Genomic DNA, 288358 nt, shown 5'->3' with positions numbered 1-288358 from the left:
AAAGACAGATTTCCTTGGAGTGGAGTGAATGTAGCTCAAGCTTCAGGGCCCCTCACTGATCAGTGCCCCTTCCGAGGTTGCATGCTCTCCTCCAGAGAGAAGCAAAAGAAGCAGTAGCTCTAGCACATGCCTGAGGACAAGAGTGCTGCCCTAGCCTGGGCTTCCCCTCTATATACATAATTTTTAACAGCTTTACTAAGATATTATACACATAACATAAAACACATCCATTTAAACTGTACAATTGAGTGTCTTTTAGTATATTCAGAGCTGTGCAACCAACACCATAATCTAATGTTAGTACATTTCATCATCCCGAAAAAGAAACCCAGGATCCATTAGCAGTCTCTCCCCATTCCCACTCTCACACCCTTAACTCAGGCAACCACTGATCTACCTTCTCTTTCTATAGATTTGCCCATTCTGGACATTTCATATAAAGGGAATCATATAACATGTGCTTTTTTGTGACTGGCTTCTTTCGTTTAACATAAAGTTTTCAAGGTTCACCTATGTTGCAATATGTACCAGAACTTTATCTGTTTTTACTGCCAAGTAATAGTCCATGGTATGGATAGACCACATTTTCTTTATCCAGTCATCAATTGATGGGTATTTGGGTTGATTGTATAATCACTTTTGTGTCTATTTTGTATGTGCCCTACTGGTGGTCCAAGAGTTGTGGGTAGGGTTGACAGACTGCCAGCACTACCTTCATATCCACCTGGCCTCTTGTGACACCTTGCCTCTGGCAGTTGTCAGGGAGCGTTTGGACTTCAATTTTGAGCCTTGGAGAAGGGTCTGAGACTGAGGCTGCGCTGCGCCCAGGGTACTTTAAGACCCAGGCTTCCAGGTGTCTTCCGTCAACCCCAGGACCAGCCCAATATGGGTAGGAATATGAGGAAGAGGTGAAAGGACCTGACCAAACCTAACCAGCTGCTAGGGTACTAGTTGCAGGAGCCATGCCAACTATGATCAAAGAGCTGGAGTTCTCTGAGGGCTTGCTCTAGCAAGAAGCCCTGCCCGAACAAGAAACTGGAGGAAGTTATAAATGTGGCATTCCACGTAGCTGCAAGAAATTGTTCTAAACTGTCAATCTTTTTTAAAGTTTGATCAACTATGCTAAAAGAAAGACTGGACTATCCTTCTAATTTTTCAATAGAAACACATTACAAACTTGTTTTCATATGAAGAAATAATAAAAGAGTATACAGAGAGAAGTGGTGGTGTCAGTGAAAGTGGAAAAGAATGCCAATATTCTTCTTCTCCATAAAAACAAAGAAAAACCTGGGGGCTTCCCTGGTGGTGCAGTGGTTAAACATCTGCCTGCCGATGCAGGGGACACGGGTTCATGCCCCAGTCTGGGAAGATCCCACATGCTGTGGAGTGCCTGGGCCCGTGAGCCATGGCCGCTCAGCCTGCGCGTCCGGAGCCTGTGCTCCGCATTGGGAGAGGCCACAGCAGTGAGAGGCCCGTGTACTGCAAAAAAAAAAAAAAGAAAAGAAAAACCTGGCAAAAATTGTCAGAATCAACTTTTCCACAACCCTGGAAATTAACGAAGGGCTTGCAGTAATCAGGAAGTGCTTATTCAAGGAAAGTGACGAATCTCAGTAGGAACAGTGAGCTTTGTGGCATTTTATTCTAGCCTGGGACCTTCCCCACACCCCAGCTCAGAGGTAGCCTTGAAAAAACAGCCCATATTTTCAGTACTGGAGGGACAGAATGGACATTATTTGCAAAGAATTGTAATTATTTCCTTTTTATCTGGTGGCTCCATGGAAGACCAGCTCAAAACACTTGTCTTTATTTGCCCTGATTTGGAACTGGTCCAGTTCAAAAGCTACTGGGAGGGAGTGGGGCATTTGTCCAAAGCATTTAAAGGCAAATGTTTTAGCTGCTGCTGCCTGAGGCTATAGATAACAGTTGGCATAAACCACAAAGCTTGGGAGAAAAGACTGGGAAATGAGATGTCCATAAAGGCTTTGAAAAACTCACACATATTCCTGGAAACCTAGAATGCCCTGGGTGCTCAGGAACAGCATGAGAAGGCTGTAGGATCTGACCTCTGGCTCACCTTGAGGTTCTACACTAGAGAAAGTGAAGGCTAAGGCAGAGTTGTAAACTACCAGGCTGAGTGATGAAGGCATGCCAACCACACACACAGAGCCCCTTGGCCAAAAACTTGAAATATTTTTGGTATGAGTTATTTAAGGAAATATCTGTTTAATCATTAGCTGACTACCAATCTAGCAGAACAGTGACTTCAGTGGCCACATGTGACAAAGAATATAGAGTTTTCAGAATTAGTTCATAAAAGTCATTAAATAAATAGAGAAAAATAAGTAAAATAAACAGCAAACAACAAATCTTGAAAAGAGGAGAGAACCTGATTACTAGTGCTTCCACATTATAATATACAAAATGCCCAATTTTCAACTAAAAATTATGAAGCATGCAAAGAAAAAATAATGGTGAAAACAGGAAAAGGAAGCATTAAAAGAAGCTGTCCCTGAGGAAGTCCAGACACTGGACTTACTAGTAAAAGACTTTAAATAAACTACTTGAAATATGTTCAAAGAGCTAAAGGAAACCATATCTAAAGAACTAAAGGAAAGTATCAGAATGATGTCTTATCAAATAAAGAATATCAATAAAAAGAAATTATATTTTTAAAAGAACCAAATAGAGGGCTTCCCTGGTGGCGCAGTGGTTAAGAGTCCGCCTGCCGAGGCAGGGGACACAGGTTTGTGCCCCGGTCTGGGAAGATTCCACATGCCGCGGAGCAGCTAGGCCCGTGAGCCATGGCCGCTGAGCCTGCGCGTCCAGAGCCTGTGCTCCGCAACAGGAGAGGCCACAACAGTGAGAGGCCCGCGTACCACAAAAAAAAAAAAAAAAAAAAGAACCAAATAGAAATTCTAGAACTGAAAAGTGCAATGACTGAAATAAAAATATTTACCAGAGGAGTTCAACAGCAGGTATGAGCAGGTAGAAGAGTCAACAACTTGCAGACACAAGTCAATTGAGATTATCCAGTATGAGGAACAAAAGAAAAAAAGAATGAAGCAAAAAATGAATAAAGTTTTAGGAACCTGTGGGGCACCATCATATGCATAGTGTTAGTCCTAGGAGAGGAAAAAGTGAAAGGATGAGAAAAGTATTTGAAGAAATAATGCTAGAAAACTAAAATTTGATGAAAAGCATTGTCTACAAATCCAAGAATCTCAATAAACTCCAAGTAGGGTAAACTCAAAGAGATCCACAATAATACACATCATAATTAACCAATCAAAAGACAAAGAATCTTGAGTGCACAAAGGGAAAAATGACTAATCATCTACAAGTGCCCCTCAATAAGATAAACAGCTGATTTCTCATCAGAAAACATGGAGGTTAGGAAGCAGTGGAAGAAGGCATTCAAAGTGCTCAAAGAGAAAAAAAGTCAATGAAAAATTTTATATCTGGCAAAAGTATCTTTTAAAAATGAAGAGAAATTAAGATATTCCCAGATAAACAAAAAGAGAGTCTGTTGTTAGCAGACTTATCCTACAAGAAATGCTAAAGAAAGTCTTTTAGGCTGAAATAAAAGGACACCTAGATGGTAATTTGTGGCCATATGAAGAAATAAAGATCTCTGATAAAGATAATTACATGAGTAAATATAAAAGACGGGGGCTTCCCTGGTGGCACAGTGGTTGAGAGTCCGCCTGCCGATGCAGGGGACACAGGTTCGTGCCCCGGTCCGGGAAGATCCCACATGCCGCGGAGTGACTGGGCCCATGAGCCATGGCTGCTGAGCCTGCACGTCTGAAATCTGTGCTCTGCCACGGGAAAGGCCACAACAGTGAGAGGCCCGCATACCGCGAAAAAAGAAAAAAGACAGTATGACTGTATTTTTTGTTTGAAACTATTTTTTTTCTATCTGATTTAAAGGCAACTGCATAAAGCAATATTTATCGATCTGTTAATGGGCACACAATGTATGAAGATGTAATTTGTAATAGTAACAATGCTGAGCAGGAGAGAAGGGAAAATTGAACTATGTAGGAGCAAAGATTTGGAATACTAAAATTCAGTTGACGTTAGGGACTTTCCTGGTGGTGCAGTGGTTAAGAATACACATGCCAATGCAGGGGACACGAGTTCCAGCCCTGGTCCAGGAAGATCCCACATGCCGCAGAGCAACTAAGCCCGTGCACCACAACTACTGAGCCTGCACTCTAGAGCCCGTGAGCCACAACTACTGAAGCCCATGTGCCTAGAGCCTGTGCTCTGCAAAAAGACAAACCACCTCAATGAGAAGCTTGTGCAACAACAGAAGCCAAAACAATGAGAAGCTCGCGCACCACAACAAAGAGTAGCCCCCACTTGCCACAACTAGAGAAAGCCTGCTCACAGCAACAAAGACCCAATGCAGCCAAAAATAAATAAATAAATTTATTAAAAAAAAATTCAGTTGATGTTACTCTAAACTAGATTGTTATAAATTAAGAGGTTTATTTTAATCCCCAGGGCAACCACTAGGAAAATAATTCAAAAATATGTAGTAAAAGGAATGACCAGGGAATTAAAATGCCACATAGAAAATACCTATTTAACATAAAAGAGAGCAGTAATAGAGGAATTGAGGGAAAAAAATGTCTAAGACATATAGAAAACAAATAGCAAAATGGCAGAAATTCTCCTTCCTTATAAGTAGTTACATTAAATGTAAATGAATTAAACTCTCCAATTAAGAGACAGAAATTGATAAAGCAGACTTAAAAAAAGATCCAACTATATGTCATCCTACAAAAGACACATTTTAGATCCAAAGAATACAAGTAGGTTGAAAGTAAAAGGATGGAAAAAGATATTCTGTATAAATGGTAACAAAAAGAGCTCAAGTTGCTATAGAAATATCAGACAAAATAGACTTCAATTGTTACTAGAGCAAAGGATATTTTATAATAATAGAAGAATCAATCCATCAGGAAGATATAACAATTATAAACATACATACACCTAACAATGGAGCTCCAAAATACTGAAACAAAAGCTAACGGAATTGAAGGAAGAAATAAACAATTCAACAGTAATTGTGGGAGACTTCCGTGTCCCACTTTCAATAATGGCTACAACTAGACAGAAGATCAGCAAGGAAATAGAAGAATTGATAGGTAGCAAAGAACACAATAAAGAACATTTATGACTCAACAACAAAAGGACAAACACCCTAATTAAAAATGAGTAAAGGATCTGAATATATATTTCTCCAAAGAAGATATGCAAATGGTCAACAAGTATGCATAAAGATGCCCAACATCGTTAGTTATTAGTAACATGCAAGTCAAAACAATAATGAGATACCACTTCACATCCACTAGGAAGACTATAATGAGAAAAAAAAAAACAACAAGTGCTGAGGAAGATGTGGAGGAATTAGAACTCTTATACATTCAGATAGGAACATAAAATGGTATAGTTACTTCAGAAAATGATTTGGCACTTCTTCAAAAAGTTAACAAAGAATTACCATATGACTCAGCAATTCCACTCCTAGGTATATACCCCAAATAATTGAAAATGGCTACTCAAAGAAATCCATGTACACTTATGTTCGTAGTAGTCCTATTTACAATAGTCAAAAGGCAGGAAAAAACCCATATTTCCATCAACATATGAATGGATAAACAAATTATGATATATTCATGCAATGGTATATTATTCAGCCATAAAAAGCAATTAAGTACCAATACCTGCTACAAAACATTACGTGAAGTGACAGAAACCAGACACAGACGGTCACATACAACACAATTCCGTTTATGTGAGATACCCAGAGTAGGTAAATCCGTTGAGGCAGAGAGTAGATTGTTGGTTGCCAGAAGTTGGGGGAGGGAGAAATGGGAAATAACTGCTTGATGTGTATGGGGTTTCCTCTGGGGGTGATAAAACTGTTCCGGAACTAGATAGAGGTGATGGTTGCACAACACTGAGAATGTATCAGTACTAAATCCCACTTGAATTTCTCACTCTAAAATGGTTAATTTTATGTGATGTAAATTTCACTTCAATAAAAATTTTAAAAGATATAAAGTCCTTACAGCATGGATGAACCTTAAAATGTTATGAAAGAAGCCAGACAAAAAAGATCACATACTCTATGATACCATTTATATGAAAGGTCCAGGATGGGCAAATCCATAAGGACAAAAAATAGATTAGTGCTCCCCAGGGACAGGGAGGTGGGGGGATTGGGCCTGACTGCTAATAGTAACAGAGATTTTGGGGGAGTGATAGAAATAGTTTGCAATTAGATAGTGGTGATGCTTGCATGACCGTGAATAAACTAAAAACCACTAAATTGTATGCTTTCAAACAGTGAACTTTATGTTATATAACTTTTACCTGAATTCAGAGAAAAGATGTAGGGGAAAAGGGTTGTAGAGGTGTGTCAGGCAGCTAATTAATAATGGTTATAATAAAGTTATGATGTCATTTTCTGAATTTTGTGGGGCTTTTCAGCTTTTTATTTGTAATTTGTTGTGATGTCTTCTCTCCTTCTAAATGAATATTCATTTTTGTACCTATCTTGTATTTTTTTCCTAAGAGGGCTCTTCAAGTTAATTAAACTTCAGGTCCCAGAAAAGCTGGATGCCACTCCTATATTAATAGGTGCAGAAACTCAGCCACCCATAGCTCTACAAGATTAAGGAATTCTGTCACCAAGCAAGCTGTGCAGCTTCAAGGGGACTCACTGCCAAGTCCTCCACACCTGCCTGCCTCCACCCATGGGTCCTCAGTCCTCCTCTGAGATGCCCTTCTCTTCTCACCCCTTTCACTGCCACTGCCTTCATGTGGTTATTATCAGCCACATCACCTAACTGTTCTATAGTTTCACAAACCACTGCCTCCAGTCATCCTCCAAACTGCTGCCAGGGAAGATCTTGTTGAAACACATATTCTCTCCTTTCTCATGTCTACCGAGAAGCCTTCCAAGGCTCTTTATCTGTAGGGTAAAGAACACATTTCTTAACAAACAGGTCCCAGCCTGTCTTTCCAGACCCATCTCATAGGCTTTCCCTCACTAAAATGTATCTCTGCATCACAAGTCACGTCCAACTTTTCCCTGCTCTCCTAACCTCCAGTTTTCTATGTCTCCTCTTAGCTTCTGTACGGTTCTTCTCTCACCTGGGGTGAAGCTTCTCCTCTTCTCCTTGGGAAGTTCTTCATCTGTCTATACCCAGCTCAGGTGTTGTTTCTGCAGGGTTTCCCGACCCCCTCAGCAGCTTTTATGATCTCTCATTGTGCTTATTGGTTCCGATATGTGTGCATTCTATACGTTCACGTATGTTTACAAGTCAGCTAAAATTTTTGACCTATTTCCCATGTGTATATGAATATACATAAAACATGCATATATATATATATACATATATATTTCCTACAGAATTAGGTGTCTATCAACATACCCAAGGCAAGGAGTGTCTCACCTACTCTAAAAATGTTTTCTTCGGTAGTTACTGTATATTCTGTACACAGTATGCCCTTAGCCATGTGCCAGGTACTGGTACCATGGAATAAATGCTTTTGGAATGTAATTGAATTAGAAGTATCTGTGTGTGTGTGTGTGTGCTGCGTGTATATATAAAGATCCTTTTCTTTAAGGACTTCAGTCACTGAATAAAGAAACAAGCACATGAGACCAATTAAGAATCTCATGATTATAAATAAATGTCCAGGGCTTCCCTGGTGGCGCAGTGGTTGAGAGTCCGCCTGCCGATGCAGGGGACACGGGTTCGTGCCCCGGTCCGGGAAGACCCCACATGCCGCGGAGCGGCTGGGCCCGTGAGCCTGCGCGTCCTGAGCCTGTGCTCCGCAACGGGAGGGGCCACAGCAGTGAGAGGCCCGCGTACCGCAAAAAAAAAAAAAAAAAAAGTCCAGTGGTCTACTGCAAACCAATTAAATGAGCACTGATGGCTCACAGATCGGAGTGGATTGAATCATCATTGTCATCATCATCATCATACGTAGGTTAAAGCTAATCAAAGGCAAACTTTCTGGAGTAGTGAGTAGTGAATTGTGCTGGTTCAGGGTAAGGAGGGAAAGTGGTCCTCCTTGGGAGGTAAAGAACTTGAAGGCTTTAACACATGGGAGAGAATTTTTAAGATTTTCAAGGGAAGACAAGGGAATTCTTTGATCCCGGTGGGAAGCACTTGAGTAATTAAGCGTGTTCTTCGGATATACTATCTTCTTGTACTGATATTAAAGACATACAGTAACTAAGAATTTTTACTACTGCAGTGGAAGTTCCCTTCCAAACCCCCAAATCCCATTTTGTGAGGGAGAAGGAGATGGAAACCCTGCTAGGTATACCAAGTCAATTATGGAATCAAAATAAAAAGAAGGTAGGAAAGCACACTTTGTTTTCCTCTCCTCCTTATTCTTTCTCACTCTCAGATGGAGCATAATGAGAGCTTCCCAAGGGAAGTGGCAGGTCATGCTCTGCCAGGGGCTCAGTGGTGGTTTAGTAGAAAGTACAGGGCTTCCCTGGTGGCGCAGTGATTGAGAGTCCGCCTGCCGATGCAGGGGACACGGGTTCGTGCCCCGGTCCGGGAAGATCCCACATGCCGCGGAGTGGCTGGGCCCGTGAGCCATGGCCGCTGAGCCTGCGCATCTGGAGCCTGTGCTCCACGATGGGAGAGGCCACAACAGTGAGAGGCCCGCGTACTGCAAAAAAAAAAAAAGTAGAGGACACTTTCCTCACCTTATTCTAATTCCCAGAAGACAAGAAAAAAACCCCAAAAACAAAAAAAAACCCTCACACCATATTTCTGTGGGTGAGAAGAAATCACCTCTCTATTGATATGCTTATGTGAAAGAAATTTGTAAGCTCTTTGCGGAAGCGTGTGGCTTATTATGTGTATTTTAATTTACTTTAGTGTCTTATGGCTCTCTCTGTCTCTCTCTCTCTGTGTCTCTCTGTAACAAGTGAGCTTTGGAAGGCTTGCTTTGATGCCTTTCCCCTTCCTTTCTTGCTTGTGTCCCCAAACTTGCTTGTGTTCAGAGACCCTTAGAGAGGACTGGTCTCTGTCTCAACATGTGAAAGACGATGTACTGAGAGGAGAAGACGCTTGCTAACCTGGAAGGTCCGCTCTCTAATGGGAGAAATAAATCTAAAATCATGGGATGACCTAAGGGAGGTATTTTGGGGACTTAACAGAAAATCTCCAACCACAGCAAAATCAGTGACTTTGATATTTTCTTTCTTCCTTCCTTCAACAAACCATTGAGTGTGTACTCTGTGTTTGGCACTGGCCCAAGCATTTGAGCGACGCTGATGGGTGACTACACAAAGGAGTCAGACGTCAAAGAATCATATAAATAAATGTAAAGTTACCACCGTGCGCTAGAGAAGAAAAGTTAGGGCTGGAGTCAGGGGTGGAGGCACGTCTAGATAAAGAGGACATCACATGCCAAGGTCCTGTAGCCAGAGAGGACATGGAGAGTTGGAGAGATTAAAAGAAGGCCAGTGTGGCCATTACCAGATTTGATGTTTTTTTAAAAAAAATCACTCTGGTTGCTCCATACATAGGAGCCAAAGTAGACGGAGATAATTCTTCAGGAGGACACATGGTGGCTTACAGAACCCGAAGTCTGGAAGCACAGCTGGGCCTCAGGAAAGCCTGGAGCCTGGCCTGGAAAGCTACCCTCTCTGTGTCTCTGTCTCTTTCTTTGTTTCTCTCTCTCCCTCACATTCTTTCCCCGCCTCCTTCACATGCCCGTGAAGGCATGCTTTGCTGTCTCTGAATCCCAGATTGGACCTTACCTGATCTTCCAAGTTCGAAGACCCAGAGGAGACTGAATCTCATGGGGGGAGACTGAATCTCCCCCCACCCCACCCTTGTTAATTCCTTGCTGAATTGGCTGAGACTCACAGCTTGGAGGGAGGAGCATGTGGGGGGGATCACACGTGACTCTAGCATCTCACCCCAGAGTTCTCAGGGAAGGGGATTGGTGGGCCAACCTCCCCATGTTTTTCACTAATATGTAATGACACATCTACATGTTCTTATGCAGTGACCAAACACACAGATTTTGTTTGTTTGTTTGTTTTTGTTTTTTTGTGGTGCGCGGGCCTCTCACTGCTGTGGCCTCTCCCGTTGCGGAGCACAGGCTCCGGACGCGCAGGCTCAGCGGCCATGGCTCACGGGCCCAGCCGCTCCGCGGCATGTGGGATCTTCCCGGACCGGGGCACGAACCCGCGTCCCCTGCATCGGCAGGCGGACTCTCAACAACTGCGCCACCAGGGAAGCCCCACACAGATTTTTTAAACAGCCCTATGGAGTGGCAGTCTACTACCGTAAGACAGAACAGCCATCATTCATCTGGCAACTGTATCACTTACTCAGGGCGTTCCTGGGCACTATAAACTAGGCTGGAAATCTTTGCTGGAGTATCTTTCCCTGCATTGTTAGGAATGGGAAACTAGTTACATCCAGGTTTGGGGGTGAAGAAATGCCGCTGTGAGTAGAGATTATTTCGTCAAGAATCTTAGCTTTGAAGGCAGGGAGAGAAAACAGTCAGTAGTTAGAAGGTGGCACTGGGTTTTGGGAAGCATTTTATGTGTCAGAGTCTTGAAAATGCTTATAGATGGAGGGTTAGAGCCTGCTGAAAAGGAGGCTGAAGAGCGAGAGGCTCTCAGAGGGACAGAAGGGGGTGGATTCCGAAGCACACAGTTGGAGACATTAATCTTCAACGAGGAAAAGAATGCATCTTCTCCTGAAATGGTAAGAACGGCAATGGACTTAAAAAGGTTGTGTGTATGTGTAAGGAAAATTTAGGAGCTTTAAAACCCAGTGGTTTCCATTACTCAAGAAGAAGGCCATTTTCAAGGCTGAAGAATCGAGAAAGAGGATAGGAACTGGAGGGCAATGTTTTTATACCTGCTGTGGACATTGGATGAATGAAACAAAGTGGAACTAATGGGGTATTGGAACCACTGGAGAGATCATGGGTTAGTGGGGACACCTGTCAGCCAGCCGTCCAGAGGTTCAAGTGCTTTGCTCATCTCACAGTACCAACCCGGGTCAGACACACTTGACCTGGGTTAGTAGCCTGGTTTCTCCATGCTGTCTAATTCCTAGAAGCTCAGGGTTCTTTCCCAATGAGCTAAGTATTCAAGTTAATAAATTAATATAAAACCAATGCCAAAGGAGTATGGCGAAATCATTGAATCTGTGGACTCTTGCCAGTGGTGACCAAAGGCAGGTTTTCCAGCATCAGGAGGACGCTGTCTAGCAGTTTGGTCTTCACTGAAGACAGGACAATAGAAAATGGTCTTAAATTGCAGCAAAGTGTCAAGAAAGAAGGATGTTCTAAGAGCGGGCTGAGAGAGCAACCTGCCCTCAGGAATAAATGCACCTCAGGGGGGTCTGATTCCATGCTCAGAAGATGGCTTATTTGGATTTTTTACATTCCCTTTTAGCTCTCTGCCACAGTTTGCTGTTAAGCAAAAAAATATATAGTAGTACATCCCATACAATGGAGACAGAGTACTCTATCTTTCTCTGCTTTACTTTTATCTTACTCTCGTCTCTAATGGCCACATGAGAAGTAGCTACTATATAAAAATAATCTGGACATTAAAGTTAAATAAGTCATATGTAATTATTAATTGTGTCATAGCCCCATCAAAAAAGAGAGAGAGAGAGAGAGAGAGATTCAAACCCCCCAGTCCTCTATCCTGCTTTGTTGGTTATCTCTAGCTTGATTAAAGGGAATGATACTCATTTGTAAATGCATTTGGCAAACTTACCCTGCTATTGTTTCCATTATTTTGCAAATTACAGACATTGAGATGAATGCTCTGTAATTTCCTAGCGTTCCCTTTATTCCTGCTTGGAAAACTGGTATTGCCCTGGCATACTTCCACTTTGCTGTTATTTCATTTGAATACAGCAAATTCTTTATTATGATTAACAAAGACTTCTGCTCCATTTCTCTTTGAATATCAGTCTGCTCTTGGAGTTGAGTTGATTTTGAGCCCTGCTGTCTCCTTGAATCTCTCTGCTTCGCTGATCTCAAAGATGTTCAAGACAGCAGACACCCATGTATTCCTAAATGACATGTTTTTTGTGTGCTCTCCCTTTTGAATTTGTTATATGTTTAGTAATTTTACCATCGTCTGGAACTTTTTTTCTCTTCTTTCAATTGCCTGATTCTAAATGTCTCCTTCACTCATTACTTAAAAGCCTGAAACAATGCAGGCAGTTGGGTTTGGTCATCTTGCTATTTTTAAGCTTCTTTCTCTTTTTATTTTTCAGTGTTCCTTTTTCCTCATACATACATCTCTCAAGATTTTACAATGTTTTGTAAACAGTCTTGATACCAGACACTTCGGGGCATCTCAAATATACAGATGGTTTTCCCTGAGCACTACACGTTTCTAATCCAGTCATTAATCATTGCACTGGAATCACTTTTCCCCCAAATAAGGCTCTTCCTCCTTAAATCTTGCCCGGATGTCCATCAATTTAATACCTCTGTAGCAGCCCTCACACTTAGAGAGTACTAATTAAATATTTGCTTCCTAAGATCAGTCATATTGTTACCCGAAAGCTGGGTTCACCTCTTGGTGGGTGTTGACCCAAAAGACACAACCAAGCCAAAGATTGGGAGAAGAAAGGACGTATTGCTGGCAGCGAGTAAGGAGAACACCGAGGATTTTTCCCAAAGCAGTGTCTCTCCAAGGAGTAAAATTGGGGAAGTTTTAAGCTAAGGGTACATGCTTAAAGGGTCTTGAGCAGAGGAGAATTCAGCATAGAATTGGGGCAAAGGTTGCCAGAGTCCAAGCTTTAGCTGATTGAAGTCATGAGGGCCAGATTATTATGTATATCCCTTAGGAGGAAATAGGACCCTGTTTATCACAGAACTATTGTTTCCTGACTGCTTTTCCTTTGTTCCTGCATTCCCTTACTTCCCTTAAGATCATTACTGAGAGCTCTTCAAGGGCAAACACTGTGGCCAGGCTTACATCACAAAATGGCTTAGGACACCATTGGCTTCTCTTAGGTCAAGAAAGTCATGCCTGGCTCTCTTTCTTCGGGGAGCCCTACCCTACCTGCTTACAAACTTTAGAAAAAAATCACATTCAAAGGGCTCTTCTAGACTACAGGGCTTGGTGGAAAATGCTGGAGCCCAAACAGGTGTATGAATGTGACTTGGGGGCCCATCTCCCACGATCAGATATCAATGCACCAAGTTCTTCTCTTATCCCTCTTTGCCCTCATCTCCTCTGGCCTTATTTTCCCCTCTCCTCCATGATGTCAACATCTTTGGTCACCCTTTGTTGCTTTAACTCAGTGGGCCAAATATGGGGAGGAATGTACTGAGGTGAGGGTAGTGCAGCCCCTTTATTTATATTGGGTAGGTAGCATTGTGGAAAATAAGGGTAATACCAGAAGCAATAATGTCTCACATTATTGAGAGCTTAGTATATGTCAGGCATTGTTTCATCTGCTCTACACGTTTCATCTCAGTTAATCTTCTCAACAAACCGGTGAGGTAAGTAAGAGCATGCAGGTGGACCCTGAGAACTCAGAGAGGTTGAGGAACATGCCTAAAGGCCCCGCAGCTAGCTCCTGAGTAGCAGGTGCAGGATTTTGAACCTGGGATGTCTGACAGCAGAGGTAGAACTACAGTCTGCCTGAGCAGAGGAAGCACTCAGTGAGTTGTTAGCATTTTATGGTGATTATTATGTAGACATTTCTCTCCCAAGTGTTGAGCATTACTGCATATTGGGCTGTGTTTGATCCTTTCATCTTGTCAACTGAAAAGATTATGCACAATGTAAGAGTTATGAGTTAAGGGCTTCCCTGGTGGCGCAGTGGTTGAGAGTCCACCTGCCGATGCAGGGAATACGGGTTTGTGCCCCGGTCTGGGAGGGTCCCACGTGCCGCGGAGCGGCTGGGCCCGTGAGCCATGGCCGCTGAACCTGCGCGTCCGGAGCCTGTGCTCTGCAACGGGAGAGGCCGCAGCGGTGAGGGGCTCGCATACCGCAAAAAAAAAAAAGTTATGAGTTAAGTTTTATTTGGGGCACAATGAGGACTATAGCCTGGGAGACAGCATCTCAGGTAACGCTAAGGAACTGCTCCGAGCAGGCAGGCAGTGGGGAAGCCAGTGCATACGTGATTTTGTGAAGGGGGAGACGTGCAGTCAAGCACACATTTTCGTGGAATGTTGCTGCTAGTCTCCTGACGTTTACTGCTAGTCACAAGGAGCAGATGTCTCCGATAATGATTTTAGTGCTTTTCTAGATACGTGGAGATGCAAGAATTTGGGCTCATAAAATCTTCTGAAAATATCTAACTACCTAAATACCTGTTCTGCCAGTTTTTCCCAGAGCACAGGGTGCCTCATGCCTGATCTCCACCCTGAACTCCCTTCAGGGTGTGTTGAAGGTCAGGGACTGCAGCAGCGAGCGACTTAATCCTTGTAGCGGCAGATGGCAGGTGCCAACTTTTAGCAGGCAACCTCAGTTAATTTTCACAATAACCCAGGGGATTAGGGTTTCCATTTTACAGTCAAGGGAACTGAATCTCAAAGGCATTCTGTAACTTGCCCAAGATGACTCAGCTTGTAAGAAGGAGAGCCCCTGGGCACTCCAGGTAGCCCCAACGCCCCTTTCATTCCTCTTCAAAATTTTCTTTGGAGGACATATTGAATTTTTCCTCATTAGGCTTCGGAATCTAATGAGGTCACATTGATGGTAATAACTCGGATGTCAATGGCTGGCATTCCCACCTGCATGAGCCTGGCTCACACACTTCTTCTCTTGCTGGGAGCTGCTCCTGTGCTGTGGCGGCACCGCTGCCTCCGTGGGATTCCCTCCCCCATGGGGCATATTGTCCAGTGGTCTGTGGCAAACGGGGAAGGGGGAGGACTCACATCAGCCTTAACTCAAGCAGTGCTGCTTGTGCCCTGGTACCCTGATGTCTAGAGCTGTAATTTTAGTGTTTTCCTAAAAATGTAAGAAAAGCTCTTTTGCTTTTCGTTTACAGCCCATCTGCTGTCTGACTCAACTAGGAGTGCATGGGGACCAGGGTAGGGGTCAGGGCCACATGACAGGTGCCATTCTGTATTCAGAATCATCCTCCTATCCACCAACTAAGATGCAGGTTTGTACTCAAGAACCTCTAATTCTTTTTTCAGAAAATTTCTTTCCCCCAAACGATATGGCCTGGGTGGAGAGTAATACCTGCCTCCTACTAGTGAAGATGAGGGGCCAGAGCCTCCTCTCCTGCAGCCAGGAAGTGAGCACATGACCAGGGAAGCCCAATATATGACCTTTTATGTAAAATAATCAGGGTGCATTTCTGTTGCACACCATTAACAAACCAGAATGAAATGCACATGGATTTACAATGTAACTGTAGCAAAAAACATTTTTGTGGCCCTTTTTTCTCTTCTTTTCATTCCTCTCCCTCTCAGCTTCTCCTCTGCTCCCAAGTCCTCATGCGTCTGGTGCTGCCCTCACTGCACAGACCCCCTCATGGTGTTAATTTTACTAAGCTTCCCTCTCTGGGTTTCCTTCTCCACTTCTTACCACAATCCACATGACAACGTATTTTGTGTTTTCTTCAGCAAGGCCGGCTGTCCAGCAGGTCTTCATGGCTGCAAAGGGATACCATAAAACCATACATTTTAAATCATAGACTATTCCTGAAACAAAGCCTTATAGGGACAACATGTGTATGAGATTAAAGAGCTGTTGCTCTGGCCCACACTGAGCTTGAAAACCAGTGTTATAGGCCACGCTACGAATACTCCTACCTCCCCAAGAATATTCACAGCTGATGATGGCTCTGAAGAGGCAGTAGAAAGAGTATTTGACTGAGCAATGTCCTCCCATCTCTGCCACCATCCCACTGTGTAGTTTTAAACAAATCACTGAATGCTTTTGGGTTTCACTTTTTGAATTTGGAAAAATAAGGGCATTATATTATATTTTCTTTACGTTTCTTGGGGTACTACGATTTGAGTGTGTATGCGTTCCATTGGTCTTTGCATTTTCATAGAAGACTTTTGAAAATTTCAAACTCTTGAGTTCCAAACAAATACATCATCACTCTCCAGGAGTTAAGCTTTATGACAGGCTAGGAGGAGAAATCGTTTTGGTTTGCTTGGTTGGGGGTGAGGGAGAAGGGAAGGAGAAGAAAGGAGAGGTACCTCAAATTTTACTGTTCAGGCTCCTGGCAATTGCAACTCCACAACCAATTCCTTCTCTCGTTAGACTAAGAAAGCAGAGAGCCTAACCCCCATACTAGCACGGTAGGAAGAGGCTCCCTGGTGTCCTTCCATATTTGGCCCAAGCGCAAGACAGCCGCTTTCCTGCTTGCCTGGTATTACTGACCAGGGCTCTTGGCCTCCTTAAGCAATAGAAATTGACAAGAAGCCAGACAAGAAATTCCGGCAAGGCTTTATTGGGGCTCCTGCTGCAGCAGTGGGGGAGTGAGAACAAGCGACAAGTTCCCTTGCTCCCTCCCTGGGGCAGGGGCGTGGGGGGCGGCCGGGAGGATAGGGGTGCGTCCAGGTTTGGCCGGAGGGGTGTCTTAGGTTGTTTGCCCACCCCTTTGGTGGTGGTGTGTGCATGGGGCGTGCGCAGTACCCTGCTTTTGCTCCTGGCTCTTCAGAAGTGGCAGTTAGGTTTTTGGTCTTTTTGTACCTTGTTGTTCATGATTTGCCCCAGCTGGGCAAGCACACAGTTATTTTTAGTCCCTTAGAGTTTCTTTGTATTTTGTTCCAGGAGATGGTTGTCCAGGTACAAGCACTGCAGCAAAGGGTCCCAGGTCCCAGGTCCCAGCCTGTCTCACTGGTACTTGTGTAGCATTACCAATCATTGCTCAAATGCAGCAATATCAACTCACCTTGGAGTCCTTTGGTTCCAAACACAGTAAGTGGGAAAAAAACACCAAAAAACCAAACAAAAAAAAAACACAGTAAGTGGATCCACATTTTCTCCTTGAGGAAACAAAACCCCCTGCTTGCTACCCTGCATGGAGCGGGATGGTTTCTCTCCATATAGGTACACGTCTCTGTATTTCTGTTGGGGGTGTATTTATATTATTACCTTAGTTACAACTCATACCAATGAATGTTTGCTATGATTACACCAGCAGTATTTACTATATCATCGTCAACATTTACCCTAAAGATACAATGCTTGTAAGTACTTTAAAATTCGTACCATTTACTTTCAACGTTTGTATGAAAGAAGTGTACTTTTATCTTCTTTGTAGATGAGGAAACCAAGCAATGAGAGTATCAGTAACTTTCCCAAAGTCCCACAGACTCTAGGAGGCAGAGCTGGTTTATGAACCAGTGCACATCTGTCTTAAAGCTCTTATTGTTGAAAAACACCTTGAAGGAAAAGGAGATTTTCCAGAGCTTGGGCAGATCCCCTCAGGAACTGGAGGCAGACAAGCACCTATTCATCTCTATTCATTCAGACTCAGGGCTCTCTAAAAGCAGGAAGTGGAAGGCGCAAGGGTTTGCCACAATATTTGCAGTTCATAAGTTAGAAATAAGCAATCAGCCCCTTTTCACATAGGGCACTATAATAAACACTGGCATCGTCCCTGCAATTGGGTTATGCAAAGAAAACAGGAAATAAACGCATTTTCACTGGGGTTTCAGTCTGAGGAGGGTTGGCATCTTCTGACAGGCGGGCTAGATTTTCTTGTCAATACCGTATTTACTATCCTGGTCACATGAGCAGAGAAAGGAGGATGAGTCACAGTTAACTGACTGCTAAATTAAGAAAATGTAATCTATTTGTTTCTTTTAAATTAGATCTCCCCCAAAGCATTTTAAAGCTTTTTTTCCTCAGCAATCATAATCACAACCTAAACAGCTAATACATTCTCAATTTGGGCTAATCTAGCTTTCTATTATAAGTAAATAAATTACCATTCTGTAGCTTTCCTTTCCTATGTGAGGGCAGGATTTTGAATATACAACTTTTCGTCTACAAATGCCAAAACACTGTAGACTTCCTGACTTTGTTTTCTCATGCCCGCCCCTCACGACTTACCTGCAGAGCCATCGAACTATAATGCATTACTTTGCACGTTATATGCTAGCAAACAGCACTGCAGTTCTTAACCAATAAGAATCACAGATCAGCAGCTCTGCAAGGAATCTAGGGGGTCACTCGATGTGACTTCCTTACTTTATAGATAAAACTGAGACCCAGCGAGGTTTAAGCAATTTGATGAACTCAGATCTCTGGATGCCTCATTCCCCATTAAGGCCCCTTTCTCCCTGTTGCACACCTGCACTCCTGGAAAGCAACACCACTCAGGAAACCCTGGTTTGAATGAGTGAAGTGTATGATGGTCAAAACAATCAAACAAATAAAACAGCAGGTCCACGCACCATGCCAGCGCATCCATGCCTCAGGAGGGGTACCAGGGTAAAGTCACTGGCCGGAAGCTCTTCCATAGAGAGTAGTTCAGTTTAATCTCTTGACCTGCACCCATTTGCTTAATTTCCTTTAAAAATTTGCTGACTTGAATCAGAACCTGCCTTCTTGTTTTACCCAAACTTAGCAACAAGGTCCGAGAGATCTGGATTTATTCAAGCATAGACACGAGACGGCCTGTTCTGAGCTTTATTTTCAGGGCGTGCTGCCGCTCTTTGGAAACCTCTGATTGGTGTTTCTCCAAATGAACAGAGTTGTGAGGAGCACTTACTAAGCACCAAATAATTGTTGTCAATGACGGTATTGGCCGGGATAAAGGGAGATAAATGGGAGAAGAAAGAAAGGCTGGGGGGGGGGGGGGTCAGGTAATTCAGGATTGAAAAGGTGGATGAGGGAAGAAATAAGTTGAGGCTTGGGTGGCCAGGCATAAGAGATGAGCCCAGGAATTATGTAGGAGGACATAATAAAGGTGATGCGAATGGGAAAAAAATGTATGCGTGTGTGTATTAAATGAGAGGGAGATAGAGCAACTTTTCCATTAAACTCTAAGCAATGGACTAGTTTACACAAAGCCATCTTAAAGTCAATGGCATGGTTGATACTCTGTGGTGAGAAGAAAGTCAATAAATCTAGTGCCACATGCATAGCTTTGCAAGCCCTGACTTGTGAAGTAATCCACGTTTCAGTTTTAGAGAGAATGTTCACATCAAGGGGCCTCATATTTTAACATTCCTGGGTGCAATAAAGAAAGAGTAGTCAGGGCACTTTGGTGAGTATTGACACATTTACCAGACAGTACAACAGATTTCAGGACATGAGGCTCTAATATTTGGCTCTACCTCTGCGGAGCAGCAGGTCTGATTATAGAGCGTTCTCAATAAGCACCTTCCAAGATGTGATTCCGGGGGAAAGAACAGCAAGCCCAGTGACTGGGATTGCCACCCAAATTGGCTCGGAGGGTCCTTTAATGAAAAGATTTCCACATCTCCTCTACCCTCCTTCACCCTCCCCCCCTCCCCCAATATTCTGGCCATGTTAGATTGGGTGTGAATTCCATAAATTGCACACAAGAAAAAACTGTAATTCTTAGGGTCAAAATGCAGAAGGGAGAAGGGGGAGGAAAGAAGGTATGAGTGGCTACAGACCCTTGGGATTCACAGCTATCTTGCTCCTTGCTTCTTGGTGCTTAGAAGCTTCTTTCTGGCAGATGCTCCCTTGAGAGGGGAAATAGAATACAGATTTGCAGCAGGTTAGGGTCCAGGAGGTTTTGATGGGTGCTCTAGGATCTGGGGAAAGATGGTATCAGCTGTGCTTGCAAGCTGTGCTTCTGTCTTGCAAGTGCGGTGGGTGGAGTTTTTATGGACAAATGTATTCAGTTTCTTCCTTCCCAGGCCCTCAACTTATCCATGGATTTCTGCTTCTCCCTTCCCACCTACTAAGTGAGAATCCAGCTGGGTTCCTGGATGGTTTATGAAGAAAACTTGGGAGAACGGAAGAGGGTAGACTAGATAAAAAAGGGGTCAGAGAATTGAGGGCTGAGATGGAAAGGTTGGTAGAAAGGGAGGAAGATGGGGCAAATTTCTTAGCATGGCAATGCAGAGCTACACAAGAAGAAGAGGGGAGAGATGGTGCAGTGGGCTGTGCTGGAGAGGGGATTCTGGATTTTGCAGGCTCTGCAGGAGTTACAAAACCTGTGGCGGGGGAAGAAGGGGCTTGGGGCTTCTCAGTTAGAACCTCTGAGAGAGATGCAAATAAAGATTCAAATCCTCTTAAATTGCTACCTGGCAGCTGGACTGGTCCTTTGAATATAGAGATGAGACCACAGGAGATCTGCTTATATTTGGGTTACACAATAAATGTAGAGACTTGAATACCCCCTGGTATAAATTCTCTTTGTTCTAAGAAAGAAACCCAAGTGATTCAAAGACCATTGAATGAAATAAAGATCGATGAGAAGCCAATAGCTCTGAGAAGCTGAACTCTCCTGTGAGACATTGGAAACTTGTTCTGTATGATTTAGACTGAGATGCTTAAAGGGATTGTCTCTGCAGGAGCCCTGGTTTTCTGTGGTTCAGTCAGATGGAGCTGTATCTCTGCAAATCACGTTTCTTTCAGAGAAATTGCCCCTCCCCTTCTGTGAACATGAGTTGAAACCTACCCACAGTTGTAGAAGCAGCCAATATCCTGGGAAGTTCGAAAGCAAAGAGAACTCTTAAAAGGACTTGAGATCAATTGATTTAGGAAGATTACATTCCAGAGGCATTCATTCATTCATTCAACCAGCTATTTCCTCCTTGCTTTCCAAATGAAATTTCAGGGAAATTGAAGGTCTTGTCATAAACTAGGTGAGAGTTTCATTTAGTCCATTTACCATGACCATAGTTACAAAGGGCTCTGCTCATTTTAAGGTATCCATTTTTTTTCTTGTTTTCGAAAATGGATGTTTTCTAGTCTAAGAAAATAAAGACAGCCCCTCAGAAAGTAACCCTCTAATTACTGCTTTCAGACTTTCAAAAGGTTACAGTGTTATCATCTGAGCCCCTGTTCTGGTGAAATCATCACTTCTTCAAAGATCATTTCTAGCTGTTACCTCATCCATTGTGTGATCAAAGGGATTGCTCTAGGAGTACTTGTTTAAAATGGGGGGTAGGAAGAGGGAACCACAAACTGCCCCAGATCATGGACCCTTTACAAGGCCACAGTATAACAGAATTGCCTGAGTGTAACTGAACATTCCTGTTTATGTATGAGGTAACATTTCTTAAACCTTGGCTTTAAAAACAGTCTGGGACATTAAATCTCTCAACGTCCCACTGTCTCCTTCCTTAATGAACTCTGAGGAACAGCTACCAAAGCAAACCAAACCAAACCAAAAACTGTGCTTTGAATTCCCTTCTGTTTCAAAACTTCCAAGTCAGAGGAAATTGTTTAACATGATTTACCCCAACATAAATGAGTGTGACCGAGAGGGAAGGAAGAAAAACTTGCCAGTTCATGAGATCACTTTTTCTCTGCTAACTGCCTGCTTTTGCTTATCTGACAAATTAGAAATACATTATTTCCTCACAGTATTTCAGACCTACTTGTAGCAATGTTTTGAAAGAGGAAAAAGAGTCCTGTTTGCTTCCATACACAGGCCTCTGGGACTTTGGTTCCCTGAGTATGATCCTGGGTTTGGAAGCCTTCCAAGCGACAGAAAATTGGCAGGTTCCTCATCATTGATTCCTCGCTGGCTCTTCGGGGAGAAAAGGCGTTCTGCTCAGGACTTGGCCATGTTCTTAGCTTGGCGCCCAAGCCAGTGACTCAAAGTTCAAGGAACTTGACAGACAGAGGCTGCTTGTCTGGCGAGAGATGTCAACTGGCCAGGCTGAGTCTGCCATCTCATGCGGGAATCATCTGTCCCCTTCCAGGGAAGCTTGTTTCCAACTAGGCTTACAATGCTCTGTTCTATGGGAGAAGACCTTTGCCCATCATGGGTGGCAATGGCCCTGAATTGGGTGAGGCCTGGATCCCTCTGGCGTCCTAATCCATACAGCTTCATACTGCACCACAGGAATAGTGGTACTGTGGTGTGTGTGTGTGTGTGTGTGTGTGTGTGTGTGTGTGTGTGTGTGGTGTGTGTGTGTGTGTGTGTGTTTTATCCAAACAGTTAAAAAAAAAAAAAAAAGACAGAAGGCTTAGACACATTTCCAGGAAACAGACTGTGTTAGTCTAGACTAGTAAAATCCAGCCAATTTAATTTCTGAATTTGTGACCATTATTTCTTTCTTTTTTTTTTTACATCTTTATTGGAGTATAATTGCTTTACAATGGTGTGTTAGTTTCTGCTTTATAACAAAGTGAATCAGTTATACATATATACATATGTCCCCATATCTCTTCCCCCTTGCATCTCCCTCCCTCCCACCCTCCCTATCCTACCCCTCTAGGTGGTCACAAAGCACTGAGCTGATCTCCCTGTGCTATGCAGCTGCTTCCCACTAGCTATCTATTTTACATTTGGTAGTGTATATATGTCCAAGCCATGTGACCATTATTTCCGTATTTATTTTGTATTTAACCCTCTTAAAATGAGTTAAAAAGTGAGAAAAACTATGTGCACTAAGCTTTCAAATGACCAACCAATTTCAACTGCCATACTGGCATCAAGAGATTTAAAATGCCAAGGATTAGATTTATATATTATATCTATGAAAAAGAACATTTGCGTGAATCTTTTAAAAGCCTACTTTTTTTTTTAAATAGGAAAAGCAACACATGTCATTGTTGAAATTTTAGAACAAAATAAGCCAAAAGAAGAAAATTAAAATTGTGTATTCTATCTAGACATGATTACACTGTTAGGTAAGAATCGACTTTGAGTTAGGTAGAACAAAATTCAAACAACAGGTTTAACGGTATGATTCAGAGCAATGTATGCTCTGAATGTAGTATGATTCTTCTACCTTAGCATTAATTTTCTCTCTGTAAAGTGAGACACCTGTGTTCTAGAAGTGTTGGAAAGCTGTGGCAAAGTTTTGGGGTACAAAATAATCACTGATTGATAATATCTGTGTCTTATCCCCTAAACTACTGATAATAGCTCACTATTAATTTGGTACCACCGACAGTTTCAGAACATGAGCTCCTTTCTATGTCTCATGCTCCTTTCCTATATTGCTACGACATGAATTATGGCTCCAGTATTCTGGTTACTGTGTCTATTACTTATACTTACCTGGGAAAAGAAGTATACAGAGCCATATTTTGTAGTGAGCAAATCGAATTTCATCATTCCATTATTTTTGGCAGTAAATGAGTTTGAGGCAAGTCTGAGACCAACTTGATTTTCTTCTTTATAGGTGATTTATTTTTCCTGGTAGATGCCTGAAGATTTTCTTCAAGTTCAGTGGTGTACTTAGAATAAACTTTGATATTGATATTCTAATTTAAATGTTTCCAGAACATGGTATTCACTTTTCATCTATAGTTTCAGTAATATCTTAAAATTCAGACAATTCTCTTGTATTATATCTTTGAATATATCTCCTATTTTGAGGTTTTTTTGACTCATGTATCAATTATTCTTATATTGGATTATGTTTATCTACCATATATATTGTCTTCTGTATAATTGTTTTGTGTTTTTCATTTGCATTCACTGGCTCAGTAATTTAATTTTCAGCAGTTTTTATTCTGTCTTAATTTTTTTAGCTCTAAAATGTTGCTGTTTTGTCTTTCAACTTGTTTACTTCATCTAGAAATTGTCCTTTTAAAAATCTTATTGCCTTCCTTACGGATTTGATGTTTTTATTTGGTTGTGCTATATTGAGAAGGGAGTGGAGTAATATGCTTCTGTAGCTTGAGTTAAATTTTTATCTAGATTAGACTTTTTGTCTTTTGCACGCTATGATGTCTTTTTCTCCCTTTATTTTCTTCTGCTTAATGTTTTTTAAGTCAAAATTTTTATTTTATTGTATATTTATTTTATTGTATTCTTTTATGTATTTTTAATTAACCTTTTTATTTCAAGATAATTGTAGATGTACATGCAGTTGTAAGAAATAATACAGAGAAATTTAAGGTATTCTTTGTCAGTTTCCCTCAGTAATAACATCTTGTAAAAACTGTAGTACAATATCACAACTAGGGTATTGACATTACTACAACCGATTTTATTCTGATTTCCCCAGTTTTTCTGGTATAGGCATATCTCAAAACTATTTTGGGTTTGGTTCCAGACCACTGCAACAAACTGAATATTGCAATGAAGCAAGTCACATGAATTTTTTGGTTTCTCAGTATATATAAAAGTTATGTTTATATCATAATGTAGTCTATTAAGTGTGCAATACCATTATGTCTAATAAAACAATGTACATACCTCAATTTAAAAATACTTTCTTGGGCTTCCCTGGTGGCGCAGCGGTTGAGAGTCCGCCTGCTGATGCAGGGGACACGGGTTCGTGCCTCGGTCCGGGAAGGTCCCACATGCCATGGAACGGCTGGGCCTGTGAGCCATGGCCGCTCAGCCTGTGCGTCCGGAGCCTGTGCTCTGCAACGGGAGAGGCCACAACAGTGAGAGGCCTGCGTACAGCAAAAAAAAAAAAAAAAAAAAAAAAAAAAAATACTTTCTTGCTAAAAAATGTTAACCAGCATCTGAGCCTTCAGAGGTGATGTAGGGTCTTGCCTTGGTGCTGATGGCTACTGACTAATCAGGGTGGTGGTTGCTGATGGTTGGGGTGGCTATAGCAACTTCTTAAAACAAGAAAATAATGAGGTTTTCTGCGTTGATTGATTTCATAGAAGATTTCTCTGTAGCATACAATGCTGTTTGATAGCATCTTACCCACAGTATACCTTCTTTCAAAATTGAAGTCAATCTTCTGAAACCCTGACACTGCTTTATCAACTAAGTGTATGTAATATTCTCAATCCTTTATTGACATTTCAACAATTCACAGCATTTTCACCAGGAGTAGAATGGTATTCCATTGTGTTTTTAATTTGCATTTCTCTGATGGTTAATGATATTGAGCACGTTTTTATGTCCTTTTTGGCCATTCATATGTCTTCTTTGCCCAAATATCTATTCAAATTTTTGCTCTTTTTTTTTTTTTTTTTGCGGTACGCGGGCCTCTCACTGTTGTGGCCTCTCCCATTGTGGAGCACAGGCTCTGGACACGCAGACTCAGCGGCCATGGCTCACAGGCCCAGCCACTCTGCGGCATGTGAGATCTTCCCAGACCGGGGCACGAACCCGTGTCCCCTGCATCGGCAGGTGGACTCCCAACCGCTGCGCCACCAGGAAAGCCCTTTGCTCATTTTTAAATTGGGTTATTGTCTTGTTATTGAGTTGTGAGTTCTTTATATATTCTAAACACAAGTCTCTTGTTAAATCTCATGATTTAAAAATAATTTCTCCAATTTTGTGAGTTGTTTTTTCACTTTCTCAATGGTGTTCTTTGAAGCATAAAAGTTTTTAATTTTGATGAAGTCCAATTTATCTATTTTTTGTTTTGTTGCTTGTGCTTTTGTCATATCTAAGAAATTACCGTCTAATCCAAAGTCATGAAAATTTATGCCTGTGTTTTCTTCTAAGAGTTTCTGGGATAATTTTTGTGTATGCTGTAAGTTAAGGGTCCAATTTCATTCTTTTGTATGTGAATATTCAGTTGTTCCAGCATCATTTGTTGAAATGACTATTCTTTCCCTGTTGCACTGCCTTGGTATCCTTGCCAAAAATCAATTGACCACAAATATGAAGGTGTTTTTTTCACCCCTGAACTCTCAGTTTTGTTCCATTGAGCTATATGTCTATTCTCATGGTAGTTGCTGATGCCTCTTCCCTGGGCCTATGCGTGTCCTGTTCCTCTCCCCTGCCACCCCAATTCACCCACATACATGACTACTTTTAGATGTCATAATTTCCCTTAGAATCTCACTTCTGCTTTTTCTCAGGGCCTTAGATATTCTATTGCACTCTTCTGCCTGTAATCTCTTGGGCTGCAGTCCTCCTGCAGCTCTCCCTATGGCCACTGCTTTCAGCCACCTCCAGTTTGATATCCCAATTATAGCACGATTCCTAGCAGCCCTCTGTGTCAGGCAAGAGTGAAACCAGTCACTTTGGTAACCCCCAGACAAGCCTGAAGGGTGCAAACAAGTTCCACTTTTTTTCATTTCATCCTGAGAAAGGAACTGGGAATTGGGTGGCTTCCTCCTTATTTCATCACGCTGGGATGGAAATGGGGCAAGGGTGAACAAAAACACTGAAATTTCCTACCATTCTGACTGTGGCTTCTTCTTGTTTAGGGATTTGCCTTGTTGGTATAGATCCCAACTGATGTGTACAGTTCCCACAAAAGTGCTTTGATGTGTATGTTGTTTACCTGGTGTTTCTATGGGAGAACAGTGCCTGTAGCTTCCTAGTCTGCCATCTTGCTGATGTCACTGCCCTGTTCCGTCATTTTTCAGTCTCTCACAGCCAAGTGTGCTTCCTGGGCTCCAGCAACAGTGTTTCTCACCCTTGACTGCACAACAGTTTTAAGAAAAATCCCAATGTCCAAACCACACCCCAGACCAATTCAGTCAGAACCTACAGAGGTTGGATGTGGTCATCAGGACTTTTTTCTTTTTTGAGACCTTTTTTCTTAAGGTGGTGAAATAAAGATAGATAAAATTTACCACTTCATCCATTCTCCAGGGTCAAGTTCATTAATCATTCACTTAAGTACATTCATGAGTTGTGCAACCATCAACAACATCCGTATCCAGAACTTCATCATCCCAAACAGAAACTTTGTTCCCGTTGAACACTAACTCTTCCTTCCATTTTCCTCTCCAACCTGGTAACTACTATTCTACTTTCTGTCTCTAAGAATTTGCCAATTCGAGGTACCTCACAGAAGCGGAATCATACATTCGTCCTTTCATGTCTGCCTTATTCACTTAGCATAATGTCTTCAAGTTTCATCCATGTTGTAATATATCAGAATTTCCTTACTTTTTAAGGGTGAACAATATTCCATTGTACGTATTGCTATATACCACACTGCCTGTTGGTGGACACTTGGATTGTTTTTACCTTTTGGCTATTGTGAATATACTGCTATGGACATTGGTGTATAAATATGTGTTCGAGTCTTTGCTCTCATTTCTTTTGTGTATATACCCATAAGTGGAATTGGTGGATCATATGGTAATTCTATGTTTAATATTTTGAGGCCCCTACATCAATATGCCTTAAAGTTCCCCACATGACTCCAGGGTGCAGCCCAGTTGTCTTTCAGTGCCATAGAGCCTTATCTGATTATTTCAGCTAAATGAAACCTCTTCCACTTCTGAGCTCAGTTAACATTTTAATGAACTTTTGTTATGACACCTGTTTATTTCTACGTTATGTTATTTATATTGTTATATATATTATTTGTGCTAGATGCTGAGTATACAGTAACAAGCACAAGCCCCCAAAACTAACCGCTTTCATGAAGCTTGCAGTTAAGTGGAAGAGACAGATATTAATTACACAATTATATAAATGTATGATTACAAACTGAATTATCTGCTGCGAAAGAAAGAAACACGGCAAATTAAAGGCAAATTAAAAAATAAACTGACAAATTGAAGGCAAATTAAAAAATAAACTGACCTAGACTGGAGGTGGGGGACAGGGGGTCTTCCCTAAGGAATAAATACTGGGGTTTAATTCTAAAAGATGAGGAGTTATGTAAGCATTTAGTGAGAAGGAAGATCATTCCAGATAAAATGAACACAGGTTTGGGCTTCCCTGGTGGCGCAGTGGTTGAGAGTCCGCCTGCAGATGCAGGGGACACGGGTTCCTGCCCTGGTCCAGGAGGATCCCACATGCCGCGGAGCGGCTGGGCCCGTGAGCCATGACCACTGAGCCTGCGCATCCGGAGCCTGTGCTCCGCAACGGGAGAGGCCACAACAGTGAGAGGCCCGCGTGCCGCAAAAAGAAAAAAGAAAGAAAAAAAAAAGAACACAGCTTTGATGGATGAAAAGGAGTTCAGTTTGTCTACAATATGGGAAACAAGGGGCCAGTGTTACACGATAAAATTGGCCATTTGCAGGGGATGGACCATTCAAGACCTTGCAGGTATTTTAACGATTTTGGTCTTTACGTAAGAGCAATAGGGAGCCATTGAAGGATTTTAAGCAGTGGGGTGACAAACTTGGATTGGCATTTAGAAAAGATCATTCTGCTTGTGTGTGGAGAAGGGATTGGATGGAGTTAGAGTTGTTGTGGGGAAACCAGGTGATCACAGTGGTCCAGGTGAGAGAGACTGATTCCTTGGACTAGGGAGGTAGCAGTGGTGATGGAGAAGTGTCAGAGTTGAGAAATACTTAAGATGGATGATCCTGGATGATGGATTGGATATAAGCAGCCAGGTGAGGGCACTGTCAAGGATGATGTCTACTTTTCAGACTTTCCCAAAGCTTTGAGATTGTAACTATGCTTGATTAAACTTTGCATATCTCCTGAGAAGCCTGCACAAAACATATGTTCACTGAATAATAATCTTCAAATGAATGAATGAGTCAATAAACTAACCATTATATTATATTGGGCACAGTCATATTAAGCAAACTAATAGTACTGGCCTCTGGATTCTTTTTTTCCTACAAATGGCTATTTGCACGATTATCTCAACTGAATTAAATTCAGAATTTTTCTCGTTCTGCTACAGCTAGCCTTGTGCTAGGCACTGGAAATACATATATAAGTAATATATTGTCTGCCTATGGGTAGTTATAAATACAGTGGAAAAGAAGACGTACAAAGAAATAATTACAGCAAAATATAATTGTAGTAATAAATGCACACTTTAATAGTAGAAGGAGTACAGAGGAGGCAGTGATGGATTTTTTTTTCCTAAGAGAGCTAGGAAGCTTCCCAAGGCAGAAGTGGAAGTGCAATATATTCCAGCCTGTGTTTTTTTGTTTTTTTTTTAACGTACTTGGATATTTTGGGGAGTGGAAAGCTTATTGTGGTTAGAGCGTGGGATAACAGGCAGAAAATATTACCAGGGTGGGAAAGGAGGTGAGAAAGAGGAAGGAAGAGGGATATTTGATCAGAAGCCTCATCATCATGAAAGCATAAAGACTGGGAAGAGTGAGGAGGCCAAAGCAGATTCCATGGTCCATTGGCCCTAAGATATTTTTGTAAATCAAAGAATTTCATGGTCAGATAACTTTGGTAAACACTGATAATTACATCTTGGAGATTTGTAGGCACATTGGTATATCAAAGGCTCTGCAGGATAGAAATTGGTTTAACTTTGTTCGATACAGTATTTCTCAGACTTATTTGACTGATGAAACCCCTCTTCGCCCATGTAACATCACAAATATTGACATCCTGAAGGAGATGGCTGTTTGGAAACTGCCATATTGGGTTATAGATCAAAGATGGTTTATATGGCTTTGTTGTCATTGGGGTCAAGGTGTAGAGTGTGTTTTTGCTACTAAGGAGTATGTATGGTGCGGCAATAAATCTTTTAAATGGAACACTGAGCTGAGCAGGACACGATAGAGAGCAGGGTTCAACTGTCTGCTAGCAGGAGGCAAAAGGAGAGAGCCACCAATTGAACGTTTACTAAAACACCCAAAATGCCACTTTAAGAGTAGAAAAGACAGGGCGGTTAGACCCCTAAATCCTTGTGACCCTGTAAGTAGTGGATTGTTTTATAAACACTGTGAGACATTGTTAAACTCTCGTAGTGATGGTGCCGTCATTATTACTAACTTGTTTAGTGTTGTTTTGAACTATTACTCCTTTTGAGAGTACTGCCCACAATTCTAACATTTAAAAGGATTCCATGAATAGAAAAAGTTGAGACTCACTGCTACATCCTTGTCAGTGCCTAAGGGACACCAGAGTGTCTATCCTAATTCTCAGTGGCCAGCCATTGGGTGGGGGCAGGGGGGCTCCAGTCAGATGAGCAGAGAGCTCAGTGGCTAGAGAGCATAAAGCTATTGTTTTCACATGTCCAGCACCTATTTCCCCTTCTGGTAAAACCCCCTGATTTTCCTTTCAGGAACGGTTTCCTGAAATTTATTTTGAGTACTTGGGAGTATAAGAGCCATCTTATCCCTATGTAGTACAGCACATTACTCTCTTCCTCAAGCTTCTATATTACTCTTCTGTTTATAAATTCTTTTGCTACCCAATGGCTCATGGGTTTCTCCTATGATGATTTTGTCCTAGGGAGCAAAATCTTTTTATTTTTTACAAGATCCTTCCTACAGGTCCTAGACAGTATGTGTCATATCACTGGGACTAAAAATACAATGAATGAAAGATGACTAGATGGAGAATAAAATACGTCTTCAATTAGTTAGAGACTTGCTAAACCACTTTACTGCAATGTAAGCAATTATAGGGTACACACCAGAGCCCCCCTAACTCTTATTTTCTCTGAATGTTAATTATATGTCCTTTCTTTCTGGCTTCTTCAGGACTTACCCATAAGTTCAGATGAGATGGCACCCAGGCAGTTTCAGTATTTTCCAAGAAAAATATAGTATTATCTTTATATTCCACTCACAGAAATTTGTTTTTGCTTTTTCTAGGGTTAAAGTTTTTGGTTGGCAGCCCTTAGTGTGCTTTCAAATATTTTTTATTTGATCTTCCTTTTGAAGCTCATGTAGCTCTTCCAAGTCTAGAGTAAAATAATTCATCCTTCTGTCCCTAGATTTCTTTAAAAACAAATCAAAGTAAGAGACATCTTCATTCTTTAGTCCTCTCTGCTTGGAATATGGCTTGGAGCTCTTCTAAGAAGATAATTTTTACCGGAGCAACTTTGGTCCCAAGATATTCATCTTTCTTTTACAATTGTAATCTGATCTAAACTCACTTTACATTTAAATTCTCTCACTTGGATGAGTCAAGTTTATTCAAAATAATATGTACTTTTAGGTGAGCCTCATATATTGTTTCACGACATCAGATACTAACACATTAATAGAGTAGCAGGAATAGAGCTCTACTAATCCATTAGGAAGTGTAAAGTGTAGAGGAAATGTAAATGAGCCCTTGATCCAATAGAATAGCTCTGATTTTCATTGTTGGAAGTGGTAGAAATTGTAGAGGGAGGATGTTAGAGAAGCACAATTTGTTTCAATAAAACTCCCTGGGATTTAGGAAGGGAAGACCATGACTTTATAGATGTCTGGAAATCTTGAAAAGTTTTAGTGCCAGGATGAACATAAAATAGACACAGTTGTCATCTTGGATTTTTTTAAAGGTCTCAGAGAAGTTTGCCCTTCTCACATCTGTATTAGGGCACAAGGAAGTACTTAATTCAGACTTGACTGTGTATGCGGGGAAAGAAAAGACTAATCTTTGACACAGAAGCTTCCCAGACCAAGATTGAATTAAATAGGATATTAAAAGGATGTACTTTATATGAGAAAGCAGGTCATTTGTGATCCAAAGGAAAATTATAGCATAGCGGGTCCAGTAACACCTCACTGATCTAAAATCACTAAGGAAAAAGGGAAGTTTCACACTGGTAAATTTGTCTAGATCATATCCATTTATTCATTCGTTAAAAAAATTATTAAACTCCCTGCTGTATACCAGGAACTGTTCTATGTGCTAGGAATAGAGTGGTGAAGAGACAGTCCCTGCCCTCGTGCAGTTCACTTTCCAGTGGGAGACAGACAATTTATATAAAAGAAATTAATCAGTTTTTTTCTTATTGGCAACAATTCTTATTAAGAATGTGAACAGAGAAATAAGATAGATCATGACTGGTGTGGACTGGATGTGGACTCAGTGAGGACCATCTAGGACAGTTAGAGGAAACCTCTCTGTGGAAACTGCATCTGAACCAGGGCTGAATGATGAGAAACAGCCAGTCCTGTGAAGGTGGAAGCAGAACATTCTAGGCACAAGAACAGCAAGAGCTAAGACTTTGAGGTCGAGATTAGAATGAAGGTAAGAGTGGCTAACGCAGAATAAAAGGAGAAAGAAAACAGGAAATTATCCATTTAAGCTCCAAATTTAGATGGACTGGTTTTCTTTTCTTTCTTTTTTTTTTATTTTGGTCAACTTTATTGAAGTATAATTTATGTAAAATAAAATGCATGTAGTTTAAGAATAAAATTCAATCAATTTTGACATATGTATTCACTTTTTCTTACTCCAAGATCTCATAGATTTTTCTCTGAGGAGTTTCTCTTAAACTCCTTTAAGAGTTTTATAGTTTTACCTCTTACATTTGGGTCTATGATCTACTTTGAGTTACTTTTTACACTTATTTTAAGATAAAGGTCAATGTACATTCTTTTTTACCCCAAAGGTATCTAGTTGTCGCATCAGTTGTTGAAAACACTATCCTTTCTCCATTGAATTATCTCGGCACCTCTGTTAAAAAAAATCAACTTATCCTATATGTGTGTCTCTGTTTCCATTCTGAAGCATTGATCTCTATTTCTCTCCTTTTACTAGTGCCATACTGTCTTGATTACGTAGCTTCATAGTGAGTCTTGAAATAAGAGAGTATAAATTTTCCAATTTTGCTCTTTTATCATTTATCAATTTCTACAGAAAACTTGCTGGGGTCTTGATGCATTAAATCTATAAATCAATTTGCAGAGACCTTACATCTCAGGGATATTGAGTCTTCTGATCCATGAACATTGTATATCAATTTATTTGGTTCTTCTTTAATTTCTCTCATCAATGTTTTAAGGTTTTTGGTTTACATATCTCATGTATTTTGTTAAATTTATTCCTAAACATTTCATTTTTTATGCTACTGTAAATGATCTTTTCTAAAATTTTATCTTCTAATTTTTTGTTGCTATATATAGCAATCCTTTTGATTTCAAATATCGATCTAGTATTCTGTAACCTTGCTAAATTTACTTATTTATTGTATGAGGTTTTGTTTGTTTGTTTGAAATGGATTAGAAACTTCATTAGCTGGACATACAGTCTTATATGTTTGCAACCGAGGTTTATGGCAAGGGGCAGGCTGTGATATTCAGTGTTCAGCACATTTGAGAACATCTGGAAACTTTATAGAGAGGGCTGGGTGCACATGGAAACAAGAAGCCTCCTGGAAAATTCCTCATCATGAATAGCCAACTGATGAGTCATGTTTGGTTAAAGGATTATGAGTTTTTTGGAATGGAGTTTTTGGAATGGAGAAACCGGTAAGAGGCAAGATCCTTATTTGCAGCAAAGACTAAAAAAGCTGTTCCACTAAAACCTTCATTTATTTTAAATTAAAGTACAAATGATTTACAATACTATATTAATTTCAGGTGTAGAACATAGTGATTTGATATTTTTATAGATTACACTCCATTTAAAGTTATAAAATATTGGGACTTCCTTGGTGGCACAGTGGTTAAGAATCTGCCTGCTAATGCAGGGAACATGGGCGCCTGTGTGGTCTAGGGCCCATGCTCTGCAACAAGAGAAGCCACGGCAATGAGAAGCCTGCGCACAGCAATGAAGAGTAGCCTCCACTCGCTGCAACTAGAGAAAGCCCATACCATATGCAACAATGAAGCCCCAACACAGCAAAAAATAAATAAATAAATAAAGTTATAAAGTATTGACTATATTCTTTGTGCTGTACATTATGTCCTTGTACTTTATTTATTTTATATCTAGTAGTCTGTACCTCTTAATCCCCTTGCCCTATCTTGCCCCTCCCCCTCCCCCTCTCCCCACTGGTAACCACTAGTTTGTTCTCTGTATCTGTTTTATTTTATTTTTTAGATGTCACATATAAGTGAAAACATACAGTATGTGTCTTTGCCTGAAAAAAGTATAATACCCTCCAGGTCCATCCATGTTGTTGCAGGTATGTTGTGTGTGTTTGTGTGTGTGTATATATATATATATCTGCTTTATCCATTCATTTCTTGATGGACACTTAGGTTGCTTCCATATCTCGGCTATTGTAAATAATGCTGCTATGAACATTGGGATACATATATCTTTTCTAATTAGTGTTTTTGTTTTCTTCAAATATATACCCAGGAGTGGAATTGATGGATCACATGGTAGTTCTATTTTTAGTTTTTTGAGGAACCGCCATACTGTTTTCCATAGCAGCTGTACCAATTTTCATCCCCACCAACAGTATATTAGGGTTCCCTTTCTCCACATCCTTGCCAGCATTTGTCATTTGTAGACGTTTTGTTGATAGCCATTTTGACAGGTGTGAGGTGATTCTAGACTTTGTTTTAAATTCTACTTTGTCTGCTATGAGTATTGTCTCCCCAATTTTCTCTTCATTTCCATCTGCATGTAATACCTTTTTCCATCTCCTCTCTTTCAATATGTATATGAGTTTAACTCTGAAGTAAGTCTCTTGTAGGCAGTATATAGATGTCTTGTTTTTTTTTTTTTTTTTATCCAATCAGCCACCCTACGCCTTTGGATTGGCACATTTAGTCTATTGACATTTAAAGTGATTATTGATAGGTATGTACTTATTGCCATGTTGCTACTTGTTTTCTGCTTATTTTCTCTGTTCATTTCTTCTTCTTATAGTCTCTTTGCTTGTGGTTTGATGATTTTCTTTAGTGTTATGTTTGTGTTCCTTTCTCTCTAGTTTCTAATGTATCTATTGTAGGTTTTTGATTTGTGGTTATCATGGAGTTTATATATGATGACCTATAACTCTAGCTACTTGTTTTAACCTGATAGTCATTTAAGCTCAAACACATTCTAAAAGATCTACATTTTTTACTCCTCAACCTGCAACGTTTTGTGTTTTAGATGCCTTATTTTACATCTCGCAGGTCTATCTCTTACTGTTTATTGTAGTAATAGTAGATTTTACAGTATTTGTCTTTTAATCTTTGTACTAGTTTATTTAAGTGATTATTTAAGCCTTTACTATATATTTGCCTTTACCAGTGGAATCTTTCCCTTTCTATAATTTCTTATTTCTTGTTTTAGCCTTTTCTTTTTCACTTAAAGAAGACCCTTTAACACTTCTTGTAAGGTTGGTTTAGTATTGATGAACTCTTTTAGTCTGTGCTTTTTTTGAGAAGCTCTTTATCTTCAGTTCTGAATGATAATCTTGCTGGCTAGAGTATCCTAGGTTGTAAGTTTTTTCCTTTCAGCACTTTAAATATACCATGTCACTCCCTTCTGGCCTGCAAAGTTTGTGCTGAAAAATCAGCCTCATGGGAGCTTCCCTTGTATGTGATTCTGTTTTTCCTTGCTGCCTTTAAAATTCTCTCTCTAACTTTTGCCATTTTAATTACGATATGTCTTGGTTTGGGTCTCTTTGGACACATCTTGTTTGGAACTCTCTGTGCTTTCTTGTACCTGGAAAGCTGTTTCCTTCTTCAGGTTAGGGAAGTTTTCAGCTATAATTTCATTAAATATATCTTCTACCTTTTTCTCTCTCTCTTCTCCTTCTGGGACCCCTATAATGTGAATGTTGGTATGCTTGATGTTACCCCAAATGTCCCTTAAACTATCTTCTTTTTAAAAAATTTGTTTTTCTTTTTGCTTTTCTGATTGGGTGATTTTCATTATTCTGTCATCCAGATTGTTTATGCATTGTTCTGTATTACTTAATCTGCTGTAGTTCCTTCTAGTGTATTTTTCATTTCAGTTATTATAGTCTTCATCTCATCTCTTTTTTATACTTTTTAGTTCTTTGCTGAAATTCTCACTGTGTCTATCTATTCTTTTTCCAAGCTCAGTTAGCATTCTTATCCCTATTTCTTTGAACTCTTCATCAGGTAAATTATTTATCTCTGTTTCATTAGGGTTTTGTTCAAGTGTTCTTTTCTTTTTTTTTTTTTTTTTTTGCGGTACGTGGGCCTCTCACTGTTGGGGCCTCTCCCGCTGCGGAGCACAGGCTCCGGACGTGCAGGCTCAGCGGCCATGGCTCACGGGCGCAGCTGCTCAGCGGCATGTGGGATCTTCCCGGACCGGGGTACGAACCCGTGTCCCCTGCATTGGCAGGCGGGCTCCCAACCACTGCGCCACCAAGGAAGCCCAAGTGTTCTTTTCTTGTTCTTTCATTTGAAACACATTCCTCTGTCTTCTCAATTTGTTTGCCTTTCTCTGTCTCTAGGAAATTAGGTGAAACGGTTACCTGTCCCATTCTGGAAGGGTGTCCTTGTGTGGAAGAATCCCTATTCAATCTGTGTGTACCCAGTGGCTTTGATGGGAGAGCTGGCTCTGAAGAGAGCACTGACCATGCCTTCCCCAAGGATGTGCTGGCAGCCACAGCCTTGGCAGGAGGTAGGGCTGGAGTTAGAAGGGCTAGAACCTGAGCAGGTTGTGCACCTGGGCTTCTCCTAGGCTCAGTGGCAGTCATCACCCTATCGAGGGCAGGGTTGGGGCCCGAGCGGCTGGAGCAGGGTTCCTGATGGAATTGGGTTTCTCCTGGGTAGGATGACAGCCTCCTCCTTGGTTGGGGTCATGGCCAGGGCCCAGAGCTTGGGGCTACACTTCTCTTCTGGTTTCACATTTTCCTCAGTAAGCATGCCTTAGTTAGAGGCTGGGTCAGGGCCTGAGGGGTTGCAGCCACTACTTAGCCACTACTAAGCTGCTTTCGCTCCCTCCCAAGTGTGCTCATGCACAAGTGTGCTGGCAATGGTGGGCTCAGCTCTGGAGCTGTTTTGTTCACTCCTGAGTGTGTGCACAGATGGGCTGCCCCACCCTGGTCAGAGGCAGGGCTGAGCCAAGGTGGCTTATTCCCTCTAAGTGTGTCCGCTCTCATGGGCAACGGCAGCCTCAGCCCTAGTGGGAGCCACACCGGAGCCAGAGGGGCTGGAGCAGGACCCGGTGGGGGAACCAGGTGCCCTGGGGTAGGCCTAGCAAGTCGGCCAGAGCCCCAGCACTTTTCTCTCTGCTGCCTCTGTGCTGTGCCTGGGAGCAAGCAAGCCTGTGCACATGTTCTTGTGGAGTAGGTCTAGGTTTCTTACAGCCCTCCGGTAGCCCCACCGGTTTTCAGGCCGGCTAAGGGGGCTCATCTTCCCGACGTGGGACCCGAGGGCTGGGATGCCTAATAAGTGGCTTGAATCCCTTGCTCCGTCAGGGAGGTTTCCGGGCCTGTGGCATCCCCCGCTTCTTCTGAGTCCCCCACTAGGGATGTGGGTCCCAACCAGACAACTTCTTCCCTTCTACCAGAATCCACGTGAATCTTTCTTTACAGCCTTGGTCTTAGAAGAGCCGTTCTGCTAGTCTTCAAGCCTATTTCAGCGAGAGTTGTTCTATATACAGTTGTAGGTTGTTTTTTTTTTTTTGTGCTACGCGGGCCTCTCACTGTTGTGGCCTCTCCCGTTGCAGAGCACAGGCTCCGGACGCGCAGGCTCAGCGGCCGTGGCTCATGGGCCCAGCTGCTCTGCGGCATGTGGGTTCTTCCCAGACCGGGGCATGAACCCGTGTCCCCTGCATCGGCAGGCGGACTCTCAACCACTGCGCCACCAGGGAAGCCCCAACAGTTGTAGTTTTGATATGTTCTGAGGCGAGGTGAACTTAGTGTGCTCCGGCTCTACCATCTTGATCCTGCTTCACAAAACCTTTTAAGGCAGGTGATCTTTGGTAAGCCACTCAGGATAAAAGTTAACCAGAATCTCAACAGACAAAGGGGGGATTTCATTTTTTTCCTGTGGTTGTGGTGTGTGTGTATGTGTGTGTGTATGTGTGTAAGAGAGAGAAAGAGAGAGAGAGAGAGAGAGAGAGAGAGAGAGAATTTAATGAAATTGTGGACTGAAAACTAATTGAAAACTAAGTAGCTGGCAGAAATTCCACACCTCTATTCTCCCTTTTCCCCACAAACCCTGCAAGCACCCCTCATACCACGAATGCTTAAATGAAGTTTATTATATTAAAAACTACGGATAATTTTTGTTTTTGTTGTTGATGTTTGAATAGTTAAGCGATATGGTTGATTGCAGTGGCATGGACCAGAACCAGGCAGTGGTCATGAGAATAAAGGAAAAAATTTGGCAGACTTTGGACCTCTGCAGGGCATGGAAAAAGAGGTCAAACTGATGTTATCCATAACTCATGGGCCAGGCAGCTCCAGCGAACATCTGGAATTCACATGTAGCCACAAAGCCTGCATCTTCCTATCTCACCTCCTGTCTTCATAGCTGTGTTGGGAAATAAGCCCATTTGCGATTACGGAGAGGTTTTGTCAGAGTAAGAATCAAGACAATTTCACAATCCCAGAACCTCACATTTTCTGGTCTCTTCTCCACCTCCTTGGGGAAGAGCTGCTCTGAGAGCCTGCATAGGGGACCTCCCTGTTCTCTCTGGTCATTTTAACTCCACATCCGAGACTATACCCAGATATTTTGTTCATTTATTCACTCATTAATTTAAAAAAATTATTGAGAGCCCGCTATATGCCAGGCATTGTTTTAGGTGCTGGGGATTCGGAGCCAATAAAGCAGACAAAACTATTTTCATGGAGTTTATATGTTAAACAATTTCTTCAACAACAATTTGTACTGATTTCACAGTGTCACTAGGGGGAGGAGAAAACAACCACATATCATACAGGCTGATAAATGCCCCAATCTGAGGCCAGTGTAGGCTACTGTGGAATTACTGAACCTATCTTAGGGAATCAGGGAGGCCTTCCTACAGGTGGTGTCGGCCTTGGGTAGGATGAGCATGGAAGGCAGGTGAAAGTTTTCCTCCACCCTCCTAGGAGCTCCAACTGGGACTGACATAAGACAGATTAACAGGGGAAATGCACATACATTTCATTTACATGGAGCCACAAGAAAAATGACCCAAAGAAATGACTAGGCCTAAGTGTGCATATGGCAGGTTGAACAAAGAATAGCCATTTTGTCATAGTATACAAGTAACTAAAGCATATGAGGGAACTAAAGGAAGATAAGAGTTATTTTAACAGGGTCTGTTTATCAGATTTTTCTAGCCCTCTCCTCCCCTCCTTGTCTCTGACGATGAGAATGTTTCTTTCTCCTGGTAGTGAGGACACCATTACATGGGAATTTTATCTCCTGTTTTTAGGAAGAAAAAGGAAGGTCGGAGCGCCTTCCTTGCATTTGCTGTCTTTCAAATGTCTTTAACTCAAATAATCAATAGGCCGTAGTGGCATATTTTGGGGTGGCGTGTCCTGAACTCCTTCAGGTAGGAATTAGCTAGGTGAGAAAAGGGGGGACTACCCCAGCGTGGCTCTGGTGGTGGGGGAAGGAAGGAGGGGGCAGTGGAGGCTGGAACTATAAGCCAAGTTTCATCATTGAATGCCTTGTATGTGATGGTCTAAAGGTTTGCTATTAGCTGCTGCAACACACTACCTGCACACAAATTTATCGTCTTATATTCTGGAGGTCAAAGTCTGAAATGGTCTCACTGGTCCAAAGTCAAGGTGCCCACAGTGCTGCATTCCCTTCTGGAGGCTCTAAAGGAGAGTCCATTTCGTCACCTTTTCCAGCTTCTAGAGGCCGCCTGCATTCTCTGGCTTGTGGCCTCTTCTCCATCCTCAAAGCAGGCAGCACAGCATCTCCAAATCTCTCTGCGCCTTCTGCCTCCCACTACTTCTTTTAAGGACGCTCGTGATTAGATTGGGTCCGTGTGAATAGTGCAGGATAATCTCCCCATCTCGGGGTTGGATGGTTAGCAGCTTTAATTCCCTCTGCAATCTTAATTCCCTCTTGACATGTAAGGTTTACATATTCACAGGTTCTGGGTAATCATTAGGACATGGACGTTTTTGGGGAGGCGCGTTACTCTGCCTGCTACAGATGGGGAGCTACAGAAGGACAGACACAGAGGAGCAATGTGATCAGATTTGCGTTCAGAGGAACAGCTTTCGTGGTCGTGTGAAGATTGGGCTGGGGGTGGGGTGAGGTGGGGATACTGAGGCTATAAGTAAAAAGCCCAGTTAAGGGTTTCCCTGGTGGCGCAGTGGTTGAGAGTCCGCCTCCCGATGCAGGGGACGCGGGTGTGTGCCCCGGTCCGGGAAGATCCCACATGCTGCGTAGCGGCTGGGCCCGTGAGCCATGGCCTCTGAGCCTGCGCGTCCGGAGCCTGTGCTCTGCAACGGGAGAGGCCACAACAGTGAGAGGCCCGCGTACCGCAAAAAAAAAAAAAAAAAAAAAAAAAAAAAAAAGCCCAGTTAAGAGACCAGTTCAGTAATTAAGTGAAAAATGATGTGCCTGTATACACGCACTCTAGGTAACGTAACCCTAGGATTCTTAGAAAAAATGAATCTAATTAAGCTTGAGACACACCCCATAGTGTGAAGAAAAGGAAATTGTTTTTTAATCCTGGTTTAAGGTGTGAATAACTTTGGAACAAAGGCTAAGTCTTCATAGAGAATCTCCTTACTTTTCCCAAGAAGAAAGTTCTGCTTAGTTTGTAAAACGGGGATGTTGGATTAGAGCATCTCTAAAGTTTTCTCTGTCCTATCCTCTCTGATTCTGTGGAAAGGAGATGGGGGCTGTTTCTACCTTATTTCGATTGTGGCTTAAAAATAAATGAATACATGACTGAAAAGACCTCTGCGAGTATAACAGCAAAACTGCTGGGCTAAGTGCCATCAACTCAACAAACTACACACGACTGGAGCAAATGCTTCAACATAGGGAAAATGAGCCACTGTGCATCCCAAGAGCTGGGAGACTGAAATTCTCGGAGTATTTTCAAAAGATACTTAGTAGGTTTTAGTTTCAGCTCTTTTTTTTTTTTTTTGCGGTACGCGGATCTCTCAGTGTTGTGGCCTCTCCCCTTGCGGAGCAACAGGCTCCGGATGTGCAGGCTCAGTGGCCATGGCTCACGGGCCCAGCCACTCCGCAGCAAGTGGGATCTTCCCGGACCGGGGCATGAACCCGTGTCCCCTGCATCGGCAGGTGGACTCTCAACCACTGTGCCACCAGGGAAGCCCAGTTTCATTTCTTTTTGACCTTGCCGGTAGGAAGAATGAAGTGAGGAGTGGATTCCTACTGTGTCTGTCAGGACTCTTGGTGGCAACCAAGGGGAGCTGACTCTGCCTTGGGAGTATCTTGAGGACACAGAGATTGGCTGAGGGGCTGAAATCTGGGCTGAAGGACCATCAGGAAGCAAGGGAGCATGGGGGCCTCAGCGCTGAGAAGACACACAAGGGGATGCTATAGAAATGTCTGGGACATTGTGTGCCCCTGTTTCTCCAGAGTATCTGACCTCAAATTGTTCCCTCCATCTTTGGGTTACCAGCTGGAGATTCAACTCCCTGATTGGTCTCATTGGTCATGTACCCATTCCCGTAGCTGTAGAGGAAGAATCTGGCTCTTCCGCTTGGCTTCCCATCTAGCCACACTATTCACAATGAGAAATCTCCTACAAGAAGACCAGATTCAAACAAGTGTGGTATGTGGTGGGAGTGGAGCTGAAGGATTGCTGGTTGCTAGGTAGCCAGAAAATGACCAGTGTCTCCTAATCTTGGTTTTTGTCTCTGGCTCCTTTGACTTCCTCTTGTCTGCCTTTTAGTTTATTAACTTATGGGAGGTACGCCACATCAATTTAAACTGGTGGAAATAGGTTTCCAATTGCCAGGGTGAGTGAGAAAATAAGATTGTAAGGGTCACTTTGATTTTTTTTGAGATTGCCTCCTGATATAGCAGGCTGTATGCTGCAGATCTAAGCCCAACCCAGATGAAATTCTTAAGCCAATTTCTAATATTTGTGTTTGTGTTGCAGATGCAGCTTCTGATGGCTCCCCAGCTAGGGCTGTGTGGACAGACAGAACAGGCAAGGAGAATAGCCCTCAGGGACCATTGCGCTGGGAGATGGGTGCATTTGTAGCAGTGATGTTTGACCACACACCCGTGATGCCTATCGGGTTCAGTATCATCCTTGTGTGCATGTAGTCAGAACTCAATGCAGAGTTAAATTGCCTGTTTTTCCCCTAGAAGTGTCTGTTTGCTGTGAAGAGTACTAGAGATAGAGATGGATAGTCACCACTGTTAAATTTCACATATTGGATGTCGGTTCAAAGTGAGGAATCCAGATGAAATCCAGCCACTTGGGAAAGAAAAAGGTCAAACTTTTAAGGGGTCCTCCTTTGTGCGTCTAACTGAGAGGCTGGAACCATCATGTCGGCCAGCAGGAGAGGAGCTGGTAGGCCAGGCTAGTTGACTCCAGTTCTGTGGCGGTCCCCATGCTGGTTGCAGAGAAGCAGACAGAGCAACCAGTTTTTCCTCTTTCTGCATCATTAGAATGTTGCAGAAATACACAAAGCCAGGGATTTTGCAATGGAAAGCAGCAGTAGCTGCACCCTCAGGAGGATAAAGTGCTTTGGCTCTTCTCTTGCCATTGTTGTGTGCACTGCAGGGACTATTAACCCCTCCCCAAGCTTGGTGAGGGGAGTTGAGAGTAGTGATTGGCAAGGTCTATGGCAAGGGTGGGCTGGCCTCTCCTGCTGGAGCCGAAGGCTGGCTGAGGGGCAGATCCTCAGACACCCATCTCGGCCCAGCCACTGGGGGGTGTGGTGGGGTGGTGAATGAAGTGAGAGGCGCTGGGAGGAACTGACCCTCCAAAGACTAGGTCTGATCTTGACCTTGACAACCAGAAGCTGGGAGGCTGGAGGAGCTATCTGGAGAGCAGATGAGGAGAGAGGCAGCGGCTACACTTGCACTGCTGGGTGGGACAGGGACGAGGGTGTGCCCACAGGCACCCAAGAACACCAATTAGAAAGAACCCAGCCCTGGAGACCTGCCCACTGGGGCCCTCACTCAGCCTTGTGTGAGGCTGGGGGCTAGCAATGGGGTCAGGTACTGATGCCAGGAATGAGAGGCTGACTCTGGTGCAGTATATCTGTCCCCTTTGGCCATCTCTGAAGTTCCCACTGATGGAATCTAAGAAAAAAAAAAAAAAAGGTCATGAAGAATCTAGGGGTAAGATGGGAATAAAGACACAGACCTACTAGAGAATGGACTTGAGGATATGGGGAGGGGGAAGGGTAAGCTGGGACAAAGTGAGAGAGTGGCATGGACATATATACACTACCAAACGTAAAATAGGTAGCTAGTGGGAAGCAGCCGCATAGCACAGGGAGATCAGCTCGGTGCTTTGTGACCACCTAGAGGGGTGGGCTAGGGAGGGTGGGAGAGAGGGAGACGCAAGAAGGAATATACATATGTATATGTATAACGGATTCACTTTGTTATAAAGCAGAAACTAACACACCATCGTAAAGCAATTATATTCCAATAAAGATGTTACAAAAAAAAAAAAAAAAAAAAGAGCCAGAATGTGGATGCCTGCCGTGGCAGGGAGACTAAGCAGCTAGGTTAAAAGTGTTTTCCTTCTTTTCTTTTCACCCTCCTTTCCTGTGCTTTCCCTCTCCCCAGACTCTGGAGTGGCCTGAAGTAGCAAGTAGGGGTAAAGTAAGAGAAGTAGATTTGGGTAAGAAAAGGGAAATAGACACCCCACCTCCATCCTGTCTGAGCCCTGCGGAAAGCCACCGTCAAGGGAGAGGGCTACTAGCGAGTTTGGGAAGGAATTAAGTACAAGTTGCTATTCAGTTAGGAAATCGTGGTTTGAGTTATAGAGACTAGGAATCTAACTCAGGTTTTTGAGAAGAGTCTTTCATAAGGTGTGATCACGAGAATACACATGACAGGAATGAAAATGGTGAAACGAGGCTATCTCATATCCATTCATTTATTCCTCTGTTCGTTTAACAAATATCAACCGAATGCTTGCCAGGTGATGGCCATATCTGTGGAGCTGGTCTTTCCGTATTGAGCACTGAGAGGGCTCAAGCCCTTTCTTGAATTTCTACAGCTGTTGATAAGATCCCCCTGGTGGCCCTTAGATCCGTCTTCCGGAAGACCCCGACATGTTCTTTCTTGTTATTACCTGCATTGTTTGATCTAAAACGCACACACAGTATATCAGTTGGGCGATTCTGGACTGACGAGGGAGTATCTTATTATTGCACTCTGTCAGTTTGTTTTCTAAATATTTCTAAATGAGTTGAGAACCCAGAAATGGAGAAACTCTAATCCCTCCACACCCTGCCTGGAGGTTCAGAAGTACCAGCACCGCCCACCACTCTGCTCCTGCCTCCGATTCCAGGAGAAGGGGGCTGCTTCTCACCTCTCCAACGCTAAGTTAGAAGCGAACCGCTTTCCGCAGCTGAATTAGAGGCTTGTACCGCAGCCAAAACACAGTGTGGATTAGACAACTAAAGATGTCTTTTCAAGGGAAACAAAGAAATTAATTAAAGCCAGACAGGAAGCGTCTCCGGTGTGCTGTCTGGAGTTGCACCTTCTCTTGGGCCTGTGGGCGCCGACGGGAAGGGTATGACCTGGCAGGTGGTGGCTGGAAACCTAAGCCAGACCTTGAGGTTAACAGAGAGCCCCTCATGGGGTGGGCGGCTGCCACCACTGTGAGTGCTTTGGAGCAGGATGATGGCCCGTGCCCGTGGCGAGGGAGTCAGTGTGTGTGTGTGTGTGTGTGTGTGTGTGTGTGTGTGTGTGTGTGTGTGTGTACGTGTGTCTATGTGAGTGCTTGTGTAGGACCTGGGTGGGGGAAGGGAGGAAGGCCATTAAAAGAGTCTTGATGGCTGGGCTTCCCTGGTGGCGCAGTGGTTGAGAGTCCGCCTGCCAATACAGGGGACGCAGGTTCGTGCCCCGGTCCAGGAAGATCCCACATGCCGCGGAGCGGCTGGGCGTGTGAGCCATGGCCGCTGAGCCTGCGGGTCCGGAGCCTGTGCTCCGCAACGGGAGAGGCTGCAACAGTGAGAGGCCCGCGTAACGCAAAAAACAAAAAGAGTATTGATGGGACTTCCCTGGTGGCGCAGTGGTTAAGAATCCGCCTGCCAAGGCAGGGGACTTGGGTTCAAGCCCTGGTCCGGGAAGATCCCATATGTTGTGGAGCAACTAAGCCCATGCGCCATAACTACTGAGCCCACAAGCCACAACTACTGAGCCTGTGTGCCACAGCTACTGAAGCCCGCACACCTAGAGCCTGTGCTCTGCAACAAGAGAAGCCACTGCAATGAGAAACCCACACACCACAACGAAGAGTAGCCCCCGCTCGCCGCAACTAGAGAAAGCCCACGTGCAGCAACGGAGACCCAACGCAGCCAAATAAATAAATTAAAAAAAAAAAAGAGTCTTGATGGTGATAAATGGGCACATTTTGTTTTTTCCAGTATAAAGGGACAGGGTCTCTGAAGGAAGGAAAAAAAGGCCTAAATGTGTTGGGAGGAAAATGTCAGGCAGTTTCATAAATATTATTTGATGTAATTCCTTGAGGTGAGTGTTGTCCCATTTTTAGAGATGAGCAGGGTGAGGTAGACAGAGGGGCCAGTTACCCTGACAAAGGTTAAATGGCAAACAAGTGGCATTATTGGGATTTGAATTCCGGTCTTTGATACAAAGCCAGGCTGCAGATGCCCCCTTCCCCTCACTGCCTCTCCCATGACCCTTTCTTGCAGTGCCTTCCAAGAGCTGTGTATGACTTACGAAGGGGAACTTCAGAGGAAAATCACTTTGCCTTACTAAACCTCTGGGCCTCCATGGTAAAAGGAGGCAGATGAATTAGGTGAGCTCGAGATTCCTTTTAGCTCTAATATTCTGTTTGTGGAGCCTGGCGGGTTTGGGGGGTGGGACAAGGTAACCCAGACTCTAGACTAAGCTGATTGTGGTGGAAATCTTACCTCATCATCATGTCCCAGACGCACAGGATGGCATTTAATTTCTCAAAAGCTGACTTGGAATCGGACACTAATCCCCACTCTCTTCAACTGTAGTCCCACTGCTTTTAGAGGGAAATATGGTGCCTGGCACATTAAACACTCAGTAATTATTTGAGGAATGAAAGATTGAATGGAATCAATTGGCCAGCGCTCAGCTGGCCCTGTGTGTGGAGGTGGGAAGTAGGAGTGGGGAGTGAAGGACCCGTGTGCAGAGGTGCATAGAGATGTCCCTGGACATAACAGGACTTAAATGATATTTATTACCGGGGCCACATGGTGCAGTCTGGGTTCTTTTTTTTTTTTTTTAAGCAAACAAAGATACAGTTTCAGTGGGTTGGTTAAATGCCTTACTTTGATGTGGCTACTTTGTTGACCCAGTTATGCAGCTCAGCACAGGCTGTTCTGTGGAAAAGAAGAAGCCAACTGTTAAACTACTGCCTATCTTTGCTGCAAAGAGGGAGCCCCAGAGTAGATGATCTTTTGTATCTGGGAGCCCATTAATTAGTCTTGGAACGTGTAACGGAAGGCCTCGGGCTCCGCTGGGAGCGGAGAACGCAATTGCACAGCATGTTCAAATGAGGAGATTGGGAGGCCAGAGTGTTGGGAGGAAGAACGCGGGCGAGGAACACCTGCGGCGTGGCTGAGATGCTTAAGATGCGGTTCTAACTTTCACCTGCAGCGACATCTGTCACCTTCAGAAGCGCTTTGTGTGAGTGATTTCGAGGGAAATTTAAAAAGTGGGGTCTGTGACAGGGCGAGAGAGAGGCATGGACATATATACACTAACAAACGTAAGGTAGATAGCTAGTGGGAAGCAGCCGCATGGCACAGGGATATCGGCTCGGTGCTTTGTGACCGCCTGGAGGGGTAGGATAGGGAGGGTGGGAGGGAGGGAGACGCGAGAGGGAAGAGATATGGGAACATATGTATATGTATAACTGATTCACTTTGTTATAAAGCAGAAACTAACACACCATTGTAAAGCAATTATACTCCAATAAAGATGTTAAAAAAAAAAGTGGGGTCTGGGTCATGGAAGAACAGGAAGGAGAACAGCTGCTGGGGTGAAGGAGAAAGAGAGAGGGATGGTCTAACAAGGAGTGGGGTGTCCCCAGAGCCCCGACACTCCACGGAAACCTCGGGACAACCTGGGACTTCCCACTATATACCAGTGCCGGTTTTGCTACATTTCAAAAGCGCATGACCATGACCGTAGCTGACATCGTGCAGACTGGTCACAGAGCCTTGGGTGTGCGAGTCATCTTCAAGGCAGGGAGAAAGGGCATTTACTTCAGGTCAGTCAAGGCAGAGCCCCACGTGCACACGGCTGCTTTTTTCAAGACTCGGTGGGAAACCACTCGTGCCAAGGGATATGAATATTTAACATTTTCCTGAGGAACAGTCAATCTGTTAGTTTTACCCTTCCCCATATAACAAGATGTAGATGATAAGCAAGTGAAAGTCACGAGGGACAATTGAAGGTCACCGGATCCAACTAGTTATGGAAAAGAATGAAGCGAGAAGCACCGCAGGGTCGAAGACTACGTAGAAAAAAACGCTAACAGTAATCGTAATTGACAACAAGAATCTCCGAACTAAAAACACTTAGTTTTCAAAAGCTCCCCAGTCATTAATGAGTAATGAGTAAGAGAGTACGGAATATGTTTGTGAGAAAATTATTTTTACCTCAATTTAATAATTGTTACTTGGGTCTTATTGGACTGATCAGTAGAGAGATTTTAATTCCCTGCGAGGTCTACTTGGCTGCTAACCGCCGGCCAGCTCTCGGCTCTCCTGAGCCTCTACCCAGTTACTACCATAGTCTTCACTCAGGCGACTGGAGATTCTTTCATCCAGCACTGGCAGTGATTGTAACATAACACTTATTCAGTGGGGCTGGGGTTAATGTAAACTAAGTTGATGGAAGAGAACTATGAGTTTTCGGCAAATCTCTTCTTTTTTTTTTCTTTTTTTTTTTTTGTGGTACGCGGGCCTCTCACTGTTGTGGCCTCTCCCGTTGCTGAGCACAGGCTCCGGACGCGCAGGCTCAGTGGCCATGGCTCACGGGCCCAGCCGCTCCGCGGCTTGTGGGATCTTCCCGGACCGGGGCACGAACCCGTGTCCCCTGCATTGGCAGGCGGACTCTCAAACACTGCGCCACCAGGGAAGCCCATCAGAGCAATATTATTGATTAATTATGAAACCAATAGGTAAATATTAAAACAAATAGGTAAATATTACACTACTAGTTGTGGAAATGGAGATGTGGGTATTCAAAGCTCAAACTGAAATCATTATTTATCCCCCTTCAAATCCTCTCCTTCTGTATTTAGTGCATTAATATTACCATCATCTATCCAAAAACCCAAGAGTTTTCTTCTATGCCCCCAATCCCCTAGACCCATCAATCACCAGATCCCTTCTGTTTTACTACCTATTTATGTCTAGAATTAGCATCTTTGTTTTCCCTATTCCTTCTGCTCTGGTCAAGCCCTCATCTTGTCCAAACTGGTCTCAGCATCCTCTAGTACAAACTCCAAGTACCTCAGACTGAAGCCTCTCGGCTCCTTGCCATTGTATCTGCAAATGTTACCTACGTCACTCACAAGGCTGAGAGCTCAAGGGGATATGGAGAAGTCTGTCTGATTCACATTTGTATTGCCAGCACCTAGCATAGAGCCTGGACAATGGCCCACACAAACCTCCACCCATCCATCATCCCTCCTTGCAATGCATGTTTACTGAGCTCCCACTGTGTGCACACTACTCGTGGGGGAATGAGAATATGGCAGCGAACAAAACAGCAAACAACATATGCTGTCCTTACATATGTTGCGTCTTACACTGATGCATATATTTAAACCTTTACAAAGAAATTTTGTAAAGTTATAGAGTCAGACATATCAGTGTCCTTTAAAAGGTATTATTATGTGTGCTTTTCCTGGACAGTTGACCCTTGAACAACACGGGTTTGAACTGCGTGGGTCCATTTACGTGCAGATTTTTTTCAATAAATAGGTACTACAGTACTATGTGATCCACAATTGGTTGAATCTGAGGACATGGAATCGCAGATGGGGAGGGCCGACTATAAATATATACATACTCAGATTTTCAACTGTGTGGGAGGCATCACCCCTAACTCCCCGCATTGTTCAAGGGTCAGCTGCTTAAGAAATCCTTTGGTTCTAAACGATAATAAAAAATCTCCCATAGAACCATTATGATTAAGAACTCAGGCCTGCAGTGAAACTGAGTTCAAATCTTATCTTTGCCATTAAAAGCTGGGTAATTTAGTCAACAATTCTGTACTTCAGCTTGGTCATTCGTACAGGTAAAAGTATTTAAGGGTATTTAACTCACTGCAGTTGTTTTGGAGATCCAATGAGCTAATACAACTAAATACATATAGAATTGAGTCTGAGAAATTGCACGTTTGTATTGTTATAGGTTATTATTTTATTACGTTTGTTCTTTATGATTGCCTCTCTAATTCATATGAAATTTATTTTCATTTATGGTAGAAATTGAGAGTCCCATTTTATGTTATTCTTCATATGGAAAACCAGTTGTCCCCAAATTTTTGTTTATACTCTTTCAATGGTTTCTCTTTGCTCCAAGAATCACAGGGCAATTCTGTATGTTAATCTACTCAGCTGCATGGGCTCTCCCTCCACCTTTTCAGACTTCCCTTTTTACTACTCTCCACTGCTGTGCTATCGCCACCCTAGCCTCCTTTGTGGTCCTGGAACATACCAGCCTCTTTTCCTCCCCAGGGCCTTTGCACTTGCTATTTTCTTTTCCTGGAATGTTTTTCTTCCCAAATCTTGTATGGCTCCTCCTGGTCATTCAGGTCTTCCCTGTTCACTTAAGATAAAACATGTCATCCCTTCCCACTCCCCCCACCACTCCCCCCCAAACCACTACTTTCTCTCTGTTTCATTTTGTTTACTTTATTCCATCTTATTTATTTCATTCACCACATTTATGATCTGGAATTTGTTTTGATAAATCATTCTTTTCTTCCTTCACTGGAACAGAAGCTTCATTGGAACAGTAATTCTTGTCTGTTTTATGTACTATGGTAGCCTCAGAGTCTAGAATAGTGCCTAGGAAATAGTAGGTACTTAATAATTACCTCATCAGGAAGTCTCTCCTTTTCTCCCTACCAAACCAGGCCTGCTTTTTAGAAGGATAATCCTGGTGACACTATGGAAGTTGGTTTGTCCCATGCCTGGAACGCTCTCTTTCTGGCTTATCCTTTCAGTCTCACCTTAACTATAAACTGTTCACAGAGGCCTTTCTGGACCCTGGTATCTAACATGGATCTCCAGAGACTTGCTGCAACCAGCTGAGATACTGAGATAGTGAACACCCTGAGAATTTAAATGTGCATGTCAGGCATTTAAAGGTAAGCCCTGGGGCTGTCAGAAGGTGAGCTCGATGAGGCAGGAGTTTGTCTTTCTTCTATGCTGCTTCTCAGGGCCTGGCACTTAGTAAGTGCTCAGTAAAAATTCATGGACTGAATCAATAAGTGGTTTTTCTGTGGTTTCCTTTGTTTTCCTGTTATCTTGTTTCTCTACTTTGATGTTGCAATTCGTATTATTTTTTTTATTTTGGACTTGAGCATTTAAAGCTGTTTGCTTTGAATGCCTTTTCTGTTTTAGAAGACAACTCTGCCAGGTTGTGGTGCTGTTTATCTACAAGTCAGATGTTTCCCCTCCTCCGCTGGCCATCAGTTTTGGAGCTGGTTTCACTTAGAGGACATCCCTACCTTGTCACTCTGCCATCTCTTCAGAAATTCACAGTCACAGAGAGGCTTTTGGGAGGAGAAGAGCTCAAGTATAAAATCCTAAGAGTTCATAAACACTAGTCTAAGAGAGGCTCATAGGATTATGGATGATAGAGAGGTATGAGAATTCAAATCAGATCAGACACTTATTTAATGCTTGCTGTGTGCAGGAAACTGTGGTATATGCCACGGGGAACACTTAGAAGTTAAACCGTGCCTCAAAGGGCAAGGGGTGCAGCTGGGAAAGATGCTCTCTGCTCCAGAATGATCACATTTGAGATGACATCAGGACACACAGATGGAGAAATCTTGGAAACAGATGTGATGCCTGGTAAACAGTTGGCTCTGGAGCCCTCAAGGTCCAGCCTTGAGATTTTAAGAATCATCTTAGATGAGAGCAAATATTCAGAATGGTGATTTTAAGGGACAGTAGTGTCCTGTGTCATTAAAATAATTAAAAACGATCATAGTGCAGTTTCACAGAGGTAGAAAGGTAGACCAATGAACGATTTTTAACAATAGCAAACAAGGGTGGAGTATGTCTGGCTCAACTTAACTAGGGCCTAAGAATTTTCCAGTCCCCTTCATGAACACACGTCCTAGAATTGGCAGCCCACCTCCGGCAGGACTGCCCAAACTACTCCATTCCATAAGTGGCTGAACATCGACCAAATTGCTAAGCCCCAGAAAGTCGGTTTCCCCAGGTAGCCCAGGTGGGAAACCTGATTCTGTGATCCAAAGACTCAGGACAAACTTTTAACTGAGAGCCTCAGCACACAGAATGGCGTTGGGCCGGACAGCTCTGGGAAAGGAGAGGAAATTCCCCCACGTGGTGAGAAATGAAGGAGGAGTTTGAAACAGAGATGGTCTGGCTCTTCCTGCTTTTTCCTCGAGGTTGCCATCATTACTTTGCATCATGTGCGAGAAAGCAAAGCCCCAGGGTGAGCTCAGACTCAGACATGGTGCATGGATTTGCAATGTTCATCATGAGAGTCAAGGGTGCGTTAAGGTTGATTTGGGCCCAAGACTGTGACAGGCAGCAAACTCCTTAAACCGTCGATAGTCTAGGAGTTAAGTGAGGATAGTAACTTACTGTACAGGGAGGCATTGGTTCCTTAGAAATAAGCAGGTCAGTCCAGGGCAAATTTGGAACAGGGTAAGTACTTATAACTGCACAGATGCGAAAGGGCCAAAGAAGGGAGCATGGGAAAGGCCCAGGGGGATGGGTGGGTGTCAGGTCCGGGGTGTCTTATAAGAGGAAATTTGTGGGTTTGGGGGTATCCTGGAGTTGAGTGGCACAAACACAAATGATACAGGAGCATGCCAAAGAGAGCCCTCCCTCGCTTCACCTTTTGGCCTCCAGGTCTATCTTTGGTGATTAGGAAAGGGGCAACCAGGGTCAGATGCTGACCGAAGCCATTTGCTCTGAGGCCTCCTGCTGGGTTACACCCCTTTCTGCCCTCAAGCAGGTGAGCTCTCTTCATGGCCTGGGGCATTATTTGCTCTCAGCTTGCATTTCTTCACAGGAATGGCTGGCCCCGTGTGTAGATGTCACCAACATTTTCCCAGTCTTGTGAAAAGGGTCTGTTAGCATTTACAGAGCATTTAGCATCTTCCAGTGCCATGCTCAGTCCCTCATTGGGGATGACCAAGACGACCTTGTTGGTAGGTTCTATACTACGATCCCTCACTTCTTAGGTGAAAACAGGGGTACAGAGAAGTCTCACAGCTTCCTCAAAGTCACCATGGGGCTGGGACTCAAACTCAGGTCCTTTTCTGCAGTCTGTGACTCTAATCACTCCACTGCACAGCCTGCTCATCAGGCACGACCTCCTTCCTGCCAGGTGGTGAGTTGGTTGTTAAAACCCTCAAACCCTGGTGATGCCCTAAGGGCATGTAAATGAGCCATTCTTGATCTTCCCAAATAGTAAATGAATGTTAACAAGCTTTTATGTAAAACAACTTTATTGCAATTAAAAAAGAACAAAGACAAGTTGATAAGTGCCTTTAATTACAATGCACCTGCTATTTACATGTAATTATACTTTTATATACAGCTTGGGTAAGGTTCATTACATGTAAACTATAAGATAGGACAAGTTGAACTCCAGCCTTTTGGGAACATTCAGCATAGAAATACTATGGGCAAAAATACACAGAAAACAAATATCCATTTCAGTTCCTTAGGTACCATTACTGGATAAATGATCAAGATCTGGCCACAGAAGAGAATTGTAAATATGAATCAAGTTGAAACTTATTCTTAACATGACTAACAGTATTGCTATTATTTAAACCCTAAACATAATTAATAATTGGATCACTAAAAACAACACAATTTCAACTTATATAGCACCTTCCTTACAGAATTCAAAGCATTTGTATTTATATTATCTCATTTGTCCCCATAACATCCCTATGAGGTAGGCAATGGTTGGTATCATTATCCCCATTTTGTATATGGAGAAACTGAGGCACAGAGTAGTTAATCATTTGCTCAAGGTCACACAGTAAAGTCAGTGCTGGAACGGGGACCACAGAGCCATGAGTTGATCTCCAAAACCAATGCTTCTCTTTAAACTAAATTGTCCCCTCTGAGAATTTAATTCAATACTTCAGTTCATTTTTCCAAGACATAAAAACGTGCATTTTTTTCTCCCATAAAAATTGTTGAAATACTATAGGCAAGAAACAAACACTCTGGGGCAGAGGTTAGACTGATACTATGTTCTTCTAGAAAGAGTTTATGGACGTCTCTTGTTGGTTTTGTTTTTTCATTACTAGGAGTTTCTTTCCCCAGTTTTTAAAAAAGTTAGAATGAAATATATTTGAAAGAATGCACCTAGATACCTAGAAATTATAGCTTTGGTAGCCATATTCTGCCATGCACAAACCAGGTTTATTCCTGAGTTTACAAAGAAAAAAATACCTAAACAATAATTTAAGTCTTTGAGATATTCTTTCTCAATCTTATATACATTTACGGTGTGCTTCTCAAGAGACTCAGAGTGGTAGGCAGGGCACTGGAATAAAATATTTTCCAGAGTCACACACACAGGGGCAGGAAGTCTTTCCCACATCACTTAGTTCAAATTTTACTTCTAATTCCTGCCCTACCCACCCCCTGAGAAGCAAATATGTAGTTGGTACTCAGAAAAAAAATAAAGAAAAAATTTTAAAAAGGGTCAAAAATCTGAGGCATACAGGACTCTTTCAAACGCCTGTTGACGTGGATGTAAAATTCAACTTTCCCAACACGTTCCGCGAGCTTCTCCCTGAGAGCAAAGCACTGCTGATGGTGCCGCCAAATCTCCAGGACGTCAGGAGGCAGCCGTGGAGGCGCCCACAGGAGTTAAGTTTCGAGCGCGGCTCAGGAAAGACAGAGAAGCTTATATTTAAAAGGATGAATGCGAAAAAAGCAAGCACACTTACTGGATGGGTCGTGATCATCATGTCAGGTTCATCTATGGGTCTGACATTAAAAATACATAAAAACTTGTCAAAGGAATGTTCAAAGACCGACTCAGGCCTTTGGTTCTAGTCTCTTCGCCTAGGGAAAGGCACTGCTGTCTGTCAGGGAAGCCTTTACTACCTAAATGAGGAGCTAAAATTACATTTCTTTTTCTCCTTAAGCTTAAAAAAGGAAAAGGAAAGAGTTTGTTTACACTCATTGTTTCCCACTTGTTGAGTTAAAAAAACAAACAAAACAAAATAAAACCAGACGTTGCAACAAGTCGGTTCTGAAATGCAGGCTCCAGGGGACAAGACTGGTCTCTCTGTTTTAGCCTTAACTGTCCTGTGAAGGGCGCCTAACTGATATACTAGATAGGCTTTTAAGAATTAAATGTATAATGAGAATGAACATATCTGTTCTGTTAATTTGGAAAAAAATATTACACTCTAGAATACCCATTCAAATAAGCTATGATGAGAGTGAAGGTTAAAAAAAACCAAAACTAAACACATCCTGGATCCTCAGGTGTGCAGAACGTGAGACCCTCAGCCACTGGATCACCTAACATCACCAAACATCAGGGATTTTGCCTATAAATGGCCAAGTTATGTTCAACATCTGGTAACTCCAGAGTTAGATGCTTGAACGTTCTCATTTCCTTGAGACCTGGAGAGGAGCTCAAACTAGTTATAACTCACATAACTCATAAGCACTGTTTCTCAGGGGATGGGGTGCAATAGCTACATGGCTAAGAAATGTTACACATAATTTACTCTAGAAGTGATTAATTCTTACAGGAAAGAGTTTTTCTTTTTTCCCTCTCAAAATAATCAGTGCCCTTCTACTTTATGGGTAGCTATTGGTCTGCTGTTCCAGGGATTTCCCTCCAATCTCAATACCTTGTAGGGGACCTGTGGGCTTACCTGGTTAGAGCACAGTGCTCATTTTTCTGCATTTGTGAGTCTGAGTCCTCAACAGAATTTTTAAAAAGTTCTTCTCCATGGCTCCTTAGTGCCAACCATTCTCACGAAAGATGTGGGCAAGAGTGTACATGGTTTAGCAAAGTTCATGGCAAATAACACCCAGCATCTGCTTCCCCAGGTGGATCTGTGCCTTATCGAGATAGCCCAAACGTGAGCTGGGCAGAGCTGTCTTCGTGCCAGGAGGTGCTGGGGAACGGTTTCCATGCTGCCAGGCCGGGTCTGTGATACTGAAGATTGCAATTGGTATTAGAAAAGAGGGAATGGAATGGACTGGGAGTAGCAGACACAGAGGGGCCGGGGTGGTGCTATGCAAGGTGACAGAAGGTTTAAACACTCGCAATATTGAAAACAACTTTCCCACTCTTTTGTGAATTGGACAATTTGACCATTACACAGACCTTTTTGAGACAATGAGTCACAATGATGCTAACTGTCATGAATTACTTTTGAGTAACAGGAGTACTTTGAAAATGATTGGGACCACCTAACAGATAACATATCACTTTTTTTGGAAACTATTTTTATGAGGAAAAAAATGCACGCGCAGTGAAATGCAAATTCCTATTTGTTTAGTTATATTTCAAACTCCCCCGAAAACATGAGGCGTGTTAATACAATGCAATATCTAAGAGGTAATGACATTAAACTATTTTACTGTTGCCAATTTAATATACAGAAGTCTGAGGAATGACAATTACCAACCTTTACAATCCATTACACAAGGTGATCTGAGACAGAGCACAATACTTTTTAAAAAACACCCATAATATATATATAAATGGCGAGCAAAGAAAAGTCCAATCTAACTGCATTAAGATAAATGATTACCAAATTGAATGCTTTTAAAAAAATTGCCTTTTTTAAGCAAAAATTGTATTTCTCATTTCATCTGGCATTAAGAAAAATCTGAACTACTATTTCCTAGTTAAATAAAAGAAGAACCTGGGAAAACAATGAAATACTTTATAAATATCAGAGACTGGATGTAAATACAACTTTAAAATGAGCAGTAGGAAAAAAAAAAACCCTTTATGAATGTTTGTTCTCTTCCGGACCATGATTTTATTTAATTTACTATGGTGATTCCAGATGAAGACTCTAATTTAACACAGTTTCTGGATTGATCTCTTCTAGTCAAACACTTTCTAAGTGTATACAACTCATCTAATGATACTGTCAGGAATAATGTATTTAAGAAAAGGTACAACACAGAGCAAGAAAATACTACTACAGGACAAGAAATTTAGACTTCACTGCAAATAAAGCCATATTTGATATTATAGACACATGTTCCTACTTTCACATCAGTCACTTATTAACACTAAACATTACACTTTAACTTTTCCCAGTTACACAGTACAATAAGCCTGCCAAGATTTCCAGGAAATAACCATGGGTACCTACTGTGCTTCCCGCAGCCAAAGCTAAGCTAGCTGGGTACCAGAAATCAACACTTTCAGAAGAATGGCATCACTAGAACACATGGACTCATGGCAACTATTACAAGGAGCATTTACAAAATCCTAAGTCAGTCTTGAACTGAGGCTCTGGGATTCTAGCCATGTTACATCACCATCTCAGAGTGGCTCTTCTGCACCGCATCCTCCACCACTGCCTGTTGATTCTGTGCTAAAATCTCATGGTTTTTGAAGACAGTGAAATAAAATGCCCTCATGTAATAACGGGTCCCTGCTTCTGCCCCCTGGTGGGCAGGTAACCTGGCCATGGCGCCATCCTGGCTCACGGGGCTCTTGTTGCCTTCGGCCAAATCTGTCTTCAAACGCCTGTCTGAAGAGGACACCTATTTTCATTCCCTTTTGTCAGGCTGAATATGTAGGGAGTTGCATGAATAAAACTATTTAAACGTACCACTGTTTTTCAGCTAAGAGAATGATGGACCTAATTTAAAATCTGAATTCATTAACTAGAAAAATTCAATGAGGGCAACTTAAGATGGTTTTCCTGTAATTACAAATGAAAATGATTGGAGAACTGTTTCTTCTATTCTGCTTTTATGACAATAGTCATTACACTAGTAGGATAAACACTCAAAATAAATGACAGGATGTACCCTAATTAATTAAGCACCAGAGCAACTTTATATATATACGTGTGTATATATGGATGTGTGTGTGTATCATATATATACAACATATATATATTTTATATAGTTACTGGTAAAAGTAAGTAAATGCTCTAATTCAAAAAATGAAAATCAAATATGAGAAACAGATCTAGTGACATGCTGAGGTTAAATTTCAGCTCTTTGTGTTTACTTATTGTTAATTTAGCATTCAATTAGAATTAACTCTTGGATTTTAAGGGCAGAGAAATGAGTAATTAGCCTTTTTCCCACAAAGAGCGGTACCCTTAAAAGCTTTCATAGCCCTAATGATGTAATTTAATGCAGGGCAAGAAAAAAAAATTTGTGGCAAACATATCTGCAAAAATTACTTTCTTCTAGAATTTAAAATTTCCTCAGGGCTTCCCTGGTGGCGCAATGGTTGAGAGTCCGCCTGCCAATGCAGGGGACACGGGTTCGTGCCCTGGTCCGGGAAGATCCCACATGCCGCGGAGCGGCTGGGCCCGTGAGCCATGGACGCTGAGCCTGCACGTCCGGAGCCTGTGCTCCGCAATGGGAGAGGCCACAACAGTGAGACGCCCGCGTACAGCAAAAAAAAAAAAAAAAAAAAAAAAATTTCCTCAAACATTTCATATAAAACAGATTACACTTCCCTGCTGACAATATTTGAGAAATAGTACAAGCAGGACAAAAAAATTCTTCAAAACTTTCAAAATATCTGAATAAAAACAAAGATCCTACTTTTAGGTAAGATAGGTTTATAATTCTGATTTATATGACAAAAAAAATTTCCTAAACTTATTTTTATCTTTTTGTATACATTTCACCTACCTAGGTTATTATAGTTGAATGCATACATAATACGGGTGTCAACATTTTAAAGATATAGTAAACTCTTTTTTTTAATATAATATCCTTTCATATATTTAAACTATGTAGCATTTAATTCAGGATGAAATGTTTTTTAAAAGAAGCCATAGGCTTCCAACTCAAAGATTCTAGCACACACTTTCAACAAATAAAGTAAAAAGTGATGAAGTTTATGAAATACGGTACTTTAGGGTCCAAACCGTGATGCTACATCAATAAATATACTTCAGTAAGTTACCCAGTGTCCTGAAGAGCAGAGCCATCTCCTGAAGTTTATTCTGCTTCTCCCTCCTCCCCCCCAACACTCATGGACTGTGCTATCACTTATTCTTTTAGGATTTGTTCTGGAGGGCCTTAGAGTTCCTTTCAATACTTTACATCACAACTTATTCTTAGCACAGGTTTTCAAGTCAAGAGAGATATTTCATTGCATACTTTATGGCCATAAGGCATAGCCTTGGTTTTGAAACTTCTGGGGGAATTCTGATAGTGAAATTTCAAGATGATAGGACTATTTATAAAGAGCTTCTCTACCTAGAAATGGTTTTACCCTTTAGAGATCATACCCACTACCCTGGCAATAAGTAAGACATCATGAATTACAACTTTTGAGCAGTCAGGGGCTCATAAGGGACAAGCCTGAAGCATGCACAATGCCAGGTGTGCAGTGTGACATGGCTGTCACCAGATACAAAGCAACCCCACAGAGTCAAGATTGTCGGGTCAAACTCATTCATACTAAGCAATGAGACTCACTGGGCGAACCAGCGCTTACAAAGGATGTGAATTCAGAGAGCATGGGGCCTTGCACCTTCCTGATCAACTTCTCCCTAATCCAAGGTTATTCCGCCATGATCTTTCGATCAATGATGATTGTGCTTATACACATGAAGTCTTCATGGGAGAGACCAGGCTGACTGAAGAATAACGACAACCAACCAATTTACCCCAACCGAGCTACTTTACAATTTCAGAAACATATTACAGAGCAGTCACAAAATCAAGCCATGAATGCAAGGAATGGAAAACAACATGCCCGGGAGCTGGTCCCTACAATTTTCAAGATGCTTCATCCTCCCAATTGCATTCTTTATCATAATGAGTGAAAACAGCAAGATTATTCAATCTGAAAAGTCACAGATGTCACAGCAGTACAGAATAATTGCCTCTTTTTATTTTTCTTTAGCAGTGCAGGAAAAGCTCCTTTTCTGTAGCCCACACTGCATAATAGCACTTCAACCAGGTTCATTTTAAAATGAAAAGTGAACAAGCTTCCCAATGTTGGCCTTATAAAATCTAGAGAGATGATTAAATTCAAACCAGGCTGAGCTCTCAATCTGAGTTATTTCAGCAACTGATTTTTGTAAAATGAAGGGGAAAAAAAAGTCCCAATAGGCAATTTACATTTGCAAGCACCAGGCTGCAGAATTCATCACCTTTTTCTTAAAAAAGTAGCTAAAACTTAATGAAAGTATAATACCTTCTCGAGGTTAATTGTTCACAGTCATCCCTAGTCATATCTTGTTCCTCCTTCCATTTTCAGCATGTCATATATTTCAGTACTTCCCACCACAAATCATTGAAAATGATCATTTATGTTTATTCCACTTATTTCTCCAGTGAGCCGGATGATTTGACCAGGAGCTCCAAGTACCACTTGAAAAGTCAAGTCTTTAAAAACCTTCAGTGTTTTCAACACTTGGTTAGAAAAAAGGTAACAACTACTCATAATTATCCAGCTTATGTGCTTTATGGTGTCTTTTCAAAATGAGAATACAAATCATTGTACATCAAATCAAAATAGTTAATATACATTTTATCTGGCACTTTCTAGAAATTAGGCATTAAACATAAAATACCTTATAAATTTATATAACAAAAATAAATGTCTATATTTTAATCTCAGATAGATTACCTTAGGGGAGCAGTTCATGTATGAAATCCCGCACGGCTGGTGTGGCAGCGGGGGTCATCAGAAATACACATTCAAGTTCACAGCCCTTGGGAAATGGAAGCCGTGGCTGCCATCCAAACATGTGGTCTGTGTCCCAACATAGAGATTAAGGCTCTCTGTTTTGGAGGAATGAGCTCTGGGCTAAAAGAAGTATGGAAGTACCACGATATTCATTGAAGGCTCTGAAGAGTTTCAAATGCTGGGGAAAAAACCATTTTGACTATAAAAATAAAATAAAGCATCTAACAATGACTTCAAGTACTTTGGGAGAGGCTGCTGACATGGACTGCCCGAATCAGAAGGAATGAAGAGCTAAGAAGCTCAAGGGGCATCTCCAATCCTATCCACTGGTTCCCAGGGGCAGCTGCTTGAAGAGGACTGGGGAGCGGTAGGGAAGCAGCAACCACAATTTCTTACCATCGAAAAACACCCACGTTGAAGGCAAAGGCCAGGCTGGTGGGAGAATATCCTTGGAATGAACCATTATAAATCGGAAGATTTCAAGGGGAAAAAAGCCATTCATTTTACCGTTAGTAGCAGGCAGCAGAAAGGGGAGAGAGGGGAGAGAAACCCGGCCCCTGGGAGTGGCAGTGCTTCAGGCAGGTGAGCGGTGGTTTCGGATGAGTGCTTTTCTTCCTTACTGTGTGGCTTTCTTCACAAAGAGGGTGAGACCACTGACAGCTGGGATCCTTCCAGAGGGTGTGGGTATATGAGGGAGGTGTGCTTGGGTGTGCCCGTGCCCTGGCAGTAGGGTGTGTACCTCACTGTTCTCCAAACTGAGAAGCGGTTTCGGCATCTCCAGTCATCTTCCTTTTCCGGAAGCAGCATATGCAGTGTGGCTGACACTGCTTCTTGTGTTCTGCAACAGCACTGGCCCTGCCGGCTGGTCCTATGCTAGCTGGGTTGTCTTCCGGGCTGCTAGAGCCTGGTGATGTCTCGGCATTGCTGCAGGTCCCCGATGCTCTCGTAGTCATTCTCCTTTGGGAAAAGGCCGTGGTGGCTGTTGGTCTCCGGGGCAGCCTTCTCTTCCTCTCTGTTTAGAGTCTGTATTGCTTCGTAATCTGGTTCGGGCTCCTCGCCGTTGGGCCTCCCTGCTGCTGGAAGAGTGCTGACACTGTTGGGAATTTTCTCCAAGTCTTTAAGAGTAGCATAGAGATCGTTACAGGAAGAGGGCGACCTCAGAGCGGCTCCTTGGATGGAGGTATAGGTGGACTCTGGTGCTTTGAGTGACTGTCCTGATTTGTTCCCTGGCTGTCCTTTTTTATGTACTGATGAATACATTGCCGAGATCTAGAAAACAAAGGGTGAAGTGAATAAACAAGCTTCAAGCTTGATTTCTCCCTCCCCCTTCTTAGTGATAAGCTAGATTTTTAGGACAATGTGTGTGTGTGTGTCCCTTTAAGACTTTATTGAGATATTACTGACACACAACACATATAAGTTTAGGGTGCGCAATAGGATGATTTGATACACGTGTTGTGACATGATTACCACGATAAGGTTAGTTAACAACTCCATTACCGTAATTGCTGTTTTTTTGGTGTGTAGTGATAACATTTCAGTGCTATTCTCTTAACGACTTTCAAGTATATAATACAGTATTGTTAATTCTAGTCGCCATGCTGTACATTATATTCCCAGAACTTATTACAGATGGAAGTCTGACCCTTTGACTAACATCTCCCCATTTCCCCCAGTCCCCAGCCTGTGGCAACCACCATTCTACTCTATGTCTATGAGTCTGGCTTTTTTAGATTCCACATATATGTGAGAACATACAGTATTTGTCTTTCTCTGTCTGACTTATTTGACTTAGCATAATGCCCTCTGAGTCCATCTATGTTGCTGCAGATGGCAGGATTTTCTTCTTCTTTACGGCTGAATACTATTCCATTACGTACGTACGTACGTACGTGTGTGTGTGTGTGTGTATAAAACTACATTTTCTTTATCCGTTCGTCCATTGACAGACACGTGGGTTGCTTCCATGACTTGGCTATCGTGAATAATGCTGCAATGAACATGGGTGTACAGATATCTCTTCAAGACAGTGGTTTCACTTCCTTTGACTATATACCCAGAAATGGGTTCTTCACTATCTGTACTAATCCTGGAGTACGTAACTCCAGGACAATTACGTGTGTCATCTACAACTTTGTAAGTAGCATAATTCTATGAAAACCAGGTCCTCTCTGGGTCTCCTCAGGGGTTTGAGGAGAGCAGGTGGGGTGGGCAGCTCAAGACCCCCAGGACCTGACCACAGATCAGGTTCTATTCGGTTTCTTTATCAGAATGATATTTCACCTGCAAAAAAGGTTTGACTGCTTTACAAAAAAGGGTAAAAAAAAAAAAGCATTAGACCAGTGATTCTCAAAAGGGTGCGATTCAAACCAGCAGCAGCAGGATCTGGACAGTTATTGGAAAGGCAAACTCTGGGGCACCACCCCAGAACCACTGAGTCACAAACTCTGGTCGGGGGGGTCCCAGATGGGCTCATGCTGATGTCCACTAAAGTGTGAGGACCACTGAACTAGACTGTTTGATCCACTCTTCCTGCACCACAGAGATCTGAAGAGTAGCTCCTGGATTCTGGTTGGTCATATACCTATATCTGTCAGAGTATCATTTTCCACTTTTTTTTTACTTCACTGCATACTATTGGTTAAATATACATTTACAGACGGGGCTACATTTTCTTCAGTGGGAAAACTCTTTCTTATTTGAAACCAGCCAACTCAGAAATAAAACTAGGAGACAATCAACTTATGGGATGCTCTTTCCTATGGGAAGAGCAGCCTATTTTCCAAGCACACCTACTCAGTCTCACTAATGTACCTCATGTAGCCACACGTATCAGGAGAGATTTCATTTTCTTTGATAGAAAAATGGATGATAGAGTAAATGGACTGATGAGGAGATTTGGGAGGTATTGTTTTATTGTTAGAAATCATGTTTGGAAATAGGTAAGAATATCCTTCATTACCTGTATTTATCTTTGCCACAGCGATTGATTTATTCAAACACCCAGGAAATAAATGAACATACTTCCTGACAGATGCTTGGCTTTGCAAGTACAGGGAGAGATGTCCTGTTCTCACACATCTCACATACTGTGCAGGAAGCTTCCAGCTGGCCTCCGAAGCTTCTTAAGACACGCCTGCCGCATGTTAACTGGTCATTTGCATGAGGACTTTTCACTACAGGCTGGTGGCTCACATTTGCCAGGCCTTGACAAGCCAAAGGTTTTGAGTCAGAGAAATAATCTTTGGGGAACTCTTGCCCTGTTGATCTGACCCTTTTCAGGACTGTGAAATTACCATTCTCACCTTAGAGGTTTTAGTGAAAATACTACTCTCAAAATGAAGAATTGGAATTTCTTTCCATTTAGAAAGAATTAAAAAAAAAAGCCTCTGCTTTTCATAGGGAGGTGCAAACATATGGAACTTTTTATTTATAAGGCGGTCCAAGCCAAAAATGTGGACAGATTATAAAGGGGTAAGTCATGGATGACAGTGATAAAGGGAACCAGCATCCTAGATATTTATTCCTCACCTTCAGGGGTAACAACAGGAGGACAAACACACCTTTACCTGTGAGAGTAATGAGCGTTGACCCCTCACCACCATTTCTGTTTCTCTTCCCTACTTTCTTCCCCATGGTCCCTGCCATTAATGCCCCCAACTCTTTCTAAGTACTTGGGTCTTCTTGGGCCTTAGAGTCTTTTTTTTTTTTTTTTTTTTTTGATTATAGGCTCTTTCATTAACTTACAACTTAATATTATCTCTGAGCATGAACCAAATGTGCAGAGGTTGTCATGTGAAATTTGAACTCTTATCAACGTTTCTCAAGTCTTCTAATATTCCTTTTGAATATTTGTCTCCTCTATTATTTTTATTTTGTATATAAATAACAGGTTCTCTTCAAGCCCCCTTGCTATTTAGCTTTGCAATTTTTCCCTTTAAAATCTTTCCTCATTATTATTTGGTCTGTAAATTGTTATTATGTTCTCATAAATTACTCCGTTTTCCCCATTTCTCTCCTTTTTATATTCAACCCTTCCCCCATCATTCTGTTAAATTGGGATAATAGTACTTAAAATTCAGGTCTCAGTTTCAGTCTGGACTGTCTAACATTATATTACATGAATATAAAAATAAATGATTTCCATATTTATTTTTTCTAAATCTTCTTCCTAAAATGAATACACAGGAATCACAGTTCCTTATTCTATGTTAAACATTCATCAGTATAACCAGGTCCTATTTTCAAAAACCACAAACAAAGGTAAGATAAGAAGAAAAGTAACTTAAAATTTTACTGCCTCCATTTATTTTAAAGGATTAGTTTCCAGATCTTTTAGATTCTATCTTCTTTCCCCCCTTGTTGTTTTGGCCACACGGCTTGTGGGATCTTAGTTCCCTGATCAGGGATTGAACCTGCACCTTCGGCAGTGAAAGCACAGAGTCCTAACCACTGGACCACCAGGGAATTCCCTTATTTCTTATACCAAATGGGATGGCTCCGGGACAGTGAAAAACGCTGGTGGAGGCAAAGGAGCTGCCACAGGCCCTGGTAGGAGGGTCCTGCCTTAGTCTCCTGAGGGGAGGAGGGCCCAGTGGAGATGGAGAGGGGTTGGGGGGTGCATGAAAGTTACTTTGGAGGTGGAACTGAAGGGACTTGTTCCTGACTGCATCTGAGGACAGTGAGGAAAATGGGGTGTTAAGGATGACCCCAGGGTTTTGGCTTGTGCAACCAGGTGGATAGATGGCAGGTCTCTTCCGTGGAGCAGGAGACGTGGAGGGGGTTGGGCAACATCACCTAAGGAAAGCACTTCTGCTCCTTCAACTTTCAATGTGGGATTGTAATGTAGCTTCATATTTTAATACTCAGAGTCCTATATGGGAGGTGATGTACCAGCATAGGTACATTACTTTTGTACATGTACAAAATTTACTAAGCTAGGCATTCCAGAAAGAGGCTATATGTAGCTAGATAAATTAAGGTGTTCAGCTCTCTCTGAGTCTAGCTTGACATAATAACACAATAAATAGTGGCTTTTACAATTTTAATGCTCACTGAAAGTTTAACCAGTGAATCTTCAGCCCCGGTGCTTGGGAGAATATATCATCCTTTCTTGCTGGTGGCCATGTCTGACTCTACTTCCAAGCTGGACGCGTACTTCCTGAAGTTCCCTGCTCTCAGCCTCCCAAATTCCTAAGCCCTTCTCCCTCTGTCTCCCAGCCTGGAGCAAATTCTCTACACCCACCTGCTCCAATTTCCTGTATTTTCCAACCCACTATTAACTTCCTTCTAAAGGGGACTTTCTGACAGATTAAAGCTCCCACACTTATCATTTCTCTCTTCTCATTCCTCTTTTCTCCCCTCCCCTTTCTATTTTTCTCTGCTCCTTCTTCCCTACTGAGTTTTCTTTACTTAGCTGACCTGTTCATCTTGTCCTCTTTCTTGTCTTACCATCTGCCATTCACTCTCTCTGAGCCATTATAAAGCCAACATCCCCAAACCCTGATCTCCAACCATATGCTTAAGAGTGTACTTTAGCTTTCTCAGATGAAGGGTAACATGACAGTGCATTTACTCAAGGAAGGAGGTGCTATTCTCTATTGCATGAGCTTTCTGGTTATTTAAAAACTAACAGGGCTTCCCTGGTGGCGCAGTGGTTGAGAGTCCGCCTGCCGATGCAGGGGACACGGGTTTGTGCCCCGGTCCGGGAGGATCCCACATGCTGCGGAGCGGCTGGGCCCGTGAGCCATGGCCGCTGAGCCTGCGCATCCGGAGCCTGTGCTCCGCAACGGGAGAGGCCACAACAGTGAGAGGCCCGCGTACAGCAGGAAAAAAATAATAATAATAATAAAAACTAACAAAACTCACCTCTTCTTCTGTGAGAGTTGGGTCTTCTTCCCGGGACTTGTATGACAACGAACTAAATCTCTGTTAGAAGAAACATAAACCAAGAGAAGGGAGTTTGAAGTCAATAATCGAACCTTTCTCGTGCATATGCTTTGATCCATCTATCTACAAAAATGTTTTCAAATGATATTTGGAGAAGAAATTATTTTCTACAAAGAAATTATATAAAGCACCTGAGGAATAAACACATAAAAAGTATGTTTTTGCATACCCAGTAGTATTACACTTAGAGAAACTTCTTCTGATTGTTTATTTGAATCTGTAGGTACAAATAAAACGAACAGTTACGTGGACTACTGTTTCAATTCCTAATTGTCACTGACGGATTGATCATCAATGAGAGATGGAAAGCCTGATGAAGAAAAAAACATGGTTTCTTTATCAAGTGCCGGAATTTTATATTTCTACAGCTTGCCTGAGCCATCAGGAAGGTTCTTAAGTCATCTGGAAACTTTTCACAGCTAGTGGAGAACTCAGCTCATATTTTGTCACTTGCTACCTGCCTCATTTCTCAATGATTTTGGTTCCTGCTTCACTGATTCTGTCTCTAACGCATCTCCTGCCTGAATTCTTGCTGACTGCAACAAACAGGGATCCTTCCAAGCCTGCCTCAGCTCCCTGACCTCCCTGCCCCGACCCTGTCCTCCCGCCAACCTCACTGTTCACTCTCCCAGCTACACCTCGGACTTCTCTTACCCTAAACAGACACCCCACCCTCCCATCTCCTTGCAGCCCCCTTCAGACCAGCACTCCTCGATCAAGCCCACTCCTCCCATAACCCAGTTCCTACAATCCTGCAAAACGTTTTTGCGTGTGTCGCTTCTCCTGGGCGTCCTTCCTTTCTGCCCTGTCAAACTCCACTGCCACACTTTAAACACTCCACTCCCTTCTTGGTCCCTGGTGAACTCATCCCTCGAGTGAGTCCTTAATGCTGCTCTGAATCCTTCTATCACCTGGTCCCTGGTCTCCTAGCTCCCTGCTTCACGTCTTCCCCTCTCCTCCCAAACTCCCAACACCTCTTCACCCATCCTCATGCTTAGCTGAGGACCTTGAGAAAACTGAAGGAAACAAGAGAAATTTCTATACACTTTTACCTCCCCCACCTGCCCCCAGTCTCTGCATTCATGTACCTTCCTTCCCGTCAGTTGCCACAGATGAACTTTCCATGCTTCTCCTTAATGATCCCTTCCTCCTGTGCACTAGATTCTGACCCCTCACACTCACTCGTGGATATAAGCTCCAGCGTCTCTCCCATTTTGTCCACATCATCAGCTTTCCCCTCTCTGTGGAGTCATCTCCATTCATGTAAAAACAGGCTATTTATTCTAAAAACAAAACCAATCCACCCTTCTTCCAGTTCTATTACTCCTTCCTTTATAGTAAAACCTCTTAAGAGAGCTCTCTGAAAAAGTCACTCAAATAATTTGTCTCTTCCTATTCTCTCTCTAAACCCATTTCAGTCCGGTTTCTGCCTCTTCACTTCAGTGAAACTGCTCTTGTCAAGGACACCGAAGTCCACGTGTAACTATCTCTCCTGACCCACCTGCTGCATCTGATGCAGGGGTCACTCCTTCCTCCCTGAAAGTTTGCCCTTGGCTTCTAGGACACTGTACTTTCCTGTTTTTTCTCTCCTGTTTTGCTCTCTTCTGCTGGCTCCTTTTCTTTCCTGGACCTGTGTCCTTGGAACTCTTCTAGTTCCCGTTCACACGTACTCATGCAGTGATCTCATCTGATGTCAGCTTTGACAACAAATTTCTGCTGCTGACTTCCAAATGTACAAACCCAGCCCAGGCCCTTCCTCGTAAACCTGCTCCCCCATCCAGCTGTTCTCTGACATCTCTACTTGGATGACCAATATCTATCTCAAAGCAATAGGTCCAGCCCGGAACACCCAAGTTGCCTCCCAAGTCTGCTCTGCTACAAGTCCATCCTTCCAGTGGCTCAGGCCAAACCCCGGACTCATTGCTTCCTCTTTCTTTCATCCACGTCTGGTCTATCAACAAATGTCCTGGCTCTAGTTTAGTGTTTCCCGTTACTCCTGCCCTGATCCGAGCCACCTTGTCTCTCGTCTTGCTTATTAGAATGGCTACCCAACTGGTCTCCTTGCTTCCATTCTTCATAGGTGAATTTCAGCTCCATCAGAGCGATCCTTTCCTAACCCAGATTAAGCCACCATTCTTCTGCTCAAGGCTTTCGAGTGACCCCATTTTATTCAGATTATAAGCCAAGGCCATACAGGGTTGGGGCCCTGCTTACCTTTCTTCCTACTTCTCTTAGCGTTGCTCTCCCCTCTCCAGCCACGCCCACCCCTTCTTCTTTCCTGGAGAGGCCGGGCCTGCTCTGGCCTCAGGACCTTCACACTGGCCATCCCCTCTGCTTCATTTGCTCTGTCCCCCAAAATGTGTACCAACTCACTCTCTCACCTCCTTTAACATTTTGTTCAAATGCCCCTTCACAGCCAGGCATACCCTGACCACTCTATTCACAATTGTGCTCCCACCCAACTTTCCTAAACCCCCGGATTCTGTTCTAATTTTTTCCTTTAAACTTTAAAGCCTTCTAAGATACCACATACTTTACTTACATACGTATTTATGTCTCTATCTCCTTACTTAAATGTAAGCTCCATGGGGGCAGAGATTTTTGTTCATTTATATGTTTTGTTCACTAGTGTATTCTCAGCACCTGTATCATGTGGCTTATAGTAGGTGCTCATTAAAATCTTTTTGCAAATAAATGCATGAATATTAAACATTTCAAGTTCTCCCAATCACTTAAAATTAGGATGGTTTATATGGAGATGATGGATTATTCATTCCTGTATTACTATAGAAAGGTAATCTGCTTCCCAGATGGCTATTACCAGTTTCTAATGTGACATCTGCAGAATTGCTTACTTAGCAGTGGTTAGACAGTCAACTCTCTTACCTTTCAAATGCTTGTAAGTAAAGAAGTTTTAACTGCTTTAGGCAGCATAAACGTCACATTAGTTTTATTATCTTTAGTTATACAAAGGGCAAAAAAAATAGGCTGCATTTTACAAATATATTCATAAATACTTTACTGAGGCTCTCAATGGCTCACTTTACGGGTAAAACGAAAAGCTGAAATGCATTCAGAGAACACGACACAGAATGACGCATTGGCATAAGCTATATAACCCTAGCCGGACCTCCCCTTTTGATCATGAACAGCACAAGTTTTTCAAGGCTACTACTGACTGACTAGTCCCTACTTGGCCTTCCTACCAAAACTTGAGAAGAGAACCCTACTTTTTTCTCTGCAGAGAATGGAAATTAGGTATTAGTTGCCTAAAGAAGGTAGGGCCTAGTTTAAATCCCAAGGAAATGCTGACAGCTGGAGATGTGAATTCCAAGCTATGGTGGCTCAGACATCAGCTTACGAGACACCCACAGAGAAGGCTCGGGGATTGTTAGTACATTTTAGAGCTCTGTTGAATAGTTACACTTAAGAGCTACAGGGTAGTATTTAGAAATTGTCACAAAATAAAATCTCTTACTTGATTCCTATAAAAGTCTATACATAATCAGATACACCCAGTGGCACCTGTGAACTGGTCCCCTCTGCCTGTTCTTGTGCTCTGATTTCTGGGACTCAGGGAGCGGGGAGATCACCCCACTGCCTGGGGTGGTAACAAGTGGAAGAGGCTAAGTGGGTGGCAAAGAGTCTCGTCTTTCCAGTTCTTGGTCTTCACCATGAAGAAAATAATACTTGCCCCCATTAGACATGATGCAAAAACTGGAAGATATCCAAGGAAGGTGCCAAGAGAGAAATATTTTGTAAATATGAGCTTTCAGTATTTTATTACTTGGAGGGGGGAACAAAAAGTCAAACACAGCTTCCACTAAAACAGCTTCCACCACTCAATGCACGTGAAGGTGCTAGCATGTATTCCTTAGAACAACGTGCACGCAAAAGCCCCAGGATCAGCTAGACGCCCAATTGTGACAAAAGCTCTGAAACCAATGTGCCGCAGCCCACCTTGTTGGCTTCACTGGTCCCCTCGGCGGCCCCTTCTTCTCCTGTTTTACTCTCTGCCTGTTCCTGAAGGTTTTCATTTTCATCCAGAAGTTTAATGGGGACAGGGGGTGGCGCCTCCTCTTCTGGATCCCATGCATTTCCAAGAATACTCTCTGCATTAGCGCTTTGTCGACACTTTCTGTTTCTGTCCACGGAGGCATATTCGGCAAAGTCTGTTTTGCCACTGGCCTGGGGCCCCGGAAGCTCTTTCACAGTGGAAGTTGACTTCGACCTGCTGCTGTGGCCTCCAGCTGAGTGGGCGGCGGCCGTCACCTCCTTAATTTCTTTCACAGTTTCATACAAGCTGTCCTCCACCATATTTTCTTGTGAGGCACTGTCCTTGAGCACTTCATACGGCCCCTCCATCCCCAGACCCTGGTCCCCGTCCGCGCTTTCTCCATTGAGCATCGTGTCCACTTCGCTCTCAGGAGGAATTCTGGGCAACTCCCGGCTCTGATGACATTTTGGCTTCCCTGTGCTGTCCTGGGAGTCCAGCAGATCTGAAGCTGAGGTCTGGACTTCCTCGTACTGCTGTGTGCAGGTCATGGTGCTGTCTTCTGAAAGAACTAAAGCAGTGGGAGTATTAAAAGTGGAGAAAGACAATTTCTGACATAATTATTACAGTGAATCAGATGATGTCAAGTTAGGTGAAATCAAAGTGCTGGCTTTTTATTTGACTTGAGGCTGTAAATTACAGATGTTTTGACTGTTAGTGGATATTCTTATTTCAATCACAGTGTAAACTAAAGCCATCCATTACATCTTTCCAATAGAGTATTTAATAAATTGTCTTGGCTATCAATTTGGGTCACAGTTATACAGTCTTTGTTGTTACTCCTGATGGGCTCCTTGTAGGCAGTGTCCAAAGTGACCAGAGGATGAAAGTGACACTGCATAGGGCCAAACTGTGGGAGGCTGCGCTCCAAGGGGGGGGCATGTGTGGCAGCCACTCTCCCGGCCCTACTGGCCTCCTCTCGTGTGGAGGGAATACCTGGGAGCCATCCCCCTTCACAGGTCACTTTGTTTGAGAGACAATGGAAAAAATGGGGCAAAAATGTGCCCAGAGCAGTATCCCAAAGGGTCCGCCTACCCTGTGCCTTTTTAAAGCTCTTCCTTCCATCTTACTGGCTCCCGGTGCCAACATTTTTACCTCAAATTAGAAAATTCGTATTTGAAATTCTTAGATTGCTACAGAAACGTTACTGAGTGGAGCCATTCAGTCATCCCTTTATCAAATGTTTTTTGAGTGCCTCCTAGGTGCCAGGGATGGTTGAAGTGCTGGGAATACATCACTCATCAGTGAGGTCCAATGAGTCCTGCCCTTTGGGTACTTACACTGCAGTGAGCCAGTTATTAAATTACTGTCTCTCCACTGTATGTTCTTTATATACTATATATTCTTCATATATATAAGTGTATGTATATAATATATATATTATATAAAGTAAATATATACTTAAACATGTATTTGTACTGGTATATTCATATATATTTACTTTATATAATATATATATTCCTTATATATCGTATATATTCTTTACATCTGTGTGTGGGTTTATAACTTAGTTTTTCTTTTTTGATGTTGGGGGTAGGAGTTTATTTATGTATTTATTTATTTTTGGCTGTGTTGGGTCTTCGTTTGTGTGCGAGGGCTTTCTCTAGTTGTGGCAAGCGGGGGCCACTCTTCATCGCCGTGCGCGGGCCTCTCACTATTGCGGCCTCTCGTTGCGGAGCACAGGCTCCAGACGCGGAGGCTCAGGAGTTGTGGCTCACGGGCCCAGTTGCTCTGCGGCATGTGGGATCCTCCCAGACCAGGGCTCGAACCCGTGTCCCCTGCATTAGCAGACAGATTCTCAACCACTGCGCCACCAGGGAAGCCCTATAACTTACAGTTTTTAACCCACTTGTTTTTACTGACTAGACTGGGATTCTCCAAGACCCTGGAGTCCAGAACAGTATCTAATGCATGGTTGACTCCACTGTTTTTACATGAAAAACTAAATGAGTGAAAGAAGAAATAAACTGCTCACCTCTTATCCTGAAAAAAAAAAAAAGACTACTTCTCTTTAGGGGGACTAGAAATAGTGTCCCTGAAGAGTATCTCGGGAAAATGATAATGGAACCCTCGTCGGAAGTTACCATCACTACCCACTGTGTACTAAATACTTGATCATCAAGGAGGGGGTGAACTTTTGCCCTCTGGATTTAGATGTCTGTGTCACGGTGGACAGAGAACGGGCACTGGAGTCTGAAGCCTCCGGTGTCAATCCTGACTGTCCCCCAGTTTCCTCGTCTGTAACTGGAGGTAAGAGGAGGATTTGCTACCCCAGGTGGAAGCGCTCTGTAAACTGGGGAGTCGAAATGTGACTTTGGTGAGCGAGCACATCCTGGGCGTGAAACAGGCAGCATGCAGAGTGGTCCTAAGGGTGTACCCAGGAGTCAGATCGAGGGTTCAAATTACAGATCCTCAGAGCACTGACCATAACATCTTAGGCAAGTGATTAACCTCTCTGTGCCAGACAGAATAATGCCCCCCCCACCCCCCACCCCCACTCAGGAACCCACGTCCTCTTCCCTGGATCCTGTGTGTTTCATTCCACGGCAAGGGAGGAATTAAGGATACTGATGAACTATTAGCTGATCTTGAGATGGGGAGGAAAACTGGGGCATCCAGGTGGGCGCGGTGTAATTCTGAGGGTCCTCATCAGTGGAAGATGGAGGCAGGAGAGTCGGAGAGAGACTTGAAGATGGAGGGAAGTCCGGGACCAAGGAATGCAGGAGGCTTCTGGCAGCGGAAGCAGGCAAGGAACTAGATTCTTCCCTAGAGCCTTGGGGAAGGAGCACAGCCCCGCTGATACTTTGATTTTAGCCCAGGGAGACCCGGTTCAGACTCTGACCTCCAGAGCTCCAAGTTCATAAACCTGTGTTCTTCTAAGGCACTAAGTTTGTGGTAATTTGTTGCAGCAGCAATGTTTCAGTTGCCTCATCTGTAAATTGTGAAGAGTAATAATCCCTACCCTACAGGGCAGTCATATTAGTCATGGTAACCTTATAGTTGCTAGCATAAACGGGTTAGCAAAAATGAGTTAGTACAGGGCTTCCCTGGTGGCGCAGTGGTTGAGAGTCCGCCTGCCGATGCAGGGGACACGGGTTCGTGCCCCGGTCTGGGAAGATCCCACATACCGCGGAGCGGCTGGGCCTGTGAGCCATGGCTGCTGAGCCTGCGCGTCCGGAGCTTGTGCTCCGCGATGGGAGAGGCCACAACGGTGAGAGGCCCGTGTACCGCAAAAAAAAAAAAAAAAAAAAAAAAAAAAAAAAAAAATGAGTTAGTACACATACAAATCTTAGAACAATGGCACAAGAAGCCAATTCATAGATATTAACTTTTCATCCAAATGAGATTTTTTTGGCTAAAACTGGTAGTAATACAAAAGGTAAGCAAGAACAAACACATTTCCTAGTTTTTTTTTTGTTGTTGTTGCTGTACGCGGGTCTCTCACCGTTGTGGCCTCTCCCGTTGCGGAGCACAGGCTCCGGACATGGCTCACAGGCCCAGCCGCTCCGCGGCATGTGGGATCCTCCCGGACAGGGGCACGAACCCATGTCCTCTGCATCGGCAGGCGGACTCTCAACCACTGCGCCACCAGGGAAGCCCCCATTTCCTAGTTTTTGAGCCACATTTTCTGAAACCCTTTCTCAGGTGATGAGGCCTGCGTGGATAGCTGGTATTTCTGCAGAACTTACTGTCACCGTTGGTGAGTGCCCCGTTCTGTTCGCTGCTGGCAGGCGCGTCTGTGGCCAGGCTGGTAACTGAACGGCTGAACATCTCCTTGTCGGAAGGCTGCAGAAACAAAGGCACCAAAAGGATCAGACTGCGTGGCAGAGGAGAATATCCACGGCTTTTTTATGGGGGGGTATTTTTAAAAATTCATTCATTCATTCATTAATTATTTTTGCCAAACTGCACAGCTTGTGGGATCTTAGTTCCCCAACCAGGGATTGAACCCTGGCCCTCGGCAGTGAGAGTGCAGAGTCCTAACCACTGGACCGCCAGGGAAGTCCCTCCATGGTTTCTTCTAAAAATGAAAACAACCACAACAAAACCCAAATCCACTGCTTAGATTTAAGTTAAGCGAAACGAAATAAAATCGAGTTCCTCAGTTGCACTAGTCACATTTCAAGGGCTCAGTGGCTACACATGGACAGTGGTTACCCTATCAGTGCAGTTACAGAACACTGCCATCTTGGTGGAAGGTTCTATTGGACAGGACCGTCCTGGGTATCTTCCGAGGCCTCCATCCACAGAGCTTCCCATCTGGTAATCACAAATAGGCTATGGTAGATTGTGGGGTCTCAGGTCCCTTATCTCAAGGTGAGGGGGACCAGAAGCCCCAGGGCTGATTGGAATCAGCTCCAGCAGAGAGAGGCCTCATCCTTCTACCAGGGGTGCCGGAAACGTTACCCTTTTTAAGGGTGTGTCATGCCGAGGAAAACATCACCTTTGTCATCTGAAGGGAAGGGACTTAAATCTGATCAAAGATAATGTCACTGATGTCTGAGACTCAGAAATCAGCCAAGTCTCTGCTTCAAGGTTCACCGAAACCATCATATGCTAAAAAGTGGTTTGCAAACCTTTCTTATTCTCACAAACAAATTCAGGACGCTTGGAGGGAAGAATGGCATTGATTGTTTTCTACTGGGCTAGCCTGGGCGGACAGTACATGGCATGATACGCCAGGCTGAGCTACAGCTATGACTAGCCTGAAGGTAAGGTGGTAGCTCACATATTTCTTGAAATATGCAGCTGGTCCCACGTAGCAGCTGAATCACTGCTGATATGATCTGTTCCCCCTTCCCACTCATGGAATGCATGGCCTGCGGGACCCAGGAGGCCACACTGGACCATGTTCCAGGAGTCCACCTGGGAAGTTCTGATGTAAACAGCACCACAGCCTTGGCTAGCTGGCTTCACAAATTCTCTGACTTGGGAACCAAGTAATAATAACAGAGAGCAAACAGCTCATGCTGCGTCATGATCCAAACATGTACCGGGAGTCAGCTATTTCAATCCCATGCAGCCCGTGAGATGGGTCGTTGTGTTAGGTTGCGGGGCGGCTGCAGACACAGGTCCCCATTCACAGAAATGACGTCACCCCTGGGCAGGAGTCAGCTGTGGGGGGAGGATGGCTCCCAGGTGGGCCCGTAACAGCACAATCAATCCGTCACAGCTGAATTATCATACTCTAGGCTCTCACCACCATTTCTTCTCTTAGCTTCTACAAGAAAACGCCTGCTGGAGCTCCAAACACAGAAGCCAGGAGAGAGCCTCTCTCTCACTGAAGCTTCAGATGCAGCCAGGGGACACCCCCGCCCCCCCGCCGGCCTTTTTCACCTTAGGATTTAAAGGCAGCTCCTCTGGGGCTGTGGAGCGGTGTGTGTCGGGGTGTGTGTCAGCCGGGATCAGGGGTGGGGAAGGCTGGCTGACTACAAGGACTTGTCAGGCCTGGGATGGAGACTGTGCAAGTTGTACAAAATTGAGAAACTAGGATAGAAGCTTGTAAAGAGAGCCATGTGATGTGTGTGTGCAAACGTGCACTCCCTTGCTCACACATTCGTATGAGAGAGGCTATGGGGGGCTATTAATGAAGGACACTGCACACGGAGAGCCAGATCTTCCTTTTATCCACCCGCCACTCTCTTCCCGTCTCACCCAGGGCTGCTGCTGGGCGTTAGCAGAAGAGCAGGAACCAAAGGTCTAGAGCAGAGGTTCTCACACCTGAGCAAACATCAGGATGAGCCGAGGGCTTGCTCCCAGCCTCCCCCCCCCCCCCGCCCCCGAGTCTTCTAACAAATGGAGATGGAAGCCTCTCCCCCAGCCCCGCGTCTCCTGCCAACGGGCACCAAGGAGAGTGGCAAGGGGAAGAAAGCTGGGGCCTGGGACCTGCACGTGGGAGAAGCCACAGTGGAGGTACCACCTCCTCTCCCACCCGCCCTCTGGGTGCCTGCACAGCGGCAATCCAACAGAGGCGCTGGGGGCAGGTGAGAAGCGGGGATACAGACAACCAGAGACTGCAGTGAGGGTGACAACGGGGGTAAAAAGGAGGAGGGTGATGAGAAACCCGGAAAGCAGTGGAGGGTGTGTGTGTGTGAGCCGCCTGCATACAGAGATGAAAGGAAGGAACTCCCCAGGGGCTCCCAGGAGAGGAGGGCTGACCGCTTCGCTGCCTGGCCTGGAAGAATCCCTCAATCCTAGGGCAGGGCCCCCGGGACGCCTCCTGGGTGAGCTTGGAACCTGGCTGCTGGCTGAGTGTTTCATACCAGACCTCACATGACATACTTCAGTCATCCATCTTTCCTTTTTGCCCCTTCTTCCTCCAACCAGTTTATGCCTGATCTTGAGAAATTACGTCTGGGACAGGAAGCATCTTCACCATTTCAGCCTTGCGAATATGAGGGCGGCCCCATCCCCAGCCGCTGGAATTGCTCAGCCAGTTAAAGGCATGGGCCTGAGGGGAGAGAATGAGGTGGGACCAGGACGCCCAGCCTGCTCCCTATCTGGGTGAATCCAAGAGGCCCGCGGGGCTCGATCAGGACCCTTTAGGACACAGAGCAAGAAAACCCAGCAAGGCCAGGCCACATCTGGGATGCTGGGGGTCCCAGGCTCCAGTAAGCTTAACGATCAGCTGTTACAGGTTGAATTTTATCATCTCCAAATTCCTATATTGAAGTCCGAACTCTCAATACCTTAGACTTGGCCTCATTTGGAAACAGGATCGTTGCAGATGAAACATGTTAAGATGAGGTCATATCGGAGGCCTTAAAAAAGGGTAACTTGGGCAGAGACAGACACACATAGAGGGAAGACGGTGTGAAGAGTCACAGGGAGAACACAACGTAAGGGCAGAGATCTTCAAACCAAGCATCACTAAAGGCTGCCAACCGACCACGGTAAGCTAGGAGAGCGGCCTGTAACAGATGCGCTCTCACAGCTCTCGCAAGGAACCAACCCTGCTGCCACCTTGATCTCGAATTTCTAGCCTCTAGAACTGTGACATGATAAATTTATTAAGCCACTCAGTTTATGGTCCTTTGTTATGACAGTTCTAGCCAACTAATACACCGGCTGGAGCCCAGCAGAGGCAAAACAGAAACGTCCCTGCAGTAGGTTGGAACTATCTGAGGATCCTTCCAGCAGTGGCACAACTGCATCCGTTTCAGAAGCTCTCCCAACAACCTGGCTAATTGCACAGGCCTCTAGCCACGGTGAATATAAACCTGCAGCAAGAGGACACGGCCCAGGCAGCCAGTTAACTCTGGCTGAATTGCTTCCCTGGGCTTCCTTCAGGCTGTAAGCTTGTGGGGACCTGCTTTAGATAAGCGGCTGATGCTTTAAAGCTCGTGCACGCGTGCTCACCACGTTCATCAGGTTCTCATGGTCTCCGCTGTGCTGTCTCGGCTTCTTTTCTCTGAAACAGAAAAGGAAACATGGCTATAACATCCAACGTGCTATCTAAAATCAAACATACACTCCCCTTTCCTATTCAAACTTTGATCGACACTTAAATAATCTCTCTTTTAAAAACCGGGTTTATTTTGTCAAGGAAGCAGCAGCCGGACAATTCACTCTACCCCTCCTCTGCAGGCAGCAGGGTCCGAGGGAGTCAAGTCCCAGCAAGGGGCTGGTCACCTCTCTGGACCTCCCCTTCCTCCAGGAGTAGAAAATACAAGTGAACAAGAGGACTGGGGCAGTTTCCTGAGTAGAAACTGTTTATATCTAGAATGCTGGAATGAGTTTTTTGTTTTTGTTTTTTGTAAGGAAATCAACAATTCTCATCTCTTCATCTTTCTTAATTCAGTCTTTGCAAAGTCACACACTGCCATGGGATTGAGAAAATAAAGAAAATACAACTTTTGGCTTGTCGGGGAGGTTACATGCCCTCAGGATGAGTCATATGTACTTGCAGTCTATGGAAAAGTCCATCCAGTAAAAATAGAATTTATTTTTACTCGGGACAGGCTAAAGAAAGCCATCAGTACTAGAGGCTACCTTTCCCATAGATGTATAAGGCAACAGTGACACCTAGTGGGGGCATAAATAATTGCAAGGCAGGCCCTCCCAGGCCCAGGGGAACAAACACTCCTCTAGCTTTGCTTCTATTTTTTCATCTTTCTGGCCAGTTAGTCTCTCTCCCAGCCCTGGAGTCCTGGATCCAAACCGGGCAGGGATTTGGAGGCTACTTGTGTTCAGGGAGTCTGGATTTTCCCCTCCTGACAGAGACTTTAGGGCACAAAGCCACATCCAGACTTTTAAATGACACTTGTCCAGTCTCTTCCAAGGTTATTGAGAAGAGTTTGAAAGAAGGCTGGCTGTCAGCTGGTCTGCACTGGCTCCCAGCAGCAGCCCTCACCAGAGAGCTGCATATGTTGTAACAATGTCTGAACACCTGGAAAATCACTCCTGGTTAGAAAGGACTTTGCTTCTCTCCAAGCAAAGACCTCCTTTTCTTCTTGGTGGAGGGGTTACACATTTTATTGTATATGAGGGAGACAAAGAAGGAGGAAGAGGGGAGGGGAAAGAGAGAGAGAGAGAGAAGTATAATTCTAAAATAAGACAAGATGGTTATTTCATACACAGAATGTTTCTCTTGTAGAAAAAATGAATGTTTCTTAAACTGCAGCTCTAGATAACAAATCCTTAATAAAATGACCCCCGAAAGCTACAGAGCAGCAAAAATTCTCAGTAACTCTCAAATGGCAGCAAAAAGAATATCTTTAATGCACATGATACTTAGATTTCCAAATGTCCACAGATGGAAAAAGAAAATACACATTCGGACAAGGGTGTGCTCATAAGAATAGCAAAAATTTCCTTCTGGGAAGTTTCATACATAAGGGCTCTTCCAGTTGCTCCCCAGGAAAATCAGATGTGGCTTTTCACTGAACTAATAAAAAGTGTCCTGGGCTCCTTTGCGGCAGAGAAGTCAGTTCATCTAACATACGAGTTTCTGGGAATGTCTATGCAGTGAGATGCCATTCATCACAGGCTTTTTATATAGAAAGTCTTCTGGGAACATGTTATTTTAAGGCTCTAGTAGACATGCACTGCTCTCACCTGTCACAACTGGAGCACAGAAAGATGAGGAAGGTGATGAGGAAGAAGGTGGCCACAGCTGCCAGGCTTCCCCACAGGGTGATCTGCATTTGTCCCCCACTCAGCAAGCTTCCCTCGGGTCCCATGGTGGGTGGGAAGTGGCACAGGCTGCTGGATTTGGTCAGTCCTTCCAAGGTGGCGACATGGGGGCAGAGGGCTGCGTCCTCCTGCAGAGAGAACAACGTGTGTTTTGACAACTTCTCGCGTGAAATGCCAGAATCTGGGAGTAAGCTCCTGGTGGGGCGTGGGGTGAAGGGGGCGTTTGAGTAGAGCAGGGAGGTGTGTGCAGACTGCAGGTGTGTGCAGGTGGACTCGACTTGGAACTCCCTCTGGGCAAGTTTCCCTCTGTGGTCCAGGCCTTTGTTTTCTCACCCAAAACGCAAAGCAGGAGCGTGCAATGCCTAGCACAGTGTTTGAGGCAACGGATGCCTTGTTATTTGGATATGTTTGGGGATAGATTCTTAACGTCTTCAAATAAATTTAAGACTCCAAGTACTCCACAGCAAATGAATAAATGCTTATTTGGTTTCCCTTGCGTTTTTTTTGTTGTTGTTGTTGTTGTTTTTTGCCAGAACAGTGTAAAGCATTTATTACAGCTTTCACAAAAATGCAGTTTGCATCTTTCCCCACCTGAATCCCCAACTCCCCAAACCTGCTTCTCTTCGAGAAGGTTTACGGTCAATACAGTTAACGAAATGGATTGTCTTTACATTCACCTTCGTAAACAGTTAACTGTTCTGAGTATGTGACTTTATATTCAGGGCTGGCTTTCACTAAACTTTGTAAGCACTCAATAAGTCCACTTTCAAAGGGATGGCTGAAAGTCTACGCTAAGAGTGCATCACCGGCAGCAAATAAGACCTATTTATAAACAACTACAAATTGAGTATAAAAGCCAGGACGTATTAGTACCCTGCATGTGCCTGGGACTCGAGTGCTTTCGTCATTCGATCACTGCCACCAGTCTGTGAAGAAGGCACGGCTAATCCCCATTTTTCAGAGACACTAAGTTCCCCGACGGTGTCACCGCGCTCAGTGGCAGCGGAGGATGTGAGACCAGCCAGCTCTGACTCCAGCGCCAGTGGTCTCAGCCCCTAGAGGGCGCTCCTTCTCACTGGGGGCTACCGCTTCCCGGTCCAGCTACAGGGCTTCTAAATGAAAATGGCCAATGAGTTCTGTGAAATATTTTAAGACTTTTAGATTTTGAAAAACAGAGTGCTATATCAAATTAACGATGATCTCTCGTCAGAGATGCCTTGTTTAAAGAACATTTGCTTTGCTCAATTCTAGAACATTCTCACTTAAACAGCCTTTAACTTCATCTCAAGATTCATGAATAAAGTCAGCAAATAAATATTTTTGTCATGATAATTCATCAAAACTCAAAACATTTTTTTTTTCTTGAAAAAGACGGTTGATGTTTGCATTTCCATTTGCTTCCGTAACAGACCTGGGACTCTATGTAGCCATCACTGAGCATCTACATCAAGTCAGCACCTGGGGAGCTTAACGGAGTCACTGTGGTTCAACGAGACCAGATTTTCTCCAGGTGAAACATTTCACATTTATTTCAATATTTAAAGGTGACAAATAATAAAAAGCTGGAGAAAAAGAAATTTTATCTACAAGCATGCAGAGAGATTTCTAGATGAAATCGATTGCTTTCTATATGGCCTTGAACCAACATGAACACTTCTTAATGCTCTATAAATAAATAAATGACAACTTCCTGGGTAATACAGCACTTCTTTCTTCCTGTGTTGGTTATATATTATACCTATAAACACTACATGCATACAGGAATGGGTGGTCAAATTGCCTTTGCCTGTTTGCCCCTGGACAGCTATAACTGAGTGAAAATCGCCAGCACTTCTCTTACGATTTGTTGAAACAATGAATAATTCACTTTTAAACTTAGACTACAAACTGGCACCACAAGTTATTAAAATACATTCAAGCACATGAATGACGGGGACCTCTGAATATATATGAAATAAATTTTTATATCCAGATCCAGGTTCATGCATAACACATTTCAGGAGGTACAAACAAAAGATATCTGTTGTGCAGGCGTTTGTGTGTTCCTTCTTTCCTTTGCTCATTCATTCGTACAATGATTTAATCAATGTCTCTTTATAAAGTTCCCGGTTCTTAGAAAATAGTTTGCTGAGTGAATTATTCAAAAGGCACGTATCTATCCAGCAGGACCCTCTCTCCATCTCTGGTACACGTTTCTCTTTTCTCTTTCTCTCTTTCTCAACAGGGGGAGGCGATAGAATATAATGAATTATGTGGTGCTCCAGCTAGCAGAACAGTGTGGGGAGAAAAAGGGCAAAAGCAGATTATTACCAGCTACTGAATAAAGGATGTAACTCAGAGAAAATGTGTCAAAACTCCTGGATCACTCCCCTTCAACCAGAATTTGCAGAAAAGCTACTGACAGAAATGCTTTTTTACAAAAGTTCTCATCGTGGACAAAAAAAATCTCACAGTGAAAAGCAAGATCATCATCTGGTACTGTTTCTGAGTCAGATTATCAATACATTGTACCCCTCAGGACAAGAGCTCCAATTGCGTGGGCAGCTTCCACCTCTCAGAAACCTCTATGTGCAACTCGACAGGAGCCACACAGGTCACAGCTGTGGTGGCAGTGCAGCAGGAACACCTACCCTTGCAGGGGCCAGAGGTCTACACACACATGACCTCCCTCCCAGTGGGATTGTTCCAGTTTTAGAGAAGGTCTGCACCACTGGTACTCTCCTCTCCTGGTCTCTTTCTCTTTCTGGTCTCCTGTTTCCATAATTCTCCGGCCCATTTCTTCTCTGGTCATCTCCTTCTTAAATTTTAGTGGCTTATTTACTATTGAGACATGGCTGCCTCCCCCCACCAACCCAGTGTGTGCAGACGGACCATCCCCACCATGTGCGTAGACGGACTAGCCCTCCCGTGTGTGTTTTGATGAACTGCGCCCCCCAGTGTGTGTAAATGGCCTACTTCCCCCTCTTTCCCCACCATGTGTGTAGATAGACTATCCCCTTCCCCCCGCCCCATTTGTGTAGATGGACGACTCCCTCCCTCCACCGCATATGTAGATTACCCCCTCACCGTGCGTAGACGGACTGCCCCTCCCCCATGTGTGTAGAGAAGAGCTAACACCCATAACGGATGTACGCGTTATGACTTCCACATTCCTCCCCCTTGGTGGAGATGAGAGTGGAAGCCCTGTGTGGATGGTCCAGGGCTTTCCAAGAAGTGGAATGGACTTTCCCCCCAAGGCTGGACCCTCCTGCACTGGTTTCACTGAACTTAAATGCAGTGTTCAGGGTTCTTTCGTGGAGTTCATTTTGAGCAGGGCGGGGCATAGGTGTCCTTCCCTGAGACTCAAGGCTTCTCTCAGGATTAGCGACAGAGAGGGAGAATGAGGACAGCGAGGCACAGGGTCCGGGAAGTAAGAAGTCACCCTGAAAAGGAAGGGCCCCCGAAGGAGCGAGGGTTTTCTATATTATACACTGTGCGCCTTTACCAACCAGGTCCACGTGGAAAAGATAATCCAAGGCTGCGGAGTCCCTGATGTTGTTACCGGCCTTGGGGACCAGCTAATTTTCTGCTAATTCCTATATCAAGTAAGATGTTTCCTGAGCATCCGGCATCAACCCACACCAGCAGAAATACATGAACAGTTTGGGGCGATCTCTCACCATTTTTTCAAGGCGATATTTAAGCCTATTTCTCTCCATCCTGTTCCTACCCGTCTCAATAAAATTGCATTCAATTATAGAATCCTGTTTCTTCAAAGTTAAAAAAAATCCCGTTGTCAGACCACATGTGTAAATACTCTATGAGTTATTCAACATAGAGCAAAGGATGACCATTCACCGTACCTCAGCAAACATTTATTACAGCACCTGAATGCCCCACTAAGATGTGTTGCAAAAGATCATAATACTAATGAAATAGCAGATTTAGGTTAATAGTTGTACATCATTTTTTTTGTTTTAGAATAGGCTTCACCATTGGTTGCACTGACGTTCAATCATGACCAGTGACTGTAATTTAATGCATGATATTGACAAGAGGCAGTGGCATTTCGCCCACCCCGCAATTTTATCATTTCAGAGTACTGTGGGAAATTGTCATTTGGCCCTGAGAAAGGTCGATGCCTGAGTTTATAGGACTGCTTTTGGGGATTCTTTTAGAAGTAGGGTTGGATAACTATTTCGGACTAAAAGCTCCATAATCACTCATACTTTTGTATCCATTCCTTTCACAATTTTAATCAATAAGTGATTCAATCTTGAGAAAAACCGAGGGCCTTTTACTTTAAAAGCAGGTGCCACGTTTAACCACAAGGGGGCAGTATAATTCTATTCTCAGCCCTCCAGGACAGACCTCAGTTATTCTTGCTGTCGGTGCCTCTGCTGAGCCTTTTAACTGTCTTCATTAGCCTGGACTATCGCCACCCCAATCAATTCCAACAAAAAAGAAAGCAAAAACCGGATGAAATGAATGAAAGTTGCAGGCCAACTACCAGCTATTTCTTTGTTTAGCCAAACACATTTAACAGGTAGGTGCTCTGATCGCTGCAAATTCTGTATAATTTGGTAGAGCTGGGATGGCCGGTGAGATTAGCTATAGAAGCAGACACTTAGTTCCTCTGAAGCCGGTTGAGGTCAGTAATGATGGTCATTACCATTTTATAGCTGTCCTAGTTGACTCATAATTAAGCATGTTGGAAACCACCTCCACATGACTCCTCACCGATGGCCGAAATGAGGAGGTCAAGGACCCATCGCCATGGGAACGCCTCCTTCCCGGGTCATCACCAGGTGTGGGAACCATGCGGTAAAATGACACTTTACGAGCAACAGATTTTAACCAAACACCTAAATTCTTTGCTGGGCTTCTGTCCTGTGAGGCACGTGGGCAGATGCACAGGCTATGGAAGCATGAACCTCTCCACTGAAGTCTCCGGTCTCCTGAAAGAGTTTTAAGCTCAAGTATTCAAATTCGGGTCAATTTCGGGTCAATTTCTCTTCCGACCAAAGGGGCTCTGCTATAGGTAAGCTTTGTGCACTGAACTCTGTGTGAGAGTCAAGCGGGTCTGCTGTAAACACGGAGCCATGTCTGTCCACCAGGGTCCTGCTAAGGCCCAAGGGTCTCTGCCACACCAGTTGTTACAAACATATCCCTGTTTCTCTCTTTCCTGAGTCGGGGGGAAACACACCCAAAGAGCAGAAGGTGGTAAAGGACTCCAAGGTAAGATTTTCTTTACGGTTTCCCGAATCATCATTTTATTTACATCACTATGGAGCAGTATCTTGACGTTTCTTCCTGCAGCGGCTTGAAGCGCGAGAGAAAGGAACCTGGGGAGCCTTGACAACACCAAACTGGCCCTGCTGCCATCAAGGCTTGCTGCTGCTGTGGAAAGAGCAAGGCATTCATCCCAAGAGCGGGTTATAAATCCTTCAGGCCATCTGTAAGCGTAACCTGATTTCTTCTTGTGCATATTAAACCTGTTGATCCCCATGGGAAATGGGAAATCTGACCCTTTGGGAGTGTGTGTGTGTGTGTGGCTGTCACTTGTCTTCAAAAATACATTAAACTTACATTACAGAAGTAATATAGTTTATTGCTTATCAAAGCTCTGCTGCCGTTTTGGTTTTTGCCTTCAGAAAAGCCAAAAGGCGAGTGACTTTGGTGGGTAAGGAGTGCCTTCTAAGGTTGTTCCTCCTATCCTGACTTGAAAACCAATTCCCAAGGCTCATGTTTTTTTATTTTTAATGGTAAATCTCATGAGAGAACAGGAGAGGGGTCGGGGAGAGAGAGGGAGACAGAGAGAGAGAGAGAGAGAGAGAGAGAATGATTCTGACAGACATGGGGGAGGAATCCAGGTATAGGGTCTTCAATTTGCATAAGCAAGTCTTAATGGGCTGTTTCACAAAGTGTGCAGTTTGAACTTTAGGCTCTATTTCTTCCTGCCTTGCATGTTTGCTCATCTGATCTGAATGAAAAGTTCCTTGAGGGCAGGGATATATCCATCTTGTAACCCACCACATTCTCAGCATCTCCATGAGCTGGCAAACAGGAGACAGTCAAGACATTTTTACTGAATACACATTACTGCAAAGGGAGGATTCGCAAGCTGACTCTCAAAATGCAAGTTTAATGAATAATGTATTAGGTAAGGGAGAGAAGGAGAATAAAAGAGAAGAGCACATCAGGCAAACAATTAAAAATTAAGCCAAGTATGTCTTAAGGCAAAACCTTAGCTCTGGAACAAACACAGCCACCTGCCTCTTTTGTACTGTCACCAAAGCAGCCTGAGGTCTCTTGAAAAAGGTCCCAGCACTGGAATTACTTGCTTCTCTGTACGTGAATCCTCACCACCCTTACCAGGTCTCCACACTGGCGATCTCAATGTATCCCCAAGCTTGGCGTCCCTCTGGCCCCTTCTCAGCAATGACACGTCACGCCTCCCTCCTCTCCTAGGAATCTGGTACACACCTCTCTCTTCCCTCCCTCACAGTCCTGGGTCTTACATTTCTCAAAGGAAAGGGGAGGCTTAACTATTCTTGGCCGTCTTCGCACATTTTCATCCGATGGAAGCCTAACCATCCCTCAGGTTTCAGCTTAAATGTCGCTTCCTTGGAGCAGCTTTTCTGACGCTGTTTCCCGCTCCCCAGTTTAGTTTAGGCCCCCTGACTTTTTTTTTTTTTTTTTTACAAGTTTTTCCCTTCATAGCATCACTCAAGAGTAGAGTGATGAAGCCCTCTGTGTGTCTCTTCCACCGGTCCAAGCTCCAAGAGGGAGGCTGTGGAGAGACGTATCTTGTTCGCAGTTGTAGTCCTAGTGTGTGGCACACAGTAGGCACTTAATACATAAGTTGAATGAATTAATAATGAGTAAATAATTCCAAAGATCCAAGAGGAGGTGGATACTGACTTGGCCTTCAGAGACGGTTAAGAATTAGAAGAAATTCTTTTTCTCAATCTTCTCAAACAAGGCTGAAATTTCTTGGGGATGTGAGGGGTTCCAGAAGCTGGCTTGCCTGCTTGACTAGCTGGTGGGGAAGTCTCCATGGTGCTGCCTCCATCCTACACATGATCGACTGGCCTCTCCCCACGTTCCCCTCAGGGTCCTGAAGGGGCCCAGTGTATATCAGTTTCGACTCGTAGGCTTGAAATAAAAAAAAAAAAAACACGGCCATCCCCACCATGTTCATAACCCCCAGGTGTCCGCCCACCTGGGACAAGAGGAGGCAGGTGAGGACATGGGAGCCACGCCATCTTTCTGGCAGGCTCAACTTCACGCGGTCGTGACTTGTTTCCGGCACCAGAGAGAAGAACGCTCCCTCTCCTCCGATTCGCCCACTGTTCACTCCCAGCCATGTCATCATGGGTCTCCCTTCCAAGGGAACTAGTGCACTTTGCAGCCCTGGCACCATCTTCTTCGCTGGAGTCCGGTGGGGATGTGCTGTTTACACACAGGCCAGTTTACTGAGGTGGGACTTTTATTTATTTTCATTTTAAAAATTTATTTTCTTGAAGTATAGTTGATTTACAGTGTTGTGTTAATTTCTACTGTACAGCAAAGTGATTCAGTTATACATATATATACATTCTTTTTCCTATTCTTTTCCATTGTGGTTTATCACCGGATACTGAACATAGTTCCCTGTGCTCTATAGTAGGACCTTGTTGTTTTTCCATTCTATATATAATAGTTTGTATCTGCTAACCCCAAACTCCCAACCCACCCCTCCCCCAGCCCCCTCCCCCTTGGCAACCACAAGTCTGTTCTCTATGTGAGGTCAGGACTCTGTTAAGCACTTCTTTGCCTGTTTTTATTTGGCTTCTGACGCACGGGTGATTCAGACACTTGTTAAAAAAGTAGTAGTAAAAGACTTAACCAAAGAAAAACAAAACAAAAAAACTCCCAAAACCCTTCAGTGTCTTTGATGAGAGGTTCAGAAATTTACCATGTGACATAAACGTCTCTCAAATCCTCCACTCACGGACCATGATATTTAAAAGATCAGATTCATTTTAACACTTGAACTGTGGTTGGACACTAATTACAAGTGCTCCAGTATCTGTCACATCCCAATTAGCTTCTACCAAGCCCTCACCTAACAATGCTACCTCATGGAGATTGTACATCAAAGGATGCTTATTCTGGGAAAAGGAAACCTTCAGGATGGAAGAAGTGGAATTTCAGAGTTAGAGAGCAATTTAAGCCACATCCCAGAGGAATCCCAGTTCGTAGTACTGGTTTCATTGTGAGTTAGATCAGCCACACCTTCTGATGTACCCGGATGTAAGGACTCTGAGGTAAGAGTTAATATTCTACCCAGGCACTAGCAAGAAGGTAGCGTGACATTACCCAGTGCTCAACACATCAAGGCAATCTTTAATTCTCATCTTTCCTACATTTAAAAAACATTAAGAATTCTTTACATTATAAAACTGGCCGACAAAGTGCTTTTCATTGACCTCTAGAAAGCAAAATCTTCAAAAACCATCCCTGCGAGTTACTTGCCGGTGTTCCCAGAAACTACTTAGGGAGACAGAGTGACAGCTTGATTACAATGAGTCAGAATTTGTGTTTGAAAATGTAGGTACTCCGGGCTCACCCTCAAGGCTTTCTGCCAGGAGGGTGGGGGGAGCAGATGACTCAGGGAGTGTGACTCCCAAGCTCCTTATAGAGGAAGCGACAGGGCCATGGACCTTGTAGGGCAGAGCTCCTCCAAAGGTGGTTCTGGAGCAGAAGCCTCACCATCATCTGGGAACTTGTTTAAAATGCAGAATTCAGGGCCTTCTCAGAAAGTCTGGGGTGAGGTCTGGCAATCTGTTTTAACAAGCCCTCCAGGTGACTGTGATGCATGCCGAAATTGGAGAAGGCTGTTCTAGAATAGCACCTTCCTTCCTCTCCAGATCACCTGGGGATCTTGTTCAGCAGCAGATTCTGAATCCTGCGTTTCTTTCTTTTTTTTCAGTTTTAATTTTTTTTTTAACTAAAGTATAGTTCATTTACAATGTTGTGTACATTTCTGCTGTACAGCAAAGTGATTCAGTTATACATATATTTGCATTTTTTTTCATATTCTTTTCCATTCTGGTTTACCATAGGATATTGAATATAGTTCTCTGTGCTATACAGTAGAACCTTGTTGTTTATCCAGCCTATATATAATAGTTTGCATCTGCTAATCCCAACCTCCCACTCCATCCCTCCCTCAACCCCCTTCCCCTTGGTAACCACCAGTCTGTTCTCTATGTTCTTGTGAATCCTGCATCTCTATTCGGCCCTCAGGGGAGGTCTAGGCTGCTGGTCTGAGGGCCATGTATGAATAATACTAGCGTAGATGTTCATCTTCCTTCAACTAGGGTTGAAGGGTCACTGAGCCAGATCCCTGGGGCTGAAACTTGGCCTTCATCTTCCTTAAAGTTAGATGAGATGAGGTCAGAGCGCCTGTGTCCTTGGAGCCTTCTTGATTCCCATAGAAGCACACAAATAAAAGGCTGCCCTTTACAGAGTCTAATGAGACAAGTCACTGATGTGTGGAGGCACAGACCCAGCTTCTGCTCCATCCCTTTCCACTACATTGCTCTGTGGCCTGGAATGAGCCCGCACCACCTGTGCCTCAGTTTATCCTTCTGAAAAGTGAGGTCATTTATAAAGTTTCTTTCCAGCTCTGAGATTCTATTATAAAAGTAGCCAGTGATTCCTAAGTTTTACGACCCACATCCAGAACTTTCCACACAAAGGGAAGTATTGACCCAGCAAGAACTGGAAATTCTCAGTGTGATCGATAGTTTCAACTCCCCAGGAAACACAGTCTCAATAATTCATGGGAAAACCTGATAAGGCCACACCAGTCACACAGATGTCAGGAAGGGACACCATGGGCGGTCTTTACGGTCAGGGTCCAGCGCCGGAGGTCAATCCTGACACCCCCAGAACATCAACAGCACATCTGGCAGCGACACCAGGCACAATGGCTGCAGAGCAGACGATGAGTCTCTTAATTTTCTCATTCGCGTGTAGTTGATATATTTACACATTTACGATTCATATTTATAAAAGCCTTTCAACAAAGTGTGAAGATCAAACCAAAGTACGCAGACGGGTGTGCAGAGGTGACTTAGAGAGAAGATGCGGCTGCTGGAAGCTTCTGAGGCTTTTTAAAGGCATATGCCCTAACTTAGGAAAATCTTACAAAGACAGCAAGTCTGAAAGGGATCCATCTAATTTCCAATCTCAATACTTGACAAGCCTGAGGAGATTCCAAATGTGACAGAACATTCTGGAGACTTTCTCTGTCTTTATTATGAAAGATGCTCAGCTCTTTGGGGGTGGCTTCATTCGTTTCTTGACTAATACCTCCAATGTTTCTTACTCTTTGACACTAAGGCACAAACTGTATTTTACTCTTTGACACTCAGTAATTCACTGAACAAATAATCGCTAAATACCTACTCTGTGCCAAGGACTGTTTCATCTTCTAATCACACCTTAAATATGAGATGACACTAGTCTGTTGCGATTCAGTTGCAAAATTCAACTGGCAAGAGGTGAAAAACCTTTAGAATTAAGTTCCTAATACAGAGATATATTTTGATCACAGATGAAAAACAATTTATTGTTGAATTCCAAGCACGGGAAGTCAGGAAAAAAAAGCCGGAAGTCCTTTCATTTCCACCATATTGCATGAGAAACAACATCTAGCCACAATAATTGTAGCGTGATTCCGTTCAGCTTGACAGCAGAGGCGCCGTGGCATTGACGCAGCTGCAGTGCCCTTGGACTGATGTTGTTTCAAGCTGAGAACTGTCCTCATTGTGTCTGGCGGATTCCAAAGGCAGCCTTTGCATGAGTACGGGGTGGACAGGACCACTACCAGGGACCCACGCACCCACCCATCACAGTCAGGGTCAGCCAACTGCTGAGGATGGATCAGATTTCAAGGACCTGGGAGGGTACCTGTAGAGAGTACCCCTCCCCGTCCCCCCACCCCCTAATGGAAGAAAACTGCTTTCACTTTACAGTGAAAGCAAAGCTTAAAAAAACATTCATGCAAGAAGTGGCACAAGCATTTAAAATCCCATTAAGCCATAAATGACAGAACAGAGCAATTCACCTAGTGAGGACAAGGGAGGGAAGGAGAAGGTGAGAGGGCTGAGGCCAGAGTGCAGACACACTGTACGTGGAGGGAGGCAAGGGGAACAGACTCGGAGGACTTTTCTGGTAATTTTTTTCTGCTTTACCATTTTGTTTGCAGCTGGCTTTACTCCATGGGGTACTTTGGGAGTTTAAGAATGACATGTGTATGTACATGTCTACGTACTTCAGCACATTTATTTTCTTCTTCTCCTTTGCCCACTTTAGGGAAGACAACACTCTGTCGACAGAGATGGGGAGATGGGTATAACAGAATGGCAACCCCTGTGGAGATTCTGTTCTTACAAGGTGTGACATGACTAAACATGAAACTCAACCATCAGAACCTGTCACATTCTTTGTAAGAGGTCTGTGTTCCTTACAATGGCCATTAATATCATGGACAGCCAAAAACACTTCGAACTAGATACAGAAGGCAATGCGGAGTATTTAAGAAGATGTGGTAAGAAGATGTGGTGTATATACATGTATATATATTATATATACACACACACAATGAAATATTACTTAGTCATAAAAAAGAATGAAATATTGCCATCTGCAGCAACATGGATGGACCCAGAGAATATCATACCAAGTGAAGTAAGTCAGACAAAGACAAATATTATATAATACCTCTTATATGCAGAATCTAAAAAATAATGCAAATGAATCTATATACAGAACAGAAACAGACTCACCGACATAGAAAACAATCTTACGGTTACCAAAGGGGAGAGCAGGAGTTGGAGGGAGGGATAAATTAGCTGTTTGGGATTAATAGATACACACCACTATACATAAAATAGATAAGCAGCAAAGATTTACTGTATAGCAGAGAGAAGCGGAAAATAATCTGAAAAAATATATATATAACTGAATCCCTTTGCTGTACACTTGAAACACAATACTGTAAATCAACTATATTTAAATTTAAAAAAGTTGTTTCAAAAAATAAAGGCAGAATATTACTTAGCCATAAAAAGAAACAAAATTGAGTTATTTGTACTGAGGCGGATGGACCTAGAGTCTGTCATACAGAGTGAAGTAAGTCAGAAAGAGAAAAACAAATACTGTATGCTAACACATGTATATGGACTCTAAAAAAAAAATGGTTCTGATGAACCTAGGGGCAGGACAGGAATAAAGACACAGACGTAGAGAATGGACTTGAGGACATGGGGAGGGGGAAGGGTAAGCTGGGACGCAGTGAGAGAGTGGCATGGACATATACACACTACCAAGTGTAAAATAGATAGCTAGTGGGAAGCAGCTGCATCGCACAGGGAGATCAGCTCCGTACTTTGTGACCACCTAGAGGGGTGGTATAGGGAGGGTGGGAGGGAGACGCAAGAGGGAGGGGTTATGGGGATATATGTATACATATATCTGATTCACTTTATTATACAGAAGAAACTAACACAACATTGTAAAGCAATTATACTCCAATAAAGATGTTAAAAAATAATAAAAAAATAAAGGCAATATGGAATAAACTGTAGGGTCTTGAGTAGAGACATGGCAGGATAGAAGAGTATCTCATTTGTGAGCAGAATATTTTCTCAACTTCAGTGGATGAGTGTTTTGACTGTGGCCCTACCGAATAACTAGCCTCGACTGGTATCAAAGGGCACGGCCTCCAGGCCCCTCCATCTCAGCCCCATTGGTTTCATCTGGCTTCCTTCCCAGGCCACGTGAGAGCATCAGCCATTGCAGAGATGCCCCCCCCAAACCCCCTCAGTCCTGCTCACCACCCGCTGGGCACTTGTTACACTGCTGATGCCAAGGCCTGACCCTCAGATATTCTGATATAATACAGCTGCAGTGGAGCCCAAGAATCTGTATTTTTAACACGTGTCCTAAGTGATCCTAACATTAAGTAGCTCGCTGAAAACCCCAGGCTCTGAATTTGTTACAAGTCCTACAGGAATCCCAGTGAGGTGGAAGTTACTCATCTTCAAGTCTTTGGGGGATCAGAATTACTCAGAACTGACATCATTTGGCCAGGGGAATCACTGTAGCAGGAATTAGGAAAGTGTGAGAGGAAACGTCTGTGTAAACGTGGTCCCTACAAGCTGTATCATTTCCATTGGTTCATCCTATGAAAGGAAAAATCTAATCCTATGTTGAGTCCCGGGGGGCAGGGGGAGTGAAACTCCTCGGAAATCCACTGGGAGGTCTCTGCAGGGCATTCCTTCCCTTACAATGCCACGTAGCTAATGCGATTGTAAGACCTAATGAACTGAGACTAATGCAGTTTTGAAAATCTTCATAGCTAATGAAAAATCACATCTTCTCCCTCAAGATTTCCCATTTTTTTCTGTTTGTAAATCATGAATGAAACGAAGACATGGGTGAAGGCTGTGTTTATGGTCTTTATAATTTGAAGAGTTTGTTATTTTGAATGTCACAGTGGTTTCCAAGTGGAAGGGTCACATTTGGAATTTACATTCTATGCCACAGTATTAAGAACGTTTTGGAGAGACCTAGAATATGGATTTATAACACTGATATTTAAAAGAGAGTCTTTCCCCCCTGCTGAGTTCAAAGTATTTTGTACATCAGGTCAGGCTGTCAAGGTAGCCACTCTGCCCCAATTTCCTTTTTTTTTTGGAAAGTAGAGAGCAAGAAAATGAGAGCTAATATCAGGATATGGCTTTGACACCCCCCGACTCAGCACTTCTCTATCCTATGTTTTCACCCCTTTTGGGGGAAGGAACATTTCAAAGGCATGAAATTGAGACAGGAGAATGGCCTATGGTGAAGTGGCGTATTGGGGAAGGCACACCTTAGAGGCATGCTGTGGTAAATTCAGGAAAATGTGCCAGCCACCTCTACCTGACTATCCAAGTTACTCAGTTTTTTTAAAATTTAATTAATTAATTAATTTATTTATTTTTGGTTGTGTTGGGTCTTCGTTTCTGTGCGAGGGCTTTCTCTAGTTGCGGCAAGCGGGGGCCACTCTTCATCGTGGTGCGCGGGCCTCTCACTATCGCGGCCTCTCTTGTTGCGGAGCACAGGCTCCAGACGCGCAGGCTCAGGAGTTGTGGCTCACGGGCCCAGCCACTCCGCGGCATGTGGGATCTTCCCGGACCAGGGCTCGAACCCGTGTCCCCTGCACTGGCAGGCAGACTCTCAACCACTGCGCCACCAGGGAAGCCCCAAGTTACTCAATTTTAACTTTCACTTGTTAATAAAAGAAACACAGGTATTTATGGAGTATAATGTAAATCTAGTAAGAACTTAAAAAAAGGCATATGAGAACTCAAAGAAATTTTGCACATGGAATCAAAAATTTGAGTTCACTCCTCTCTGCCACTGAGGCTTTGAGAGGCTCTGGCTGTGCTAAGAGCATAAACTAGAGCATATGAGTGATACCCCTAGAGGCGTGGGGTAGGCACTGCATAGCCATCACAGCAGCTCTGTAGATGCACACTATGAAAGTAGCACAGTGGAATTTGATCCTAAGAAGGTCACTGTTGAATTATTTCTCATGCCTCTATTACAGGAAAACTTCAAGAAAAATATACTTACAAAATGGAACAGGAAGGTGTGTTTCCAGGACAAAAAAACTCATTTAGCAAAATCAGAGTAGTCACTGACACCTAGTTATTGCTGTTCAGTTATTGCTGAATTTAGTTATTGCTATTATATATTGCTACATAAATCAGTATTATTCTTTTAATTTATTGGATTAGATCATCTAAGCCAAGTGGCTTCATTCCAGTTTTTTTTGTAAGCAATTATTTCTAATGGTTATGTGATTTCTCAACACTAATTATAAAACAATACATTATTATATTTTAAATTTAAGAGAAAGAGTCAGTCTTTTTTACATTACTTTTTTTTAAGCCTTTCTCCAAACCCTTTGAAATCCTACTTTATTTTACTTCCTAATGCACTATCATATTATAATATATCAGGAACAAGCAAATTTTAGGGACAACTGGTCCACCAGCAGCCACTGTGTTTCATCTTACTAAGAACATGATTAAGAACAATCTTAGATGTCCTGCAACATTCACTAATCTACCACAAGTCTCTGATTCTGTAGCCAGGATCCATCTAAGTCACCAAGGGGTAGGATTTCAGCATAGTCCCCAAACTAGTATTGATAACGTTCTCCCAGACTGTGTCATAGTACTACCATTGTACGATCAGACAGGGTAGGGAGAGGCTGAAAAATCAAATTCCAATCTTTCACGTCATTAACCGAGTTGTAATCTGATGCCATTTCCCCTAATTTATTATTGGATATGGCTTTTCGATGAACTGAAGGATACCCTCTTGCCAATGTTAACTGGAGTACAAATAGCCTCCATATTGTAGCCGACACTATTCTATTGTCATGAGCTGGGGGGGCAGACTGGATAGCAGCTGAACCCACTGACTAATTAATGTCATAAAAAGTAGCTATTATAAAATATTAACATAAGGAACTGTCATGATTTATTTTTCTGTATTTTTTGGTAGAACTATTAAGAACCTTGTTCTATTGTGTAGTGCATAAAGCTTTTTGTGATAAACTCAGAGATTTTAGTGCTTGGAAGGTGGTTTTATTTATCCTGATAAGTTAGTTTGATTTTTTTTTTTATAGTGACTAAACTATACATACAAAAATCATACTTCCTTTTCTCTGGCTGGAAGCTGAACGCTGTAATTATCCTTCAATTATAGCAATTACCTTAGTCTAGCTGTTTCTTCCCTCTCTCTACACCAACCCCAATTACAAGTTTTTGATTTCACACATTTTGAAGAGTCTTATGTAAGTGTCTTTATTATAACAATCTCAGTATTTCTTAAAAACAGATCTTAATTTCTAAATATTGTATATATGAAGCTTTAAATTTAACTGCCATATACTCTTCCTTTATAGATTTTAAAAGCTCTCAATGTCCAGATACACTTTTAAAAAGCAAAGGATGAAAGAAGGAAGAAAGAAGGAAGGAAAGGAAGACTTTCCCACTAAACTAATCTTTGGGATCATAAGTTCTGATCTCTACTCTAAGGAAATAATGAAAGAAGTATTCAGATGATATATGAGATGCAAAGACTAAGGTGATTAAAATCAAACCAACTTTATCCTAAAGGCTACAGAGAATTATTAAATTCCTCTGAATTATATTAGAATTTTCAATCCTGGCTATACAGGATAGAATCACTTGGTAAACTTTTTACAATATACCAATGCACAGGCCTAACCCCAGAAATTGGCAGGGATTAGGTCTGGACATTTACAGTTGTAAATGTGTCCCCAGAGCATTTGAATGTTTGGGCGGAGAATCATTTAGCTAGACTATTCATTCATATTTCTAAGCTTTTAACTGACAAATGCTACTTCATTTTATTTCTTACATTATTGGAACATAGCATAGTCAGGATATGACAATATAAGACAGATACAGCTCACTGTTCCTCTTCCAATACAAGTCCACACTGGGCACCATGCAAACCAAGCTTTTTGCAGCACAGGTATAACCTCAGAGTGCAGACCCAAACAGAGCATGTATAGTCTAGTCCAGAAGGTAGTATCTAACCTTGCAACATAAAGACACACACTCAGAAGCTATGGACATTGAGCCATGTTCTTTGACTGTCTGCTAGATTAGGTCTACATATTTATCTCTGCACCCCTCCAAATACTAATCTAAAAGTTGTATGGCTAAATATAATTCACTAGATAAGTTAAAATAGCATTATTTTAAAGTATTTTCTTTTCTTTCTTTTTTTATTTTATATTAGAGTATAGTTGATTTACAATGTTGTATTAGTTTTGGGTGTACAGCAAAGTGATTCAGTTATACATATACATATATATCCATTCTTTTTCAGATTCTTTTCCCATATAGGTTATTACAGAATATTGAGTAGAGTTCCCTGTACTATACAGTAGATCCTTGTTGGTTACCTATTTTATATATAGTAGTGTGTATTTGTTAATCCCAAACTCCTAATTTATCCCTCCCCTCCAGGTTTCCACTTTGGTAACCATAAGTTTGTTTTCAAAGTCTGTGAGTCTGTTTCTGTTTTGTAAATAAATCCATTTGTATCATTTGTTTAAGATTCCACATGTAAGTTATATCATATATTTGTCTTTCTACGTCTGACTTACTTCACTTAGTATGATTAAAGTATTTTCAAAGTAAACATTTCAACAAGAAATACAAAAAATCTCCTCGTCTAATGTCACTAGTTCTCACATACTGTTTTTAGGTTGCATGTCAAAGCTGATGTAAACACTCATTATGTCTCCACTTACAAAATGATCCATAATTCTTAGAGATAAAGAATGTACTAGAAATCAATACATCATTATGACAATACCTTTCTTTATGCTTTAGGCTACTGGAACTTTTCTCTTGAACTTCATTGCTTCAATGGACACGATACACTGTTCAGGTCAGTTTGACAATTAACTGAAGGACTACCATGGGCGAGGCAGGCTCAACCCCTTCAGCCTCAGCTGCTTCCTTAGTGTCCTTGGCCATGACCTTCCAAACCCACAGGCTATTTCTTTGTAGCTCTTGGACATATTGAGTTTGTCCTCACCCTTTTGTACTAGCTGTTTACCTACAGGAACGATCATTTTTCAGGTCATCACACAGCTGGTTCCCCTTCCTTTTTTTCATCCTGTTCAAACAGCATGTTCTCGGAGAAGCCTCCTCTGACCAACCTTTCTGTAGCCCTCTCGTGCACCCCCAACTCAGCCTTATCCCATTGCCCCCTCTTCCTTTCCTGTTATCCCATCTGAAAGCATCTTATGGATTGGCCTTTGTGTTCATAGTTGGAGGAGGCTCTCTAGAACATAACCTCCATGAGCACAGGCCCTTTGTCCGGGCAGCTGTAACTCCAGCACCTACAACGGTGGTGTGCACTAAGTGTCGATGGAGTGAATGAACACATGCCTTTGCGGTTTTATCAAGAGTAGTTCCAAAAATAGTCCTGTACTCCTTAAGGTTGAAACTACTGAACAGATAATAAATGAATGTACAGTTGCAATTTTAACTTATAGTCCCCCACACAATATGCATGCGTTGGGATTTTAATTGGACCCACAGTGCCAGCCACTTTCGCACAGAAGGTGAGTTGTACCCTGTGCCTTCGCTGGCTCTCAGTTTCTGCCCGAGAGAGCTTCTCTTTTTTGAAGTCTTTGCTGTTCCTTTCAATTCCGGGCAGAAAGCAGCTAGACATTAATGTCTGAAACTGCACTTCTAATGGTCTGTGGAGGTTTCTTGAGATCACCTTATTGGGGGTAACACCATGTTTATTTAGCGTAGCGTTCTCAGTCTACCATGGAAACGTTTTTGGGTCTCTTGCTATTGTTCATTTCCATACATGTCTGGCTTGGGCTGGGAGTTACGCTGCAAAAAGCATCCACTTGATGTTAGTGGGTTTCTTACAGCCTGGGATATTTTGTCGGTAGTAATCTTACCCTTCCATTATTACCACGTGATACTAAAAGGACTGGCTAGGAAATCAGCTGTAATGTCTTCAGGACAAATCCTCCTGACACGTGGAATCGTCGGTTGGACCCTACCTCTATTTCGAGGTGCTTCTGTTTGGTCTAGGCTGGCACTTTAAGCCATATTAATACTGCACTCTGCCAGCCTTCCAAACATGCGCCTGTGTTTGCATGTCAGCTCTGTTCAGCGTCTTCAGCATTTCAGTTTTCCATTCAGTATAGAAAAGTATATTTGATATCATTAACAAGATCAGCTACATTTGTATCTTGTGAAACATGCACAGTTTGGTGCCCTTGCTCAGAAATGTCACCCAATAAATAAATATTAGTTCCTTCTGCTGCTTTCCTTGCTATTTTAACAACTTACTTTATTCAAAAATATAAAGAAGAATCTGCATCTTTTAAAAAGTCAGTGGACCTAAAGTATTCAAATGTACTTCTAGTGTCTGTTTATTTCTCTCTGTTAGCTAGAGTTATGTTAAATTCAAACAAATTGTAGTCGTTATCAACATCTGAATCAGCTGCTTCAAATGCACGCGGTCCAATGACAGGATAAAGTTCTAAGAGATGGTGGATCTTGCTTTAACCAAATCTAATATATATAAATTTGTATTCATAAAAGAGTGGCATTATGAAATAATATGAATATTTTCCAAAAATACTATTTTAAATAATGATCAATTCGAAATTCTTTAAAATATAATTCAATTTCAAATAGACTTTCACAGAAATTTACAGGAGCCTACGTAATACCATACAGTAGGTCATAAACAGATGCAAAGCCAACTCAGAACTAATGATTATTTCCCAGCACTGATACAAGGCTGTTCAACTATAGGGTTGGGGCTGAGGGAAAACTGTAGTGGGTGAGTCAGGATGACCACACGTGAACACACTGATGAATCAACGCAGTGTAAAGAGGCACCACCGGACACTGGGTTGTGCGATGTAAGATGAAGCACGAACTATGAAGCCTTCTTGCCAAAAATGTGGACCTGAGCCGATTAAGCCTCCAGATGTCACCACCAGGCTTTCATTTATTTTTCTTTTACTTCTATCACTTAACGAATCAAATAACAATCAAGGGTTTTGTCGACCCCTGTCAGTTAACTCACATTCACAAGATTGTGAGGTTTGTGCATAGGTTTCTGTATGTGACTATCTGTGTTAAAAAAAATCATTACAAATTTTGTACGTGCAGCTTGTGTAACTACCCGTAATGACTGTCATCAATGTGTCCATTAAAATGCCAGTGTATCGAACGGCAGGAAACGAGAACGACAAAGTCTGGTGGTACCTACACATTTGAGAAGACACTTCCAGAGCTTCCCTCCTCTCCCTGGTTGTGAAACACATGATCCTTGTTCTTTGAGGTTCAGTCTTAGGCCTTTTTCCTTATTTTGCCTCATATTTTCTTCCTGGCATCTTATCCACACCCATGAGTCCAATTCCCTTCGTGCTGCCTTGATTCCTTATTTGTATCTCCAGACAAAGCCTCTATTCTGAGCCCTAGATTCCATATCCAGTTGCCATGGGACCTCCCCCCTGCCCCAGCACCCGGCTGTCTCCAGGCCCTCGGTCTCAGCATGTGTGCACGCTGGACTGGACTCTCCATCTTCCCTGCACACCGGTCGTCCTCCAGGACGCCCTATCTCCGTGAACGGTGCTACCTTCAGCTCTCTGCGCAAGCTCGCATCCCAGGGTCCTCCCCTTTACCACCCCCTCCGTTTCTCCGCATATCCAATCCAACACACCAAGCCCTCTTGGTCTCATCTCTGAGATGACTTTCAAATCCATCTCTTCAATGAGTCCTTGTCTCTGCATCACCAAGGTCAACCCCCTAGTCAAGTTACCAGCATCTTTTGTCTTGTCTACTGCCTTCACCCTGCCGCCTTCCAATTTCTTCTTCAAACCCCAGCCAGAGAGAATCTTTCCAAAAAGAAAATCTGATCATACCAAGCCCTCTGCTTAAAATCCTTTAATGGTTTCCCACTGATCAAAGGATAAAGAAAATAAAATCATATAGAGTAGGCTGCCACTTCCTGCAAATCCAGGCTTTGGCCTCCTTCCCTCCCTCTTCTCATTCTACTCTCTCACTGTCTCCATCCCACTCACTTGCTCCTTACCTGGAACCCCTTCAACTGCCCCAGCCCCTCCCTTAGTTAAGTTCTACCCCCCATCAGATGCCAGGGAGGCCTTCTCATTGCACGAGGCTATTGCTCATTGCTATACGTGTTTCTCTTTCAGAACACCTCTTTTTCCTATGTCCACGTATTTGTGCCATAGGTTTGACTAATGTCTGCCATACCTTCTAGACCGTATGGAAACCCTATTATGAAATCACCCCTGAACTCATAGTTAGTAGACACTGCAGTCTGTCATCTGGTAGTACATGGCAATCTCTCCTCCAGTCATGCTTGAGTAATCTTGCTGAATCTGGTGACTCTGGTTTGTATTGGTTTTTGTTTGTTTTTGTTTCCATAGTTAGTTGTGAAGTATGAGGTCAGATTTAAAAGAGGACCCATTTGCACAGGGCCTGGGAGGTAATGCAAACACTGAGGCAGGCCAGGTTAACCATGGGGAAATTTTTTCTCCTTCTCAAAGAAATGTGATGTTTCTCATTTTTCTTTGAAGATATGATCTGCTCATTCTATCTTTTGTTTTTTCTTTATATTAAGAAAACCACAGCACAAAAATAATGAGAAATGGTGACTGATCCTCAACTTGATGGTTGGGGAATGACAGAGCAGGGTGGGGACAAGGGCAAATTATTATTCCACACCCTCCAAGTTGGGTATTGGTTGCCATTCTTTTAAAAGACGAAAGGAACAAGTTCTATAGTCTTAAAATTTAGATGTATATAGATGTATGAAATAGAACTAATAATTAGGTTTTACTAATCATCTTCTAAAATCGGAAGGATGAAATAGATTATGCTTACTAAATTTCTGGATGGTGTTCATTGGAATAGGGTTTCCAACAGCTCTCAAGACATGTGCTTAATCTAAAATGTTTAATATACTGTAAATCCTTTACAGTAACAATATTAAAAACCTTAGACTGTCCAGGGATCTTTGAGATCGAGTTCAACATATTTGCATTTAATTTTTATTTATAAAAAAATAATTGCAGTAATTTAAGATATTTGCAAGGTTTGCAAGGGTAAATTTGTCTCATCTTGGATTCAGAAACCTTTATACAACTACTAGTTTGGCAAACAGATGTCAAAAATACGGATTCCCCTTAAAGATATTATGTATAAATAAAGCCATCAAATTTAGAATAGCAAGCCCCAGATGGTCTAGCAGCATCAACAAAAATCACTTTCCTTGCCAATGTGAATTTCATAAAGCAGAAATCATTCTCAGGCATGCAGAGACAGACACATCAAGTCCACGAATACTTATGGCCATACGCTAGGTACCAGGTTAGGTACTTTATTATGTGGCCCATAAAACAGGACTTTAAAAACAAACACTGTGTGTTCAAAATGAACTGTTTACTCTTTATGGAAAGAGTGACCGTACTCTTGTGTTTTAGTGAGACAGGGTGGTGAGTACACACGGGACCGGTGGGATTTAAAAGTACAAGCAAGGCCATCAGCAAACCTGTTGGGATTGGGCTGCTTTGAACATTTGAACTTATATTGCTTTTTCTTTCTGATAATCTATTTAACCTAAATATCTGGGATTCAGTATTTGGGACTATGAATGTGACAGAACTGCCTTGTAAGCGTAAGTGTCTTTGTATGATCAGGATTAATGGAATAGGAACTGAGGCTTAGAGAGTTTCAGTAGGTACCCATGCCCACTGCTGCCCCTGACTCCCCATTACTCAGAGAGAAAGTGAGAGAAGTGAGGGTGGGAGCCACAGGTCTCAATCACTCCACCATCAGGACTTTCTAAAATCATAAAAGGAACTGCAGTATAATTGAAACTCAGTGCTTGAAAGCTAAGTGTAAGCAGGTGGACGGCCTTTTGAGGCCCTTGGGGCTCCTGGAGTTGGGGCGCTGGGTGATACAGGCTGGAGTCAGAACATAGGCCCAGTGATCACATGACATATCTTTTTTTTTTTGGTACGCGGGCCTCTCACTGTTGTGGCCTCTCCCGTTGCAGAGCACAGGCTCCGGACGCACAGGCCCATACGGGCCCCAGCTGTTCTGCGGCATGTGGGATGACCGGGGCATGAACCCGTGTCCCCTGCATTGGCAGGCGGACTCTCAACCACTGCGCCACCAGGGGAACCCGCATGACATTATCTTTAAGGAACTTCAAGTCCCACAGTTATAAAAAGCAGACACCATCCTCAATGAACATTTGCCATATTTCTATACTGCACATTCCTGAATAACGTTTGATGCCCTATTTATTTCAAAGAAGATAGTTTTTTTTTTTTTTAAATTTTGGCTGCACTGGGTCTTAGTTGCGGCATGCATGTGAGATCTAGTTCTCTGACCAGGGATCGAACCCGGGCCCCCTGCATCGGGAGTGCGGAGCCTTACCCACTGGACCACCAGGGAAGTCCCCAAGATAGATTTTTTTTTGACAGTTCACATCAATGATTAGAGATATTCTAGCTGCCAGATAAATAAATCTCCATTGGATCCAATGTGTGGGATCCAAGAGCAAATTATGGATCCATCTGGAATTATATGGGGTTTGGCTGGTTTTGTGAAAATAGTTACAAGGCAACAGTGAAAGAAATCAATAAAAAGATTTATTAAGGTTCTTCTTTCTTTGCATAGGTTTAAAAATGGGTTCCGACCTATTAAAAATGCCTTTAGTGTTTTTGGAGTTGAAATATTACACTTTACTGTCTCTGGTTCTTTTCTTGAGTTGACCCTTCACATAGATTAAGTATGTCTTTCTCATGCATGGCTGTGAGGATGTCTGGCTGCCGCCGCCAGGCTTTCTCAGCTTCATCAGGTGACGACACCTAAATTCTGTGCCTAGATACACATGCCATCATAGGCAATCGCTTTCCTCTACTTATATTATCTTTCTGTAGCAGAGAAAAAATGCATAACATTTAAACTTCTTGAACACCATTTGGAGGTTCATCTGATACTCTTTAAAAGTAGGCAATTAAAGAATTTGGCTGAAAATCTGACTTTTAATATATGTAAGAAAAAGTTAATAGGTTTCACTTATTGAACATCCACTCTTTGCCAGATACTTTTTAACTTGGAGCCTCACCTAGAAAGATCAAGTTACATTTCACTTATTCTTCATAGGATTGTTGTGAGCTACAGCTAGGTGAAGGAGATTGTATCAATGGTCACAAGGCTTCCCCTCCCTGTATCCTCACTCCTTGCACTGTGACTTTGTAGGTCCTTCCAGCAAGAAATGTTGTCTATTTCTATACCCTTAATTCTTGGCTGGTTTTGGACTCACTTTGTCCCATGGAATGCAGTGCAAGCAACAGTGTCAGACCTGAACCAAGACCACAGCTTTGCATGTTTCTGCTCTCACTTTTGGGACCCTGCTGGTCCTGTGAATAAGTCCAGACTAGCCTGCTGGATAAGAGACATGTGATCCAGGTGTCCTCATTGTCCCCCAATAGTCAGCCAATTGCCAGAGGCAGAGATACTTAACTGACTGCAAGCTGACTGTAGACATATACATGAGCCCAACTGAAACCAGAAGAATTGAGCCAGCCCAAAGTACAAACCCACAGAATCAGGAGCTAAGTAAATGGCTGTTGTTTTAAGCTGTTAAACTGTGGGGTGCTTTGTTATGCAGTCAAAGCTAACTGATACAAAAGGCATATTCTCATCGTTGTACTAAAGAGAGGTACAGAAAGGTTAGTAACTTGTCCAAGGTCACTAAACTAGTAAGAGGTAAAGCTATCAGGTATGACCTCTGTCTTATGGGCCCACACTCTTAGTTGCTCCACTGTGCTGACTCTTTTTAATGCAAATGGTAAGTGCCTCCGACCTGTTCTGGGCTGGGCTAGACATATTTCCTACATTTAGGAAACTTACAATCTCCACTTTGTTTTTCTCTAAGGAACTTGCAATGCGATAGTTTTGTTCATACTATTGCTTTCACCTGAAATACATTTTAAATTTATTTTTCACCTTTGAAACCTGCTCAAATGTAACTACCTCTCAGAAACCTTTCTAGTTTCCCAAGACAGAATTAGAGTTTCCCATCTGTGGTTGACTGCAAAAGTAATCACAGTTACTCCTTCCTTTATCCTCATCCTTCGTAATGTGACATTTCAGTACCATCCATTAAGAGATGAAAGCTATTTCCCTACCCCTTGAATCTAGACTGGACTTGTGACTTGCTTTGGCCAAGAAATGTGGCAGAGATGATGGGGTGCCAGTTCTGAGATTAGGCCTAAGGGACCTTGCATACTTTCACTCATTCTATAGGTAACCATAACTCCACGATGTGAACAAGACTAGGCTAGCCCTGCTGAAGCGTGAGAAACCATTTGGACGAGTGTTCCATCAGCTAGGTTGTCCCAGCTGAAGCCCCCAGATATGTGAGGACCCAGCCAAGATCAGCAAAGCCAAACCACAGTGAACACTGCTGTATGTGGGTGGCTAGTTGAGACCAGAGGACTTGCTCAGCTGAGTCCAGCCTAAATTGCCAATTGCAGAATCAAAAGCTAAATAAGTGGTCATATTAAGTCACTAAATTTGTTATGAAGCAAAAGAGAACAGATACAGATCCCTTTGTACTCTTCCGGCATTTTTAAACTTATTTTTGGAAGAGCACATATATTTGATAAATGTTCAATCAATGAATGAATAAATGATTAAATATGCAATTACACTGAGATAAGATTTTTCGAACAAAACAGAACTCTGACTCTTTATTTTTATTTTGAAGGGAATAATTTCTGTCTTTCTTGGCTGTGAGACAGAGCCATATTTACAGGGCTTGATACTTAGCAGAGGTGCTCAATAAATGTTAGCTCTTACAGATCCTGTATATGACCTGAAATGCCAAATAAAACAAAAGCTAAAGCAAACACTGTAGCACTGAGGCATGCAGGGGATTTTTTCCTAAAACCTTTCAAAATCAGGACAAACTCTCCTGGTATTTGTGAGGTGGAGATCTAGGGCAAGGGACATGATTTTTTTTCCCCTTAATATTGGCAAGCTTCTTTCTCTTTGAAAGTATACACTCTTTAAATGATCCATCGCTACTCAAGTCACCCAATTTCAAAGAGTGGGAGAATTCTGCTATAGAAAGACCATTCACGGGAGGCATTTCCCACTCCCTTAAGGCTAGTGGTTCTTAGCTTTGGCTGCATAGTGGAAATACCTGGGAAATTAAAAAAAAATACCTCTAGAGAATAGTTTAATTAGTTTGGGGTACATTCTGCACATAGGGACTTTTAAAAGCCCCTGGATTGACTTTACTGAATTAGTCAAAGTTAAGAACCACTATTCAAACCCTCCCCAGAGTGCTTCCACCGGTCAAGTGATTATTATTGGATTTAACTTTTAAGGCAGACCTAAGTAAGCTTTCCTTTTTATATGCCTCTAATCAAAACACGACACTGAAAACCTATAGCTAGAAAATAATAATTTCTTATAATGGACAATGACTGGCTCAAAAGGAATTAAGAAATAATTATCAGATGAGTATCTTCCTGATGATTAACTCAACAAGCATAATATGAACACTTGGCAGGGTCTTAAATGTCTTCAAGGCCTTAAGTATAATTAGGTATTCAAAATTTTATTGCCCTAAATTAAAGCACCACATAACACTATAAATTATATTAGATAATAAATTCAAAGTAAATTGCACTGAAGCACATTAAACTAAAATTTCTGTTTGAAAATGTACCTTATATGAAAATAAAAATGTATCACAAATTAAGGTATAATTTAATATTTAATATGATTTTGAGTTCAGATTCAATGTGGGCATTTCAAAAAACTGTGGTCTTATCTTCTGAATGTATAAGTGGGTCTCACATGGCAACAGTATTATTTTTAAGGACTATTTTTTTGGGGGGGATGTAGAGTACAAAAATGCTAGAAAATGATAAATAGTAATCCTATGCTATAAACTATGTAATGCATACAAATTGCTTTAGTACCAAAATTTCGTCGTCAATGAATTCCATTCACAAAGAGACCTCTAGCACATATTCAGAGAGTCAGAATTTTTCTAAGCCACAGTTTTGGGGAGAGAAAAATCTGGTGTGACCCCCTCTGATTTCATAGAAATGGAAAATGAGGTCCAGAGAGGTTAACATGTCAAGCAAAGCCCCCAATACCCAATGACTGGGAATTGAGCCCAGGACGTTTGAGCTTGCACCCTCTCATGTCTCCAGAGATGGGTCCAAGGAAGATAGCAGCACAGTGCGCTCAAGCCCCACAGTCACTGTGGCTGGCTGGGATTGGCCTCGGATTTTGCCCATCTCTGCTGCAGGTGGCTGTGTCAGAAGACCTTGGCAATGGGAGAACTAGTTATCACTTCCTACTCCATTTCCTCTTATGACAAAACAGGCTGGAGTCAACTCTAGCCCTTTACTACATTAGGTATGAATACAGTTACTGTATTTTTTTCTAGTCTATTATTAACTTTTTACATTAACATGGTACATTTGTTATAATTAATGAACCAATGTTGGTACATTATTATTAACTAAAGTCCATATTTAATTCAGAGTTCTTTAGTTTTTATCTAATGTCCTTTTTTTGTCTGTTTCAGGACCCCATCCAGGATCCCACATTACATTTAGTTTGCTCTGTTTTTTCATTAGTTCAACTGTGTGTGGGTGTGTGCATGTGTGTGGGTGGGGGAGTATGACTATCTCTCTTCTTCTATGTAGCCAGTTAAGGGCAAAATCCTACAAATTACTGTTCTCAGGTGCTCTAATGTAAAAGAAAAGGGTATATGTTAATGAAGTAATCTGGAGTTTTAATTATGAGAAAAACACTGTAGATGAGAGGAAGCTTAGGTTAAAAAGAATTTGACATTTGGAGAGACCTAGAATCATGGTCTGTGACTTCAACATGGATTAACAGAATCTAAAAAGCAAGGAATGGGGTAGAGGAGCGTGACAGTTCAGAGTAATAAAAGGCACTTCACATAGAACTATAGCAATGCAGAAGAAAGAAGTAATATTGTGCAATTTATCATCATTTAATTTAGGGGAGTCTGCATTTTTAAAATCCACAGAAATGCAGTCACAGTTTCCTTGCCAATATTTGTAGAAAACATTTTCCAAACAAGACTCATTCATCTTACTCTGAAATGAATTGTTAGATCACAACAGAGAATGTTAAAGACTTTGCATCCCTTATAGAAATGCCAAACATTTTACTCTGCCTGATGCTGTACTATAAATAGGGAAATCCGAGTGCTAAAAATGTTCTTCAAGTTGCCAAACATAGTTCTTTAGCATCAACTTCCTCCTACAAATGACTCATTCTTCCAAAGTTTGAAAATGAAAGCTAGTTACAATTCAGAGAAATGTTGTAGCGTACATCGATTAAATGGCAAAGATATTTCATTTATGTATATTTATTTTTCCTTAGATCTTATCCACTGAAATTCTTCTTCAGAATTTTATTGAAGTTTTATTAAAGAGTAGTTACTCTCATGAGAAGTGGAGTTTTAAATAAACAATTAGAACAGCCAAGCAACATGAATATTGTTGGAGAATAATGATGGTTTAAATCATTTTGAAATTCGTTAACTTCATTTGGATATAATAGATGCAAAATGTATTTACTGTAATAAAAATAAGTTAATAGTGAAGTCATAACATGAAAACTAATAAGCTCACCAAACAAGATGGTACAAATAATGCCTCAATGTCCAAGAACACAAGGAAATTAAACTCTAAGAAATTTTACCTGATTAAGAAAAACAGGACTCTTGGGAAGAAAGCATCCTTTGTTATAAAAAGAATAATAAATAGGGAAAATGCCATTGATTTATGATTAATATTTCAAAATAGTACATGTATCTATATATATCTTGCAATAAGTAAAGAGAACATAAATAGTATAGGGATTTGTATAGCACATTTGAGGTTAGTACTCATTTGAAGAGGTAATTGCTTTTTTTTTTTTTTTTTTTGCGGTACGCAAGCCTCTCACTGTTGTGGCCTCTCCTGTCTCCGGACGTGCATGCTCAGCAGCCACGGCTCACGGGCCCAGCCGCTCCGCGGTATGTGAGATCCTCCCGGACCGGGGCACGAACCCGTGTCCCCTGCATCGGCAGGCGGACTCTCAACCACTGCGCCACCAGGGAAGCCCATAATTGCTGCTTTTCACTGAGAGATGCGACAGGAAACTACAGGAGATGCTCATTTGATGCGGATGGAGCAAGGCAGGCGGCCAAGAGTGGATTCACATTTTCTTCTAATCAACTGACGATACCACTGGATTTTCATCTTCCTTCTGCAAATCACTAGATCTCATATTACCAGTCGTTTACTGGAGAATGGCTAGAATCTCTTTAGACTGACTACAAATAATTATTGCAACCTCTTTTCCTGGCTTCATTAAAGGCTTTTTCACCTGTTTTGACTTGCATAGTGACACTTTTGCAAACCTCTATGGGAGATATTTTAGTTATTTAAACATTTTATGGTATATAAGAAAGAAGTGACTTAAGTAAAATTAAAAGATTTTTTTTGAAGTTTTTTACAAAAAAGTTTTTACAAAACTTTACACGTTTTGTAAAGTCTTTCTTGAATTTGTTACAATATTGCTTCTGTTTTCTGTTTTGGTTTTTTGGCAGCGAGGCATGTGGGATCTTAGCTCTCCCACCAGGGACTGAACCCGCACCCCTGCATTGGAAGACTTAACCAGTGGACTGCCAGGAAAGTCCCAAATTACTTGATTTTAGGTAAGTTATTATTAAAGATTATAATATCATAGTCATTTAAATATAAATTTTAATAATCCTATTTTGACTTTTTCCTATTTAATAAGTGATGTGCTATTTAATTAACTTTACCTTAATTACCTCATAAAATACATGACTTGCAGACAAATTTTTGAAAAGGCACACGGGTGTATGATTGATTTGGGAACCAAATATATAAGTTTTAAACTATATTGAATATATTCTGATATCAAAATAGAAAATAATTGTTTCCATTAATATATGTCTGGGTGTCATACATTTTGAAGAAAAATAATCAAGCTATGATAATTTTGTGTTTACTTATAAAACAATAAGGCAAAAAGTTTTAGGTTGCAGTTTGTAAGCATTTCTCTGCAATTAATATATATTTGATTTGATTTGACTGTTTTGGTAGCTTATCAGGAGGAGTGTGAGGACACACATATTAAGGGTATGAATGACGTTTATTTCTGATAAATAAAAAGCCAAATTGTATATAATTGTCACTACTTTTCTTTTTTTAACATTGAATTTTATACCAGACAGATATCCTAATAGGCTAATATAAAACCTACCAAATATATTAAGATACTTAAGATTTACAGAAAGTATAATTCAATAAACACCCATGTAACCACTACCCAGTTTAGGAAATGAAACATGACCAACACTATGAAAAGTATATAAGAATTTTGACCAGATGACTGCAGCTTATAACATCATATCAATGCTTCTTAAGCTTATTGTCTCACAAATCAGCTATCCATGATATGTATAAGGTAACAATCTATGACTAATTAAAACTAAAACCTCCATGGGAGCCTGCAGTGTTCACATGAATCATAAGCATGTTTGCTCATCTGACTGTCACTGATGGCTTTGTATACTCTTAAGAGGTCCTCAAACAGTATTATGTTCTTTAAAAATATTTATGTAATCACTTTTACTAATACTTTCTTTTTTTCTTTTTTAAATTTTAACTTTTATTGAAATATAGTTGATTTACAGTGTTGTGTCAGTTTCAGGTGTACATCAAAGTGATTTAGTTATACATGTACTAAATATATACGTATATTTTCTTTTTTCAGATTCTTTCTCATTATAGGTTATTACAAGATACTGATTATAGTTCCCTGTGCCATACAGGAGGTCCTTGTTGGTTATCTATTTTATATATACTAGTGTATATATGTTAATCCCAGTCTCCTAACTTATTCCCCCCTTCCGCTTTCACCTTTGGCAACCATAAGTTTGGTTTCTGTCTGTGATATTTACGAATACTTTAAAAATAGAACTTGGATTTGAACCTTTACCACCCTGGACAATGTGAAACCCCTGGGACACCTTTGACTCCCAGTGATTTTGTCAAGTGGCTACTGGGAAACCCTGATCCAGGCTATGACAAATGGTAAAAAGTTAGAGACAGATGAGGAAGACAGATGAGGATCCTGGAAATACAGAGTGAATGTGATGACCACATACAAAGATCACACAAATGTGTCCATCCCAGAAGTGCGATCCCTCAAACCTTGGGCTTCCATCACACAGCTCTCTGGGTTCTGGAAAAGACTCCAGAGTCCAGGGAGTCAGAACCCAGACATACCCATGTACACCAAAGGAGAGCTGGTCTCTGCAAAGTGTAATGTTTAATAAATGAGGCGAGGGCTTCCCTGGTGGCGCAGTGGTTGAGAGTCCACCTGCCGATGCAGGGGACACAGGTTCGTGCCCCGGTCTAGGAAGATCCCGCATGCCACGGAGCAGCTAGGCCCGTGAGCCATGGCCACTGAGCCTGCGCGTCCGGAGCCTGTGCTCCGCAAAGGGAGAGGCCACAACAGTGAGAGGCCCGCGTACCGAAAAATAAATAAATAAATAAATAAATAAATGAGGCAAGGTACCCACAGCTACCTCTGAAGCACGTCTATGGAGGTTCCAAATCTCTTTGGTACCAGCCTGTGACAGAGACAAAATTTCTACCTAAAAGACCAAAAGGCCACAGATTTAAAAAACCATGGGAAAATTTTGATCTTAAAACTGGGAATAGTTGTTTCTCCGGCGAAAATCTGTTTGTTCCTCGCTTAGGACCCTGTTAATCATGAATCTGTGATCATAGTTCTTTAAAAACTGTTCATTAGGAAACACAGAACAATGTTCCGCTCTTTCAGATCAACCATGAAGGCTTCTACAGAATTCATTGTGCACACTAATCTCCCTCCTTCCCCCACCTTTCCTACCTTCTATTCCTTGTGCCTCATTTTACCCCTACCTTTTTAAAACTTACTCTGTCTTGATGTGCTGTATATTGTGTCTAACTCTTGAAAGCCCTTTTGGAGAATATAAACAAAGTTCCCAGCTGATAAAGATGAAAAGAACTTAGAGATAACCCCATTCTATCCTCCATATTTAAAGGTGGGCTAGAATTTAGGAATCCCAAATGTAGCATATTGGTCTTTCCTTAATACCCGATTACCTCCTGTGACACTGGGTTTTCTTGTCTCTCCTCCACCCAAGGGATGTCGCTAGACGTTTCTCCCTACCTGAGAGAATAAGAAATTTAGGAAATTCTGCCTTCTACATCTTGCTTTGCAGGGACAGAAGAAAATTCTGAGAAACCTGCAGTAAGTAGATCAATTTTTGTTTAAACCACATCTGTCAAATATATCTGATCATAAATAAAAACTTTTCTTTCTTTTCTTTTCTAGGTGCACCGTGGAGAGCTGCACCCCTTAACACACCTCAGAACACGCTTTGGGAAGGTCAGGATTAAGGCAAGGCAAGGCTGCTATCTAACTCCCCATGGCAGGTGACAGAGAGGAACGGTCAAACGTCCAAGTCATTGACACACCAGCCTGAATAGTGGCTTCTCTCAATGTTGTCAAGTCCAGCAACACTGCTGCCCTCAGAGCCACCATCCGTCAAGGTACAGGACCTAGTGAAAAAGTGCAGAAGAAGAGGGATGGCAACCACCCTTGGCCTTTGTCCCAGTGCTGCTGAGTGATGCTGTGCAGTACAGCTCACCTGACAGCCCCGGGGGCCGGGGCCTGGAAGCCTGGGTTTCCCATGCAGCATTAATCCGTACCCACTTTGAATTCTGGAAGGACAGTGGTTACAAATCCTTCTTCCACTGACATAAACACCAAGAGACAGAGGGTGTACAGTTCCAAACCCAGCGATGTCACACATCGTGTGTACCTCTGCAGACTGGCAGGTGTGTTTATAGACCCCAAAGGGATGTGACAGTTCAGCAAGATCTGCTGTGGCACAGTAGCCACCTTGGGGGCGGGCACACGGAACCCTAAGGCCAAGACTCCGGCACAGGTGGCACTGCTGCTGTGTTCTCTGCCCTCACCGCCTGTGGGACTTTGGACAAGTTACTCACCCTCTCTGAGCTTCAGCTTCCTTTTCAGTAACATGGGAATAATCATAATAGTAGTAGTAGAGCAGTCTGGCGGATTAAATGATTTAATATTTGCCAAGTGCCGAGACCAGTGCTTGCCTCACCGTACATGCAATATGTGTTGGTTAAATAGGAACGTATCATTGTGTTTACTCCAATTTCCCTCTATTGGTATATGTCTCCTTTCATAATAGACAAAGATGACACACAACATTGGTGAAAACAAGACCGTCGCGCTCCTCGTTTTGAGACAGCCAGGCCTGACTAATTACGAGGATACAAATGAGGCCAGGCTTGGCAGTGCTGCTTCCAGAGGTGCACATGCTGACTTTCTGGCGGGCTGGGGTAGCCTGTGATGGAGAGCCTGGCTGTTACTTGCACACACTAATGATCAGACCTCGTGCACAGTTACCAGAGATTCCAGCAGAACGGGAATATGGAGGCAGAACGAGAGGCAGGGCTGCCAGAATCACAGGTGGGCCAGCAATTGCCCTGCAAACTGCGTCTCTCAGGGCTCTCCTGTCCTGCTTCACGGGCAGCGCCTCCCAGGAGCCCCTGGCAGGAGCAGTAGGGGCTGGTCCTGCCTCTGCCTCACCTCCCTTCATAGTCCTTACCTCAGTTGTTAAAAATAATAAAATAAAACTAGCTTTAAAACAGACAAAATAAATGTGCCCAAAAGATTGGCACAATAGAGGGAAATAGTTCGGTAAATCTTGATTAATTTTTCTTGATGTCATTGGTATTTACTTGAAAATAGCATCATATAAATATATTTTATATATTTTAAAAGGTTAATAAATATATATTTATAAAGATTGTCAAATATGTCTTAAGGAAATGTACATTTCTTGAAAAGAAAAAGCAAAGCAGGTAATGTACATGAATAATGTCCTAAGTTGTAGAATAAAAGCTCTTCATTAGGTGTGTAAGACTAATCCTTATATAAGTTACATAAAAAGCTGAGACTGGTTTGCTATCATCTAATAGCTGACTGTATACTGATGTCATCATACCTGTAATTTTAGAAATGTCAGAATTTATATCATATAGTTCTTGTAAAAAGAGATGCAGGGAGATCTTACAAATACCAGCCAAGATTGGGGAATATGACACGTCTCTCTCTGAGCATAAGGACAGGGGCTGGCGAACTTGGCTTGGGGTGGCTGGGCACACTTGCTCTCAGGGCTCCCCCGCATCAGCTCACGTGCTGTGTCTGTGAACATGGCAGCCTGCAGCCTGGCAACACCTTTATCTGCTCTGGGGAGAAACACAAATGCACACACACACACACACACACACACCCCGAGTCCCAGACACCTGGCGCTGTGCTCAGGGAAGTGGCGGAGTGGGATAAACGCAGAGCTTTTAAGAAGCACAAACCCCAGGCCACTGCAGGGTTTGCACACTGCTTTGAACCTTGGCTTTTACAGTTGTTGCCTTTAAAGTTCTGGAACATTCTGAGCATGGCGCCCTCTCACACTGTCTCTGGCGGGGCACTTCTTACCCCAAGGCACATCTTTTAATGTGTCTTTTTTTCTCTTATCTCAGGCAGCTCCCACTTGTTTCTGTGAATCATCCGATGACATGCACGGGTTATTTTTCGTTGATACCGACACCTGAATGCTTATATGTAGGGAGCAATCTCAAAGCAGGTCTACTGCGTTTAGAACGTATTTCTCACCTTTCATGATTTTAATTTTTGTTACTACAGTATTGCGATAGGCAGGCTGCTCTCTTAAGGACTTTTTCCATGTGAGACATGCATAATGCAATAGTGAAGCAAACAATTACTTCAAGGAAAACGATCTCCCCAAATTATGACTTGCATCTACAGTCATGGAGGCTATTAGAATATATTTTTTCAAAAAGCTCTAAGCTGATCCACTGCTTAGGATTTTGAGATTCCCCACTGCTCTGCGATGTTTCCATTCTGTATGCACAGCACAGATTCCTGCCAAGCCTATTCCAGTGAATAAACAATGTCTTCTCTGTCAGAACAGAGAATGAATAGTATCACAAAATTCTCCTCTAATGTACCGCCTCCACTTTCCCGAACCAACCCCTTCAGAAGAGAACAGGCAGGATGAAGACTGGGGAGGAGAACATTCTTCTCCCCCTGCCAATCTGGAACTACATTCTGGCCAGCTCAGGACCAAGTACTGTCAACTCTATATCAACTGCTAAACAGAGAAAGTTGACAAGTTTATTTTCTTTGAAATTGGATGGTAGATTTTTGCATTTCTGTGTGTGAGTGCACACAAATATTTTTCTCGAAGGAAGGAGGCAGTTCATCCACTATAATTTCAGGGCCTGGTGAAAACAGCTTTTAGCTACAGACTGAGCAGCAACAGGGGAACTTCATAAAAATGACACAGCAATTTGTGTTAAAATATTGACAGCTAATTCATGAGTGATGGAGCTGACTAGGAATTCAGCTGCTTCTGTGAAGATCTTTATTCTCGCCAAGCTCATGATTCATAAAGAAAATGCCTGGAGTTACTTCTCTGAAACATACAGTATGATGCTGACAGATTTCTCTTTGGTGTCTCTGTCTCATATTTATTCTCTGTCTCTCTGTCTCATACACACACACACACACACACACACACACACACACACACACACACACACACCCCTTCCCCTCCCCCCAAAAGAGGCATCGCGAATATAATGTTCCAAAAAAGGACATCATTCATGAAGCATTTACCACCAGCCAATGAAAGATTTACTTAGTAGGTATTTTCATAAAAGAAGAACACAGATTTCTTTTAAACTCTCCCATATTCGTAAGTCTCAGTTGGTGTAAAATACTGTGATTCAGGTTTTTTCCCCCTTGTGATGTGAATACAACATATACCTTATTTAAACCCCTAAAAGGAATTACTCAACTCTTTCCTCATAAAAGAAGAAATGCTATTTTTACAATCAGACCACACTGCCTTTTGTTTTCATGAATATCTGAGAGACACTGACACGAAGAAAAAAATACAGATTCCCCTTTCTCCCCTTTTTCCCACACATTTTGAGCCCAGCTCAGTGGGCTCCCAGATTCTGACGGCATTCTCCTGGTAACACATTTAGAAGAGACTGCAGGATATCCCAACAGCGCTATTTTCTCCCCTCCGGCTCCCTCTCCTTCTTTCTCTCCTATCACTCTAGGTTTGTACCAGACTAAACAATTAAGCCTTTGTGCACTACCGCTGCAATCTGCAAATTCTAATGATCACTGGTACAATGGTAATATTTACCTTGAAGAAAGGTTTGTCCAAATAAGTATTCAAAATGCTGGCAATGTATTCCCTTTGAGACGTTGTGGTGGTGAATGTTCTCCCTTCCTTCTTGGCCTATAACCAAAGAGAAAAAAAGTTAGGGAAAAAAAAAAAGACAGATGGATAGAGACTGTGACAGATACTGGTCCAGTTCACTGTAGAAATGCTGGCACATTTATGCCAAACACTGAACAGAGCAAACTACAAAGTAGAGGAAAAACTACACATAGTAGTGGATGAATAAAAAAATTTCTCCGAAATAGCAGCCAAGTCAATGTCTAATCAAATACACATCAATTTACTTGCTCTTTCCCTATTTTTCCTAGTTTTAGGACAAAGAAATCTATGTGTTATTGTAGTGATACTGAAATCCAAATAACTGTTGTCTGAATTTGAGAATAAAACAAGTGATTTATCTGAGAGGAGTATGCTTTGAGGTAAGGTAAGCTGTGATTTCATTGTGAAAATGTCTTACGAACAACAGTATCGTTGATGCAGCGTGAACAGTGTGGCCCGAATGGCACACCGATCTAATCCTGAGTGGTTCCTTCATCCGTTCCACTGTGGAAATGGGGAAGGTGTGCAGGAATAGAGGAGACCACAGGAATGACTTCAGTTGATCTCCCATCTGTTTTTCTGCTCTGTGTCTGGTGCCCTGCCTTTTCTCCATCCCCCTCTCCTCTCCAATTCTCTTCCCATCCTCTAGTCTACATCTCCTGTACTGAACCTCTCTTGTACATAAGATAACATGAAAAGTACAGTGACGAAGGGAGAAGGGCAGAAGGATGAAATGAATAAATAAATGAATCTACAAGGAGAATATCCTGGATGTTGTCTAAGATTCAGAACCACGCAGTATTTTACAGACTGAGATTTTAATTCCTGATTTACAATATAAAAAACTGAATAGAACACCAGCCTTCTAGATTTGCATCTAGTGATGTTCTTTTATTAGGACCACATATGATCTCCTGGACTGAGTGTTGCTTTCTTCCATAGCAGAATCAGCAGATTATTTATATTATCTTTAGGTACATCAATTGTTTCCCTGACAGTTACCAAGTGAGACATGGCCGCCTTTTGTTTGCCACTGCATTCAGCGACATTATTATTTTCTTTTTAAAAAATAAGTCTAAAAAGATTAGAACAAGACACATAGTCACGGGCAGTCTTTCTCCAACTCGACTCCAAGTCTTTGTCAGTCATGCAAACTAAGAGAGCAGGGCTTCTCTGGGTGAAGGGCTTGACAGACAAGAGCCCTTCTCAAGCCATCTTTCTGTCTTTCATTAGATTTCAAATCAAACCTCCTCCTGAACTCCTGCCATACAGATATATTTAGATGTGGATTCCAAACCTCTCCACTTCCCCATGTTATCACTGTCAATCCCAGAGAACTCTCTTGAATTCGTTAGAGATGTGAGAAAGATTTATTATCTAAAGCAAATTGCTACAGTAAAAAAATAAAATGAAAATAATAAACATTTTTCTTAAAATGCCAAATCTTATTAATATGTATGGGAAATAATGTTTGCACATACTATCTGTATTACTAGACAGGAGTAAAGAGTCTGATTTTAAAACTGAACATATTATTTGACAGCTAATTTAATAACATAAAAGTGGTGCATAATTTTGCATTTTCAGAACATGAATTTCACGAGTTATGTTTCTATTCCAAGGAAACAAGGTAGTCAAGAGAGTGTGGTACCGGCATAGGGTAGACATCTAGATCAGTGGAACAGAACTCAGCACCCAAAAATAAACCCATATATCTATGGCCAATTGATTTTTTGACAAAGGTGCCAAGACTATTCAATGGGGAAAGAATAGTCTTTTCAGCAAAAGATTATGGCGCAACTGATAGCCAAAGAATGGAGTTGGATCCTCAGCTCAGACTGTATAAAAAAGTTAACTCAAAAATGAATCAAATGCCTAAATTTAAGAACTAAAACTACAAAACTCTTAGAAGAAGACATAGGGGTAAATCTTCGTAAGTTCAGATTTGGCACTGGTGTTTTAGATGTAATACTTTCAAAAGCACAAGTAACAAAAGAAAAATAGGTAATTTAAGTTTCATCACAATTAAAAACATTTTTATGTTTTAAAGGATACTATCAAGAAGGTGAAAAGACAACCCAAGGAATGAAAAAATATAGGTGTAAATCATATCTGATACAGGACTTTTATCTAGAATATGCAAAGAACTCTTATAACTCAATAATGGAAAGACAACGCAACCAAAAACAGGCAAAAGATTTGAATAGACATTTTGCCAAATAAGCACATGAAAAGATGCCTCATCAAGGAAATGCAAATCAAAACCACAATGAGATATCACTTCATACCCACTAGGATGACTATAATTGACAAGTCTAAGATAGTAGCAAGTGTTGGCGAGGAAGTGGAGAAATCAGAACACTCATACCTGGCTGATGGGGATGTAAAATGGTACAGCCACTTTGAAAACAGCCTGGTTGTTCCTCAAAAAGTGAAACATCGAGTGATTTTACCCAGTAATTCCACTCCTAGGTATATACCAAGAGAAATGAAAACGTTAAGTCCACACAAAACTTGTATGTGGGTGTTCATAGCAGCATTATCCATAATAGCCCCAGAATGGAAACAGTAGCAATGTCCATAAACTGGTGAATGAATAAACACAATATAGTATATCCATATGAAAGAATATTGTTTGACCATAAAATGAAATGAAGTACCGACACATGCTAAGACACAGCCGAACTTTGAAAACATGCTATGTAGAATGTCAGTCACAAAAAAACCCCACATATTATCTGATTCCATTTACATGAAATGTCCAAAATGGGCAAATATATAGGTTGCTTAGGGCTGGGGAATGATCGTCATGCGGATGATAGCTAAGAGTTGTGTGGTTCCTCTTTGAGGTAACTCGAATGTTCTAAAATTGATTGTGGTGATAGCTGCACAGCTCTGTGAATATACTAAAAACCATTAAATTGCACACTTTAAGTAGGATGTGAATTATATCCCAATAAAGGTGTTACCAAAACAATATTCTAAGGAATGTGGACATTACACATTACAATGTCAGTCATTTTCTAGATCAATCTGAAATAAATATGGCAACCCCAAGTATAATTGTAGCTGGAATCACTGGAGTTGCTGTACTGAGGAAGAGTCTCCTGGCTCCACTGAAAACTATCATAGTCTGACTGAGACAACCTGAGTGTAATTCTGCATGGACCAATATTCCTTCAGGTCCTCTCTCATCCTCATGACGATCTCTGAGTGTGGACAGCAGTTAATTACTGCAAACAATGATTGATCCAATCAAATAGCAATCCTATGCTCTCAATGCTGATTTCTTTTCCCACTGAATGGAAGTTTGGACTTCTGAAACCAGGTATCTAATCAAATATGACTGGCCCCCTACCCTGCATACACTAGGTCAGTAGAAGGCCAATCTTAGCACTGCTTCTTCTATACCGATTTCACTGACAGTTCTCATGAGGACTCTTACCAGCTTCTTAGCATGGACGATGTCATTCATAAGAGGCTCCAACAAACAAACTCCAGTAATTCATGATGCTTCTTGCCTACTAACCTGAAGGCTTGTTCTGGCTAAAGCCTCTCAGAGGATCTGAAATAGAATTCTATTTCTGGGCCACTGAGACTATGCACCTGACAGATGGCATGGGCCCAAGCCCCAGCTGCCATTACTGAGGGGAAGTTTAGGGGGAGGAGCATTTCTTCAAAACTGTGCCCTACAGTCCCTCCTAAGGAAGTAGTGATGACATTGACAGCAAACCTCCCTGCTATCTGTGTAGATAAATACTGGGATCTGGTAGCACAGACTTCAGAAACATGAATCCAAATTCATGTTTGAGAGGCTAGACATCTACTCAGTAGGAGACTAGACTCAAGGAGCTCAATAAGTAATTCTTAAATTTAAAAGAAATTTAAAGGTGAGCTATAAATCAACATCACTTGATACTTGAACCCTTTCTACAATGTCTGTAACATCCAGTTCATGAGTGCAATGCCAAAAATACTTGGCTAACTGTAGCAGTTAAAAGTACTGAGCGATGAATGAATCACAGTGCCTAAGATATAATAATCACTCAATATTTATTCGCTGATTGAGTAACTTTTAAAAAATCAGAGCAGACTCGAGGATATTGCTACAGTAAAGCCACTCTCAGTTGCAGTCCCTGAAGACAGAGAAAGGAGTAGGATTGCAGGTCGCTCATGATAGACATATTACCATGGCAATATATCATGCGTGCAAATGCCAGCCAAGTAAATACTATCCTTATCCACGCTGTAGTGGAAATAAACCAATAAACGAAACTTAGACCTGCTATTCCAGCCTATGCCAGATTCCCCCCCATAAGGAAAAGCTTCCAGAAGGAATCCCCTTCTACCTCTTGGAAGCACTGCTAGGTTTGAGCTAGCAGTAAGGAAGGCTTAGTGGCTGCAACCTTAGTTGGCGTCCTGGTTCTGATATTCCAGGGCTATGCAGAACAAGCCCAGTACTTTCCCTATATGGCAACTTTGAAATACCTGAAGATACGTGTTTAAAGAGGTCCCTCTTCTGCTGCCTTTTAGTGTCCCCTTCTCCATTTCGAAGAGTATAGTTTTGAGTACCACCTACTATGACTCAGAAGAGCACAAAGGCTATATGGAGAAGGGAGCTGAGTCCTGGCCAGGCCTGCTCATGAGAGCGGAGCATGCTGAGAGCCCAATCCAGCTCCAAAGCCCAATCTAGGGACCAAACACAACATCCAATGGACAAGGCAACCTTGATCTGATTTAGCAAATAGTCCTTATCTGGGTTTTGGGGATGGTTGGTAGGGGAATTCTCAGGGCCCAGCTATCATAGGGAGGGCAGAGCTATCAGCAGGGAGCAAAAAGCTGGGCAAGTCAGGAAGGTGGTCCACTACTGTCCTGGAGGTCCAGTCACAGCTACAGAATCTGGCCACGGGGCAGGATCCCTGGGTAAGAGGCACACTTCTCTAGAAGACCTCCTGGCGAGACCGAGATAGACCGTGGTACCCAAAGTAGACACTGAGTCCCAGACACGTAATACACAGGAAGACAAAGAGCTGAAACTTGGAAGGTCAAGGAGTGAGTCTCAGGGCAATACCATTCTCAGCATGGGAAATCAAAATTCAACAAACACACTCAGACAAGCATTGAGCAAGATGATTATGGGCGAGGCACAGAGAGAACATGACGAGTGGTATGCCCTGCAGCACTGCGGGTTTAAGGATTAAACATCTTAGTATTTCCTGCTTAGTGAGAACTGAATTCAGATCTGGGGAGGGCGAGACAGTGCATGCAAGAGGACCAAGTGGGGGAGGAAACAGGGAAGGTAGGAGGAGACATGCTGGGGGCTGACACTTTCATTTGCTAGTGTTCTCTTCTAAATGACTAAGCTCGAAGGCAGTTCTCCAGATGAAGTAACACGGCATCTGGGAAGAGGAGCTCGTCCTTGAGTCAGTTCAGATGCTACGCTTTTATTTAGAAAGCCTACGATCACCGAAGCTTTTCTCACCAGCTACACTATACTGTGGGCATCTATGAATCTTTTACTTGATTCACACAAAATCTAAATTTGTTTCATCTACGATGCTGCTAAGCCACATCTCTCTTTACTGCCTTTTTGCAATTTAATTGGTGGTGGTGCTGAGGTGCTCTTGTCATCCCCGTTCCACGTCTGCGTCTTAGATGTGGGTCATTGCATTAAACGTCAAGTTGTTATCGAATTCTGTTTCCTTCACTTGTTATTACACTGGCCACCTCTCCCAGTTTGCGGCCACGCATTTATCGTGTTTTACCCAAATGAGTGCTCATGTTGACTAGAATAGGATTAGGTTCAAATACCAGAAACCTTTTTCCAGGAAGAAAGCGATTTATTAATCAGTTCCCTCTGGATATACTTACCAGACCAGTTATTAATCGAGCTCACTATACACACCCCCTATTTGTCCAAATGTTAAATGTTAGCAATGTGATACCCTCTGGTTAAAAAAAATCAAATATATCTCTAAACAAGTATATGCTATTTGTTATTAATCCTTCTGAATTCTATGATGGGTTTCATAAATTGGCAGTATAACAGAGATCAACCTCAAAGCAAAGACATATACTTCCATTAAAATTTCAATACTCAGCCTTTGACAGTAATCGTCTAAGAAAACTACATACTAAATATGCATAATGGTACAGCAATGAAAGGAGTAGCTAAGGACAATGTATATGGGCTAAGGTATACTGTGCAGTATTGGAAAACATAACTTATGACACTTCCTTCTCTTGCATTCTTCTTTCCCTCGGGCTGCACTTCTCTTGCTAAGCTCCCCCATGTTTTCTGGCCATTTTTTCTTGCTGGTTCTCCCAGCTGTGTCTCTCATCTTTTCCACCCAGCCCCCCACCCCCCAGCTGCTTTAGCTCACACTTCCAGCCTTCCTGGTATTTACTGTGTTAACAGTTCTAGTCATCACACCATCTGATGTCTCCTGCTTCATTTTTCACACAATCTAACAGCTGAAATCCCTGATGTATGCAAAGCAACAGTCCATTAAGAAAAGAGTTTTCCTTATCGAGAACAAAAAAAAATGGAAAAGGCAGGAAAGGGTAGTTCACAGAGGTGCCAAAGAGAGGCCACTATGTAGATAAGATGAAAGAAAAAAAAGACTTTTTTTAAGCCTCGAAAAGATTATGACACTGGGAAATCTAAAAATCCCCTTCAATGGTGTGGTTTAATGAAAATAATCCCCTTTCCAAGAAGAATATATTCTAGGGAACGGATGATAAAAATCCTTAAACACGTACCCTTATACTATCTACAATATACAGAACCCAGGTAAGCACTGATACAGTTATAATACATATACTAAGTTATTAACAAATGACATTTTCTTAGCAAAGCCTTCTTTTTGTTAGTATGTTACATGGAAAGAGGCTTAAAATGACACCTTCTACTATAAGGCTTATCTGTAAGCCTGCATCCCAAGTGAACAAGGCTTGGGCATGAATTCCTTGCAGTTTCAATATTAACAGAGAAAAAATCAAAATGACCAAAGCGCTCAACAGGGAAAAAAATCCTTTCTTAATGGCAAAAAAGAGAATAGCTTACAATATGCAAATTTAATGTATTTAAGGAAAACTGTGTGCTTTTCGGATATCTGAACAAAAAGCAAGGTAGCATAAACACTAACATTAAAAAGATTAGCTTCGGGGGCTTCCCTGGTGGCGCAGCGGTTGAGAGTCCGCCTGCCGGTGCGGGGGGCGCGGGTTCGTGCCCCGGTCCGGGAGGATCCCCCATGCTGCGGAGCAGCTGGGCCCGTGAGCCATGGCCGCTGAGCCTGCGCGTCCGGAGCCTGTGCTCCGCAACGGGAGAGGTCACAACAGTGAGAGGCCCGTGTACCGCAAAAAAAAAGAAAAAAAGATTAGCTTCGGAACTTAAATGTTGCTGCAGTGAACGGAAAATAAATTGACTCCTCTAACTACTAGTTTATGAATTGGAAGTAAAAAAAATGTATTTAAAACATCCTCCTTTAGGCAAAGTAAATAAACAGGGAATAATAACCAGGGCAACCAAAGAGGTCATTCATTCATTTCCTTATTCACCTTTCAATGATATCTCCTTGCTTAAAAAAACCAAAAGGTAAATATTACTCCATTCCCTTTCACTCTGTGTATCTGAAAACCTGTCCTTTGGACTGGGACTTAAGTTGCCATATATTGAGTCTATAGCTTTGGCTTGTTTTTGCCGAAAGACAGATACTTAACTGGATAGCCACCAGGCCCACCGCCTTTATCACAGAGCCTCAGATCAGCCTTCAGGCATTTCCCCACGAGCGGTAACTACCAGTTTCGGGACCACCCAAGGGGTAGTGAAGTTAGAGGGTTGCGGTACGCGGGCCTCTCACTGTTGTGGCCTCTCCCGTTGCGGAGCACAGGCTCCAGATGCACAGGCTCAGCGGCCATGGCTCACGGGCCCAGCCGCTCCGCGGCATGTGGGATCTTCCTGCTGGGGCAGGGGCACAAACCTGTGTCCCCTGCATCAGCAGGCGGACTCTCAACCACTGTGCCACAGGGAAGCCCTGACCACTGATCTTTTCCAGAAGAAGTTGTGCAAATGGGTATATATGTGCATGGTGGTGGGCAGACAGGAGGCTGCAAGGAAACTTCCTCTTGCATAGGAAGCAGAGGAAGGAAACTTGAAGTTTGTCCATGTACACTTTCAAGATCCAAAATTCATAGAAAGATACTTACTGTTAGGAGTCCCAGCCACAGAGTAATTCAAGACAGAAAGGGCCCTTCCCTCTGTTCTTAAGGTTCTGAAGAACTGGCTGTGTTGTCTGTGTGGACCTGAGGCAATGGCTCTGGCTGGTGGGGTCAGCGAATGGGTTGCACTTCGGCTCTGGTTATTTTCCCCATTATTGAAAAACTGTTGTCTATAAAGTCTCTGAGTTTCAGAAGGGTGTGTGAGGATGTGGTGGGGTAGGTTGGCATTTTGTAGATGGACCATATGGGACAAAGTAACTTTATGGTGACCCCTTCCTCTCCATACATGTATATATATAGATTATATGTCTATATCCATCTCTTTCTCTCTCTCTACATATACATGTGTGCGCATACAGAGAGAGAATACATATTTAATATGTAAGTAGTGAGAGAATACACACACACACACACACACACACACACACACACACACACACTTGACCACTTCAATCTTAGACTTTCAACACTGCCTGCAGACACCACACCAGAACTGTACCATTGACAGGATACCTATGTGGCCATTCTCTTATGAGCCAGGGTTAGTTTTATGAGATGCTATCATATGTATGACATATCAATCGTTTATTTGATGGAAAATAACTATTAGATGACCTAAGTTGAGCTTTAGAGAAATTCTGAGCCACCTAGTGAGATGTAATGCTCAGTATCCAGAGAAAGTCAAGGAGAGTCAATGGAATGGAAATAATGCATAAACTAATGTATGGATGCTAGCAAGAGCTTCGAGATAGTCAATGCTCCGCAAATGTCAGCTCTATTATGACCTGTACGCAATAGTATATTCAACAGAACTGAAGGTATCGTGATGGACTCTCGTCTACTAAGCTCATCTCTGCGGGGAGGCTACACTTAGATACTGTACTATAGGTGTGTGTGTAAGTTGCCTGTATGTGACCATTTCGTGTCTGTTATAGGTTGAATTGTATCCTCCCCAAATTCATATGTTGAAGTCTTAATCCCCAGTACCTCAGAATGTGACCTTCTTTGGAAACAGGGTCATTACAGATATGATTGGTTGAGATGAAGTCTTACTGCAGTAGGGTGGGCCGCTGATCTAATATGATTGGGTCCTTATAAAAAGGGGAAATTTGAGAGGTGCACACAGGAAGAATGCCCGGGAAGATAGGAGTTAAGCTGCCACAAGCCAAGGATGTACCAACAGCTAGGAGAGAGGTCTTGCAACAGGTCCTGCCCTAGTACCTTCAGAAGGGGAAATGGCCCTGCTGACACCTTGACCGTGGACTTCTAGCTTGTGGCACTTAAATTTCTGATGTTTAAGCTACCCAGTCTGTGGTACTTTATTATGCTATCCTAGGAAATTAATACAGAGCCAGAACATGAAAAAATGGTCATTTTCTAATATTGCAGTCCTAAGTTAAAGGAATAGAGGTGATATAAAATAGATAATCAACAAGGACCTAGCGTATAGCACAGGGAACTATATTCAGTATTTTATAGTAACCTATAAGGGAAAAGAATCTGAAAAAGAATATATATATATATATATATACACACATATATATGTGTGTGTGTATATATATATATATGAAACTGAATCACTTTGCTGTGATTACACTTTGCTGCGTTTACACAATGTTGTAAATCAATTATACTTCAATAAAACATTTTAAAAAATTTAAAAAAAGGAATAGAGATGAGGGCGAGCAAGGTAGCACTCATCACTTTACACATCTCATATCAAGAAAATTTACATATCAATCCAGCTGTTACAATGGAGTTATTTCTTAATTATATGAATTCAAGTAAACATTGAAATAACAGGTTCACATAATTCATAATACAACTTCAAAGAAGGAATTTGTTTTTTTTGTTTTTTGCTGTACGCGGGCCTCACTGCCGTGGCCTCTCCCGGAGCACAGGCTCTGGACGCACAGGCTCAGCGGCCATGGCCCACGGGCCCAGCCGCTCCGCGGCACGTGGGATCCTCCCGGACCGGGGCACGAACCCACGTCCCCTAGCATCGGCAGGCGGACTCTCAACCACTGCGCCACCAGGGAAGCCCAGGAATTTGTATTTTTAAACATTCTTGTCAATAAGACTGAGGGACTAATTACCTAAACATCATAAAGCAGAATTAAAGAGAAAACTTTCAATCATTTATTTAATCTTGAGGAAAGTTTTGAGAGGATTCCCTAAGAATTTGACCAAAATTTCTAGGGAATTTTTTTTTGCTTTATTGGGACATCTATTTAGATTGAATTATTTATATATTTATATAATTATTTATATATTTATTTTCTTTGCTCCTCTTAGTTAATTCATGTTTTTCCTTGAATTCATCCTTAAAAGTCTGCCCTGCTCTACTGTTTAGCACTTGCGCATATTTCAGAGTTGGATTAATGTAATTTTAGAGTTAAAAGAAACTCCGCAATATTTCAGCTCATTAATTTTAGCAACAAGGAAGCCAATGCCCAGCTGTGATCACACAGCTCGTCAAGGTAGAGGACGGAACAGAATGTGGCCACTTTTCATTACTTCCAGATCTATGGCCCTGGCTTCACCATGTTTCACGGATGCTACCTGTGTGTGCTTCCCTAATCAGATAATCTGGCTTCAGGGTTGGTGCCTTTTATGTTTTTTTTTAATCTCATCCAAAGATTCTCTTGCAACGCCACATCCAGAGCAGGCATACCAAAATGCCTGTTTAAATATGGATTATTGATGATATAGCTAAGTTTCTGTACGAAGATACTAGCAACTGATCATACATGACTGCTCTTCAGTATCCTGTTATCTTTTGAGAAGTCTCTTCAATTTATTTACTATCTAGAGTATATTTTCTTTAACCTGACCATAGAACTAATTGGCATTATATATAACCCAGGTTTCATCTTCTTAGCTGTTTTGATATCCAGGCTAATGGCATTTTAAGTGAGATGTGAAATCTGGGCTTTGTTACTGTGGCCCTTTGTCTGGATGTCTGGTCAAAGAAGTCAGTCCATCTACTTGGTTAAGTAAGGTGGGAAGAGGAAAGAGAAGAAGGAAATAAAAGAAAAGCAGAAATGACAAATAAGCTTTAAAGATTCTGAACTCCCTTAGACAAAGACATGATTTCTAATATTAGTTGGTAAACATCACCAGACAACAAAGGCTTCAGGAGGTAACATGGCTGTATCGTCACATACAAAATGGAAACAGCTGAGAGCAGTTTCCGTATCAATCTGCCCAAATGGAGATAAGTGGTTTCATCCACAAGCCTACATAAAAGAAGAAACAAAAACACCCTCCACATCTAACTGTGAGAGAGAGAAACGAGAAATATAGTAGCAGCTTCCTCACTGCAGAAGTACGTGTTTTTGGTCTGCCATCAACAGGTGTTGCCATGGTAACTATCTTGTAGTTAAGAAGTAGTAGAAGTATAAAAAACCACAATGAAGGGGAAAATAAGAAAAGTGTGCTGTAGTAAAACTAACCTCAGACCTCACAGAGTGAGCAACAGAGGCTCGCTCTCCCATTCGCCAGGTCTCTGTGGTGCTGGAAAAGGGCTCAGCCCAAGAGCACGGTGCTTGGAAGACCCAGGGAACTCTCAGGGGCGCTGTTGTGTCCCTCAATGTATCTTAGGTGCTAATTTACATCCCCACTCCCACAGGTACATTTTAGCTTTTTGATGTCTTTGTGGGAAAGGTTACAGTTTTGTAACGTTGTGTCTGGAAACCTCTAGAAAGGGAACATATATCAGTGAAGAATTTCCTTATTGTCCTTCTACTTCTCACAGGTAGTGTGTTTAGTAACGATTTCTCTGTGTTCTCTCTCCATATGGAGAAGCCAGGGCTTGCATGCAATGAATTAGTGCGATAATAACAGCTATTTCTTGCTTTGAACAACTATAGCCCGTATTTGCAGCCCCGGTACCAAGAAATACCTCAGAGCCTGGCTAGGATTAGAAGACCATTTCCATGGTCCTTCCTTCATTACTCACAGCTAGTGATAGTATCCCATACTTTTTTCATCCCAAATATACTAGCATCACGAATGATGAAATAATAATCATTCTGCATCTTTATTTTGTAAGCTATTGTTGATGACCCCATGAAAGGGCACAACCTAGCCCCTTTATTTACCCAGATTTTTGCTGTTGCTCAAATGACCACTCCATTTGATAAATAAATAACATGGATGCATACAGTTTGCTAACTTCTGTGATGCTTTAAAGTTAGGACAGCTGACGAAACAAGTTTTCGAAGGCTAACATCTGAATGGTTTAGCCTGAGAGACAAATCTGTGTGGTACCAAGGATACTCTGTTGAGACCAAGCAGGCGTCAGAGTGCTGTGGAAAATAAAAGAGCTGCGGTGGGAGCAGAGATGGCTCTGGGACCTGACTTTACTTCCCACGTCCATTTCTGGAACTCAGGGTCCCGTTCCCTAAAGAGGTGGAAGCTCCACCTCCTTCAAAGGGTTCACGTGAGACTCAAATGAAATAATGCCGATGAAAGCATTACTTTTTTCATAAACATTGAACACTAGGCCAATGAAAGCTGATGTTGGAAATATGATTGTCACTTGTTTTTCAAACTTTCTGCTATGTTGGTATTACCTGGTTCACATTTTTGAGGATAAGTAGGCCACGAAATTTTCACACGATGTTTCTGGCAGAAAATCTTTTGCGTTGTTATCAGTTGGAGGCACTTATATGATCTGGATGTCACTGTATTCTACTATTTCCTGTTCTTTCGACTTTTTGTTCTCAGGCTGGCAGATTTGTATCAGGGGGTGCATGTGTGTGTGTGCCTGTGCGTGTGTAAATGAGGACAAGCAGTAAGGGAGGGAGGAGAGAAAGGAAGGGAAAATGAGAGGAATAAATGAGTTAACGAAGTGGGAAAGAGCTTTCTTTCCCATTCCGCAGATACGTAGCCATCCCTGATGGTGTTTGTTATTGTATTTGCAATCTGTAGATCACTAGGCATACGTTCCTGGTGGCCTTACACACTCTTCAGGAGAAGCAGTTCTGGGGACGACACTGATGTCTGCCACTGACTCTCCTCTCGTGATGCTCTGTTTCTCCATTTTCAGGCCAAAGGGCTTTGCCAATTGTAGTTCAAGATGCATAAATCCTTCTGTTTCTCAAACTAAAACCCCTCGATCTCTTTTACAATAAGATACACACCTTCTGTCCTCCTCGTGTGCTTGTTTTATTAAAGAACAGCTCCCGCTTTAAAATGCTGTCCTCGGGGCTTCCCTGGTGGCGCAGTGGTTGAGAGTCCGCCTGCCGATGCAGGGGAAAAGGGTTCGTGCCCCGGTCCGGGAAGATCCCACATGCCGCGGAGCAGCTGGGCCCGTGAGCCATGGCCGCTGAGCCTGCGCGTCCGGAGCCTGTGCTCCGCAACGGGAGAGGCCGCAACAGTGAGAGGCCCGCGTACCACACACACACACACACACACACAAAATGTTGTCCTCTTACTTTTGAGTGTTTTGAATTCACGGCCCCCACTTTATCCCTTCCATTCTGTCTCCTACTTTCCCCCTTAAAGCCTGCTGTTCATCACATTCAACTGCTGGCCAAGTCCCATGGATTCTACCTCCTTATGGTTTTGTTATAGTAAATCTCCAGCTCATTGTAACACATGCTTATTGAAAAGGTTCACAGAACACAGAAGAATACATCGTACAAAATGAACGTTCCTTTTCCCCTCACCGCCCCCATCCCACTTCCTCCCTTATAGGTTAGCACTGCTCGAGGTGAGTAAAAAACGCTTAAAAAAGGTCTTGAAAGATACAAGAATCTAAAGGTATTTTTTTCTTTCTGTGTTACGTATATGGTATTCAACACAAGGCATTGTTCAACTGTTTCCTTGTGTTCATTTACTGTATTTTAGAGAACTTTCCATGAAAGTAAATATTGAGTTCTCTCATTTCTCTTAATTATAGAGCATTCAATGGTATTATAAATATACTATATTTAGACATTTCCATGCCAATGAATATTTAGGTTGTTTTTGGCTTTCCTCAGTTAGAAGCAATGTTACAAAGATTACTGTTGCATATCTATCTCACTACAAGAGTGAGTACATCGATGGGACAGATTCCCAGACATGGAATTGATGGGTCACAGAGCATGTGCACTTTTTGTTTCATTCTCTCTCTCCTTATCGACCTAAAACCAAAGTTGTATTAATACACAGTCTGTGTAACTGTACAAGAGAGTATACTTCTCAGTTCTGTTGGGTTTCACCACCACTTAGATGCATTTCTCTTAACACCTTCTGGGATTCTTGGATATCCTTGTCTGTTGATGGCATTTCTTCCTGGCTTTTCAGTGCTGCTGTGGATTTGTGAATTTCTTCTTCTTTCTTTTACTTTGGTGAGTGAAGGATAAAGCAGAACCCCACATACTTGATCAGCTATCTAAAAGCCATAAGACCTCTTGCCCGACTACTCTTGCCTCCTTTGTATTCCTCCTCCACAGCTGTCCAGCTAACCTTCTGAAATGCAAAAATAATCACTTGACTCCCCTTAAACTCTTTCAATAACACCCTGATGCTTGGTGGGTGTTATGGGTTGGATTTCATCCCCTAAAAACATATACGTTGAAATCCTGGCCCCAGTATCTCAGAATGTGACCTCACGTGGAAATAGGATCGTTACAGAGGTGATCTACTTAAGATGAGGTCATGAGGGTGGACCTTAATCCAATATGACTGATGTCCTTATAAAAAGGGGGAAGCTGGACCCAGAGACAGACATGCACAGAGGGAAGGTGATGGGAAGCAACACAGGGAGAATACCATGCAAAGATGGAGGCAGAGGTTGCAATCATGCTGCCCCAAGACAAGGAACATCTGGGGCTACCAGAAGCTGGAAGAGGCAAGGAACAATCCGACCCCACAGGTTTCAGAGGAGGCATGGCCCTGCAGACACTTGGATTTGGAATTCTAGCCTCCAGAACTGTGAGACAACGAATCCCAGTTGTTCAAGGTCACCCCGTGCTTTTCAGTATTTTGTTACGGCAACACGGAAAACTAATGCAGTGGGTAAAGTCCAACCTCTTAAGCATCTCACATAGTACCTTTCATGCAGTGGCTCGCTGCCCTCAGCATCCTCCCTCACTACCTTTCCTACCAATACCCTACTTCCTTATCTGCTCATGTCCACAAGTTCTAGGATGCTTCCTAAAGCCATGCTTTTGAACACCCTGCTCCCTCTACCTAAATTCCCGTCTCCACTCCCCAAGCATTACTAATGTGTCTTAGCTAATTTCCAGGGTCATCTCCGTTACGAGCTGTTTCTGACATCCCTTTCTCCACCAGTGTCCCAGACACAACTACCTGTCCTCGTGAGTCCCCTCTGTGCTGGCCCTAGAGTATTCTGACATTATTTTGCGCTTACTTGTTTATGCACATCCATCCCCCTCTGCCATGCTGCGAGCTCCTTGACGGAAGAGCCATTTGACGTATTCTAGCAAAATCCCTGCATATAGCATGTCGAAATGGGATTTTGCTCAGTGAACAATGCTACGAAAATATAAAAACTGTAAGCAATTTAATGTTTTTAAAAAATTGTTATTTTATATTGGAGTATAGTTGACTTACAATGTTGCGTTAGTTCCAGGTGTACAGCAAAGTGATTCAATTATATATATACATTTGTCTATTCTTTTTTTCAGATTCTTTTCCCACATAGGTTATTACAGAGTATTGAGTAGAGGTCCCTGTGCTATACAGTAGGTCCTTGTTGATTATCTATTTTATATAGAGTAGTGTGTATATGTTGACTTTATTCTGTTAAACGTCTCTCATGTAAAGAGTTGGAGGAGAGTAGGTCAGGGCTGACTACAAACGGTTGATGCGCAAAGGTGACATTGGCTGAAAAGTACTTTTCCACACACTGAATTTGTGGCTATTTTCGGCTTGTTTTTATTTCTGATGAGATTCATTCTTCTAACCAGTCACACTTAGGAACGTCAGACTTTTCCTTCAGATAATGTAAACTCTAACAGCTCCAATCATCAAAGATAAGTCCATCACCTGGACCTTGATGTCCACTGACTGCTTCCTTCATTAGAGTGGTTTATTAGAGGCAGAAAGTAGACCAGTGGCTGCCTAGGGCTGGGGGCAGTGTAGGAGATGGGGAAATTGAACGGGGTGATGACAGCTAAGGGGTGAGGGATTTCCTTTTAGATTTGTAAGAATGTTCTAAAACTGATTGTGATGATGGTTGCAAAACTCTGTGAATATACTGAAACTGTACACTTTAAATGAGTGAATTGTATCATATGAGAATTATAATTTGATAAAGCTGTTTTAAAAATAAAAGGCATGATTCATTTAATCCAATCTAGTCCACAAGAATCGCTGTTAAAACAAGTCAACTCTTTAGTAGCCAAACAGCCACACAGATAAAATAAAATAAACCCACTGCAGTAATAAAAAAGAAAACAAACAAACAAACATAAAACCACAGCCTGGAATGTATACGGCATCCTACAGAAGACATGATGGACCCCAGGGCGGGGCATTTCCCGTCAGGCCCATTCACTCGGATCATCCTATTGCATAGTTGTAGCAGCATAACTAAGCCTCAGAGCTTTCCTTTTGTCATAAAGTGTTCAATTCTCTCTTCTTTCTATGTCACTAGAGATACACATAGTTCAATAAACATGACAGCTAGGAGGGAAGTAAGATAAAAGGATAAGTGATAGCCAAAAAACAAACTCTTAAAAACTACCAAGCTTTAGCTAGTGGAATATTAGTCATATGGTGAACCTCTGTGCTAAGTCAAGACAGTAGCATTTGTCAGGGTGTCAGGCAAAGGAACACAACATCTTTAACATTGGTCCAAATGTTCAGTAAGTCTTCTGAATAGACCAGGCAATGAATGACTAAAAGCAGACATCCTGGTGCTTATTCATACACTGTTTTGTATTTATCACCTGTTATGCAAATGCCTGTCACATGTCCCCAGTGAAATTCCAAACTCCTTGAAGACAGGGAAAATATCTAATGGATTTTCTCTCCTCCCACCATTCCATACCCAAAGCAATCAGCAAAGAGTTAAAACTGCTTTACGGGATACAGGATACACCCATCTTAGAGTCTTACAGCACTAAAGAGATTTTTTTCCTTTTTAGTAATGTTGTTTTGGAGCAAACATAATTTAATGCACGGAATAACAAAATCTATGTAATAAACAATTTTGTAATTGATTGTTACCTTTCTTTGAAGCCCCATTTCTAAGGACGTTATTTTGGAGAAATGTATACTACAATCACATAAACAACAGAAAAAGCCTTCAAAAATCAACGGGCTGGGCTTCCCTGGTGGCACAGTTGTTGAGAGTCCGCCTGCCGATGCAGGGGACACGGGTTCGTGCCCTGGTCCGGGAAGATCCCACATGCCGCGGAGCGGCTGGGCCCGTGAGCCATGGCCACTGAGCCTGCGCGTCCAGAGCCTGTGCTCCGCAATGGGAGAGGCCACAACAGTGAGAGGCCTGCGTACTGCAAAAAAAAAAAAAAAAAAAAAATCAATGGGCTGCTGGCTCCTGAATGTATCAGAGAATGGCTCCGTGGGCCAGGATTCCACTGGGTCCACCCAGATTCACAAACTTTGGTTTTGAAAACTATTTCAGAACTAAATCTTTTTTTAAAAAATAAATTTTATTTATTTACTTATTTATTTTTATTTTTGGCTGTGTTGGGTCTTCGTTGAGGTGCACAGTCTCCTCACTGCAGTGGCTTCTCTTATTGCGGAGCACAGGCTCTAGGTGCGTGGGCTTCAGTAGTTGCGGCACGCAGTCTCAGTAGTTGTGGCTCACGGGCTTAGTTGCTCTGCGGCATGTGGGACCTTCCTGGACCAGGGCTCGAACCCGTGTCCCCTGCCTTGGCAGGCAGATTCTTAACCACTGCGCCACCAGGAAAGCCCCTAAATCTTTTTTAAAGATAGTTTTTTTAAAAAAATTTTTATTGGAGTATAGTTGATTTACAATGTTGTGTTAGTTTCAGGTGTACAGCACAGTGATTCAATTGTATAGATATATTCATTCCTTTTCAGATTATTTTCCCATATAGGTTATTACAGAATATTGAGTAGGGTTCCCTGGGCTATAAAGTAAGTCTTTGTCTATCTGTAGACAAAGTAAGTCTATTTTAACTACAGTAGTATGTGTTAAAGGCAGCTTCTACTGTAACCAGAGGCAAGATTTTTATCACGGAAAGGGAGGGAATAATTTCTCTCTGCATCATGTCCTTACATAGGTCACACAACTGCAAAAAATTACAGACTCTGTGCTATTGAAATCTGATGATTAGTCACCGAGTTCAATATATTCTTAAAAATCTATAGTTAAAAGTAATTAGCCAAGGTAAATTATAGAGAGAAACATGCAAATACATGAAAACATTCTCAGAGTTCAATGTACGAGGATGTAATAAAGAAAAAAAACCCACCTCTCTTCCACACATTCAGAAAGAAATACTCAAGCATCCCACTTCTGAAAGCTCCTTGGGTAAGGAGGGAGCTCCCTAGTTCCTGTGGTTGGGACTTCCCAGACCTCTGTAATCTGACCAGCCAGCCTAGTTCCTTTCCAAAACAAACTCACCTTCCCCTGCCTTTGCGGACACTACTTTTGCCTGGAATGTTCCACCCTCTTCTCCCCTTATCTCTAAGTCCTGACCATCCTTCTTAGTAAGACTTGCTCTTTTCCTTCTGTCCTTTCTGCCCAGTTCATTTGACATGAAATATTACCTTACCTGTCCTGTACTGGGGGTTAAATCCCTTTTTCCCTGATCAAGCAATTCAAGCAGATAACACTTCTGGCTCTTTCTACTTCTTCATTTAAGGGGAGGGAGGTGGAGTGACTCACTTAATGAGTCATTCCGAGAAGGGTAAACTAGGTACCCTGGGTGTAGTTCCTCCCTTCTTCCTTTAGGGATGAAGTAGCCCTCTGGGAATTTTCCTCTGACCCTCCATGCCATAATCTGATCCTTTTGGCCCACAGGTCTGCCCCAGCTACTGTGGCTTGTGCGTAACTCTGGGGTTCCGCATCAGTACAACAAATAAACCCCACCCTCCCACCTGGCTTATACTAGTAATAATGATGATAGTTGAACCTTATCTGCCAATTATTTTATCCTCTCTCTTAATTTTTTTTCAGAACTTGGTAGGGTCAGAGGGGTGTCATGATTATAGTTTTCATCAAAGATTCCAGCATCATTCATATATGTAAGTTGACATATATTGATTCGATGGCTTTCAAAATTGATGTGAGATTGCGTCCCATCTCCCTGCCTGGACATAATTTTGGGTCATGTCACATAAATCTTTGCTACGTGGTGAGTGCTTCACCACAGTGCCCAATGTATAGCAGAAATAAACTCAGAAAGGTTCAATTATGAATACATCATCTAATTAAAGATATGTAGAGAGAAGATTATAAGACAAAACTCAGGACTACAGTACTTGTGATTCCAGCTAATACTTATGACGTTATTAACGCATTTTTGTTGTCACTTATCAGCAGTGTTAGCATAAAGTTAATATAGGCAGGCTGAGTATAAAATTAATATATGTGACACACTGTGATCCTGCAGAGTCAATTTAATTGCACGTTGAGCAGCAAGAAGAGAGAATAAAAGATAAGGCATATACTGACTGATTTTCTTCATCAAAACCAACAAGATCTCATTTCAACAAAACCCTGTCATTAAATGTCCAGCATATCTAACAGTGAATTTTATATGATATATATCTGAATCTAATTTCCAAAGCAGTAATGGCAATCTACCATAAGCCAAGTTTTCATTTACCCACACATCTTAAACCTTCATCTTATAGGTTCCGTTATCCTTTGCTCACTCTTACATAAAAAGCTTCACATGTATTTAAAAAGCTGTTAATGTGCAATGTTGCTGAGAAATAGTGGTTCAGTCGTCTAGTATATGGTTTTGAGTGTCCCCCCCAACCCCGCCGTGAAACAACAAAAGTAGATTAAATACATAAAGGATTTACAATTATGTCAAAATAAAGACAGTGTTTCACAAAATTTTAGAGGTCAATTAATGTGATTAAACCACTAATTTCAATTTTAGTTTTAGTACTTTTTTTGAGTTTCCAAGTCTTTTTATTTATTTATTTTTAATTGAGTACAGTCGACAATATTCTAATAGTTTTAGATGTACAATGGTGATTCGATATTTTTATAGATTCTACTCTAACAGTATTATAAAATATTGGCTATATTTTCTGTGCTGTACATTACATCCTTGTATCTTATTTATTTTATACCTAGTAGTTTAAACACAATCTTTTTTTTTTTTTTTACTTAAGTTTGAGTTTATTGAATACTAACTGGACGCAAGCACTAACTAGCGTATGGTATCAATAAGCGGTACGTAGCCACACGATAATAATTCTAGAAATGATTACTTATATAAAGCCCTTTCCAGTTTTCAAAGATGTCACACACAGTTTTCCTCTGACTCTCACAGTCTCCTGTTAAAACAGCAGAGCAAACATTGTCATGCCCATTTTACAAATGGGGAAACTAAGGCTTAGAGAGGTCTTGAGCACTGGCAGGGCTGGTACTACCGTCCAGACTGCTGACTCCCAGGAATTAATCAGTCATTTGGAGATTCAATAAATAGTTATTCAGCACCTACTGTGCAGCAAACCCTATGTTGCAGCTGGGGATGGAGATGGTCCCTGCCCTCCCGGTCTCTCCCCAGGTTATCCTATTTGACATAGGACCAGCCATCAACATGCACATGATACTTTCAACACAGGATTTTTATTTTATACCTCGATAAAAGCAAAAATGAATTTGTGAATATTTTTCCTGTAAAAACAAAACTATGGAAGACTTCCTTAAAATTAATACAGCTTGATCATTTACTTTAGAAATTAAGAACGTGTTTCATTGTTACTCCTCAAAGCTCCAACTAGAATGATAGTGTTTCCATTCAAATTGCAACTCCAAGTAAAAAATACCCTTTGGCATTTTTCAATGAAGCATTTAATCTTCTATCAGATGAATGAGAATTTAATCACATAAATTAGTCTACCTCATTCCTCTACCAAAATGTTAGAATTTATCTAAGGAGACAAACTTAGATGTAAACATTCACAGGAACAGTGATGAGAATATTGCTGGAGAAGAAGACCCTTTTTGAAATTCAGTTTTGGGATTCACATATCCCAAATCACAGGGATCTAAGTTCCCAGTACCACCCTGCAGTTCTCGAGACACGAGTTTAATATGAGGTGGCCCCTTCATAAGTGCAGTTGTCATAAAATGTCATAAAACATGAGAGAGAAGATCCATGTTGAGTCCTGAAATGAAAAGCCATGGCACCCACACGGCTTTTTCTCATCTTTGCCCATAAATTAATTAATCAGTAGTAAAGACACGTGCATTTAAGGCAGGCTTCCTTCCAGGCAGGAAGACAGACAGACAAGACAGACAGACAGATATAACACAGAGAAACCAGCAATCTTGATGTAGAGAAACCCAATGAGGCAATGAAAGGAGAAAAGTAGGTGACTGAGTCAATCAGCCAGTGAGTTAATTTCACAATCGTGGCCTCACACTCTTGTTGATAAGCGGGTGAAACACAGTAGAACATGGGCTCATTACAAACGAAACACAAACCCACCCCTTCACGCCTCCAAGAGTTATCAGTCTTTGGAATTCAGCAAGTAGAGAAGAGTGTCAAAGTGCACTTTAGTTGTCCGTCTCCTTCCTCCACTCTTTCTTTCTCTAAAGGATCGTAACTTATTTGTCTCACATTTTTCTTTTTGTGAGATAAAGTCTATATACTTTTTAAAGTATATAGACTTAATGCAGCATTATTTCTTATGTAGCATGTATTTCTGTGTCGATCCGTCAGCTGTCTCTGGGTAAGGAACTGTGATGCCAACTGTATCACATGCCCAAGTTCAGTATCATCCACAGCGCCTGGAGGCACCGCTCTCCTGTAAAACGAGCCCTGCCTTATTAGAGTCCTTTTAGATGCGGTAAGAGGAAATAGAAAAATGAGACCCAGAGAGGCCCTAATTTATATAAATCACTGTCAGATGCTCTTTAAAAACGACTTAAGCTTTTTCAAAACATCAGGTCCCAAAGTGCCACATAAATTTCTATAGAATGATACATTGACTTACACATTTCTCTATTGGTGTGGGATTAATTAAAAATCTAAATCTTTGGTTCAAACTTCCCACCTTCTCTGGCTTATCAGACATACACAAGATTTTGGCAACCTAGGAAGAAAATAAAAACAGCTCAAGAGGCCTAATTTACAAAAAGAATTATATTCCAAAAGCTCATCTTCAAGCTTGTCATTAGGAACACTGAATGCACTGTCACATTAGAATGAGTAAATGAAAGTTATTACATTTTTAAGACAAACAGGTCATAACAATTTTTATCAAGTTGAACAATTTTGTGGAAAGCGAAGAAACCAATGAACATTAAAACCCTATTTATTATATTCTGAAGTTTCCTTGATCTTTAATTTTATAGAAACATTTGCCAAGTTGCCACCAGCGAAGAAATACTGTTTTGTACCATTTTCAGTTAGTATGTCAAATATGCATTTCCATGTTCCAAAACAGCCTGCATGTGTCATTTTAAAATTATAAAGTATTGTATACTTTTATATCCTTAGTCACTTCCTCATTGTTAAAGGCAAGTAGCTTCCAAATTTTCATTGTTTAAAAAACATGCCGTTATGAATGGCTGCACAGTGACTTTTGCACATTATTCTCCATGACACAAAGTCATGATCTCATATGCTAGAAACACAGGATCAGAGAAGAGCCATTTACTTATCAAGATTCTTTCACTCGGCTAACTGGAGCACCTGTGAGTGACAAGGACGACATCAGAAAACTGAATGGAGATGTTGAATAATTAACGAGCATGATGCCTCCAATACGGCGCTGATTATTAGTATTATTTTAACATCGACAACCACGCACGACACCACAGTTTCCTAAGCATCTACCACCTGCCAGGTGCTTTGCAAGCATCATTCCCATCCTTTACAACTTTTACAAAATAGGGATTATTATTCCCAGTTTAAATATGGAGAGGGGTTAACGGACTCATCTAAGGCTACAGAATTTGCATTAGAGCTACACTTCTAACAGAAGTCTCTCTTTGTTCTGCCCCAAACTGTCTAGTTCTTAGAAAAAGATCACTGGATGGGACTATCAACCTGCTAAAACCTATTCACTAAAGACTTGAAAGTGATCTTTATTTGAGGCTTTGTAGTGAGACTTTATGTGCCAGCCTCCAGCTTAGGTGGGAGGTCTGCTGAGGGCACCAGTACCACCAGCAGATGGACCAGTGACATAGCAACAGTGGCAGCAGCAGCTATCTCCGTTGCAAGAGGTGACATGGCCAACAGGGCACTGGGACAATATTTTAGCTTGACGTCCTTAACCACTTACTTTTTTTCCGTAAGTATCTCAGCTATTTTGAAGTCTTATGTGGATGGCATTTTTTTCCAAATCATAATGTAAAATCATCCTTAATTTGGCAGTAACTGAGCGACATCATTTCTTTACATGTCTGATCAAAATACAGCTTTAAAAGTCTACGGACAATTAAAATTTTAGGAAGCATTTAGAGAAGCTTATTAATGTATTCCATAATCATTAACCAAAGAAAAACATTAATCTTTAAGATCCCTGTTGAGCATGGGGAGCTATTATTCTTGGGATTATTTTGTATAAACAAGCCCCAATCCTTATGCTGCACAAAGGCTAATGTCTTTGCTCGGAGGATCTGAATTAATTTATGACCTCTGCTTCTGACTTAAATGCTATAAACATCTCTGTTGACCTTGAAAACAAAGGCTGCTCCTGCATAATTTTTCAAAGAGAGGAACTTAAATTAAAGTACTATGAAAATATTTACTGGATAGAACAAATGCCAAGATCAAAAATGCTAAGACACTGAGTGGATATTTATTATCCCCACTAATCCTTTTGTATTTCAAGGTTTATTTATTTTTACTCTGTTTTTCATCAGTTATGATAGCATAATTTTAAATTCGTAAAAGATGATGCAGAGTTAATAATATCATGAGCTTTACAAGAATGTGCAAGTAATACTGAAAAAGATGGAAATCCATTTGTTATCTGAACATGTTCTTTGGCTGAACCAGCAGAAATGATAATCTAATGTTGGAATTTTAGCACCTCGTGCCCTGGCCAATGAGGCCCTGCATACAGAACAGAGATTTAATTTTAAAACATCCATGATGAATAGTTTTAAAACGACAACTCAATAAATCAAACAGTCATGCTCTTTCAGTGTATTTTAATTGAAAAAGCACAAATTTTATAGTATTCTGTCTTCCTAGCATTCCTAAGTTCTTACTTGTGAGGCAGTATCTGAAGTTAAGACATGGACCAATGTCTCCATGGCTTATTTGATGAAGACATACTAATAGTTATTTCTCATTGAATATACTTTATGGCAACTTCTAAGGGACTGTTAAAAGGAATTTCTGATCGGATGCAGTTGGGGCTTGAGAATACCAGAAATGATAAAGTACTGGCTACTTAAAAGCCTACCTAGATCACTGTCTTCAAGGCGTTCATGTATTTTTGGATGGTTGATGGACGGGCCTTGGTGACAGATCAGGCATGAGAAATATAAAGGAGGGAAGCACCTTGGGCATATGGTGGTGCCATTAACTGCGATAGGAAACTAGAAGGAGGAACTGATAAGGGTGGAAAATAAACACAGAAAGAATTTAGTTTGGTGAATGTCAATTTTAAGGTGGATGTGGGGCATGGAGGTAAGGAAATCTGGTGGGCAGTTACACTTAGGAATTAAGATCTTAGGAGAAAGGCTGAAAGTAGTGAGCAAATCAGGATATGCAAACATTTTCTGTAATGGGCCAGAGAATAAATATTTTAGGCTTTGCAGGCCTGACGATCTATCCCAGCTACTCACTTCTGCCATTGCAGCAGAAAAGCAGCCACAAGATAGCACAGAATGAGTGTGCCTATGTTTCAATAAAACTATTCCTAAAAACAGGTGCCAGAATGTATTTGACTGCAGGGCATAGTCTGCCAAGCCCTGAGTTCGACGACAAATAAAGTCCTCGGAATGGATGAGCTCACCCAGGAAGAACAAATGTAAGGCAAAGTAGTATGACATGAAATTTGAAAACACGGAACCCTGAAAAAAATAGAAATTCAGAATTCCATGGACTTTATCTTCAAATTAATCTGCAGAGTTAACTCTATTTATAAGTCAAAGGACACAGCAGTATCAGAATGTTTTTCTTACAGGTTGATTTTTTTTTTTTTAGGTAAATCACAGCAAGTTGATGGCAAAATTAAAGTAAGAATTGAGAATTCCCACTATTCCATTCATAGGCTATAATCCGTCTCTTATAAATGAGCGTTCTTTTAGCATGTCTTGGGAGAGAAACCTATTCTTTCCAGAACAAAATAAATTTCTCTCAAGGATTAGATTTTGAGAGACTCTACAGCATTACAAAAGGCTTTTGCTATACCCTCCTGCTAATTTAATTTTCTGCCTTTTCCTTGTTGATAGCCAGAACCAATTTGGAATACCTTTTTCATATTATTGAAAATCAGTGGGCAGTAATGTCATTAATGCTTTCAGGCCACTAATGTACAAGAGGTTATTACTTCGAAGTATAAAAGATGGTCGAAAATGAGTTGACCTTCCTAAATTAGGAAGTAAGTAGCAAAGGCCTGGAATTCAAAAGCTGTTTTCTGTTTCCCTGAAACTGTCCAATAAACTTATCTTTGATGACCACAGAACCAACATTTCTTTGGTTAACTTGACATGAGGGCCCATAAAATTGTATTCAGGCTCTACAGCAGCTTCTCTGCTCCCTGAAAGAATAGTATGATTCATACCCATTTCAATTTATATCTCTTTTGCATAAACGAAGCAGACTTGTAGAAAAGACTGATTCATTATCATGTAAAATATAGCCATTAGTAGAAAATCTAGTAACCATATTCCCAGACATAACAAGATCAGACTCTCAGGCCTCTGGGCTGGAGTTGGGAAATGAGAGGTGCAGTGTTTCTGAAAAAAGAAAGTCTTCCTTCTGAAAGAGGTATTCACAGTGGTAAATTAGAGGAATTTTATAGCTCCTTAAAAAACGGAAGCCACAACAGGCCATTCCTTGAGTCTACCATCAAAGCAGAACATTCTATCCAATTGACCCTTAGTGTTAATACCAGTGTATACGTAAGTCTTAAAACTTGTATCTGTTTCTCTTTCAGAATCTTTTTTTTTTACGTTTACCAATTATTAAAAGATATGTTAAAGGATATGATAAAGGATACATATTAACAGCCAGATGAAAAGATATGTTAGGTGAGGTCTTTGAGAATCCTGCACCCAGGAGCTTTTCAGCTCAACCTGGAAGCTCCCCGTTCCCTCCACCATTGGGATTTTTTACTTAATTGGAGTATAGTTTATTTACAGTGTTGTGTTAGGTTCAGGTGTACAGCAAAGTGATTCAGTAATACATATATATATTCTTTTTCAGATTCTTTTCTGCTATAGGTTATTATGAGATACTGAATATAGTTCCCTGTGCTATACAGTAAGTCCTTGCTGTTTGTCTATTTTATATATAGCTGTCTTGTGGCTGGAAAATTTGATAGGAGCCGCTTGCCTCAAATGCCTATCATGGTAACAGTCGGTGCGTTGCCGTCGTGCCTGCCAATCGGGTGCCACCACCAGGAAGGAACCGCTGGTTAATGACAGAAATGCAGAGTGTGAAGTACCATGGACCCCATAGCAAGGGGAGGAGACGGGAGGGCCGGATTCCAGGCAGTGATGATGAAATGGCCTCAGAGATGGGAAGAGGGGAAGATCCCCGGAAGAAAGCAGGCAAGTGGGAAGAACCTTCGAGTGCTTCTTCAAGGCTGGGCACTGCTCTAGGCACTGAGGATACAAGGCGAATGAAACAGATGAAGTCTCAGCCGACCTCCCTGCAGGTGAAGACTGATGAAAGACCAATTCACACTAGGCTATCAGACAGGGAGAGTAAATTAAAAAGGTAAAGGAGAAAGGAGTGACAGAGTGCTGTGAGGGATTCCTGAGCCATGGCTGCCTGGGGAAGCCCCTTTGGAGGAGGGAACACTTAGGTTCAGGTGGGAATGACAAGAAGGAACCATCCTCTATTCTCTCAACCTATAAAAACTGTCTTTGATGGGAAAAGGGTGTTAGACGGCAAATCGGAGAGCCGTGATCCAGTCTCATAATTCAGGGGTTTTCACCACTTTTCTATGTGTGTTTGAGGCACATTTTCAAATATAAGAATATTTATTAGATTATACAAAGGGATAAAAAAACAAAGCAATTTGAAATCAGTCAACAGTAATTCAATTCTGTGGCTCACAACAGTTCAGCTCACAGCGCCTCAGGTGTCTATAAAAGCACGCCTCATCCCATGGTCACCATTTTGCTGCGATTCTGAGTTGCTATTTGCAGTCCACATCACACTCTTATACACCTGGGAGGCAAAATTGTCTCCAGTTAAAGTAAACAGAAGATCTTTGTTTAGCAGACACTCGAGAATACACTCAACTAAAAAGTAAACTTCCCTTGTCCTCTGCAAATGTACCCGTATTGCCTAACAATACCTGTAACTGTATATACACATTTTGTAAACTACATGTATTCAAATGTGGAAAAATAAATTTTAGATACTAATATTGGACAGCACACCTTTGTGCTTCGGGGCATTTGCCGGGCAATGGTAGATGATCATGGTCATGAAATGGCAAACCTTGGTTTGCCACTTCTGAGTTTCTACATTTTTCTGGCTGTCCCATAGGAAGTAGTACTCATTTTCACAGAATCCTCAACTTGTTGGTTCTTCCCCTACATGATGTTATAGGAAAAGTCTTGTTTATTTATTTTTCCCCACCATTTTGTGATTCTTCATAGTTCAAACCATCAGAGACAGCCATCAGAATAGCTTGCCCCAAGCCTGCAGAGATGAGTGAGGTACACCCAGAGGAGGAAGGGTCCCAACGCAATCCAGTGACAGCAAAATTAGGAGAAGGTATGGTTGATCTCGGAAGCTCACCATTCAAAATTATCAAGTGGTAACTGTTTGGATGTAGGGCCATCTAGTTGTGACGCAGGTCACTCCACTGATGACCAGGGTTGATCTGGTGAGCCAAGGGGCGCCTCTAAAGGAACCAAATGCAGGGTCCACGAACATTTTCCTTTCCTAATCAGCTTCCTAGAGCGGTGCATAATTAAATCATTTAAAAAGATAGAACAAAACGGTCGTATTAAAGAATATAAAGCCAAGCCTATGGGAGGAATGTTAAGAAGACTTTGAAGGATGCAGCTAAAGCTGTTTAGGAAACATAACAGATAACCTTAATATAATGGTTAGATTCCAAACAGCCAAGTCCCCTTCAAACAGCTGCTCTGGTGTGCCTCGCACACCAGGCAACTCAGGTTCCTGCTGAAGCCGAAATCTCAGCCCACAGCTCCAATACGCCGCACTCAGAATCTTCTCATTTTTGCCAAGTAAGACATCCATTCGTGAAATGAACAGGAGTGTTCCTGGGGCTTAATGGGAAACCCCTGAAACACTGACATGCCACCAGGTTGCTGCAATGTCTGCAGCTGTGAGGAAAAGGGAGGCAAGTGCGACCAGCAGTGAACAGCTGCCTCAGGGAACGGTGCTTATCCTTCCCTTCTGGTTCCTAGAGCCCTCCTCTGACGAGGCTCTCATCACTGCTGCCCCGAGAGGGGAAACAGCTGCGACCCAAAGGGACAGTATCGTAGTGTCTCCTCCCAAACCTCTGGTGAGGGACTGGGGTCCCCAGGGAGCCACAGGCCTGGCCGGAGACCCCAAATGCTCTCTGTAGCAGGTGCTGGAGATCCCGGATGCTAAACTCAAGGTGTGTCCTCGATGGCTCCGAAGTTTCTAAGGAAATTGTGACTCCTGGTAGCTGAGCTAATCGTCTGAAATCGTTTCTTTTCACAGAAAATCGTGGACCTTTAAAACTGGAAGAGGACTTCCCTGGTGGCACAGTGGTTAAGACTCTGTGCTCCCAGTGCAGGGGGCCCGGGTTCAATTCCTGGTCAGGGAACTAGATCCCACATGCATGCCGCAACTAAGAGTTCATGGGCCATGGCTGAGGAGCCCGAGTGCCACAACTAAGGAGCCTACCTGCCGCAACTAAGACCCGGCACAACCAAACAAATAAATAAATATTAAAAAAAAAAAGTGAGGGCTTCCCTGGTGGCGCAGTGGTTGAGAGTCCCCCTGCCGATGCAGGGGACGCGGGTTCGTGCCCCGGTCCAGGAAGATCCCACATGCCGCGGAGTGGCTGGGCCCGTGAGCCATGGCCGCTGAGCCTGCGCGTCCGGAGCCTGTGCTCCGCAACGGGAGAGGCCACAACAGTGAGAGGCCCACGTACCGCAAAAAAAAAAAAAAAAAAAAAAGTGGAAGGAACTTTGTTCTTCATGAAGAAATAATCCTCACTTCATCTGCCCCCTTTTTTGCTTTCATTTCCTCCCTCCCTCTTTTTTTTTAATATCAACTAGTTACTTTCAAAAGGAAAAAAAAAGAGTCCTGATATACAGAAAACTATGGAAGTCAGATGAATGCCTGCCAATTTCACACACCCTCACTCACCTTTATTTAAATGAAAAAATCAAAATGATATAAACAAAAACAGGAGTTTTTGTGAGTTCAGGAACTCACCTTGGGTCACACAGAAGCCAGGAGTAAATAATGAAACTAGTGTCTAGAACATCTGACTCCCCAACCAAATTCTACCTTGCTAAGATCATACAGCTAATAGAAAATTGATATTTAAAATTCCAGATGGTGACATTCTAGCCATTAGATGAATTTTTAACCATTAGAAAAATCAGTCATGGTTGGGGAAACTACCTGAGACATATTTTCTTTAAGTTAAAAAATTCTAATAGTAATTTTCATATGTTAAAAACTTTTAAAAGAAAATAGAAAACACACACACATATATTGACAAAAAGTGAATACTTTTAGAATGTATATATTCTGTACCATGAGGCAAAATTACAGTGTGATGATCAACAGGGCCAGCATAGCTTTTGAGAGTAAGTTGACAGATTCCGTATCAAGAAAGGATCACTGCTGAAGCTTGGTTCCATCCAGTCTGATGCTATACAATTGACCCTTGAACAATGTGGGCCAGGGCTACCAACCCTCCATGCAGTCGAAAATCTGCGTATAATTAACAGTGGGCCCTCTGTAACCACAGTTGCTCTGTACCCAGAGTTCTGCTTCCATGGATTCAACCAACCACGGATCATTTAGTACTATATATAGAATTTACCGTTGGGAAAAAACCATGTATAAGTGAACCTGCACAGTTCAAACCTGTGTTATTCAAGGGTCAACTGTACTTCATTTAGGTCCATTTGAAAGGTGGCCTGGAAAACAGAGGAATGAAACTTAACTACAGGCTGAAATTCTCCCTTTACATTTGGAAGCACAGCAAATGCACTTTCTCAGGCTTATGAAGTAACCCTCTAGCATCATTGATTTTTGAGTCTTACAAAAGCTCTTCGTATTAGGCCTGCATCACAGATTTACACTGCCATAACTCCTGTAAGACATCATCTTGGCCTTATGAATAAATAAAACTATGCTCTAGGGAAACATTGATTTAAGAGGAAAAATCAATACCCATCTAGCATGTGATAGACCTGAGCTTTAAGGCTACTTATTCCCCCAAGTACAATATAATACTAAATGTAGAACCATACTTTTTGCTTCCTAAGTAAAAGGTGGGTGAAGGTGTATGAAATTGGCAGGCAAATACTTGCCTTCCACAGCCCTCAGTATATCAGGATTCCCCTTCCCCTTACAAAGTAGTTAGCTGATACTTCCAAAAGAAAAGAGGAAGGGAAAGAGAAAAAAGAGATGGACAAACCAATGATGGCGAAATCTTGGTAATCTGTGAACTTACGTAGTGAGTATATGAGAACTCACTGTATTATTCATTCTCTCGTGTATGCAAAATTTTTCATAATAAGAATTTGAAAAGTATGTACGCTTGCTTGGAGGAAACTCTAACCTGGAGGCTAATATCAACCAAGAAGCTGACAATGGTTCTTTTGGGGTAATGGCCTCATAGGGAAGCTTTTTTTCTTCCTTGGGAATAGGGAAGCTTTTTTTCTTCCTTGAGAGTTCTGTATTTTCCAGCGTACTGTAGTGAATATGTATATTGCTTTTGTAATTCAGAAAATACACACAGTAAATGCAAGGCAGGATAGCAAAAAAGAAAAATAAAGGATTAATTAGGTTGATTGCAAAGTATTTTGTTGACTACTGGCCTAGAGAGCGCTAAGATATACACCGTTACGCATATTTATATCAACTCTTTCTTACTGCCCTTGGACATTTTTTCAGGGCACAGGCAGACTGCTATTAAAATTGACTTAAAAAATAAAGTGAACAGCGTACACGGAAATTAACCTCATCTTTGCGAGCCAAAGTTCATATGAGAGACAAAGTCATCATTTCCTCAGTTCTGCAATCACCTTACAACCTAAGTCTGTTTTCACAGCGGAGACAGCTGTTAAAAGTTCTGACAGGCCTGCGGTAGGTAACCCTTGATGTCAAAGCCACTCCAGAGAGCCAAGGCTTTTGCTTTCTTGCTCGGAATTGGTTGGAATTAAAAATGAATCCCATTATGTTTCCCGAGCTCTTCAAAATGCAGTTCATTGCTAATTGTGTTAACTGTGGCCTTGTTGCTTTGGATTAGGGCTTCTGTCCCAGCAGACGGTTATTGATGCTGTTCTCATTGCTTGTCTTTCTGATAAGTGGAAAGAACAACTCTGGAAATCTGAATCACCCTTCCAAGGGCACATGAGAAGCCTGAAAATGGGTTGGGGTAATGTAAATTTTGAATCCCCCATTCAAACGTCATACAAGTAACTACTATCATCACCCAAATTGAGGAGGATATTGACTAAATCTACTTCCTAGGTGGAAATGATACACAGTTCTAAGTTCCAAAAATATGTAGCCACCATTTTAGTACTGACAGCAGTAGAAGAGGGAAAGGGGCTGTAAATTGGTTCTGGCAGCTCTTCCTTAACGCATGGATACTGAAAGCAAAATAGACAAGCAACATTATTGTTGAGAAAAATGCTTGTACTTAGGGAATAAGCACACCATGAGGTTACTTTTTACAAATGCCATCTTCCTTTTTATTACAGGGTCAGAGATCCACTCACTTAAAGAAATCAGAGCATCCACTGTGTGTTCCTATGTGCAAGGCATCTATTAGATGTTGTAGATATAAAAATAATAAGATCTGAATCTTACCCTCGAGTTTAGTGTCCATAGGAGGGAGGGTCAGATGTATGAGTGGAAAGTTAAATGCAGCATGATCAGAGATACAACTGAAGAACCGTGGGAGCCCAGTACACATGGGGGAATCAGAGAGGGTTTCTCAGAGGAGATGGAAATTGAGGTGACCTTGAAGGATGTACTGGAATATATCAAGAAAAATTGAGCAAGGGTGTTCTCGGAAGTCAGAAAAGCACGCGCAAAGGCATGGGTGCCTGAAAAAACACGATGTTGTTAGTACATCCCAAGAAATTCAGTCCTAATGAAGCATAAATGGCGAAGCAGGGTAAGGTAGGCAGTGCGCTGGAGGGGCGCACAGGGCTGATCGCGGAGGTCCACAGCAAAGTGTGTGGGTCTATTCTCAAGGTTACAAGGGCCCATAGAAGTCACTGAGTGGGAAATCACGTTATAAACTGGGGAGCAGGGTACCTAGAGTGGAGACAGTCTGTTGGAAGAGAGCTCTACTAGTTAGCTCCAGCAACAGACTGGCACACAGCTGATGAGGACCAAAACTAAGGGAGTGACATGGAGGACAGAGGAGAGGAAGATGGGAAAGATATTTACAATTAACATCTGTGACAGCCGGCAATTAATATTTGACCTCGCCTAGCGCCAGTCACCGTTTGGGGAATTTCCTATGTTATCTTAAATCCAGAATCCAGTGTGAACTGAATGCAAAGGGTGAAGCAATGTCAGGATGGAGATTTCTGGCTTGAGTTACGACGTCAACAGTGGATGTCTTTAATTAAAATATTGATTCCAGGAGAAGGAATCAGTTGTGAGTAGAAGACAAGAGACGGCGGTGGGGAAGAAAGTTTCACTGAAAACAGATTAATTTTGAGAGCCGCTTGGGGTATACAAATGAAGATAACTGAATGCTGGGGTCAGGGATGTGGCAGAGAGCAGACTGCAAATCCCAGGTGAAATTTCTTTTTAAAGGCAGAGAAATATCCTCATAGTAAGATTGAAGCAATCTGCCACATGCAAAAACAGCACATAATGCAATGCTTTCTAGAAACTTGAGAAGACTGTGTGATTCCACTACAGAAACATCTGAGCCCTATTCTGAAATACCGGGTTGGCCTAAAAGTTCGTTCGGTTTTCCCATAATTTTCTGGAAGATGGTACGGGAAACCCGAACGAACTTTTGGGCCAAGCCAATACATAGATTCTTGAGTTAAATCTTAATGTCCCTTAACTAGAAAATGCTCTATATTTCAGGCCCACAAATAAAATGTGTAAGGCGAGCAGCTCTCGTGGAAATGGAAGTCCATTAGAGAAAACAGTGTTTAATCCCTGAGATTCGACAAGAATCGAGATTCTTGTCAAATGACGGGAGATCAGAGGAAGGCATTTTTGGAGCGTGGATAATCAAAGCTCTTAATGCACTGGCTCTTAAGTTGAAGTTAACTAACAAAAAGGAGGCTGTTTTCTAGGATCTGCGGTTATATTTAGAAAGACCTCTGAGGGGAACCCAAATGACCCTGAAATAGCTCCTTACTCTTCTAAGAGGAAAGGCTTTCTCTGGCAAGAGAAAGAACTTCTCAACAAGTTAAAGGAAAGATTTGATTGAAAGACAGTGGCCTATTTTACAAGATGCCTTCTGTGAAGAGATTAGGCACATTCAGGCCAGATGTACTCCTTCCTTTCCGGTCCATAAGAGAAACTGGATAATGATGTATAAGGGACAGGGGTCAGTCGGGTCACAGTGCTTGAGGTTGGCAAATCTTTTAAATGGGTGGGCACAGAACTTCAAATTGTCCAGGATTTATTAGAAAAATGGATAACCATGTAGCAAATTAACTGCTAACATCAAATAAAGAATGTCTTTGTGTTAATTTGTCACTTGTTTAGGTTGGCTGATTTTGTTTTCTGGCTTCGGCTCTGTTCAAAGATGACCTAAAGTCATTAAAGAATTTTTATATAACTTTATTGTCAGCACTAAATGAGATTACTAATACCACTCATAACAATAATGGTAGAATGCAGCCTCATATATTTTTTGGTGGTGGTGGCAGTGACGTGAGCACTGTTTGGAATTGGAAACCCATCAGGCTACCCCATTAGAGTCTCCATTTCGAAGATGAGGAAAGAGCTTGAGGGAGGGCAGGCATTTTGCCTAACTTCACATAGGCATTACAAGGCAGAGCCAGACTCACCGCCCGTTACTGACCCTAGGGAAACACCATCTTGTAGGAAGCATGGCCAGTGGCATCTCGGTGCCTATGGCAGAAGCCCCATGGTGCTAAATTCAAAACTGGATTAGCTAATACCCTTGAGATTTTTCAGCTCCAAAGCTGTGTGTCTGCAGTCCCACAGGTCAGAGTCCCCAGATATACCCTTGATGCCTGTAGAAAGTTAAACTGAAAGCAAGCATGGATGGACAATGTAGAATAAACCAGATAACTGAATACCTTGCAATCACTCTCTCCCAGCTCTGAAGTTGCACTCACTGGCTGAAACAAGAGAATGACCTCGTGCTTTCTGGAAAGGAAACACAAGAGGAAACAATTTCACAACTCTGAGCTGGATTAAAACTGCAGTCACTGAGGGTAAAATGATGATCTTTTCATTTACTTATAAAAGTTCTGAGCAATAAAGAAACTGAGAAATAATTATTTAATTAACCTTTAGTACGATAAAAAATAATGTGGAAAAACAAAGGTTAAAACTTGCTCTTCCAATATCCACAGACCTATATATTATTGCAAATCTTTTATCGATAGGAAAGTAAAAATGATGGCATTAATCACGTGTGCTCTCGGTGATTAATAATTATGCCCATGCTTTGTTTTTTACTCATTGCTTCATTCCACCTCTTCTCACAGACACTGACGGTAACTATGGGCTAGCACCACACACCACAAACATGGACTCTGCCAGTATGCGAGGTACTTACAGATCAAAACAAAAACAAAAACGGTTGCATGCCTTAAGAAGATGACAGCCTTATCAGAACAAAGATGGCTGGAACAAAATTGCAAAGAATTCTTTGATAATTCTTATAATAGATTTTGCCACATTACTTTATGTCTTCATCTTGAAACATGCTATATTTTTTGTTAGCATGGTATCCTACGGTTAAGATAAAACTATATCACTTACAAAGATCACTTCCTCCAAGAGGAAGTGTGATTCAAGTTTGAGAAATGTAACCTCAGATGGACTATTCTGTTTTTGTAGACTGTAGGATCTAAGAAGTCATCTTAAAGTATCCTAAGTGGAAGTAAAAAGCATTGGGAGTGAAAGAATGACCCAACAACTAGACTGAAAGTTCTCAGAAAACATATCCACTGAGGTAAACCAATGCAAATTTTTTTCTTTTTGGTAAGTGCTTAAAAGAGAAAAGAAAGAGCTATTTCTTAGAAAGAAATGAAATGCAAAGCAATCCTAGAAAGACCAAAGGGAAATAGTAAGTTGACAACAAGCAAGGTGGTGGTCCCTCCATGACCTGCCATGTCAGACTCTCCAGAGGCCAGTAAGACAAGAGCTCCCTAGCCCCCAACCCACCTCATGGGGGCCCTGACCACGTGGTCTTAGTGCCTCCTGGCTAGAAGCTGCAAGAGAAACGTGCAGTAGAAGGTGAGGGAGAGTTACACATCAGGTTGGGAGGAAAAGGGTTAAGATCACATTTGCCAAGAGTCCTCTTTCAATGAAGAAAGGCAATGGAAATTCTCTCCTCTTTGCCCTTTTGTGGGAATCCTCCGTTCTGAGCTACTAAGCATGACATCTCAGGAGCACTGTGGGTTCTGGAAGGTTTCCACACCAGCCTGAAAACCCATTGTTTATGAAAACGGGACAATGCATTTCAAGCTCTAAACGACTGCAACTGAAACAAGTGTTTGGGAAAACTACCTGTTCCAAAGTGGAGAAATAACTATTTTGAGATAAATACTTGCTGAAAAACCTCTGTGTTATACAAAAGCAAGATGAAGAGGCCCAGTTCAGGAAACCAAGTTATCAATACATATGATACAGAGAGACACAAGTAATAATAAAAATATGTACAGGCTGTGAATAGTGTACAGAAAAGAGCATGAGGGCCCGTACGTACAGCTCTCTGCAGCTCTTGGGATAAAACTCAAGCCACTTGGCGTGGTTTGACCAGCTCCCACCCTGGTGTCTGCCAGTCTGCCAGAGTCATGTCTCATCATCTTCGCCTCCCATCTGGACTTCTCCATGCCTCTGCCACATTGTTTTTTTTGTTTTTTGGGTTTTTTTTTTTTGCAGTACGCGGGCCTCTCACTGTTGTGGCCTCTCCTGTTGCGGAGCACAGGCTCCAGACGCACAGGCTCAGCAGCCATGACTCACGGGCCCAGCCGCTCCGTGGCGTGTGGGATCTTCCCGGACCGGGGCACGAACCTGTGTCCCCTGCATCGGCAGGCGGACTCTCAACCACTGCGTCACCAGGGAAGCCCTGTTTTGTTTTTTAAGAGGCTAAACAACTAACATAGAAATGAGTATCTAATAAAGCACTTGTTTGTAAGTTGGAAACCATCCATAGTGTGCTTCTACCATAGGTGGGTCCACAAACTTCTCCCAAGCTGGGTCCTCAGCCTGTCACATCCTTCTCAATCTTCTTTTATTTAGAGTCCAGTGGAGAAACAAACTGTAAACACCAGTGTAAAGTACAGATCGCTGGCATCTGGGGCTGTATAGTTCTTTGTTTTGAGGAGTTAGCATTCCTCCGCTCTGTGATTGTGATAATCAAAAATGTCTCCAGACTTTGACAAATGTCCCATGAAGGGCCAAATCATTCCCCAGTTGAGAATCACTGGTCTTAAATAAATGATGACTTATTAAAACATAGTAATATTTATATCCTAACTTCCACATTATACAGAAACAACAGTTTGGGTGGGGACCATCGCAAACAGCGCAGAGAGGGGAGGAGAGAGGGAGGAAAGCGCATGTATTACGCACCTGCTGTATTCTTGGCTTTGTGTGGGGTTAGTCATCATTTTTTTTTAAATTTTTATTTATTTATTTTTGGCTGCGCTGGGTCTTCCTTGCTGCGCGTGGGCTTTCTCTAGTTGTGAAGAGCGGGGGCTACTCTTTGTCGCGGTGCGCAGGCTTCTCATTTCAGTGGCTTCTTGTTGCGGAGCACGGGCTCTAGGTGCCCTGGCTTCAGTAGTTGTGGCTCATGGGCTCTAGAGAGCAGGTTCAGTAGTTGAGGCGCATGGGCTTAGTTGCTCTGCAGCATATGGGATCTTCCCGGACCATGGATTGAACCCATGTCCCCTGCAATGGCAGGCGGATTCTTAACCACTGCGCCACCAGGGAAGCCCTAGTCATCTTATTTAATACTCAAAGAACACCCTGTGCTTTCTCTTCCTAAATCAGAGCTTGCTTAAAACCCTGTGAGGCAATGATTTATGCTGACGATGTTATTAAAAGCAGAACTTTTCAGAATTAAATAAAAACATTTCTAGAACTTTACACAGACACTGAGATGCTTTCCTTTCACTTTCAGTGGACCGACCGCCTAACTTCCCAACCTCGGGAACAGCAGCACTATTCATTCTTAAGGTGGTACCTCCATTTGTGAGTTCATAGGCTATTTCTTCTACCAACCGAAAGCCATGTGGTTGTCCATAAGTGTAGACCAAAATGGAGTCACATGCGTGGTCAAAATAGCACCTTTCCTAAACTCCCAGGGAAGTAGGCATTTGGCCTGAGGAGTTGTTGTTAAGTGCTAACAGGTTACAGCTCTGTGTCCGTGTCCCACATGAAGATAACAAGCACTGAAGAAGCCCAGAGCAGGTGGGTTAAATCCTGACTTAACTACTGACCTCCCTGAGAGCAATTAAAGAGGGAAAAAAGGGACAGGAATTCCTGGACAGAATTTGGTGTTAGTCATTTTCCCTCCTGATCCCCCAAGGGCCTGACAGGATCAACGATTTCTATTACATTCAGCACAGCCAGGTCCAAAAGGATCCCAAAACAGGTAGCTGTGTCCATTCAAATGGACCAGCGTGGCTTTATGAATACATGTGTTGGTATGTAGTTTTTACTAATTGGCTTTTTCTGATTCTGTTCTAATTTAATCACATCTTCCACTCCAATATCTGTTCAAATATTTTATTTAAGGGGAGTCTTCATGTGCCGGCCACTATTCTAGGTGGTGTTTCAATACTGACAGAGACACACACAATTCCCAGTCCTCTGGTGCTTTCTGGTGCAGGTGGGAGACAATCCAGCCATCTGGCAAAACAGTTATAATAATCACTGAAGAAAACTGAAGCCAGTTTGGGGCTGGGTACTGCCCTGGGGTAGGCACTACTTTAAGCAGGGAGTTGGGAAAGACCTCGGGGGTAAAATACGGTTGAGCAGAGACCTCAAAGTGGTGGGGCTGGGTGGGGAGGTGGGAGGGGCCGGGAGGGGTGATGGGAGGGGCCGGGAGGGGAGGTAGGAGGGGCCTGGAGGGGAGATGGGAGGGGCTGGGAGGGGAGGTGGGAGGGGCAAGTGAGGTTTGGTGGGGCTACCAAGACGCCAAATGTCGGCATTGGCACCCCTTGGAGAGTGGTGGGAAGGCAAGTCAGACAGGGGCTGGTCACCCCAGGCCCCCATGTGACCATCTGGGCTCCCTCGAACCTTGATCTTAAGCCGCAGCTGACCGGGGCCCCTCCCCTGGCCTCTCCACGGGGGGCTGCCCACCCAGGGGCGCCAGAGGAAGAGGGAGGGGCTGGACAGGCGCCTGTCAGCCGTCGTGAGGGTCCAGTGCTCCCGTGGCCGCTGCAGGGAAGGCCCGGGCCGTGGGCCCACACACAGACAATGTAAATCCAGTAGGAGAAACAGGAGAAAGTTCTTTTCTAAGTCATGATGCAAAGAAGAAACGTGGAAGCAAAGTTATTAGTGGAGATTCAGGGTGGGGAAGGAGGTAGTGGAGGTTTGATAGGAGAGCAGGGAGGAGGAAGAAGTCCTTCATGAGAGGAAAAGAGTAAATGGACAAGGAAGGAGCAGCCTGAGGGGCCCACGTAGATGAAATTGAGACCTACTAGCTCAGCGGTGTATGTTCCTTCAGCCACAGCACAGCACAGCTGAAGACATGGGGATGGGGGGGTGTAGAGTGATGAGTTATGCCCGTGAGTATAACAAGGAAAGAGAGAAAGTAGCAAAGAACCTGAAGGTGTGTGCAAAGGAGTGTTACAAAGAGAGATCATGGGATCTAAGCTGAGTAACTGGGAAAGGAGAAGCGGAGGGAGTGACAGATGGTGGAAATTAGCAGGATCAATGGATTGAAGGTGCTGGTGAAGTGCAAGAATGGCTGGAGTTGGGACTTCCCTGGTGGCACAGTGGTTAAGAATCCGCCCACCAATGCAGGGGTCACGGGTTCGAGCCCTGGTCCGGGAAGATCCCACATGCCGCGGAGCAGCTAAGCCCGGGTGCCACAGCTACTGAGCCTGCACTCTAGAGCCCGCGAGCCACAACTACTGAAGCCCGCCCGACACAACTACTGAAACAGGCGCGCCTAGATCCCCTGCTCCGCAATAAGAGAAACCACCGCAATGAGGAGACCACGCACCGCAGCGAAGAGTAGCCCCCGCTCGCCGCAACTAGAGAAAGCCAGCGCGTAGCAACGGAGACCCAACGCAGCCAAACATAAATAAATACATAAAATTAAAAAAAAAAAAATGAATGGCTGGAGTTAAGGTACAGGGGAGGGTGGAATAGAAAGAGGTGGTGACCAAAGAATGGGGTACTTGGAGAGGGAGTGGGTTAAACCCTTTGCTACTCGAAGTGTCGTCCCCGGACCAGCAGTATCAGCAACACCTGAGGACTTGCGTGAAACGCAGATTCTCAGACCTACTGAATCAGAGTTTACATTGTAACAGGTGACCCATGTGCACACTAAATTTGGGGAAGAACTGGCTTCCGTTTGAGCCACACTGGGTCAACCTCCACTTGCCCAGAAGCCACAGGCACTCTATAAAAAGGTGTTATTGAACAGGTTTCTGAGGTTAGGGACTTCCCTGGGGCTCTGCTTCCCGTCCTCCACTTTAAACGGCTCATTTTGGCTTCTTGGGTTTCCATTCAGCTGCCTCCTGCTCTCGCTGAGTCCTGCCTTGCAGCCTTACAATATGTAGTTGGCAGTCTTTGGATTCCATTTACCGATGGGGCCCCTTCGAGCGCCTCGCCCACATTCCCACCCTGCCTGTAGCGAATGGCCTCCCCCTCACTTCCTGAGACCAAGTTCCGGATACCCTGTCCCCTCTGCTCTCACTTGCCTTTGAGGGGGCAACCAGATTACTCAGTGCCCTCGACCTGACCTGCACAGTTCCCTGTACCCACAGAGATCTATTACTAGGCACTAATGCAAATACTATATATTGCCATTGTAGCTTCTTAAAGGTTTAGCTTCCTGCTCTGGTAATTACTCAGGGTTTTATGTCTTCTTTAATAGGAGAAGACTGCCTTCCCTCTCTACAGTTAATTTTACAAAACAAGGGAAACAGCAGCTGTATATGACATTACAGAATGCAAGATGAAGTTGAGCCTAATTAATGCAGGCTTTGTTTTAATAACAGCTTTATTCCTAATAAACAGAGTGTGACATTTTCATTAACCTAGATACAAACTCCCACACAAATACTCACTCATGAAATAATATGAAAATACTGAATTTAGAATCTTTTGCTCTTCTCGAAATTTCCAGACCCAAATGATTTTACATGTTGTCACTTGTAATAGTTTTACGACTACTAAAAATTACTAGTTAAAAGTCTTACTATTTGCAGGCCCCATGCTGCACATTCCATACATCCTCATCTCAAGGGGTGCTTGTGGGACTTCCGTGGGATCTGTACTATTGTCATGCTCGTTCTACAGGTGGGGAAACGGAGGCTTGGCAAGGTTAAGGGACACAGCCAGTGAGTGGCGGAGCCAAGTTTCAAACTCAAGGGTACCTGACTCCAAAGCGACGCCTCACTCATATCATTTTGGATAACACGTAGCTGTCACCTAAGAATGTGGCCAGATATAGTTTCTTTGCACCTCTGCATCCCTAAGCATATACAAAGTCACTACTAAGTATTATATTAGTCGAGTCAAGAAACTATAAACCAATGGTCTCTAATCCCACTATTGCTAAATATTTGACACAGACATCCTTGGTTAGATGTGGTAATTTTCCAGCTGTGTGATAATTCTTTCAGCTGTTTCTCAGCTAGAAGAAATCAATGAACAGAGTCAATCTGGGATCACTCTGCTAAACTGTGATGTTATGACAAACCTGCTTATCACCGTGGGGAGCTGAATGCAATCTCCAATGGGTGGGTGGCCCACCGGGAACAGAATTTGTTCTGCCGTCAGGAGAAAGTGCTGGCAATGGCCACTTGTCGGATCGCTTCCTCCACCAAGGCAGCTGAGACCTCGGGTGAGTTTAGCAAGTGTACAGAAGAAATGGAATGGAGTCCGAACCTTCCTATGTGAGTTAATTACCATGAGACTCTGGAAACACCATCTTCCTTCCCTGTATCACTTAACCTTATCCACGATTCAGGGATAACAATGTCTGGCCCTGCCTCCTCTGCTTCCCAAGGATGGTGTTAAGATGACGTGACGGGCTCAAGACCCTTGGGTAGAAAGAGCTGAGGTTAATGAACCTGTGTCCACACACTCAGCGCTAAGCAACCCCAAATCAGGCCAAGACACATGCACATGGTAATCAGGGTTAGGCATGTGGGGTTCATAAAATATTTCTTTTGACGTTAGTGAAGCCAAAATAAAACAACAACAATAACAACAAAAGAAGCCTCAGAAACAGACCCTCCCCTTCTCCAGTCCCCATCTGTAAAACAGAAACAGAAACTCCTTGGCTTTCAGTAAAAATTACACGGCAAACTTTTTAGTTTCCCAGATTTTAAAAAGGAACAAAAGCTTTAAGAAAATAAACATCCTAAGGCCCATGCTACCTAACCTTTTTATTTTAATATGTTTTATATACAGATGAATATTTATCACTCCAGATTTACTACTGCCTCAATATTACTGTCTCTCTGCATATTTCTCCAGCTGTCTTAGGTTGTCAAGTCCGATAAGGCAGGGGCCAAATCAAGTTGGTTCTTTTTGTAAAGCATGTGAAACTGTCATGAATAATTAGGCACTTAAAGGGTTTTTGATGAAGCTGATTATGAAGAATGAGAACAGTTAATACCACAGTAGGCATGTTTCCTGAAACCTTCCTGTCTTTCTAAATGTCAGAAGATCACACGCTCGCAGACGTGCAGAGCTCATGGAAGCCTGGGCTGAGGGATCATGCAGAGCGAGCTGAACACCATGTGGTCTGTGGCCAAACAGCAGCCACAGCAGAAGCTGCGCCCGGAAGCTCATCTGAAAGGCAAACCTCGGGCCCCACCCCAGACCTAGTAAATCAGAAGGTGAAACTTCACAGGATGCCCCGGCAATCTGCATGCACATTCACGTCTGAGAAGCAGAGGCTAGAGAACCATCTAGTTCAACGGCTTCCTTTTACAGACGAGGAAAGGCTGAGGGATGTTTCCGCAGTTACAGAGCGAGGGCTCGTGCCTTCCGACCTCTCTTGCTCCTTTCAGGACTCTTCCTCTTTACGTAACTTTTCTGTGGCTCTACAGCTTGCCAAGAACATTGCTTGTTTTTGTTTGCCACCGAGTCCTTTAATGTTTCAACATTTTGAATACGCTCAGAGATGCTGGAAACAGAAATCAAGAAAACCATCTTACAGTCATGGGCTTACTCGCTACACGCTGCCCACATCATGATGGTGTGTGGAACTGGCGACCACGCTTCTTGGTCGAGATCTGGATCCCACATTTGTGGTACCTTTCAGGTCCAGTGAGTGATGCAGCCCAGGCTGCCATTCACCTTCGACCTCTGGTCCCTACTTCATTCACGGCTCCTAAGTCCTGGCTGACACATGGCTCTGCCTTGGAGTTCTGGAGTCCAACCAAATGAATATTATTCAAACCCTCAAGGATATGCATTCCAAGAAAAGCAAACCAAAGCCAGAACCATTTGAAAACTTGTAAAATCTGTGAGTTGCTCTTGATCTGCTGCACCTTTTAAACCAGTTCCCTCCACAACTTCTCTATCCAGCTGTATTTCATCCTTCCAATATCAGATTAGGAGCCATTCATTTCTATGTAGGAGAATTTTGCTATGAGTTTTCCCTCTGGAATCCAGCCACAAAAAGTAGTTAGTGAAGAATATTCAATAATATTTAAATCCCATCCCTTCTGGGCCACTAATATTTTCCAAAAGGCTAAAAAAGGACTGACATGCACTTTCGTCAGATCTGTATGTGGCATCTGTCTTGACTCACATCTGAATACCAACTGGCACCCTCCCAACATACGGTGACTTTTCTGGAAAAAAATATTAATTTCTCCACGTATTGAAAAGGTTGCCTGTACTTTTCCCCAAATCTAAGTTCTTTTCTACACATTTAGAGACCAGAAAAGAATGCGTTGGATATAAAAGAAAAGCACTTCATTGAGGAAGGCATGTTATAAAAACACGAAAGATTAACTGAATCAGAATTCAAAGTTTGGAGTTAAGGTGTGGAGAGAATGTGAACATTCTGCTGAAAGCAAAACAGTTAGATTAGTTGGAGACCAGAACGGACTGACTCTGTTATGGGTAGCACTTCCTAAATAAACCTTGAGAGGGAGTGCCAGAGGCATGGCCATATATACACTACCAAACGTAAAATAGATAGCTAGTGGGAAGCAGCCGCATAGCACAGGGAGATCAGCTCGGTGCTTTGTGACCGCCTGGAGGGAGGGTGGGAGGGAGGGAGACGCAAGAGGGAAGAGATATGGGATCATATGTATATGTATAACTGATTCACTTTGTTATAAAGCAGAAACTAACACACCATTGTAAAGCAATTATACCCCAATAAAGATGTTAAAGAAAAAAAAAACAAAAACAGCCAGAAGGACACAGGCCTATCTTGGAAGCATTCTCCTCTCTCTCAAGGCAACATTCTTCATAAGAGAACATCATTCTGTCATTTGGGGTACAAAGTACCCCAGAAAATACCAGTTAAGATGAAGGAAAAAAAGTACAAAGAGAAGATACTGCTGATGCTCACATCCCAGGAAGTCTATCCTGAACTGGCTGAGGTAACAGGTTTCAGGAAACCTTCACTGCATCTTTGGGGAGGTGTTAAGACAGTATATTAAGCACTTAGAACAGGGCCTAGCATATATTAAGCGGAATATAAAATCAATCACCATTGGACTCCTATTCACAAATTCTCCCCAAAACTGCAACTGAGTGAAACTATGTAACTGCTGCCCTTTAGATGAGGCATGTGCTCCCTGTTTGCCACAGTCCTTACCACTCCCTGTTGTCTCCCAGGTACTGCATCCAAACACCAGCTGGTTTTGATCATTGCCTGGCACTGTTGTTCTTAAAGTAGATTAAGAGGAAAGGGATATAGTTTTACCCATCTCTTTACCAAATCGCTGACCTCCTGAGAGGGCTTTGAGACCCTCTGGCTCACTCATTTCTGGTACTCACCTGAGTTTCTTGCTCTGGGTAACGCTATTACCTGGATAAAGCTGCTACCTCTGCTGGGAACATGCTCCCCCCAACCCCCGCCTTCCCATCTGCCCAACTAGAATTCACTTTTTAAGGCTTATGCAGTCTTTCTGACCTAGTCAGTTGGAATCTTCTGCTTAATTTTTGTGTACTAAAATTTAGAACAAGTTCTCTGGACTCCAGAACATTTTAGGCCAATGGTTGAATCTTCTGATCTTCTCCCTAACAGTTTTGTTTTGTTTTGTTTTTCGTTTGTTTGTTTGTTTGTGGTACGCGGGCCTCTCACTGTTGTGGCCTCTCCCGCTGCGGAGCACAGGCTCCGGACGCGCAGGCTCAGCGGCCATGGCTCACGGGCCCAGCCGCTCCGCGGCATGTGGGATCTTCCCGGACCGGGGCACGAACCTGTGTCCCCTGCATTGGCGGGCGGACTCTCAACCACTGCCCCACCAGGGAAGCCCCCTAACAGTTTTAAGGCCTTCTATTGCTCACAACATCCAGCTACAGCTTCTCCAACTCCTTTCTATTGGAGCCCTAATTATTTCCATGCTACACACAAATGCACACCTCAGCACGGAACTACAGTGTGAGTGTGCATGTCGGGGGGTGGGTAACTCTGGAAGTGAGGCAGGGAGGCAGCGGGGGGGGGTGCTAAAAAGGGCAGAGGAGGCGTTCCTATGCCTTCTGCATTTGGCGCTCCCATCTCCGCAGGACCTGGAAAGAAATGAAGTAGTAAGGGAGCCCAGAAGAGATGAAGGAAACAAAGTTGCTTCATTTTCTTCTGGGACGTCTGGACTCCCCTCCCTGGCTTCTGCTCTGCAACCCAGTGGGAAAGTCAGGTCTATATGACAAGGTGGGATCAAGAGTGAAGGGGAGGGCTTCCCTGGTGGCGCAGTGGTTGAGAGTCCGCCTGCCGATGCAGGGGACACGGGTTCGTGCCCCGGTCTGGGTCCCACATGCCGCGGAGCGGCCGGGCCCGTGAGCCATGGCCGCTGAGCCTACGCGTCCGGACCCTGTGCTCTGCAATGGGAGAGGCCACAACAGTGAGAGGCCCGCGTACCAATTAAAAAAAAAAAAAAAAAAAAAAAAGAGTGAAGGGGCGGAAGAGGCAAGAGGCAGGGGAAAGAAACATCCTCAGTTTTACTCCTTGTGACTTCCTAACCTGCTCTCCGTAGTCCCCCACTTCAGAGAGAAAGTCTGCAGCTGCTGAAGGAATGGGAAAGAGAGAAGATATTGGAGAATAAAGGGCAGTTGAAGCTCACATCACCCTTCCCCACCATCTCAAAAGCCTTTCAACCTCCTTCACTCCTATGCCCGCTTCTTAGTCCCAAATGTCTCCATGGCAACATGAATGCCTCTTCCCACAATTCACTCTGCTCCTTCTCCTCCATCCCTAAGTCCACTCAAAGGAGCCATACTGGGGGCTAGAAGAGAAGCTCCTTGAAGACAGGACTCCCCCCTTGTTCAACTGGTGATAATCATGTCTACTACTGTCTGGCCCACAAGCCCAGTGAATGAAATTGGATTAATGAAAACCCCTGAACTCAGTAACAGTTTTCCTTATAGGATCATTGTTATAAAAGTACTCAGCAAACCTCTTGACACAAAGAAGGAGAAAAAATACAGAAGTGTCTGCTATTTTAGTTCTTTCAATGCCAGCGTTTCTGGGTTCGAATTATGCACTCAGTTGCATGTTATTTCTCATGCACTTGTTTCTTGAGATAAGGTGACAAATTTTTAGTCTTTTTAATAAAATCAACTGCAAAAACATTTAAATCTATTACTTTAAAAGTAATACTTTTAAAGATACTTTAAAAACAAATATCTTGGGGCTTCCCTGGTGGCACAGTGGTTGAGAGTTCGCCTGCCGATACAGGGGACACGGGTTCGTGCCCCGGTCCAGGAAGATCCCACATGCCGCGGAGCGGCTGGGCCTGTGAGCCATGGCCGCCGAGCCTGTGCGTCTGGAGCCTGTGCTCCGCAACGGGAGAGGCCACAACAGTGAGAGGCCCGCGTACCACACACACACACACAAAATAATAAAAAAACCAAAAACACTAATATCTTGAAAAAAATTGAAGACAATTAATTCCACTGGAATATGAAGGTTTTTCTTCTCTAGTCCTTTGGAAAGTGGAGATAAGAATTAAGGCCTTTTCCAACAGGGCCGAAGATCTCCCTAACATTTTATGTCATGAATGAACATAGTTTGGAAATGAGAAGATATCTGGGTTTAGTGCAAAGACTAAGCCTACAAAAACATCTAAGGCTGGAAATAGATTCTCCAAAGAGATGTCTGAAAACACACATTGATAAGTGTCCCAAAAGCATGTGGAGCTTTGACTTGCCATTCTTTATCCTTGCTTATTTTATCTAAGTTACTTCGCAGGCTCCTGACTCATTACATTAAAAGACAGGTTGTTTCAGATGATCTTGTAGGTACAGAATAATCAGAGCAATTGACAAAGAAGGGAAAAAAATTGTACAGTGCAGAGATGTTGCTATTTATGAAAGGAAACATTGACTGTTTGGTGCAGGAAAGAGCAAGTCTGTCTTCCGGCCCTGTAAACCTTCCCTCCTATAACAGAAACACTGACAGCGGGCTGACAGCATACACCAGGCGCTGTTCTATGCACTTTTCATGTGACAACAACCCTATGAGGGAAATATGATTATTATCCCCATTTTACTGATGCAGAAACTGAAGTATAGAGTATAGGTTAATTATTTGCTCAAGGTCATAGAGTTGGTAGGGGGAGGGGCAGGGAGGCAGACACACAACAACAAATAGTCTGGCTTTTAACCTCTCAAGCTTTATTCAGCACCCTTTCACTCACTTCTCCATCACCTTCCTTCTCTCCTACAAATGCTCAAGTTTCACCCACAGCGGCATTATAAGTTAAAAGTCGCTGATGTCCGGATCTGGTGAAACCCTAGCCAGGTCTCAGCCTTCTCAGACCTTTCCCTTCAAATAAACATAACATGGATTGGCGGCAAGCTGGGTGAAAAGAGTCCACGGATTAGATCCCAAGCAGCCTTTCCATTCCTGGAATCCCCCCAGCCCATCCCCATCTTCCGACAGCACTAGTCACACACCCAGCCTGAAAGGTTGTCATCTTCATGGAATTTTCCATCATCCCTCAATCCTAACACAATGTGTACAAACAAGGCAGCCTCTTGTCATCTACAGTTTGGTCAGTAAAAAAAAAAACAAAACAAAACACAAACCAACTTCTAATCGTAATAGAGCCTGAAATACCATTATCCTCAGACAATACTGAATTACTTAGGAGTTCGATATGGAATATTATCAGTTCCTTCTGAATGTCTGTTCTGTAACGAAAATGTGTTAAGTACTACAACGTATGCCAATAGGAATAACATTACTCCTTCCCTCGTGGTTAAATTCCCCTTCTTTACTTCCATTTCCTACTAGGTCAACTATTTCAGATTGAGTATCTGAGGATCAGTGGAGGTACTCAGAATTGGGCTCCTTCGGAGAGAGACGGGGCCTTTGAGTTGTAAAACTGAAAACACCTTGAATACTTTGTTAGAAAGCCAGATGCAGAAGAAATATTATCGCTTATTATGCATATTACGTCATGAAATTAAATCAATTTATAAGCACCTCACTGAAACTCTGAGAGAACTACCAGAAAGTCTTTATCAAGGAATGTTAAAGTAACTGTTAGCAATGAAGAAACTGCACAAGACTCATTATTACTAATTTAAGAAACACCAAAGAAGACGTTCTATTTCGTGTATGCCTATTTCATTTCAGTGAACAGTCTTCCTAGATGGACTAATGATTTCAGCTCCTCCAATTCTATGGGAGTCTTAAGTTCAACAACTGTAAACCCTCTAATAATGGCAGTTTTTTGAAATATAACTTTAAATAATTCATAATTAGGGAAGATACGTCTAAACAAATTGCTAAGATAAAAGTTAGAACATTAAAGCCATGAGAAAGAAATGTGACTTGTATGTAAAAAAAATAAAATGAAGCAATAGATTCTTACTGGAGAGATGGAAAGGCTGCATAAACTTCGAAGAATGAGGCCCCTGTGGGCAGGTGAGGAAGGGAAGGAGAACATGGTGCCAGCAGCAGTGACAGCTTTGGCTCTATCGCGAAGGGCGAGTCATAAATGCAAGTGCTGACCAGGGTCAGGCAGGGACCATATATGAGTGTAGTGTGCCAGCAGAACTCAAAGCCTTCCTAAAAGGTCTACGATGCAGTAGAAAGGTGGGTAAAAATGTTACTTTTCTTTATTCTAAGGAAAACAACAGGGTCATGCAATGATAAAAAGGCAGGAGATGGTTGGCTGCGTTATCTGGCAGACAATAAAGAGTGGTGAGGACTGTGGCAAACACGCCTCATGTAAATGGACAACCACTAAGCACACATATCTAACTCCTTTGGGGCAAATTGGGAATGTGAAATCCAGTGCTGGCAGATTTTTTTCTGTTTTTCTTTTTTTTTAAGAGAAGCTAGAAACCTGGATTTTCACATGGTATCTCACAGTGTTTAAACATATGCTACTACTATAAATTAAAAAATACTACTCTACCTCCCAACATTAAGTGGGCCAACAAATTAGGCTTGAGAATCAGGTCTGAGGGCCACTTGATATATGGCTTCTGCTGAGGTGGGAGTAAGATGGAATTTGGGTGGCAAAGGCCTGGAATTTTCAGTCTCAGATGTACTACTTTGTGGCCTTGGAAAAGTGCTTCAACTTCCTGAGGTCAGCACTTTGTGCCAGAAAGATGCTTGGAGACTAAATCAGCAGCCTATGTGAACAGGCAGAGGAGTTTAGTCATTAAGAAAGAATGCAGGCTTTGGAACCAGTTCAGATGCAGTAATTTGCCCTCACTACTCATCAGGGCAAATTATTTCAGCTCTCTGTGTTATAGTGTCCTCTTCTTTAAAATGCCACTGACCTCATTAGGCTGTTGAAGATTTCACAAGTATTAAATGTTTTTTGACACATGTGATCAATATAACAGGATCCCTTGCCTTCCTTCCTAACCCCCACCAAACAAAGAATAACGTAAGAGACAATTTAATCCTAACATCTTTCTGAATTTGGACATGGAAAGCTCTGTACAGTATGACACTGAATCACGTTTTCAAATTGAAATGATCTACAAGAAATGTTAAAAGTTCTTCACTTTATTTTTTAATTAAATTTTAATTTTTAGATAATTGTAGATTCATATGCAGTTGCTTATAATACAGGGAGACCCCAAGTATCGCGTCAGTTCCCTGCAATGGTAATTTCTGGAAACACTATAGCACAATATTACAACAGGATATTGACAACTATACAGTGAAGATACAAAACGTTTTCACCACCAGGCAGGATTACACATATTGCCCTTCTATAGCCACACCCACTTCCCTCCTGCCCCTACCACATCCTTAACCCCTGTCAACTACTAATCTGGTCTCTATTTCTATAATTTTGTCATTTTTAACGAATGTTACATAAATGGTACCATACGGTATGGTATGACTGCCCTTATTCAGTTAGCATAATTCCCTGGAGATTCATCCAAGTTGTTGCACGTATCAGTAGCTGGTTCCTTTTTATTGCTGAGTAGTATTCCATGTAATGGATATACCACATTTGTTTAACCATTCATCTGCTGAAAGGCATCTGAGTTGTTTCCAGTTTGGCTGTCACAAATAAACCTACTAGAAATATCTGTGTAAAGATTTTTGTGAGAACATACTTATTAATATCTTTGTGATAAATGCCCATGTTTAGCTTTTGAAGAAACTGACAAACTCATTTCCAGACTGGCTACAACATTTTACATTTCTACAGCAATATGTGAGTGATCCAGTTTTCCCACATCCTCACCAGCATTTGGTGTTGTCACTGTTTTATATTTTAGCCATTCTGATAAGTGTGTAGAGCTATTTCGATTTTGTTTTAATTTGCATTTTTCTAATGGCCAATGATGTTGAACATCTTTTCATGTGTTTATTTGCCATCTGTGTACCCTCTTCCGTGAAATGTCTATTTCTTTTGTCCATTTTATGATTGTATTGTTTCTTTTTATTGTTGAGTTTTATTAATCTTCTGTTACACACATAGTTTGCAAATATTTTTTTTCCCACTCAGTACCTTGCCTTTTCATCCTCTTAGCAGAGTCTTTGGCCAAGGAAAAATTTTAAATTTTGGTTATGTCCAATTTATCAAATTTTCCTTTTATAGATTGTGCTTTTGGTGTCAAGTCTAAAAACTTCTTACCTAGATCTTAAAGATTTGTTTCTATATTTTTCCCAAGAGTTTGATATTTTACATTTAAGTCCATGATCCATTTTGAGTTAACTTTTGTAGAAGATGTGAGACAGGTCACAATTCATTCCTTTTTAACATATGGATGCCCAATTGTTCCAGTGCTATTTACTGAAAAGGCTAACTTTCCTTCACTGCATTGCTTTTGCATCTTTGTCAAAAGTCAGAATCCATTTATGTTGTTTATAAGCCATACTGTCCCTGGTACTCTGCTAGACCAGCTCAAATGGACTAAGGCAGTAGTTTAAAATATCTCAGATTTATAACCTCACAGATCTGTAAGTCAGAAGACCCACTGCATTCCCTCTCATGGTGCTAAGGGAGAATTGGTTTTCTTGCCTCTTCCAGATTCTAGAGGCTGTCTGTAAAGCTATTCTTGTGACCCTGCGTCACATTTTCTCCTTCTGCTTCCATCCTTATATCTCTTTGCCTGGCCCTCCTACCTGCCTCTTTTTTTTTTTTAATTTTATTTATTTTTTTGGCTGTGTTGGGTCTTCGTTGCTGTGCACGGGCTTTCTCCAGTTGTGGCGAGTGGGGACTACTCTTCATTGCAGTGTGTGGGCTTCTCCTTGCTGTGGCTTCTCTTGTTGCGGAGCACGGGCTCTAGGCGTGTGGGCTTCAGTAGTTGTGGCTCCAGGCTCTAGAGAGCAGGCTCAGTAGTTGTGGCGCATGTTGCTCCGCGGCATGTGGGATCTTCCCAGACCAGGGATCAAACCTGTGTCCCCTGCACTGGCAGGCAGATTCTTATCCACTGCATCACCAGGGAAGTCCCTACCAGCCTCTTAAAAGAACTCTTATGAATACACTGGGCCCACCCAGATAATCCAGGAGATTTTCTCCATCTCACAATCCTTAAGATTAGTCACCTCTACAAAATCCCTTGACCGTGTAAAGTGACAGATTTACAGGTCCTTGGAATTATGATGTGGATATCTTTAGGGGACCACTATTCAGCTTACCACACTTAGCTTCCTGTAACTGTACACTTATATTTTTTGCCAAATTTGGCAAGTTTGCGGCCTTTATTTCTTCAAGTACTTTTTTAGCCCTTCCCTGTTCTTCCCCTTCTCCTGGGACTCCATGCCACAAATGTTAGATCTTTAGTTATAGTCCCACAGGTCCCTGAGACTCTGTCTTTATATTTTCTTCAGTCTGTTTCTCTCTCTGTTCAGATTTGGGTAATTTGCATTGTTCTACCTTCCAGGGCACTGATTCCTTCCTCTGTCCCCTCCATTCTGCTGTTTGGGCCATCCATTGAGAGTTTTGTTTTGGTTGTTATATTTTTCCAGCCTAAAGCTGAGACTTTCTGTTTTCTCATTTGTATCCAGCCTGTTCACAATTGTTCAGTGAAGCATGTTTATGACGGCTGCTTTAAATTCTTTGTCAGTTAATTCTACCATCTCTGTCACCTCAGTATTGGCTGCTATTGTCTTTTTTTCGCTCAGTTTGAAATCTTCCTGGTTCTTGGTATGACGTGATTTTTTTTTATTGAAAGCTGGACATTTGGGGTATTATGTTATGAGACTCTGGATTTTATTTAAACTTTCTGTTTTAGCTGCCTTCCTCTGATACCACTCCAGCAAGGGAAGGGAAAGACTATGTCATTATTGCCACATCAGGGGAGAATTAGGTTCCCCACTATACTTCCACTGACATCTGAGAGAGGGACAGATAGGGATGCTGGGCAGGGGGAGTTCTGGCTCTCCACTAGGTCCCTACCCCACGCCTTCCTGTCTGGGAGGAACAGTGTTACTGCTTCCTATGTGGTCTCCACTGACACCACCCTAGTGGTTGGGAGGTGTGCAAATCCGGGCTCCTCGTGTGGTTTCCACTTACACAGGGGTGGAGGTGGCAGGTTTTGTTACTACCCAGCAGCAATCAAAGTCTTGGTTCCCTACTTCTCAGCCTTCTATGACACTACCCGGGGGCGAGTGGGCTGGGTGCTTCCTTAGAGCCTGGCAAGGCTAGAAGTCCAGGCTTCCCAATCAGCCTTTGCTGACAGGGTGGGACCACAGTTTTTTCTGTGATGTTTGGCTGGAGGACAGCGGCTGGTGTCAAAAAGCTTTCTGTCTTGCGAGGGTGTCCCTGTTCTAGTCTTTTGGCTAAAGAGGACAGGCTTTGGTTGTTGTCATTGTTGTTTTGTCTGTTCCTGTTGTTTCCTGATGGCCAGCTTCTCCGACTCTAAATTTGATGTATTTTGCCAAATATATGAGGCAAAAAGAAAACCCATGTAACTAATCATCATGTCACTCCCTGGGTCTTGAGGTTCTTTTTCTCCACCTTTCACAGTCTCCTTACGTTTGTTTTACAGAGTGTCTAGGGGTTTTAGTTATACTTTGTCAGGATAACAGGGAAAAAGTATGTCTACTCCACCTTTCCAGAAGCATAAGTAGTCCTTCCTTCCATTTGGAGGTTAAAATTAGAAAACTTATCAAGCAAGGAAACTGCACTTATCGTGTTGAGGACACTACATCAAGTAGCTGCAAAGTTTACAGGAAATCAATTTCAAATACTTATCAAATAATTTAAGGAAAACTTTAACGTTTTGCCATGGCATTTAACCCATAAAAAAAACAAATTGACAAAGAATATATTTTAACTGTTCTCAAAAAATACCCAATGGTTTTAGTTAACTTTGTATTTGAGGATAGTTTAAGAAAAAGAAACGGACTTTTTCTCTGTGGGCAATGTTTTGCAATTAGTTACCTATAATACCGAGGTTTTTTAGTTTTTTTCCTACTTCAGTCATTATCTGAAGGCTTCTTTCTTTCCTAAGCTGTCTGTAAGAATTAGCTGCATGGATATTACGTGTGATGATACTTATATTATCTGAAAGCTTTTCTCTCACATCAGCTCTTTATAGAATTTAAGAGAACTAGATGCGTGCTGCAGGACGGCAGACAGAATCCCAATATTACATCTGTTTTCCTTTAATCAGCCCTTTATTTTTAGATAAAATGGACAGAGTAGCAAAAGCACAGCTAAAAGTAAATAAGAGTCTGTTGAGAACACATTGAGATGAAGTCTGTTGTCGACAGAAATTCCTTTTTGCAGATCAATGTGAAGGATTACTCTTTAAATTTTGTTTTAAAAAGTGTTCAAATTACATAAGATATAGTAAGTAGCAAGAAATGTACAAATTAGAATAACCTTCAAATAGATAAAGGCACTTGAGAACAACCTAAGAGGAGCTCTGAGTTAGGAGGCTTGGGCATTTACTTGGAACAATTGTGGGAAAATCAGGGTTTGGATTTTGTGTTCCACTTGCCAATTAGAAGCAAATGGCAACTCCTCAGGGTAGACTCTAAATTCACCACATTATTTCTTCACATAGCCATTCTCCCTTCCTTGGGTGAACAGAAGGGAAACGCATGGTACGGTACTCAGTGAGATGTAAAATAAGGATTAACAAGCCATTCTGGCGATTTAGCAAAAATTAAGATTCATCCACCAGCTTGACTCATAGCCAATCTGGCAAGAAAGCATCCTAGAAAGCAAACTAACAGTGAAGTGACAAGCAGCACAAAAAAAATGAAATAACTCACAGAAGCATTAAAATCATGAAAAGATGTATTGTGTTCTGTGATCAACCAAGTCCACTGCTAGAAAAACAAGAGTCCATTCTGTACTCAATAAGCTAGTCCAAAACAGCCCACTGTACAATCTGCTTAAGGAAACAAACAGTACATGCCACTACCTATCTCCACACAAGAGAATTTATCAGTGGAGAGGAACACACAGGATGGTGTGGAGACTTATTTTTCCTTTATGTGAAAAGGACACGTGAGATATCCTGATAGAGCTGAGGTGTGGCAGCGTGAGAAAGAACCCTCAGCCTGCAGCCCGGCACTGCAGGCGGTCACTTGGATGTGCCCGGCAGCCGGCGATGCTGAAGACACAGAAGGGAGATTCTGTGTGCTGCCCACCAGGGTTTTAAGACTTTAGACAGTTATAGGAAGGGAGGCATTGTAATGCCATTGGACTCATCCCAAGACACATCAAGGATCAGTGAAAAACTTAAGTGAAAAACTGATTTAAAACTTAAGGTTCTTGGGAATTCCCTGGCAGTCCAGTGGTTAGGATATGGGCTTTCACTGCCGTGGACCCGGATTCAATCCCTGGTCGGGGAATTAAGATCCCACAAGCCACGTGGAGCGGCCAGAAAAACCCACAAAAAAACAAAAAAAAAACCTTAAGGTTTTTCAGCACTACCCATTTACTCTAAGTTTAAGATATTTTAACATTGCCTAATTACCTCATGTTTTTTCAAAAATAGCTCTTCAATATCTATTATCTTAAGAGGGCTTCAGATTTGGGTGCACGTCTTTGATTATGTATTATTTACATGCCAACTCCTTCCTAAAAGGATTTGAAACAGTCTCAGTGATTCATCAATTTCTGAAAAAAATGTACTAAACTCAAGGGCATGTGTTGTAATAGTGACTCACTAAAATTACAACTGGATATCAATGCTACATTCATGATCTTAAATCACCCAAAGTCCATTTTTCTCCAAAAGAAGAGCTCTTAGAACTAAAATTAACATTCTATAATCATTATTAATTGGGGATTTTTTTTAACCTCTCTGTTTGTTTCCCTAGTGCATATAACCCTAATGTGTTTATCCTTGTTATGGGTCAATAGCAAAACGATTATGTTATCTTTGGGTGTAATAAGAGTAAACTGGGTAAGGAGACCTGGAAAAATAGTTGGAAAGTGCTATAAGCCTTTAAAAAGAAGCCAAATACATCTGGCTTGCCAAACAAACATTTAAACCAAACTACTACACACACATTCAGAAAAAAAGCTAGCTTAACATGCCAGCAGAAAGATCCAGAGATGCTAAGCTCTAACAAGGGCAAGGGAAAGTTATTATCAAAAATGTCCAAATAAAGACTTTGGACAAAATGAAGAAGTTTATTTACCATCCTTAGGGGAAAAAAGTTAAATCAGTAATGAACTCTTTCTTTCTTGGCAATGAAGCCTGGTCTATTTGTTTTTCGCTTTCTTGGAAATCACTGTACCAAATTTTTACTGTTCCCTCTTGAAATTCAATGTGCTAAAGTATTTTACAAGTGGAGATTGATCACAACTCTGTCAAGAACTGTGAAGGCTCTGAGATTTTATCCAACTTGTAAGCTAACAAATTGGCCTGCCACGTATCATGGATGCTGTAAGAAGACGCAGACTCTTGGGTCAGAGACAAAGGGTTGTATTACTTGCAGTCTGGCAAGCAACCAGCACAAGTTTCCTGTTTAGTCACTTCTGCTTGGTGCTCAGGTCCCAGGGGTGCTACAGAGGGGCTCAGGTGGGTGCTGTGCTTATAGTGGGTTTGCATCACACCTAAAGAACCCTGAGTTTGGGGAACATTATGGAGCCTTGCCCTAGAAGGAAACATTTTTATACTGGACAGTAAATAAACCTACCCTTTGCTCTGAATGTAGACACTATCTCTGTCTTCTAAGGCTATTTACATCACAAACATCCTTGAAAAAATAGTGCTTCTACTTGCAAGACATGCGGAAACGTGAGAGACCTGTCCCAATACTCTCATTGAAAACAAACAAACAAAAACAAACAACAAAACCTGTGAAGATTGATTGAAATTGCACTACATTTACACGTTCATCTGGGGAAGGACCGCATCTTTCCTATACTGAGTTTCCCAATCTATGAACACTGTATGTCTTTCCATTTACTTAGGTCTTTTATGTGTTTCAAATAAAGTTTTATAATTCTCTTCCTAAAGGTAAGATCTTTCTTGAGTCTTTGTAGGTTTCTATTGCTAACGCAAATGATATTTTTATATTATTTAAAACAATCTAAAACAACTGTCTAATTCTCCCTGGTATATAGGAACACCATGACGATATAGCCCACAATCTTTCTAAACTGTCTCCCAGGTAACTCCTGGAACTCCTTCTCTGCTTTATCCATCAGTCAACAGCATTCCGCAAATATTCAGTGAGTACCTTACTACATGTCCTTGGAGTGGATTATAAACACAGCTAAGCATTTATGGAGCTCTTACTGTGTCCCAGGTACTATACTTATGCTTTCTATGTAGTAGCTCTTTTATTTCTCAAAACACTGTATAGGATAAATTCTGTTATTTAGATAAGGACAACAAAATAGAATATGTAACTCGTCCAAGATCACACGTTGGTAAGTGGAAGAATATGCTAAATGTCCTCAAAGAATTTCCAGTCAGTCCAGCCTTAAGATTTATGTATGTGTGAAAATTTCAAGTCCTGAATAATAGTGATTTTCCTCTCCAGTCGGGAGTTTCCGGGATTGGTTGAAATGGGGCTCTGGACCTCCAGTCAGGAAACTTACACTGAAGTTCTGCCTCACACCGCCTAGCTTTTTTTTTTTTTTTTTTGCGGTACGCGGGCCTCTCACTGTTGTGGCCTCTCCCGTTGTGGAGCACAGGCTCCAGATGCACAGGCTCAGCGGCCATGGCTCACGGGTCCAGCCGCTCCGCGGCATGTGGGATCTTCCCGGACCGGGGCACGAACCCGTGTCCCCTGCATTGGCAGGGGGACTCTCAACCACTGCGCCACCAGGGAAGCCCCACCTACCTTTTTAATGAGTGCAGGCAAGTAATGTACCTGCTTAAATTTTCGTTTTCAACACCACAATGAAAATGCTGCTTGCTCTATCAATTTCACAGGCTTTGAAGGGAAAGTGAGAAAAGAATAGCAAATTGTGTAAAATGTCATAAAATGTAGATGAAGTGCAAATTGTTTTAAAAATGCAGGTTTCGATCCTTACTCTCTGACTTAGGCAGTGTCTCTATAACATCCTGTCATCCTGTTTTTATCTTCATTTCAGAATCAATTCAGCAAATGTTTGATCGGTTACTATAGAAGAGATTCAACACTAGACACTTGGGGAAATAAACATTAATATGTTGTGAGGTCTGCCTTCAAGGGACTTACAGTCCAGCGGGAGAAAGAGAGACCACTAACGGGGCGATTACAATAAAGTGTGAGCTGCTCTGGGTAAGGGATACTCTAAACAAAGCATTATGGGAATGCAAATAAAGGACATCTAAACCAGATTCACTTGGAGTGGCTGAACAAGCAGGGACAGCTGCTCAGAGAAAGGGGCTCCTGAAGAGGGAAGCAGGAGTTAGTTAAGGTAGTTAAGGGATTCAGGGAATAGTTTATGCAAAGTCTCGGGCCACATTTAAGGAACTTTGAGTTGATGTACAACTAGAACACAGAACACACAGGAAAGTGTAACAAATGAGGCTGGATTTGAAACAGAGCAGGACCCCATGGTCCTTCCCCCCATGGTCCTCTGTTCGCCTTTTGTCTGTGGAAAAACCTCAGCCAAAGAAGAAGTTTAATCAGAGAAGTAAGAAAATGCAGAAACAAAGGAAAGCAGTCAAACGGGACAAAACAAAAATAGCTTAGTCAGTAAGCAGAGTTAAGGACATTCAGCTTCTTCTCAAGGGGGCTAAAGATGATATTCTGAGCCGTATCCTGTGCGCTGTCCTATAGATACTGAGACCTCCACCAGGTGAAAGAAGTTAACTACAAGATGACCAGACTATAGCCATGACATAAGCTGCCACGATTCTAGGAATTGGACTGAAAAAAACGGGAACAAACCGACCCTGGAACTGAAGACTAACTGTACTTAAAACAATCATGATGACGCTGGTCAGACCACCGATGACCAATTTCAAGATGACTGTCAGAGCTGACTGTGCTGTTTTTGCATGTAGCCCCCTCCCTTCACCTATAAAAGCTCCTGCCTATTGACTGTCGGTCGCGGGGAGTCGGCCTTTGGACAGGCGTCCGCCCTCCCACCCCCTGCAGGTTACCAGCATACAAAATAAAGCAAACTTTCCTTTCCACCAACCTTGCCCCTTTACTGGCTTTTGAGCGGCGAGCGGCCAGACCCCACTTTCAGTTACAGATTGACAATCAGGGACCAGATCACTAAAGACTCTGTATGCCACGCTAAGGAGTTAGCACTCTTTCCTGGAGACCACTTTCAGAAAAATCAATGAAGAATTTTAAAGAATGGCATGAACAAGTCGGCATGTGAGGTAATTCTCCCTGGCACCGGTGTAGAAAACAATATAGTTCTGGCTAAGTATGGCAGAATGGAGATCAGTTAGAAAACTTTAAAAATCATATTCAGCCATATGCCATCCAGATGATAAGACTCTAAACTAAGAGAATGGCAAAGGGATTTGAAATTCAAAGGCAGATTCAGTACTTAATAGACACAGTGTATAAAACTTGGTGGCCAAGGGCTATGAAGAGTGAAGGATTATAGATAGAGGCCTCGGAGTGACTTCCTGTTTGATTTATCAGATCTACTGAACGGGTGATGGTAAGTAAGGTAAAGACTACAGGAAGAGATAAACTGTGGCAGAAGACAGTATACGGGGGCAGACTGATTAGCTGGGTGTTTGAACATGTGAAGTTAGAATATCATACAGCGAATATTCATTTTGTGTCAAGCACCAAGGGGAACTCTGAAAGAAGCACTAAACGCAATTCTTTTCCTCTACGGTCTGGTTAAGAATAAACATATATGGGGCTTCCCTGGTGGCGCAGTGGTTGAGAGTCCGCCTGCCGATGCAGGGGACACGGGTTCGTACCCTGGTCCGGGAAGATCCCACATGCCGCGGAGCGGCTGGGCCTGTGAGCCATGGCAGCTAAGCCTGCGCGTCTGGAGGCTGTGCTCCGCAACGGGAGAGGCCACAACAGTGAGAGTCCCGCGTACCGCAAAAAAAAAAAAAAAAAAAGAATAAACATATATGAATAAACTATTCACGGCAATACTTGATAAATGCTAGGGTCAATGAAACCTGCAACAGTGAGTGGCCAATTTTATCAATGAGTGGTACCACAGTAGTTGTATCCTAGATCATAGGGTGAAGCAATAAACACTGACAATATTAGTTTGGACACCTGTCTGAATAAAGATAAATTCATTTATGAATATTAAAATGACATCACTTTCTACAATGAGGCTTCAGAGAAAAACATTTATTCTGAATATGATTTCATCTTTGTCAGATATGACAAATCAATAGAATCTTTGCATCTCAGAGCAAAGAGGTTTCTAAATGTCAATCAACTAATCATCAAATGTCGATGTCCCTCCACAGATTCAGCAATATTAGCTTGGTCCAGAATTTTATCCCTTGTCACAGAACTGATCTGACAACTGCCTTGTAAATTAAGTTCACCATTAGAAGCATGTGTTTGCCAAGATCATACAGAAAAAAGAACTAAGAAAATTATTTCTCAAGTCAATGGCATATGTAAATACCTCAATTAGAAGGGCGTATAATCTGATTTAACAATTCATTCTTTAATCCATAACTGATCTCAAAACTGGTGTCATTTTCTTGTGGTGGTGAGCTCCAACAGAGAAATCACAGGAGAACAGAGGGAGTGAAGCATAGAACATGAGCTCTATCAGATCTCCCTTAAACCCCAACTCAGACTTCCTCGATTCCTGACACAGGCAAGTCACGCCACGACTTCGACTAGATTTCCTCTCCTACGAAGTGGGAATTGTGAGGCCTTAATGATACACTGTACATTAATGTGCTTGAACAATACTTGGTTTTCAATTAATGTTTAATGAATGGAGTCTCCAAGACACATACTGAACAAAACAAACTATAAAACGAAGAAAATGATATGCTAACAATACATGACCTTTTTTGGCACCATCAAAACCAGCTGAACAAAAACAGAACTGTGTACCTGACACGAGGCTGCCCCAGGTAAGTCATCCTACCTCCAGTGGCTGAGCCAGAAAGCCAGGGCTTTCTTGGGCCGATAACCTAGCACAATTAATTTTAACCTGAGGGTGGTCATAAAGTCCATAAATCGGTGAATGCACATAACATATGGTATATTCATGTTACTTTACAATATACCATATCTTCTAGGACATATATGTCTGTTTCCACGCTTTACAGGCAATCTACATAATCAGCACAAAATGCTTTCACTATAGTCACAGAGCCGAAGTCTCTCCCCACTTTACAAATCCACTGTTCTTTACACTGCAGTTAAAGCTCTGCTTTTCTTTTCACTTCAAGATTGTCACTGAGGTTCCTCTTTTGCTTACAGACAAATGTGGGCAGGTGTGGGGGGGACATTTTGATTTCACAATACGATGATGCCTTGTCTTGTATGTTAGGTGGCCCTAAGCCCGCCTCCCGCCATTAATGATGGAAATGAGACTAACCCCCAGCAACAAGTAACAAAATGTCCCTTTGGGAAAACCTGTGACAATCATGCTGGGGCCTGTAAAGGCCAGCCTTTCCTCTGCCAATTCTGCAGGACTTAAGAGTCAGGCTTCAAGGGAGACAGAGCCCCTTCCTCGCTTCCAGGAAGCTCATTCAAGCTGGGCTCATGCCCGAGGCAGGCAATTCACGACTGGGGTCCAGCATGGGTGGTGGCTGACATCCTAGTACATGTTAGTCTACAGCTCACAGCCGTCCTGCCCTTGCCTGCTGCAGGGGCCCAACGGAGGGGGCGTGGCAGTGCGGGGGGGGGGCACCCTGCTCTGGGAGAATTTTTTTCTTGCTCTCTTTTCATGTTCCTCCTCTCTACATATTCCCCAGGGGCAAGGGTGTGTTATGAGCTGAGTTGTGTTTCCCCAAGATTCATATGTTGATAGTCCTAATTCCCAGTACCCCACAGTGTGACTGTATTTGGAAATATGGCCTTTGAAGAGGTAACTAAGTTAAAATGAGGTCATTAGGGTGGGCCCTAATCTAATCTGATGAGCGTCCTTATACGAAGAGGCGATGAGGACACACAGACAGACATCAGGGACGCACGTGCCCAGAGGGACAATGTTGTGAAGAGGCATCTAGGGGACAACCATGTGCGAGTAGAGAAGAGGTCTCAGAGGAAACCAACTCGGCTGGCTCGTTGGTCTTGGGCTTCCAGCCTCCAGAACTGTGAGGATATAAATTTCTGCTGTTCAAGCCATCCAGTCTGTGGTATTTTGTTATGGAACCCTAAAAACCTAAAAATACAAGATGCCTCCCTTCCCCAAAGTCAGGTCAACCTAAACTTTATTATGAGATTAAATCGCCAGATAAATAACGTTCAGTACCCTATCATCAGAAGAAAATAAGGCTGGAAGCTTCTTCACACTATCACACTAGATGGGGGCAGGCGGATAATTTATTTAAGTCAATGTGTTTTCAAGCCAGCTTTTACAGAAGATTTCTAATTATCAGTGTGCTTTTCACGCAGCAACCCTCCTCCATCTCTTCAGTATCATTTTCACAACTCTTGGTTCAAGAGCCACTTAAGAAATAAATGATTCATGGCAACTGAAAGCACGATAATTTTCTGTGAGGCAAGATGGTTGGGTTTCTAGGTCTATGAGGTGATTAAAAACTGCTACCCCTTAAACCTCTTAACTTCTTTTATGGAAAAAAGGTAAAAAGAGACCCAGAAAGACCGATGAAGATCAAATCTCTCCTTTGTAATATACATCCCCCACCCCCACCCCAGGACTTAAAATTCTACCCTTAAGAAAGAAAATTACACTTTTCCTTCAGAAAAGCCAGACATTTCTGGTTCTGTTCCAAGATAAGATGTATCAAGTCCTAGGTGTGAGAGAAGGCCATGTTCATTCATGAGACGGATTAACCCACAAAGGATTTCTGAATTCTGCAGAGCTGTTCTTCCCATCTTCACGCAGGCAGGACTGGCTACAAAAAGGGGCAGATCACTTCGCCAGTCAAAACATGCACCAGCGGTGTGATCTCGGGCCAGATGCTTAATCACACAGCCTGTTTCCTCATCTGTAACCCAGGGAGCATACAATCCATTTACAGGGTTGCTGTGAGAGTTACATGGGATACTCAGGTAAGCACCATCCTCAGACACAATATTTCTCAAAAATCGGTCCACAGACTCCGTGCTTAAAAGCTGGAGGCTTAATGAAGTCTTGGGTCCCACTTCACGTCACTAGACCAGGTTAGGGTCTGGAAATCAGCACTTTGAACACGCATTTTAACAAGTGAATTGAGGCCGTGAGGCCCAATCTGAGTCAGGACAGAGGGCAGAAGAAGAGCCCAAGAACAGCGTTTTAGCATCAAGTCAGCAGGCTGCCCGCTCTGTTCTCAGCAGGTACCCTGGTTCCAGGATCCGGGCTCCAGCCCGAGGCACCAGCATCCCTGTCCTCGTTCTGGTTCACCTTTTGTCCTGCTCTGAAGTGATCTTCCTAAAATACAAACCTGGCGAGGCTGCTCCCTGCTCCGGAGCAGCCCCACTGCCACTCTCTGCCCTCCTTCTGGTCTCCTCCGACTGCCTGAGTCTGCTCTGGCCAGGCTGGTCTCTGAATTCTGGCCAGCTCTGCTTGCTTTGCTCACAGTTCAGCCTAAATGGCACCTCTTCCAGGGCGCCCTCCCTAACTGCCCGGTCACTCCCAGTAACAGTAATACATTCCACTTTTCTGCCTAGAACTTAATACCTGCTGATATTCCCTTGTTTGTGTGGTTGTCTCCTCCCACTAGAAAGAGTAGATACAGCTTGTTTGTTGCTCTATCCACTGCCTATCATGGTGCATGGAACACAGAAAGAACTCAATAAGCGCGTGCTGAATGGATGAACATGTTAATTAATCACTGGCCTGCACTGCCAGCCTTGGCAAGGCTCTCACACTGTATGCAGGAGGCTGACAGAAGAGTTGCATTTTTACATGGAAGCAGACAACTGCGGTACAGTTTGCATTATACAGTATCTGTGCTCAGGGGAAAGTGTTACAGAAATACAATTTCTATAAACTGATCCCGTTAAAGAAAGCTGGCATTTAAATCATTCCTATATCTTCATAGTGGTTTGTAAAGTGAAGCATTTCTTTTTTCTTTCTCACAGCTGAATTTTCCAAAAATTTCACGAGAAGCCCTTAAAATAGTTAGCTGTGCGTACTTGTCATCAATGCCAAAATCACCTCACTTAACATTTTCCTATTTACTGATACAAATAAAAGTATTGTCATTGTCTTTGGAACAAAATATCCCTTAACAAGAAAGCAGTAGGGTCCAGGGAGTACTGTAAACCCACTCATGTTATAACTGTTCTCAGCTCCTTTAGAAACTGTGGGACAATGGAGCACATCCAAAGGCTCTTGGGCACTGTTCTCGGGAAAATGGACGTGCATTGGGACCACAGAACGTCTAGAAAAGAGGCATTATAAAGAGAGCTTTTATAAAGAAAGCTATTCAAATGCATTTCTGTCCAACTCCTGGACTCATTATTGTGTAAGGAAAGATTTCAGAGACCCATAGGTACATTAAGAATAAAAGAAAACTATGAATAGATGACAGTTCCATTTTAGTACTGGCTTCCCCTCTCCCACTAATTCAGAAAAATTATATTCTATACAATCGTTTCCCAGCAAAGACCCTGCCACCCATCTTTCTCGCAAAGGAAGGGCAAAGTGAAAATCTCCACTTGGGAACTTTAATTGGTTCTCCTGCGTGTGTCATTGTGGGGAGTGAGATGCAAAGGAACTAGCAGCAGATGAGGCGGGAGGGCGCCTGGTTTCGGGTTACAGAGAGTTACAAAAAGGAAAAAGGAAAATAGTTGGTTGCAAGGCTGGAAGCGAAATTATGAAAGGAAAATCAGACCCCTGGGTGCAGCCCCATGAGGAGATAAGTACAGGCTTCACCCGAAATGGTTTCTGGCCTGCTGGGGACACATGGCCACCCGGGATTCACAGATGAGAACACAGTCCAAGAGGGAGAAGTTGTCACACCAGCCGGGAGGCTGTAGGTGCCACTTACAGAAACCCACGCCCCTGAGCTGAAACTGAACGTAAAGCAAGGGATGAGGGAGTCTTTAAAAAATATATATATTTTTAAATTGACATATAGTTGATTTACAGTATTGGGTTAATTTCTGCTGTACAGCAAAGTGATTCAGTTATACATATATATACATTCATTTTCATATTCTCTTCCATTATGGTTTATCACAGGATATTGAATATAGTTCTCTGCTCTACAGTAGGACCTTGTTGTTTATCCATTCTATCTATGGATACAAAAGCTTACATCTGCTAACCCCAAACTCCCCCTCCATCCCTTCCCCAACTCCCTCCTGCCTGGCAACTAAACTTCCCTCCTGGTTCTTCCACAATGGCTAATTACCCTTAACAACAGACAGGTGTCCTGCCCTCCACACTGGTGGTTCTAAGTGATGGCTGCATCCCCTGGGGGAGCTTTCAAGCACCACGAAGGCAGAGCCCCCACCCTCCACCCCCAAGGGTATGTTAATCAGAATCACTGGGGGCGGGCCCTGGGTGTCAGGAAGCAGTAGACCTCCCCAGGTGATGCTTTTTGCAGCCAGTGTGGAGAACCATTGCTCTAAAGGCAGCAGGAGAGAAAGAAGGAGAGAGACAAGATAAGAGGGATCAGAGGGTCTACCCCAACAGAGGGGGTCAGCATCCCTGCAGCACGAAGAGGGTGAGGGCCTATTTAAAGGAGGAAGAAAGTGCAGCAGTAACAAGGTGGGGCCCCTGTGTGCTGTCAGCCCTTTGACAACAGGAAATGTGGTAACAACCAGAAATGTATGAAAACTCAGGGAAGGCGCCTGGCGAGAGAAGACAGACTTGTCCTGGCAAAACCAAGCCAGGACAAGTTGAGCTATTTAAGTTGGGAGATACGAGAGAAGATGAATCTTGGTTGTAAAACCTGGGAGGAGACTGTCTGCTGAAGCTGGAGTAGGAGGTGGGTGTCAACCAAGACACCCCAGAATGAAGTCTACACTAGAAAAAGCGGGCTGTGTACTTCCATTACCAATGGCAATGATTCAACACCTTTGCACATTGATGGTTCCCCTATAGATAGAAACTTTGGCGTCACACTAGAAACAAGAACTTAAAAAAAAAACAAAAAAAGAGGTAGCGAATAATAGCATGTTCCTGAGTGCCTACTACCTTTGCCTCACATTGCCCTTTAAGAATTTAGTACTGCCTGGACGAGGTTTTGAGTCTTCAAAAGGCAAAATTCTTGGATGTCCCTATAAATTTTTTTTCTGATGCCGGTGCAATACTGCACTCTTTTTCTTATTTGCAGAAATTGGGTCCCCTTGCTCGTAAATGGGCCCTACAGTCTGTAGTACATTCTGCCTAAGTAGCGCTGCCATAAGGACATGCACACTCACATGCCACAAAAGGAAATTTACACATTGACTGAAATACTCAATACTCATTCTACAGCTCCCTAGGAGCGCCATGGGAAGGTCAGCTAAAACCCACTGCCACACAGTTACAGCTGCACCACTGGAATCTGGAAATTAACATGGATGTGAAATTCATGATTAAAAGACTAACAAGGTTAGCTAAATGCCATTAGGCAAATTATATGAGATTATGTAAGATTTTTGAACAATTTGGAACAAGTCTGAAATGTCTTGCTTTGGACGGGTGTCCTCCTTCTAAGTTGTGAGCCCAGTAAACACCCTCTTGTCATTTTCTTCATGTCTATCTTTCTTGAATTCTAAATATCTTTATCTCAAGAGAATTGACTCTAGTGGACTCCCTACCCTGGTTTTTCTCTCTTCCTATAGCTGTTCAGTCTCACTGCCCATAATTTTGTGATGGGTGTGAAGGTTACCAAGCATGAGTCTGGGGCTACCTGGAATGATAGCTACCATTGTTACCTTTGGATTTTTCTTCGAGGACATCTTTTTGACCCCCAAAAGCTATCTTCATCATCCAGAGTCCTGGGCCTGGGGGGGCTGGACTAGATGGACATGGCTATACTCCAGCAGGGAGGTGAAACCACAAACCATAAGAGAATAAGGATCTGGCTGGCGATAACACATCCACACCTGACCTTCATCCCCAAAAACTGAACAGCTAACTTGGCATTTTGTCAAGTCTGATGGGAAGTTCATGGTGTGAAAGAAAGACAAGTATACCCATGGCTAAGCTGTATGAAGTGCGTATGTGGCAGAGGAGATTGGGTGGGGAGGTGCTGAAAAGAGGATGGGACAATTATTTGAAATGTAATATCCTGGGATACACTGCGACAGGTTCATAAACCTTTATCCACAATTTTGAAATGCAAAACTCTGTGAAAACAGTTTCTTTGTTACTTTGCTACCAAACGAATTTGTTCCAAACCCTGACCTGAGCTGACAGGACTTTTTCTGTCCAGCTAAATGTGAATATTCATCTACTTTGCTCCAGAAATGACTGTGTTTCCTGAGTCCCATGGGAGTATTACATAACCTACAGTATACAGTCTCCATTCCCTTTCTAAAAGCTGGATTCTAAAAGACATTTAGCCCCAAAGGGTTTGGCTACATACAACTGTTGCTGACCTGCATACAACTCCCAAACAGGTGAGTTCTCCAGATTTAATCCTTCCACCGTTTTCCCACATCGTGAAGGTATTTCCCTGACCTCAGCTTTTCAATGATTTCTACAACATTATTTTAGTAGACAGATTCACAGGGAACAAAACAGGACAAGGCTGAAAAACAGGCATACCACATACGATTTCACATATGCCGCCTTAAACACACGTGCTCATCCTTTCCTTTGTCACATTTTTCACTGTATCCGTCTGGGAGTTCTGATACTGAGTGTACCCAATCCTGTGCCGTAGCATGTGTATGGTATGGGTAATATGAAAAACAGAAACGTGATGCTGATCTTCAAAAAGAAGATATCAAACTACATTTTAACTGTAAAAATTAATATTCCAAATGATATGTCCATAGATTCGCCTTTTAGCAAATGGACACAGAAAGTGAGGCAGAAAAGAGAAAAAGATGGAAAGATTAGTGCTTGCCTGGGGCTGGCAATGAAAACACAGAATGACCACAAACGGGCACAAGGGATCTTTCTGGGGTGATGGAAAAGCCCTAAAACCGAATTGTGATGGTAGTCCCATAGCTCTGCAAGTTTACTACAAATCTGTGAATTGTACACTTAAAAGAGGAGACTTTTATGGCATGTAAGTTATACCTCAATGAAGATGTGAAAAAACTAATATCCTAAATTTCTAAAGTAACACTTTTTATGTCCGCACCTCATCTTTTTTCCCGATGTTTCAAATTAATACCAGTTCAAATAGGGGGAGAAGGGTGCAATAAATTGGACCCATCCCTGATTATGAAGGGAAAAGGAAAAATCTTGCTCCCAAATGACTAATTTTACATCTAGACAGAGAAGATGAGTTCTTCCAGATATTCCCCTATATTTAGCAAATGAAATAGAAATTATTTCTATTTTAACATGCCACACATGCCTCTCTAATTACAGCATGCATCACATCAAACAGTAGTATTTTGTTTACCACTCATCTTGCAAAGATAGTGGAAACTCCTAAGGACGATGCCAGTCTTCACAGTATTTTCAGGACCTAGGAGGTATTCAATATATGATTATATTGAATGCACGGATCTCTTCACCAGAACCATTGAACGCATTTCCATTTGCTTGAACAATATAAAGCAAATTAAAAAGACATTCCTTACTTTCCAGATCAGGGCTTCTCAACCACAGCGCTACTGACATTTTGGCCCTGATAATTCTTCCCTGTGGAGGGCTGTTCTGTGCATTGTAGGACGTGTAACAGCATCCCTGGCCTCTACTCATTCACTAGATGTCATTAGTAGCCCTCACGTCCCTACCCCCTACCCTTGTCCAACAGCTGTGACAACCAAAAATGTCCTGAGACACTGCCACATGTCCTCTGGGTAGCAAAGTCACCCTTCGTGGAGAACCGTAGCTTTAAATAGAAAGAGTATATGACACATCAGATCAAACTGTTGTGTTTGTGTTTCAACAGTGCTTTTCATGTTATCACTTCCTAAAGCTAGCGAGAACATCAAGACAGAAAAAGCATAAACCTAGCAAATGATGTTCCTCTGACCACAGGCCTTGGCCTATAATGGGGAGAAGAAAAGAAGTTCTTTCTACTCTCCTTGCAACTGTGGAGATGCAAAAGACTTGTTTTGATCCAAGGCTGACAGGTTTCAGGATATGCAGAGCTGCGAAAATCCATAAGAGATGGGTCCAAATGTCAAGTGGCCTATGGCTGTAAGACAGTAATAAAAGCAGCATGTTCACTGCCAGCACTGGGCTCTTTATTATGAACTGTATCTAGGAGAACAATTTTGAAAATGCTACTGAATATTTAATAAAAGAAAAGATCTATAATAATTCAGGTCCTGACCAGCTGCTATTAGTAAAGCACTAAGTCAGTTGGAACCTAAAGGTTAAGAACTGTGGTGACAGAAACTATTAAATTAAGTGTAAGTTTAATATTTCAGGGTTTTATTTTTCTCAGCAACCACAGTGTTTAGCAATCCTCTTCAATACACCCTGGCACAAAAATCTGAAAAGCTATTATCCATATTGTCTGCTTTTAATGAGTCTCCGGACTTTTTAGTGTCAATTCTTACTTTGGAAATATTGGGAATTTCATGCTGATGTTAAAAGTTCAAGATGTACATTTTGGGCAAAATGACTGTTATATAATACAGCAAAGAAAAAAATATTCTCAACATTACCTGAATATGCTTACATATTTATCAAGATGTGTAATACTTTACTGCAAAGCATCATTATTTTTTATTCGGGAAAAGAAAGGAGTACACGCCTAACCTCAACACTAACAATTTAGGTGCTACAAATGACATCATTGTAGGTTTCAGCCACTTCTGTGTTTATCAGTCTATTGCATATAAGAAAGAGCTACGGTGGACAGTTACCTGTCAATTCCTAACATTTGAAAAGGAAGCATATCTTTTAAAATCACGTTTGTAAAAATATTTATATTTTTCTCTGCATGCCTATTGCTAAACATAAGCAGGTTTAGGACTCTGAAATATTAAGCATATAATTCCTAAATCCACTAAGAGAAAGAACGTACACAATATGCAAAAGCCCTCTATTCAGTCAAGCCATAACTGTACATATAATTATGGTATTCAAATCAGATTACTAATTTAGGCGTGTTCTATCATGTCAAGTATACACTAACATAAGAAAAGTCAGAATAAAACTGAATGGGGGGCTTCCCTGGTGGCGCAGTGGTTGCGAGTCTGCCTGCTAACGCAGGGGACACGGGTTCGAGCCCCGGTCTGGGAGGATCCCACATGCCGCGGAGCAACTAGGCCCGTGAGCCACAACTACTGAGCCTGCGCGTCTGGAGCCTGTGCTCCGCAACAAGAGAGGCCGTGATAGTGAGAGGCCCGCGCACCGCGATGAAGAGTGGCCCCCGCTTGCCACAACTAGAGAAAGCCGTTGCACAGAAACGAAGACCCAACACAGCAAAAATAAATAAATAAATGAATAAACTCCTACCCACCCCCCCAAAAAAAAAAAACTGAATGGGAAGAAAAAAGAGGTAAAGAAAATTTAATTACTCTTTTTAGAAAATGAAAACTCCTAGCACATAAGATTAAAATATATACTACGGAAAGATTAGTGGGAAATGCAGCTTAATTATTCCTGTTGGTGGTGAGTAGTAAATACAGTAGTGTCAAATCGCCCCAACAGGATGCTAACTCTGTGCCCTGGATTATCATATTTGCATTTGGATGAAACTGGGACACATGAGGCATGAAATGGCCAAATGAACTTTCATTTTACTTCATTTGAATTTCCTCACATATTTTTATAAATATAAGATACAATAAAATCACATATAAAACACAATACTATTTTATATTGTTATTTAAATTCTCATATGCCTATACTGTAATTTCTCAACTACAATGGACTATGCTACTACAGTACGCCATGTGTAATGATAATTACTAAAGCTAAGATAGTTGCCTAACATTTTTATAAATCTTTAAAAACTTTATAAGCCTATGGTTATTTAAAAAAATCAGCATTAATAACAAAAGATCAACCAACTGAATGTCACAAATGCATAAGCCCTTTTGGATTCAGTTTTTTTCCACTGAAGCTAAAATGTAAAATTGGCACCGTGAAGCTTGAAATTGAGATTTAAAGATAAACACTGGTACCAGCATTTTGCTACTTGCTAGAAATTGCTTTCATCTGGAAATTGCCATTTAGCAAGGCTCATAGATATTTTTTATGAAATAAAAAGATGTAGCATCATAAACTTTTCAAACAGCCATAAAATTCCATGTACATTTCATGATTCTGACACTTCTGTACATTAATAGTTAATATCTGCTTTAACAGTAGCAAAATTAGGTAAATCATAATTTTAGAATGTCAGAAGCCAAAATACAAGTTGTAAAAATAAAATAAGCTCTTTCGATTTATCCTGCATCATTTTACACTGCGTAAGAAAAAGACAAATGCTTTAATACTTTGGCATTAAATAGGGAACATAATAGCTGCTTTGGCAAGATAAAGCAAGCTACATCACTAATGTATTTGGAGAATTCAGGAATGATATTATAAAAGGAAAACCAATACTTTAAACTTAATCTGGCTGATTTATTTCACATACACGCACACATACATGTACACACAAAACGCTTCTCACCTACAACAGCCATTGCAACAACCGAAAAATAAATTTCCTTTGTATCACAGACAGCAAGTCTGACTACAATGATTTTACAGTCTAAAATGTTGAATCCTTTTATAACTTAGATGCTTTTTTAAAGCTTTTAAGATAATGAAAGAAAAAGATGTTCATCTGTGAAAAAAGCTTTCCCCCAGTCTGACTTAATCGCATACATTTGCATGAAGAACCTGTGGCCCACCAAATATAAAGACTGCGGCCAAAGCAGTTTCCACTATTAGTGTTTTGAGCAGACTAATTAAAAATCCCTTAAATATTCCACACCCTAATTTTTCTTTAGTAGCTATTCATGAAGACACAGGCAACATGATGGAGTGGCAAGAAGCCAGAATGTGAAATCAGAACGCCTTATTTGGGGTCCTAGGAGCTCTACCATTCACTAGCTGTGTTATTTCCATGCAGTCATCCTAACCCTGCATCTCAGTTCCCTCATCTCTGCAATGGGAGTAATTCCACCTTTAGGTCAAAATTAAAGGATGAAACAAGTGAGGACTGAAATGCATGATATTAACTAAAACACATGGTAATTATTTCCACCATCCCCCAAATACTCCAGCTTGTCTATAACTTAATGATGCCTGTTTTTATAAGACAAGTGAAAATTACAGGAAACTGTACTTGATATATCTCAAATAAACCAACGAGCCAAAAGGCTCATTAGTAACTCTAACAAGACTGGTTCACAGGTCCAAACCCTCCACAGATGCTGTGGCCATGATATAAGCTTTGCTTTTATAAACTGTCAAATAATGTGTCATTATCACCGTCCCTTTCGGTGTGCTCATTCATGAATACAATGAGACATGCCTGTTATGGAGAACCAAGCACTTCATGTGCCAAGAAAGGGATTCTTTCATTCTTCCCACTTTCCCAAGTGGCCCTGTCCTGCTGTCAACGAAGGAGAAAAATGAAAGGAAAAGCAAAACAAGAAACGACAATGCTATCCTATAAGCAGCTTGAGGTTGAGGGTCATGCTTTATTCGTGATTTTATTGACTTCTTTCCTTTACCCCACTCCCCGTCCACATTCCACATAGTAGGTCTTCATACTTATTGACAGGAACTAAAAGCTATATCAGAAAGAGCCACTGTCATCTGTGTAGATGCAAGCGAGGAAACAGTCAGACCTGTCCCTTTGCTCTCTGCCTTTTCTTTCTATTTCATTCCTTTTGTCACACGGCTCCCGTTCCCTCTGGCTTCTGCCACTTTGTGTCCAAGCACTTGTCGAAAACTTCCCTCACTTAATCTTACCATCCCATCTCCCTTTCTTCTGCCTGCCACCTTGGCCTTTGTCATTTTTTCATTCTACGCACCCTCCCAGGCAGATCACAACCTCAACAACTTCAAATACACGGAAGACTTGCAAACTTTTATCTCCAGCTCAGCCTCTGTCTTGAATTCCAGAACCGCAGCCTTGTGCAACTGTCAACTGAATCTCAAGCCCTGGGTGCCCCTCTTGTGCCTCGCATCATACGAATCCACCCCTGAATTCGTCACCTTCCCCCGCTGCATACTGCACCATTCTCTGTATTCACTATCACGACCAACGGCACATCTGTCCTTTCAATCACTCAAGCCAGAGCCCTAGGGAGTCATCCATCCCTAAACTCACCATCCCCTCCCTGCTTCTCCTCTCCTTCTCCGATCCCCCCACCTTGATCAGTCTGTTCAGACCTTAAAATCCACACTAGGATTCAGCAGCTTTTTTCCACAACTGCTTTTTTCCACACCACCATCCTCACATCCCAACCATTCTTTACAACACACCCAGAGTGATCCTTCTAAAAGAACGACCTGAATTCATCTGAACCAAATATGGCCCACAAGACCCTTCCCGAAGTGGCTCCAGCCTCTACTTTCCATTTCCAGCTTCACCTACTGCCCCTGATGAGCACCAGTCTTGGGGAAGTACCAGCTATTCCACAGATGTACCACCCTCTTCAGCTCCTTCATTGTGTTCTCCCTGGTCCCTCTGCTCAGAATGATTTTTGCCAGCCCATTCCCACCCTCAGCTGCCTGGTCCCCTCCAACTCACCCTTCCAGACTCAGATCCTGCCCTGCTTAAAGGAAAGTCATCTCTTTGGAGTCAGGCACCCCTGAGAGAGCCCAGCATCTTTTAGGCACTGGTTCCAACTGCTGTTAAGCGTCTTTTCCCTCCCAAGACTGAGATTCTTGAGGAAAGTGAAAGGAATCCTCTTATGTCTGAGGTTTCATCATCCAACACTAATGCCTGGTATATGGATATATATCTGGTGAATGCATAAATGAGTAAATACCACTCCAACTAAATTTGACTCAAACACTGCCAAGCTTCTAGTGATCGATTATGTGTGAATGAGAGGTTCAGAGCTCTCTGTACAAGGTGCCATGGAAAATATCACAAGGCCATTCCGGTTGCAATTCCCAAGTGCTGAATACAGAAGTTGTGGTGTTCTTGTGTGTAGCCACGTTACAGATCGGCTTTTTTATAGTTTAAGAAAATTTGTCTTGTGTGGTTTTATTGCCTCTGACCTCTAGCATGAGCTGCTTCAACGTTAAAGTTTCCGAGTAGCTTCAGCACGTTCAACCACGTGGGGGTGATGGAGGAAGGAGTTCGGGTGGAGGTGAAAGGCCAGAGTGAGTGGAAGCAACATTAACAGCAATGATTGAGTCACAAATACAGCGAGACCTGAACCCCAAGGACCTATCTGAACACTCTTCATTCCTTACAGAACAAATTCACAGAAAGGCTTCCATATGCAACCTTGGGGCTCCCTGAAGACTGAAATGACAGATGCAGCAACGCTGACAAGTCGCACCTTTCCGTACTTTCAGAAAATCAATTGAAATTGATTACTTACAAATGAACAGGAGATATGATAGGTGGGGACTGGGTCCCGTGAAATTGAAGAGGAAAGTACAAGGCTGCTATTGATCAATTAAAACACTTTTTTTAGAAAAACCTGCCTACTCCATAAGGTTCATAGGGTTTCAAGTGCTCTGTAGTTTAAGTAAAGGCCCCCCAATCAGGCCAAACTTCCCTGTCCTCTGCCATAAAATCCACACTTAGAAAATTGAATTTTTCATAAATTTTCAATCACTCACAGGCTTGAAAATTATACAGTCCTATAAAACCAAGAAGGGGGAGTGGGTGAGACATTAACATAATATACCGAAATATTATAACAACGACAACAACAAAAATAATAACTCAAAACCCAAAGGATATGAAGAACTTCTTTTAATGGGTTTTTAAATTGTTTTATTTTGGAAAAGTGTTTCTTACAAAAGGGCAGCTGCATAATACAGAGACCTCTACAACAAACGTTGGCTCCAGTGTGAAATCAGGAAAAAATAGAGGAGGTGGGGCTCAGGGAAATGGTTTTGAAAATATTACATGTTGGTTTTAAATTCTGCCCTTTCCCTCTGCATTTAGAGTGGAGTTAGACTAGGATGCAGACACAGAAGATGTGACACAATTTTCCTTTTCTGAGACAACACGCTTGCACTTCGCTTGTGAGACATACTTGTTCATTTACTTTTAAAACCATCAAGTTCATCGTGAACAACACGTGACACTGCTGTAGTCATACTCACTGCTGATTAAATCATTTTTGATTTAATATTTTAGAAATCACCTAAGAAAATCTCAGGTTGCTACACTTCTCTCTTCGATGAGAATGACGCAAGTATGTGACATCAAACACAAGGTTTGCACGCCTCTCCACTGTGTCCCACGATCAGTGGAAGGCTTCATGCTTCCTATTTCACGATGCTAACATGGGGGTTTCTTTTCTGAGCTCATTGCATGAACTAAGCTTTAAGCTCTTCCTCAATAAAGATCTGGAAGACGGTGGGCACGGACCTTTCCACCATCTCTTTAGCTCTATCCTAGGGTCACTGTGGGGAGAACATGAGATAGCATAGGATTATTTTGAGACGCACAATAGAGGATATCTCTGTGACACAGCTGAACCATAAGAAGGCCCCCACATTGGATGCAGTAGAATGCTGGGCCTCATCAGACTCCTGGCCTCCACTCTTCGCTCAAAAACACACTAGTGTTATCTTGGACAAGTGCTCTGACCTTTCTAGGCCTCAGTTTCCCCTTGTGCAATAAAGGATAACAAAGTAACCACACAAGGTCACTGAGTAAAGTAAATATTGTATGTACAGTTCTTAGCATGGCAGCCAGCCCACGGTAAGGGCTCTGTGTTAGCTATTCATTCCATCCAGTAAGGATGTGGCAGATAAATCATACTCGGAGCTGTCTTTCCCCACACCCAGCCCTCGCCCTCAAATTCAGCAACGTCCCAGCCTTGCGGGACTGTCTCTGCCATGTTGCACACGAGCAACTTGCTTGTAGAACCAAGACTTAGTATAACCTCCAACAAGTTTCTCCCGGATGTATGAGGCAAGAGCTCTAGAAATACAATCAGCCCCAGACTCCCCAAGCCCAAAGGGAAGATAATTCAAAACAGTAGAGGGGCTTCCCCGGTGGTGCAGTGGTTGAGAGTCCGCCTGCCGATGCAGGGGACACGGGTTCGTGCCCCGGTCCGGGAAGATCCCACATGCCGCGGAGCGGCTGGGCCCGTGAGCCATGGCCGCTGAGCCTGCACGTCCGGAGCCTGTGCTCGGCAACGGGAGAGGCCACAACAGTGAGAGGCCCGCGAACCGCAAAAACAAACAAACAAAAAAAAAACAACTGTAGAGATGACTGGGGAGACTAAATGGTCTTCATTCACTTTATCCATATTAAAATTAGCTTGCATTTCTTGTATGTCTTCTGACAGCAAGGATAGCTAGATGTCAGAGGCAAGTTATTTGGCGATTTAGAGGTAAGCCAATAAATAGTTAACGTAGACAAAAAAATAAAACTGAACTATGTAAATTGTAAAGAATGAGTTAAAAGTAAATTATGGACCCAGGTCGAGTCACAAAAGTGATTGAGGAAGATTTTTACTACAGAATGCCCCGGAGCAGAGGAGCATTTGAAATGTAAGTAAAAGCATTTGAAAGAGTAAAAAGGAATATTTGTACTCTGACAAGGAGAGCTAAAACCGCAGAAAGACTCAGTTGATGGCAAGGACTCTATCTGGCACCCTCCTGGAAGCTCACACCTAGAGACTTTTGATTTGATTTTTTTTTAATTGAGATGTAACTGACATATAACACTATTCATTTCAGGTGTACAACATAATGAATCAACCTTTGTATATATTGCAAAATGATCACCATGATGAGTAGCTAACATCTGTCACCTCACATAGTTACAATTTTTTTTTCTAGTGATGAGAACTTTTAAGATCTACTCTCTTAGCAACTTTCAAATATGCAATCCAGTATTATTAACTATAATCAACATGTTGTACAGAGAGCTTTGACTTAAAAAAAAGCCCAATTAGAACATCTGTATTGAAGTACCTTACAGTGGTAGGATACCAGGTTTCTTTAAATATTAAATCAGTCTGTAAGCTGTCTGTGGCATATGTGCCCTTTACAGAAATTAGATTTTTTATATCTAGAAAGCAGAGTAAATATTTACCAAGGGCCAGAATACTATGTAGATCTGGATGATAATCTAAGAAAGCCACAGGAAAAAAGCCTTTCAATCGTTCCCAACTTTCGGAAGTCAAGTGAAAAGTTTGACAGACTGGACCAGACTTTTAACAAAGTGGAGTCCATGGGGGGTTGGTTCCAGGACCCGTGAGGATACCAGAATCAGTGGATACTCAAGTTCCTCATACAAAATAGCATTATATTTGCATAGAACCTTAAAGTACATTCTCCCACAGACTTTAAATCATCTCTAGACTACTTATAATACCTCATACAGTGTAAATGCCATGTAAACAGTAAATATGTAAATGCTACAATATGTAAATAGCTGCTGGAGCAAAGCAAATCAAATTTTGCTTTTTGGAACTTTCTGGAATTAAAAAATATATATTTTTTAAACCCGAGGTTAGTTGAATCCACAGATGTGGAACCCGAGGATATGGAAGGCGAAACTGGACTGCTCACACAAGACCCCTAAAACTGCTTCCCACCACACTGGTACTAAGGCCCAGAGGAAGCATGCTTATTTAATATGAAATGTAAATTATTTCCATTTCTGAACATACAGTACACTGTGTTGCAAAGTGCAGGGCCTCTCTGCCCCAGGGGTGCTCTCCAGCTGGGACTGAATTCATGCTCACAGATGATGCTGATTGTGGATCGATGGATGACCTGCTTGCGGTGGTTCACTAGGCTATGTGGATCCTGCAGCTACATCTGCAGGCGGAAACAAACCCAGGAGTGCTGTCCTCCAGCGGGAACCGTGGGAAGGGTAACATACCATTTTTTTTCTCGATTCTCTGAGTATGTGAATAGGGAAGTGAAAAGCAATGGAATCCACTTCAAACCGAAGGAGAAAACTCATTTCACCTGCTGGCATCTCTACCATGTGCTAATGTAGGCAAGCTTTTAAACAATAATTATGATAATAATAATAGCTCCCAGTCATGGAGAACTATCTTGTGAGTTAAGCACTTTGCATACTTTACTGCTTAAAGTAAATTTCCTCATCTGTAAATTAAAGATAATAACGCACCCATTTTATTATGTTATTATGAGGATTCAAGGAGAAGAGATGGAAAAGGCAGTTTGCAAATCGAGGCGGCAGGGCCAAAAAGGACAGGGTTTGAAAGAGACAGACATGGGTTAAAATCCTAACTGCGATTTCTACTATTTGATCTTGTTGAGTTCCAGTTTCCTTTTCTCCAAAGTGGAGATGAAGCTACCCACCTTGGAGAGGAATTGAAAGAGACATTAGGTCAAACACCAGCTGGTGTTTGCATTACCAGGAGGTTCATACCCTCTCTCCTATTATACATGTGAACTGCTTCTGTTAACCTCCATCAGCAGCCATTCAATGTCCACAGAATCCAAAGATACATTTCCTTTCCTAACAATAATTTTACTCAGTTTAATAAGCCAGACACTGGTTCAGTAGCTTTACATCTATGAACTCACTTAATCCTCACCACAATCCAGAGAGACAGGTAACTGTTATCCCCATTTTACAGACAAAGACACTGAGGCACAGAGTTTAGGTAACTTGCCCAGATTCAAACAGATGGTACCCAAGCTGCCAGCATGGCTCCCTAGTCTGTCCTCCTCACCATGATGTGACAGTGCATCATGTTAGGAGGGGGTCAACCTGTTTGTGCTTCCATGCTCAGATGTAATCTCTTCTAGAGATGAGCAATGGCTGCTCTCACCAAGTACAAAGTGTTGACTAGCTTTTCAACTTTTGAAATTACATTTTGCGTATTTTCTTAGAATTGCTTAAAAAAAACTATGATATGTTTTTAAATGAGGTGCCTATAACTAGTTCATCTTGTTCCATGTGCTAGAATGCTATAAATAAATGTGCTTCTTTTTCTAAAGAGTACCTAAATAAATCCTACATCAAAACACAACCCTGAGTTTTGGTTTAAACGTCTACTACAAGTCCACATTAAAAAAGATATATTAGGGCAGTCAATGTTATCTGTTTTATTAAACTAATGACTTCTATACCAAGAAATTGGAATATTCTCCTTATTTCTAATATTCACTGTCTTAACAGTCATAGCAGTACTGTATGGTATTTCAAAGTACTCCTTTTACAAATTGAATCAACTCAAATATTAAACATCAATGATGATAATCTATTGCTCTGCTTAAAAGGAATCTCTAGGGCACAGACGAGAGAAAGGTTAAAGAATTCTAGAATTCTATCCTTCAAAGTAGGGCAGGGCAGCTACCTATAAATCATGCTCTTTGTTTATTAAGATAATTAAGCCTATCAGTACACTTAACTTTCAGACTCAACAATTGTCTAGCATGAACCATTTCCACTTTTTCTAAAACAAAGGGGATGTGTTCAAAGGGGTCCTCTGCAAGCTCTCTGTACAATGCATGCTATTTTAAAACATGATTTATGTGTCTAATTCCTGGAGCTGCCTTGAAAAATATACTGGGGTTTTCCTTGCACATTCCCTATTAGGAGAAGACACTCCAATTTGAAGAGTGCACTCTGTTTCAGACTGCAGAGCGCTATATCATGTCAACATTTTCATTAAATACGTTCAAGCTAGACCTTAAACAAATGGAATGGAGAGCCACAGCTGCAGCCACTGCAGAGACAGTTATCCTGCCGGGAGGCTTACATAAGAGGTGGAGGACAGTAAGGGTGAAACCCAAGTGTCATCATCTGAACACTATTGCTTTGAGACTTGCTCACATTCTTAAAGTGTATGAAATCATACACGCTGAGCGGGTTTCTCATTTTATTTGCCTTATAGCACAGAACTCTAGGTTGACATATAAGTTGTCTTTCCCTAAAGGACTGGTCTCCAATTACAACTTCTGCCTAGGGGAAGAGAAAAGTGGGATGCGCGGGAAGCCTGGAGGCCTGAGAGGGAATGACTTAGCCCCCATCCCCAAAGATCTATCGCATCCAGGAATATTACTAGAGTCATTTCCTTGAGGACTTGCGATGGAGGTGACAGGACCCCCCTAACACCCCCCAGTCCCCCCCCCCGCGCGCGCGCACACACACATACACACGCACACACACACAGTCAAAGGGCTTGGAATGTGCAATCAGCAGCAGGCAAAATGCCCTCAGAGCACCTGTCCTCTCACAGCATTTCCGTCTGGCACGTTCAGCAGAGGCTGGAGCCAGTTCTCCCGGGACTGCTTCCTCTCCCCGCGTGCCCTGTCCGCGGCTTCGCACCCTCAACTCCCCAAGCTGGAGCCCTGCTAACAAGAGGTGCCATCCCCAGCTTCCCACGACGGGAAGATAACAAAAACGAACCTCCCCTTCCCGTGGCGCCCTCCAACTTCAAAAACTACAGTCAACTTACTGGGACGCAGACGACAGGGAGCCTTCGGGGGGGACCGCACTCCCGCTGCGCACAGAGCGCCGCGGCCCCGCACTGCCCGGGCGGCGGCGGGTGCGGGGCGAGGTGCTGCCGCTCTGCACCAGCCGCCTTGGCTCCGCGGTGACAAGCGCGACGGCGGCGGCGACGACAGAGGTTGCACCCGGCCGCGCGGTCCCGAGCGCTGCAGCTGCCGCCCGCCCCGGAGTGCGGCGCTTCGAGCCTCTGGTGCGTGTCTCCGGCTCCGAGGGAATCGGGGCTCAACAAGGAAGGCGGCCAGGGAAAAGCCGAGGCGCTGTAGCGGGGAGAGCTGCCAGCCCGCTCCCAGGCGGTCGATCACATCGCAGGCGCGCCGACAAGCGAGCGGGAAGGCAGGCACGCGCCGCACTCGGCACTCGCCGCCGCGCCGCGGAGAATGACAACCGCCGAGGCAGTGCAGCCGTGCGGGGCGCGGGACGCGAGTGCGCATGAGCCCGGCCCTCTGCGGCACGTCACGGGGGTGGGCGGGGCGGGGAGGGGGCGAGGCGGGCGGGGCCGGGTCGGGGCGCGGGGCGGACCCGGGTGCGATGCCCCGCTCCTTCGTGGGAAGGTACCGGAAGTCTCCCGCCTGGGGTTCGGTGAACCTTAAGCTGTGTGGTTGAACTTGTTTGTCTCCAGAGTCCATTGTCTCTGAAAAATCACTGTTTAATCTAAGCGATCCATAGGGCCCCTGGCAAGCCTACAAAAGCCAATTTAACTCAGGTTATAGTTTAACCTTAAAAAGCTGGGATTTAGGGGACGATGTACCTTGGCTGTACATTAAAGTAACTTACGGAACTAGTAAGAGCCTTTTTGCCCTGTCCGCACCCCAGAATCCAGAATAGTAAGTACATGAGAATCTCTAGATGGGGCCCAGGTATCATTAGGTTGTAAAGCTTCCCAGGTGACACCAAGGTACAGTAGAGCTTCTCAAAGGTGTGACAGAATCTTCTAGGGATTTTGTCAAAATGCTGGTTCTGATTCAGTAGGTTTGGGCACTACGGGGCGATTCTTCATTTCTAACAAGCTCTCAGATGATGTCAGTGCTGCAGGTCCAGACCAACCTATCTTGGCTACTGGAAGTGTGGTCTAGGGTCCGGAGGAGAGCTTCTGGTCTGCGTGAGAATCACCCGAGTAGCTTTCTGAAAATGCAGAGCATATTCACGGGCCCTATCTACAGTGGTTATGGTTCAGCGACTGGGCAAAGGTGGGTGTCTGGAATTCCATTCCTAAGGCGCACTCTCGATGAGTCTGATATAGGTGTTGTTTGAACCAAACTTCAGGATATTAGACCAGCAGCTAGGAGTTGGGAATAGACCTTTGCAGTGAGACGCACCAAGCCGGGTATTGAACTCAAGACATCTGACTGCAAGTCCAACTCCAATTGGTGCTTTATCTCACTAGTCCAAATTTTCTACAATTATTATGCATTACTTTACTTAGTAGGAAAAATATATAAATCATGTTAAACACACACACAACACACACACTGTATTCCTTACACGTATCATTAAAGGAGGCTTAAATCTGGCCTGGGAAGAAGGCTGATCAGGAGGGGAGGTATGGGAGTAGGGAGCAAAGTGATGGAGTAAGAGATGTTAGATGGCCTGTTCCATAGTGCATTGCAGAGGGAAGGCTGTGTAGCAGGAAACAAATCTAGGTTCTGGAAAGGTGCCTTGGAGAAGAAGATCCAGGGACTGGACGTGGTCTCCTGTCTGGCAGCACAGGGTGAACCTCAGGTATTCCAGAACTTATTAATTTATGGTACGTCATATATATTACCTCACTGAAATCTCACAATGGTCTCGTAAATTGGATAAAAGAGATTTATGCTCATTTTACAGATTTTAAAATGTTGACTTGCTCAAACAGTGGGACTTGAATGAGAGTACAGATCTGAGTGTTAGACACAGCTTCTATAATTCTAAGGAAAACGATTCAGATCTTACAAGAAAAATGCCTTCTGTTTATTATGCACATCCTTTAAAGGCTGTGCCTAAGTTTTGGGTTAGAAAAGCTTTCATTTTTGGAGGGAAAAAATCCATTTTGCATCTTCACAGCAGTTTTGCAGCTCCACAAATTGGGATACATTACAGTTACACAGGGCAGGCTTCACTGAGAGGTTCAAAGAGCGACACTCACATTTTCTGGTGACAAGTGTGATTACCATCCTCATTTTATCCAGGCCCAAAGAAGCTAAGTGATTTAGGCAAAATCCAGGCAAGAGCCAGTCTCAGGCCTCTGTCCTTCTCCTCTGCTCTCCTGTCACCAAATAACGTCCTGAAGATTGTTTTACATTTCCAAATTTTTACTGATTTGCCATCAGTAAATTAGAATCCAAAGGTATTCCAAAGTCACTCCTTGATATAGAACCGTAAGTGTCAGGAACAATTCTTGTGCTTGCGGTAAATACTCTGGACTATATTCCCAATGTGAATAAAGTTTTGGAAGAAAGTGTGTGATGTTTATATGCATCTCCCAGTCCAGAGGTTTGCTTTGGAATGCTATACTGTAAACTATGTCCGACCCACCTTTGTCTTTACCTCCAGTATAACTCTTCCATTAGAGCTATTCCTCTGTGTGATTATGAAAAAATTAATAAATGAATGCCTAATTAAAAGAGAATTCTCTATAAATGAGGGAGATGGTTGTGGAAATTTGTTAGTTCAGTTTTTAATAAGAAAATATTTTAAATTACAAAAAACACAAAGTTAGCATAACAATCATGTTGGGACTTTTAGGAGAGGTGTCCAAAGTTGTCATCCTGTTTTCTTAGGTGTTACAAACTCCAATCAAAATATTTATCTGTATAGTGTATGAATTCACTTGAATATTGACTTTAAGAGAGCCAAGATTTAATTTTATAAAAAGTTAATTAGTATGACCCAGCGCCACTGTATTTTGAGTTACTATCATTGGCATTAAACACAGGAAATATGTAATTGCCTTAATATTGACTGTATTAATATTGATCGTATCTGATCTATAATTTGTTTCTGATTAGCTGCTGTTGTTGTCTGGCAGGGATAACAGCCAGAGCTGCTCTGAGCTATGTATTCCTTAATGGGTCAGCAAAGTCTGCTCTTTGGCTGAGAATGTCTTCATTCAATGCCTCTAAAAGTCCCCATAGTGAGGATTTCAATTATACAGATGCTAGCGACTCCATTGAACCTATTCTCTGCTCATTCAAGAAACTGTACCTAGAATAGATTTTGATTACACTCTTTCTGCTGAGAATCATGGGCTTATCACTGAGCTGAGAGGTTTTGGCCCCCAAATTCTCTGTATTTGTTAATTACATTTCTTCATCTGTTTCACTCAAAGAGATTCTTGGACATGAAGATCTTCCACCCTCTGCCTAATTCATAGTGATAGTTCAGGCCAGAGAACTGTGGGGAGCCCAGGGGACTGGCAAAGCTGAGACAGAAGTGGGCACATAGAGTTAGATTTCACCAGGGAAAACTGAGGTTGCCATAAAAATGAACACGAGTTGTTCTTGATTTTTTGGACATGGTTTATTACCAGGTTTGCCTTGTTTGAGCACATGCAGCTGCTAGTAACTTCACTGGAAACCAAAACTGAATCCCTGGTGGGATGTAGGGATCGGGGAGGTGGGAGTGGAGATAGGTAGGTTAGCATTCTGTCCTTCTTATCCTGGGCAACTTTTGAAAACTATTGAAAAGCCCAATTCCTCTTTCCCTGACACAGGAAAGTTAAGAAGCACCTGAATTTCAAATGCTTACTTCTCAACTGTTTGTTCTAAAGAGTTTGTTTAGAACTTAGGACAGCCTGATCTGGATTTTTCAGGCTAACTCCATAATGTTTTTTAAACCTACAAATAAATTAATATGGTGTTTACTGCAACTCCAAGCTTGAAAGGAGATAGGTGCTGGATGAGAATTCTGGCTCAATGGTAAGAGAGGGGTCTGGGGCAGGGGAGAATGGAATTTAGGGACCAAAGAGGAAGACTGCCTATGGTGTTGGTGGCTGAGAAGCAGAGGCTGACAAAGACTGTTTATCAGTAGCCTCTGAGATGAACTTTGGAGAAGTATGAGCCTGTGACCAAGAAGAGAAATAGCAGTTGAAACTGTACCTGCAGCTCAGCACTTGCATTTCCTTAAAGTGTTAAGGGTGCCACGTTTGACTTAATCTATAGGAATGAATGATCAGAAATTACTAAATAGGCTATAAATCCCTTATAAATAGATACATGTTTAAAGAACTACTGCAGAAATGTACATTCAATTTTAATCTCTAAGAATTACCTACCCCTCCCTCCCAAGCAAGTTGTCCACTAATAGAAGGAGAAGGCGGCCAGTTGAGCGACCATGTGCACAGTTGGAACCACACAGAAGCTCTGGCTTCCAGAATTCCCATCTGTCAGCTGTAATCACATGGCTACCATCTTTGATTACCTAACATGGAATAACAATAGTTTTAAGCACATAGTAGGTTCCTAATAATGCCAGATACAGGGTTAGCTTTTTTTTTTTCTCCTAGAGTTAAAGGCTGTAGCTAGATGTCTCCTAATGCCCATTTTATCATTTTAATGTAAGCAGTGATTACCCATAGTTTGTAAGGGAGTGCTTTCCCTTTTTGACAGAAGACTTAAGAATGACTTTAGGCCTCCTCTGAGAACAGGGAAACCATGAAGAAAAGGCTTTCAGGGGAGATCAAGACAAAGCCTGCTAATGTTACTCTCTGGCCTCATAGTGTACTGCAAAGGAAAAAGCAGGGCTTAGGACTTGACACTTCCAGATCTTTCTATTGGGAGAAAGAAATTACGATGGGAAAGAGACAGTACTTACAAAAGTGAGAACAGAGAGTGTCTTAAGGAAATGTCTTTACATTACAGATTAAAGAAGGGATACCCATCATCCTTTGTCATCCTGACCTTACCTATTCCTTAAATTTCTATCCTGACATTGCTGCTCAAGATTCGTGGCTGTAAAAGTGATGCGAGGATGTGTTACTCATCATGTTGACCGAGATTCCTTAGGTTCACTTTTTCCCTCTTCTGCCTTTATCACTTCCATAGAATACAATTCTCACAAGCTCAAGTTTGAAGTAAGCATCAGAGAAAACCATGTGTTTCATTATCAGCCAACAAACAAAAATTCAAGATTGAAAAAGGAAGGTGTATACAGTTATGGAGAGTTTTACTTCCAGGAGGGGCTAGTTGCTCGCTCTCCAAAGTCAGAAAGATATGAAAAGCTTTCAGGGGCTAAAGCATTGCTGTCATTTCTTTCTCCATTCCTACCCTCTCAACGTTTTTTCAGCAAATAGACTTTTCTGCTCTCAGTCCTGTACCCTCCCTGGAGTGGAGCCTTATCTCGTTATGGAGGCACAGAAGATGACAGGGAGGGAAATTCAGTATACTGTGGCTTTTTCTTTGAACCAGAAGCCCCTTTAGGACTGGAGGAATATGCACTGTTTGTTTGACTTTCTTCCTCAGTCTGTCTAAGGTTACTTATCCGGAAAATGCGGATATCAAAAGTAGCTCTTATTATTCTCTGAGTCAGCTCTTTACTTATTCCTACTTCCCCAAGAAGAAGGATCATTTAGTTTCTGCTGAACTCTTTTCCCTTCCTTACTTCCAAAGAGAACACCTTCTAGAGAGGGATGCTAGGGAGGACTAGGGAGAATGAGGGCTCCCCGAAGTTTCCGTAGTGATCAACCCTACTATTCTGAACAGGCAACAAAACTCCTGGAATTTGAGATGTTGCTTGTGTGGTTGGTCACACTCTCAGTGGAGACTCAAACATTGGTTGGCGGATGAAAAAAAGTACAAGCATGTAGCCTGAAGGAAAGGCAGACCTTGGAGATTTCACAGCAATTCACATAGAAGAATTCCCAGAGGCAAAAGCCATAAAATAAACCATCACTCCAAGAGGTCTTGTAAAAACAGCAGTTGGTTTTAGAAATACTTAATCCCAAATTCCACCAAAGTGCACATGGTATTTCCTGTTTCTGGAGAGGCAGAAGAAAATTAAGCCCTGTTTGAAAGAAAGCAAGCAGAGCCAGATGTTGGTGTTGGTAATGATCTGCAGAGCCTAACACTCATGTGGCAGCAGTTGGGGGAAATGTACGACAGCTGTCTGAAGCCGTGGGAGCTTAATTTCTCTTGGCTAGAAAAGAAACAAAGTGTAGAGGCTGTTTTGTTTATAAATACAATGGACAACTGAGCCCAAGAGACATTATTTTGGTTTGTAGAGCCAGTAACAGCAATTTTACATATTATTTATATTCCTTTGACATACTTTGTCCAAATCACTTATTCAAGAATATTCAGTATCCAACCAACTATAATGCCATTCTACAGTGATTTTTTTTCCAGAGAATACTAGACTATTAGATTTTAAAACCAATTATAGGCAATTTGATAGTAGTTTGCTTTGTCTATATTAGTAATTAGAATTTGGTTCTGAAAATACATGATTGGGCTTCTTGATAAAAAGAGCCTTGGGTATGTATATAGGAGTGATTACAGTCTACTTTATCCTTTGCTGTACCCCACCTTGATTCTTCTGCTTTGGTCAAACTGGTTTGCTCTTCATTGCTTCACATCCTTTGTACTTTCTTGCTTTAGTGTTTCACTGTTTTGTTTTGTTTTGATTTTTATTCCCTGTGTTATTTAATTATATTCAATTGACTTTTATGCTGATAACATTTTCCCACTTTAACAATTTATTTATTTATTTATTTCCCCTCTTTTAAAAAATTGAAGTATAATTGACCTAGAACACTATGTTAATTCCAGGTACATAACATAATGATTCAATATTTCTATACATTACAAAATAATCACCAGGATATGTCTAGTTACCATCTGTCACCATACAAAGTTGTTACAATACTATTGACTATATTCCCCATGCTCAACATTTTATCCCCATGACTCATTTATTTGTAACTGGCTGTTTGTACCTCTTAATCTCCCTCACCTATTTCACTTATCCCCCCACCCCTACTCCTCTGGTGACCACCTGTTTGTTCTCTGTATCTGTGAGTTCATTTCTGTTTTGTTATGTTTATTCATTTGTTTTGATTTTTAGATTCCACATATAAGTGAAATAATATGGTATTTGTCTTTCTCTATGTGATTTATTTCACTTAGCATAATACCCTCTAGGTCCATTCATGTTGTTGCAAATGGCAAGATTTCATTCTTCTCTATGGCTAATATTTTATTGTATGTGTGTGTGTGTGTGTATATATATATATATATATATCTCACATCTTTTGCATTCATCTATCAATGGACATTTAGTTTGCTTCCTTATCTCAGCTGTTGTAAATAGTGCTGCAATGAACAAAGGGATGCATATATCTTTTTGAATGAATGTTTTTTTTTTCTTTGGAGAAACACTCAGAAGTGGAATTGCTGGATCATATGATAATTCTATTCTTTATTTTTTCTGGAACCTCCATATTGTTTTCCATAGTGGTCATACCAATTTGCATTCCCACAAACAGTGCACAAAGATTCCCTTTTCTCTACATCCTTGCCAACACTTTTTATTTGTTGTCCTTTTAATAATTGTCTATTCATGTCCTCTGCTCATTTTTTAATCAGCTTTTTTTTAATGTTGATTAGTATGGGTTCTTTGTTTATTTTGAATATTAACCCCTTAACAGATATGTCATTTGCAAATTTCTCTCCTATTCATTAGGCTGCCTTTTTGTTTTGTTGAGAGTTTCCTTTGCTGTGCAAAAGCTTTTTACTTTGATATAGTTCCATTTGTTTATTTTTACTTTTGTTTCCCTTGCCTGAGGAGACATATCCAAAAAAATATTGCTAAGACCAATGTCGATAGCGTACTGCCTATGTTTTTTTCTAGGTATTTTATGAGTTCAGGTCTTACTTTTAAATCTTTAATCCATTTTGAGTTTATTTTTCCATATGGTATGAGAAAGGAGTCCAGTTTGATTCTTTTGCATGTAACTGCCCAGTTTTCCCAGTATTATTATTGAAAAGTCAGTCTCTTCCCCGTTGTATATTCTTACCTCCTTTATCGTAGATGAATTGTCCACAGAGTGTGGGTTCATTTCTGGGCTCTCTATCCTGTTCTATTGAACTATGTATCTGTTTTTGTACCAGTACCATATTGTTTTGACTACTGTAACTTTGTAGTATGATTTGAAATCAGGGAGCTTGATACCTCTAGCTGTGTTCTTCTTTCTCAAGATCGCCTTGGCTATTTGAAGTCTTTTGAGTTTCCACACAAATTTTAGAATTATTTGTTCTTGTTCTATGAGAAATGCCACTAGTTTTTAAATAAGGATTGCATTGAATCTGTAGATTGCCTTGGGAAGTATGACATTTTAACTATTAATTCTTTCAATCCATGAGCATGGTATATCTTTCCATTTGTTGTCTTGTCTTCAACTTCTTTCATCAATGTCTTGTAATTTCTGAGTACAGGTCTTTTATTTCCTTGGTTAGATTTATTCCTAGGTATTTTATTCTTTTGGATGCAGTTGTAAATGGGATTGTTTTCTTAATTTCTCTTTTTGATAGTCATTAGTGTATGGAAATGCAACAGATTTCTGTAGATTACTTTTTTATCCTGCAACTTTACTGAATTCATTTATTCTAATAGTTTTTTGGTGGTGTCTTTAGGATTTTCTTTATATAATATCATGTCATCTGAAAATAGTGACGGTTTTATTGTTCCTTTCCAGTTTGGACTCTTTTTATTTCTTTTTCTTGTCTGATTGCTGTTGAATAAAAGTGGCAAGAGTGGGCATACTTGTCTTGTTCCTGATCTTAGAGGAAATGCTTTCAGCTTTTCACCATTGAGTATAATGTTGGCTGTGGGTTTGTCATATATGGCCTTTATTATGTAGAGGTATATTCCCTCAATACCCACTTGGTTGAAAGTTTTTATCATAAATGAATGTTGAATTTTATCAAAAGCTTTTTCTGTACTTATTGAGAGGATCATATGATTTTTTTCCTTCAGTTTGTTAATGGATATACCACATTGATTAATTAGCAGGAATTGAGCCCTCCTTGTATCCCTGGGATAAGTCCCACTTAATCATGATGTATGATCCTTTTAAGGTATTCTTGAATTTGGTTTGCTAATATCTTGTTGAGGGTTTTTGCCTCTATGTCCATCTGTGATATTGTCCTGTAATTTTCCTTGTTTTTTTTGTGGTATCTTAACTAGCTTTGGTACCAAGGTGACACTGGCCTCAGAATAAGTTCAAGAGTGTTCTTTCCTCTGCAATGTTTTGGAATGGTTTGAGAAGGATAGTATTAGCTCTTTAAATGTTTGGTGGAATCCACCTTTGAAGCCATCTGGTCCTGGACTTTTGTTTTTTGGGATTTTAAAAAAATTATTGATTCAGTTTAATCAGTCTCTTTATATTTTCTATTTTTTCTGATTCAGTCTTAGGAAATTGTACATTTTAAGAATTTATCCATTTCTTTATCCATTTCTTCAAAAGTTGCCCATTTTATTGGCATACACTTGTTTATAGTAATCTCTTATGATCCTTTGTATTTCTGTGGTGTTGGTTGTAACTTCTCTTTCATTTCTGATTTTACTTATTTGAGCCTTCTCTCTTTTTTTCTTGGTGAGTCTGGCTAAAGGTTTATCAATTTTGTTTATCTTTTCAAAGAACCAGCTCTTAATATCCTTAATCTTTTCTACTACTTAAAAAAAAGTCTCTATTTCATTGTTTCTGCTCCGATTTTTATGGTTTCTTTGCTTCTACTAAGTTTGAGTTTTGTTTGTTCTTCTTTTTCTAGTTCCTTTAGGTGTAAGGTCAGGTTGTTTTTGAGATTTTCTTCTTTCCTGAGGTAGGTTTTTATTACTATAAACTTCCCTCTTAGAACAGCTTTTGCTGTTTACCATGGATTTTGAGTCATTGTGTTTCCATTTTCGTTTGTCTCCATGTATTTTAAAAATTTCTCTTTGATTCCTTCAGTGACTCATTGGTTATTTACCAGCATAATGCTTAACCTCCACATGTTTTTTGAGGTTTTTTTTTGTTTTTTACTTTATTTCTTCACTGTTGTTTTTTACTCAAGTCCTCCTTTCCCACTTCTGTCCTTCAAATACCAGCCATACTTTAATGCCTAATGCATATCTCGCCATGTCCATGCAGTTGCCCTTGATCATCGTAGCTCTCCTGCTGGACAGATCTCTACTCCTGTTGGGAAACTATAACACCTACTGTCTATATCATCCACGTGGCACTTATCCCAAACTGTTCCTGTTTCCTAGCACAGACCTTCAAAAACCCCTGGAGTTTCTTGGGTGGTAAGAGTGTCTTATGATATACATAATGAACTTCTTTGGACCATACCTGAGTTTATGCTAGTGAGATATGGAGGAAAACCAGTCATATGCTTAGAAGGTTGGAAATTTCAGCCCCACTACCTGACCCTGGGGAGAGGAGAGGAGCTGGAGATTGAGTTCAATTAAATGGCCAATGATTTATTCAGGCACCCTTATGCAATGAAACCTCAATAAAAAAAACTCAAGACACTGAGGCTTGGGGAGCTTCCTGGTTGATGAACATATCAACGACTCAGAGGGTTATGCAGTCTGACTCCACACAGACAGAAGATCCTACATGCCACAGTCTTCCATACCTTGCCCTATGTACTTCCTCATCCGGCTGTTCTGTCCTATATTACACTTAGTTTGGGTTTCAACCCAAATACAATGAGAATAATCTGGGAACCTTAAAAAGAAGATAATAAACTGGTAATCTTAAATATAATATTTTCCTAAGTTCTATGGGTCATTCTAGTCAATTATGAATCTGAAGGAGCATTGTAGGAACCTCTGAATTTGTAGCCAAGTCAGATAGAAGTGTGGGTAGCCTGGAGACCCCACTTGCAGCTGGCATCTGATGCAACGGAAGTCTGTTAGGGACCTTGCACTTTAGCTTGTGGTATCTGATGCTAACTCCAGTTAGTATTAGAATTGAATTGAATTGTAGGACTACCAGTTGGTTTTAGGGAATTGGCATCAGAACACAAAATTACACTCTGTGATTAAAAAGACACACAATGTTTTTGTGTTGTCTTATTTATAGTGTTGATTAATATAGAGCAGAAATGACATCACCATCTCCAGATGAAGAAGAGAGCAATTATATCAGGAGATTATGTCTATATCAATCAGCTCAATTTGATTGGTGGTCGGTGAAGTAATCAACACATTTTAGCATGTGCATCCCATCTCTCCAGCTGGACTGTATGCTTGTGGAAGTCAAGCCCACATTTCCTATGTCTTTATATTTCAAACCATGCCTTGTGAATTGTCTTAAAAAATCCTAAGTACTAATGACATGCTTTATGGTTGATAGGATGATGTACAAATAAGTACTTATTAATTATAATACTCATCTTTCATTTCATGCCTATTTAACAGTCTTGTCTCTATGGACATTACTTTAATAATTTTTTTCTCTACTTATTTCACAAATAAGAAAGAATAAGCCATAGATAAGCCTCTTTCCTAAAATCTCAGAGTAAGTCAGGACCAGACCTGAAATTAAAAGTCCATCTCACTTAGCCTATGACTTAGCTTATCACACCCTCCTTAAGTATTAAGAGCTACTGGTCTTTTTCAGTTCCAATCATTCTGTGAATGATGATAGACAGTGATATAGTCATTGAAGTTCAGAAGCAGGTTCTATTATGCATAGTGAGCTTGTCGTTCACTTAGCCTTATGTTTATGCTAGTAATTAAACTCAATGTCATTTTGCCAAATTAAGTTAGTGAGTCATTTATACTAATAGGAAATGTTAGGAATCTAACTTGACATACACTTTTAAAGAGCAAAAGAAATAGACTTCAAGCATTGACACAAACAGAAACATATTAAAAAAGGAATCTCAAGTATATAAAAATAACTGTATTGCCTATCTAGCAGGTTAAAATTTAATTAGCTCTATTGAATTGTAGCTGGACTCACTCTTTGAGTCTTCTTCATGTTATATATCAGAACTGCAACAATAACTTTGCAGCCAGAGGAGTTTCTAATGACTATGGGGGATACCAGCTAATGATTTATTTCAGGAGGGAGAACAGAAGAGAAATATTGTTTTATTTGATCTGATTTAATGTTGCTTTTCTAACACACCAAACTTTTACTTTATTACTAACAAAATCTCTGAAAATGACAGCAGCTGGCATTAGGGAACAGTCATTACTGGAACACTCTATTTGACAACATGAGATGATGTCCATTAAGAGCTTTAAATTCCCCTCAAATATGTGGTAGGAAACATCAAAGTTTATTTAACCCAGTGCTGAGTACTAAGAAGCGCAATAATAAACTTGCACTGAGAGCCTGATTCTCAACACATTTCCCTAAGAGCTTTATCTAAATGGCAAACATGACAGAAAGGATTGTTTCCCAGAGTCTTAAGTTTAGACATACTTGTGACACTTTCTCTGAGTCAAAGCAGATGATTTTAGTAAAAATTTTGCAGGTAAGAGAAAGGTCCATGGTCTTTCCCTTCTAGAAAACTCCTGGATAAATAGGGATGTCTGTTCCATACAAGCTTTTGTATGTATATGCTCTCAAATGGGAGACACCTGGGGGATTCGACTTTTCAAGGGAAGGCCTCGGAGACTGGCCTGATTTTGATTATGTCAACAGTATTTAATCCAGGAGAGTCTAGATTTGTTCTCTCTCTCTTTTTTTTTTTGCGGTACGCGGGCTTCTCACTGTTGTGGCCTCTCCCCTTGCGGAGCACACGCTCCGGACGCGCAGGCTCAGCGGCCATGGCTCACGAGCCCAGCCACTGCGCAGCATGTGGGATCTTCCCGGACCGGGGCACGAACCCGTGTCCCCTGCCTCGGCAGGCGGACTCTCAACCACTGCGCCACCAGGGAAGCCCTAGATTTGTTCTCTTTTGAGATTCACTTAGAGCAATTCCAAAATTCCGGAATTCAGTGTCCAGGCTAATCTAGACTCTTCTGAATTAGGAATGATATGGCCTGCTGTAAACCCAACCTCCTGGGGCCACAGGAGAATTGATGGAGGCTTAGTTAGTAAAGGTGGCCTTGGCTAGAGAATTCTGTGCCTGCTACAATAGCAGGGGTCCCTTTGGGGTACAGTAGGGTCCCCAAAGCAGTTTTCCTTTTTTGTGGGAGAGAGAGTTGATGATTCAGCCCCCCGCACAGTGGTTAGCAGCGTGGGCTCTGGGGGAAGGTAACCCAGGTTTATACGCCTCCCCTGACAGGTACCAGAATCTTAATCAAGTGCTTTTTCTCTCTCCGTCTCAAGATTCTGCGCTTGTAAAATGTAGCAATCGCTTTTCTCATTCAATATTTAATTATATGATCAATATAACTAATGGCTTTTAAACTTTTTGCACAGTCTCTGGAACCTAGAAAGTGCTCAAATAACAACCAATGGTGCTCGGTGTGCTGGGTGAAGTCTGTACATTTTATATATGTAACTCATTTGATTTTCACAGACTGTATGAATTACTGCATTCCCATCTTATAGATGAAGGAACTGAGGCACATACAGACTAAGTAACTCATCCAACATCACATAGCTAGCTAACAGCAGATTACCTCTATTCATTTTAACCCAGGTCCTATGGCTCCAGAGTCTGTGCATTTAGCCACGATTTTCTGCTGCTTCTCAAATAAATGTGATGTTTTATTATTGTTGTTTTCCTTCCTGTAAGGCTTTCCAACTCCATGACACCAATGTGACCTCTGTTGCCTCAGGTCTTTTGTTCAGGGAGAAGTAGCAGTTGGCCCCTCCTATTGCTAAACCAGGGTAACCCATGACAAACCACTTGTCACTTGCATGATTCCCATGGTGAAGGGGAAATGGTAGCCGGAAATGCTGAAAGGCCATATATGAGGAGTTAAACTCTGGTTTGGATTCTAACACTCTCCTGGTTACATAACCAGGTTCAAGTTGGAATATTTCTATGCATCGTACATATCTAGAATTTTGCGATAGTCTATTTACCTAAACTTAAATACTTCCTGAATACTTACTAAGTGAGATCATTGTATACTTTGCTGTGGATAGAAAAAAGAAATGAATCAATAGAAGCCATGATCCCAACCGCAAGTAAATTGATTCTAGGATGATAGATGCCTATACAGGTAACCAGGGTGGAGCACCTGTGAGAGTTGGCAAGACCTGGTTTCAAACACAAGTTTCCTTTCCTGTCTGTGTATCACCTGAAGCAAATGATCTATCTGATCCTTCATTTTCTCATTTGTAAAATGGGCTTGATAATACTTTCCTTGTAAGATTTGAATCACTGCTGGTACTCATAAATGTTATTGAAAGTATTCAACAAATGCTTTGAATAAATATATTATTTAAAAGGAAGAGTATAAGAATGTCAGTAGGAAAAATATGTAATACTGTGAAAACTTTAAAAGTGTATGGACTCGTGGACAAAATTAATTTCCATGTTCTATTTTCAAGATAAACTAAATAAGAGGTTATATTCTAGAATGCATTTTAAACTGGTTGAGAATTTAAAGTCTAGACACCAAACAAAATTTAACAGTTAAGACCTCTTCTAGCTTGTGATCTTCAGGAACGCCCTCACCACGTGCTTTGGCAGAGGGTGTGTTGTGCTTACGGGTGCAACATGTGGGGTATCTTTTGTGGAGGAGGCCGGAAGATGCCTAGGTTGTCTGCTATCTCAAAACCCAGATCCCTGTAAAAGGCAGCAACATATGTTCAAGAAAAACACTGTGCTTTTCAATAGTGAGCAGTGAGAGGGAAGCTCTTCTTTCCCATACTTGATACTTTCTTCCATGTAAAAGGGGTTCCACTAGCATAAACTGTCTGGGCTATCTTCTACCCCTTGCTGATTCCCATCCGGGGGAGAGAGTGACTTTCTGACTGGTGAGGTTGGAAGAAGAAACAGGGCATGTACAGCCTACCCCTTCCTCTTCTCTTCTGGTGGGAGCTGCCAGTAGGAAGAGAGCCCTCGTCTCTGCTCCTGGCAGAGACGGATCTGCTCTGGAAGCCCAGCACCCCTGCAGCAGAGAGGGGGAGCCTCTAATTCTGGAGAAGGCGAGCGTGCTGTAACAGGATGCCTCTGGCCCATAGATGTGCTGTCACTTCCTCTGTTAACATCCTTATCGGTAATAAATGTTATTTTGTGGCCTCCATCTACCTAACTTCTCTATCTATGTCTTAATTTATTTGGAATTCAACTGAGGGGAAAAAAAGACATTAATTATTGAGTACTTTTGATTTCTAACATTCAAGAAGAAGTTGTTGACCCTTCCTCAGGGGACCTCTTGTTTTCCTGCTCAGATAGATAGGTTTGTACTGACTCATTCGCATTGCCTTCTCTCACCACCTTCTGACGGTCCATGTAATTTTCAGGGTGGCAGTAGATTAATGGAGCTAATTCTCACATAGACTTTGAATACATTAAAGCTGAGTCAGGGACTTCCCTGGTGGCGCAGTGGTTAAGAATCCACCTGCCAATGCAGGGGACATGGGTTCGAGCCCTGGTCCGGGAAGATCCCACATGCTGCGGAGCAAATAAGCCTGTGCGCCACTGCTGCTGAGCCTGCGCTCTAGAGCCCAAGAGCCACAACTACTGAGCCCATGTGCCACAACTAGTGAAGCCCTCGCGCCTAGAGCCCAAGCTCCCCAACAAGAGAAGCCACCGCAATGAGAAGCCCGTGCACCGCAACGAAGAGCAGCCCCCAGTCACCGCAGCTAGAGAAAGCCACGCACAGCAATGAAGACCCAATGCAGCCAAAAAAATAATATTAATTAATTAATTAATTAATTTTTTAAAAGATTAAAAAAAAGAAAAGCTGAGTCAATGAGTGGGAAGAATTTAATCATCATTTCATCCTCTGCATGTGAAATGTGCTGTAAAGAGATGTCAGTGAGTATGCTCATAATTACAAATGTACTATTTTCACTTATTACTTTAATGCTAAAGGAAATTGTTATATTACATTGTCATCAGACATTTGATAAGATTAAAATGCATATTAAAGTAGGACATGTCTATGCAACATGAGACTCGTGCCATTTAACCAATTTATAAATAAAGAAAAGATGAAGTGGAAGGAAACCAAGTTCAAAGAAATACTGCCCATTGATGGCCAAGCTGGATGCAGATGGGGGGTTTTGAACGTCCTGGTTAGGCCCTGACGCTGATGTCCTACCTAAACATCATACAGCATAGCTCGCACGTTGACCACTTTAAAATTCAGTAACATCACTTGTTCAGTTCAATTCGGCAAATATTTAATTGACTCAAACTTTCTATATGCCGTGTTCTGTGTTCTGTTTGGGCAAAAGAGCAATGGACCAGAGAAATATGGACCACACCCGCAGGGAAAACAAAGGAAAGAACCCGTTTGTATTTGTTAAATTTGTAATTGTTAGCAAAGAAATATTTTCTAAAATTAAAAGTGCCATTATTTAAACATGTGTTACTATGATTTTTATTGCTTTGTTTCTTTCTTTCTTTTTTTTTTTTTGCAGTATGTGGGCCTCTCACTGTTGTGGCCTCTTCCGTTGTGGAGCACAGGCTCCGGATGCGCAGGCTCAGCGGCCATGGCTCACGGGCCCAGCCTCTCCGCGGCATGTGGGATCGTCCCGGACTGGGGCACGAACCCATGTCCCCTGCATCGGCAGGCAGACTCTCAGCCACTGCGCCACCAGGGAAGCCCTGCTTTGTTTCTTATAATAGGAAAAAATAAGAAAAAATCCTGAGCCTTCATCAATAGGAGGTGGTTTCATAAATTATTATACTTCTACTCTATGGAATATTATACAGTTATTTGATAGAATGAGATAGATCTATGTGCAGGAATTGGGAAAATGTAATGATATGTTAAGAAAAAATTAGTTATGTCTACAATTCCACTTTTGTAAAAAGAAAAACAACAATGGTAGTAATGCTATTTATATGTATACTGTACATGTTAGTTTAGCAAAGGAGTAAGTGAGGAAGGTGAATACCAAACTTTTAATAGTGGTTACATCAGTTGGGCAAACTTTTGACTTGTGACTCAGAGAAGTAGCATTAATACTTTAAATTAAAAGCATTGCTTTACTGGTGAAAAAATACATAATGTTAAGTAGAAAAGAATGGACTACATCTAAACTAAGAAAAATAAACAGGAGTATGGCGGAGATGAAAGTGTCAAGATGTTAATATTTGCCTCGGGATAGAATAATGATCATTATAAGTAAATTTTTCTCTCCCTCTGGACAGTTTTATGTATTTTCTGTATTTTTTACAGAAGCATGCATTAATGTGACAATCAGAAAGATATAAAATTATAAGGAAGATGTTTGCGCCCTTTGACTTAACTCCATTCGTAAGTTTCTTGTTGAAACTAGAACATACCAGAAGAATCCAAATGAGAATAATTTCTTTTAAAAAGTAATTATAAGGTGAAGCTATGCCCTCATTCCAGAAATAATTACTTAAAACTGTTTTTTGGATCTTCTTTTGGATGTCCCAGTGCATTCAGCAGAATCATTGGACTATTATATCTATCCAATTAAACAGAAGTTTATCTTTGAGCTCATCTCTATGTGCTAACCACATTCCATTCTCGGTAGGGCCCACTCCACACTAATCTGTGGTATCATCACGTAAATTCATAGAAAAAAACACATCCCTCAGAAATTACACCAGAAATTTCCCTCTAGTTATAACTATTTAAGAAGAAGCATGTTCTAAAGTCCCAAAATAATCAATAATAAAGAAAATGCTTCTTGTGTAAAAATTTACATTCTCTGAGGAGCTTGAAATTTGAATAATTGCTTACCGTGTGTGTGTGAAGTGTGAGGGTAACGCAGACAATCCATTTGATAAACACTATTGGTTGCCCACCATGGTTCCTCTTCTCATCGCTGGGAAGTGCAGGGGCAGGTGTAAATAGAAATTACACCCCAGGTGTGGTTGATGGTTGTTCAGACAACTTCTGAGGCACTCAGGCTGGGCACCAGGGAGTAGGGATGGAGAGAAAAGAAATATACAGGGAAATGCAAGGCTTTAGTTCCTACCTGGAAAATCTATGCTGTTACAACCTGGCCATGAAGCAGGAAGACCTGCGATGGGGTTCTGTAATTTGAAGTTTTACTGAAATTGAACATGTCAGTTAATCTCTGAGCAGTCAATCTCTGATTGATCTGTGCTGAATTGAAAAAAAGCTTTAAAAAAACCCATACCACGCCCCCCCCCAAGCCAAGCACTTTACAGAGTTATTGTGAGGATTAAAGATGATATTTGCAAAATTATATTTTATAAAGTGTGAAGTTCAATATATAAGTTGGATATATCAATAGTCAAGGGCATGTTATATTACTTGGGACACATACAGTGTCTTCCACTTGGTCATTCCCCATTAAGTATTTATTAAATTTGTTTGGTGAGTCAGGACATGTATTGGTGATAAAGTGATGTTTTGGCAGCCGAGGTTCCCTGGGTGAGGTAAAATTAAAAGGCAGTTAACGCTTTGCACGGCCACAAAATACTTAACATCATCGTGCAGTCTTAGAACTGGTAGGATAACATGCGGTCACTTGATTCAACCTTCTACTGGTGGCTGGCATTTATCTTCTCATCTATTCTATCCTAGAGCACTAATTCATTGATTCATTGTGACTCATTGATTCAATTATTCAGCCAGGAAACATCGTTTGAGACCTGATTATGTTTCAGACACTCTACTAAGAGCTGTTGATACAACGGTGAGGAAAGACAAACACTCCCTGTCCTTACAGAGGTTACAGCGTGGTATTTGAGACAGGTAATTGTCACATAATCACACAAACTATTGTGACCATGACAGTTGCTTGGAAGGATAGGTATGTAATTCCACAGGATCCTGTAATTTCTATGTTTGATTTAGTCAGAGAGGTCAGGAGAGAATTCGCTGAGCTGGAGGTGTGTGGACTTAAATCCAAAGGATAAAACGTAGTGGCCAGAAGATGAACAGAAGAGAGAAGAACATTCTAGGCAGAAGGAACAGCTTGTATAAAGGTCGTGCACGCAAAGGAGCATCGCAGTCTGAGTAAATGAAAGAAGGCCAGAGTAGCTGAATCTCAGAGTTAGGGGCTGGTAGAAGAAGATGAGGCTGGGGAGGTGTGTGGTAGCTGGAAACCACACAAGACTTGAAGGCTGTGTTAACGGTTAGGGTTAGGGTTGACAATGTTTCTGAAGAGCAGTAGAAAGCAAATGATGGTTGTAAACGAGTGTGTCATAACCAGATCTGTACTCTGGGGGAAAAAAAATCACTCTCATTGTGTTTGGAAAAACAGACCAGAGATCGGCCAGGGTTGATGTATTATTTTTCTATTGCAGCTGAAAGAAATTATCACAAGTTAGGCATTTAAAACAATATCACAGGGACTTCCCTGGTGGCACAGTGGTTAAGAATCCACCTGCCAATGAGGGGTACATGGGTTCGATCCCTGGTCCAGGAAGATCTCACATGCCACTGAGCAACTGAGCCCGTGCACCATAACTACTGAGCCTGCTCTCTAGAGCCCGTGAGTCACAACTACTGAGCCAGTGTGCCACAAGTACTGAAGCCTGTGCTCCGCGACAAGAGAAGCCACCACAATGAGAAGCATGTGCACTGCAATGAAGAGTAGCCCCCGCTCACTGCAACTAGAGAAAAGTCCACGTGCAGCAAAGAAGACCCAACTCAGCCAATAATAAATTAAACAAACAAAAACAATATCACAGTTTTTGTAGGTCAGAGGGTCTCGGGCATAGCAAGGCTCAGAGGGGTTCTATGTCCAGGATCTCATCAGGTAGGAATCAAGGCATCACCTGGGGCTGAGGTTCTCATCCTGAGCTCACAGTTTGCTGGAATTCATTTCCCTCTCCTGCTCTCCGTGCAGTCCCTCCTCTCTGAGCCAGTAACTCCTCCAGGTCAAGTCCAGTCTCTTCAACTTCCCCTTCTGCTGCCCCTCTTCTTGGGCAGGCCAGCAGCTCCACTTGGAAGGATTCATGTGATGATATTGAGTTTACCTAGATAATCCAGGATATCTCCCTATTTTAAAGCCAAGCTCATTAATAACCATTACATCTGCAGAGGCCCTTTTGCCATGTAGTATGTTATTCACAGTCATGACATCGGGAACAAAGATCATGGCCAAAATTCTGCCTACTATACTTGATTTAGGGATACCAATTAGAAAGTTATTCTAATAGTTCAAGCAGGAGAGGTTGATTATCTGGACTAGAGGGGTGTTGGAAGAGATAGGGAGAAGTGTCTGTGTTAAAGGAATTGAGGAATAAGGGAGAGAAGGTATAAAGGAAACTTCCAAGGTCTTTCTTGCTTACACAGTTGGATGAGTGGGGAGCTCACTACCTATAATGCAACTTGCTCCATTTTTAGACAGTTCTTATCATGTATTCTTCTTCCCCAGACTTCCAGTCTTACTGCCCATTTCCAGCACTTCTCTATCCTGCATTTCAGACTGACCCTGCTTATTCTTTTCTGCATAGAGGCAGTACCCCTGCAGGCGCTCCTGGCTTCCAACCATTACTGGGGACAAATACCAGAGAAGATTTGTTTCTTTAGTAATGTGTTTCTGATTATAAATATTATATTGATTCTCTTTAAATAGTTGTTGAATGAGTAAATGAAAAATATGAACTACTGGAAGAAAAAGAAAGGAGATTGCAGCTCAGAGTAGTTGGGGAACATTCTTGGAGAAAGATAGATGGTTTTAGCTGTGAAGAATGGTACAGGGAACAAAGACTTAGGGGCAGGAATGTGCACATTTTTGTCAAAGGGAGCATCCTGGCCTGGCTGGAGCAGAAGGTACACAGAGGTAAGGATGGGGCAGGTATCATGTCAGGGAGTGGAATTTGGATGGACTCGGAGGGCAAAGGAAAGTCATTATACCGCCAAATAATATATATGCATTTTACCTCAGGTGGCAAAGCATTAAAATTCCATCCTGAGATCTAGGATGTCTATTTATTACCTTCTTCCCAGTTTCAACAAATCTGGAACAAATTACAGTCCTCAAATCATGAACATAATGAAAAAAATTTAGCAAGGCCCATATATTTCATAGTTATACTTGTGATGATGATTTTATTTTTTGTGTCCTCTGTTTCTCATGAAGTGGTTCACTGTTTTGACAGAGCAGCTTCTTGGATTATTTAATCTAAGAATAGTTTTCATTTACTTGATATTTTCTTTTCTTTCAGGAATGGCCCTTACAGAATATGCATTTCTTTTCCTTGAATGAAATAATATATGTGAAAGTATTTTGTAAACCGTCAGGCACTACGGAAATGGAAGGTGAAATGAATATTACCTCCAGAGGTCTTCAGGGACGTAAACTACAGAAAGCATCAAGTCTCACTGCCCTGGCTTTCTTGCTTTTTATTGCAATAAGATGGACTATTTCATTATACCTGGAGATTATTTTTTTGCTACAGTTGAGAGGCAATCATGTTTGTCTGTATATCACCCAGTTACTAACTCTAAGAAAATTAACAAAACCACGTTGTTTCTGAGAGAAATGTTGGATGAACAATCAATCATATAACATACTCTTTGTTCAGAAGAAAAAAGAATTAAAATTCTGCCAATTTAAAAAGGCACATATTTGATGCAAATCAAAACCACAATGAGTTAACACTGCACACCAGTCAGAATGGCTATCATCAAAAAGTCTACAAATAACAAATTTTGGAGAGGATGTGGTGAAAAGGGAACTCTTGTACACTGTTGGTGGGAATGTAAATTAGTACAGCCACTATGGCAAACAGTATAGAAGTTTCTCAAAAAACTAAAAATAGAACTACCATATGATCCAGCAATTCCACACCTGGATATATATCCAGAAAAAACAAAAACACTAATTCAAAACGATATATGCACCCCAATGTTTATAACAGCACTATTTACAATAGCCAAGACTTGGAAGCAACCCAAGTGCTCATCAACAGATGGTTGACTTAAGAAGATGTCACACACACACGCACACACACATACACACACACACATACACACACACTGGAATATTTCTCAGCCATAAGAAAGAATGAAATACAGTAAGTCCCCTCTATACAAACGAGTTCCATTCTGAGAGCACATTCATAAGTCCTATTTGTTCGTAAGTTTAACAAAGTTAGCCTAGGTACCCAACTAACACAATCGGCTATATAGTACTGTACTGTAATAGGTTTATAGTACTTTTCACACAAATAATACATAAAAAAACAAACACAAAAAATAAAGAAAACATTTTTAATCTTACAATACAGTACCTTGAAAAGTTCAGTAGTACAGTACAACAGCTGGCATACAGGGGCTGGCATCGAGTGAACAGGCAAGAAGAGTTACTGACTGGAGGAGGGAGAGGAGGTGGGAGACAGTAGAGCTGACGTCTCCTATCGTCAGCAATAGGAGACGGAGGGAAAGCTGCAATTTCACTCATGCCTGATGTTGATGGAACGCATATTTGCATCTTTGAAAGTTCCCGACTTGAAGGTTCGTATATATGGGACTTACTGTTCTGCCATTTACAGCAACATGGGTGGACTTAGAGAATATTATGTTTAGTAAAATAAGTCAGACAAAGAAAGACATACTATATGATATTACTTATATGTGGAATCTAAAAAATAATACAAATGAATGTATATCCAAAACAGAAACAGATTCACAGACATAGAAAACAAATGTATGGTTACCAAAGGGGAAAGGGAAGGGGAAAGGGACAAATTAGAGGAATGGGATTAATAGATACAAACTATTCAATACAATACATAAAATAGATAAGCAACAAGATTTACTATACAGTGTAGGGAATTATACCCAGTATCTTGTAATAATCTATAATGGAGTATAATCTGCAAAAATACTGAGTCACTATGCTGTGCACCTGAAACTAATGCAATATTGTAAATCAACTATACTTCAATAAAAATAATAAAAATTTAAAAAATTAAAAAGCACTTATTCCTCATATTCCCCACTCGACTCTTCTCTCCTTAGTATGGAATTCTACATGCAGTGTCAAGAAGAATAGTGATTTCTATTAGTCCCTAACGCTGCAATGTTGGGCTGCCCTGACCGGGAGACTTTAGTTCTGTGTTCTAATAGCGAAACTGTTGCATTAAAATTTTTAAGGAACATACTCAAAAATAAAAGTATTTTCCAAAATGGGATCATCACTCTTTTTTAAAAAAAATTATTTATTTTAATTTATTTATTTTTGGCTGTGTTGGGTCTTCGTTTCTGTGCGAGGGCTTTCTCTAGTTGCGGCGAGCGGGGGCCACTCTCCATCACTGTGCGCGGGCCTCTCACTATCGCGGCCTCTATTGTTGCGGAGCACAGGCTCCAGACGCGCAGGCTCAGTAGTTGTGGCTCACAGGCCCAGTTGCCCTGTGTCATGTGGGTTCTTCCCAGACCACGGCTCGAACGCGTGTCCCCTTCATTAGCAGGCAGATTCTCAACCACTGCGCCACCAGGTAAGCCCCATCACTCTCTTTATCCTCCATAAATTAGCTCAATCATTCTTCCTGAACATAATATTAAAAAAAAAAAGACATGAAAATATGATTACTCCACAGAATGATCATTGCTTTTGTTTATTTATTTTTGTTTTATCAATGACATCCTCTCAACCTTATCTAACCCATTTCAAATCCACCCACATACTCTTTTCCTATCTCTCTTATAAAAATTTATTTATTTTAAATAGTGAAAATAACATATCTTTGCCATTCTCCTGGCTTGCCATTCTATTGCCTTTAGGCTAAGAGAAGGACGTCTTATTCTAAAGTCAAAATTGAGAATTGACTGAGTTGTATTTTAGTTAAAGACTGAGAATAGGAGGGTTTTATAAAGAAATGTAAGGCTCTGGAATTTTGCTTTCTTTTGATTCAGAAAAATCTAAACCTGTTGTCCTTCAGGGCATTACACAAAGCACATCTGTTAAATCAGGATTTTCCTGAAAAAATGGACAGGGATTCTCTTGACAATTTGACCTATTTGAATTCTGCTGGGCTGCCATACATATGCCTGGAGTGTCAGTCAAAGAGCGCATATTATAAACCAAAATTTAAAAATCCACTTGGCTTTATTAGAACCATTATCCATGATCCATTAGAAATGATCTCCCAAATTTTCATCTAATCAAATGCAGTTTTATTAACTACTCTACATGCTTAATAGCCAACTTGCTCTATTCATTGTGATTCAAGGTTGTATCTCTGCAGCCATCGTAAATCACTTGTTATGCTCTCCTGCATTATAATACCAGCATAACCTTTTGCTGTCTCTTGCTGTCAAAACATTCCAATCTAATTTGATGCAGTTTTATTCTGCATGTGTGCATCTCTCTCTAACCTACAGAGTAGCAGAAATAATTGACCGCATCTGAGAAGTTTTTTCACCAAACACCTGTAATAATTAAAACTCTAAATATATGGAAAATTCTTGACAATACTGCTCATCATTCAGAACTTCTTTTCACAGGCCTAGCAAACAAGATGTGAACTGTGTACAATGGCTAGTCAAAGATGGATGAATAATGAAAGCTTTATTTGCTAAACATTCTTAAGGAGCCCATTTATGAGCCATCTAAAACATGATTCATTGGATCCATTAGTGGTTCCCACACCAGTGGCAGACGGGCATGAAAGACCCCCATTTCCAGGCCTTATGAAATGGTAGTTCTTATTGTGCCTGAAACAAAAATGATTCCATACTACTACTTTCCATATAGCTTGCATGTGTACTTGCATTGAGTTTTCCCTGGCTGTTCTGCAAGACATAGATCTTCTCCAGATGCTTGGATCACATTTGCCAAATAGGTGGTCGATCCAAAGGGTCTCTGGCATTTCACACCAATCGCTGTTAGGGAAATACTCTGAAGGGCATAAAAGCTCAATGTGTGGTAGAGATTTAACTAACAGTGTAGTCTTTTTTATCTCTTACCTGACTCTTGAAACACAATATGATATATTTTGACTGAGAAATGTTTTTTTCTCGTTTTCTCTTTTTAGATACATACCACCAGAGAGGGACACAGGAAATCTATGACAGCCCGACCTAAACTATTTGGAGACGAGGCTAGAAATTAAGTTCCTAGCAGGAAACCACATGTATTTTGAAATCCAGTATAATGTGCATCAAAATCATCTCTTCCTCTTCTCTAGCACAGCATTAGTCGCTATATTCTTTTACTAGAGAAAAAGGCTGTCTTTTCTCTTGTTCATAGGGGTACATGAGGTGTCTTTATAATGCAATGAATTGCTTGGCTGGCAATGAAGCATTCGCTCTCCTGATGTGCTTTCCCACGACTCAGATTCTTTGAGAAAAACTTAATTTTCCTTTTACTATCCCTCACGTGGATATAGAGTCAGATTTCATTATTTTTTATCTGTAGTTTCCTTAGCCATATCACCGATGCATCCCAGGAACCAATTCCTGAAAAACAAAAAAGGGCTTAAAACCTTTTATTGCTTCTAATATTGAAATACACTAGAAGTACAGAAAAAGAAAGACGTTTGCTTTTGCTTGTCTAGGAAAGCAGTGTAATGTCACTGCAGAAAGGACCTCACATGTATCACAGCATTTCTGCAGGAAAATTGGACTCATCCTTGATGCCTGGCTGGGTGCGAAGGACCCGATCAGGAGTACAAAGTACACAATTTCTGCTCTGTAACTGTTTTCTCTGCAACAAAGGAAGCCAAATGAGTGCATAATATGTATTATGTATCTCCTTTATGGGCACACATTTAGTGTGTGTCATATAAAAGGTAAATGAGCCTAAGTCCTAGCACTGTAGCCTGAAGGAAAGGAGGACAGACCTTCGTCCAACCATGGTCAGAGAATGCTTTAACAAATTAAAGATATACATGAGGCTTTCCTTCTATGCGTTGATGCCCAGAGACAGCAAATGCAGCACTGAGACAGTAAATGAAACACAGAGACAGCAAATGTGGCGCTGTCTGTATATTTGAACATAGTAAATATTTTCTCCAGGTCTCCTAGGGATGCTGTTTCATGAAGTCATACATGGAAGACATTCTAGAGGGTACGAGTAGAGAACATAAACATTAATTCTTTTATTCACTTGCATTTATTGAGTCTTCCTATATGCCAGGAACAAAGGATGATATGTGCAACAACATCACTAACTTCCAGCTCAGAGTCAGGTGAGTTCACATGAAGAAAGTCATGTGAACATGTAAGTAGGATGAATGTGATAAGCGTGGGGAAAAAAGTGTATCTAAAGTGCTGTGGAAACAAAGGCAGGAGTAATTCACTCTGCTTACGTTTTTAGGGGGTGGGGTATTGCCTAAGATACCTCCTATTTCCCATTTCCGCTAATTTTTCTAGAGCACTTACTATCATGTGATATAGTATATATTGTTTATTAACCAGTTTTTCTTTCACAGTGTGCACCAGCCCCACCTCAAATGTTATGTAGACCCTCTGAGAATAGGCATTTTTCAATTTTATTCACAGTTACATCTTACTGCCTGGGACAGTGGTTGACATAAAGCCATTGCCAAATAAGCCTTTGTTGAGTGAATGAAAGGCATGCCAGCTGTGTGTCAGATTCTGTATTAGATGCTAGACATACAATGGTGAATAATACTCACAGTCAGCCTGACCATAGACAGCTTACGTTCTAAGAGGGGAGAGGTAGACAATACACAAAGAAGTATGATGATTTCATACACAGATGGGTGCTAACGACACAACAAAAGTGGAGACATCATAGAGGGAGAAGAAGGATGTTGCTTAACTAGAGATGACAGAGAAGGCCTCCCTGGGAAGACGACATTGGAATTGACATGAGATCATGAGAAGCAGGAAGCCATGTGCAAGTACAGGGAACGAGGATGGATGTCAGGGGGAAGAAAGAACAAGTCCAGGCCCTGAAAAGGGGACTGTCAAGAATCGGACAGGCCAGTGTGCCCAGAATGAATTTACAGAGCGAGAAGTGAAGGGCTGGGAAGTCCCAGGATCCTGGGATTTTATCCTGGAAGCAAAGGGAAGCCACCAGAATATTTATAGCAGGGGAATGACATAATCTGATTTACGTTTTAGAAAGTAAATTTGCAGAGTTGTTTGAAGTTACTATGGTTGTGAAGGAGGGTCAGGAAGGTCTGGTCTAGGTGTAGGAGAGACGTGATGGTAGCTCGTGAACTAAGGCTGTAGCAGTGAGGATGGTGAAGAATGCTTGGTGTTGGGATAAATTATGGGAGTCGAACTGACAGGACTTGAAGAAGGATTTAATGAGGAGATTGAACCTCTGAGTGAGCGGACAACACAGGGTAACAAACAGATTGGTTTTAGTTAAGCAGAAAATATAGCCAGAACATTATAGGAAGTTAGGACGAATGGTGAGCTTCCTAAGGTCTGTTCGTCGGAAGTTTGAATCAATGAGCTAGTGAAGAGGAGAAACAACTGCTCCATTAATCTAATGCAGAGAAAAAGCATTTAACCCTGGGTAGAGTGCCATGTAGACAAAATAGCCAACAGATTGACTACATTTTCCACATTTTAGCAATTGTTTTTATACTACAGACAGAAAACTTTCTTCTGTGAATGGATGTAATGGATGAAGCAAAAGAAAAAAATCTGGATTTGATTTCAAACTTGGTTTCAGATTAGTGGGGACACAAATACCGTGCCACCATATATGACCTGAGAAGCCTGGGGAGATAAAAGAAAAAGAGACTAATGTAGTTATTTGAACCAATGAAAGAATGTCGTTTCACACGAAAGCTAGTTAAAAATCTTTACCGTTGGCCTGGAAATGTTTTCAAGTTTACATTTAAATATAAAAGGGTGTGGTTTTTCAGGAAGTTCATTTAAATATAATGAATTAAAAGGGTGCAAAGAGGACTTAGAAGACTCTGGGGAGCTACTTCGTTTCCCACCACCAATTCTTTACTGCGAATAGATCATTTTCTCAATTTTTCTAGAAAGATGATCTTTCTTGAGCCTTCCCAGGAAGATTCCGGGAAGAAGCTATGTGTTTGTGTTCAGTATCATGAAAAATGAGTTAAGAGCTCAACAAAGCTATAATTAAGCTCATTTACTCATTCATTTGACACATATGAGTTACACTGAAGTCCAAAAGTATGTGATAAATATTTAAACCTCTTTGAGGTCAGGAATAATATCGGATGCATCTTTCTATCTCTTCCAGCACTGAGCACCAGTTTGTGAATTAAATGAATGAGTCTGGCAAAGGGAAAAGTGACAAGGCTGGAGTCATTTAGCAAAGCTTCAGGGACAAAGTAGAATTTTAACTTGTCCTTTAGCAGAGGAATAGTCTATCTAGAAATTAAAAGAGGTAAGGAGTCAAAAGTATTAATAAATTTGGAAGAAAGATTTGCCTCCTAATCCAAAAATGGACAGAAGGATATAAGATTTTTCATTCATTCATTCAACAATTGACTTAGTACCCCCTCTGATCTTGGCATTGCGCTATATTTTAAGCATGCATTATAAACTATTCACACTCTCTACCCTAGTAAGACTTAGAGTCTAGTGGAGGAGATAGTTAAGAAACAAACAAACAAACAAACAATTGAATTGAAAAACAAAAGAAATCCAGTTTTTTTTCTTGTGATGAGAACTTTTAAGACCTATTCTTCTAGGGATTTTCAAATATCCAATACAGTGTTATTAACTATAATCACCATGCTGTGCATTACATTCCGAAGATTTATTTTATAACTGGAAGTCTCTACCTTTGGTTACAAAAAACTTGTAACTGTGTGGTGATGATTGTTAACTGGGCCTGTCATTTCACAATATATACATATATCAGATCATTATGTTGTACACCTGAAACTAATATGAAAAAAGAAAAAACAATGCAGATTGTTCTAATTGGAAAATAATGACAGATTGGTTGATCAGGGTGATCTGGGAAGATCTTTCTGAGGAATGACATAGGATTTGGTGAGAAGAAGCCACCCATCCTAAGAGCAGAGCATCTTCTGTGGGAAGGAAGGAATTGAGGAGACTGAGGCTCCAGGCAGAGGACACAGCACGCAGGAAATAACTTGGCTCCTTGGGGAACAAAAAGGAGGATTTGTAGCTCAATTTTAAGTCTTGGTTTTGAATAAAAATGGGATATCCGACTGGAGATCTCCTAGAATAAAGGAAATTAACAGCCTAAAAGGGGGTGAAACGTCACTGGTAATATTCATTCTTTTCATAAATATGTACTGAGTCATTCCAGGCATTGGGGAGAGAGTAGTAAGAAGCTTGCACTCTAGAAGGGGAAGGAAAATCAGAAAACAAGTAACTCAATAAACACTTTTTTTTAACATCTTTATTGGAGTATAATTGCTTTACAATGATGTGTTAGTTTCTGCTTTATAACAAACTGAATCAGCTATTCATATACCTATATCCCCATATCTTCTCCTTCTTGGGTCTCCCTCCCACCCTGTCTATCTCACCCCTTTAGGTGGTCAAAAGCACCGAGCTGATCTCCCTGTGCTATGTGGCTGCTTCCCACTAGCTATCTATTTTACATTTGGTAGTGTATATATGTCCAGGTCACTCTCTCACTTCATCCCAGCTTACCGTTCCCACTCCCCTTGTCCTCAAGTCCATTCTCTACATCTGCGTCTTTATTCCTGTCCTGCCCCTAGGTTCTTCAGAACCATTTTTTTTTTTTAGATTCTATATATATGTGTTAGCATATGGTATTTGTTTTTCTCTTTCTGACTTACTTCACTCTGTATGACAGACTCTAGATCCATCCACCTCACTACAAATAACTCATTTTCATTTCTTTTTATGGCTGAGTAATATTCCATTGTATATATGTGCAACATCTTCTTTATCCATTCATCTGTCAATGGACACTTAGGTTGCTTCCATGTCCTGGTGATTGTAAATAGAGCTGCAATGAACATTGTGGTACATGACTCTTTTTGAATTATGGTTTTCTCAGGGTATATGCCCAGTAGTGGGATTGCTGGGTCGTATGGTAGTTCTATTTTTAGTTTTTTAAGGAACCTCCATACTGTTTATCTCTGGGCTTTCTATCCTCTTCCATTGATCTATATTTCTGTTTTTGTGCCGGTACCATACTGTATTGATTACTGTAGCTTTGTAGTATAGTCTGAAGTCCAGGAGTCTGATTCCTCCAGCTCTGTTTTTCTTTCTCAAGATTGCTTTGGCTATTCAGGGTCTTTTGTGTTTCTTTACAAACTGTGAAATTTTTTGTTCTAGTTCTGTGAAAAATGCCAGTGGTAGTTTGATAGGGATGGCATTGAATCTGTAGATTGCTTTGGGTAGTAGAGTCATTTTCAAAATGTTGATTCTTCCAATCTAAGAACATGGTATAGCTCTCCATCTATTTGTATCATCTTTAATTTCTTTCATCAGTGTCTTTTAGTTTTCTGCATACAGGTCTTTTGTCTGCTTAGGTAGGTTTATTCCTAGGTATTTTATTCGTTTTGTTGCAATGGTAAATGGGAGTGTTTCCTTAATTTCTCCTTCAGATTTTTCATCATTAGTGTATTGGAATGCCAGAGATTTCTGTGCATTAATTTTGTATCCTGCTACTTTACCAAATTCATTGATTAGCTCTAGTAGTTTTCTGGTAGCATCTTCAGGATTCTCTATGTATGGTATCATGTCATTGCAAACAGTGACAGCTTTACTTCTTCTTTTCCATTTTGGATTCCTTTTATTTCTTTTTCTTCTCTGATTGCTGTGGCTAAAACATCCAAAAGTATGTTGAATAATAGTGGTGAGAGTGGACAACCTTGTCTTGTTCCTTATCTTAGGGGAAATGGTTTCAGTTTTTCACCATTGAGAATGATGTTGGCTGTGGGTTTGTTTTATATGGCCTTTATTATGTTCAGGTAATTTCCCTCTATGCTTACTTTCTGGAAGGTTTTTATCATAAATGGGTGTTGAATTTTGTCAAAAGCTTTTTCTGCATCTATTGAGATGATCATATGGTTTTTCTACTTCAATTTGTTAATATGGTTTATCACATTGTTTGATTTGCATATATTGAAGAATCCTTGCATTTCTCAGATAAACCCCACTTGATCATGTTGTATGATCCTTTTAATGTGCTGTTGGATTCTGTTTGCTAGTATTTTGTTGAGGATTTTTGCATCTATGTTCATCAGTGATATTTGCCTGTAGTTTTCTTTCTTTGTTACATCTTTGTCTGGTTTTGGTATCAGAATTATGGTGGCCTTGCAGAATGAGTTTGGGAGTGTTCCTCTCTCTGCTGTATTTTGGAAGAGTTTGAGAAGGATAGGTGATAGCTCTTCTCTAAATGTTTGATAGAATTCGCCTGTGAAGCCATCTGGTCCTGGGCTTTTTTTTGTTGGAAGAGTTTTAATCACAGTCTCGGTTTCAGTGCTTGTGATTGGTCTATTTATATTTTCTATTTCTTCCTGGTTCAGTCTCGGATGGCTGTGCTTTTCTAAGAATTTGTCCATTTCTTCCAGGTTGTCCATTTTATTGGCATAGAGTTGCTTGTAGTAACCTCTCACGATCCTTTGTATTTCTGCAGAGTCAGTTGTTAGTTCTCCTTTTTCATTTCTGATTCTATTCACTTGAGTCTTCTCCCTTTTTTTCTTGATGAGTCTGGCTAATGGTTTATCAATTTTTTATCTTTTCGAAGAACCAGCTTTTAGTTTTGTTGATCTTTGCTATTAATAAACACTTTTATTTCAGATCATCATAAGGTGCTATGAAGATGACACAATATCATGGGAGTGACAATGACTGCTTTCAATAGGGAAGTCAGAGAAGGTTCTTGAGGAGAAGACACCAGCTGTGTAGTCTCTAGTGAGAGCATCTCCACAGAGCATGTGCAAAAGTCTTGAGATCTGTGGTTCTGTTCAGATCTTTCCAGTGTCACAAAGACTGGAAATATTCTCATGGTCCCTCTATCCCACAGCACGTCAGCACCCCTCACCCCATTGTGTCCATAGCCAGCCCATCAATCATCTCCAGAAAGCCAAAGTCATCCATGTATGCTGTACCTCCTCTAGCTCCTTGACTCTTGTCTCTCTTCCTGTCACCCTGTGCAACTTACCTTCCCACTCTAGTTACACTGCCAGCAACACCTTCTCTTTCTTGAGGTGGGGACAGTGAAGAGGTTTTGTGGTCTGTAAGCTGGGAGGAGGCTCAAAGAGCATAGCGCAGGAACCCTGCCTGGCCAAGGAGGCTGCATCAGGAAATGGGTGTGAGTAAATATCAGCTTGGGCAGAGTTCACTGACAAGCCTGAGATTCAGTTCAACAACATGTCACTGAGTTCCTATTGTGGGGCTCTGAGCCAAGTGCTTGCATCTTCCTGACATATGTGTGAACGTTTTGCTGAGAATGTGAGCTCTAAATGTGGAAGCAAATGCATAGTTACTCACACATAGGATAAGAATAAAGTGGAGAATTATGTTCTCAAAGATAAACTGAGACTTTATCAAGTTACAATGAAAGATGAACTGAGATGTTATCAAGTTGCTATGTAATGAGAAACTATATAAAATATACAAATATATTTTTCTTTATAGAATTGAAGAATCAGACTCAATAACCATGAACTTAGCCCCTATTATATACCAAAGACAATACTTGGAAAATGAATTCAATTCTTACAGTGGTCCTATGCAGTAAGTCAAACTTTCCCCATTTTACTGGCAAAGGATAGGGAACAGCCGGACACCTGGTCACGCCCTAGAAAGAGGCAGAGCAGGGGTTCGAATGCAGGTCATCTGACAACAGACCTCTGGGATCATCTTGTGAAACATCAACTTCTGCTCAGCACAATGGCAACATGCTGGGAGGCAGGCTGGGGAAGAATCCAGAGCAGTGATGGTTACACCTGGTTAAGAGCATGAGTTAGAATCTCATTGTTACCTCTTTCTAGCCCTGCTAGCTTGGGCCAGTAACTTTACCTTCCTAAGCCTCAGGCTCCTGATCTCTAAAATGGGACTACTAATAAAACCTACCTCACAGGGTTGTTTAAGGATGTAATGGCACACTTGGCACTCAGTAATGGGAGCTACCTATTATCATCTCAGAGGAGAGAATTTAGCACTTAGGGTGCTCTTTTTAAGCTTAGTCACATCCGATGGAGGGCCGGGCTCTATATGATGCTGTCCCCAAGACAGGGGCTCCTTGCTCTCGGGTTCTCTCCATGGACAGTGAGCAACCCAGTCACCCCCATTAAAGCATACACTTCCTGTGTCTGCAGCCAGGACAGAAATGCCAGGGGCCATGAGTGGCAGTCAGCAGTGACACTCATGGCCTCATACACATCCACAACCCGAAATCTCTTGTCAGAGAGCATTGAGGTTTCCTGCAGTAGAGCCTCACATTTTTTGTTTTTGACATCTTTATTGGAGTATGATTGCTTTACAATGGTGTATTAATTTCTGCTTTATAACAAAGTGAATCAGCTATATGTATACATATATCCCCATATCTCCTCCCTCTTGCGTCTCCCTCCCACCCTCCCTATCCCACCCCTCTAGGTGGTCACAAAGCACTGAGCTGCACATTTGAGTCGAAGTGCTGCATTTTTAACATAATCCCTGCCCCCCTGTACCTTCTAGATGTCTGAGTAAGGTGATTTACATAAATATCCCACACACTGTGTCAGAACATTTAAATGTGGACCTTTGAATTGGGCTCTTATTAAGAAGAAATTCATTTCTAATTCAAATAAAATTTTTTTTGCATGCTTACCCCATCAAACTTCCTGCCTAATAAATTATGTAAAAAAAGTTAAAAATAAGTGAGTCACGTGACCTCTGAAGTTAGAAAATACATCAGAAAAAAGAAAAAGGGAAGTGAATTGTTCTAAGTATACCAGAAAGGCCTTGTGTATTCAGAAACTCATTCCTTTTTTCTCCAAATCAATATGCAGTGCTCAGCACAGAGAACTGTCAGAGAACTATTGAATATAAAGCACAGAAGATAACAGCAGTGATTACAACATGCAATTGTGCAGCTGTGATATCATCTCCTCCCTCTCAGCCTGGTCCCCTCCATCAGATTGGTTGCTATGTTAATATTTTAGGCTTAAAGGACTAGAATTAATGCCTTCAGTTTTGTCTCTGATGTGTTGGTTTTCTGTCAAAAATTCCTGACAAAATTAACAGCCAATGAATCAGGATAATTAGAGATGGAGCGATGCAGCCTTGGAATCACTGGGTACACCGTCATCTCCTGCTTGGATGCAGGGCCTTGGCACGAGACGACGCCCCTCCTCATTCTTCTACAGAGCAACTATCGTCAGCTATGAATAGGTCACCAATTATTTTTTTCCTTGAATAATGAATGTGGAGGATGACCTTCCTCTGGTTTGATGAACAACCACCAGTACAAAAAATCAGATGAAATCTGGAGAGGCGACTGGAGAAGGTGTTAGAAAGCCCCTAAAAACTGAAAAAAATTAAATTAAGAAGAATATACAGCCTGATCATTTTACCACCTTGTTCTTTTTTGATGATGATGTGAAGTAGGTTTCTGTTAATAGAGAGAACCTGTGAAATAGGCAAAGATCCTCCAGAGAATGCTCCAGGTCATTCAGCCTTACAGAAAATAGGGAAGTGTTTGGAGGAAGATGAAAGACACACAGGAAGTTGACTGCTGGAGATGAGAATGTGCCACCATAGCATTTTCATGTCAAGTCCCAGACTCTGCCCCTCCCCTACGACATCTCTTCCTTTTCCTCTGAAGTCTTCACTCCTGAAGACGAATGTGGAGGGAGGGAGAAGGGGAAAGCATGGTATAAGCGTCTGTCTGCCAATACCCTACTTTATGGTCAGGAATCATTAATCTTGATGACCTTTCTTTTTTCATCATTTCCTTAAGAACGGTTGAGAATTCAGAGTTTGACTGCTGTCAGTGGCTAAAATCTTCCTAATCCAAACCTACTTCTGGTTTCTAATAGCCAGCTGGTTACCCTCATGCCAATTTCATTTGTCTCTGAGAAATTTACTTAACTTCTGAAAAGACTTTCAGAAGGATAAAATGCTACCATGGATCCTCTTGGGATCTAAGCTGTGACCACGGTGTATATGAGGGTTTTCTGAAGCTTAGTGGGTATAGGTCACATTCTAGGTGCTCCAACCTGTACCTCGGGTGGCTTTCTGAAACTCAGTATGTAAGGGTCACATTCTAGGCACTCCGACCTGTACCTTGGGTGGTTTTCTGAGGTTGGCTGAGGGTGTCAGCAGTTAGGTGTCAGAAGTAAGTGGTCTTCAAAAAGGAGGTGAGTTGGGGAAGCAGGAAGGTGAGAAGCAGATGAAATCGAAGAAGGGTCGTATCTCCCTTGATTATGTCTTTTTCAATCAGTGGGGGCTGGTCAGCAAGGAGTGTGGGAAATATGTGGTATGTTAGGAACAAGGCTGATGCAATAAATTATGAAACTGTCTGTAGCAAAATTCCTGTGAAATACCCCATCCACCCTTAGAAAAATGGTTTGCCTTTGCCCTGGGAAATTGCTTACCATAAAGATGTTAGGTAATACCTATGCTTTACAGCACCCCATTACAGATATCCAAATGGCTCCTGCACGCTATAACAAAGCACCAAGCCCTCTCTACGCTGATTTAACAGCTCTGGAAGCATCGACGGACATAAATAATTAAATAATTAAATACGCATATAAATCTTTTCTCCAGTCTTCCGTCTAAAATTTTCACTTTTCTACAGAGTGGAGAAGATTAACTTTTAATGTTACTAAATTAGTTAGAATAAAACTTAAGAATAGGCACATCTGAACATTTGATACAATGTATTTTCTTCCTCTCATTATGACAATAGTACCTAAGGCCCCTTCCTCATTTAGCTGTTACTTGAGCATCAATAATCCATTAAATGAAAAGGGCTAAGCATTGAAAAGCATTAATTGAATTTTCCTCTATTAGGACCGCTAAACTTGATCAGATATAGGTCAAAAATAGAATACATGTCCAACTCTTGATTATCCATGGAAAGGAAAACAATGTCTGATGTGGATTACACCGTAATGACAAATGATTCTAAACTTTATTTTTATTGGATTTTTAAATACATTATGTAAATTTTCAGCACAAGAATAGACAGTGAATTGTCGGACCATGTCTGGAGTTAAATCACGTGTGACTGGAAGATCTCATTCCATTACTTTGCACTTATTAAGATAATTTAATTGTATGACCCCAGCACACTACAGGCTCTTGGTTAGGCTTTGGAAACAATTTGTGGATGTTTGTTTGTGTGTGTGTGTGTGTATGAGATCATTCCAAATCATTTTCTCATACTAGTTCCTCTTGTAGTAACTTATAACATGTATATATTTAGACATATTTGAGTAAACTTATTTTATTAAGTATGGTTTAAAGCAGTGGTCCCCAACGTTTTTAGGACCAGGGACCATTTTCGTGGAAGACAATTTTTCCATGGACTGGGGAGGAGGGGATGGTTTCGGGATGATTCGAATGCATTACATTTATTTTGCACTTTATTTCTATTATTATTGCATTGTAATATATAATGAAATAATTATGCAACTCACCAAAATGCAGAATCAGTGGGAGCCCTGAGCTTGTTTTCAGTTTCCACTCACTGAGAGGGTTTTTTTGTTTTGTTTTGTTTTTTGTTTTATTTTTTACATCTTTATTGGAGTATAATTGCTTTACAATGCTGTGTTAGTTTCTGCTTTATAACAAAGTGACTCAGTTATACATATACATATGTTCCCATATCTCTTCCCTCTTGCATCTCCCTCCCTCCCACCCTCCCTATCCCACCCCTCTAGGTAGTCACAAAGCACCGACATGATCTCCCTGTGCTATGCGGCTGTTTCCCACCAGCTATCTATTTTATGTTTGGTAGTGTATATATGTCCATGCCACTCTCTCACTTTGTCACAGCTTACCCTTCCCCCTCCCCATGTCCTCAAGTCCATTCTCTGGTAGGTCTGTGTCTTTATTCCCGTCTTACCCCTAGGTTCTTCATGACATTTTTTTTTCTTAGATTCCATATATATGTGTTAGCATATGGTATCTGTCTTTCTCTTTCTGACTTACTTCACTCTGTATGACAGACTCTAGGTCCATCCACCTCACTACAAATAACTCAATTTCATTTCTTTTTATGGTTGAGTAATATTCCATCGTATATATGTGCCACATCTTCTTTATCCATTCATCCGATGATGGACATTTAGGTTGCTTCCATCTCCTGGCTATTGTAAACAGAGCTGCAATGAACGTTTTGGTACATGACTCTTTTTGAATTATGGTTTTCTCAGGGTATATGCCCAGTAGTGGGATTACTGGGTCATATGGTAGTTCTATTTGTAGTTTTTTAAGGAACCACCATACTGTTCTCCATAGTGGCTGTACCAATTCACATTTGCACCAGCAGTGCAAGAGTGTTCCTTTTTCTCCACATTCTCTCCAGCATTTATTGTGTCTAGATTTTTTGTTGATGACCATTCTGACCAGTATGAGATGATATCTCATTGTAGTTTTGATTTGCATTTCTCTAATGATTATTGATGTTGAGCATTCTTTCAGGTGTTTGTTGGCAATCTGTATATCTTCTTTGGAGAAATTCTATTTAGGTCTTCTGCCCATTTTTGGATTGGGTTGTTTGTTTTTTTGTTATTGAGCTGCATGAGCTGCTTATAAATTTTGGAGATTAATCCTTTGACCGTTGCTTCATTTGCAAATATTTTCTCCCATTCTGAGGGTTGTCTTTTGGTCTTGTTTATGTTTTCCTATGCCGTGCAAAAGCTGTTAAGTTTCATTAGGTCCCATTTGTTTATTTTTGTTTTTATTTCCATTTCTCTAGGAGGTGGGTCAAAGAGGATCTTGCTGTGATTTATGTCATAGAGTGTTCTGCCTATGTTTTCCTTTAAGAGTTTGATAGTTTCTGGCCTTACATTTAGGTCTTTAATCCATTTTGAGCTTATTTTTGTGTATGGTGTTAGTGAGTGTTCTAATCTCAAACTTTTACGTGTACCTGTCCAGTTTTCCTGGCACCACTTATTGAAGAGACTGTCCTTTCTCCAGTGTACATTCCTGCCTCCTTTATCAAAGATAAGGTGACCATATGTGCATGGGTTTATCTCTGGGCTTTCTATCCTGTTCCATTGATCTATATTTGTTTTTCTGACAGTACCATACTGTTTTGATTACTGTAGCTTTGTAGTATAGTCTGAAGTCAGGGAGCCTGGTTCCTCCAGCTCCATTTTTCATTCTGAAGATTTCTTTGGCTATTCGGGGTCTATTTTGTTTCCATACATATTGTGAAATTTTTTGTTCTAGTTCTGTGAAAAATGCCAGTGGTAGTTTGATAGGGATTGCATTGAATCTGTAGATTGCTTTGAGTAGTAGAGTCATTTTCACAATGTTGATTCTTCCAAGCCAAGAACATGGTATATCTCTCCATCTATTTGTATCATCTTTAATTTCTTTCATCAGTGTCTTATAATTTTCTGCATACAGGTCTTTTGTCTCCTTAGGTAGGTTTATTCCTAGATATTTTATTCTTTTTGTTGCAGTGGTAGATGGGAGTGTTTTCTTGATTTCACTTTCAGATTTTTCATCATTAGTGTATAGGAATGCCAGAGATTTCTGTGCATTAATTTTGTATCCTGCTACTTTACCAAATTCATTGACTAGCTCTAGTAGTTTTCTGGTAGCATCTTCAGGATTCTCTATGTATAGTATCATGTCATCTGCAAACAGTGGCAGCTTTACTTCTTCCTTTCCGTTTTGGATTCCTTTTATTTCCTTTTCTTCTCTGATTGCTGTGGCTAAAACATCCAAAACTATGTTGAATAAGAGTGGTGACAGTGGGCAACCTTGTTTTGTTCCTGATCTTAGGGGAAATGGTTTCAGTTTTTCACCATTGAGAATGATGTTGGCTGTGGGTTTGTTTTATATGGCCTTTATTATGTTGAGGAAAGCTCCCTCTATGCCTTTGTACTGGAAGGTTTTTATCATAAATCGGTGTTGAATTTTGTCAAAAGCTTTTCTGCATCTATTGAGATGATCATACGGTTTTTCTCCTTCAATTTGTTAATATGGTGTATCACATTGTTTGATTTGCATATATTGAAGAATCCTTGCATTTCTCGGATAAACCCCACTTGATCATGTTGTATGATCCTTTTAATGTGCTATTGGATTCTGTTTGTTAGTATTTTGTTGAGGATTTTTGCATCTATGTTCATCAGTGATATTGGCCTGTAGTTTTCTTTCTTTGTGACATCTTTGTCTGGTTTTGGTATCGGAGTGATGGTGGCCTCGTAGAATGAGTTTGGGAGTGTTCCTCCCTCTGCTATATTTTGGAAGAGTTTGAGAAGGATAGGTGTTAGCTCTTCTCTAAATGTTTGATAGAATTTGCCTGTGAAGTCATCTGGTACTGGGCTTTTTTTTGTTGGAAGAATTTTAACCACATTTTCAATTTCAGGGCTTGTGATTGGTCTGTTCATATTTTCTATTTCTTCCTAATTCAGTCTTGGCAGGTTGTGCTTTTCTAAGAATTTGTCCATTTCTTCCAGGTTGTCCATTTTATTGCCATAGAGTTGCTTGTAGTAATCTCTCATGATCCTTTGTATTTCTGCAGAGTCGGTTGTTAGTTCTCCTTTTTCGTTTCTAATTCTATTGATCTGAGTTTCTCCCTTTTTTTCTTGATGAGTCTGGCTAATGGTTTATCAATTTTGTTTATCTTCTCAAAGAACCAGCTTTTAGTTTTATTGATCTTTGCCATCAATTCCTTCATTTCTTTTTCATTTATTTCTGATCTGATCTTTATGATTTCTTTCCTTCTGCTAACTTTGGGTTTTTTTTGTTCTTTCTCTAATTGCTTTAGGTGCAAGGTTAGGTTGTTTATTCGAGATGTTTCCTGCTTCCTAAGATAGTATTGTATTGCTATAAACTTCCCTCTTAGAACTGCTTTTGCTGCATCCCATAAGTTTTGGGTCTTCGTGTCTCCATTGTCATTTGTTTCTAGGTATTTTTTGATTTCCTCTTTGATTTCTTCAGTGATCACTTCGTTATTCAGTAGTGTATTGTTTAGCCTCCATGTGTTTGCATTTTTCACAGATCTTTTCCTGTAATTGATATCTAGTCTCATAGTGTTGTAGTTGGAAAAGATACTTGATACAATTTCAACTTTCTTAAATTTACCAAGGCTTGATTTGTGACCCAAGATATGATCTATCCTGGAGAATATTCCATGAGCACTTGAGAAAAATGTGTATTCTGTTGTTTTTGGATGGAATGTCCTATAAATATCAATTAAGTCCATATTGTTTAATGTATCATTTAAAGCTTGTGTCTCCTTATTTATTTTCATTTTGGATGATCTGTCCATTGGTGAAAGTGGGGTGTTAAAGTCCCCTACTATGAATGTGTTACTGTCGATTTCCCCTTTTCTGGCTGTTAGTATTTGCCTTATGTATTGAGGTGCTTCTATGTTGGGTGCATAAATATTTACAGTTTTTATATCTTCTTCTTGGATTGATCCCTTGATCATTATGTAATGTTCCTCTTTTTCTCTTATAATAGTCTTTATTTTAAAGTCTGTTTTGTGAATTGCTACTCCAGTTTTCTTTTAGTTTCCATTTGCATGGAATATCTTTTTCCATCCCCTCACTTTCAGTCTGTATGTGTCCTTAGGTCTGAAGTGGGTCTTTTGTAGACAGCATATATATGGGTCTTGTTTTTGTATCCATTCAGCCAGTATGTGCCTTTTGGTGGGAGCATTTAAGGTAATTATTGATATGTATGCTCCTATTCCTATTTTCTTAATTGCTTTGGGTTTGTTATTGTAGGTCTTTTCCTTCTGTTGTGTTTCTTGCCTAGAGATATTCCTTTAGCATTTGTTGTAAAGCTGGTTTGGTGGTGCTGAACTCTCTCAGCTTTTGCTTGTCTGTAAATGTTTTAATTTCTCCATCAAATCTGAATGAGATCCTTGCTGGGTAGAGTAATCTTGGTTGCAGGTTTTTCTCCTTTATCACTTTAAATATGTCCTGCCAGTCCCTTCTGGCTTGCAGAGTTTCTGCTGAAAGATCAGCTGTTAACCTTATGGGGATTCCCTTGTGTGTTATTTGTTGTTTTTCCCTTGCTGCTTTTAATATTTTTTCTTTGTATTTAATTTTTGATAGTTTGATTAATATATGTCTTGGTGTGTTTCTCCTTGTATTTATCCTGTATGGGACTCTCTGTGCTTCCTGGACTTGATTAACTATTTCCTTTCCCATATTAGGGAAGTTTTCAACTATAATCTCTTCAAATATTTTCTCAGTCCTTTCTTTTTCTCTTCTTCTTCTTGAACCCCTATAATTCAAATGTTGGTGCATTTAATGGTGTCTCAGAGGTCTCTGAGACTGTCTTCAGTTCTTTTCATTCTTTTTTCTTTATTCTGCTCTGCAGTAGTTATTTGCACTATTTTATCTCCCAGGTCACTTATCCATTCTTCTGCCTCAGTTATTCTGCTGTTGATCCCATCTAGAGATTTTTTTTTTTTTTGCAGTACACAGGCTTCTCACTGTTGTGGCCTCTCCTGTTGTGGAGCACAGGCTCCGGACGCCTAGGCTCAGCGGCCATGGCTCACAGGCCCAGCCGCTCCGCGGCATGTGTGATCTTCCCGGACCGGAGCATGAACCTGTGTCCCCTGCATCGGCAGGCAGACTCTCAACCACTGCGCCACCATGGAAGTCCTATCTAGAGTATTTTTAATTTCATTTATTGTGTTGTTCATCGTTGCTTGTTTCATCTTTAGTTCTTCTAGGTCCTTGTTAAATGTTTCTTGCATTTTCTCTATTCTGTTTCCAAGATTTTGGATCATCTTTACTATCATTATTCTGATTTCTTTTTCAGGTATCCTGCCTATTTCCTCTTCATTTGTTAGGTCTGGTGGGTTTTTATCTTGCTCCTTCATCTGCTGTGTATTTTTCTGTCTTCTCATTTTGCTTATCTTACTGTGTTTGGGGTCTTCTTTTTGCAGGCTGCAGGTTCTTAGTTCCCACTGTATTTGGTGTCTGTCCCCAGTGGCTAAAGTTGGTTCAGTGGGTTGTGTAGGCTTCCTGGTGGAGGTGACTAGTGCCTGTCTCTGGTGGATGAGCTGGATCTTTTCTTTCTGTTGGGCAGGTCGACATCTGGTGGTGTGTTTTGGGGTGTCTGTGGACTTATTATGATTTTAGGCAGCCTCTCTGCTAATGGGTGGGGTTGTGTTCCTGTCTTGCTAGTTGTTTTGCATATGGTGTCCAGCACTGTAGCTTGCTGGTTGTTGAGTGAAGCTGGGTGTTGGTGTTGAGATGGAGATCTCTGGGAGATTTTTGCCGTTTGATATTATTTGGAGCTGGGAGGTCTCTTGTGGACCAGTGTTCTGGAGTTGGCTCTCCCACCTCAGAGGCACAGCACTGACCCCTGGCTGGAGCTCCAAGAACCTTTCATCCACACGGCTCAGAATAAAAGGGAGAAAAAGTAGAAAGAAAGAAAGAAAGAAAGAGGATAAAATAAAATAAAATAAAGTATGATAAAATAAAATAAAGTTATTAAAATAGAAACTAATTATTAAGAAAAAATTTTTTTAAAAAGTAAAAAAAAAAAAAAAAAAAAAACAACAGCAACAAAATAAAAAACAAAAAACGGGCAGACAGAACCCTAGGACAAATGGTGAAAGCAAAGCTATACAGACAAAATCTCACACAGAAGCATACACATACACACTCACAAAAAGAGGAAAAGGGGAAAAAATAATAAATCTTGTTCTCAAAGTCCACCTCCTCAATTTGGGATGAATCGTTGTCTATTCAGGTATTCCACAGATGCAGGGTACGTCAAGTTGATTGTGGAGCTTTAATCTGCTGCTCCTGAGGCTGCTGGGAGAGATTTCCCTTTCTCTTCTTTGTTCACACAGCTCTTGGGGTTCAGCTTTGGATTTGGCCCTGCCTCTGCGTTTAGGTCGCCTGAGGGCATCTGTTCTTTGCTCAGACAGGACGGGGTTAAAGGAGCAGCTGATTCTGGGGCTCTGGCTCACTCAGGCCGTGGGGAGGGAGGGGTACGGATGCGGGACGAGCCTGCGGCGGCAGAGGCTAGCATGACTTTGCACCAACCTGAGGCATGCCATGAGTTCTCCCAGGGAAGTTGTCCCTGGATCACAGGACCCTGGCAGTGGCAGGCTGCGCAGGCTCCCGGGAGGGGAGGTGTGGAGAGTGACCTGTGCTCGCACACAGGCTTCTTGGTGGCGACAGCAGCAGCCTTAGTGTCCCATTCCCGTCTCTGGGGTCTGCGCTGTTAGCCACAGCTCGTGCCCATCTCTGGAGCTCCTTTAAGCAGCGCTCTTAATCCCCTCTCCTCGCGCACCAGGAAACAAAGAGGGAAGAAAAAGTCTCTTGCCTCTTCGGCAGGTCCAGACTTTTTCCCGGACTCCCTCCCGGCTAGCCGTGGTGCGCTAACCCCTTCAGGCTGTGTTCACGCGCCAGTCCTCTCCCTGCGCTCCGACCGAAGCCCGAGCCTCAGCTCCCAGCCCCGCCCGCCCCGGCGGGTAAACAGACAAGCCTCTCGGGCTGGTGAGTGCCAGTTGGCATGGATCCTCTGTGCGGGAATCTCTCCGCTTTGCCCTCCGCACCCCTGCTGCTGTGCTCTCCTCCGCGGCTCCGAAGCTTCCCCACTCCGCCACCCGCGGTCTCTGCTCGTGAAGGGGCCTCCTAGAGTGTGGAAAACTTTCCTCCTTCACAGCTCCCTCCCACTGGTGCAGGTCCCGTCCCTATTCTTTTGCCTCTGTTTATTCTTTTTTCTTTTGCCCTACCCAGGTACTCGAGGAGTTTCTTGCCTTTTGGGAGGTCTGAGGTCTTCTGCCAGTGTTCTGTAGGAGTTGTTCCACGTGTAGATGTATTTCTGATGTATCTGTGGGGAGGAAGGTGATCTCTGCGTCTTACTCTTCCACCATCTTCCTAGTTGTACTGATAGGGTTTTGATATGAGTCTGCAAGCAGTTGATTTATTATGGTCTCTGTGCAGTCAAACCTCTCTGCTTATGATAATCTGTATTTGCAGCCTCTCCCCAGTGCTAGCATCACCGCCTCAGCTCCACCTCAGATCATCAGGCATTAGTTTCTGATACAGAGTGCACAACCTAGATCCCTCGCATGCACAGTTCACCGTAGGGTTCCCGCTCCTATGAAAATCTAATGCCACTGCTGATCTGACAGGAGGAGGGGCTCAGGCGGTAATGAGAGTGATGGGGAGTGGCTGTCAATACAGATGAAGCTTTGCTTGCTGGCCGCCGCTCACCTCCTGCTGTGCGGCCCTTTTCCTAACAGGCCATGGACCACTACCAGTCTGTGGCCCAGAGGTTGGGGACCCCTGTTTTAAAGTGTTTTATTTCTTATTTACTTTTATTTTTTTGAAGTATAGTTGATTTACAGTGTTGTGTTAATTTCAGGTGTATAGCAAAGTAATTCAGATTCTATTCCATTATAGGTTATTATAAGTTATCAAATATAGTTCCCTGTGCTATACAGTAGGTCCTTGTTGGTTATCTATTTTATATATAGTAGTGTGTATCTGTTAATCCCAAACTCCTAATTTATCCCTTCCCCCCCCCCACATTTCCCCATTGGTAACCATAAGTTTGTTTTCTATGTCTGTGAGACTTTATATTTTGTAAATAAGTGCATTTGTATCATTTTTTTTTAGATTCCACATACAAGTGATGATAAGATATTTGTGTTTGTCTGACTTACTTCACTTAGTATAATAATCTCTAGGTCCATCCATGTTGCCACAAATGGCATTATTTCATTCTTTTATGGTGTTTTAAACAACAACAACAGCAAGATAATAGGCTTCCGATTCTGGTCCTCCTTAATCTCCATCGAAAAGAATATTTAGGGAACAGTAGCACAGTATCAACGCCACAGTGATCTTTTGATCTTCCTGTTTATTTTTTCTTTAAATCTAAAAGAAAGTGAAACTGGTAAGAATGAAAATAGATATTCCCAAGTATACCTTACTAGAGCAATATTGTGACCCAAATTTCTGAACAAAGAAATTTAAGTGTATGATAATAGACCACTCATTTTATAAAATACTTAATTATACAAAATTTTAGTTAAGAGAATTTGATTAATCCATGAAATTTTATTCAAATTGAATTTGACTAGGTCTTAGAAAAACTGATCTCTACTGAAACAGCATTGCTGCAAACTGTATTATAATGTGTTCGAAGTATCAGAATCTCCCAGATGGGACTCAGCGTAGCAATAGAGGCATATAGAGGCAATTTAAGAAGTAATTTAATCCCCAGGGCACAGTGAAGGAAAAGAGAACAAATAACGAAGTAATGGTTGACTAGCATGTGTTATTCTTAAGTCTATCAAAGGTAATTATAAAAAATGTCCTAGATATAAGTTTTATTATCTCTTCTTAGAATGAAATATTTTTATTAAAACATCTTTAAAATATCTAGGTTTATAAATGTTTTAACATAGGTCGATTGGGGACATTTTTTTTTTTAAACTGGTGAGAGAGATTCTTTTTCAAAAGAATTTCACATTAAAATTATTGAATCTGATGAGACATTGAAAAGCACACTTTTTCCTCTCAGAGTAGCAATCTTTGAAGAGAAAAAAATGTCTTAAAGAATGAAAAACCAAGTTAAAATAAAGAAAATCATTGACCATTTGGTTTATAATGTTATTTACAAAGGTCTTATGACTCCTGGAGGCCTATTTTTTACATGCATGAGCATTTATGTATTTTGTTTTAAAATTTATGTCAACTTCACAAATCATTTTTTTAAACTATTACGTCTGGAAAAGAAAAGCCTGAGTCTTTGGGAAAAAAATATTTTGCAGGTCATTTAGTGGACTATATAACAAAGTCATTTCATTTTATGCCCCAAATCTGATTCAAAGTATGTCTGTGAATTCTTTTCAAGGCCCAGGAATAGAATGCCAAGGAAGCAAGGGGATCGATCCTAGTTATAATTTTAACTACCTGGGTTCAAGAGTCCACAGTAACCTTGATTTACTTTTCTCTCACTCTTTTTCCTGGTCTGTGGTTTCCATGGTGAATTACTTTAATGCAGGTAGACTAATCCCATATTCTTTTGACTCAGACAGTTCCAGAGGTGATGTATCTCAGTGGTCTCTGTGAAATCCAGTCATAGCAGGGAGAGATCTCCTTTCAGAAAAGAAATCTGCTCGCCGAAAATAGATAAGCTTCCAATAATTAAAAAGGAAAATCAGGTTAAAAGATTTAATGAGGTTTTGTCCTCGTGATTAGTCACATCATTTTATTAAAAGAAAAAAAAAATACTCCAGTGAGCCTTCTGTGCTGTAACAACTCAGATTTGCATGGTGTGCTGCGGTTTACAAAGATTTCTCACAGATAATCTCATTTTAATTCATACAGTGCCTGCTTATTTTTCTGTTAGATTTTAGAACTCTGCTGTGATCAGTCATAATCTGAAGTTCATGGCTGGCTATAAACACAACCAGGGCAATAGAAGGTGAATTGTTTTGGATGAAATATAACAGAGACCAATAATTGAAGCCCCAGAACTCAAGTTCAAATACTATTCCATCTCTAGCACGATCTCAGAGCCAAGACTTCTCAGATGACATCAGTGTGAGACTCTATTGTCCTTAATTTGATTTTTTATTATTCAAAATCATTTCCTGGGAGACAGTCTTCTTATTTAAGTTTAGTTTTTCAAACCATCTTATCTTCACCACCGTTTGTTTGAAGATTTCCTAATTGAATTCTTAACAGAAAAGCCTCCTTGCGGTCAACACCCACAGAAATGAAATAGAAACAATGGATACAGGGATTTGCTTTTGAAATAGTGATAAGTTCAGGCAAAATCAAATGCTTCACAGTGTGAAAATCGCTCTCATTCTTATTTGTAAAATTCAAAGAAGTATTTCCTAATCGTTTGTGTAGATCCAGTTTCGCTTCATAATTTCCAGACTACCACCTGGATGTACTGAGGCTCTTCTGTGACACAGTTGAGCTAGTTCCGAAAGTTCCTCCTTTGTCTCTGGGTTCCTTTGCTTTTATTCCCCTAGGACTCGCCGCCTCAAATTGTTTTATCCGAACTATGACTGAACATGAATAAACAAATGGAGAATTGAGGCAATTATACTATTAATATGAGCAGGAAAAAAAAAACCACATTGCCTGAGTTATCACATTGCCAGTTCTTGGCAAACATCTTTTTCTGTTTCAGTGATGTGGAAGATTGCCTGACTTCTTTTCTCCGGGAGTGTAGATCTGGTCCGTGTCACATGGCTCTGAGCATTCAGTGTCTACACATGATTGCCTCATTTCCTGCTGCCTCAGACTGTATCTATTCTAGGAAGGCTAAGCTATGATAGGAAGGTTCAGTGGTTCTGAAGTATAGTACTTACAAAGATATCCCTGTGAACACTTTGATATTTTAAGTTCTTAACTGATGTTAGGGCCTGTTGCACTGGTCATGGTGAGCTGGACCAACTGATATTTTCATTCATTCATTCACTCATTCATTATTTATTGAGTGCTCTGTGCCAGGTCTCCAGGACACAAAAATGACAATCTCTTGGTGCCAGCACTTGAAGAGTTCGAAGACATTAAAAAAGTATTTACAAATTACTACTAGAAAACTATGACCACAAAAAACTAAAAATAGAGCTAACCTGAAATCCCACTCCTGGGCATATATTCGGAGGAAACCATAATTCGAAAAGATACCTGCACCCCAGTGTTCATTGCAGCACTGTATTCACTAGCCAAGACATGGAAGCAGCCTAAATGTCTGTTGACAGAGGAATGGATAAAAAAGCTGTAGTATATATACACAATGGAATACTACTCAGCCATAAAAAGAGTAAAATAATGCCATTTGCAGCAACATGGATGGACCTAGAGATTATCATACTATGTGAAGCAAGTCAGAGAAAAACAAATATCATATGATATCACTTATATGTGGAATCTTAAAAAAATGATACAAAGGAACTTATATACAAAACAGAAATAGACCCAGAGACATAGAAAACAAATATGTTTACCAAAGGGGAAAGGGAGAAGGAGGGATAAATTAGGAGTTTGGGATTAACAAATACACACTACTATATATAAAAAAGGACCTACTGTAGAGCATAGGGAATTATACTCAATATTTTGTAATAACCTATAAGGGAAAGGAAAAAAAAGTAGTTACAATACAATGCAATAAGTTTGAACAACGAGTCCACTGTGGGTAAAAACACACACCCTCTAAAAGTTTCAGGGAGACAGAATCAGAAGCCACAAGCAATTTCCCAAGAATATACTTTTCATTCTTATCTTGTTTTATTTTTCTCCTACAATCCTTTAAGAATGAGATAAGCCAGTCTCACTAGGTATTCATTTGCTACTTCTCAAAGATCTTCAGCTTCTGAGAGTTTGGGGATAGACATTTTCAACAGAGCAGGATTTGGCAGAGGTTGGTCAAATATCTCTGCCAAGGGCTCTCCCTGGCAGATGGCAACAGCTGTTTGGGATTGAGTCAAAGTACAGGATGAGCCCCTGCAAAAAGTCCTTTTTATTACACTAATGGCTTTTTCCCTCAGAGCGGTTATTCATTGTATCAGTGCATAATTGTTTTTGTTAATGCATTTGCTCAGATCATACAAAAATCTAATTATTCTATGTAATGAATCATTAACAATTTCCATAAATTCATTTCAGTGTTTGCATGCTGGCATTCAGGTTATGCTAATAAATGTAAAATATTCATGCCTTTAAGTCTGAGATTGCCCACTGTGTTCGAAAAATTTGTTTTAGTAAATGTACCAAATTTTGAATCTGCATTTTGTAAAATACTGAAGTGTAAACTGCAAGATTATTCTTGAACAGAATATTCTAATTTTCTATTCACTTTTTAAACTGAGTTCTTTTATTTCCTTCACAACCCACGTTCACTTAGCTACAACAAATGACACGTGGTCATGTTTAACTTAAGAGCATTAATTGGTGTTTGGTAATGAAAGAAGATCAAAAGTGATTGTCGTTGACCTTTTCCACTTTGATTTCTTCACATTGAAACTCAGCCTTTGATCCATTTGCTGAAACAGATATTAGGAATATGTACCTTATTATCATTATTTTTAATCAGAGAAGGGGAAAATAAACCTTGAATTCTAGCCATAAAAATTCACCACTGTAAAGTACAGAGGTTTTCTACATTATTATTATTGTTGTTGTTATTAACATGCACTGTGTGGCAGGTACTCTGTTCAGTGCTTAATATTCTCCATCTCATTTAATCCTCCCCCAAAGCCCCTTAGGTTGGTCCTCTATTTTCCTCAATTTACAGATGAGAAACTGAGATTTAGAGAAGTGAAGACACTTGCCCAAGTTATCAGTTTTGCATAGTGGTTCTCCACTGAAGGAGATTTTGCCTCCTTGGGGACATTTGGCAATGTCTAGAGACATTTTTCATTGTCACAGCTGGGCAGAGGGCAACTGGTATCTGAGGAGGAAAGGCCAGGGATGCTGCTAAACATCCTACAATGCACAGCGCAGCCCCCATAACAAAGAATTATCTGGTCTAAAACATCACTAGTACTGTGGGTGAGAAACCCTGGTGTAGCAGCTGTGTGTTGCCCATGTCACAGCTCCTTCAGTGACCGATTTCAGAGCAGCTGTGGTGGACAGTGGTGCATCTTACCAGCATGTGAGGTTGTGGATCTTGGCTTTTCTGCCTCAGGGCTTTCTCTGAAACACCAGTGTAGGTGCATTCTGAGATGGTGCAGGAGTTGACACCTGGGGGCAACCCTCCACCAGTATGCAACCTGATGGGACACTTGAGGGCCTTCTACACAGTTTCTCCTCATGTCCCCAGATAGATGGAGTCTCAGTTGCCTACAATGGTAACCAACTGGTACAACAGACACTGACTGACTCAGTGCCACCTCTTACTGGCTGAGGGTTGCCCCAGGCTTGTCAACACCTCTTAGATTCTAGGCCATATCTGTTGCTTGGCTTCAGAGAAAGATTTGGGGCAGAAAATCAGAGATAGCACCACCTGAGCAGTGTATTTAACTACACTGAACTGTCTGCTAAAGCTGGTTGAAATCAGTAACATATATGTTATGGGTTTTTAATCACTTCCCTGTCTCACTCCCTGGACTCTTTCTTCTTCCTAGACCTGCCTTTGAAATAAACTACCTGGACCCAAGTCCTTATTCAAGCTCTGCTTTCAAGGTAACCCAAACTAAAACAGAAAGCTAGCAAGTCTACTCTGTTCTATTGCAAGTCCAATTAAACAGAACCCAATGCTGGCTGTGTCACCTGATAAACAAGGGGAATCTGTCCATCGGCACCCTTTGGCTTAAAATACCCTTTCCACTTTAAGTTCCATGGTCAACTATTTAATACTGCTTTATCAGGACTCTAAATGCTCTCACTACTTTATTTTTCCCCAAACCCAATAACACATCCTCAATGATGGAATCAACCTTTTGCTGTTGTTTTTGTTTTCTGTGCAGAAGTGATATTGGCTTGAGAGAGGAACCCAACTTACCTGACCTATTGTAGATTTATGCTGAGAACTTGAACTTAGCCTTTGCTACTGTTTGGAAATCTTTCAGGAGAGTTTGAATGACTTCCTCATATACTTCTTATTCCTTTCTAGCCCCAAGCCTGGCTTTATAAGCCCTCTCCTCCATATCTCTTTGGACCATTTGACACTTTCTTCCTGAATTTTTTCTTTTTTTTTAACTTCCATGATTATACTATATTTACTACTCCTTTGATCTGACAGCTCTTTTTTTTTTTTTTGTAATCCACTAGTATCTCTTTTTCTTTCTTCCAATCTGAAAACAAGAATTGTCATATCTCCTTTTTTATACTCACTTTATGGGTGAGCTCATTCTCTTCTATAGGAGTGTCAGCTACATTTCTGTTTCCAGCTCTGATATTTCCCCTAGGTCCCCAGGTCATTGCTGGCTGTCCACTTGATTAACCCATCAGCTAATCTTCTCCTAGGCAGCCTACATGGCTCAGAAGAAGTTGAATTCCCTCTCAAGTCCAGGAACGCACCAGAATGGTCTAAGGACAATCTCCTCCTCTTGCCCAATTGATTCAGCAATTTTCATATAAACCAGTTCAGTTTCCTGAGATTCAAGGTAAGATTTGTTGGGGATTCTGTGGAAATTCTTCCTTACTCTTCTGGGAGAACTTTCGGAAGCAATTATCTTTTTTTTTCTCTTGCTTTTTCTCAGTATATATTCACGTGTGGTTGTGACATCTGGAAGGGAGGTCATTATGTTAATATCACTTTGGGGATGAATCCACCGTGTGGACGAGTGCTGAGTCAAATGACTCTCAAGGAAATGGAACTAAGGAAACTGGATTAAGTCCCTCTGAATGAGTGCACTTCTTTTGGACAGCCAGCAATGGGAATCAATATTTTTCCTTGTTTAAGCTAGTTTCAGTTACTTGCAGCCAAAGGCTCTTAGTGAGAAAATGTTGTGCCATGGTCTCTTTGGAAGAACCTCAGTCTCTCCATTTTTTCCCATTATAACTGTCATCTCTTGAATGCACATCCATTATTGGCAGTCTTCCAGTGAAACTACATACTTGCATTCTCTCCTCTTTCTGATTCATCTTCTATACTGTTGCCAGGTCAATTTCCCTAAAAGACAAGTTTCATTATGTTACTCTGTAAATTTCCATAATGGTTTCTTTCTTTTCACTTTCAGCTTTTAGTCCAAACTCCCAAGATTTGTTTTTAAGACTTTTCATAATCAGACATCTTTTTGTATACTCAATATGGTTTCTCTGTGCTCCCCAACATACAATTGAAATCTTTCCTCTTAATATTTTCACAATAGAGAAATGTTTCCCCTGTGACAATTCCATGTACACTTTCAGTCTTTCTTTAATTTCTAGATTCTCCTAAATTTTTCCTTAATAGATACAGCCTTTATTCATTTAAACGGTCTTTATTTTATTTATTTATTTATTATTATTATTTTTTTGCGATACGCGGGCCTCTCACTGTTGTGGCTTCTCCCGTTGCGGAGCACAGTCTCCGGACGTGCAGGCTCAGCGGCCATGGCTCACGGGCCCAGCTGCTCCATGGCATGTGGAATCTTCCCAGCCCGGGGCATGAACCCGTGTCCCCTGCATCGGCAGGCAGACTCTCAACCACTGCGCCACCAGGGATGCCCTAAACAGTCTTTATTAAGTGCAGACTATATGTTCCAGGTATGCAACGAGCGGTGGATTTATAAAGACAAATGTCTGAAAAAGTCCTCTTAGGAATAATGAAATAAAACTTGAGAAACACTGTTCTAGATACTGGGTAAACTTTTTTGCAATGCATGAAACAGTCCTGCACAATTGGAGAACTGTTCTGCCACAAATCCCAACACTGCCGTTAATCCCAACACTGGTGGAGTTGCTTTTATGTATTTATTTTCTTTTTAAATCTGTAATTGCAATTTGAGACAACAGAAAGCAGAGTATTTTACTGCCAATTATTTCAGATCAATTCCTCCTCCCCCACTCAGCTAAATTATCAGTGCCTTGAGAGCAGATGCCATCTCATATATTTCTTTCATACCTTCCTTGAGAGAATAGCATGAAATGTCTTTATGTTGGTCTCTCTCTCTCTCATTCTCTGCATACTCATTTTATCCATTTCTTATTGGAGTGCAAGGAGTGATATTTGCAAAGCTGATACTAACCGTGGTTAAGAACAGATTTTTGCTTTACTGACTTAGCACACAGGAGATGATAAAAAACATTAGCTCTTATTAATGATAATAAAAGAAGCATAGAAAATGTCTTGATTGATGAAAATGCCTGCCTTAGTCTTGTTGCTATCACTTTGCCCATTCTCTTAAATTCATATCTTAGTAATAGAGTTTAAAAATTATTGTCAAACCAATGAAAGGTTTATTTTCTTAATCTAAACATAATCCTAACTCTCTAATATTTATTTCTTTATATTCTCTTACAAATTTTGTCCATATGTAGTTGATTTTTTATTAAAAATAGCAATACGGAATAGGTAGTCAGTGTCACTGACTGTTTTATTCATGTAGAATCAATAGTAGATTGAGGTAGAATCATCATTAAATGATGTAGAATCATTTAATAAAGATGTTTCAGTGTTTCTACCTAATTATCAGAATTGCCATTTTAACAGCTGCATAATGGCCCATCACATTTATTGATTGCTCTTACTTTTTGTTGGACAATTTGTTTCTCGTCTTTCATGATTATACGTGATGCTTCTGCCTAGTCTTTCTGCCACTGATTTTTGTCATCCTCTATTAAATACTGCCCCTACCCACTGGATTATTGTCTACTTGCTTGGATTCTGACTATTGTGATTTACACATGCATCAATTCACCTGCTTGTACTTAGCTCTGATCAATGATAGTTGCTTGATCCTTTACATTCCTGGTTCCAAAGAGTTGGTGCTTCTGATCCCCGCTGCTCAAGAAGGATTTGGTATAGCTCGAGGCACGTGTGGGAAGTCAGCTGGATGTTTCACGGTAAGAGAGAAGACATATCCCAGAATAACTGAAACTCTTTAAAGATAAAATCCACATATTTCCTCTTTTGATAAAGTGCTAAATTATAGTAAATGTGCTCCCAGGATACCCATGGATTACTTGATGATAATAAAAGATAACAGCTGAATATTGTTTTCAATTTTGAAAGAGCAAACAAATCAACAGCAATCATAACATTACTTTATATGCCTAAACTAGGATGGAATAATGTTTTCATAGAAGATGTGATCTGGGTTCAAATAACATCATTTACCAAATGCAGAGGATTGCTGTAGCTCTTGACTTAAAGATACATTAAATTTGTCAAAGTTAAGAGTCAATATAGACGCAGGTCAGATTCTATGACAAAAACTCAGAGACCAGGGCTTCCCTGGTGGCGCAGTGGTTGAGTGTCCACCTGCCGATGCAGGGGACACGGGTTCATGCCCCAGTCCGGGAAGATCCCACATGCCGCGGAGCGGCTGGGCCTGTGAGCCATGGCCACTGAGCCTGTGCTCCGCAACGGGAGAGGCCACAACAGTGAGAGGCCCGCATACCACAAAAAATAAAAATAAAAATAATCAAAATAAGATTGCTTAGTAAGGTTGTGAATAAACAGTCTACAGAAATCAATTATATATATTTGATGAAAGGGAGGAAAAAACTCTATTCAATAAGAAAAATAAAACATTTAGGAATAAGAGTGAGATTTATACAAAGATCTACTTAAGATTTTAAGATGCTACTGAAACATACATATGGACAGGTGTATCATTTCTTGGATGAAGCAAATCAACATCACAAAGATGTGATTCAATAAAAATAGCAACAGCATTTTTATTTTGGAATCAGACAGGCTGGTACTAAAGTTCAGATGGAAAAATAAAAGACAAGAATAGTCAAGAAAAATCTGGAGGAGTAGCGAGGAGGACTAGTTCTTCTGCATATTCAAATGCATATTTTAAATCTTCAATAACAAAAACAATATGGTACCAGTACCTGAATCGAATGACAGATCAATGGAATTGAATAGAAAAAACAGAAATAGGTCTAAAATAAAAGGATTTAGCATATTAAAAATGTGACGCCCCAAATCAGTAGGGTAAAGGTAGAGTTTTCAGTGAACGATGTTGGGTCAGTTGGCGGGGTCTGGAACAATATATAACTCCATAACACATTTCTGTATTGACTCTCCCTCCTTTTGTTCCTCTTCTATCCCTCGCCCCTTTCTCTAGATCACACTCTCCAACAAAATATTTGCACAAAGACTTTGTTGCAGGCTCTGCTTTCTAGGGAACCCAGGCTAAGGTACTTATTGTATATCTAACCTCTTCTCCCCTCTACTCCTCTTTTCTCCATTATACCTTTTATAATTTGTTAGAGCTTAGAATGTTTCCAGCTGTCACTCTATTTCCTATATTTATTTTAGTCTTAGTTTTATAGTTATTTAGTTGCAATTCTCACTGCCAGTGGTCGGCTAAAGTCTTTCCTCTAGTTGATTCCTTAATGAGGATTTATGGGAACAATATTCCCTGAATGCTTGAATGTTTGAGACAATTTGTCTGCTGTCCTTACAACTGAAAAGCAGTTAGATTGGCTATAAAATGCTAAAGTCACTTGAAGATTTTGTAGGTGTTCCTCCATTGTGTTCTGATGTTGATAGGTGTAGAAAAGTCTGAAACCAATCTAAAATCTTTTTCTCTGTGTGCCCAAAATATTTTCTTCCTTTTGAAAGATTATTGACTTTATAAGTGCCTTTCTCAGCACGGATCTTTCTGAGTAAATTTACTCTGGGAAATGGTCAGTTTTCAATATGTGCAAAGTCATGTATTTCAGAAAAGTTTTCTTGAATAACTATTTCTGTTTCATTTTGCTTATTCATTAAATTTGTATTTCTGCATCCATCATGGGACTTTTAGCAGTGTTCACTTCCCTTAAATCCCCTCAAATTTTACATTTATTTCTGATTATATTCTGATTATGATTATCTTTTTTCTTCTAATTTATTCCTAAACTCCTCTAGCTCATAATTCATCCCTTCCTGTTATCTTACCATCTCTCTTCCGAGTTCCTGCATTTCTGTCTTATGTACTTGTTTCATAGTGGTGATTGCTTCATTAGGCTTTTCCCCTCCCTCTTCAATGCACTGTTGAATATTTGGTCACACTTTTTTCTGCTCCATGGCAACTTCTTTCTCGCGAGTTTTTCAATTTCCCCTTGGTCTTCTTTTCCTTTCCTCATGAACATTAATTGGTCAGTTTATATAAAGCTTCCCTATAGGAAGGAAGAGAGACTTTGGAGTCATTTTACTTGTATTTGAAATCTAGCTCCACGACTTACTGCATATGTGACTTTGGATAAGTTATTTAACCTCTTGATTTCAGTTTTCTCATCTACAAAATGGGAAAAAACAAAAGTACCTACCTCTTTGTGCTGTTGGGAGAATAGAATAAAATAATACAATTAAGACTGAGAGTGGTGTCATACACATAGTTTAACAGTCACCAAGTGTTAGGTACTGTCATATAATCACTACCTTTTTTAAGACACATTTTTCAGACAAGACAAATGAGACACAAAGTAAGTAATTTCCAAGGACTATAAATTCCATAAAGATAGTGTCTTAGTCTGTTCTGGCTGCTATAACAAAATACTACAGACTAGTAGCTCATAAACTACAAAAACCTATTTCTCACAGTTCTAGATGCTGGAAGTCCAAGATCAGGGTGCCAGCACAGTGGGGTTCTGATGAAGGCCCCCACCTGGGTTTCAGACTGTTGATTTCTCTCTGTGTCTTCCCATGGTGGAAGGGGCTAGGGATCTCTGAGGGGTGCCTTTCATAAGAACACTAATCCCATTCATGAGCGCTCCACCCTCATGACCTAAGAATCTCCCAAAGGCCCCACCTCCTAATGCCATCACATTGGGCATTAGGATTTCACATGGGGCAGTGAATTTGGAGGGGACAAAAACATTCAGACCATAGCAGGTAGTGATTCTATTGCTACCTTTTTCTCTTTCACTGCTATATATCTAATACTTTGCATACTACCTGGCACGTATGAGAGTCTGTGATCCAACAAATAGGTGCTGAATAAATGAACAAATACACTTCCCATTGGTCACACAACTGAAAAGTCAGCAGAGCCAGCATTTGAACCCAGCTCTCTTAGACTTGCCAGTCACATTTATCTCAGCCACATTCTATAGGTCAAAACAAGTCCTAAGACTAACTGGATTTCAACGGTTTTGGGAAACAGACTCCAGCTCTTGCTAAGAACTACCAAGAGGGACTTCCCTGGTGGTGCAGTGATTAAGACTCTAAGCTCCCAATGCAGGGGACCTGAGTTCAATCCCTGGTGAGGGAACTAGATCCCACATGCATACCACAGCTAAGAGTTCGCATGCCACAACTAAGGAGCCTGCCGGCTGCAACTAAAACCTGGTGCAACCAACCAAATAAATAAGTAAATTAAATTAAGAAAAAAAAGAACTGCCAAGAATTTATGGCCACATTTAAATTACCATAGACACTGTCTCCCATTCTTTATTCAAGTCCTTGGGTCTTTTAGCACTTCATGTATCCCCACTTTTGGAAGGTACGTAATCCCTAACTTTACAGAGAAAATGGAGGACCTTAGGCAGAAATTACTTCTCTTTCTTGCTGCCACCTGGCACTTAATTTACAGTAGACTGTGTCTCCTATCCCCCTCCTCCCAGACCCTGGCACCATTCCCAGGAATCAGCTGTTCTGATACCTGTCCTTCTATTCTTCATTCAGGGTTAGAGGATATTCAGCTGTTCTTCCTGAAAAAAGCTGGTCTCTTCACCCTTGTTCCTATTCCCTTCCCCTACTTTTTCCTTAGGGACCTTACATCTCAATGAAATCCTTGAATAATTTAAATATTTTTTTAAAATTTCATGTCATTTTATAAACATGCATGTATCTTTTTTTATCTTTGGAAAAAAACACTCCAACATCTACCCTATCTTTTAGCCATAAGAAAATATTTGCAAAAAGATATCTCCATTTAGTGTCTCTTCTTCTTTACTTTCTATTGATGTTTCAGCCCATCTCCCCTTGTTTTTTGTGGGGTTTTTTTGCGGTACGCGAGCCTATCACTGTTGTGGCCTCTCCCGTTGCAGAGCACAGGGTCTGGACGCGCAGGCTCAGCGGCCACGGCTCACGGGCCCAGCCGCTCCACGGCATGTGGGATCTTCCCGGACTGGGGCACGAACCCGTGTCCCCTGCATCGGCAGGCGGACTCTCAACCACTGCGCCACCAGGGAAGCCCTCCACTTGGTTTTTATACCAACTCAAAAACACAAATTTTTTCCACCAAGGTCACTTCCTAGTTGTGGTATCTAATGGATTTGCTTGAATCAGCACTGGCTGCTCCTTTGTAATTTCCTTCACTAATTTCTTTTCTCTACTCATATCTTAAATGTTGGTTTATATTATCACCTTTGCCCATAACTAAAACCATATGACCTCATGCTGGATGATCTCATGCAGTCCCTGGCACTGACCATCATGATCATGGTCATATTATCTCTCTTATGTGCTCTAGATTCACATCCAACTCCCAAATGGATACTTTGCTCTGGATATTCTATGGACAATATATCAGTTCTCTATTGCTGTATAATAAAGCATCATAAAATGTAGTATCTTTAACAAACAATAATTTACATGCTCATGATTCTGTAGTTTGGGCAGGTTTCAACTGAATGGTTCTTCCGGTCTTGCCTGGGGTCACTTAGGTGGTTGCAGTGGGATGATGAGTTGGCTGGGTCTGAATGGGCTCATTCACATACCTGAAGCCTCAGCTCGGAACACTCTAATGGCTGGACCTCTCTTTCTCCCTGTGATCTCTTGTCCTCAGGAGGTTAGCTTGCACTTCTTCACAAGGTGATGACAATTTTCTAAGAGGGTGAAAACAGAAACTGCAAGATCACTTGCGACTGAGACTTGCCAGTCATGTTACTTCTGCCACATTCTATTGGTCAAACTGAATCATAAGACCAGGTATATTTCAAGGGGGGCTGGGGAAATAGACTCCACATCTTGCTAAGAAAATTTATGGCCATATTTTTTTCCAACTGTCATATAATAGATATCTCATCTAGTTTAATTCTCACAACAATCCTGAGTACTGTAATTATCATTCCTTTTTTGAAGGTGAGAAAATGGAGGCTCAGAAACATCCTCTAACTTATCCAAGGCTCCATGATTTATAGACGGCATGGCAGGGTGGGCACCCTGGTCCATGTCATGTATATTTCATGTGCCTCACTGAGCAGAAACTCAGATTTCTAGATTGCCCATGCATGAACAGATGGACATTCCTCAGGCTGGCCTCCAGGCTAACAGACACAAGAAAACAAGGTAAATGAAAGTATATTTCATTATATGATGTAGCTATATATTCGGAAATCATTGTATTAGTCCAGGATAGGGCCGGATCTGCTAAAATAATAAATCCCAAAATGTTAGTGGTTTAGCACAGCAAAATTTCATTTCTTGATAATATAAAATCTATTGTGAAAGACCGAGCTAGATGGAGACACAGTGTGTGTGTAGATGCTTCAGTTGACAGTTCTAGCTCAGTCCAGCCTCTGAGCCAAACTGCCACATACACCTTATACCTGACATGCCCCCAGCTGTTATTTATTATCTCCCCTAAATTTGCTGATATTCCTGAATTTTCTGTTTTAATTCACATGGTCCCCAGGCCAGAAATTATCAACAACTCTCCTTTGCTTATCAGGTTCAGTCTCCAGGTTCTGTCAAATTAATCACTTTATTTTCTCTCAAATTCATTGTTTCCTCCCTCTCCCCTTAGCTTCATAATGTTTTGCACACAGCTTCAAATTGAAACTCTAATTTTGCTTCTGTAATCTATTCTCAACATTCCTGTTAGGGTGATCTTTCTAACGTGCAAATGATCAAAATAGTGGATGCATATCCTTTTTGATAAAAGTAACTTTTGTTGTCTGGCATCTGGATCTCACTCTTACATTTGGTTTGTTTTGACTCATGCTATTGAAGCTGAAAAGAATTGTCACTGTTTTGCCAGCCTCTTGCCCTGGGTGCACACTCATAACCCAGGCTAGGACAATCAGACAAGTCTGCTACAGAATTTGAATCCAAAGCAACAAGTGGCAGCAACATCCAGTCTCCCAGGCAAGTGTGAGGAGTGGCCTCCAGAGTCCAGAGTTTCAGTGTCCCATGGTCAGATGTAGGTAGGTCAGTCAGTTTTACACCTTTTCTTCCTGCCTATTCTCTGTGCCTGGTTCACCAGTCTTCCACATGATTGTATGTGTCACCCAATGGCTTTTCAATATATTGTTTTCTTTCCTCCTGAAACAGGCCAGGGTTAGTTTCTGTTGCTTACACCTCAGAACTCTGAACACTTCATATATTTTAGCTTCACATCTTCCAATGAATCCTCATGAACCAATGTTGAGTAAACATTTATTGAATGAATGATTGAACCTGCTTTCTGACTGCCAGGGGCAAGCAAACTAAGGAGGGAGAAGAGACTCATAAACATGAAAAATTGCCATGATATTATTGTCAGTCTTTTGGGGTTGGACAAATCATAAACAACTTTATGAGGTGCTCCTTGGACTTTGGTAGATGTTCTGTGTTGGTGCAATTAGAGAAGTACCATTAGGTGGACTTGGCCGTTAGGGCTAGCATTTAAGAGATTTTGGGGACATATAAAAATATTTTAATTTTAAGTGAAAGATAGCCATGCTTGCTCTTACTAGTAAAGTGTTGCATAGAAAATATAACTTAATCAATTAAGCATTACAATATTGAACAATGGCAAGAAAAACAAACAACTGCAGGCAGTACAGTCTTTCTATTTTAAATTACAGCAATTTATTCTGGCCCACTTATCTTGGCATGATCTGGTTAGAGCTGGTTTATTAATGCCCCACCTTCATTCATAATTCCAGATGGAATTATAGAATTTCCAGAGGTTTCTAGTAATGTCATTGTATTTCAGCTGATTCCTATTGAGCTACATTCTCATTGGTGGAAAATATAAAGATATATGTTATTTATTTCTAGATGAATGCAACAAGTAACAAGTGTAATAGTTCAGACATCTTTTATAGATAGTTTCATTTCCTTTTAATTCCAGACTAATATTGCCTTTTTATTCATTGTGCAATGTTTTGTGAACATTTTAAGCTGGCAACATTTAGTGAAACAGAGACATCAGGAAAATCTATTAGAAATGTAGTTTTGAGCTGGGTTGGGATGCATGACAAGGATTTAGATGTTATGAATATGCAGAGACTCAGGAGGGCATTAGTGAGTAAGGAATGGACTGGGCAAGGTGTATGGAGGAGGAACTATGTTTGGCATGTTAGGATGGTAATAAAATTTTAGCTCATTTGAGAAGTATTAAAGTAATGCAGTAATTAGAGAAGGGGTTGGAAAGTAAATTAAAGATAAGGAATTGCCATCCACAAGTTGTGCATGGAAGAGGAACAGATGTGGTATCTAGAAAAATTAATTTGACAGTCACATGCATGGTGGATGGGAGTGAAGAAATGCTGGAGTCAAGAAGAGTAGATTGGTTGATTACTTCAATTATTACCTCATGGGGTTATTACAATGATAAACTCACAAGGATCTGACAGTAAGTCAGGTAATAGGAGTGAAAAGAATCAGACAATTTTAAAGATATTGTGAAGCATAAATTCACAGAATTTAAGATAGGACATGGAAGTCAAGAGAAAAATAAATGAAGAGGTAGAGAATTAGTAGTTTGATGTTTGGTCAAAAGAGAGATGACTAGCCCTACTAACAGATGTGAAGGCAGAAGGAGACAATCAATTTTAAAACAAGAAGACAAATTCCAGTTGCATATATGTTGACTTTGAACATCTAAGTGGAAATGTCTGAGAAACATTTATATATGTAACCTAAAAGGAGCACTGAGGGCTACAGAAAAAGGATTTGAATGAAAACCATCCTCATAGAGAAGATGATATGTTATGGGTTGAATGAACCGATGAGAATGAAAAGTAGATCTCTGGGAAATGGTGATGCATAAGAGATAGGAAGATAAAGAAGAAAGCAAAGTGAACTGAGTAGGAGCTATCTGAAAAAAATGGTGGAAAAGTGAACATGGAACCTGGTTTTGGAGGGCTAAGCAAGGATAGATAAATAGTGTCAAATACTATTCCAGCATTTTCCAAACATCCTTGGGAATGTTGCATTTATAACTGTATTAATTATCTATTGTGATATAATAAAATATCCTAAAAAATAAACATTTGCTATTATCACACAACTTCTGTGGTTAAGAATTCAGAAGCAGCTTACCTGAAATATTCTGCTTTGGAGGGGTCTCACATGAGGTTGCAAACAAGATGGCAGCTGAGGTTGCAGTTATCTGAAAGCTTGACTGGGGCTGAGTGTCTTGCTTCTAAGAGAGCTCACTCACATGAGTTGAAAGTTGGTGCTGGCTGTTGGCAGGAGGCCTCAGTTCTTCTCCACATGGGTCTTTCCATGAGGTACTTAAGCATCCCTACAGCATGTCAACAGGCCTCCTCCAGAGTAGGTGATCCATGAGAGAAAACAGGAAAAAACCAGAATCCTTTATGATCTAGTCTCAGATGTCCCAGTACCTCATTTTTTGCAAGATTTTATTGGTTAGACATGTCAGCCTGATTCAGTATCAGAGGTGACTAGGAAAAGGTATGAATGCCAGGAGGTGAGGATCACTGGGGACATCTTAAAAGGCTGGCTACTACAACATGCCTCTTCCTGTTACCGATCCAACCAGGAACTTAGCAATATTTAGGCTTTCCTATAAAACTACTGACTTCTAGGAAATTAAATTGACGGAAATTTTTCTGAAATAATGAGAATAACGTATCTTTTATAATGAATTCTTTTCTTTGTTCTGGTCCATTAGATTTCACTGTCAATACATGCTCTGAATTTGTAACTTGGATTGCAGTACTACAAAATAATTGGTAAAGTCCACAGGGTCAGTAACTGTATGCCAGAATTATCCTCCTTAATGAGACATTTAATGTAAAGCAGGTGGATTAGTGATGTTTTCAGGCTCATTTGTTGAGTATTAATGCTTACTTTCCTTGTCTATCTAACAGTGTGCATGTAATCTGCTTTAAAGCTACATTGATTTTTAAAATTTTTATTGTAATTTGATGTTTATTCTTTTATCATTTTAAAAGGCTCTTCCAGAATGATAAATATGCAAGGTCTCTATGAATTAATCAGATTAATATTTAGTGAAAACACAGATGACATTTTCAAAATAGGCCACAGTTCTCAGATCAGAATGTGTAGAATAATTACCCACAAAATTTGTTTACAAAGGCAGTTTTCAGGATCTTCTATATAGAAACTAATTTATTAGATCTGGACTAGAGTCTGGAATTTAAAACCAGAATTTTAAATGATAGTTAAGGAGATTCCAAAATAGGTGACCCACAGAACAATGTAGAGCTGCATTCTCATGAAAAACTTGTATTAACTTATAATGTTAATATCCAGCATTTTGCAGAATATATTTTATAAGAGAGAATGAAAGCCTTCTGAGAAAACTAGCTACTAAACATTAGTTTTTGAAAAAATACAGTTTAGGTAAATACAAAAGGGAAGACTAGAACTTTCCATAGTTACTAGGAAAGGCCTGGCTGTGCACAGCAGCGAGGTATGAAGTTAATAGCAGCCTTTCTCTCCTAGTATAATTGCCAGGATTAAATGATTTAATGTGAGGTGCTTAGAACTGTACTCAGCACAGAGTCAAACCTCAATGAAATGTCATTATTGATGATGATGATACTATAAGTTGTATCCCTCATACTGGACCAGAACACATATTATTCTCTTGTAAACACTGGTTAAAATTACCACCCATTAATCAGTGAGTAGGAATTAAATATTGATATTGTACCCTACTGTGTATATTTTCTTAGTAGTTTGCTATATATAAATATAAAGAGTGAAATGTGTACAATTCTTACCTCAATGAGTTCAGGCATTATCCCAAAATACCTAGCTTCTGCAAGTTTAAAAACCCAAACAAAAAAATTTTTGTATTAGTTTGCTAGGGCTGCTGTAACAGAGTAGCACAAAGGGGGTGGCTTAAATGGAAATGTATTTTCTCACAGTTCTGGAGGCTAAAAGCCAGAGATCGAGGTGTCAGCAGTGTTTGTTCTTTCTGAGGGCCATGATGGAGGAATCCATTGCAGGCTCCTCCCCTTGGCTTGTAGATGGCTGTCTTCTCCCTGTGTCTTCACATTGTCTTGTCTCTGTGTCTGTGTCCAAATTTCCTCTTCTTGTCAGGACATCAGTCATTTTAGATTAGTGCCTTAAATGACCTTATTTTAACTTTAATTACCTCTATAAACACCTTTATTCTAAATAAGGTCTGAGGAAATGGGGGGTTAAGACTTCAACATATGACTTTTGGGAAGGACTCAATTCAATCCATAAAAACCTCTTTGGATTTTCCTTGCAAATTTTAAAAAATATATTTATAGGCTTGGGGATTGGAATTGAGGGTCCCTAATGAGTAGGCTTAGAATAGGGGGCACACACACACACACACACACACACACACACACACACACACACGATAAGGATGGGCAAAGACTGCTCTTCCCACAGACTGCTTCTGTAACAAAGTTTGTTTTTGTTTTTTTTGGGTGGAGGCGGGTAGTGGAATTGGCACTGTGAACAATATAAAAATGTAAAATATCTTGTCCTTGCTTTCGAAGGATTTACACTCCTCAAAGGGCACACAAGAAGTAAATGTGTGGGGGGAAAATAAAATGACAGTGCACAAATGTCTACTAGTTGAATTGAATTCAGCTTCGACTGTGACCAAATTTAATGAGTGATATTTGGGGTTTAACACAGAGAAAGTGCTCAATAAACAGTACCCATGATTGTTTTACTGTTACTAGTCTAGCATCCTTCCAGAAAGACTTTCTATGAAATAGGTAAGAGTGGGCCATAAGAAGAGAGAAATGGCCTGGTAGAGTAAAACCAGTAAGGCACATGCGTCTGGAATTGGTTCTTTTGTTTATAATCTTAAATAATAGGGACTCAGTGGTCAATCACTTTCACTTTTAGGTAAACCACATTATAAAGTTTTCCCTCTTGCTATTCTTTTCTTTGGCTCTGACTGTTTATCTCTTTTAATATTGTCATATTACTACCATCATTTTGAAAGTCCTCTCAGATATCTTTTGGAACAAGATGAGATATAAATATAATAAAGTGCTCTGTGGGAATTGTCTTGCTTTATTTTGTTTGCCATAAGGAAAATATTTTTATAAATCAAGCCAGCTTTCAAAGCTTGACACTATAAACAAGAAATGTGAGATAAGAAAAGGTCAAATAATGGATAAAACTAAATCATGTAATCTGGATAGGATGGCTTTTTTTTTTTTTTTTTAAATGAGAGTGTGGAATTGTGTCAATTTAGTTGATTGTTGGTTTAATAGGAGAAAAGGTCTCAGAGCCATAGCTGCATGCATTTCATGTAATAAAATAAGAAACAGAAGTGAATAATAGTGATTTATGGGATTCCTTTTGATCCTGACATTTCATTATTTTTACACAGAAATAGCATTTCTAGTGCATGGTTTTAACATTATGTTTCCTCATCTTGCTCTGAAATAATATATATACTGCAATGAACTGTCTCATTTTATAGTTTTCTGACTTCCATCAGGAAAATAGTTGTACCATAAACAAGGTTCTTGATCTATTTTCAGTGTTTTTCTTTACAAATCTTTGTACAGATGTGGAAAGGAATGCCATAAACATGAAACCTAAGACTCAAAACTTACTTCTTAAAAATTACACACAAATTAATTTATTTTTCTAAATTTAATTTTATTTATTTTTGGCTGCGTTGGGTCTTTGTTGCTGCATGCAGACTTTCTCTAGTTGCGGAGAGCGGGGGCTACACTTCGGTGCCGTGCGTGGGCTTCTCATTGGGTGGCTTCTCTTGTTGCGGAGCACGGGCTCTAGGCACGCGAGCTTCAGAAGTTGTGGCACGCAGGCTGAGTAGTTGTGGCTTGTGGGCTGTAGAGCGCAGGCTCAGTAGTTGTGGTGCATGGGCTTTGTTGCTCCGTGGCATGTGGGATACTTCCCGGACCAGGGCTCAAACCCTTGTCCTCTGCATTGGCAGGTGGATTCTTAACCACTAGCGCCACCAGGGAAGTCACCCCCACCACACACACACACAAGTTATACACACAAATCATTTCACTAGTTTGGTATATGCAGTTTTAAAGGAAATAAAATTGAAATGATAAGGCTTTATCCTTCTTTTTTTTTTTTTTTTTTTTTTTTTTGCCATACGCGGGCCTCTCACTGTTGTGACCTCTCCCGTTGCAGAGCGCAGGCTGCGGACGCGCAGGCTCAGCGGCCATGGCTCACGGGCCCAGCCGCTCCACGGCATGTGGGATCCTCCCGGATCGGGGCACGAGCCCGTGTCCACTGTACCGGCAGGTGGACTCTCAACCACTGTGCCACCAGGGAAGCCCTATTCTTCCCTTTTAACTGAGTTTTTGAGTGGAAAATGTAATTATATTTTTGAACCAATATGATTACTTAAAAACTAGAGAATGAAGCTTTATTTGCCACAAGATACTCTTATTAACACTGTTCTCTTCATTTTCTAGTCAGTTTTTATTTAATATAGAACCTTATCATAAGTGATACAAGGCATAGGATTTTATGAAGGATGGAGAAAGAGTTTGTTGTGTGTGGCAAAAATCTGTGGCTTGTATATTATGATTTGGCTACAAACTCATCATACGATCATGACTCTGACCTCTGGTCTACTACTTCAGGGTAGTGGTGGTATAGTCAGATCGGACCTGGGCTTAAATCTCTGCTTTGATACTGAGTTGGAAGGAGGTACTTAATCTTTTTAAGCCTCAATTTTTCCATCTGTAAAAATGGAGACAACGATACCCATGTTATCAGACTTTGTGGAAAATAAAATGAGATAATGTATGTGATATATGTTAGGCATTACTTCTCATAGCACTTAGTTTCCAAAAATAGTTTTATGGTTTATTGAATGAAATCAGAGTGTTTAAAAATAAGAATAATGTAACATTAGACACAGAAGGAATGGTTGAGATTAGATTGGCCAATGCCCTCTCCAGATAAACATCTTTGACTTTATAGCCTCTGCCTAAAGACTGTTGGTGAAGAGGCATTCACCATCTGTCAGTGTAGTTGGCTCTCCACTGAACTGTTTTAATTACTCCCATATTTGCTATGTCACTCTATGCATAAAATATTGACATGATGCCTCAAAACTAACATTGGAAAAGGAGATAACCTTATTGCAATAAAAGGCTTGTGGACGTTACACTTGCAGTGGCTATGATTCACGTGGCAAGGAAAAATACAGCAACACCATAATATCTAAGTGAAATATTGCATGCCTGGGAGTGCATCTTTTAGAAAACAGATGGTTTTTTATTGAAAACAAAATATGATTATGGTGTTTGCATGCAAAAATCTTATACTGTCTAATTATAAGAATCAGACTAGTTGTAGCTGTTTTGGAGTGCAAAGCTTCAAACCAGTGGAGAAATTTCCTACCCTTGACTCTATACAATTGAGGACAATGAGATCCAGGTAAAATATCACTTTAATGAATATCATTATGATGCCCAGATCTCTATAATAAGACTATGTCCAGGTTCAGACACATGACCCATGGTCACTGTATTCTGTTGATCTGGTTTCAATATATACTATTGAACCAAAAACTTAGCATAACTGATGCTACGTTCACCAGGCCCTGCCTATTTAAGAATTTACCTCCATGAATGTTGCTTTGACATTTATCATTGCATTGCAACTGGACTTCAATGCTATGGAACATTTCTTTAAACTTTGACAGATATGAGGAAAGAATGACTACTTTTGCGTTTGGGGAGAGTATAGAGATCAGTCAGATTAGCACAGTCATTGGGGAGAAAAGGCAAATTGGAGTAATTTCTGAGTTAGGTATCTTTAGTTTATAAATGAAACTACAGTATCCTCTAATTCAGTGGCTCTCAACTGGGATAATTTTGTCCAGGGGCATATGGAAATATCTAGAGTTATTTCTGGTTGATACATCTGGGGAGGGGGTCCTGCTGGCATCTGGTGTGTAGAGGCAAGGGAAGCTGCTAACCAATACACAAGACAGCCCCTCCTAATACAGATTGTCTGGCCCGAATGCCAATAGTGCTGAGATTTAGAACCCAGTAATTTGCAAGTCTGAATTACATGCCCTTATGTATTTCAATAGCTATATCTACATAAGCTGGACTTACAACATGATAAAGTAATTTTTATATCCTATGGGCTTTAATCTTGAGACTCTACTCAGATTCTATAATTTAATAAATAGCTACTTTCTAAATGTTACGTGAAATAAGATTTTCACAGTGATAAAACCTATCCTGTACAAATAGCGACCTTAGAACTGTCTTTTTCTGAATATAGCAGAAGATAAAAAATAGTCAGATACCAAATCTGTAAATACCTTCAACTCATGTACATTCCTGGGGATTCTGTGGATTGCTCTGGGCAAGAGCAGAAAAAGCCAATCAACGTGGGACCCAGAGGTTATGGTCATTGAAGCTGTAAATGTTGGAGCAGTAGTACAGACAACAAAACTGAGTGCAAAATTAGAGAAATAGCTGGGAGCTAGAGCAAATCAACTTAGCCTGGGAAAATGAAAACTCGTGAGTTAAAAATAGGAAAAGTAGCTCAGGAAATAGAGTTAAAAAGAAACCAACCCTCTTCAGACCCTAGACTATAGACCATACAATTCTCACGTTTGGTCAGTTTTTACTGTGCAACCATAATATCTCAGTGCCATTCAACAATAGTGCTTATTTTTTATGGGTCTGCTTGTTGGTGGTAGTTGGCAGATCTAGGCTCAGCTGGATGGCTCTGCTTTGAGCTGTAAGCTTGGCTTTAGTTGGCTCCGCTTGTCTTTATTCTGGGACAAAGAGATACACAGAGAAATCTCTTTTTATGGGAATCACAGAGGCACAGGAAGATAATTGCAGAAACACGTTTCAAGCTCTTGCTGACATCAGATCTGCCAATAGCTCATTGGTCAAAGCAAGTTGCATGGCAAGCCCTAAGTCTGAAGACAGGGAATAATACTCCTCCTACAGAGGTAGTGAAGAGGATGAATATTTTTAAACAATAATGTAACCTACTATACCATCTCCAACTAAACCCAGATTTTCTGAAGAAATATAACTTTTTTGTACTCAACTGCAATACAATATTTTTAATTCTCAGATTGAAAGGGTAGTCCACGTAATGAGTCATGTAGTTGGATTCCCAGGTTCTGAATATTATTCCCCCTTCTACTACTGATGTGAGAAGTTGAGCATATCAACTTTTCTGCAGAATCTCATCTCTACCATCTGCTAAATGTAGATAACATTTGGTGTTGACTTACTATTCTGTGCCTTCCAAGAAACAAGATAAAATCTAGAATTTGCTAGGAAATCCTCAGTGGAAGACAGTAACAAAGGATTCATCATTATTTGGTTGTTTAGCCTTGATAATTTTTAATGTAGTTCCTTTGACGTTATTTAGAATATTTTCAGAATGGATTTGTCCAGACAAGCATTTGATGTTTTTCCTCATCTCTCTCTCTCTTTCTCTCTAAGGGATACTACTTTGAATTTGTTTAGCATTTTAGTAAATCCATTAACCTTTCACCCTGGACTTAGAAACTGGGTTTGATGGTTTAATTCTGTTCCCTGAAGAATCTATAACCACATCATAAGCTGCATCATGTTAGACGTTAATTGCAATGTATTTTCAGACCAAATTCAGAGTTAAGATAATGGAAGTATAGAAAGTAGGTACTGGAGAAAGCCAAAGAAATTTGTCAATCTTGGCTCTTGCTAATTTTTACAGTTGGGTTAATTCCTGTTCATGGGAATGGTGTGTATTAGCAAAGGGACTAAAAGAACTACTGAATTTAAAAAAAATATCCACTGAAAATAAGCTTGTTCTCTTTCCTGTACGAGATTGCCACATATATCCTATATTTAATCTCTGACAATCTTTTAAGTACTCTTGATTTCTTCAGTTGCTGTGATGTTCACGGTATGGAATTAAGAGGAATATCTCAGAAGGAAGGATCTCAGTTTCTGAAAAGAAGAGCTAGTTGTGAAAGTCAGTCTTTGCTTTTCAGTGGCCTCATTTCACTTCCTAAATCAATCCTGAAAAGCAGGAAATACATTAATAGCTTCAGCAGGTTTCTTTAAGAGGGAAGAAAAGAGTTAGACCTTGTTTCCTTTACTCACCACACAGGTTTGATTATTGCTAGGAGATGGACATCACAGGAGAGCAGTGGCTACCTCGTGCCTGACCTGCAATCTACCACCTGGATAGTGTGCCCTCCTCCACACTTCCCAGCACACATTGTGTGCAAGGATAATGCCTACCTTGTATCTGACCTCATGTTCTACCTGCTGTCTGGCACGTGGATATCAGGGCCCTCTCAAGGGATTCGATCATTGTGAATGTTTACATCTCATCTGAGATCTCCAGTCCCTTTACTCTTCTTCCTAGCTGACCTTAAAAAGGTTAATCTTGTAACCAGGTTATTTCTTCCATCTTTCTTGTATTTGTTCAAGGATTTCTCTCCAGTCCAGTTTCCAATATTGTTGTACCAGGGAACCTTATCTGGTTTAAGGTTAAGACATTAAAATTTCAGAAGAGCAATAACTTCAAGGAAAGGAAAAATGTGGATGCAAATTCCAATAATTCCTATAGTAGTTAGTTTATGAAAACAGCATTTCATTAGAAGGCTTAAACAAATTATTGGCTAAGTAAGGCTTTCTTATTTTGTGAGGTGGAATGAATGAATAGGGGATAGATAATGGCTAATGATAATATCGAGTGTGTTCTGTCAAATCACAGCGGCCTTTCATCAAAAGATATTACTAGGTATTTTTTGTCTACTGGGTAGCAGACAAGAAAAAGTATGGAAAGAGAGTTATTATTTTAAAAATTCTGAATTACTGGTTTTCTATTTCAATTGGAATAATATTTTGTCATTTTTCTAAATAATATTCACCTTTTTCCATATGTTGTACATGGTACTCTCTTGCTTTTCTAATTGTTTTGGGTATCTGTGGTTTTATTTTATTTCTTATTTATAGTGTTATTTACTTCTGTGGACCTCCACTCTTTCTTCACTTGACTTAATGAGGGTTTATCTTTTCATTTGCTTCATTCCATAAGAATTTTGAGTGTATACTTTAAGAGATTGATTCTAAATTTTGTCTGTTTTTTTTAACTGATGTGTTTTGTTTTATATTGCTTGGTTTGATTGTGAATCTTTTTACCTATTTAATGAAAATGTTAATGCATATATTTCCTCTTTTAAAAACAATGCTAGTGGTGAATGTTATAACTTTCTGTCTGAATCCAGCTCCATCCTACATGTTTAGAGATATGATTGACGTTTAGAGATATGATTGACGTACTGGTCACTTGGTCTGTCCTGCATATTCCTCTTTTCTGATCGTGGGCTTGCGCAGCCTCTAATGAGCAGGAACATGGAACCCTACAGTCCCATGACTGGTCACATGGGACTCAACCAGTCCCAGATGATTGGACAGTGGTGGGTATCTGATCCAACTGGATCAATCAGATTTTTCTCTCCTTGAAGATCAGATTTGAAAAAGTCACTTCAGTCAGTGTCTGTTAGAGTCCAATGGGGATATAAGAAAAAGTCAAAATTGGGTGGCCATGATCACCTGGCATGAGAAAAGGTAGGTTGCAGGTAAGCCTGTGCACAAAACAAGGAAGAACAAAAAGACTATGCAGAATGAGACAGAAAGATAAAGTGGTCACCATGATTCTTGCAAGATTCCTTGTTCCTCCTATAGTTCGGCTTCCCTACCAGCCTCTAGTTTCCATTTTATTTAAGCTAGCCAGAGTTAGTTTTCTTGCAAACAAATGATTTCCAACAGAGTAGTTGTTTCATTTTATTTTAAAATCCTTTTGTCATATTTTGGAAATTGTTTTAAACTTTGTGGTTGTTGTTTTTAAATTTAAAATAGTGAGTTTAGTTCATATGTTATTAGCCTGTGGGAAACTAGCAAGTCGGTCCACCTAACCTGCATCACAGTTTCAGTTTACTGAAACTTGAATTTTCAGTAAAGTTCCTGGATTTCTCTGTTCCTTTCAGTAACACTCATGATTATTTTAAAGAAGGGAAGTAAGCCGTTTAAATGGAAAGAGCATTAGTTTCCTATTATTAGTTTCCTATTGCTGCTATAGCGAATTCACATGACCCTGGTGGCTGGAAACAACACAAGTTTATTATCTTACATTTCTAGAGGTCGGAAATCTGAAATGGGTTTTATGGACTAAAATCAAGGTGTTGGCAGGGCTTCATTCCTGCTGGAAACTCTACAGATTTACTCACCTTTTCCAGGTTCTCAAGGCCGCTTGCATTCCTTGGCTGTGGCCCCTTCCTCCATTTTCAAAGCACATCACTCTGAGCTTTGCTTGCATAGTCACATCTCTTTTCTGCGTCTGACCCCTCTGTTTTTCTCTTATAAGGACCCTTGTGATTACATTGGATCTACCCAGATAAACCAGGGTAATCTTCCCATCTCCTAATCTTTAACTTCATCACATCTGTACAGTCTTTTTTTTTTTTTTTTTTTTAACATTTAAGGTGACATATTCATAGGTTCTGGGGATTATGATGTGGACATCTTTGGGTGGTCATTACCCAGCCTATCACTGAGCATTAGATTAGGAGCTATTTATTTATTCACATGTCAATTCTATTACTGTTTGATCTTAAGCAAGTTATTTAAATTCTCTGTGCTTAGATCAGCTCGGTGCTTTGTGACCGCCTGGAGGGGTGGGATAGGGAGGGTGGGAGGGAGGGAGACGCAAGAGATATGGGAACATATGTATAAGTATAACTGATTCACTTTGTTATAAAGCAGAAACTAACACACCATTGTAAAGCAATTATACTCCAATAAAGATGTAAGAAAGAAAATTCTCTGTGCTTCAGTTTCTACATTTGTAAAGCAAGAGACTTACATGAATCACTTTTTAAAGAGTCCCTTCCTAGGCCAAAATTCTTTTTCTAGCTTACCACGAATAATGCATAAAATAACACTAAATTGCCAGCATAAGTTCAGAGGTGGTTATTTTTTCTCAAGAATATTTTACTAATTTTAACTACTAGGTCTCTTAATTTCAGGCAAGCATGTATATGTTTCTTCTCGTTTGACAAGAACAGCATTCTGCTTCTACTATATATAATTATTTTGTCCTTTCCTAATGACAGCGTTCCTCGTTCTTATTCAATACTTCTTTTCTAATGCTTCTTCTTACTCCTTCCCACTTTTACTACTCCACCTCCTAATTCTCTTGCTTAAAAAAAAAAAATGGAAGAACAACACATATACCGTGGCTTCTGAAAAAGGTTGTTTTAAATGAATACCCCATGTTTTTTTCGATTTACTTTTCCAAAAATATAGGCATAAAATATGAGCCCTTCATATTATCACTAGTCACTACCCATTCCCTCCTCACCCATGTCACCAAAAGGATATGAGTAAGACTTTTTCCATTTTTATTTTTTAAGTAATTAAAAAGGCAGTGGGTTAAGGCATGGATAGCGGTTGTTAAAATGTAACCTTAAGGAGATAGCATATTATGTTAGTATTAACAATTAATAGATTTTTTTCATAGTGAGCCTATTAGATTAGCCAGTCTACTATCCAGTAGTGAGGGAAAGGGGAGTTAAAGCAGGCACATTTCAGGGGAGGCAGGTTGTAAAATATTCAGATAAGCATAATCTGGGAATGGATGTCACAGTGGAAAACTCTAAGAGAAAGCCTTAGAATTGCAAGAGGGCCTGACAACTGAGAGGCTGACTATGATCTCTGAACAAATCTTCACTGCTCCATTTTGCTTAGGGTTGTCAGGAATATACACTGTCCTATTTTCCTCTTCATGGTTTCCCAGGGAATATCTATGAGGAAAGGCAGACATACAGATCTGTTATTTTCCTATTTTAAACTTCAAGTATGAACTAAGTAATCTCTAAGACCCCTTCCAGCTCTGAACTTAAATGTTTTTTTAAAACAAATTATTGAGTTCGGGTCCAAGATGGTAATGTAGGAGACTCCTGGACTCACGTCCTCCTCCCATGGATGTATCCAGTCTATGACTGCACATGGAGCAATTGCTTCTGAAAGAAATCCGGAAACTAGCTGAGTGACTTTTAAACATCAGGTTAATGAGGAGATATCCATATCAAAATGCATAGGAAAGTCTGAGACACAGTCTCACTGTAATCCCCACCACTGGCACAATGACATACAATTGGGAGGGAATTAATGATTCCCAGCTTCTCGCTGAGGAGCAAAGGGTTTGGACCCAACACCTAGTGCCCAAGAAAGAAAATTACAGGCCAATATCCCTGATAAACATGATGTAAAACTTTTCAACAACATATTAGCAAACCAAATTCAACAGTACGTTAAAAGAATCACACACCATGATCGAGAAAGATTTATTCCAGGAATGCAAGGATGATGTAGATGTAACACCCACAACCAATGTGATACACCACATCCAAAATAAAGGATAGGGACTTCCCTGGTGGTCCAGTGGTAAAGAATCCACCTTCCAATGCAGGGGACGTGGGTTTGATGCCTGGTCAGGTAACTAAGATCCCACATGCTGCGGGGCAACTAAGCCCGTGTGCCACAACTACTGAGCTCATGTGCCTCAATGAGAGAGCCCACGTGCCACAAACTACAGAGCCCACGCACCCTAGATCCCATGCTCCACAACTAGAGAGAAGCCCGCGCACCACAACGAAAGATCCCATGTGACTCAACCAAGATCCCTCGCGCTGCAACTAAGAACTGACACAGCCAGAAAAATAAATAAATATTTTAAAAAAACAAAATAAAGGATAAAAATCATCTGATTTTCTCAATATGTGCAGAAAGAGCATTTAATAAAATTCAACATCCAATCATGATAAAAACTCTCAACAAAATATGAACAGAGGGAACATACCTCAACATAAGTCTATATATGACATGCCCACAGCTAACATCATACTTAATGTTTCAATCTAAGATTAGAAAGAAGATAAGGATACCCACTTTCATAACTTTTATTTAACATACTACTGGAATTAGACAATTAATTAGAGCAATTAAGCAAGATAAAGAAAATAAAATTCATCCAAATTGGAAAAGAAGCAAAACTATCTCTATAAGAAGTAAAACTACCTCTATTTGCAGATGATGTACTATTATATGTAAAACCCCTAAGACTCCACCAAAAAACTGTTAGAACCAATAATCAAATAAACTAATAAATTCAGTAAAGTTTCAGAATACAAAGTCAATATATAAAAATAAATTGCATTTCTATGCACTAGCAACAAATTATCAGAAATAGAAATTGAGAAAAAAATCCCATGTGCAATTGTATCAGAAAAAATAAAATACCAGGGAATAAATTTGCCTAAGAAGATAAAAGATTTGTACACTGAAAAGTATAAGAAAATAATTAAAGAACTTAAAGAAGACACAAATAAATAGAAAGATATTCCATACTCATGGACTGGAGGACTTGATATTGTGGAAAAGTCCATACTATCCAAAGCAATCTACATTTTCAATGCAATTCCTGTGAAAATTCCAATGGCATTTTTCACAGAACAAACAATCTTAAAATTTATATGGAACCACAAAAGACTCTGAATAGCCAAAGCAATCTTGTGAAAGAAGAACAAGACTGGAGGTATCACACTTTCTGATTTCAAACTATATTAAAAAGTTATAGGAATCAAAATGGTATGATACTGGCACAAAAACAGACACATAGATCAATGGAACAGAATAGAGTCCAGAAATAAACCTACTCATATATGGTCAATTAGTGTATGACAAATAAGCAAGAATATACAATGGGGAAAGGTAGTGTCTTCAGGAAATGGTGCTGGGAAAACTGTACAGCCACATGTAAGAGAATGGAACTGGACCCCTATCCTATACCATATACAAAAATCAACTCAAAATAGATAAAGGCTTGAACATCGGACCTGAAACCATAAAACTCTTAGAAGAAAATACAAAGGATAAGCTCCTTGATATTGGTCTTGGCAATATTTTGGGGGGATTTGACACCAGAAGCAAAGGCAAAACAAAAAAGCAAAATAAATAAATGGAACAACATCAAACTAAAAGGCTTCTGTATAGCAAAGGAAACCATCAACAAAATGAAAAGGCAACCATGGAATGGGAAAAAATATTTGCAAACTACATATCTGATAAGGGGTTAACATCCACAATATACAAAGGACTCATACAACTTAATAGCAAAAAAAAAAAAAAAAAACCAGTCTAATTAAAAAATGGCCAGAGGAACTGAACAAAGATTTTTCCAAGGAAGATATACAAATGGTCAATAGGTACATAAAAAGATGCTCCATATCTCTAATCATCAGAGAAATGAAAATCAAAAGCATATCACTTCACATCTGTTAGAATGGCTATTGTCAAAAAGATAAGACATAACAAGAGTTAGCAAGGATGTGGAGAAAAGGGAACACTTGTGCACTGTTAGTGGTAATGTGTAATGACTATGGAAAACAGTATGATGGTTTCCCAAAAATTAAAAATACTATTATATGATCCAGCTGTCCCATTTCTGGGTACCTACCCAAAGGAAATGAAAACAGGATATTGAAGAGATAGTTGCATTCCCATGTTCACTGCAAGATGTGGAAACAACCTTACTTACTTATAATAGGCAAGATGTGGAAACAACCTAAGTGTCCATAGATACATGAATGGATAAAGAATATATACACACTCACACACAAACACAATGGAATACTATCCAGCCTTTAAAAAGAAGGAAATCCTTGATGTTTGTGAAAACTTGGATGAACCTTGAGGGAATTATGCTAAGTGAATAAGCCAGACAGACAAAGACAAGTATGATATCACCTATATGTGGAATACAAAAAAAAAAAAAAGGGAAGTTAAACTCATAGAAACAGAGAGTAGAAAACTAGTTTCCAGGGACTGGGGCTGGGAAAATAGGGAGAGGTTGGTGAAAGTGTACAAACTTTCAGCTATAAGATGAATAAGGTCTAAGGATCAAATATCTAAAGTAAAACACTGTGGCAATGGTTGATAACACTGTATTGTGTAGTTGAAATTTGTTAAGAGAGTAGAACTTAAATGGTTCCACCAAAAAACAAAAAAGATAAATATGTGAGGGAATGGGTGTGTTAAATAACCTGATGGGGGAAATCTTTTCACAATGTATATGCACATCAAATCGCCACACTGTACACTTTAAATATCTTACAAGTTTGTATGTCAGTTATTCCTCAGTAGAGCTGACATTTTTTAAAAAAATTATTGAGCTTATAAGAGTAGTTTTAATATTTATACATTTACTATTTTGATTTCTAAGTGGCCTCTTAATTTAGCAGTTTCCCAACTGTGTCAAATTCTAGTGGCCTTTCATCAAAAAATATTCCTTAGTAGGACCAATATGTCTGGATCAGCTACACCCCCTCACCCTTCTTTTAGGTTAATCTCTTTTCCTCAGAAATATTTATTGAAAGTAATTTTCTTCACCTGCTTGAAAATTTTACCATCATGAACATGTTAGCCTAGGATGTATCATCTGGACAGTGAACCAGGAAGAAATCCAGGCTGTATTTACTGTTGTTACTCAACATGGCTGCCTTGTTCATCCTTTATGTGAGAAGAGTGGTGAGACTATTGGTCCTAAACATCAAGAATTTATGGTTCAATAAAGGGAAGGTATAATTATGAAACTTAAGCATCAACATTCTGAAAATAAGTGAAAAAGGCTACAGTAAAAAAGCATAAATATTTCAGCTACTGTTTCTTCAAATATGTACCTTTCCCCGAAGAGAAGGGTTTCTGTAGCCTCATTGCCCAACTGCAAACAACTCACTCATGGCCATCTTTTTTGGGGGGAAACTCAAGCAATTCTCCAGCATGAGAAAACTATTCCTACAACACTGTCAAGATGCTACTTCACAGCTGTCATATCCACAGTAATTTTTATTAGGAAATTATAATCTTATGGTTAAATTAAGCAAAAAAGTTCTCTACAGAAAATCCTGAAGAACTTGACAGAACTTATGTAGTCAATTAATTCTGAAATGTAGTTACACCCAGGTTCGTTGTTTCCTCTTGACTAATTTTACCACCAATATTTTCTACTGAGTCTAATTTTTAAGCCATGCAAATTACAGAAGTCTTCAGAACGCCAATAATAGCATGCTGGGGTTAATTATTGACTCAGAAGGGAGAATGTCAACTACTGAATCATCAACATATCTCCTGCCACACCTGGGGTGTTCTCTGGGTGACTTCCATGCAAGTGTTGACAAAACCTGATCTTGGATAGTTGCAAAGATTTGTTGGGACTATGGCCAAGGGTGCTTATGTGCCAGAAGAACAGGCTCCATGTTCATTAACTAGGCTATTCTGCTCCACATATGGCAAGAAGCGTACTTTTTGAGTTTTCCACATTAATGCTGATTGAAAGCTTCCAGACAAAAGGTTCTTATTATTGTAATTTCACGCAGTGCCCTGGGTTCAATCCTGATGTAAACCTTAGTAGCTAAGTTGAAAGACCAAGGCCCAGTGACTGGTCACCTAAAATGGATAAGCATGCCTATTGGATAGAGATAGAGTAGGATAATTAAAAAGTTAGTTTAGAAATCCCACTAGGGAATTAAAGACAGAAAGGGAATTATTATTATTATTATTTTTTGCCGTACGCGGGCCTCTCACTGTTGTGGCCTCTCCTGTTGCGGAGCAACAGTCTTCGGACGCACAGGCTCAGAGTCCACGGCTCACGGGCCCAGCCGCTCCGCGGCATGTGGGATCTTCCCGGACCGGGGCACGAACCCGTGTGCCCTGTATCGTCAGGCAGACTCTCAACCACTGCACCACCAGGGAAGCCTCAGAAAGGGAATTTTAAGGGAGTTTGGGAGACTGTTGTAGGCTAATGACCACTCAAGAAAAGAATCCAGTAACCTAGCAACAATCTACACTATGTTGAAGGAAGACCAGGTACATTCAAGCACTAGGCACACTCAAGCCACAAACCCTGATAGTTAAAACACAAGACAATAGATATGGGGTCTGAATCTTGTTACATGAAGTCAGGGAGTTAATGGTCTTTGGAGAGTAACATTTCTGCCTGTAGCCAAGACAGAAATATAGGTGAAAGGGGAAAGAAACTAGGTGAAAAGGGACATTCTACCGAAACCCGAGACGAATTATCATATTTTAGTATATGTTAACACCCTTTTGTTAATATACCTATGATTTAAATAGCACCATGACAGTCCCACTTAGACCATACAGGGCCAAAGGAGGAACTAATGATGTAAGCCTTGACATCTAACCAAGAATGAGGAAGAAGGTGGTCGTCTCCTCTCCCCACTTTTTCTTTGATTATAAAAATGTAGCCCTCTTTGTTCTCAGTGCTATGCTCTATCTCTCACAAGCATCCTATGCTAATAAACTCATTCTTTGCCTCCCACTTTGCCTCATGCTGAATTCTTTCTGCACTGAGACAAAAGAACCTGAACTTCAGTAAGTCCTGATATCAGGTGAGTGGTTTCAATTAAAAGACTGTGGGTTTGAGTCCCCTCTTAAGTCAGAGATCGTGGGTTCAAGTCCCAATCTGTGGTGTATCTAGGTTCAAGTCGTATTGGAGCGGAGTGGTTTAATATTTATTATAGTTAAAATACAGGCCCACAATCAGAACACTATATTATACCTTCTGAGTTGTCCTGGTAGAAATCCCAGCCAGAGGGATGCATTGTTTTCCAGTTGAATTAGCTGGGAGTCCAAAGAACAAGAATTCTGACCACAGCTGTCCTTGTGATTTGTCTGGGGAAGGCCATTTAACCTAGAGGCTCCCCTTTCTCTTTGCAACATTAAAATTATTAAGTAAGTGACCTTGAAGGTTATTGTGAGGAATGATGACATTTTAAGAAGGCTTGTCTTTGAGGGAAAAGGGGCTTCCTAGCAGTCTCACTAAACCTCAGTGTTTCAACAAGAGGTGGTAAATAGAATAAAGAGAGTGAAATAATAGTAATAAAAAGGGCATTATAGAAAAAGACTAAATAATGCTGTCTTGCCTGTTAAAACCTTTTCTTGCTTCTATTATCTATAATTTCTAGGTCAATTATGCTAATGTCAGCCCAGGGCCTAACTGAGTTAAGGAAAGAATATAGGAAGATTTGTATTGACATGGTGTCAAGAGAAGAGTGGTGTGGGGTATGGAAATGCCCCATTAAGCCTCCATTTGGATATAATAGTCTAATTTGGTACAAGCTCCTAATAGAACTTGATGGTTAGTCATATCCCTGTGGAGCGAAACTTGAGTCTTGCGGATCACACATCCCACAGATTCTCAGTTTCACAAAATGCAAAGTTGACATCAAACTTTTAACAATTAATTCTCCAGAAAGTAGCCTTTGAGAGAGTCTAGAAAAATCAGTCAGCAATATTTATTGAGGGCTTTCTGTATGCCAGGTCTGGGTTAGGCTCCTTAGGCTTAATCGTAAATTATTGTCAGATCATAAAGCAAATTCAGTAAGAGAAACAGAAAATTTCTAATATAAAACATTAAGTGTATTAATTTAAATATTAATGTGAATAAATTATCTTGCCCTATTTTTTCCCCTAGGAAGTCTTCACAGACTGGGAAAGAAAATTTACTCCCAACTTTCCCCCCATGAGCCATGATGACATATAGTCTTAAACCTAGGTACGGTGGGTCTCTGTCCTGGGGCAGGCTCCCCAGCACGTCTCCCTCTACGTAGAAAACGATCTGGATATAGCAAAGAATCTTTACCCAAGAACTGGAAACGTCAGCCTGGGAACAGGGCAATTTGGTCATTCCTTTTGGAATAGCTCTGTCCTCCTCTCTATGGGGCCCAGCATTGGTGGAACTTTATCTGAGAATGCATAAGTTCTTGCTGAATCTTGTGTAACATGGGAAAAAGCAAGGGGTGAGCGGCTTACCTTGAAATGACAGCAGCTTGTTGATTGAGTTTCGGCCTGTAATGTAGTATCCATAGTATGCATTCCTAACTGGAATTTCTAAGCATTGCCTCTATGTTCAGAGCAAATACCCATTGACAAGTCTGTGCTGTGGATGGGGAGATAGCCTTTTGCTCACACTGCACTTTAAGAGGTAAAGCCAAGTGACATTTAAGTGGTCAATCCCTAGACCCCCTCGGTCACAACCACTGGCTGTTTCAGCCTCTTCCTCATCTCATTCCCTAGTACTAACCGTCTGGCAACCGAGTAGAGGTATTTTGACAAAGTCTAACCTCCATTCTCTGATATCTCTCTGGATTCCCCAAACTTTCACAAGTGTGATTTAGCTTCTTTATTTTTGGCTGTAGATTTTCTTCCTGGGAGCAATTTAGCGTAAAATGTTCATTTCTCATCCAAGCAAGCAAAAAGATATGCACAAGTACAAAACAGTAAAAATCATTGAAGTAGAGGATTAATAATATAGAACAATTAATTGTAAAAAGAAATCGGTCTAGAATCACATATTACAACTTCAAATATAGGGAAGAAATAGATGGGAAAATTTTATTCATGGAGTTGATGATAACTCCAAGTGAAGAATTTGGTTAAGTATGTTCTTAAAAGCTTTAAAGTAGCCAATGGCACAGAATTAGACTAAAAATGTAGTATGAAAGCTATTAGTTGTAATAATCAACTTAAAATTAAATGACCTTATTAAAAGACCTGAGGCTAGAATTTCCCAAACTGGTGTCCTGCACACCACCATGTCACAAAATGTTAGTAGTATACTATAGAAAGTATACTCTACTGAAGAAACTATTCTAAACTATGGAAAGTATATATACCATATTATACTATACTATTATGTTCTATGCTATACTATAGAAAGTGTTTCTGGCGTAAAAATTATTTGGAAAACGCTGTTTTAAAAATGCTATACATTTCTTAACTTGAGAATTCCTCAGTGTCTTTAACATGATAATGAGCATTGTAAAGCTCTAAGAGGAAATATAGTGTTCATTGTTTCCCATAATATTTCATCAGAGAAAATTGTTTTCATAGTATACTTATTAACGTCTCAGTGTAATGCTTTTCTGAGCAGTTTAGGAAAAACTATATTCAGCATTTAACTGAATTTAAGAATTTAAATTTAAGAAGCATTGAGAAAGAATTAAGTAATAATAAAAATTAATAAATTAAAAACATAAACTGTCCAAATTAATAAATAATTTTATAATTTGGTTCTCTAAAAAAAGTAAAATGGACTCTATTTGACTAACCTGGATGTAGAAAAATAATTAAACTATTTGATACTAATAAAATTGAAATACTAATGAAATATTAATTTTGAGTAAACTATATACTGCTTAAATTGACTCAAAAGGAACGTAGAAAGTTAAGAAAGTAAATATTGTCATAGAACTGGGAAAAAAGTCACCTAAGTGCTTTTTCTGTTCTTTCTGTTATGCTATTTTTTTATTGAAATACAGTTGAAGTACAATATTATGTTAGTTTCAGGTGTACTACATAATAGTATTACATTTATATATATTATGAAATAATCACCACAATAAATCTAGTAACCATCTGTCCCTAAATAAATTTATTACAATATTATAGACCATATTCTTTATCTTGCATATTACATCCTTGAGACTTATTTATTATGTAAATGTAGATTTATATCTTTTAATCTCCTTCACATATTTCGCCTATCTCCACAACCCCCTTTCTTCTGGCAATCACCCGTTTTTTTATCTGTATCTATGAGTCTTGTTTTGTTTGTCTGATTAGGTTTTTAGATTCCACATATAAGTGAGATTATGTGGTATATGTCTTTCTATGTCTGATTTATTTCACTTAGAATAATGCCTTCTAGATCCATCCATGTTGTCACAAATGGAAATATTTCATTTTGCTTAATGGCTGAGTACTATTCTACTGTATATATGTACCATGTCTTCTTTATCCATTCCTCTATCAATGGACACTTAGGTTGCTTCCATACCTTGGCTGTTGTAAAGAATGGTGCAATGAACATTGGGGTGCATACAGTTTTTTGACTTAGTGTTTTTGTTTTCTTTGTGTAAATATCCAGAAGTGAAATTGCTGGAACATATGGAAGTTCTTTATTAATTTTTTGAGGAACATCCATACTGTTTTCTCTAACAGCTGCACCAATTTACAAGTCCACAAACAGTGCATGAGGGTTCTCTTTTCTCCACAACCCTTGCCTTGTTATTTGATGTCTTTTTGATGGTAGTCTTTCAGACATGGGTGAAATGGTATCTCTGTGGTTTTGATTTGCATTTCTCTGATGACCAGTGAGGTTGAGCATCCTTTCACGTGCCTGTTGGCCATTTCTACGTATTCTATCTATTTTTTCTATGTATTTTTCTTTGGAAAAATGTCTATTCAGGTTCTCTGCCCATTTTATTATTGTGTTGTTTCGTTTTTGATGTTGGGTTGTATGAATTATTTGTATATTTTAGATATTAACTCATCAGCTATATCATTTGCAAGTATCTTCTCCCATTCAGTAGGCTGCCTTTTCATTTTACTGATAGTTTCATTTGCTGTACAAAAGCTTTTCAGTTTGATCTAGTCCCATTTGTTTATTTATTTTTTCCCTTGCTTGAGGAGACATAGCCAAAGAAACATTGCTAAAATTGATGTCAAAGAGTGTACTGCCGGGGTTCCCTGGTGGCGCAGTTGTTGAGGGTCCGCCTGCCGATGCAGGGGACGCGGGTTCGTGCCCTGGTCCGGGAGGATCCCACGTGCCGCGAAGCGGCTGGGCCCGTGAGCCATGGCTGCTGGGCCTGTGCGTCCGGAGCCTGTGCTCCGCAGCGGGAGAGGCCACAGCAGTGAGAGGCCCGCGTACCGAAAAAAAAAAAAAAAAAGAGTGTACTGCCTATGTTTCCTTCTAGGAGTTTTATGGTTTCAGGTTTTACATTTCGGTCTTTAATTCATTTTGAGTGTATTCTTGTATATAATGTGAGAAAAGTAGTCCAGTCTGATTCTTCTGTGTGTGGCTGTCCAGTTTTCCCCACACCATTTATTGAAAAGACTGTTTTTTTTCCCATTGTATTTCTTGCCTCCATTATCATAGATTAATTGACCTTATAACTGTGGGTTCATTTTTGGACTGTATATTCTCTTCCATTGAACTATGTATCTGGTTTTGTGTCAGTTCCATACTGCTTTGATTATTGTAGCTTTGTAGTGCAGTTTGAAATCAAGGAGCATAATACCCCTAGCTTTCTTCTTTCCAAGATTGCTTTGGCTATTCAAAGTCTTTAGTGTTTCTGAACAAATTTTAGAATTATTTGTTCTTTTTTTAAAAAATGCATTGGTATTTTGATAGGGATTGCGTTTAATCTGTGGATTGTTTTGGGGATTATGGTCACTTTAATTAATATTATTAAATGTTAATAATATTAATATTTAATATGTAATATTCTTACAATCCATGTAATATTCTTACAATCCATACAATCCAAGGTGTATCTTTCCATCTGTTTGTGTTACCTTCAATTTCTTTCATCAATGTTTATAGTTTTCTGAGTACAAATCTTTTACCTCCTTGGTTGGATTTATTCCTAGGTATTTTATTATTTGGGATGCAATTATAAGTGGGATAGTTTTCTTAATTTCTCTTTCTGATAGTCCATTTTTAGTGTATAGAAATGCAACAGATTTTTGCATATTAATTTTGTATTCTGCAACTTTACTGAATTCATTTACTAGTTCTAATAGTTTTTTGGTGGCATCTTTAGGATTTTCTATATATAGTATCATGTCATCTGCAAACAGTAACAGTTTTACCTCTTTCTTTCCAATTTGGATTCCTTTTATCCCCTTTTCTTGTCTGATTGTTGTGGCTAGGATTTTCAACACTCTGTTGAAAAAAGTGGTGAGAGTGAGCATACTAGTTTTGCTCCTGATCTCACAGGAAATGCTTTCCGTTTTTCACCATTGAGTATAATGTTGGCTGTGGGTTTTCACATATGGCCTTTATTATGTTGAGGTATATTCCCTCAATACCCACTTTGTTGAAAGTTCTTATCATAAATTAGTGTTGAATTTTATCAAAAGCTTTTCCTGCATCTAGTGAGATAATCACATTTTTTTAATTCTTCAATTTGTTAATGTGGTGTATCTCACTGATTGATTTTTATATATTGAACCATACTTTCATCTCTGGGATAAATCCCACTAGATCATGATGTATGATCCTCTTAATGTATTCCTTTTTTTTCTTTTTTTTTCCGGTACGCGGGCCTCTCACTGTTGTGGCCTCTCCTGTTGCGGAGCACAGGCTCTGGACGCGCAGGCTCAGCGGCCATGGCTCACGGGCCCAGCCACTCCGTGGCATGTGGGATCTTCCCGAACTGGGCCACGAACCCACGTCCCCTGTATCAGCAGGCAGACTCTCAACCACTGCACCACCAGGGAAGCCCTAATGTATTCTTGAATTTGGTTTGAAAATGTTGAGGATTTTTGCATCTATGTTCTTCAGTGGTATTGGCCTGTAATTTTCTGTTTTTCTTGTGGTGTTTTTGTCTGGTTTTGGTATCAGGGTAATGCTGGTCTCATAGGATGAGTTGGAACATTCCTTCCTATTCAATTTTTTGCAATTGTTTGAGATGGATAGGCGTTAACTCTTCTTTAAATATTTGTTGGAATTCACTCATGAAGCCATCTGTTCCTGGAGTTTTGTTTGCTGGGAATTTTTATTACTGATTCAATTCTGTTACTGGTAATTTATCTGTTACATTTTTTGTTTCTTTCTAGTTCAGTCTTGGGAGATTGTTCATTTCCAGGAATTTATCCATTTCCTCTAGGTTGTCCATTTTATTGGCATATAATTATTTATAGCAATCTCTTATCATCCTTTGTATTTCTTTGGTGTCAGTTGTAACTCCTCTTTCATTTCTGATTTTATTTATTTGAGTTTTCTCCCCTTTTCTCTTGATGAGTCTGGCTGAAGTTTTTTATCAATTTTGTTTATTTTTTTCAAAGAACTGGCTCTTAGTGTCCCTAATCTTTTCTACTATTTTTTTAGTGTCTATTTTGTTTTTTTCTGTTCTTATCTTTATGATTTCTTTGCTTCTCCTAAGTTTGGATTTTCTTTGTTCTTCTTTTCCTAGTGCCTTTAGGTGTAAGATTAAGTTGTTCATTTGAGATTTTTCTTGTTTCCTGAGGTACGTTTGTATTGCTATAAACTTCCCTCTTGGAACTGCTTTGCTGCATCCTATAGATTTTGGACCATTGTGTTTCCATTTTCATTTGTCTCATGTATGTTTTTATTTCCTCTTTGATTTCTTCAGTGAGCAATTTGTTGCTTAGTAACATATTGTTTAGCCTCCACACATTTGTGTTTTTTGCAGCTTTTTTTTTCTTATAGTTGATTTCTAGTCTCATATCATTGTGGTAGGAAATGATTTCAATTTTCTTAAATTTACTGAGACTTGTTTTGTGGCCTAGCATGTGATCTATCCCAGAGAATGTTCCATGTGCAACTGAAAATAATCTGTATTCTGCTGCATTTGGATAAAGTGTTCCACATATGTCTATTAAGTTCATGTTGTCTAATATGTTATTTAAGGCCAGTGCTTCTGTATTGATCTTCTGTCTAGATGATCACTCCACTGATGTACGTGTGGTGTTAAATCCCCTACTATTATTGTGTTACTGTCAAATTATCCTTTATATCTGTTAATATTTGTTTTATGTATTTAGGTGTTCCTATGTCAGGTTCATATGCATTTACAATTGTTATATCTTCTTGTTGGATTGATCCCTTTATCACTAGGTAATTTCCTTTTTTGTCTCCTGTTACAATCTTTATTTTTAAGTCTTTTTTCACTGATATATTAAGTATTGGTACACTAGCTTTCTTTTGATTTCCATTTGCACAGAGTAACTTTTCCCATCCCCTCACTTTCAGTCTATGTGTGTCTTTAAATCTGAAGTGAATCTCTTGTAGGCAACATATATATGATCTTGTTTTTGTATTGATTCAGTCAGTCTATGTCTTTTGATAAGAGCATTTAGTCCATTTGCATTTAAAGTAATTATTGATAGGTATATACTTTTGTCATTTTGTTGATATTTTTCTGTTTTTTTGTCTTTTTTGTTCCTTTCTTCTTCTCTCTTCTTTGTGATTTGATGACTATCTTTAGTGTTATGTTCAGTATTAAATTCCTTTATCTATTTTTTGTGTTTATCTATAATAGGTTTTTGATTTGTGGTTACCATGAGGGGGGTGTTCTATGTGTGTGTGTGTGTGTGTGTGTGTGTGTGTGTGTGTGTGTGTGTGTGATTTAAGCTGATGTTTTCTTTGATTTGAATGCATTCTAACAACTCTGCATTTTTACTCCCCTGGCCCCCACCAGCAACATTTAATATTTTGACATCCTATTTTACATTTTTCCCTTTGTATATCCCTTAATTACTTACTGTGGATATAGATGATTTTGCTACTTTTAACTTTTCTACTAGGTTTATAAGTGGTTGATCTACTACATTTATTGTATGTTTACCTTGATCAATGAGATTTTTCCTTTTGTAGTTTTCATATTTCTAGTTGTGGTCTTTTCTTTTTTGATTGGAGAAGTCCCTTTAACATTTCCTGTAAAGCTGATTTGGTGGTACTGAACTCTTAGTTTTTGCTCGTCTGTAAAATTCTTTATCTCTCTTTCAAATCAAATGATAGCCTTGTTAGGTAGAGTATTCTTGGGTATAGCTGTTGTTCTTTCATCACTTTGAATATATCTTGACACTCTCTTCTGGCCTGACAAGTTTCTGCAGAAAAGTCAGCTGATAGCCTTATAGGAGTTCACTTGTATGTAACTTGTTGCTTTTTCCTTGCTGGTTTTAATATTCTCTCTTTATCTTTAATTTTTGCCATTTTAATTATAATGTCTTGGTTTGGATTTCTTTGGTTTCACTTTGTTTGGGTGTCTCTATGCTTCCTGGATCTGAATGTCTGTTTTGTTCCCCAGGTTAGGGAAGTTTCCTGCTATTATTTCTTCAAATAAGTTTTCTAGCCCTTTCTTTCTCTCCTGTCCCTCTGGGACTCCTTTAATGCAAATGTTAGTATGCTTGACACTGCCCTACAAGTCTCTTAAACTAATTTCATTTTTTAAAAATTCTTTTTTTTTTATGTTTAGTTTAGGTGGTTTCCACTACTCTGTCTCCAGTTCACTAATCTGTTACGCTTCATCATGTAAAATACTGTTGATTTTTTCTAGTGTACTTTTTATTTTAGTTATTGTATTCTTCAGGTCTGTTTGGTTCTACTTTGGATTTTTTAACTCTTTGTTAGATTTTCATTGTGTATATCCATTCTTCTCCCAGGTTCATTGAGTATCTTTATGATCATTACCTTGAACTCTGTATCAGGTAGATTCTTTTCTCCACTTCATTTAGTTTCTGAGGTTTTGTCTTGTTCCTTTGTTTGGAACATATCCATCGGTTTCCTCATTTTACCTAATTCTCTGTGTTTATTTTTATATATTAGGCAGGTCAGTTACATTTTCCAACCTTGGAGGAGTGGCCTTATGTAGGAGATGTACTATGGGGCCCAGCAGCACACTCCCTTCTGGTCATCAGAGCTATATGCTCTTGGTGTGTCCTCTATGTGGCCTTTGTGGGCCCTTCTGTTGTGGTGGGACTGAGTACTGTAGGTGTGCTGGTGAGTGGGGTTTGTCCATAGCCTGGTTGGCTTCCAGGCCCTGTCTCAAGCAGTGGCTCCTGGCCCACTGGTGGGTGGGACTGTGTCTCAAGGCAACTGGCTGTGGGGACTGAGGGGGACCAGGGCTGGTGCCAATACACTGGTGTGTGAGTCCAGGTCCCCATGCAGGTGGCTGTGGGGCCCTGGGGTTCCCAGGGCTGGTGCCAGTTTGCTGGTTGGCAGAGAAGCCCCCAGTGCTTTTAAGCTAGAGGGAGGACTCCAAAATGGTTCTTGCAAGCACCAGTATCCTTGTGTTAGAATGAGTTTCCAAAAATGGCTGCTGCCAGGGTCTATGTCCCCAGAAGGAGTCCCAGACAGGAAAGACAGTCCTCCTGTCTTTCCAGGAGGCTCTACAAGATCAGCAAGTAGGTTTGACTCAGGGTCCTTTGTAATAACTGTCTCTGCCCTGAGACTCAGAGCATGTGAAATTTTGTGATAGGCTGATAACATGTCTTCAAAATAACTATTGATCCTCTAATTTATTACAGTAAAGTCTTCTCATAAATAAAGCAATATCTCTCAAATGCATCTTCTTTCTAGAATTGACTGAATGCTTTTACATATTTCATGTTTTATAATATGCAGCTATATCTTACAGCTAAATTTTATGCATTCCAAGCTTTATACTCTTCATAAATATTTTAATTCAAATAAATTTCAGAGTGTAACTTTTTTCCAAGACCGAAAATATAACTATTAATCATTTCTGATTTCATTAGTGTTCTCTAAACATCATAAAATTAATATTATAAATCTTCATTTAGGTTATTAATTCTTAAAATGGCTCTAGTTTATATTTGAGGAAGTTTTACAATTTTCTAAAAATATTTGGCAAAATAGCTCATTTTATCTGGAAATTGCATTTCCAATTCTGTATCTCTAAGTATTCTGTTTTATTTTCCTGATACATTTTTTCTACATCCTAACTGCCTAAATTATCATGTATGGCTTGTCACAACTGATTACTTCAAATATCACTCTTTTGTTTCACCAATTAGAAATGCTGGTTTGATTCTGAAGCCAAATATCCCCTGTAAGGAAAGGTCCAAATGAGAGAATCACAAAATGAAAAAAAAGATGTTTTGTTTTCCACTTTGGCTGGGAGATATGTACATTTAATTAGGCTTATAAATTTTTGTTTGTCTCAGAAGGATCAAATCTATTAGAAGGGAACTTGAACACTAATACAATAACTCTATGTGAAATACTAAGAATTTTGTAAGATCATCCTAAATTTGTTCCCATTAGCAGGAAAATGAATAAGAAAACCCACCTACAGAAAATGTTAATTTCCCTGAAGAGAGAGAGAGAGAGAGAGAAAGAGAGAGAGAGAGAGAGAGAGTGTGTGTGTGTGATGAAGCAATTGAAAAGACTCTTCAGTAAAACAACAGAGGTACTGCTGATCTAACCCTGCTCTGGTTCATTCACGTAGAGCTTTCAGAAACTGAATGTAAGTTTTCTATTTCTTCTTCTTTCTCCCAGTCATTTGGAATTTTCTTTTGAAAGGAAATATTAAGAGGCTGGGCTGAATGATAAAGTTACAATTATTTTCTGAGTCCCACCCTATAATTTTTTCTAATCAAAAACCTATACTAGACAATTGTTATGGTTTAGGAAACTGTAACAAATAAATCAAACCCAGTTGGATTAATTCTCAGGTGTTAGTTCATTAGGAAATATATTTACTAATGAAACTAACATCTTCACAAATCTGAATACTGTTGGACATCAAGCTATGAAATGCTTCAGTGTATAAAACATTGTTGCATCCATTGGCATCTTAAGGAGACTAATTGACATTCTTAACTAGACGTCTCATTTCTGCCCCAAAGAGCTAGTTTAGTTTAGAAGCAGTCTTCTCAAGCCTATCTGCCTCTCAATATTTACTAGCTCTTGGTTTCATAAGCTTATTTGTCTGCAGGTGACAATAATTCCTTTTTCTATTTCTCCAACATTTCCTGAAAATAAGATCTTAGTGAGAATGGAGGGCACCTCAGTGACTCAATACATCCACCTTCTCTTCATGTTTGAGTTACTATCTTTTCTTCAAAGTATTAGTTGGGCACCCACTATTGGGTACTACTGTGTAGGGCATTCAAGATAGTTTTCACTCTTCCAAGGTAATTTCTTCTTGAATCTCTTACCTAAACATCTGCAATGGTCACTTCATTGCTACTGCAGGCTCAAATCTTGCATCCTTCCTGTCTATCCTTCACTTCACCTCCAAAGTGATATGTTTATAATGTAAAACCAACCACACCACTCTCCTGTTTAGTCAGTGGCCCCCATTGTCTTCTGTATAATGTCCACATTTCTCCAGCCTCATCTGAAGTGCACAGGTCAGACATTCAGATGTGCTTTCCATCCTCCAAGTACATTAGGCAATTTCGTATCTTCCTGCTTTTGATCGTGATGCTCTTTCTACCTGGAATATTCTTTCATCCCACTTCCTTGCTAGTTGAGGATGCCTATTCACTTTTCAACTCCTAGTTCAATCAGTAACCCTCTGTGAAACATTTCCTGGCTCGTTTCATCCTGTTCTTTATTTATGTTCTTTCTTTATAACCCAACATACTGCTATCTTTATATCTATAATTCTTAATTGTTCTTTTTGAACCCATGACTATCTGTTCTACTATTTTTATTCTCCTGGAAGGCAGAAATTATGTCTGATTTATTCCTGAGGAGCATGGAAGAAAACACATTAATTAGTGATGAATGAAAGGATTGTTAAATAGAAGGGAGGCACCAGTTGCTAACAGACAAGATGAATCTGAAAAACAAAAACAAAACAAATGAGTTTGGTTTTGTGACTTTCTTCGGTTATGCCCAACAGCCTCATGATAAGGAAGGGAAGAGATAATACCCAGGATGAAGAACTGAAAAGTTGGTTTCATTGGAAGGACATAGTGTACAAGAGATCAAGGCTTCCAGTGAGAGCTTTACTGCAATGGCTACCCATAGGGAATGTCTGTGTTGGAGACAAATGAGCCTGCAGTCTGGTAGATGGGTTGTAAGAACAGAGGTGGTCCAGGAACTGGAGGACCAAAGGCAGAATCAGTAATAGTGAGGCAGTGGGAAGGGAAGGAGGAAAGGAAAATTTTGGAGCTCAAAATTTTGGAAATGAAGCAGTTTGGGGTGATGACAAGGCCCAAGGCCCAAAGCCCAGTTTTAAATTTAGGCAGCTTAATGGGAGGGTAATGAAGATAAAGGTTGTTACCACTAAAGAAACTTTGAGGTCAGGGGGCTCGGGGTGTTATTATTAGAGTGACCATATATCCTGGTTTCCTTGGGCCCAACCTGGTTTATACTTCTTTTTCCAGCATAATTATTAATAGTATTTATTTCACTCTCAAAAGTTCCTTTGTTTGGATGATAAATTATATAGTCACTCTAGTTTTTATTAACTTTCCCCAAAAAAGCATGATACTACTTACTGTAGCTAAGATAGCTTTGTGGACTTTGGGTGAAAAATGAGGCTTTCAAAACTAGAACTGTAAAAATTAGAGTTAAAAAAGAATATTCAGAGAACAGTTATTGCAATTTACGATGGGAAGATAATAATAATGAATGCATTTTTAATTATATCTCATAATAGAATTTTTAAATTTCACATCTATACACAAAATCTTAGGTTTTCTGTAGTATGGGTCCTACCTTTTAATGTTTCTCAGAATTGAGTGAGCTAAAACAAATTAGCAAAGCTTAACATGTGGCTAAATAATTTACACCTAAAGGCGAGTCTGTCAACTGAGAGATGTTTCAAATATAATTGCTGCGTTGTATCAAGGAAAGAACACAGGATGAAAAATCAGAGGACGTAGCTCGGCTTTTTACCAGCTAACATGAAAATAACCAAGTCAATTATCCTCCCTAAGCCCATTTCCTCACTGGTAAAAGGTGATAATAACCGTCATCTGACCTCTCAAAGGGGCTGTGGTGAAGACCAAATGAAATAATAGAAAATTCTTTTAAAAATTGTACAGATGGAAGTAGACCAAATGTCCTTCTA

The 288358-nt window shown here is 41.1% G+C and overlaps 2 protein-coding genes across 5 annotated transcripts; both read right to left on the bottom strand.

Annotated features, from left to right (window-relative positions):
• Window positions 1-54674: 54674 nt before the first annotated feature.
• PAG1 (phosphoprotein membrane anchor with glycosphingolipid microdomains 1) lies at window positions 54675-196016 on the bottom strand. Of its 4 annotated transcripts, XM_067711987.1 has the most exons (10): window positions 195887-196016; window positions 150054-150123; window positions 117426-117525; window positions 114980-115075; window positions 78842-79047; window positions 77144-77195; window positions 73474-73570; window positions 69691-70295; window positions 65650-65709; window positions 54675-61050 (listed from the first exon to the last, which is right to left on the bottom strand). In XM_067711987.1, exons 3-10 carry the CDS (start codon window positions 117495-117497, stop codon window positions 60679-60681), a joined length of 1560 nt encoding a protein of 519 aa, XP_067568088.1. In that variant the 5' UTR covers window positions 117498-117525; window positions 150054-150123; window positions 195887-196016; the 3' UTR covers window positions 54675-60678. The 4 variants fall into 4 exon arrangements, with proteins under 4 accessions (XP_067568088.1, XP_067568090.1, XP_067568089.1 ...); XM_067711989.1 differs by lacking the exon at window positions 117426-117525 and having other exon boundaries at window positions 195887-196010; XM_067711988.1 differs by lacking the exon at window positions 150054-150123 and having other exon boundaries at window positions 195887-195989.
• On the bottom strand, window positions 191515-196565 carry LOC137210095 (serine/arginine repetitive matrix protein 1-like). The gene is made up of 2 exons (XM_067711705.1): window positions 195883-196565; window positions 191515-193346 (listed from the first exon to the last, which is right to left on the bottom strand). Exons 1-2 carry the CDS (start codon window positions 196563-196565, stop codon window positions 193238-193240), a joined length of 792 nt encoding a protein of 263 aa, XP_067567806.1. The 3' UTR covers window positions 191515-193237.
• Between the last annotated feature and the right edge of the window lie 91793 nt (window positions 196566-288358).

The sequence above is a fragment of the Pseudorca crassidens genome, chromosome 17 (genome assembly GCF_039906515.1).
Source record: "Pseudorca crassidens isolate mPseCra1 chromosome 17, mPseCra1.hap1, whole genome shotgun sequence".
Lineage (NCBI taxonomy): Eukaryota > Metazoa > Chordata > Mammalia > Artiodactyla > Delphinidae > Pseudorca > Pseudorca crassidens.
This window is presented reverse-complemented; position numbering and strand designations above follow the sequence as displayed.

What these genes read in the sequence shown, in the direction of transcription:
- PAG1 (XM_067711987.1), bottom strand. Translation starts at nt 117,497, where the DNA reads ATGTTTCACTTTTTGAGGAACAACCAGGCTGTTTTCAAAGTGGCTGTA. An exon ending in ATGAGAACCTGATGAACGTG is followed by an intron (nt 73,571 to 77,143) that starts GTGAGCACGCGT and finishes TTGTTTCTGCAG; the next exon opens with CCTTCCGACAAGGAGATGTT. An exon ending in GGACCAGTGAAGCCAACAAG is followed by an intron (nt 65,710 to 69,690) that starts GTGGGCTGCGGC and finishes TTCTTCTAACAG; the next exon opens with AGATTTAGTTCGTTGTCATA.
- LOC137210095 (XM_067711705.1), bottom strand. Translation starts at nt 196,565, where the DNA reads ATGGACTCTGGAGACAAACAAGTTCAACCACACAGCTTAAGGTTCACC. An exon ending in TGTCGTCTGCGTCCCAGTAA is followed by an intron (nt 193,347 to 195,882) that starts GTTGACTGTAGT and finishes ACATACTCAGAG; the next exon opens with AATCGAGAAAAAAAATGGTA.